Source organism: Rhipicephalus microplus, chromosome X (assembly GCF_043290135.1).
Source record: "Rhipicephalus microplus isolate Deutch F79 chromosome X, USDA_Rmic, whole genome shotgun sequence".
NCBI classification, from domain to species: Eukaryota; Metazoa; Arthropoda; class Arachnida; order Ixodida; family Ixodidae; genus Rhipicephalus; species Rhipicephalus microplus.
In genome coordinates, this window is record NC_134710.1 from 499,125,491 (window position 1) to 499,413,848 (window position 288,358).

At 44.4% G+C, this 288,358-nt stretch overlaps 1 protein-coding gene and 1 long non-coding RNA gene across 11 annotated transcripts; one reads left to right on the forward strand and one right to left on the reverse strand.

The window, feature by feature from the left end:
- The first annotated feature begins 17,944 nt into the window (after positions 1-17,944).
- LOC119160764 (uncharacterized) lies at positions 17,945-192,563 on the forward strand. Of its 10 annotated transcripts, none has more exons than XM_075880988.1 (14): positions 18,306-18,837; positions 28,609-28,675; positions 36,257-36,309; positions 45,595-45,714; positions 69,653-69,681; positions 83,098-83,115; positions 86,182-86,388; positions 112,694-112,775; positions 121,242-121,366; positions 134,548-134,608; positions 140,370-140,529; positions 173,989-174,252; positions 185,420-185,493; positions 192,404-192,563. In XM_075880988.1, exons 1-13 carry the CDS (start codon positions 18,736-18,738, stop codon positions 185,473-185,475), a joined length of 1,344 nt encoding a protein of 447 aa, XP_075737103.1. In that variant the 5' UTR covers positions 18,306-18,735; the 3' UTR covers positions 185,476-185,493; positions 192,404-192,563. The 10 variants fall into 10 exon arrangements, with proteins under 10 accessions (XP_075737105.1, XP_075737108.1, XP_075737111.1 ...); XM_075880989.1 differs by having other exon boundaries at positions 18,312-18,500; XM_075880990.1 differs by lacking the exon at positions 45,595-45,714 and having other exon boundaries at positions 17,945-18,837.
- LOC142776744 (uncharacterized) lies at positions 170,127-201,077 on the reverse strand. The gene is made up of 2 exons (XR_012887776.1): positions 200,713-201,077; positions 170,127-171,540 (listed from the first exon to the last, which is right to left on the reverse strand). It is a non-coding gene; the product is annotated as an uncharacterized LOC142776744 (long non-coding RNA).
- Positions 201,078-288,358: the final 87,281 nt, after the last annotated feature.

Below are 288,358 nucleotides of genomic sequence, written 5' to 3' on the forward strand. Positions count from 1 at the left end.
TATCCAAGCCTGCAGAGGTAAAATGGGGGCTTAGGCAGGGGTGCCCCCTGTCACCCTTATTATTCATGGTGTACCTACAAGGATTAGAGCCAAAATTAGAGGGAAGTGGACTGGGCTTCAACCTCTCTTTAGTCAAACAAGGAAAACTTATTGATCAGGCACTACCAGCATTAATGTACGCAGATGATATAGTGCTAATGGCCAACAACAAGGAAGATTTGCAGAGATTGATGGACATCTGCGGTAATGGGGGAGATAGGTTAGATTTTAGATTCAGTAAGAAAAAATCAGCAGTCATGATTTTCAATGACAACGAAGGTAGTGAGCTTAGAATACAGGAGGTCACGCTAGAGATAACAGGTAAATACAAATATCTGGGCGTATGGATAAGCAATGGGACCGAGTATCTGAGGGAACACGAAATATACGTGACGACAAAAGGTAACAGGAATGCAGCAGTCATGAAAAATAGGGCACTGTGGAATTACAATAGGTATGATGTTGTGAGAGGAATATGGAAAGGGGTCATGGTTCCTGGGCGGACGTTCGGCAATGCGGTCTTGTGCATGAGATCAGAAGTTCAAGCAAGATTAGAAATTAAGCAACGTGGAATAGGTAGGCTTGCTTTAGGAGCTCACGGGAATACACCAAATCAGGGAGTACAAGGTGATATGGGATGGACATCATTTGAGGGCAGGGAAGCTAGCAGCAAGATAAAATTTGAGAAGCGATTGAGAGAAATGGGGGAAGAGCGTTGGGCTAGGAAGGTTTTCAGCTACTTTTACATGAAGAATGTCGATACAAAATGGATGAAGCGAACCAGGAAGTTGACTGGTAAATACTTAGAAAACAGCAGGTGGCCAAACCAAAAAGAACTATCGGTTAAGAAGAAAGTGAAGGAAACTGAGACTGACATGTGGAGAATGGGCATGATAAAGAAGTCCGCACTAGAGATCTATCGAACGTTTAAGCATGAAATTGCCAAAGAAAGGATCTATGATAATACTCGGGGTAGTTCTCTACTGTTTGAGGCCAGAACGGGAGTACTGCGAACCAAGACATATCGGGCCAAATACGAAGGGGTAGACACAGTATGCAGTGCGTGTGGAGAGGAAGAAGAAACTGCCGAACACTTGATAATGTTCTGTAAAGGGCTTCACCCTATAGTTCAGGATGATGGCGCAGAGTTTTTCAAAGCACTGGGGTTTAGGGACCGGGAGGGCAAAATAAACTTTAAGCGGGTAGACCCAACTAGAAGGAGGTTATCTGATTGGTGGCTAAAGTCAAGACACGAGTGAAATTAAACTCTTCACAGCGAAGTACGAATCCTCAAACTCTTTTTTTTAAGGAAAAAAAATATAGTTTTTGGTTCATTAGGTATTACGGCTTGGTGGCGCTAGCCACCGCCCGATCTAAAGGGTACAGCCATATCCATCCATCCATCCACATATGGAAACTTAGCAGGATGAGCATGATCTATAAAGGAAAGGGGGACAAAGCTGACATAAACAACTACTGTCCTATAACAGTGACATCAGTGTTCTACAGGATGGCGATGCAGTTTATATAGGAAAGACTGCAGGCATGGATAGAGGATGAGGGGATGCTGGGGAAACTGCAGAATGGGTTTCGGAAACACAGGAGGTAGGCAGACAATCTGTTCTCACTGACGCAGTGCATCGAAATAGCAGAAAAGGAACACAGGCCCCTGTAGCTAGCATTTTCGGATATCAAGGGAGCATACGATAGCGTGGTTCAAGAGGACTTGTTGGGAATACTGGACACACTGGGCGTGGAAGATGGAGTTTCTAATCATTTAAAGGATATCTATAAAGGTAACAAGGCAGTTATAAAGCGGAAAAAACAGGTATCCAAGTCCACAGAGGAGGGAGTTGACGGAGGGAGGGAGTCGCGGCCAACGTTACTAAAATAAACTCACTTTCACAGCTCCGTATCTCCGCCAGCGAAGGAGGATGGGTCCAACGGCGGTCGCGACAACTAGGGGCGCTGCAGTCTGATCTTGCGCTACGCTACAGTGGCTAGAATAGAGAACTGTGATGAACGCGCCGGCTAGCACGTAACACTTTGGCAGGAAACCGCCAGGTGGCGCTGTAACACGTTTACACAGATGGAAACTTGGCAGGATGAGCATGATCTATAAAGGAAAGGGGGACAAAGCTGACATAAACAACTACTGTCCTATAACAGTGACATCAGTGTTCTACAGGATGGCGATGCAGTTTATATAGGAAAGACTGCCGGCATGAATAGAGGATGAGGAGGTGCTGGGGAAACTGCAGAATGGGTTTCAGAAACACAGGAGGTAGGAAGACAATCTATTCTCACTGACGCAGTGCATCGAAATAGCAGAAAAGGAACACAGGTCCCTGTAGCTAGCATTTTCGGGTATCAAGGGAGCATACGATAGCGTGGTTCAAGAGGACTTGTGGGGAACACTGGACACACTGGGCGTGGAAGATGGAGTTTCTAATCATTTAAAGGATATCTATAAAGGTAACAAGGCAGTTATAAAGCGGGAAAAACAGGTATCCAAGTCCACAATGGCAAAACGGGGGCTTAGGCAGGAGTGTCCTCTGTCACCCTTGTTATTCATGATGTACCTACAATGATTAGAGACCAAATTAGAGGGAAGTGGACTTGGCTTCAACCTCTCATTCGTCCAACAAAGAAAGCTCATTGAACAGGCACTACCAGCATTGATGTACGCAGATGATATAGTGCTGATGGCCGACAACAAGAAAGATTTGCAGAGATTGATGGACATCTGCGGTAATGAGGCAGAGAGGTTAGGTTTCAGATTCAGTAAAGAAAAATCAGTAGTCATGATTTTTAAGGATTCTGAAGGTTGTGGGCTTAAGACAGAGGAAGTCACGCTAGAGATAACAGATAAATACAAATATCTCGGCGCATGGATAAGCAATGGGACCGAGTACCTAAGGAAACACAAAATATACGTGACGACTAAAGGTAAGAGGGATGCAGCGGTAATGAAAAACAGGGCACTGTGGAAATACAATAGGTATGAGGTTGTGAGAGGAATATGGAAAGGGGTCATGGTTCCTGGTCTGACATTCGGCAATGCGGTCTTGTGCATGAGATGGAAAGTTCAAGCAAGATTAGAAATTAAGCAATGTGGAATAGGTAGGCTTGCCTTAGGAGCTCACGGGAATACACCAAATCAGAGAGTACAAGGTGATATGCGATGGACATGATTTGAGGGTAGGGGAGCTAACAGCAAGATAAAATTTGAGAAGCGATTGAGAGAAATGTAGGAGGAGCGTTGGGCTAGGAAGTTTTTCAACTACATGTACATGAAGAATGTCGTTACAAAAAGGAGGAAGGGAACTAGAAAATGGACGGGTAAATACATAGAAAACATCAGGGGGCGAAACCAAAAAGAACTATCGGTTAAGAAGCAGGTGAAAGAAACGGAGACCGACATGTAGAGAATTGGCATGATTAAGAAGTCCGCACTAAAGATCTATCAAACTTTTAAGCAGAAAATTGCCAAGGAAAGGATATATTATAATACTCGGGGTAGTTCCCTACTGTTTGAGGCCAGGAAGGTAGTATTACGAACTAAGACATATCGGGCCCAATATGAAGGGGTAGACACGATATGCAGTGCATGGGGAGAGGAAGAGGAAACTGCTGAACACTTGATAATGTTCTGTAAAGCGCTTCACCCTATAGTTCAGGATGATGGCGCAGAGTTTTTCAAAGCACTGGGGTTTAGGGACCGGGAGGGCAAAATAAACTTTAAGCGGGTAGACCCAACTAGAAGGAGGTTATCTGATTGGTGGCTAAAGTCAAGACACGAGTGAAATTAAACTCTTCACAGCGAAGTACGAATCCTCAAACTCTTTTTTTTAAGGAAAAAAATATAGTTTTTGGTTCATTAGGTATTACGGCTTGGTGGCGCTAGCCACCGCCCGATTTAAAGGGTACAGCCATATCCATCCATCCATCCACATATGGAAACTTAGCAGGATGAGCATGATCTATAAAGGAAAGGGGGACAAAGCTGACATAAACAACTACTGTCCTATAACAGTGACATCAGTGTTCTACAGGATGGCGATGCAGTTTATATAGGAAAGACTGCAGGCATGGATAGAGGATGAGGGGATGCTGGGGAAACTGCAGAATGGGTTTCGGAAACACAGGAGGTAGGCAGACAATCTGTTCTCACTGACGCAGTGCATCGAAATAGCAGAAAAGGAACACAGGCCCCTGTAGCTAGCATTTTCGGATATCAAGGGAGCATACGATAGCGTGGTTCAAGAGGACTTGTTGGGAATACTGGACACACTGGGCGTGGAAGATGGAGTTTCTAATCATTTAAAGGATATCTATAAAGGTAACAAGGCAGTTATAAAGCGGAAAAAACAGGTATCCAAGTCCACAGAGGAGGGAGTTGACGGAGGGAGGGAGTCGCGGCCAACGTTACTAAAATAAACTCACTTTCACAGCTCCGTATCTCCGCCAGCGAAGGAGGATGGGTCCAACGGCGGTCGCGACAACTAGGGGCGCTGCAGTCTGATCTTGCGCTACGCTACAGTGGCTAGAATAGAGAACTGTGATGAACGCGCCGGCTAGCACGTAACACTTTGGCAGGAAACCGCCAGGTGGCGCTGTAACACGTTTCCACAGATGGAAACTTGGCAGGATGAGCATGATCTATAAAGGAAAGGGGGACAAAGCTGACATAAACAACTACTGTCCTATAACAGTGACATCAGTGTTCTACAGGATGGCGATGCAGTTTATATAGGAAAGACTGCCAGCATGAATAGAGGATGAGGAGGTGCTGGGGAAACTGCAGAATGGGTTTCAGAAACACAGGAGGTAGGAAGACAATCTATTCTCACTGACGCAGTGCATCGAAATAGCAGAAAAGGAACACAGGTCCCTGTAGCTAGCATTTTCGGGTATCAAGGGAGCATACGATAGCGTGGTTCAAGAGGACTTGTGGGGAACACTGGACACACTGGGCGTGGAAGATGGAGTTTCTAATCATTTAAAGGATATCTATAAAGGTAACAAGGCAGTTATAAAGCGGGAAAAACAGGTATCCAAGTCCACAATGGCAAAACGGGGGCTTAGGCAGGAGTGTCCTCTGTCACCCTTGTTATTCATGATGTACCTACAATGATTAGAGACCAAATTAGAGGGAAGTGGACTTGGCTTCAACCTCTCATTCGTCCAACAAAGAAAGCTCATTGAACAGGCACTACCAGCATTGATGTACGCAGATGATATAGTGCTGATGGCCGACAACAAGAAAGATTTGCAGAGATTGATGGACATCTGCGGTAATGAGGCAGAGAGGTTAGGTTTCAGATTCAGTAAAGAAAAATCAGTAGTCATGATTCTTAAGGATTCTGAAGGTTGTGGGCTTAAGACACAGGAAGTCACGCTAGAGATAACAGATAAATACAAATATCTCGGCGCATGGATAAGCAATGGGACCGAGTACCTAAGGAAACACAAAATATACGTGACGACTAAAGGTAAGAGGGATGCAGTGGTAATGAAAAACAGGGCACTGTGGAAATACAATAGGTATGAGGTTGTGAGAGGAATATGGAAAGGGGTCATGGTTCCTGGTCTGACATTCGGCAATGCGGTCTTGTGCATGAGATGGAAAGTTCAAGCAAGATTAGAAATTAAGCAATGTGGAATAGGTAGGCTTGCCTTAGGAGCTCACGGGAATACACCAAATCAGAGAGTACAAGGTGATATGCGATGGACATGATTTGAGGGTAGGGGAGCTAACAGCAAGATAAAATTTGAGAAGCGATTGAGAGAAATGTAGGAGGAGCGTTGGGCTAGGAAGTTTTTCAACTACATGTACATGAAGAATGTCGTTACAAAAAGGAGGAAGGGAACTAGAAAATGGACGGGTAAATACATAGAAAACATCAGGGGGCGAAACCAAAAAGAACTATCGGTTAAGAAGCAGGTGAAAGAAACGGAGACCGACATGTAGAGAATTGGCATGATTAAGAAGTCCGCACTAAAGATCTATCAAACTTTTAAGCAGAAAATTGCCAAGGAAAGGATATATTACAATACTCGGGGTAGTTCCCTACTGTTTGAGGCCAGGAAGGTAGTATTACGAACTAAGACATATCGGGCCCAATATGAAGGGGTAGACACGATATGCAGTGCATGGGGAGAGGAAGAGGAAACTGCTGAACACTTGATAATGTTCTGTAAAGCGCTTCACCCTATAGTTCAGGGTGATGGCGCAGATTTTTTCAAAGCACTGAGGTTTAGGGACATGGAAGGCAAAAGAGACTTTAGGCGGGTAAATTTAACTAAAAATAGATTATCTGATTGATATGTGGGGTTTAACGTCCTAAAACCACTGTATGATTATGAGAGACGCCGAAGTGGAGGGCTCCGGAAATTTCGACCACCTGGGGTTCTTTAACCTGCACCCACATCTGAGCACATGGACCTACAATATTTCCGCCTCCATCGGAAATGCAGCCACCACAGTCGGGATTCGAACCCGCGACCTGCGGGTCAGCAGTCGAGTACTTTAGCCACCAGACCACTACGGCGGGGCACAAGTAGATTATCTGATAGGTGACTGAAGTCAAGGTACGAGTGAAAATTTAACCCTTCACTGCAAAGTACCAGTCCTCAACTTTACGATTTAAAGAAAAAAAGTAAATCTATTTGTTGGTTCATTAAGTATTATAGTTAGGTGGCGTTAGCCGCCGCCCTATCTAAAGGGTACTGCCACATCAATCCATCCATCCATCCATCCACAACACCCAAGGCGGCAATGTGATGCGCAGAGATGGGAATCAACCATGCGCTCGGGTAATTTGAAACATTTAAAATATATTTTATTTCTCGTGTATGGCCTCAAGTGGCCACAGAGCAAATATGTTAATTAGCTTCTGGAAAAACAGCACGCCTACGCGGGTGCGCGACTGAACTGAAATATCGAGAGGGTGCCGAAAGTGAGTGGGTGACGGCACTAAAACATTTTATCAATGTGAAGTGGTAGAAGAGTGGAACGATGAACTCGGTTGTGAGCCACTGCTCGCAACATCTTCCACGGCGAATCATCATTTACTCAAGCACTCATCTGGAAATAAAGCCCCATTATTCGCAGCACGCATGGCTCGCTATAGCTACTTCTGCTAACGCATAATCCAACTCAGAGACGACAATCACGAGTGGTAGCTGGATGAAAACGTTTTATTTTCTACACACCTGTCACACAACACATTTCCGTGTAGTGACTAACTATCTGTTTAGAACAATGCATTCTTAATAATTGGTCGCGCGTCTTCTTTTATCCCCAAGAAAAATGTGTGATTGTTCACAAGCGCTCCACAGAACATAGTGTCGCTTGGGCTGCAAGCCTTGGTGACGCGTGTGAGCTTCAGGTGCTTCCTCATTTCGCGGGAAGATGCTCGCTCCTTGCGGATTGCCTTTGTGTAAAAACGCGAATAGGTGAGCAGAAAAACTTGGTCACTTGATTGGTGAGCCATATGTTGTGTGCAGCACAGTGTGATATCTTTTTCTTTTTTTGCAGACAGGCCAAGCTGTCACTGTGAAGCTCTTTGTAGCTAAACCACTTTGAAGAAGTGATTTCAAGGGCATCTACAAATGCGAAGAGCTTAAGCGGAAGGCCCACCCATAGGTGCGCCCGCACAAGGGGTGTGGGTACCCACCCCCTAGTCATCTGGGAGGGGGGTGCTTAATCTGTTATATGCATTGACAAGACGGCGTGGCACTCGTTTAGTCACCTAAATGAGGGGCGCAAAATCTGCCTCATACACTGATTTATCTGGAAGGGGGGCGCTGCAATGAACATTCACCCCCCCCCCTTCTCTGAACGGGAATCCTGCACACGCCTATGGGCCTACCCCTTTTAATGTGGACTATTTCACCGTTCACAGTATGCGCGAAGTCCCAGGATGTGTACCTCTCTACGAAGTGCAGCTCTCATAGAGCCGAGTTTTCTTGAAGGAGCTTGTCAGCGCGCGGGATCGCTCTCCGCCACTGCGCAAACAGAGCTTCGTCGTTTGGAGCACCGAACAACGTATGCTTCTTTTTAGCTGACTTGTAGCCTGTAGTGCACCCCGGGACGAAGCAATGACTTTGTTTTTGCGTCATGAGAGTGCATAGAGAAGCATTGGTGTCAGAATACAACCGCGCAAAAATAAACGAAGACAGGCCCAGCGAAACTGTCGGAAACGTGCAAACAACGTATAAATGGATGGATTGACATGGCTGTACCCTTAATGTTGGGCGGTTGCTAGTGCCACCCAGCTGACCTACTTAGTGAACCAAAAAACTAGATTTATTTTTCCCTTTAAATAGTGAGGTTGAGGACTCGTACTTTGCAGTGAAGTGTTTAATTTTCACTCGTTCCTTGACTTTAGCCACCAATCAGACAACCTCCTTCTAGTAATTCTACCCTCTGAAAGTCTATTTTGCCCTCCATGTTCCTAAACACCAGTGCATTGAAAAACTCTGCGCCATCATTCTGAACTATAGGATGAAGCTCTTTACAGAACTTTATCACGTGTTCAGCAGTTTCCTCTTTCTCTCCACACGCACTGCAAACCGTGTCTACCCCTTCCTATTTGGACCGATATGTCTTGGTTCGCAATACTCCCGTCCTAGCCTCAAACAGTAGATAACTACCCCGAGTATTATCATAGATCCTTTCCTTGGCGACTTCCTGCTTGAAAGTTCGGTATATGTTCAGTGCTGACTTCTTAATCATGCCGATTCTCCACATATCGGTCTCAGCTTCCGTCACCTTCTTCTAAACCGATAATGCTTTTTGGTTTGGCCCCCTGCTGTTTTCTAAGTATTTACCAGTAAATTTTCTGGTTTGCATCCTCCAATTTGCATCGACATTCTTCATGTACAAATAGCTGAATACCTTCCTAGCCCAACGTTCATCCCCCATTTCTCTCAATCGCTTCTCAAATTCTATCTTGCTGCTAGCTTCCCTGCCCTCAAATGACGTCCATCTCATATCACCTTATACTCCCTGATTTGGTGTATTCCCGTGAACTCCTAAGGCAGGCCTACCTATTCCACGGTGCTTCATTTCTAATTTTGCTTGAACTTCTGATCTCATGCACAAGACCGCATTGCCGAACGTCAGATCAAAAACCATGACCCCTTTCCATATTCCTCTCACAACCTCATACCTATTGTAATTCCACAGTGTCCTGTTTTCCATCACCGCTGCATTCCTGTTACCTTTAGTCGTCACGTATATTTTGTGTTTCCTTAGGTACTCGGCCCCATTGCTTAACCATACGCCCAGATATTTGTATTTATCTGTTATCTCTAGCGTGGCCTCTTGTATACTAAGCTCACTACCTTCATTATCATTAAAAAAACATGACTGCTGATTTTTTCTTACTAAATATGAAATGTAACTTATCTCCCTCATTACCGCATTACCGCAGATGTCCATCAATCTCTGCAAATCTTCCTTGTTGTCAGCCATTAGCACTATATCATCTGCGTAGAGCCTGTTCAATGAGTTTTCCTTGTTTGGCGAAAGAGAGGTTCAAGCCCAGTCCACTTCCCTCTAATTTGGCCTCTAATCTTTGTAGGTACATAATGAATAACAAGGGTGACAGCGGACACCCCTGCCTAAGCCCCCGTTCTACTTCTGCAGGCTTGGATACCTGTTTTTCCCACTTTATAACTGCCTTGTTACCTTTATTGATATCCTTTAAAAGATTAAAAATTCCATCTTCCACGCCTAGTGTGCAGTATTCCCTACCAGTCCTCTTGAACCACGCTATCGCACGCTCCCCTGATATCCAAAAATGCCAGCCACAGGAGCCTGTGTTCTTTTTCTGGAAATGTTGTAGGCCCGTGTGCTCAGATTTGGGTGCACGTTAAAGAACTCCAGGTAGTTCAAATTTCCGGAGCCCTCCACTACGGCGTCTCTCCATCAAATGGTGGTTTTGGGGCGCTAAACTCCACATATCATTATGTGTTCCTTTTCTGCTATTTCGATGCATTGCGTCAGTGAGAACACATTGTCTTCTAACCTCCTGTGTTTCCGAAACCCATTCTGCAGTTCCCCCAGCACCCCCTCATCCTCGATCCATGCCTGCAGTCTTTCCTTTATAATCTGCATCGCCAGCCTGTATGAACGACTTCGCGCGCCCCCATGCGGCTTCTCCGCAAAGGCTTCAGTGTGCTCCGTAGGCGCCGCTTGGCACTCATCACACTTTCCTATTCTGGCCACTGTAGCTACGCTCGGTACATCGTCTGCTACGGCAGCGTACCGCGGCGGTTCACTGCACTGTTCTTCGCACCGGCTTCCTTGTTGTACTGTTATCGACCTTTACCATTCCCCATGTGCTTCCAGCAGAAGTGTAGCTTGGGGGGGGGGGAGGGGGCTCAACCCCCCCGATGGTGCTGCTACTATCACAATACCATTCCTAGACGCTTTTGCAATGAATAATGTCTGAATACAGAAAAACGTGTCACTGTGTTTCTCAAGGCTTTGGCACTCTGTGAGATATTGGGCAGGAATCTCGGCCGCGAGTGTTTTAAGTTGGCTCGGCGACAGGATTATTGCTTAAGCGATGGTCATACTTGTACCCGCCGAGACAGATCTCGCAGGAGTAGATCACTGCGATAATTTTTAATATGCAAAGTTTCGTTTTAATGGAAAAACTCCCAAGCATTTCCCCGAGGGTGAACATGGTTAAGTGCGAATACACGGGGTGATGCTATGAGGGGTATTTATTAATTCGCACTATTATATTTATTAATCACACTATGGTGCCTTTATGGTGTAATGGTTCCTGGGAATCGCAATTTGATCACACGGGGGAGTTTACGTTAACTCACTGGCGAATGCCAACGGATTTTAACTTTACTCCCCCTCACGACCCGCTCTCGACGGGAGACTGAGAGAGAAGGCGGGCGCGCGAGAGAGAGAGGGGTGCGCGCGCAGCTGCAGCGAGCGAGGAGAGCGGAGGAGCGAGCGAAGGGGGAGGGGGTATAAGGCGTGTTACTGACACCGATATCAGCGTCGCGTCCGTGGCTTATTCGGTAGAGCGTCGCGCTGCGGCCCGCCAAGTCCTCTTTCTTTTAAAGATACAGAGAAGACTGCGGACGCCGCCGACGGCGGTGGATGGTTTGGGGTCGCTTATAAAGTGTATTCACACTTAAAAAGCAAGACGGAGTTCCAAGGTCCGATAGGCCACGTTAAAGCATATTACAGGGTGACTCTTCGTACGGGTGCTAAGATTAAAATATACTAAGACCACAGAATAATATTTCTATTGAACCTTCGTGCGTTCTGCTAACATCTAAACGCACGCACGCACGAACACACACACACACACACACACACACACATTCGCGTGACAAAATATTCAGTTCATACTCCTGAGTTGGCTTGTATGCGGGTATACACTATATATATATATATATATATATATATATATATATATATATATATATATATATATATATATATATATATATATATATATATATATATATATACTATGCCCTAACGGCTAAAGGCACTCCGAAGTGTTGTCTAGTGACGTAGGTGCAACACAGCCAAACGTACAGGCTAATCATAGCCTTAGAAAGGCCTACTAAAATACTCATCATGTAACTTAGCTTGATAAATAAAAAAGATGGAGGTCATAAACCTAAAGCAGCGTAACGAGAAATGCTCTGTGGGCAGCTAAAGTGAGGATAACTTTTATTGTTCAGCAGTGTGGCAAGCAACACAAGAATAAGGAACATAAAGCTGAAAAAAATATGCCACAAATTATACACAGGGTGCCCCAAACATTTTTCTCATTGAACTTCCTCATTGAATTTTAATTAATTTTGTTCTTTCAAATGTTAGTTTTTTAAACAAATACAATTAAACAATACATTAAAACACAAAAATATTCTGTCTAACTCCAGGCAATGGTCAGGAACATGCATGTGGTCGTGTCGTAATTGCGTGCGTTAGCATATCTTTAAACTTTGGCTATATATAGCTGGGCCCCCCTGTATATTCATCCACTTCATCTGTCCGTTTCTTTAAATTGACATGACTAGAAGGGCACACCGAGCAAAAGCTGCAACTAGCGACATGACGCACGACAAGAAATGCAACGAATGGAGAACCATGTTCAGGCATGTTTTAATGTAAATTGACGAGCAATATACATTGTAACCATAATTTATTACAAGAAATGAAACAAACTCTGTGCAAGCAATGTCTCACTCAGCAGGCACACTACATAGCAGAGTACTGTTGATTATATTTTTCAATTGACACGAAGATTATCATGCGCATTACATATCATATTATATGCCCCATATGTTACCCAAAATTTGGAAGGATTGCCACACGCGATTTTGGTTGTTGCATTGCCGTTCCCACCTTTCGTATCCGCGAATCATGGCTGAAAGTGAAAGGTTCCTCTGAACAGCAAAGAGGAGGCCACGGGAGAGTACTGAATCACTCTGCCATGCTGTCAAAGTGATTTCCAGCAATATGTCTCTTAACTTTAACTTGCTTTCTTACAGCTGGACGAAAAATAGCGCATAGTGATTTTACCAAAACCGTCCTTTTTACTTTTCGCCACGGTGGTGCAGAGGTTATTGCGCTATATTGCTTAACCGCAGGAAGCAGGATTGAATCCTTGTCGTTTTTTTATGTAGGTGAAAATTCTTGAGGCTTGTGCACTTTTATCAACGTGCATGTTAAAGAAACAAAGTATTAAACTTTCCAAAGCGCTTCACTAGGCGTCTCTCGTAATCATATCGTAGTTTTGGGTTGTGAAACCTCATCAATTGATCATTAGCAACTGTTTTTACTGTTGTTTAGAAAATCTCAGTCCAAGGAAAGATTCAGTTAACTTACTTCCTTGATTTTCAGCAGGCATCTATGGTTGGTACTACACGCACATTTAGCTCTAGCCGTCTACGTTCCCGGTAAAAAACAGAGAGAATGTCTTCCGGGCGGACTTGCTTTTCATGGTGAATGATCAGAAAGCGATGGATGGATGGAATGACATTTATTAATATCCTGCAAGAAGCATGCGAATGTGCTCAGGGCTCCGACGTTGGGACTGAGAGGCCTAGCCTAACAGCCTTGTCGTAGGCTTGCTCGGCGGCCCATTTCTGGTTGACTAGACTAGAGCTATGCAAGGCAGCCGCCCACCTCCCCGAAGTAGCATCGGGGTTAACATCGTTATAATCAAGAGTCCGACGGAATCCTGTCTGGTCGGGGACAAACATAGTGCAAGATGACAAAAACGCCGACCAAGGTGAAATACACAAACTTAAAAAGACGTTTCGGTGGGGAGCCTTGTTCACAGTGACCGTTATGCATTGTAGTGCACTCCCAGAGCATGTGTCTAAGCGTATCAGGGGTGAGTTACATTGGTTGCATACATCCTTATGGCAGAGTTCCGGGTGTATGTCATGGAGGACGTGTGGATTTGGGTATGGCACCGTTAGCAATAGCATACAAGTGAGAGCTTCAGGCCTACTTAGCTTTGGGTTTGGCAGCGGGAAGATGGCAAACAATCTGCTATTGGTTGTAGCTGTCAGGTGGTACAACTTTAGGCGTTTAGCGATAAAAAAGAGAGTTCTGCTTCAGCGGTGCTCACCGGCACAGTTGCCAGAATCTTTAGTAGATGGTGCATGTTTGGAAAGAATACATCTGGGCAATCGACAACTGTTGCATCACAGACATGCTCAGCGTTTCTCGCTTCTTTCGCTTCCATTTCGCAGCCGATAGAGCTAACTCCCCTTGCGACGCCGAAGTTGAGATAATATTCGAGTACATGGCAGAATACTTCTTGGCAGTAGGAAGAGTGGCAGATTCGGGAATAATCTGTGGCAGAAGGGAAGAAAGCATCTTCAAGGTGTGCCGATGCTTTTTAAAGTGCTTATTGGGCTGGTCTAATAAATAGTCCAGAAAAGACAGCAATACTGGAGACCTCAAGCACTCTTTAACGCTATGCTCTGGCACGTTACTTCGATGAAGCTGCCTATATATAGCTGTGACAAGCGGCATCCTCATTTTCGCCAGTTGTCAAGTGTGCACTGGGAGTAGTGTGGCCTATCAGAAAATAACCATCAAGTGCTATACCGTACGGCATTTTGGCACGGCCATCAAATTTCGTGGAAGGGTGCTGATCGACCTAGGACACGAACTACCCTGCAATACGTGTAGGCATCGTATTTCAAGGGAGTGACTTCGCATTGCTAGGAAGCAACGCGCTCAGCTAAATTCGGGCAGTGACCCTGAATGCGAGAAACGAGAACGTTAGTGACGAAACATGTCGGCTTACAGTTTCGCCTTAAACACTAGCACTCGTTTCTCGCCTAGCGGAAAGATTCGCGGGTACATTTCCTCCCCTTCCCTTGAGTCGCCGGTAAAGTCGCGCTCACCCAGTATCTTGTACCCCTGTCACACGGCCACCACTAAACTCCGTTGAACATCGTCAACGTAAATCTCCCCTAGGTGGTTCGACGGAGAAGGAGTTGTGGCAGTGCCACACGGCAATGAAAAGGTTGTAACAGTTGGCGCGAGGGGGCTCAGCTGGCGCTGTTTGATTTTCGGAAAAGTATTCTAATTTCATCTCTATAGATTTTTTTGTGAATCCTCGTTCTAGGGTTTTTACAAAAAAAACTACTATTAAGGAGGTAAGAGGCTAACAAACCATAAAAATATTTTCAAAGAAAAACGAATTCGCTAAATGTAGCGATCCTGCTAGTGACGCTGGCCACATTGTGCTTTTAGTTGTTTGGTTGCCTGTGTTCATGTTTGTGTACGAAAGTTCTTGTGCTTCCTTGCCTCGTGAGCGCACATTTTGTGTTCTTCAGCCATGAGTGACACAGCGACGACCACAACCACACGCATGGACGAAATATTTTTCAATGGCGCCGGCCGGCCCGACTCGTGAGGCACCACGTGCGAGGCACGGAGTGTAGAGCATCGGTGTTGAGAGTAAGTGAACTCTGGCGGGCGTAAATATATGTAAAAAAAACACGCGTTGTGAATGAGTACTGCAACGAAAGAACGTTTAAGATTGCCAAAATGTATTATTCTCTCACTGCGGCCACTTAGTGCTCGAAATTTTTCTCTGACCTCTAGACTGCTGGGGACGAAAGTACCTCGTTTCGCTGCGAAGGGAGATCGTTGAACGTCCTTTGCGAAACGCTCCGTTTACCTTCGTTTGGGTAAGGGTGGCCGTGTGACACGGACCGCATCTTCGTTGTCGTAAGGACGAGGGAGTTAAACGGTCTTCACGAGTACCCATGTGACAGGGGTATTACTCTGCACGCGAGACGTCTCGCGTTTGTGGTTGCGTCCGTATGGAAGGTCGGTAGTTTCTGACGCGTTGTGATGAAATATCACAAACGTCAATGAACGCGAAGAAGTGTGTAGCAGCAGTTGAATTCCAGTGGGGTTATGAAGTGGCATTGAAGGCACTTCAACGTGAAGAAGGGTTTTGGCTCGGAAACAAACTTACACGAAAGTCCACGTTCAACGGGAAAAGCAAGAAAATGAAGGTATGATATGCTGTACAACTGATCGAGTGCCTCAGTTGCGGACGCTTTGGACTTCTGCGAACAAAAGCTAAAGCTGCCACAATTCAAGGGTGCCAGCACAAGATCTACGTTTATTAGAACTTTTGATCGCTTGTTTGACATCTTAAACTCCAGGAACCCGCTGGCAAGGTCGTACAAAGCGCCCTTTCGGCAGGGGAACGAAGCATTCTAGAAGTCATTTTTTGCGGAGACTCGAGCGTACATAAACGGGCTGAGAGATCCGGCAGTGACAGAAGGACTGAAAAATAAACGGATTCATTGGTTTTTGGATACGCATGGCAAGCACGGAAAGAATGTTTGACAGAATTGTCAGCCAGGGTCAGCTGAAATACTTACTGACACATAAACTCAGTCAAGACTATGCCGAAAACTTCTTTGAATCAATACGTGGATGAGGCAGCCATAACAACAACCCAACAGCTTCGCAGTTTATGGATGCATACAAGCGTCTATTCGTTCCGACGGAAGTCACGTCTTCAAGTTCTGGACACTGCTCTGAAGATGTTGTCTCCGTATTCAATGCAACGACTCCTACAGCCATGGTAGATCCAAGAAGCAATCTCACTGACATGCGCATGGCCCCAGTCCTGCAGCCCGATGACCACGACAATACGCATCGCATTGACTAGCCCGAAAGCTTTTCTGTTTTTGTTGGTTCCGCGGTGCCATACATAGCAGGCTTCATTGTTCGAAAGGTCGAACTGCAACTACCTGTGGAGAGTGCATAGCAGCCATGCACTCAGATGAGCTGACACCTTTAATTAAATGTAAGAGGCGAGGTGGTCTTGTTTCACCGTCGCGAGATGTCATTAGCCTCGGTATAGAAGTCGAGGAATGAGGCGGCTACAAGCTGAATGTGATTCCATCACAACGGTGAAGTCAAGAGCAAAACACCTCATCCTGAAAGTTTCTATGAGCTTCCTCCGAGAAAAACTGGTTCCATAAACTAGAGCAGCACGTCCAAGACTTTGATACGCTTGATAATCAGGTTTACAGTTCGTGCAGGCAAATTGCCGAACAATACGTAAATTGAGGATACAACGCATGATGAAGGAAAAAAAACCGAGAATCGGTCAAAAGTAAGGTGGGACCACTTTTGACAAGGGCAATAATTTTCAACCACTAGTAGGGCCCCTATGTTTTCGATTATGTGTTTGCTTTAGGCATCGCTATTTGATGCATATGCACTTTAATTGAGTTCTCTACATGCCACTTGACTGCGTACAAGTCGCAATAAACATTTACAACCAGAATTACTTGTTTTCGTTACTTTATATAAACACACGAGTCACTTCACCCGCAGCGCGATGAAGCATAAATTTGCAGCGCTCGGCTCTTTTCTGCCACTGGCAACATGGCCGCCGCACGCTCAGCGCGGCTTCACTTTCTCCCGTAGCGGCGCATAGGCGGCTTCCACTCCAGCAAGTTTTATGTATCCTCCTTGGGTATAGGTCCGTTCGATTCACCTGCACCACGTCAACCAGTTCACGGGGTGCTGCACTTTGCCATTCGTTTTAGTGGTGCAGCATTGACGACCTTTGAACCCTATCATTCGTTTCAAAAGGTGCAGAAAAGGTGCAGCACTGGTTCAAGATTTTCCTGCACCTCCCACGCTGACGGTGCCGGCTTGGTGCAGCCGCATGTGCAGCTGAGCAGACGACGCAGCACTTTGGCGTAGGTGGCTTAGGCGTCATACCCGCCTCTACAAACGCGGTGTGTTTTGCCAATATGTTCGCGCCTCATAAACTGTCCACATGTGTGGTTCGCCATCGTTCAGTGTTAGTTACGGTGTAAATTAAGCGAAGAGAAATAAGGCCTGCACACTGTTGGCACATCGTCATTCGTTTCGGGGGTCGCGCTGTGCCTGCGCCGCTGAACTCACGCAGCACAATTTCTGAACTTCGCTTGCACAGCCGTAAACTGGTTCCAATTGGTGCAGGTGAATCGAACGGACCTTATATTACACACATTTGCCTAGTCTTCGTACTTGTGGGCGGCGAATCGTACTTGCGGCTTCGTTTACTGCTGGTTACGGTTTTGTTTTAAGGAAAAGAACGAAACCTTTCGAACTTCGTGACCTGGTTTGAAAAAGTAAGCTTTAAAAAATAAAGTGGTGAAGCACAACCACTGAACATTTGCAGATTTTTTTGTTTCGTGAGAAAACAGCTAACACAAACGAAGCCAGAAGCAGGCCCGAAGTACGAAGATTAGACAAATGTGTGTACTATCCATCATTCCTATGCTCGCTGAAGCGCCTTGCGTTGCAGCTCCCGTAGACACTAGTGCCAGAGTTCTCTCTAGTGTATATTAAGAAACTCTAAGCATAAAACATTGCAGGGGCAAACGTGCATTTATTCGACCGTACCTTAGCGATGCACAAAAACCACATTCCCGTTTTTGTTTCTGGAAGCACATATATTTTGCGATAACAGGCTAAGCTCAACGGACCACACCTTGTCTATGAACAGCAGTCAGACAGACCACTGGCTGTTCGTGGTTGCATGCATGATTAAATTGCAGTAAGCAACAAAATTGGGCACAAACTGCAATAGGTGCAATTGTATACACCTGCTTGTGTTTTAAACGTTCCAAATTTTACGTTAAATAACTAGGGAAGATGCCATAGCACCGAGGCTAGCCACACTAGCGAGGCCACCACCTCCTCGGACAAATCCAGCGTGGCTTGGAGGCCACCGCCGAGCAGCGAAGCAACACTGCGCTCATGGCGGCGTCGTCGCGTAGTCATCGTTTTTCAACTTGTGTTCGATGGACGCGGCGGCGACGGTATGAATATTCCAGGGACTATGATATGAAAGCCCATATTAGCTGAGAAGACGCACGACCACGTTCAGTGGCGCGGCGACGCAGCGTTTCGGGTGAGTTTGGGACCAAAACTTGGATCGCCTGCAACGCCCGCACCGGCCGGCGTTCGTTGTGTACAACGACCTTGCCGGCAAGCACTCACCGCCGATTCCTTCCTTCGCTCCCGGTCCTCGTTGCGGTCGCTCGGCCTATGCTGTGGTGGTTTGCGTGCATAGACGCGTGGTCGCAGCTGCTGTGCTCGTAATTCATCGTTGGGGAGTGATTTGTGAGGCAACCGCGCTGGATATCATGGCCCACAGCGGAGGCGGCGAGGAGGCCACGACGCCCGTCGAAGCGCAGCAGCCGTCTTCGCCCGTCGAGATCATGCAGCAGCCCAGGGTGACGTTCGACGTAAGCTGTACGCTGAGTCGGCCGCTCGTCTAGAACGCCGTGCAATACCAACGGGCAGCGAGCTGTTTATGCGCGAGCTCTCGGCTGATGTTCACGAGGCCCGTCGCATGTGTGTGGTCGTTAGTCAAGCGAAATTAAGCTGAGCTTTTCCCATAGTGGTGTTTCTTCTCACCACAGCTTCATGGTTTTCGAATAGCGTAGATAGCGTTCGTTGTGGTCGTCTGCTATTTAACGGAGGCCCGCGAGAAGATAGCAGTCGACGCATGCGTGTGGTGGCGAGAAATGCTAACACAAAGGTTTGCTTACGCTATTATAAAACATGGCTAATAGGGGGCTTTCGCCTGAATCTGTTATATTAACAGGTATGTAAATCATTAAAATATAGCGAGCATGGAGCGCATCAGAAAGAACACGAAACAAGGTGTTCCGTGTTTTTTCAAAGTAGTGCCTCATTTATGTCACGTTAATTTTCGTTGACACCCAAGTTACATATTTCACCATCTCAAAAATGGTTATTGTTTACAAGAAAAACAAAAGAAAAACCTGTGCTCACAAGTGGTAATGGGCAGGCTGGGACATTTAGTGCATATTCGTTGAATTGACAGAAGCCAGTGATAATTTCTGGCATACTGATAATAATTAATTCAACTTTCAGAAGCATATTCATCAGCTTAGATCACATGTTTATTATCACTGGTTACTCAGATATTGCAGAGGGCCATGTGAATGTGTTTTGTGTAATTGTACTACCAATTGAGCAGCAAGAGACCTCTGTTCTGTGCACTTGTGCTTAAACTTATTAGCACCATGTCAGTGCCCATCATGGAAGTAAGGAATGCCGAGGAACGAGAACAGGAATGCACAGACGCCTTTCTCGTTACAGCTTTTTTGTTGTGTGTTTTTCTTGAGTCTTTGTGTGTACACTGTCCTTTTTTATGAAAGGGATTACACGAGCATGCGGCCTATGCTCTGCCGTGGCTACCTACAGCGTCGTCAACCAACAGCCAAAGCAAGCGAGTTTGCTTTTGGCGGCATCACCCGCTGCGAGATTGAAAAGAGAGCGTAGTCTGGCAGCATTCGCCTAATGGTGATGACTCGTTATTTTGATTGCCAATGGACGATGCCGAGAACCAACATGCAGTCTTCAGCAGTCGGTTGATGGTGCTGCAGGCAGACACGGCAGAGCTCAGGCCACGGGCTGACATGTTCTCTTTCGTAAAAAAAGGACAGCGTAGAAGCCTCAACGCCACTGTCACCCGGGCCTTCATGATCATGACCGGGACCAATCTGGATTGGGTTTTTCAGTCGTGAGAAACAGTGGCTGCTGCTGCACAGTCTAAACTGATGTGGATCGAATTTGACGCAGACATCAGTCAAATGGTAGCGTTGCTGCTATCAGGCATGATCACGATTAAAAAGGACCATGTACCAGCACCAGTTGGGAACGAGCCTAATCGTGACCGAAAGTGCTTTTGTGACACCAGTACCGTTTCACTTACAATGAATCCTAACCCTTTAGCAAGCCATTCTAGAGCACTTGGTGCGATGGCAGTATTTGGAAGGAACTCATTCCGGCTTTGAAAGAATAGTAATGTTGCCAATGCAAGTGTTTCTCTATTTTGTCTTCGGTAGCAAAAATCAGTTTGAAAGCTTGTTAAAATGAAACAGCACATCTTTGTTATTCAAGAAAAGGGGATTTTATTTTTACCTGGAATAGGAAACACCATTGTGAAGGTGCATTCAAATGATTTCCAAAGGAGTGGGCAAACAAATAGCATGAAATCTTTATTGGTTGGTGTGTGTTGATTGTGAGGACAAGGTACCAGTAGTGGAAGATGAAAAAAAAAAAATCTGTGAAACACACATAGACTTGTGAACCTGTTTGGCTGTTGGAATTTTCTTTCTAAAACAACTTTAGAGGGGAAGAGTGGTGGTGGGAGGTATGTCCACACCTTGTAGTTTAAAGTAACAGGATAGCCAGGTGGGCTAGCTGGTATTGATTTTTCACAGTAAGCTTTGAGCACAAATGAACGATGCAGGACGAAAAAGGGAAACACACACCACAAGTCCTCTATGAATTTTATTAGGTAACAAAACTTTCATATATACACACAGCGCATTGTGTATATCACAAGGAGTTACAAGGGATTCATCCAAGGCACGTGTTCAGTATCGGATAAAAAAACTCAATTTATAGTCTTGCAGTGAAAGAGATGGTTGGCTTACACTTATTCCAGCGTTCGTTGTGATATATTAGTGCTCCTAGATTTCTTGCGTGGTCTAATGCGGATGAGGAAGCAAAAAAATAACAATGCTCTCTAACAGAGGTTTGCATTTCCGTGTCTGGCAATGGGAAGCAGATGAAACAAAGGCGAGCCATCTAATTAATAAATTATCTGTAAGAGATGTTCTAAGACATTGATGGGTTTGACAGCTGATATGTGCGTGGCCACCGAAAAAAGGAATATGATACACTGCACCTGAGCAGCATTTTACAGAAGCATTCGCAAGTTTTTCACTGCGTTACCCACTTCCCACGGAAGAACCCTGCACCTTTTTGTGCACTATGGAGCAGAATGCCTAAGCCACTAAGGGGCTGAAGAAACTGCCGTCGCTCTTCCCTGCATATTTTGGTCCATTGAACGTGTTATGAATATATGTCATAAAACGGCCATATTCCTGGTCTCTTTGTTTGTGAGAGGAGGAGGAGAGGGCCTTGTTTCTTTTCGCCGATGCGCGTAAACTTTTCCTAGTAAGGTAGAGAGGTGGGAGAGTGGGAAATAATGCATGTTGTAAAAAATCTGTGTAAACATGACGGAGCACTAGAAGAATAGTACACAGTACGAGCCCTGTCTAACGAGGTGAGGTTTATTGAGGTTTAACGCAATGAAAACCAAGACATGTGTACGCAGAAAAAGCTGGAACTGTGTTTATTTCTTTGACACCACCTGAATTCTCTGTGCACACATGTGTTGGTTTTCGTTGCGTTCAATTTTTGTTTCAATGAACTGCAGTTGTTAGACAGCACTCGTACTTCAAAATATTTTGTCAGTGCTCCTTTGAAGACATTTAATATGTCTTGACTTCTCAGTACCATGCAAAAGTTGTCAATGAGAACTACATAGTTGTCTAAGCATCTGAATATTATTATGCTAATATGCAATTTGGTGTGGACTGTCTTAGCCACTTCACTGAAGGAAATGTAGCTCAAAATGGGGGCTACTAAATAACCTATACACATGGTTATTTTTTGCATGCAAAAGCTTCCGAGCCAGTTCTCATGTGCATATTTCAAGTAAACCCTCAAAATTTCACGCACACACCACACTTCTGGAATAGCAGCACTCGCTGTTACTCTCTATAGTACCGTAAAATGTTGGCCAAGTGCCACCCCCTTACGGAGAAGGGCAATCCGACTAGATTTGAAAGGGAAAGGGAGGGCGCTTGCTTAGTCCGGTACCATACGGGGAAATGTAAGCCTGACTATATTTGGGGGGGGGCGGGGGGGGTGGCTTGCTTGGTCTGGTACCGGTTATTGGCGCTTATTTCAGATTTCCTGAAAAAGGGAGGGTGCGCTTGCTCGGCATTTTACGGTAGTGCTACACTTTTTTGTATGACAAGGATTAATAGAGGTCAACGACATCGATGCTGAAGGCTGTATAGCCAACTAGTTCATTGCTGCTATGAAACTCAACAACGTCATAGCTTATCACGCCGAGAGGGTACGTTATATTAGAGGGATCGTGAAACTAAGGTTGCATGGCAAGCTTGGTGGTTATTCATAGCATCCGATGTATAGTGCATCTAGGACGAGACAGAGCAAAAGACACATAACATGCACACTCTGCTGTGTGTATGTTTGTGTCTAGGTCTGTCCAGTCCTGAACCGGAGGTTGGAGGTAGTGAACCATTTTCAGAAAATTGCCAACAACTTGTGTATTGAGAATCCTGTCCGTCCATTTAATACTATACCTTGACTTGTTTTGTAACTGAAAGCACGATTTCAACTCCCCAGCCCACGTTCTCCTCAATTGTATAGCGGGCGCCACTTTAAGTCAGGTGATGAAAAGTCTCTGTCGTCGACTAAATGTGGTGATGCAGTTATGTTTGCTGAGGCATACTTAATTGAGGTTCGTAGCATCATACCATCTTGATTCTGGTGTCGTAATGACATTGTTTCTATTTTTGATGAGTTGTGCAGCGCTGTCTGACGATGCACATGGTTGGTATAGCAAGGACTAAGCCACCCAAGACACACCGCAAAACACAATGTAACGCAACCAGTAAGAAAAAAAACATACTTTGCACCGAGTGAGCGAAGGCAACCGGGTAGGCAAGAATGCACGTGTGACAGAGCCCAGGTGTACTTGAAAGCAGAACTGAGCAGATCAGTTGCTGTACTTGCAGAATATACAACTCAGAGTGCGAAAATTGCTGTGTTGTCATTTTCTTTTCCAAGTTTGTATAATTCTGTTATTTTACAGCAAAAAAAAAAGCTAACGATGTGTTCATAACTTCTCTTAGCGTGAAAGCACCCGAATGTCACACGTTAGTGTCCATGGCAGCCGGTGGTGCTGCATGGTCGTTTAGGGGCCCAAGATAACTGCAATTTCAAACTGCTGTCATTAATTATGAGCTAAATATTGCACCAAAATATTTCTGAATCAGCGTGGTCTAATCATATTGAAACAATGAACATTACAATTGGGCAGTTTCATTTTCTTTTCACGACCCCATCAAACCTTAACTGATGCTTATTTATGGCAATACTCTGATACGACTAGTTGCATTTGTTTTATTCTAACACAATAGCTCCAGATGGCATTCCCGGTTTGGGTGGTTTTTAATTGGGAAAATGACTTCTAGCTCGGGGGGGGGGGGGGGGGGGGGGGGCTCTTGTTTGTTAAACATTTGCCTTGAGCTTGAGTGTTTTCGGTGAGTATTTCGCTCTGGCTTTTACTTCTCTGCTTTCTGCTAGCATTGTCTTGAAATTTTTCCCGATATTGAAGGCTTTTTCGTGAAAGCACCGTTAACTAATGGTAGCAAAAAAAAACCTTCTTTATCCCAGACGACGTGTGAAATCTTGGAGGAATGTTATGTCACAAATAACGCTGCACTATATATGAGCTAACAATCTCTGTCACTGCGTAACAGAAAATTTAGTTTCGTTAGCTGATACAGAACATGTGCCTTAGGTGTATGCCTTCTAACTCTCAGTAACATGTGCTATGTGCTGTTTGTGTACATGAAGGTCTTGTTGTCTAATAAAAATTTAGTTGTGAGAGAGGGCTTGAAGGGCGTTTTTACCTTTTTCTTGTTGTATTGTTTATTTGTGCTCATAGTTCTATATGGACGAAAGCATTATTGTTGTAATAGATGCCACATGATTCCACACAATACTTGGAACATGAAATGCTGAAATTATTTGCCAAATTTTAGTGCATCTTTCATTTGCATGCATTTTAATGGTAATGAACAGAAATATGTTGTTCGTTTAATTTTAACACGCAACCTGATTTTCATGCTCCAGAAACTAAACTATGATTTCAGTACCCTGATTCGTTGGTTTACTCTTTACTGTAAAGCAGCAGTGGTGACGTACTCTCATTTATGAAAAAAGAAAGAAAGAAAGGTACTGAATCGGAGTGACGCTTCAGAGGAGTGCATCGGTTATCATCCCTCTTCAAGGCTCTCTTTATTTCTAGAAGCAACTGTGAACATCCGATATTAACATGTTGGTTGAGTTTCAGAAATGCCTTGCAGCACACAAGGACTGTATACAATGGGTCCAAAGCTACTGGTGTGATGCAGGGGCCTGTGGATTAGATTTGCAAGGCTTAAATGTTGATAGACATGGAAGCGGGGATACAACGGAAAGGTCGGGACAACACGCATGACAGCACATCCTTGGGTCAACCGTCGATGGCTTGTGTAAAGAAGTCACGTAGACCCCCACATGTGCCAGATTAATAGGAATCGCCTCTTGTCTGGGCATGCCAATAACTCATTGTGTTGACTTTCTTTTCCACAGCTTTGCACCTTTTCAGTTATTATTCGGGCCTGACTTCTCTTTTGTGTCCGTGTTTGCGTGTCTTTGATGATAAACCACCTGTGAAGTAGCTCAGCTCTCTCTCTTTCTAAATTGTATGGCCTTTATACATAGTCATATAGTCACTTGGTGCGTACTTACAGTGATGGAAGTTTTGCTGCAATTGCTCCAAAGTGCAATATATGTTAGTCACTGCTTCCAACTGGCTCCGAAATGGCATTGGGGAAACTAAAAATGATTAAGTTAAACCATGTGACCATCCAGCAAGCCTTAATGAAAACTAGTATGAATCTAGTATACAGCTTGTATAATAGCTGTATACTAGAATATTGAGAATGCTATACATACTCACATTTTCATATATGTTTGATATAGTGCTATATTTGTACTTTAATAGCAGGCTATTTTGATTAAATGCATGCGAGACTTCTTATTCATACAAGCTGCTGCTGTGACAACTTTGATATGTGTCTGGTTTCATTTAGGACCTTTATCAGCTTTGACCTCGCTTAGGTCACAAGAACAAGAATTTTAATTGTTATTTCATTTAGCTCATTTGATGTTTGAAAATTTCAATGCTGCCTACTTTCGCAAAATATGAAAACCTTTACTTGGTGTTCAGAGACCGACCATCCGTTTGCCTAATTATGATCCTTGTAATTTGTAGTGATTATTGTATGTGTAATATATTTCATATTGAGTATTAAGATAGGAGGTGTAATTGATGCATTAAACTCCAGGAGTCATTCACAATATTTTGCTTTCAGCTCCAAAAACACCAATAGCTGTTCCAGGCTAACATTTTTTCTGCTCCATAATCTGCTCCAAAAATCAAAACGTCACTTCCACACTGTACTTGGTACATAGTTGCTTGCAAGGGCACTCGCCCTGTGGGAAATTGGTGACATGGGGCTGCCAGACTTAAAAATATGGTCAGTTTTTTTTTTTTTTCTGCAGTAGTACGCACAAAAAATTTTCACAGTGTTTGTTTCATGTTTGAATCTAGTGTGTGCATAATTTCTGAGTATGTCTCCCTGCAAAGGTGAAGTCTGCAAGGGAATCAGTGTTTTAGCACATTTACTTGAATCTATTGCTGTTGTCATTCTGAAAAAGACGTACGCAGAAGTTAAGTACCGCTGTGCACTTAATAATGCATATATATGTTTAAGCTTAGATGTGCTAAAAGTGCACTATTGTAAACAGATGGATTTAAGAACATCAACTACAGCTGTTCGTTTCTGCTGGCCTTTACTTATGGAAGTAATCACTTGGGTATATGAGAACAAAGGCTAAGATACCACTGGCATATGTGTATCACAATGCCTAGAGTACAAATGCAACCATCATGGCAATCTCTTGTGTCTTTGTACACACAATGGCTCCTTATCTATAGCCTGGACTGATGCCATATGTAGAATCAAATAGTCAAAGTGTGCTGTTTCCAAAGCCTTAAGGGAAGATGCTGCTTAAAAGAAAAAAATGTTTTTAGGTAAATAGCCTAGAGCAGTAAAATTTTAGTGTGTTTATATCCTTTGATGCTGTTTTCAATTATGTAATTCCTCCTCTGAGAGTTCCATAGTTTTTGTTAAGTATCATGACAATGCATATAGGTCTTTTTTCAGCAGTTTTTTATACTAAACTTCCATATTTATTAGCATTACCCCTTGAAGCATTTTAATATTGGGAATTGTTGTTTCCTTAAAACAATTATTATTTTTTAGATGTTGAAATTGAATATCTTTTTTCTAAGAAGCAACTTTTAGTTTTGTAAGGAAGCACCTAGAGCATTAAGTTAGATCACTGGGGCTTATTGTTAATTACTCATAGGAAAGAATGCTGCTTGGAGTTTTCAGCATTTTGAGCCTCGTTTAATCACTTTTAGTCATTCTGATAATAAGAAGTTTTCCCCCCAAGCAGATGATCTACACTTCTCAAACAGTTTGGTGACAGTTCTGCAAGGACAAGCTGTGCTCATTTGAAGCAGGAAGGAGTTTAATGGCTCTCATTGCTGCACATTCACTGTAGAATGCCAAAAACTTACTATAGAAAAAACGTGGGAAGTCTTAAAATGTTCAGGCCCTGTTAATGACTTGCTCGAAATCTGTGACAAGTTATTCAAAGAAGTGAAGGGGGATACCGACACTCAACTCATGTTAAAAAAAGAAATCAGAAAAATATCAAAATCCAAATAGTACAAATGTAAAGTGTCTAAAATAAAGAAATTGCCAAAAGTTGAATAATTTGGAAAATGCCTTTCAAAGGTAAATTAGAAAGCTTGTCTTTGTGCTAGAGATATGCTTTTTTAAAATGATTTTTTCCTTCATGAGACACTGAGAATCATTGTGGTCTTCACTGTGCGGCTCATGCAATCTGCATTGCCAGGCAGTTAGGGGATGTTATTCCTGTCAGTATAGTTTTGAACAGCCACCTTGTGTTTTTTAAACAAGACTTTAACCCATTAGCAGTTTTCCTTTCAGATGCTAACTATTAAAAACTGTCTGTAGAGGTGTCATATCTCTACAACATTAATTCAAGGCACTCAATATTCAATTGCAACAAAAATAATGAGATAATTATTGAATCTATATGCGTTATAGTAAGTCATTCTAATTAAGCTATGAATAAGTATCTATCCCAAACTCATTGATGCTTACTTTTGGCATAAGCAGAATCTCATCTTGGGCTAGAAATATAGTGCAAATTCATTTTTTCTTATGTCAATTGTGAGCAAGGAAAATTTCCGCTTTTTACATTGCTTGCGAGAAGCCGCACATCGAACGACTTGTTGAACATGGCTGTGCCTTCAGAAAAGTGATCATATGTATCAGTAGACTGCAAAATGAAGTTTAAGGAAGAAAAATTTTATTATGCAGGAGGTTCAATTTATCTAATGTATGATATATTTTGCTCTTTGTTAGCCTCTACTTGATGGAAATAATGAAAAAGAGTGGCGTACATAGTGTCTTAACTACAGGCCTGCTTTTAGTGAAATAAAGCTTGTGAAAACATGACAGTAAATAAGTCGGAGAGAAAAAATGAAATTTTTGGACTAGCATATTTGACCCGAAGGTCACTAGTGAGATCAAATCCTGGCCACGGTGGCTGCATTTTGATGAAGGCAAAAGGCGTATGTGCTTATTAGATGTAGGCAAATTTAAAGAATCCCAAACGGTAGAAATTTGCGGAACTCTCCACTGTGATGGCTATGGTAATCACATCGTGGTTTTTGGGAGGTCAAACACCGACAGTTGTCACTGCTGGCATTTTTCAAAATCTGCTTAGAGCAATCTTCTGACGGGGGTACTTCGTCCATCAGTTTTCGATAGTGCATGGACTGTTATGACTAAAAATTTACCACCTAACCTGGCTGATTGTGCATATTGTGCAAAATTAAATCTGAACTTGCAGGTGGTAGTAATATATACTCTAAGGCCTGCTACAGTAAAACCTTTGGCGACTAATCAAGTGCCAGTGCGAGGTTCTGTGTTAGTGTCACTGTATACGGTGGTGAACTGGTTATTTCATATGCATCAGTTAACCTATTCGATATGCTTTCCAAAGGCAGTGCTCATGATAAAGATCAGAACTTTTGCAGCTCGGCTAATGCTTAGTAAGTAGCACAAAATTTAAAGTAATGTAAATCACTACAAGAGTTTGGTTAATAAAAACAATATTAATAATTTAGTGTCAATAACTTTTTGTGTTAATGTTATCCACTGTAGCTGGCGACAATGGCACGGTGCCGCTCACCTGAGCCGCAAGACTCTCCCATGGACGAAGAGCTGCAGGGTGAGTGTTCTCGATATATATATAAAAAAAAAAGTTTGCCAACTCTGTTTGCACCAACCAATCTGTTGCGTTGCTCTGGTAAGGTACACCTGCCTAACTGTGCACTTCTTTCTTTGCACGGAGTGAAACCTCAAACGCACAGCTGCTTCTGCTGCGCTCATTCTACCATCTTGGAGAGGCTCATGGTCACATTGCTCTTACCCGTGTGAGAGAGTAAAAACAGCTTTCTTTTTGCATGGCCATTGGTGTCAACTTCAGTGGATTCTGGACTGCACTAGTATTGTTATTTATTTATTATTTATTTATTTAACAATGCCATAGGCCTTTGTACAGGCCCATACAGGAAGTGATTAGAAAAAGTATACATGAGCATGGACATATTAAAATGACAATTGAAAGCAGAACACAGAATGCCTCAGTAGATAATGCTTCAGTAATAGATCAGGAACAACGCAAAAAAAATGCATTGTCATTCGTCATTGAGGTACCATTGCGTGATTGCATTATTCCAAGCTCTCAAGGAACCAGAAGATAAAACGGAGTAAAGCAGGACGAAAAAGGAGTGAACTCGTGTGTCGGCTTTGTTGCGTGTGTTTCAGTGCATGTGCAGGGGTGCAACAGCTGTGCCAATTTTATACAATTCCCCATGTTTGCACCCAGGTGCGCCCAAATCATTAAAATTGCTGAAATAGTGTCACGCCGAGTCAAAATGCCCAACCAGCCTTAAAATTTTCTTAGTTGCGCCAACTTGAGCGAGAAATGAACGCCGCGTTGGCCACCCGCGTGCGCCGTCATTACTTTACCTGGTTGGACGCGCCTTGCTAGCGAGTTGAGAAATGGTGCCCTAAACCTAACCTCAATAATATTGAGGGACCTTTTAAACCGCCGGGGTGAATTATAAAAAGCGGGAGGGGAGAAGGAGGCCGTGTAGCAGTTCAAAAGTCCTTGGCCCTGTTTTAAACCGCGCAGAACGCTGCTTTAACCATATTTGCCGCAATACACCGGCACCCTGCAGAAAAGCATATTCAGATTTGAAAGGCGTTGTTAGCACTAGTGACTAACGAAAAAAGGTTACTGGCTTACTGGAAATCATTTTTGGAACAGTGTATGGCATTTCTGCAGCCCTAAAAAAAAAACTTTTTTTTTCCGCCACTTCTACTTCTCAGTTTTAAAAATTTCCTGAATTTCAAACGTCCCTAGCTTGGCAGAACCACATTTAAAATTGCAGTCTGTCTAAAGATTTGACAAGTGTGGCAAATTCTACTTCATCATAGCCTACACTGTGTGGTGTTTCAAAATACTTCTTTTAAGGAAATAGCAGTGCTCATGTTCACTCTGAACAATTAAGGCGATGTTGAAAGGTTTGTACAGTATGGTTCACTCTTGGAGGAAACACGGCAATGCGTGGCTGGCAGCCCGCTGGGCGCAAACTGACGGCGATATTTGTAAACACAGCGCATGCGCATAGACATGAAAGGGTGGGGCTTGCCGCGTTTCGTGTGCTTTTTTCCACTTCGGCGCTTGCAGTGCGCTGGATACCGCGTTCGCTTTTCTGCGATATGATTCATGTCCCCGCCACTCTCTCTGCTCCTCCCTGGAGAATCAGCGCACAGAAAAAAAGTGCTGTTCGTTTGTTGTGCTTTCTCGGCAGCTTTGTTGCGATTGTATTCATGGCCACAGCATCCGATTTCAGAATACAGGAGAAATGCGAAAAAAAAAAGCCATGTGCCCATAGTATTTAGAAAAAAGGTTAAGGAAACACTTGTTTGAAAACACTTTAATGTATCCCACTACGATGGGACACAAAGTTATATAAATATTGTGGATTGCATTACCCAGCAAAAATGTTAGTTATAACTCTCGTTACATTTAGTTTTCTTTGTTGAAACAAAAATGCTACAAGCTCCTTATTTAAAATATGCGATAGCGTTCACTTTTTCGAAAATCATTACATTTCACCAATACGCGCGCTGAAAAATGGTGTACGTAGAAAACTACGGAGTAAACAAAGAAAAATTTATTTCTAAAACCTTTGTGACAGACGGGTCGAGTGAGGGCAGATCTGTAGCCTCGAAATATTTGAATAGTGCAAAGGTAATGAAACACATCTGTGCCCTGCGAAACACAAAATAAAATGCAGATCTGTGTAAGCAAATAAGGACTACGCATGACAGAACTGGGCACTGCAAGAAATTACACTCGTAATGCTGATGATTATGCTGGTAATGAGAAAGTGGCCTTTTTGCGATGGCAGTGACAGCACGCTGGCTCTATTCTTTGTTGTACTGCTTGACTATTCGAAGCCTTTCATCCTCAGGTACTCTAGCCATGCCGCTTCCAAGAACTAGCTCTGCCGAAAATGCGATCAGCGAGTAAATACGCCCCCAGCTGTGGAATTCTGTGAAAGTGATAACGAAGCCCATCGCTCGCGTAGCCTGGTGTTTGTGCTCACCAAAAATATAATTGTAAGCTTTCGAAACGCTGTTCGAACCAGCCAGCCGCTTTTGATAACAGACAAGAAAATCGATGGTCGATGAAGCGAGCACAGTAAGCTTGTCGCTGGCGCACGCCGAGCGTAGGGGGGGGAGTAACAGACCATGCGAGCAAGTACCACCTTTGCAATTCAGCGCGCATGCTCTGCATTTCCGAATCTCCCCAGCAGTTGGCGCCACGCGGACCACCGGTCATGCACTCGCGTGTTCCCCTTAACAGTGGACCGTACTGTACATATATTTTTTTGTTTTTCTAAATGTAGGCTGTTTTAATACTGCTACAAATTGGATATTTTTCTAAATGTAAGCTTTTTTACTACTCCTTCAAACTTGATCTTTCGTGATGAAATATGGATTCTTTTTAAAAATTTTTTTACTGTAACCTGCTCCAAATTTGGATTTTAGGGCTCCAAGAGAAGCATTTTGCCACTCCAAAAATTTCTCCAAATTCTATTTCGGCTGTTGTGCCCCTGTCTCTCTGTGGCATGATCCCACATTGAATGTGCATTGCAGCTTATGAGAGCATGGACTGTCCTTTTTGCCTGTGGCCTTCTTTTGCGTAACACTAGTACTTTTAATTTCCTAATAAACATTACGAACTGAAAGTAACATGACGAAAGAAAGTTATAATCTGGGCTGTTGCAAATAAGCCATGGAAACATTGAAAACGGCTTTTTAGTTGACATCTACAGCAATACCTAGGAACTATGTTTAAAAAAAATTGGACATCATGCTCTGATGTTGTGCCACCTATTCACATGGTTCCTAACATTTTTTAGTCACAAATAAGCCACAGAATGCACTGTATGACTGCGCCATATATTGCAGATTTAAAGGTTCTCAAGGTGGCTTGCAGTGAGTTGAGTTAAGGAACACTTTATGCTTATCTATTTATTTTACCTCTCAAGGCCAAAGGCATTACAAGAATGGGTGAGAAGAAAAATTCATACATGCGTAGATACATATACGCATGTATGTACCTCTCAAAACTGAGCAGTATCGCAATGCAAGAGTATCACGATGGTATTTCAGAGTTACTTTTGAGTATCTGGATTTCTATTCGACATAGATTCTATGAAAGTAATGGTATCTCGGTAGTGAAATGCTTTTAGGATGTATCGATTGTATCATGATACTATGCTAGACTGTTGTATCTGATTACTTTTTTTTTGTCGGAAGTGAGCTGAGGCATATTTTTAAGGGGGGAGGAGAATTGAAGGTTTCTTTTTTTTTGTGCCAAGGAAAAAAGGCACCCCATCGCTCGATGACATAAAACAGGTGCTAATGGTTTCATAATGAAAATTTTGCACACACAACACTATAACACAAACGAAAAGTTCCCAAGCACCTGTGCAGTTTTTGTCTTCGTGTTCCGTGCACAATAGTTTTATTACACAACCTAACCAACTATCCCGCGTTTTTGTATTATTAGAAAGTGATGGTTTCCCCTAAATCACAAGCACTTCATTGCTGACGACAGAATGGCGTAAGTATTGTTTTGCCGGCCACTGCCGAATAATGCCACTGTCTCTTAAGGCCAGTTCAGCTCTGCTAACTTTTTTCAGCTAGTGATCTCTTGCTCCGTGATCCCTGTGCGCATTTTTCCATGGAACAAAGGCATTCTACATAAACACTTTAAGCACATTGAGCTCTTAAAGTGCCGGCCCTTCCAAGAGCAGTTTCTTCCAATTATGGTGGTGGAAGTGACTATACATTGGCTGTCTTTGTTGCGCTATCAGCCACCCTCTAGCCTGTCAGGGTGGGTACCCAGTTTATTTACAAGCGTGGTGCATCTTTGAAATGAGCAGTGTAAAAAACGGGGACACAACAAGTAGTAAGACGCACCACCCAGCGTGTGTCGTTCTTCTTCTTGTGTCCTTGTTTTTTTGCACTGCCCATTTTAAAGATGCATCACCAATTCCAACTTGACCAAATGTCAATTCTTTTAGAAGCGTGAGACTGTCTTTTGTGGTACTAAGCTCCCCCACCGCCGCAGCCAACTACGCTTATTGTGGCTTGCTGGAATGGGTGGCAGCTCTATTGAGGAGTGACCCTTTTGGATCAGGCGACGAGCTCTTGCTGTAGTGTTTGATCAGGTACTCTTAACAGCTCTCTCGAGAAGCGCTCTGACCTACGTCTGTGTTGAGAGAGCCAGCAGGAGCGACCTGTGAGGGCTTAAACCCTCTCACCCCCAAGGAACATCATCTAAGGATGCCAATGCATCAATTTTGCATTTTTTACTTATTCGGCTCCATTGCGTGTAGGTAATTATGGTCAGTATGGGCAATCGTTAGCAGTCTGGCATGGTGCCAACCAGCCCGAACTGTTGAGAATTGAGAAGATGGTGCCTGACTTCGGCTTCTGAACAGTCAGAATGAATCCACGTGAGGGTGAAAGTGTTTCAGTACCTGGGTGACCCGAAAAGAGATATCGCGCTGTAGCTACAGGACTATCCGACTTTGAAGGTGGTATTTACGCTCAATACCACGAATTTGTGTTAATCGAATCTGCAGCGGTAGAGCGACTTTCTTACATGAGTCTTGTGTTGAAGCTGAATCGTTCACGTTAGTAATTTGTGATTTGCTGTAATTATGCAACATAGTGCATAGTGCAACTAGCATAGTGCATTTTGTTGTCTCCAAGTATAATGATTTGAGCATCCAATCCTTGTTGTTTTTGTTTTCCTGCAATAGATAGTGTACTTCTTATTGCTTGATACATCGTATTATGTCATATTAAGCAATTATGTACATTGTAACCCCCCCTCCCAATTCCCAGCTGTGTAAAGTTTGCAGAGCACTGAAAGTTTGGTAAATAAATAAATTCGAGGTTTCAGCGCCCTGCAATTTTAATTACAATAATATGCTCCACTTAACGTCTTTGTGGGCTATGAGTATACCGAAAAAAAAAAACAACAACAAAAAAACAAGGTATTCCAAATCTGTATCACGCTACCTGTATTCTTGAATACTTTCTTTTGGTTTTTTGCAAAAGTATTTTCAATATATCCCATTACATCAATGACAAATGTTTCTCAGTATCTGTATTTCAGGCTTCCAACGAATGCATTTCATTATCTGTATTCCGGAATGCTTTTTATAAATATCTCGGCCCAGCCCAGGTATCTAGACACGTATCTATGCATAAATATGTACACTTACATACATATGTAAAGCAAACCAACTACAGTGAGTAATAGCAACAAGGTAGAATGTGCTCTTATTTAAACAGCATTGTATATAGTGCCATGCTTGCTGGTGCAAACAAAGATCTTATCCTATTTGGCCATGTTATCCTGTAAATATTAACCTTTATACCATAATAAATGTTATCTCTTATCTCTTACTTATTGTCCCATAATATCCCTTGAATAGTGATCAGTGGCTTTCATTTGGCACGACAATAATGTTGTTGACTAAGTTGAGTGTGTCATCGATTGCTGACCAGATTTTGGAGTGAATGATGTGCTTTTAATTGAAACGATGATCACGGTGAACGTAATATCGGCATGTTGTACTGGGTGTTGCTTGTCACATTTTTGCTCGTAATCTTGTCGCTGCGCTTGACAATTTCTCAATAGACGGTGTGTACCTGTGCGGATGAATTTCTCCTGCTCATATTGCTTTTACTGCCTCAATCATGGAGTAATATAAGAGAGGAGCATGGACTCTCCTGCCGTCTTATGTATTCACTCGGGACAAACCATGCAAACATGAACACGGTGGTCCAGTTCATTCCCTTACTGTGCCCAACTACTTCTCTTCACTCTCTCGTGCATGCCTTCCCTTCTCCTTATGCTTATCACGATGCGTGGTGCCATCTGTCGAGTTGCACTGAAAGTTATTCAACCCCTAGGCTCATGAGTGCGTGCTCTGACTGGAGGAAGTCGGGCAGCAGGGAGCGACTAACGGAGAAAAAATGACAAAGCGCATGGGCAAGCAGACACAAGGATGTGACGAAATCACAAGTATGACCGCATACTGTTGTTGTAACTACAGAGAGAATGTCTACCTGCGGCTTCATTCGAGGACGGGCAACCTCTCGTCTTCTGCTTTTCTCTATTCGCATGTCGCAAACATGTTGTGTAACGAGAACCAGGGTACCGTCCAGACGAGAGGAGTCGGCTGTTCTGTCTTATTTTACTGTTATGTGGCCTCAACTGCTCTTTGAAAGTGTCTCGTAGAGAATGAAGTTCCTGGACTTGTGATGCAGTCATTTAGATGCCAGTAATAAAAGTTGCAGTCTTATACTGACATTTGATCAACCTTGCCCACGTGTAGTTTATTGAAAAATATATTGTATATGTATTTGCAGTTACCTTTCTAATGCTTTTTTTTTCTAAGTACATGGTGGTCTGCGGCAACACCTATGCATAATTATGCGCTGATTACAAATATTACACCCAAAATATCAATGAGAGCCTCACTTGCTGATGCTTATTAGCTCTCCTGTGGGAGATCTTGTGTGTTTCCTACTTTGTTGCAAAATATGTATTCAGTGTACATATTAGCCACTTGTGCAAGTGTGCGGCATAGGCTTTTAATAATGCTGCTGTAGTCATTATTGGAAGTTTTGTCTGCAAAAAAGCAGGAGGATACGTAGCTGGACTGGCTGGTATGGGATTAAGATGGAAACAAACAGTGCTGGATACAGAATAGGGGAAGAACAACAAAGTGGTAGTGCTATAAAACAAGCAACTATGAAACATGTAGTAATTTGCAGTTGACCAAAACAAATAGGTTGCCCCGACACCGTGATCTAGTGGCTGAGGTACTTGGCTGTTGACCCACAGGTCACGGGATTGAATCCTGGCAGCGGTGGCTGCACTTTCGATGGAAGGGAAAATGCTTTAGGCCCGTGTGTGTGCTCAGATTAGGGTGCAGGTCAAAAAACTTCAGGTAGTCTAAATTTCCGCAGCCCTCCACTACGGTGTATCTAATAATCATATGGTGGTTTTGGGACGTTTAGCCCCACATATCAATCAATTAATCATCCAGAGTGAATAGGATTTAACTCTTTTCTGCATGGAACTATTTGTCAGCTGTTCCTGTTGTCAGTGAGATTTTACCTGCTCTCTTCGCTGACACAGCTCTGGGACTGTGGGAGGAAGACATGACTGTGGAACAAAAGGTGGAACTGTTGGTGAGTGGTGACACGTGCTACTACTGCATCTTTCTAATGCATGTTGTAGAGCAACTGCTGTGTTTTCGTCGTGTATCGGTCGGACAGTTATAGTTGCAGGTCCTTATTTTGGTCCTCTTAAACTTTATTACGAAAGAAGCTGAAGAAAGACTAAACAAAGCAAATAAAAGGAACACACATACAGGGCTGAAAGCGACGTAGGCATACATTATTTCTGTGTGCTCTTTCTTTTTGCTCGGTTTAATCATTTTTGCCTATGAAATGAAAATTTCCCAAGCATCCTCTTTAGAAAAAGACGTTGCCTTGCAGCCTTCGCAACACAGTGCTGCCAATAGACCTCTCCCTGTTTGTAAACAGTGTGACGTCACTGCGGGCACCCCGCCCACCATACCCTCTCTCGGAGCAGGTGCTGGTTGGCAAGAAAGTTGCACCGGCGCCATATTTCTACATAGCAAAGCTGCGTGTCTGCATTCCTTTGACAGAAATTTCTTCATTGCTATGCCCTGAAGTCACAGCTTTTGAAAGAAGGGTGTCGCGGAAGGGCACTGATCATAGTGTGGAAATTCGCTCGTCGTAGATGGATGCATGGAGAAACTTTTAATTTAGAGTACTGAGAGACGTGACTAGCACGCAGTGGGCTTCACCCACGTAGATAGCAGCCAAAAAAAATCTGATCTTTTTCGAAAGCGAACGTTTTGAATGTACACGGTTACTGGAACTTTGAGAAATATTTGCAAGGCATGGATGTAAACTTATTCAATTTCCATCGTGGCATGTGCTTTGCAGTTTTGGATGAGGTGCAGCATTGGTGGCAGCATGGTTTTGAGCTGCCGTGCAGGACGTCAAGGATAAGATTCTCACTCATTGTGCAAAAGTCTGATCGGAGATGAATGAAAGAAAAAAAAAAACACTTATTGCCGTGCGTTAGGCTCAGGAGAACATATCCTCGTCAAAATTAAACTGAAATTCTGCCGCTGCATTTCTCAATAACCCAGTGAAAATTCATGTGATGGAAAACCCAGCAACTTAATAATATATAATAATATTTGGCACAACTACCTTGCTGCATTTGAAACCTATAACGTGTTTTCATGCCTATATTGCTCCTTTAGGCCTGATACACAAACTTCTAATGCACATTGTCACTTCACAAGGATCGAGCCGTAAAAGTACAAAGCAGATAAGAAACGAAAATCTCCGCTGTGTCTATTAACACGTATCAGGTATCTGATAATACGAGTTACAGCCCTGGTGAAGTGTGTATGCATATTCGACAATGCTAGAACATGCTTATAGCTCATGCGCTGTCGTATATATATATATATCACCTGGAGATTATGCACTCTTATTTTCTGCACGCCGCACATACGCTGAAATGTACCCACCTGCAGATCATCGTGTCAAATCCATTTTTACCTTGAATAAAATGTCGGGTCGTAAATTTCCATTGACAACCGGTTACAGCAACCGGTCCACAAAGAATACCAATGTTTTTGCAAACAAGACGCATCTCGTTATTCACACTGCACACACCACACACAATATTCCCAGTTTTACTGTCCATAAAGGTGAATCAATATTATTGATACCTTTCAATGCGCACTGCATGCCACAGTCAACACTGCACATTTTCGAAGACGATGCCGCTATTCCTCGCACAGGCCGCCAGGTGTATTCACTTCTCCAAGATAAACAGCCAGTCAGCGTAGCAAATATTTCATCACGCACTTTACCACACATCTAGATGTTCTCTGACACATACCACAGCTAATATTGCCACTGTGAGACGAAGATTAGGCTTTCAAAAATAAAAAAGAACTTGCCCCAAGCACCGAGCGACTGCACCCCACTCGGTCACTGGCGGGAGTGTTTTGCCAACAACCGCCTCGCACATGCGCTGGTGACGTCATGCTGTGACATACCCTGGTAGAGGTCTATACCACTGGTAATCCAACTTAGTTGAATGCATTTTTGTAGTCTATAAAAGGTATTCTTGGTGTTCTGCTGATTTCTCGACAGGATTATCACATGGCTGTGAGTCGTAGAGGGCTCTTTCAGCATGCCAGCAGGCTCCCTTGGTTGATGAAAAAGTGTCTTTCTCAGCCTATGAGAAATTACCTTCGTGAATGCACGAAACGAAGGTAGGCACGTGGTGCACAGGCGCACCTACTTTGCCTTTATTTTGGTGTTGTCCAATGCTTTCCTTCAACTTTGGTCTGACTTGTAATTCAAAGGTGGTATTATTGAGCAATCACTAGTGGTCATTTGTAGTAGATGTCGCAGGGCGTGGCATTAGCAGGGGTGCAACAGCTGCGCCAATTGCGCCAATTTGATACAATGCCCCGTAGTTGTATCGAGCTGCGCCAAAACCATGAAATTGATCAAATTACGCCATGCTGCGCCAAGATGCCCGGCCCACCTCAAAAAGTTTCTCAGGTGTGCTAATTTGAATGAGAAATCAAACGAAGTGCACTGACCCTAACCACGAACCACGGTGTAAGTTATATATTCGTTAGGCGAGGACATACGCGAGACGACCAGATAAACAAAAGTGAAGTAACAATGCCGTGTGCCTATCGGACTAATAACCACAGTGGATACCTATCGGCGGGACGACCGAACTTCAAGCAATAAAAGGCATTGCCGTAGCCACCAATGCTTTGCGAGAAATATGAATTTCCTAGTCAGCACACGCGTTCTTGCATGTTGGAAATGTATGTCGCATTTCCACGCGCAAATAAGGTCGACGTGCGGTGTATGCAGTCGTTGCCAGCTACCACGTTGGTTGCCATAGCAAGGGCACAAAAAACATTTTTCTGGCTTGAAGTTGCCTCGTCCTGGCGATACACATCCGGCTCCGGACCAACGGGTGCACACTTGTTGTTACTTTATCTGGTTGAATGAGCCTTGCAAGGGAGCGGAGAAGTTGTGCCCTAAACTTAACCTCTATTGGGCAAAGAAAAAGTGGGAGTGAGGAGAGGGGGGGGGGGGGGGGGTGTAGCGGTTCGTTCGAACATTGCTTGGCTCTGCTCGAACTCGCGCAGAATGGTGCTTAAGCCACCTTCGGCGCAATACACTGGTGTGCCGTGAAACAGTGTAATATGATTTGGAAGTAGCTGTTAGACCTAGTCACGGGACACAGCACATTTTGTTCAACTATTGATGCGTGTAGCGCAGTGTAATTGATTTATGCTATAATCACTGGTGTCTAAAATGCTACTGGCGATAATTTGGAGCAATGTATGATATTTCTGCCGTTCTAAAAGAAAAAAAAAAGATGTGCGTGAGTTTTTTTTTTTTTTTCTGCCACTCCTACTCCTCGGTTTTTACGAATCTCCCGAATTACTAAGTGGCCAGCTTTGCAGAGCCCTATTTGAATTCGCAGAGTCTGTGAAAGGGTTCAACAGGCACAGAAAATGCTAATGTGGACTTCATCTTTGTTTGCTCAGTCAGGTAATTCAGAATACTACATTTATTGATATACCAGTGCTTGTTCACTCTGCACGATTTAGGTTGGTTGAATGATTTGTGCAAACGATTTTAAAAATCTGAATCTAAGCCTTATTTTTTTTATATAATACTACAAATTCGATCGTTCAGGACAAAGATTTTTTTTTCTTCCGGCAACCTGCTCTAAATTTAGACTTCAGTGCTCCAAAAGTAACCTTTTGCTGCTCCAAAAATTGCTCCAAATTCAATTTTAGCTGTTGCATTCCTACATTAGACGCGTTGGCCTGCTTGTGTGACAACATTCCTGACATTTTGCCAAGCACGATGCCTCCGCATAGACTTTGAAATGCGCTTGCTCACACACTCAAACATGTCTGCTGCACATTATGTGAAAAACTTGCGAAACTGCGTGATCTTGCTAGCGTCATGAAACCGCACGAAACAATATCGGCAACATAGACCGTTTCGTGTCGGTGAATTGAATAGCAGTGCTTAATTGGTGTGGAAGGGGCCACTTACTGCCCTTTAGAAAGCCATAATTGCTTAAGCTCATTTGTCAAATGCAGTTGGGAATGTAGTTTTAGGCCAGAAGTAGGAACAGGAACTAATCAGAATACATTTTCGTTACTATTATTTTTTACAAACCTAACAAACCTGCACACTAGCTTCCGAGTGAACTTCAGTTGGGTGAAGCTTTCAGAATGTGGCCCAACACTAGTCTGGACAAGAAGAACAGGGCTGCCCATGTTGTTGATGGGGATGACAGTGCCTTCCAGAAGTGATGCAGTTAAGAAATTGACCCTGTAAGACTTCCAAACATTCTCGGCTCTGGTAGATCGTGAAACTGAAAGGCAGTGTAGTGATGTGAAGGAGCTTCTGTTTGTAAATACTTGTTGGGCATATTGGATCTTCTGCAGTGTTGTTACACTTGATTCTCATCCACAACCTAATCGAAGAAAGCATTATTTGTGTATTTGAGTGTAGTGTTGTAATTAATATGTAAATTGAGAATAAATAAAAGTTGAAGAAAAAAGACCCTTTTCATTGCGGAGGTTCAAAGGATCCATGAATTTACGCTCTACCATTTGCTCTGTGACAAAAGGTGCTTCCCCGCCCACACGAAGCCCACTAATGCAAAGTGTCATTTTACAGCGAAAGCTGTTATGAGATCAAAACTCGGGTCACGTGCGGCACCGTAGTTGTCCACCGCTGCCGGTGTCCATAACCACCATCACAAAATAAAAAAAAAATCTAGTACCAAGTACACAGTGGGGCTCGAAGCCGGGTCCACTTCGTGCCAGCCCAGTATTCCACCACTGAGCTACGCCTGTGCTTGCTACTTGTTCGCAAACTTCCCTTAGGCAGGCTTGATGTCAGGAAAGGAATTGCATTAATATGAGTGTACTGACGTTTATTCGAACAGAGAAGTCGCAACGAGGTCGCGACAGAAAATGGGCGTACGGCAAGTCTGGCAAAAGCCGCACAAGCTCTCGCGCAAGCAGAGCACAGGGCTTTTCGTTATCTTTCGAAGGCGCATACGCGTTGGTGCGTATGCTCTACTACAATACCCCCGGGGTGAAGGGTACCCATCCTGGTGACTCGGGGAGTAGGCACAATGAGGGGGTCGTAGTAGGGCTTGAGACCGTCGAAGTGTACGGTCTCGCGTCCTCGACGGCGCAAATCTGGTGATTGTGTTAGTGGCTCAGTGATGTAATTCACCGGGGAGGTCGCGTCAATGACACCGTACGGACCATGGTACCGGGCCAGAAGTTTAGAAGACAGGCCATGAACGTGCGGGGGCACCCAAAGCCACACAAGGGAGCCAGCACGAAACGTAGGAGCTATGTGGTGACCGTCGTCGTGTCGAGTCTTTTGTAGACCTTGAGCCTCACTTGTCAGAGATCGAGCCAACTGACGGCAGTGTTCAGCGTATCTGGTGACTTACGAAAGCGGGGAGCACTCAGATGCATCAGGGCGGTACGGGAGTATAGTGTCGAGTGGGTGGGAAGGTTCGCGGCCGTACAATAGAAAGAACGGGGAAAAACTCGTAGTCGCTTGCGTTGCGGTGTTATAAGCGAAGGTAACAAAAGGCAATACAGCGTTCCAGTTAGCGTGGTCGGAGGAGGTGTACATCCTCAGCATGTCGCCAAGTGTGCGGTCGAACCGCTCAGTGAGACCATTTGTCTGTGGATGGTATGCGGTATAGATTTCCGGTGGATGATGTTGCATTCAGTGAAGATAGCTTGGATGACCTCTGACAGGAACAGTCGACCCCTATCGCTTAGTAATTCCCACGGAGCACCATGGCGTAGAATGAAGCTGCGGAGAATGAAGAGTGCAATTTCGTGGGCGGTCGCTGCCGGTAGAGTTGCAGTCTCAGCGTAGCGTGTCAGATGATCGACGCTGAAAATAATCCACCGGTTTCCAGATCTACTATATGGGAGGGGACCCACGCGGTCGAATGGGCGAGCCGGGCACGGGAGCGGCTGTAACATGCCAGTAAGGTGCCGCGGAGGTGTCTTGTTCTGTTGGCAAGTGGTGCAAGACTGAACGTATTTCTGCACAAAGCGATACACTCCTCGCCAGTAATATCGATGGCGCAGCCTTTCGTAGGTTTTCAGGACACCTGTGTGAGCACTTTGGGGATCTGCATGGAAATTCATGCAGATGTCAGAGCGCATACGAGTTGGGACAGCAAGAAGCCACTTCTGACGACCAGGCATGTAGTTGCGGCGGTACAGAATGTTGTCTCGTAAGGAAAAGTGGGCTGCTTGCCAGCGTAGCGCTCTCGTGGAAGGGACAGCAGACGGATCGGTAAGGTAGTAGACTAACAAGGCAAGGTATGGGTCTTTACGCTGCTCCGAAAGCATGTCAGTGGTGTCGAGTGGTGACAAAGGTGGTAAAACGGGGTGGCAGATAAGCCACATCTGGTGTTAATGGCAATCGGGAAAGTGCATCGGCGTCCGCATGCTTACGACCGGAACGATATACGACACGGATGTCTTATTCCTGCAATCGAAGTGCCCAACGTCCCAGACGTCTGGACGGGTCTTTCAAGGTGGACAGCCAACATAGAGCGTGGTGGTCTGTGACCACGTCAAAAGGACGGCCGTAAAGGTACGGGCGAAACTTCGTAAGCGCCCAGATTATGGCCAAACACTCCTTCTCTGTCACGGAGTAATTCAATTCAGCCTTCTTGAGAGCGCGACTTGCATAAGCGACTATGTATTCGGTTTGGGTGCCTTTCCGTTGTGCCAAAACTGCGCCAAGACCAACGCCACTTGCATTAGTGTGAATTTCTGTGGCAGCAGCGGGGTCGTAGTGGCGAAGAATAGGTGGTGAGGTCAGCAGGCGGCGCAGCTGGCGAAATGCGTCGTTACATGCAGGTGACCATGCAGATATACCTTTGCTGTTGGAAAGCAGACTAGTCAGAGGTGTGACGATGGACGCGAAGTTGCGCACGAAGCGACGGAAGCAAGAGCAAAGACCAACGAAACTTCTTAGGGCTTTCAGTGATGTGGGCATTGGGAAGTCAGTGACAGCTCGAAGCTTATCGGGATCCGGAAGAACACTGTCTCTTGTGATGACGTGTCCCAAGATGGTTAGTTTTCGGGCTGCGAAGTGGCATTTCTTGGTGTCAAGTTGTAGGCCTGCAGAAGTTAGACACGTCAGAATCTCGTGGAGACGACGAAGATGTGTCGGGAAATCAGCTAAAAAGACTACAATGTCATCTAGGTAACACAAGCAAGTTTTCCACTTGTGGGCACGCAATATGGTATTTATCATGCGCTCAAATGTCGCAGGCACGTTGCAGAGCTCAAATGGCATGATTTCGAACTCATATAGGGAGATTCGGCGTTACAAAGGCTGTTTTAGGGCGATCACATTCAGCCATTAGCACCTGCCAATACCCAGAACGCAGATCCAAGGATGTAAAGTACTCGGCGCCTTGTAAACAGTCAAGAGCATCGTCTATTCGTGGTAACAGGTAGACATCTTTCTTTGTAATCTTGTTTAAGCGGCGATAGTCCGCGCAAAATTGAATGGTGCCATCTTTTTTCTTTACCAGAACCACGGGTGACGACCAAGCGCTTTGAGAAGGCTGTATGACTCCACGTTTAAGCATGTCATCTACTTGCTCTGTAATGACGCGGCGCTCTTTGGCAGAAACGCGGTAAGGACGCTGTCGCAGAGGCGAATGTGAGCGGGTGTCAATAGTATCAGTGACAGTCGTGGTGCGGCCCAAAGCAGGTTTCTGAAAGTCGAAAGAAGAGCGAAACTTGTTAAGGAGAGCAACAAGTTGGCTGCGATGCGAGGAAGAAAGGTCTGCGTCAATGGCATTGTCGAAGGCTGGCGAGCTTGGTGGCTCAGACGCGTGAGTGATTGTGGCAATGTGACATGGGGTTTCGTCGGGAAGAATAATATCATCGATAAGGTCGACAGGTTGTACATATCCTAAGGTTTCACCACGGAGTAAGCCAATAGGGTAGTTGCAGTGGTTGGTAACCAGCATTACAATTAAACCAGACGCAATTGTAAGAACAGCAAATGGGAGCACAATGCCCTTGCGTCCAGCAAAAACAGGAGATGGCGTAAACACCACCGTGGCGTCAGGTTGCGCCACACATGAAAGGCTAATAGGGACTGAAGCTTCCGGAGGCAAGGTGATGTCGTCGTCAGCTATGAGTTTGCAGAGCAGAGGTGAATGGTCGGGCGATGGAAATTCACAAATTGGCACTAGGGACACTTCCGCACGGCAACAATCGATGATAGCTTCATGACGTGATAAGAAATCCCAACCCAGGATGAGGTCATGAGAGCAAGATGGTAGTACAAAAAATTGGACGATGTACAAAACGTCTTGGATGACGACGCGGGCCGTACACACAGCCGAGGGATGAATGCGTTGCGCACTAGCCGTGGACAATGCTATTGACGATAGGTACTGGGATTGTTACCCAGCACCTCCACCAAATGTACTGACGTTTATTCGAGCAGAGAAGTCGCAATGAGGTCGCGACGGAAAATAGGCGTACGGCAAGTCTGGTAAAAGTGGCACAAGCTCTCGTGCAAGCACAGCACGGGGCTTTTCGTTATCTTACGAAGGCGCATACGCGTTGGTGCGTATGCTCTACTACATGAGTAATAAAGCGTTTTAGAACAGCAAAAGAACAACCAGGCATCACACAATGCGAATAGCGTAACGAGTGGGTCGTTCAACGAAGGCTTGTTCTTGATCACTTAATATCTGTGGAGCATACCTACTTCAGGCATAATTATTCATCGTCATCAGCCACTGCATGAACAATTGGCACAAAATTTTTTGCAAGTGTTTAACAGATACCACACTTCTCACGAGAATGACGAAAGATAGCATTGCGAATGCCAGCTTACTATTCAGAAATTATGATTATTAATGCCGCAGTGGTACCCAGCAAGTGTGTTTGCAGCAGTTACCCAATGAGTGTTTAGAAAAGGCTCTTCTAGCCTGCGCTGTGACTGTGCTGCGCCTTCTGCGCAGGCTTGGCATTTTTAATCTTTTCATTAACATTAATTGATTTCACTCAGCATAATTGCTACACTATAGACAATGATTAGTGCCCCCTATTTTTTTCTTAGCCTCATTGTCTACTAGATGAATTTCGTTGTGTTGAACAAACGAATGAGCACCTAAAAAATTGCCTTTCTTTTATTGCTTCTCGTCGGGTACTTCAGTGGCATAAATTTGAAGAGGTTGTTTTCGAAATGTATCTATGTGTGGTTTCTGTGTGTCACCAAGCAATGGAGGATACTCAATTGCCCGCTACTACCTATTCGTCATGCCTGATTTTGCAGAGGGTTGTGGCGGCCTCCAAGGAGACTGCAGAGAGGGAGGAGGCGGTCAGGCAAGGCCATTTTGCCTCAGTCGAGGAGGATGTCCCGCCAGTGTTGAATGAAATCACTTGGGACTTAAAGGTGCCTTTTTAATTACTATAGGTATATTTTTATAGCGCTTTTAGAACAATGGTTTTGTGGGTGGCACACATGTGGAGTGTAAGGTTCTCTGTTCAAGTCATCGTAGTGTTCTAGCTGTTTCTGTTGTAGAAGACACGTTAATGAAGACTATAAAAGCGATAAACCAGTGAACAGGTAGTGAACCAGTGAACAGGTAGTGAACCAGGTAGGCCTTTCAATTTTTTGTGTGTTCTTGCTATCACACAGTACGTATATGGCATTGACTGGCCGATGCTTGTCAAATACAAAATAGTAAACGTGTAATGGCATAACATTAAGAATAATTTAACACTTGAAACTTTTGTAAAAATTACCAGCATAACGGAAAAAGAATTTATCTGTACTTTTCGTTAGCAGTGTCGCAGTTTGTGTCTGAGAAAGTTTGCAACGATTTGCTTTACTAAGCATACCCAACTGAGTAAATCTGAATGTCTTTTCTGCATTGCCAGGCTTGCCTGTTGTTGCAAAAAAAAAAATACAAAAAAGAAAAAAAAAACATTGAATTGTTTGCACTACAGTAGACTTGCGACAATTCAAACTCTGATAATTCATACTTTCAGTAAGTTCAAACAAAATTTAAATTTTTGTTGGCCCACTATTCTTTCAGTGTACTTAAAATCCGCTTAATTCATACTTCACTGTTCGGTTAGCTCGTACTTTATGTACCGGAAGATATCTTCTGTTTTCACGTCACTATTTGAAACTTTGCTTCTTTGTGTAATCATAATAAAAAATTGAGAAATAAGCGCACTTACTAGCTGCACTTACTGGCATAGAAAGCTTTGTGTTCAAGGTAAATATAGCAAAGAAGCAGTTGATCATTCACTATTTTAAAAGGTCGGGTCCGCAGTAAATAGGCAGGAAACTTGTGGACTTCATGCCTCTGATTTCCGTTTATTTTGCTCGGTTAGGGTTTAAATTGGTTGAAAATTTTGAAATGCACGTTGAAGAATCTCAGATGGTCGAAGTTTCCGAAGCCCTCCACTACGGCATCCCTCATAATCTTGGGGTAGTTTAGGGACGTCAAACCCCACATATCAATCAATCGAATCAATCGAGTTTGCGACTTCTGGTCTCTCGCATGCAGCCTCTACCGGTGTGAACGCCGGTCGCTTTTTAGTTTGCAGTCGCCAATGGTCGCGTGACCGGTGCTAGTTGCCCGTGTGAACTAACCTTAAGTAACAACACCACGTGACCATTGGTTTGCGAACCACAGTGGATACGTGTCCGTGGGAGGAAGGAACATCAAGCGAAAAGAAAAGTGCGTTGCCATAGCCACCAGCGCTTCGTGGAAAATATTCGGCAAACGTGGTTATAGCACGGTCGGAAGGTATGTCATGTTTTTCACTCGCAAAAAAGGTCGACGTTGTCGCCAAGAATGGTCCTTGCACGATAAAAAACCACACACCATCATCATCATCATCATCATCATCATCATTGAAGAAGGCCGACGTGCTGCAAACGCAGTCATTGCCAGCTATCACATTGGTTGTCATAGCAACGGCACATAAATAATCTTTCTGGCTTGAAGTTGTGTCCTCCCAGTTATAGATATCTGGCACCGGGCCAACGAGCGTGTGCCGTTGTTAGTTTATTCGATCGAATGCACCTTGCAAGCCAGCCGAGAAGTTGTGCCTTAAACCTAACCCGACATCAAGTGCCTGAAACCTAACCCGACTAGGGGCAGGGACGGGGGAGTGGGTAGCGGTTCGAAAATTGCTTGGTCTTTTTTTTATTTTATCTTTTTTATTCAGAACACCCCTAAGGGCCCTCTCACAGGAGGGTATTACATGGGGGGGGGGGGGGGGCTATAACACATACAGGTACATGAAATGATTAATAGGGCCAGAAAACATGCAAACTAAACACTAATACAGCTGCTAAATAGATTAGAGTAAATATAAGGTCAATATTCTTACCGCATAGTCTTAAATAATCAGAAGTAATATGAGTCAAACAACAATGAAACTATAAAAATATTTTAAAATCGATCTAAACAAGGAAGGAAATAGAGTCACAAGAGTACAATAAAACGCAATTTAGCTTACTGCAAGCACATGTGTCGTTAAAGCATAAAGAAATGACATCACCAATAGCACGTGTTAAATACTGAATTAGGCAAACACAGCAGAAAATAACACGAACCATGAACATACTCAGTTTATACAGAAAACACGGTTTGCTAAAGAAAAAGGGGGGGGGAGGGAATACCGTAAAAGGTTCACACGTTCGCAGTCATGTTTAGTAGGTTCTGAAATACAGTGATATCGGTGACGGTTTCAATGTTTGATGGTAAATAATTCCATTCGGTTATTGTGCACGGTATGAAGGATCTAGCGTGATGAATTGTGCGACAAGGGAAGCGTTCGATTTTAAAGGGATGATTGCGGCGCCAAAAGATGGCAGGGGATAACCTAAAGAAGTCCTCGTAAAGTGATGTGTTATGGTAGAGCTTATGACGTAGTGATAAGCGAGCAATTTTACGGCAACGTAATAAGAGTTCCAGTTCGGCACGAAGTTTCAATGAAGTGACGTTGGTGTGATGTAAATAATCAGAAAAAATAAAAGGTACAGCATAGTTCTGCAGGGCTTCAATGTTTTTAATAATGTAGTCTTTATTGGGATCCCAAATGACTGACGCATATTCTATTTTAAGACGGATTAGGGTGATATAAGCCAGTTTACGCAAGTGCGAGGGGGTGTGTTGCAAGTTACGTTTAAGGAACCCGAGTGAGCGATTTGCTGAAGCAAGGGTGACGTTAATGTGGTAATGCCATGACAGGTCAGACTGAATGTTAACCCCAAGGTATTTATAAGAGGTCGTAAGCTCCACCTAAGTGTTATTTAACAAGGAAGACGTTGTAATACGGGACGCTTTTTAATAAGACATATTAGCTTAGTCTTTGAAGGATTTAGTGTCATTTGCCATGCTGTGCGCCATGAAGTTAAAGAGACAAGATCAGATTGTAAAGATTGTCGATCAGTTTCAGATGAAATGGTACGGTAAATGACACAATGGTCAGCGAATAGCCTAACTTTAGAATTGACTGAGGAGGGTAAGTCATTAATATAAATAAGGAAAAGCAGAGGACCAATCAAACTTCCTTGGGGAACTCCAGATGAGACTTCATCAAAAGGAGAGTTAAAGTTATTGACAGACTTGAATGGTTTTCTACTGGAAAGAAAGGCTTGCAACCATGCGAGAACAAGTGGGTGAATAATAAGCTGCGTAAGTTTTAGTAAGAGCCGATGGTGAGGGACACGATCAAATGCTTTTGAAAAATCAAGGAATGTGGCATCAGTTTGAATGCCAGCGTCCAATGATGAGTGCAAGTCATGAGTAAATCCCGCGAGTTTAGTTTCGCATGAATAGCTTTTGCGAAATCCATGCTGGTATTTAAAAATGATATTGTGTTCCTGCGATTACCTGCGAGTGTTCAATGTGTTCCAAAAGTTTACATATGGTACTAGTTAAAGATATGGGTCTGTAATTAAGTGGGGATGAGCGATCACCAGATTTAAATAGCGGCACTACTTTTGGTATTCACCAGTTGTGAGGAATGGTGCCTGATGATAACGTTAGAGAAAAGATTGCTGCCAAAAAGTGATATATACCTGAGGAAATATTTTTCAGTAGTTTATTATTGAAGCTATCATGATCGGATGCAGACAAAATTTTCAACTTTTCGAGTAAAGATATGATACCAGCTTCATCAATTATTATTTCAAACATAATAAAACTGGCAACAACATCTACGTTAGGGCATGAAGTAGTATCCTCAAGAGTAAAGACTGATAAGAATGTATCATTTAATAACTGAGCACGTTCGGATTCCGGAACAGGGGTTCCATTGGTATTAGCGAGAGTTACATCAGGTTGGTTACTAGGATTTATTGTGTGCCAAAAGTGCCTAGGGCTATTTTTTTGCAGTTATGACAAATCATGGTTGAAGAAATGACGACGAATAGTTTTTAAAAGGCGTTACTATGACTTGTCACATGTTTTATAACGACACCATGAATCTGATCATCTGTTTTTGTCCGCTACTCTGAACAGTTGCTTTTTTTTATTATTAAGCCGAGGCAGCTGATTATTGAACCACGGAGCGACAATGCTTGTTTTAATGGTAATGACTGGTATATATTGATCAATTAAGTTGGAAAGAGCATTTTTTTAAAGGTTCCAGTTATTTTCCGTTGAACACGACAAATTGGTATCTAAAAACTCTCCAGCGAAGGTGAACAATTTGGCACTAATTTCATCAAAGTTGGCACGGTTGTAACATCTTATACGCTTGTTGGTAACTCTCCTTTCGCTGAGTGAACATATCAAGTTTCCCATGATTATGTCATGATCAGAAAGACCATCGAGATGGCCTATATCAGTGAAAAGATCGGAATGAGAAGTTAAGAGTAAATCAAGAATGTTTGTGCATGTGGTCGAGGAACGTGTCGGTTTTTCGATAAGCTGGCACAACGAAAAGTCGAGACAAGAATTTAGAAATTCCTGTGCCTGGGTGTCGGTGGATGAAACAGATAGCGTTGACCATTCAATATTGGGATAGTTGAAGTCACCGAAAACGACAAGAACCGCATTAGGAAATCGCGTGCATACTTCAACTACAACACGATTAAATTCACTTTCGAACATTGAATTCATGTCAGGAGGGTGATGAAAAACGGCAATAAATAATTCGGTAGAAGTAAGCCTCAAAGAAACAAGTACGCATTCAAGAAATGAAATAATAATAATAGGTAGAGCAATGAATTTTTTTATCGCAGTGAAAAAAATTAAATTCTGCTTGACTGACAAGAATATTACTATCAGAAAGAGTATCGTTGAGCCATGTCTCTGTTAGTGCGAAGATAGATGGCGAGTATGAGTTGATTAGCGAAGATAGCTCAACACATTTAGAAAGAACACTTCTGATATTAGTGTATAAAAAAGCGACCTTTCCATCTGGACGAGATGGTACGGCTGCCTGCACTTTTGAAAGGGCATGTCATGTCGATGTGTTCGTTGTTGCGCGAGCGTCGACATGCACTGCGCAATTGGCATTTATGTCCCAAATGTAAGTATCTTTGTTTAGGCACAGTTTGTCGAAAACAAGACGCACACAATCTCCTTCTTTCTTTACTGTTTGTGAAAATTGCAGTAAATTTCTGCGCTTGTCCCGCACAGCCTCAGAGTAGTCACGTGCAACACTGAGGGGCGTATTTTTGAGTTTGAAGCCTTTGCTCAGGATTGTTTCCACTTATTTTGTATTGAACAGTTTAGCAATAATAGGGTGCTTTTTCTCTGTAGAGAAGCGACCTATTCGGTGAGCTCTAGCTAGCGACGAGATTGAAAAGTCAAGACGGTTCGTGCAAAAATCACGCACTAGGCGCTCAGACGTTTTCCACGTTTCAAACTGTTCCCCGTCCTCAATTCCATAGAATATTACGTTTGACCTTTGGGAACGATTCTCCAGGTCATTAATTTTGGCTTGAAGGTTCCAGATTCTCTGGTTCTTTTTGCAGGCTTCTGTTGGCGTAACCGACTCCATTTTGCATTCAAGTACTTGAACACGTTTCGTCAATGAGTCCAAATCGGTCTTTAAACTTAAGTGGATTTGCAAAATATTATTCACCGATTCAAGCACGCTTGCATTATTGGCCTCAAAACGTAAAACAGCTCAATGCACCATCTCCAACTTCTCTTCTTGCGCCTTAGTCATAGGACCGGGATTCGATTCAGTATCGCCACTACGCATGAGAAGGCGCCAAAGGTACAGGGCAGTCAAACGTACACGCTTCAAAAGTTGGAGTGGCCACGGCACTGCTAAAAGGCAGACATCATTGTCACGGTAACAAGATCCATAGTAACTAACCTGAGCAAACATGGTCAATGAGCGGTGCGCCGAAAAAACAGCGCCGTGCCCCAAGCTGCCGTCGAAATGTGCGCTCTTATCAACTGCCGAGTTACCCGACGCTGTCCCATGTTGCCGAATGAAGGGAAGTGATGTATTCAAACACGGCGGTGCAGCGTACAGCACATCCAAGGATAGGCCGCAGAAGCTCGGTGGTCCCTCCTTTTCGCCGGCTTGGGGCAGTATGACCCACTCAAGGGTAACGGGTGACAGCAGGCCAAGGGCATAGAGCAGCACCTGAGCAATCATGGTCAATGAGCGCTGCAACGAAAAAACAGCACCGTGGCCCAAGCTGTCATCAAAATGTGCGCTCTTATCAACTGCCGTGCTATCCGATGCTGTCCCATGTTGCCGTATGAAGGGTAGTGATGTATCCAAACACGGCGGTGCAGTGTACAGCACATCCAAGGATAGGCCGCAGAAGCTCGGTGGTCCCTCCTTTTTTGCCGGCTTCGGGCAGGACGACCCGCTCAAGGGTAATGGGTGACAGCCGGCCAAAGGCATAGAGCAGCATCTGAGCAAACATGGTCAATGAGCGCTGCGCCAAAAAAACAGCGCCGTGGTTCTAATTGTTCTAATTCGTGCAGAATGCTGCTTAAGCCACCTTCACTGTGGTACACTGGTGTCCGGTGGAAAAGTGTAATTTAATTTGGAAGGGGCTGTTAGCATTAGTCATGGCGGGACACAGCACATTTTGTTCAATTATTCATGTGTGTATGTGCCACATGATTGCCAGTACACTGTGGTCGCTGACATCTACAAACATTACTGGCAATCGTTTGGAGCTGTGACTGACATTTCTGCTGCCCTAAAAATAAAATTGTGCGGCAGTTTATTTATTTTTTTTTTCGCCACCCCTACTCCTCGTTTTTACGAATCTCCCAATTTCAAGGTAGCCAGCTTGGTAGAGTCACATTTGAAACTGCTGAGTCTGTGAAAGGATTTGACAGGCGCGGCACATGCTAATGTGGACTCCATTGTTTGCTCAGTGAGGTAATTCAGAACACTACTTTTATCCCAATACAGTGAAATTTCGGTATAACGAACTTCAGGGGACTGCAGAAACTTGTTCGTTATTTTGAAAGCTCGTTATAGTGAAAGCTCGAAAATTAACTATACTTATTTTTTACCAACCAAAACGACTTACTTTTACAACAGTGGGTCCTTGAACTCGTTTTTCACAAAAAAAAAAACAAATGCACAAGTAAACACCAAAAAATGAACATTTACTTTAAAGAAGTGATTTTTTTTTTACGCGAGCAGCACAAACTTTTTAGCGCGAAGGCCTCGAGCTCATCGACATTCTTGTGGTGTGAGTCGGTTCTTTGGTCACAACAGCCTGCTTTTTGCCTTCCTGTTGCCAAAGAATATCCATTGTCTCGCTTAGCAAAAACTGCTTCCGCTTCATCGTCGCAAGCAGAGATGAACTCATTTGTAGTATCATCGCAGCGCGAACGCCGACTTGCTTTGCAGACGCGATAAGTAATCACCGAAAAGAGATGAACACGACTGAAAGAACAAGGCCTCCAAAGAAAAACTCGAAGCGTCATGGCTGTCATTACCTCTTTGCTAAAAAAGAAAATTCCTCGCGTTTCGTTTTCTGCTCTCTCGCTGTCTCAGGTTTTCTGCGCCCATGCTGCCTGCTCCGCAACTCCTACTATGCCTCGCTGACCTTGCCCTCTCATGTTGCCCTCGCCTCTGCGCCCACTTGTAAACCTCCAGCGTCGGCGTTTCAACAAAAAGAAAGAAAAGAAAGTTCCCCTTTCTTTTTTTTTTCTTCCACACCGTCGCGTGTCTTCCGAGAAGCAAGGCGTCCGTTTGATTTGTCGTCTGCTTGCGTACCGCTCCGGTGATCACGACGGATTTCGGAACAAAAGTTTGTAGTACTGAGGCGTTGTTAATATAACGTGGAACTAAATTAATGCTCGTTATTCTGAAAAGTTTGGTATTGTGAAGTACGTAGTAGAGAAATAATTTCATATTGAAAGTATTAGCAGTCTGCACTAAATTTTTTAAAAGTTCGTTAATGTGGGGTTCGTTCTACCGAGATTTCACTGTAGCAGTGCGCATGTTCACTCTGCACCATTTAGGCGGGTTGATTTTTTTTACACATATTTTTTAAAAATGTAAGCCTTCTTTTTTTATATTGTTTCAAACTTGGCTCTTTTATGATAAAAACATTTCTTGGCATGTGTGCTCCAATTTTGGGTTTTGTGCTCAAAAAGTAGCATTTTGCTCCTCTAAAAATTGCTCTAAATTCTATTTGGCTGTTGCACCTCTGAAGCTGCTTAGTTTTTTCTTAGAAACCAGATAGAAGCCTTATTCTAAAGATGCAACCTATTTCCTGCAATTTGTAGTATGACACAGTTTTACTGAACTGAAAAAAGGGTACCTTTTTTTGAGAAGATTATGGGTTTACAGATTGAGAAAAATAGTTATGGTGAATGTGGTACAATCAGGGGTGCAACAGCTGCGCCAATTGTGACCAGGCTTACATTGGAGGCAGAGGAGTATGTGTGGAAAGTGGCGCAGGATAACGGGCTTGCCAAGTACGACTCTCTTAAAGGAACTTTGCATTCTAACACAGCATGGAACCTCCTGAGTGTCACATGTGTAGATTAAAACTGATGGCCAGGCGGTAGTGACTACCGTGAACAGTAGGCCATCAGGCCCGCGAAGAACACAAGAACATGTTGAGCCCTTAGCCCAGAACGAACTGTGTTTATTATTTTCCCGAAACGGCCACCCCGCCGCTGTGCCAGGCTTGCACAGCTCAACACAACTATCAGCGCCGCGTGGGGGCGCTGCATTTGAACCAACATTGTAACACTCCTCCCCTCTTAGGAGGAAGACTATGGGGAGTACCTATTCACCGGTTTTCTAGTTCTTGTCCCACGTCGCAACTTTGGCGTGCTAGGCGTAGGCGCGACAGAGTCACTGTTCACATGCACACCACTGTTGAGCGCAGTCCCGTCACTATCCGTGGCACAGCTACTCCCAGAGAAGCTTGTTCCAGATAGCTGTTCCTGATGAGGCACTTCTGGAACAGCTGGTGCATGATGAAGCGGCGGCTCCAACTGTGGTGGAGCTGCAGCGATAGCAGATTCAGGAGAGGCCAATGTTTCTGTCTGCACAAGGCGCAAGTGGTCGCTGTGTCAGTTTCCCAAGGTGCCCTCTTCAAAACGGACACTGGCTGATGATGGAGTGACGTCCACGACACTGGCAGACACCCAGGGTGTGCCCCTGCGAAAGTTTTGCGCGTACACATCATCACCTGGCTGCAGTGATGGAGCCTGCCGGGATTCTCTGTCAGCATACAACTTCTGCTTGAGATGTTGTAGGAATACAGATGCCTGCAGGCTTGGCCTGAGGACATCCAACGGAGTCTTGAACATTCTTCCTGTCAAGAGTTCACACGGTGGCCGACGTGTCACTTCATGTGGTGTGGTCCTATAGTGGAACAGAAACCTGGAGATCTGCGTTTGAAAGTTCCCAGAACCAGACTTCTTGAGTTTGTTCTTCACAGTTTGTACAACTCTTTCAGGTGCACCATTTGAGGCAGGGTGATACGGCAGTACAAGCATGCGGCGTATTCCATTTCGAGTTAAGAACTCAAGGTACTGGGCACTGGTGAAGGCAGGACCATTGTCTGAAACTATGACATCAAGCAGGCCATGCTGAGCGAATGCAATTCTCAATGCAGAAATGGTAGCTTCTGCAGATGTGGAAGACACAGGAAAGACTTCTATCTACTTTGAGAACGCATCCACAATAACCAAGAATGTGTGACCTAGAAATGGTCCCCCAAAATCAATGTGAAGCCTTGACCAGGGTCGCTGTGGAAAAGGCCACGTCGTCTGCTGAACCGGCTGTGCAGCTCGATGTTGAGTCTGGCACGTAGCACGTAGCGCAGCTCTTCACGCTGCTGGCAATATCATTGTCAATGCCTGGCCACCAAACATGGCTCCTGGCAATCATCTTGCTCTTCTTGATACCCGGGTGGCTGGCATGATTAACATTAAAAACTTGGGCCTGCAATGACTTTGGGATCACTACTTTTGATCCCCATAGTAGGCAACCCTCATGAAGACTGAGTTCTGAGCTTCTGATATTGAAAGGGTTCCATTCTGGTCCTACTGGGAGGCTTTCTCCTTTCAGAACAGCAAGAACAACATGGCCCAGAAGTGGGTCATTTCGTGTGACTTGGGCCACAAAACCTGGTGAAAGGAGTCTCGGATATACCTCCTCTAGCAAGAAGATTTCAGAAGGTCGTGGTAATGCAGTAAGGTCAGTTGGGAGAGGCAGTCTAATAAGAGCATCAGCGTGGCCGAGCTCTTTGCCAGGCTTGTATACAAGTTCGTACTTGTAACCAGACAGCCTCAGAGCCCACCTGACCACTCGAGGCGAAGCTTGCATGGGAACGGGCTTGTTGGCACCCAGCAGTCCAAGAAGTGGCTTGTGGTCAGTGTGTGCTTCGAATGAGATGCCCCACAAGTACTGGTGGAACCGATCCACACCAAACACTAAAGCCAGTGCCTCCTTGTCGAGTTGACTGTTGTTTTGTTCTGCTTTTGACAAGCTCCTCGAAGCAGAAGCAATGGGATGTTCCCCACCATCAGCATCTTTGTGCGCCAGAACTGCCCCTATACCATAAGGCGATGCTTCACAGCAGAGGCCTGGCAGGGTTGAAATGCACAAGAACTGGACCTGATGTCACCAAGTGCTTGCAGGCATTGAATGCATCTTGTTGTTCATGACTCCACTCCCACTTCTTCCCTTCACAAAGAAGCAAGTGCAGTGAATGAAGGAGTGACGAAAAATTGAGTAAGACGTGCCTGTAGAAGTTTACAAGTCCCAAGAAACTCTGAAGTTCCCTGACATCCTGAGGCACAGGTGTTGCCACTGGGTTTATGGTGACACCAAAGTCTCCACAGATTCTGATGCGCCCATCCCTTTTGGTCACAGGAACAATAGGTGAAGCCCACTTTGCTGTCTTGACTGGAACAAGAATGGAATCTCTTCTTAGTCTATCGATTTCTTGAGTTACTCCATCTATCAAGGCGTACGGCAGTGGACGTGGCTTGAAGAACCGAGGCGGAGCATCTGAAGGAACATGTAGAGAAGCTTTAGCACCCTTGAATGTACCCAGGCCTTCTTGAAACACTTCGGCGTAGTCTTGGACTAGGTGTTTGACGTCGGAAAGTGCGTGGATGTTCACTTCAACATCGGAGACGCCAATGCCCAGCTCGCGCATCCAGTTGCATCCAAGAAGAGTGGGCGATCCGTCTCCGGTCAGAAAAATAGGTAGGTCGGCCTCCCTGCCATGAAACTTCACACTGACGTGAACTTTGCCCTGAACCTTTTTTAGTTCCCCGGAATAGCTTCGCAGAAGCACTTGTGACGGCTGCACAGGAACCGAAGGCAAAAGCTTAAGAAGACACGACTTGGCCATGACAGAGACACTTGCCCCTGTGTCCACTTTCATGAGGAGCGGCTTGCCCCAAACGTCAACAGTGACGGTGAAAGGCGGAGGCGGCGTGGCGTAGTCGACCGGCCACATGTCAAAAACTTCATAAGATGAAGTGGTAGCGGCGTCCTGCTTGCGTACCGTATTAACACGATGCCGGTTACTCGACGACGGTGAACTGCAAGCCGAGAACGAACGTGCCTTGGTAGGGCTGTTGCTTTGGGCTTGGCTGTCCCTTCGTCGCAAGTTGCACACCTTCGCCAAATGACCTTGTTTGTGGCAGTAATTGCAGATTGTCTTCACATGCTTGCATTTTGATGCAAGATGTCCGTCCCCACAGCGGTAGCAGGTGACGCCCCCAGAACCTAAAGAGACACGGTGAGTCGAGAAAGTGCTGCTTGTGTTCGCTTGCACTATCTCACCTACGTCCCTTTTTACTGCTTCCATTGCCAAGGCGGTCTGCACAGCATCGTCGAAGGTGAGGTTCGGTTTTTTCAGAAGTTTTGTTTGGGCATCCACGTTGTTTATACCACACATGACGCGGTTGCGGAGCATGTTTTCGAGTTCAGCCCCGAAGCTGCAGTGCTCGGACATGCTTTTTAGTGCTGCGATAAAATTGCTGACCGATTCCCCTTCCGCGCAAACGCACAAGTTGAAACGAAAATGCTGCACGACGGCAGAGGGCTTCGGACAATAATGGCTTCCAAGTACTTGAAAAATCTCGTCCAGATTCTTGTCACTGGGCTTGGCGGGCTTGACCAAATTGCGGAGCAAAGCATACGTTTTCTGCCCGCAGCAGCTGATGAACACGGCAGTACGCTTGTCTGGGGCGACATCATTCGCCAGGAAAAATGCTTTCAGCCGGTCCACGTAACAGGGCCAGTCGTCTCCTCCCCCCTCGAATGGCTCGAGGTTGCCGAAACTTGGCACGGTGAACAGATGGCAGAGAGGTGCGGGAACGAAGACTTACATGAAACTTCCTTTCATTCTCGTCGCCAGTTGTTACATGTGTAGATTAACTGATGCCAGGCGGCAGTGATTACCGTGAACAGTAGGCCATCAGGCCCGCGGAGAACACGAGAACATGTTGAGCCCTTAGCCCAGAACGAACTGTTTATTATTTCCCCAAAACGGCCACCCCGCCGCTGTGCCAAGCTTGCGCAGCTCAACACAACTATCAGCACCGCGTGGGGGCGCTGCATTTGAATCAATATTGTAACACTGAGGTGCCTCATCGAATCGAGTAAAACTAGGGGGGAGCAACAGCGAAGCCAGAAACGGGCTCTTCACGGATTCTCGGTCACTAGTGAGGACCTCGTTCAGTCACTTCAAGACAGATATCTATGCATGACATAAGATAATGAACCTGGAAATGAATTTACTGGCACCAAAAGGGAGGAAGTGGCCCGCTAATTCACCACCAACAAATTCCAGGCAACACTACGTGGCATGAGGCGAAGTACGACACCTGGCAGCGACAAAATTACTGTTAGTATTCTGAGCAATCTCAAGGATAAGATGTTTCAAAGTCTCATGAATGATATCAGTGAGTGTTGGTGAAGCTGCATCTTACCCACGGCCTGGAAAACTGTGCAGGTTATGTTCATCCCCAAGTGAGGCAAAGAAGTTGATATCAATAATCTTCGCCCGATATCCTTGACGTCATGCGTGGACAAACTCATGGACAAAGCAGTGCATCAAAGGCTGTTTACGTACCTCGAGGACCATAGGCTCATCCTCGATACCATGTTCGGGTTCAGGGCACATTTGTGAACGCAAGATGTTTTGCTACAGCTGAAGAAAGAAGTTATCAATCCTAACAGCAAGTAGAATCATAGAGCCATTCTAGCATTAGACTTTGGCATTTCACCATGGAAAGCATTCACAGATATTACATAATTTACAAGGAACCGGCTGTGGAAGACGAACATTCTACTACATCAGGAACCTCTTAGCCGGACGACAAGCAATCATCAAAATCAGTCATCAAGTCCGCACCAATCAGCATGGGCACCAGAGGCACACTTTAGGGTGTCGTCCTCTCCCGGCTGCTTTTTAACATAGCACTCCTCCAGCTTCCCGGGAAGCTTAATACAATATAATCTTGATGATACGAATTCAAAAGGAGCATGTAAAATATTCTTATCAGGCCAAATTCGTATGAACCAAAAACAACCTAAAGCTGATAAAAATTATGAACAAGAACTTAATTGAACTACACGTTGCTGAAAAAAAGTCTTTGTTCTTTTGAACTTTCCTGCCTTCACCGTCTCTTAATTAAGTGCCGCGATTTCTTCGCTCATGCTGCTGGCACAGTGTGTTCACAGTTGACATCGGAGCGAGCGCAAGTGGCCAAACTCATTGGAAATTCACTCGCTTCCCCACTTAGGCAGCTGGAAAACCTCACCGCGAAGTCGACATGAAAAAAATGAGTCCTGGAGAAGTTACATTGGAGAATTTAAGCAAAAATGCCAGCGCGCCCGGAAAACCACGTCCGCTACGCCGAAAACGTTCACATTCATTCTGCCCTTCGTATACATGCCACCCCTGCCGCCGTCATCCCTGCTTCAGAATTCATTCTATATTGCTCGTTTCCTGAGCACTGAAGTTCGTATAGAGATATAATTATGCATACAAGGCACTGAAAAAAAAGAGTTTACACTAGGCTTGTGTGAATATTCGAATACTCGAACGAATAGATGAGTATTTGAATTCGCTTCAAATTTATCGAATATTTTCAAAGTATTCGCCATGAACGAATAGGGTATTATATTATATGTACATATAATAATCCATATATCACTGCCTGTAAAGGTGGTTTCACTGCAATGTAGGGGGATAAGCAGTGAAAGCATTTTATCGAGAAAAATTTGCTTTGAAGCTTTTCTTAAGCTCCTCTTTAAATTTAAAGGGGCTCTGCAACACTTAATGAACATGGTCAGAAAACGCTGTCGATCGGTAGTCGAGACTACCGAGAACACACGAGACAAATATTGTAAAGGAGCACGTGGCCGGTAAATCACAATAAATTTTTGAAGCTAAAAATTGCTTTCTTTCCTCGGCAAATGACACTACAAGCTCGGAAATCACTTGCCACCGCCATTGGCTGATTTCAGCGTGACACGCTCGTCGTTACCGGGGCCACCGCCGGAGGCCGCCGCTTGTCCAAGAGTATGTGCGCGATCACACTGAAAAGCGACGTATTCGAAGAAAAAAAAAAAAAAATATGTGCTCCAGGTCACGAGGTGCGTGTAGAGTATTTTCTTTCGCTACGCCGTTTCTCCCTGCCTAGCTTTCAGCTATTTCGTTGGGATGAGAAGAGGGAATGCAATTGCTGCGTGCGACAAATTTTGGGAAGTCCGCTTAAATTGGTCTGATTCTAGAAACTTTGCGGTGGTAAATTTGGGAAGCAACAAGCATGCTTACTGGCTCCATGGCTACTTGAAAAAGTGTTGCGGGGCCCCTTAAAATGAACATGTTTCTCTCATATCAATTCTTCATTTTATTAAGCTTGTTATGATGCCTTATATGCTCCAAGTATAATAAATTTTAAAACATTAAATATCTTATCACTCGCATCCTATCGAAACTACTACTCAAGGTTGTTTTGACTGTCTTTGAATGAAGAAAAAAAGGCATTTGCATAGAGCTCCTACTTCAATTCAAAAGAAATATTGTGCAGGTTAGTTAGGTCATGATAAATATTCCTTTTTTATTATATGTCATTCGAATTCGATTCGAAATTATTCGATCAAAATCACTATTCGTTTCGAACCTAAAATTCAGTATTCGCATAAGCCTAGTTTACATCTTTACTAACGTTATGTCGGAAGACACGCCAGCCGAAATGGCACGAGTGGACACAGCGGCGGTGACAGATTCAGCCGGCAGCGCAAGAGCAAGACACGTTCGGGCAAGCCCACTCGCTGCTGCTGCACCTTGCTCTACTTCCGGTGTTATCAGTGATCGCAATTCAAACCAGGCTGTCGACGACCGCGTCCTTGTCTAGGCCGTGAGCTTTGATGTGCCGCGCAAGTAGTTCGTGATAGCATCAACGTGACCCACCGCCGACGCCTTCGCCACCATGTTGATTTACGGCTGGTTATTGACATCAACATTACTAGATCCTGCCAGTTCTCAAACTCCAGAGCTCTGCCTGATGCCGTTCTGTTGCACTCCGCGTGGGGGTGCGCGACAGAGTTGTCCGGCAAGTTGCGGAAAGCCACGACAGACACAGACGGCCGAATGACTGTTGTGAACAGCCCGCTGCAGTGTTCTTGGTAACATTTGCGCGAGTACCTGCAGTCGTTTGTGGGCATGCTGGCAAGTGTATGAACCATGCCACGCTGTTTCGTGCCCGGGTGTAAAAGCCGGTACGATTCCGTTCTACCTTCGGGGAACCAAATGCCGTGCTCGTTTCTGTGGAAGACACATTGAAGACCGTCAAAGAAGCTCACAGGTCAAAAAGAGCTAGCTTGCTCACTGAGATTGAAGCTAGGCTACTGGAAATGAGATCATTGCCGTATGTATTACTCCTTACCAAATGAGTGATGAACACAACTACTTCAGAGGTTCACCAGACAACAGTGTTGTGTACTATTTAGCTAGATATGTTGTACACAAAATGACCAAGCGTAAAGAGTGCGACTTGTGTCTACAGGACGTCATTTCAGAAGCTCCTGTCATTGGCTCTCATGCATACTTAGGCTACATACCGGAGCTTCAAGGAAGGCAGCCTTAGGCACCCCAGCATCAAGATGCTACACTTCATGTACGTTCTAAATGAATCGATTTCATTTTCTCCTGATAAGAAAGGTCTCTGTGCGGACCTGTTTTGTAAGGTCTTGGACGAGTCGGATGAGTGCGATCTGACGAGGCTGGGTTGCGACCAGCACAAGCCACATACACGTGTCAGGTCCTCTATTTTTTCATCGGGACACCATCGCATTTTTATGCCAGGGATGTCAACCGATGTCTTCAAACTCGCGAGAAAGTTGCCATCGCCACCAAGAAAGCTCGCCTATTGTGAAGCGGTTGAACATTTGCATTGTCTGCGTGTGTCTTTGAGCTCGGCAATAAACGCATTTCGCGGCACTGAGAATAAAAGGTGCTCTTTTTTGCTCAGTTTTTGTTTGCAGTCACGAATGTCCGCAAACATTGGCCGCACGTTTGGGGGCAGCTTCGCCGCTACAGCTTTGCTTCCCATTCCGCTCATATATATATATATATATATATATATATATATATATATATATATATATATATATATATATATATATATATATATATATATATATATATATATAGTGGGAGTAATTCATTGGGATGGGCCAGGAAAAAAAAAGGAGACAGGATAGGGCGCCAGACTTTCAACACGTTTATTTTCCTCACATCACCGAAATATATATGCTTCCAGAATGCGCACAATGAGGGGATGGAGCGCAAGCGATTATCACATTGCACGATGATGATGATGTGTGGTTTTTTGTTGCGCAAGGACCATTCTTGGCCATAACGTAGACCTTTCTTGGTCTGGTCGAGTATTACGCCAAGTTTGTTCCCAGTCTTGCTGATGTGGTAGAACCTATGCGAGCTCTTCTCGGAAAGAACCAACCATTCATTTGGACGGATGCGGTAGATGCCAGTTTCACCAAAATAAAGTTTTAGCTCTCGTCCAGCCAAGTTCTGCAGATGTTCGATGCGCCCCTTCAGGTCGTAGTGTCCACTGATACGTCCGACTGCGAACTGGGTGCTGTTCTCCAACAGGTAGATGGCCATAGGTTGCGAACTGTTTCCTTCGCTTTGGGAACGCTTTCACCTGCGGAGAGGAAATACAGAGTGGGAGAGCGTGAAGCGCTTGCGTGTGTTTGGGCATGCGAGCACTGGCATACGTACTTGTGGGGACGGCATTTCACGTTGCGCACAGACCACCAAGCCTTGGTCTCTCTCCTCTCTTTGCAAGGCACTGGCCTCCGCCCCCTTCGCATCGCACGCTGATCGGAATGGCTGCTTCGGCACAACTATACTGTAGACTATCAGAAAGGGTCCGAAAACCAGGTGGCATATGCCCTTTCCCACCTTCCAGTTCCGTGTCCGTCAGAAGATACTCCATTAGAGGAGGTTGTGTCTTTTGTTGAATTACCTTGCCTCACCAAGGAGCAGTTTCAACAGGCCCAGCGTGAGGACTGCAAGTTGGAGCAAGTCTCGACTTATGTCGCCACGTATTGGCCTGCATATAAGACTCTCTCAAGTGAACTTCAGCCTTTCTTCTTGGTACGTGAAGAATTGTTTGTCGTTGACAAGTTGCTCCTGCACGAAGAACAAATCGTCGTTCTGTTGTCTCTCTTGCCACAAGTAATCGCTGCTGCCCACGAAGCTCACCCAGGTATAGTTCGGACAAAAGCTCAACTAAGAGAAAGGTTCTGGTGGCCAGGCATGGATAGACAGGTGGAACTTTCCATCCAGAACTGCAGAATATGTCAGATGGCTGACAAAAGTGCAGAAACTGCTGCTACTCCTTTGCAGCCAGTACCCTTGCCAGAATGCCCATGGGAGAAGCTGGCCATTGACATTGTCGGCCCTCTGCAGAGAGCGCTGCACGACTGCAGATATGTCATTACACTTATTGACTACTTTTCGAAATGGCCAGAAGTTCAATTTTGCAGTAATGTGTCATCCCGCACCGTCATAAACTTTTTGCTTTCGGTGTTCTCTTGTGAGGGTTACCTGGACCTAATGGTATGCGACAATGGGCCCCAGTTCGCCTCTGCGGAGTTCACAAAGTTCTTCAATGATTGCGCCATTTGCCTCGTGCACTCTTCCATTTACTATCCTCAAGCGAACGGACTCGTAGAGCGGTTCAATCGTGTCTTCAAGGATTTCGTGCAGGTTGCACTGTTAGAGCAGCGTCCGCTTTGTCAAGCGGTGACAGACTATTTGGCTATATATGCTGCATGCCACATGCCACTACGGGTGTTGCACCATCCGTTCTCCTACACAGGCAGCTACCGGGAACACGTCCTGACGTTGTGGGCCACCCATCACCAACCTTTTTCACCGATCCTGCTTCCGAACTCTGTCGTCTACGCCAACGCGTGAAGAGAAAACAAGGGTACAGCAAAGAGTACACACAGACCGTCGCAGGACCGCGAAGAAGACAATAGTGTCGGTTGGTGATTTCGTGCGAGTTAAAAAACCTGAAATATCCGCTAAGGGCGACCTCGCATTTAGGCACCCACAGAAAGTTGTCCACCAACCAGGCCCATCCACGTTCCGGCTTGACGATGGACGAACTTGGAACGCTTCAAATTTATCGAAGGTACCTGCGCCATCAGCCGCGTGCAATCCGTATTAAAACGCTACCTCTTAACCTGCAACCCCGCTTTCGGCGCCTGAGCGACCCAAAGATCGCTCCTCAATAGCGCAGTCCAAAGCTTCACCAGATACGCCCGGGCTACAAGCAACAGCGCCAGTTGCATCGAAGCACCCGGTACCTCAACGTCGGGTCCAGCCACCTAGGAACAAAAGACCTCCAGATCGATACGGGCACAGTGTGTAGCTGGTGTTTGCATGTAGACTGGTACAGTGACAACTTGAGTGCTATGTGGACTTTGTGCAGACGTTTCAGTTGTTCTGCAAGCGTTTTTGTTTTTGGTTCCTGAATCGGTTTGTTATGTAGCAGTCGACGAATGTATGCTGCACAGTTGTAAATCAGACATTAATGTGAAGCGCACATGCCATGTGTGGTTGTAAATATTTGTAAATATTGTGTATTTGTCTACTAATAGTAATCCACTAACAATTACTAACACTGTTCTTTTCAAAGAGGGGGAACATGTAGTGTTTTCAGTTTCGGTTTCCATTTAGTTTATGCTGTTTTTACTTGCCACCAGGTGACTTTTGTATATATATGCATACCTCTGAACAAAGCTGAGGCTGGCTTGTGGCTGTCGACGACAGTGGTCGCTTCATCGTTCTTCCGCGGCTTCCGCCGCAATACAACGAAGGTTAAGGAAACAGCGACTGACATGTGGAGAATTGGCATGATTAAGAAGTCAGCACTAGAGACCTATCGAACTTGCTATCGAAATTGCCAAGGAAAGGACCTATGGTATTTCTCGCGGTAGTTCTCTACTGTTTAGGGTACAGCTATATCAATCCATCTATCTATCGAACTGCTGGATCGAGGCTATTTTCGTATCAGAGTCGCTGCCAAACAATTTTTCTTTCATCTCGGCTTTGACTGTTGAACGGATCAAACCATCTCGACTGACTGTTCACCTGTTTGTGTGCTATGTGTTTCACGTGTGTCGCCTAGTTAAATGCGCTGATTCGTAATAGATAACGGATCGTCAATGTTATCGTCGGCCTCGAGAGCTCTGATGAAGCGAGGAAAGTACGTCACCATGTCGATGGCGAAGAAAACTGCCATCGTCAAGCTCGTGGAAAGTGGCCGATCATAAGTAGACGTTGTGAAAGAGTTCCAGATTTCCAAACAGACTCTTTCGGACCACATGAAAAACAAGCAGAAGATTTTGGAGGCAGCGGAAAAGTCTACTGGATGTCGCAAGAAAAATGTGAGCCAAGGGACCTACCCAAAGCTCGAGGAGGCCCTTATCGTATGGGTGAAGTCAACAGTGGCCAGCAAGGTTCCTGTCTCTGGAGGCCTTCTCAAACAGAAAGCTAAGACGATGGCACTTCAAATGAACATTGAAAGATTCAAGGTCAGTGACGGTTGGCCAAGGAAGTTCAAGAAGCGCTTTGATTTCACTTTTAAAAAAACGTACAGTGAAAGTGCAGCTGTCGACTTTAGCGCCGTTGTGAACTACCGCTCTGAAAAGCTGCAGTACCTTTTACAGGAGTACTCGTCAGACGACAAGTTCAGCTGTGATGAGACCGGACTTGCCTTTGCTGGCGAGCCTTGTCATGTTGGCAAACAAAGTAAGGAGCGAGTTACTATTCTAATCGGCAGCAATATGTCGGGCACAGAAAAACTGCCAATGCTCGTCATTGGCAAGTCGAAAGCTCCAAGGTGCTTTAAAGGTGTTAAGTCCCTGCCTGTTTTGTATGAAGCCAACAAAAAGTCTTGGGTAACTCGGAAGATTTTTGAAAACTTGTGACAAGACTATGTGAGATCGCAAATTTGATCTAGAAGGCCGCAAAATTTTGTTGTTTGTGGACAATTGCGCCGCAAATGGCCACATTAGCAACTTGAAGGCTGTGCGCGTCGAGTTCTTGCCACCGAACATTACAAGTGTCCTACAATCGATGGACCAGGGTGTAATACACACTCTCAAAGTAAACTATTGGTCACGCTTGCTTTCACGTGTGGTGGTGTGCCTTGACAGGGGAAAGGCTACTCTGTCGATTTGCTTGGAGCATTTAGCATGCTCGCTGATGGGTGGAAATAGATGGCATCGACAACGCTGCGCAGCTGTTTGTGCCAGGCAGGATTTGTATTGATTGGCGTGTCGGCCGCATCGGACGAGGACAGCATCGTTGGCCAGGTGTCCGGAAGTGAGGTGATCATTGACGACCTTCACACTGCGGGTGTTGTGATTCCCCCCAGATGTCTCGTTTTTCGAGTTTGCGTGTGTGGACAGCGAATTAAAAATGTGCGCTGGACTCACGGATGAGGAAATCATTCGTCATGTGCTAGCGGAGTTGGAGAGCAACAATAACGATGACGACGATTTACCTTCGAGAGCTCAGCCGACACAAGCTGAGCTGATGCAAGCAATCGCAGCCCTTTCGTCAGCTTACAGCGACACAGCAACTCTAGCTGAAACGTGGGCGGACGTGCTCGCACTGAAGCAAAGCATAGCTAGAAGACGATCAGTCACTTTTTTCGCCCTCTGTCTCATTAGTAAGCAATAAATTGAGCATTTTGGGGGCACATTTACCTTTTCGGACCGCTCGATTTTTCGAACAGTTTCGCGGTCTTTTGAGGGTCCGAAAAATCGGTCATCGACTGTATTTTCGTTTGCACAGCGTTCCACTTGCCCGCGATGATGTCTACCTCGATTTCAGCTAATGTCAAGGTGTCGCTTTAGACCGAAGACAGTTTCAGTGCTCGCAACTCCAAGCTCGTTGGCTATGCAGGCTCTGCCTCTTGGATCTTGGTGTTGGAGTTGTTATAATCCTCCGTAACTTGATGAATCATTTCATCTTTGGTCAGCTCCGCATGCAGCTCGAGGTTTTGATCAGCGTCAGCGAAGCCCTCAATGGTTGCCCCGCCGCGGTGGTCTAGTGGCTAAGGCACTCAGCTACTGACCCGCAGGTCGCGGGTTCGTATCCCTGCTGCGGCGGCTGCATTTCTGATGGAGGCGGAAACGTTGTAGGCCCGTGTGCTCAGATTTGGGTGCACGTTAAACCACAGGTGGTCAAAACTTCCGTAGCCCTCCACTACGGCGTCTCTCATAATCATATGGTGGTTTTGGGACGTTAAACCCCAGATATCTATCGAAGCCCTCAAAGGTTATCTTGGCTGGAATATGAACACCAGTGGAAGTTCGTCACACACTCTGTCCATTCCAGGCAAGATGGCTGTCTCGGTGTGTCCAGTATTTCGCGTGGTGAGAAGAGCTCAAGAGGGTCTATTGCTAAACCGCCTTCCATGAGTCCGTAAGCATGCCTGTGGAAGACCATAAGTCAACAGCATAGCTTTTCTCACTCAGAGCGCAGGCACAGCGCCATGCTGACCATGCGGCTGTGGCCACAGGTTTGACTAAGCCTCGTCTGGCAACGAATTGGGGTGCGCTGGATGGCGACATTTTCGGTTTCAAGGATACGGAAGTCGCGAGGTGATGTGTTTGAGGGTATGAAAACCAAAATGGCGGTGTTGTTAGTGACTGAGAGTCTGCGACTAGCAGTGAAGTCTCAAAAATCGGATGGCAAAAGCTATAAACGTCCGGAATATCTGACTTTTCAATACATTGAGTCTATGGGCAAGTACTGCTGACTGGGCGAGTTGGTGCATGAGAAAACGATGTTGCTTTAGCGCAGCTGGAAGTTAGCGCTCACACTGTCCTCTGTATTTTCTCTTCTTGACTGCGTAGTATCTTTCCTTCACGCTCAAACTGAGCTGCGCTAAAGCAATATCACTCTATGGGCAACTTGACGGTGCCACAGATGAGTCCGGGAAATCAAGCATGACCTAACTTTTGGGCGTCCGAGAAATCGGACGTCGACTGTACCCATTGTAGAGGGAACTGCAGTAGCCCTAGCAGCAACACACTCCGCTGCGGTATACATTCTTACAGATTCGAAAGTAGCCTACCGGAACTACATGAGAGAATGTATTTCACCTTCAGCTCATGCCATTCTATGGTATGCACGAACACGAGCCACGAAAAAGCAGCTCACCCTGGGTGCCAGGTCACCAGGGGGTAGCTGAAAACAAGCTAGTTCACAAGGCGGCCCGAACATTCCTCCTCTGTGCTCTGTTTACCGACCCCTCAGACTACTGCATTCAACCACCAATACCAGCTACTACATATACAGATATACTGTAGGTATATCCCCCATGAAGACCAACTTTGCCTCATTCCGCTCAGGGACTTACTAAGGCGACCTGTCTGCGCAGGCTCCAAACTATGTCGTAAAGCAGTCCGGTCATAATGTCCAAAATAGACCCAGAACAATTTAGTGCAATGTGTAAATTCTGTGGCCTGTTTCACATTGTATGGGCCTGTCAGTCTAGCAGAAGCAGCACGCAAATTACGCAGCCTACTTTGGAGGGGTGGAAGGAGGCTTTGTCAGGCCCAGCTCTTAGCAGGCCCGACGACCAGCGGAGACTCTTGGAGCGTTTGATTTCAGCGCAATCAAACGGAGTCCAGGAATAGGGACCCGCGCAGTCCTCTCTTGAACTACATTTCTGAAATAAATGTTTTATTCATTAAGTCATGCCTGAATTTCAAGGTCGCCAGCTTGGCAGAGCCCCATACGATTTCGCAGAGTATCTCAAAGAATTCAACAGGTGCTGCGAATGCTAATGTGAACTCCATCATTGTTTGCTCAGTGGGGTAATTCAGAATACTTTTATTGATATAGCAGCGCTTCTTAACTCCACATGGTTTCGGTGGGTTGAATGTTTAATGCATGCATTTTTTTTTAAATGTAAGTCTTTTTTTTTTATAACGTTAGAGATTTCGTCTTTTAAAGTGACATTTTGCTGCTCCGAAATTTGCTCCAAATTCAATTTTGGGTGTTGCACCCCTAAGTACAATGTTCATCTTTTGTTATGGAAGGGATTAACGAATGCCGTGAGTCTAAACTTTCACAGAACCTTTCACAACAGCCTTTCTCGTAGCCCCAGAATTGTTTTATGATGTAGAGCTTATGAATGTATCACAGATAACTGTGTTCACTCTTTCTTTTTTTTTGTTAATAAACTGTACAAGATTTTAGGAGCTAAATATGTTGTTTAAGGTCACTTTTTCTATTTGCTCGGAAATAAACAAAGCTGAAATGTCGATTGAATTCAATGCACCAACTCGTAGTCTTTCCGTTTACCATTTTTCAGAGCCCAACAAGGACAGGCCTTTCACAAAAGTAAGTAGCTGCCATTATTACCTTGGCCACATTGAGCACCCATCTCATTAGGCTCCGCTGTAGTATGGCCAATCTGCCCATTGTTGGGGAGCTTGTGTGACCCAGTTACTACAGTTAGAGCTGCTTATAATGAACCTCCATGTAATCAATTCCTCGATATAAGAAGCTTTTTCTATTTCCCGTCGTTACTCCATAGAAGCACATGTTTTTTTGACCTCTGTGTAACAAGGTAACAACGAGAGACATCCTTGATATAGTGAATTTCTGCCATGGACAATCTGAATTTCGCCCCGGATTTTTTTTTTGGCAAAAGCGTGCATCTTTCACAGTTGCCCCGCCGCTGACAAAGCACGAAGTGGCGGCAGCGCGGTTGTGGTCCCGGCGAGTTCTAGGCGAGAGCGAGCGTTATTGTGAAGGAGTGGGCTCCTCATGAGCCGGTGGGGCCGCCGTTCTTGCCGCCGCATGCACGGATGTGCCCTGCACCTCCCTCCAAACCAAAAACAAAAAAAGGCAACTGCTTTTGCTTTGGAAGTGCCATGCTTTTAGTTAATGTCACATATATGTGGGGCCGCACTGCATATGAAGGGCGCTCTACCGAATAGTTTTCTGCGGTATCTGTGGCGTTCGCTCCTCGTTTCCGACGTCGTGCACGTGTGCACGGTATCACGCGTGCACATGATGTGGCCTTCGACCACGTCCAGCTTTGCTTTTTTTTTTAATGTGGACAACCGTGTCTTCACTACCGAGGAAATGTCAGATTAGGCGCTGATGAAACTCTTCCAGACCACGATGACATTTTCGGAGGTCGACTCGGCACGCGCTTCCATCTTGCGTCGCGAGTTCGCAAGCTCGTAGCCTTCGCGATTAGCCGATTAGCTCTGTCAACAATGTGACAGTGTGTTGAATGCAATCCAATGCAATAATTGCGATAGCAACAAATTGTAATGTTATACCAAGTGCTGGCAGCAATCTCTCCAGGGTCCGATATCGCGGAACTCCGACAAAATGTTGGCGTAAGCACATACAGCCGCTCCAGGGAGAAGTGCTCTTTTCGCTCGGGCTCTTCTCGTTGAAAGTGCATTGGTGCTTGCCGAGATAGCACACGTGCCAGTGATCGCGACGGCGCCCTTAAAATCAAAGTTCACCATTGCTACTCGAGCGGCCCCTCTCCCCTGCGTTTTTTATGCTTGTTCAAGACGGGTGGTTTCCTCTCTGTTTGAGAATTTGACGGCAGTTATAACATGCGAGGAGATGTTATCGTATGCGCCCTCCAGGTGATAGAAAAGGGCCAGGTGATTTGCCCGCTGCTTCAACAGCGTTTGCGCGCTTTTACCCACCCCTAGAGTTACGATGCACGGGGTCATGTTATCAATTTGGACTTGTTAGAGAACATGGCGGTGACGGCAAAAACCCGCCAAGATTGTCCATATACAGTGGACTCCTCTTAAACGGAACTCGAAGGGACAAGAAAATTTGTTTCATTTATGAGAAGTTTCATTTAAGCAAAGCCCTCAAAAGGAAAGAAATATGACTTTTTTTCAAAAGTGCCTACTGTGGCTGACTGAACGAAAACATTTTGAAGTATACAATACTACTATATTTCTTTAAAAAGAAAAATGTTTGTGGTAATGCTGACTCGGGAAAAAAAAGAAGGTGGTGATAACAATTTGCTTGACCTCGTTCAAGCACTCTCTCACATAGTAGGAGTGCATTGCTGAAAGACTGGGCAGGAACTCTGTACCACCATTGTGTTCAAAGTAGCGCTGCAACAGGATGACAGCATCTCTTGCTGCACTGTCAGCCACTGAAATAGGCTCAGGATCACACACCATCTCATTACTACTTGAGCACGAGTCCTCACCTTGAACTTCAGCTATGGGTTCTTCAAGGTTGTTCTCAAGTTCATAACAAGACGTTGATTGCTGCTCGGCATGTGCGAACATGTGCAATCACTGGATTAACTTGGCTAGGCTAGCTTTGGCAATTGTTTCATGGTTGCTAGACTGCCATTGCCACTTCCGCAATTTATGGAATTTGGCCGTCTTAGTTCCATTTAATCAATGTAAGCTAAAAAAAAAAAAGTTCCGTTTACTCGAAAATTTTATCATTAAATATATTGGAGACCAACCAAATGTGCCTAGATAGTTTAGTTTATGTGGCTTTTCCGTTCAACCGAGTTTTGTTTAATGAGAGTCCACTGTAATCAATAATAACGCTTTTTTATCGCCAGAAAAGTGTTTTGGGTTAGGTCTGTCTTCAGTTCTCCTTCTGTTTAATGTGTGCATTTATCAATCGAATTTTCATTCAAAACTTGCATATAAAGAAACGTTTTCTATAACTAATTTCACCGGCAATTTCTCAATTTTGTTATACCCAGGTTTAACCGTATCTCCAGGTGGCCCTTGAACACCTCATGAACTCACCACTTGCCTGATCTGTGGATGAAGGCTCATGTCTACCTGTGATCCGCATACTAGTATTACGTGGCATGCAGCAAAGAAATCCAGGGCCTCGTATCAAAAGTTAGATGTATATCAAGTGCACATGTAAAGCGTGTCGTCAAACTTCATGTGAAACTACCCACTCAGGCATTTCTCACAAAATACTGAGAACCTCATCATTTCGAACATCCAGTTAATTTGAAATATTTCTGCAGTCCCGTATTTTGCAATGTAAGTCTTAGCGGATAATTTGAAGCGACGGTCAGCACCAATCTGGTTAATTCGAAAACTTCAGGTGCCATGTGCCGACCCCGATTTCGCCATAAATCCGTGGAAACGATGGCTCTTAAAAGCCACGAGGCGATGCAGAGCAGCGATACTAATGAGTTGCAGCTGAAGCATCCCAGCCATGTCACTTTCAGTGAAAAAAAAAAAAAAAAAAGAAGGCGGAAACAAGTCGTGCTTCACTGCAACACAGAAGTTACTTGCGGGCAGCATGTCGCATGTTTCTTGCAATGTCAGCTTGTCATGATTAGCCCATTCTTTTGGGGATTGTGAAGAAATTTCATAAAGCAGAATTGATAGAATTCGCGATGTCTGCAAACCTCCAAGTGCCAGTGCTTCCAGCGATTTGCGCACTGACACTGTTGGCGGAGTTCTTGCTTGCAACGCCCACTTTGAAAACTAAGTTCAAAAGCTTCAATGATCATGTTTTCAAAGCAAGAGATATCCGAAATTTAGTAACACTGGCCCATTATCAAATTATGCTACCAGAAAGATTGGGCAAATGACCACATCATGACAAAGTGACGCAGTGAGGAGCAGGAGACATGCTGCCCACATGTCACTACTGTGCTGCAGTGAAGCATGCCAAAACACAAGATGTGATATATGTACTGCCATATGAAACTCTGCTGAATTTGTTCATTGGAAATACAACAAGAGTGCGATGCTTTTAGCGAAGTATGCGAAACTACCCTACAACCTGACTCAAGCACGGTCAACAACACACGGCGCACTGATCAAACAAAAAAACCGGTAGCAGACAAACAAATTCGTGGCACTCGCACAGCCTTTTAGAAAGCCAGTGCGTCATGCGATATTCCTAAGTGCCACCAAGTATATAAGGGCGCTGCCATCAAGAATGAACGCTTTTCTGTACTCGCGGTTTATGTATCCTACGTTCTTACACTTTCGAACTCCACAAAAATACCCATTTGCTTACATTGTTGTGTTTATTTATTTATTTATTTTCGCATTCATTATTTAGTGTACCTTTCCAACTGCGCCGTTTAGAACTGCAGCCTCCTTGTGCGCTCTCGTGGAAAAGTTTCACCCCCCCCCCTTTTTTTTTGAAGCCGAGCGCCATCTTCCTCGAACTTCGCAGCGCAGCTAACTTTATATTTAATCTACATAGCCCAACTAGAAAGAAGGTGCCTGTTCACTCACTGAGACCAGTGGCACTACTTTAGTTTTTACAGAGTTTTGGTGGCAGCAGGAGCATGTTGTGTTCTCTTTTTTTGCTATATTAGTTGTCTTATCACGAAGTAAAACTGTTTTTCTCAACTTATCTGTTGTACAATATGTCATTTAGTGGGTGACTTGTCAGTGTTTATACAGTTATACCAGGGTATAACAAAATTGATAAATTTCTGGGAAAATTCGTTATAAAGAGAATTTTGTTATATGCAGGTTCGGCCTGAAACTTTGAAAAATAAATGTGCAAAAAATAAACAAAAGGAGGACTGATGGCAGAGCTAACCCAAAACACTTATTTTACAGTAAAAAACTGAGTTATTATTGTGATAGCAATTGTAAGGACACTCTCGGCCATGTTCCCTAACAAGCCCAAATTCTATGTTCCCTAACCAGACCAAATTCCCTAACCATGTTCCCGCCATGTTCCCTAACAAGCCCAAATTGACAACATACCCCCGCACATCGTAACTTTCTTGAGCAGGTAAAAGCGCACGAGAGCTTTCGAAGCAGAGATCAAAAGAGTCTGCCCATCCCATATCGCCTGGAAACTGCATAAGATAACATCTCTGGCATGTTAGAACTGCAGTCGCATGCTTAAACAGAAAGTAAACCACCCGTCTTGAATGAGCACTTCTCCCTGGAGCGGCCGTATTTGCTGTGTTTTGTACGAGCTCCGCGATACCGGATTCAAAAGAGTTGGCTGCCAGCCTTACTTCTTATAACATTACAATTTTCTGCTATAGCGTTCATAGCATTGCATTGAACGTGCCGTCAAGTTTCCAGAACTAATCGGCTATTCGCGAAAGCTACCAGCCTGCGAGCTCGTGGCGTGGCGAAAGACAAAAGCGCGTTACGAGCAGACCTCTGAAGATCTGTCGTCACCGGGGTCATGGAGAGTTTCCATCAGTGCCTAATCTGACATTCCCTCGGAGGTGACAACAGGGTTATTCGAAATTAAGAAAAGCCGCAAGCGCGAGCCAGTGAATGCGATAGCAACAACTTAGAATGTAACGCTGAGAACGGCAAGCAGATTGAAATGTGCAGCCCGCTGCTCACGCACGAATGACACATGAAAACAATATACACAGGACGAGAACGAACTAACGTTTATCGCTCCCCACTTAACGTGCTGTTTAAACAAAAAGGAGACACAAAATGTAATCACAGGTGCAGATATAAGGGCAAACTAGTGCCCCCAGTTGTTATTGCGCTGTGCTTGAAAAGCGCACTCTTTTTGCAAAGGGCGCCTGCCCAGCGAGCGAAAAAATCTTTGTGCACCCAGCAACTAAACACAATCGTTCCGGTCAAAGTCGAAGTCACGCAATTTTCCCCGCTGAAGGATAAGCGTGCGCACGCACAAGCATCTACCCCCCCCCCCCCCCCCTTGTGGGGCAAAGTATGTGTGGGAGATAAACGCGCGCTGGCATAGGGTGCCGAGCACCGGCGGCCTTTTTTTTCTTGAGTTCTCATATATATATGTATATATATAGTCCAGTAGATCCTCCGTGAGCGGTCACAACGTGGTTTATTTCGACGTTTCGGCCTAGAGTCTGGCCTTCATCAGGATTAAAGATACAGTTTGTTGGTGCTCAGCTTTATACAATCTCAAATCAGAGGGAAAGGAAAGAGGGGGGAAAAAACAGAAAAAAAAAGAAAAAGAAAAAAAGAAAAAGGAAAGAAAAAAGAGAAGAAGAGAAAAATAATATACGGTGGACGCCCCTTGGTTGCCCCCCTTCCACTCTTCCTTCCACTTCCCCCTTCATCTCTCTCCCCCATCTCCCCATCTCCCCTTTCTGATGTCAGCGGTCTGTGTATGTTTCCGTTCACTAACGCATTCCTCCCGATCAGACGGCCCCTCCTGGCACTGGCGGTTCGGTGTGGGGCAAAAAAGAGCTTTTCAGAAAGTCCTAAGCCTTTAACTACTCGGGGTCCCGTAAACAATTCGTCGTAGAAGGAGGGGTGCCGCGTATTGTGGCAGAGGCTGGTAAGCGGGCATTTTGGGAAGTTCTAAGCCTTTAACTACTCCGCTTTCTGTCAACATTTCGTCGTAAAAATAGGGGTGCCCGGTATTGCGGTAAGCTGTGCAAGCGGGTGCAATGCGAATTCCTTGCATGCTTCTAAATTACGCGTGTAGTGGGGGCCTCCCGGCTGTGCACAGGGTTGCTGTTGGGCATGTCGTGCATGGCACAATTGATTGGGTAGTAAAATAAAACAGAAAACAGACGACAGCTGCACTTAGGAAGAGTAGTTACACTTGGAATTGTTTTGGGTTGTCCAGTGCCCTTCGCAGCTGGAGTGCCGTGAACTCAGTTACTATTTTCATTGTTGCCGTTATTGTTTTCTAATGCTTTAACTGCTGCAAGTGTACCAGGATTCTCATTTATTCCTCTATCGAGGGTGTTAAATCGGTGGATAAGGTATGACTCTCGTTGTTCACATTCTCGATTTGATTTAAATCCCGTCTCTAAGAGCGTTACTGATAGTTTGTCGAATGCATGGTCGGGAAGTTCGAGATGTTTTGATAGAGGTAGACTTGGGGCTGATTTCGCATGGGCTCTGTGATTATTGAAGCGAATCCTAAATGGTGTGTCTGTTTGTCCGATGTACTGCATACCACACACGTTGCATTCGAGTAGGTACACCACATTAGAGGAATCGCATGTTAGGTTTCCTCGTATGTTAATCGAAAACTTGGATTGCGTGCTGGTTGCTTTGTCTGTTTCTCGCATCGCCTTACATACAAGACATCGTGGCTTTAAGCAAGGGCGGCATGAATTATTGGGGGGTGATGTGTTAATTTGGGAGTGGACAAAGGTGTCTTTGAGGTTACGTGGTCGTCGGTAAACAACGCCTGGAGCGGATGGGAATGCGCGTTTCAGACGTTCACTTTGTTCCAGAATGTTGTAATGTCGTTTAAGGATTTCGTTTACATTGGGGAAGTTTGTGCTGTAAGTCAAGCAGAGGTTTGTTCGTTGTGGGTCTTCTCGTGGTGGTCGCTTCATAAGTAAGTCTTCACGCTTTAGTTTTCTCGCTTTTTGAACAGCGTCTATAATTACATGTGGGGGGTATTTTTGTTTCTCGAGCATAAGTTTTAGCCTCTGTGAGCTCGTGTCAAAGTCAGCGTCTCTAGAGCAGATTCGCTTAAACCGGTGAGCCTGGCTGAATGGAATACTATTTTTACAGTGTCGTGGGTGATCGCTTTCGTAATGGAGGTATTGTTGTCGATCCGTTGGTTTGCGATATAGGGTTGTAGAGAGCTTCTCTTCTTCTATCATTATGGTAACATCAAGAAAATTTACGGTAACTTGCGAGTATGTGTGTGTGAAGTGTATGTTCGGATGTACAGCATTGTAAGTGTCGATAAAGCTGAGAAGTTGGTCCTCGCTGTGGGTCCAAATAAGAAAGATGTCGTCTATGTATCTTCTGTATAACATTGGTTTCAAGGAACTTTGTGCAAGAAATTCAGATTCTAGCTTTCCCATAAATATGTTGGCATAATTAGGTGCCATTTTGGTGCCCATAGCGGTCCCGCTGATTCGTCGAAAATACTCTTGGTTAAACTCGAATGAATTTAATTCGAGGACCATCCTCGTTAAAGTTGCAATGGCAGAAAAATCTGGGGTGTTAGATTGTCTATGGTTTGTGTACATGTTTTGTAATGCAGCTATGCCGTCATCGTGAGGAATATTTGTATATAATGAAGAGACATCAAGAGTAACCAAGTACGAGTTTTTCGGCACACAGATACCCGCAATGTCTCGAAGAAAATGTGTGGTGTCTTTTATGTACGACGCGAGGGTGCATGGAATGTGGCTTATTAGTTTGTCCACGTACCCTGATATGGGTTCAGTTATTGTACCGATGCCTGATATGATTGGTCGACCTGGGTTACCGGGTTTATGAATTTTTGGGGAAATGTAGAAGCGACCTGGACGAGGGTATGCTGCTTGCATCAGTTTGTGGTCAGTATTGGTTATCATTTCTGCATCTAACAGTTTCTTTAGTTCTGTTGATACGATACGTTTGTATTCGTCTGTCGGATCACCTGGGAGGCGTTCGTAAAATCTTGAGTCGTCTAGTTGGCGGTATGCTTCTTGTAAGTAGTTGGTTGTATTAAGGACTACAATTGCTCCTCCTTTGTCAGCGGGTTTTATTGTTATGTCTGTCCTAGATGCCAAATTTTTCATACTTATTTTTTCAGATTTGGTCAAGTTTTCTCGGTTTCCTTTCTGTCTGTGGTATTCGTGTACTATATCTTTCTGTACTGCGGTGATATAAAGGTCCAAGCACTTGTCTCGATTACTGTTTGGTGTCCAATCATTTGATTTACGACGGTGAATTGTTTCGTGGTTAGAAGGCCTGTCCAAGAAATATTCGCGCAGCCTTAAGCTTCGAGCGAAGTTGTCGAGGTCTCGGAGCAAGTGGAATTCATCGAAAAATTTTGTGGTCGGGCAGAAGCTTAGTCCCTTACGTAGCAGTTTTTCTTCGTCAGGTGACAAGCTCGTGTCCGATAAGTTTACAACCACAGTGTCACAGGGTGTGTTCCTAGATGGGTGCTCGTTTGTACCATTAGTGATTTCCTGGGTGGTGGTGTTGTAATGATAAGGAACTATATCAGGGAACGCGGGTTTGGGCACATGGTCTCTTTTGAGTTTATGAATTTTTGTGGTCATGATGGCTTGGTATTTATTCTGCTCAAATTCTGTTAATCGCGTGATTTCTTCGTTCAATAAAGTGTTGTGGCAGAGAATGGTGTTGGTCATAGCGACCAGTTTCTTTACCTGCTTATCACTGTGATTAAGAGCGATTTCTGTTAATTTAAGAGATGCCTCAAGGAGGACGTTTTTCCATGTTATTTGGTCGTGTTAATCTAGATTTGTAGCGGCTGGTGCGAGGGAGAGTGTCATACCCTCGGGGGCTATTCTAGCACGAAGGTACACTTGCAATGTTGATTTATGCATTTCATGTCTAATTCGTTTGTCAGCAAGTTTTCGTGCTTTAAGGAAAGTGGCACTGCAACTGGGAAACGATGAGCTGGACTCGCATTTCAGAAGTCAATCTTCTTTTGGGTGCGGGGATGGCACTGATGAGGTGCGCAGGTTGTAGTTATGTCCGGCAGGCCTTCGTCGTTGTGGGGAGGATTTCGGCGTTGGGCTCCCGGCGAACGTGTTCGTTGGCAGTTCCGGGGTCCGCAATAGGGGGACGCGGTTTCGTAGTTCGGCAGGCTTCCCTTTGAGGAGTGGTGTAGTGGTGCTGTCGTGTAGTGCTTTTGGTCTCGACATCCGCAATGGAGGGACGCGTGTTGGCTGTTCTGCAGACTTCCCCCCTAGTAGTGGTGCGCTGTTGATGATGGTGAGGGGGTGCTTGTGGCTCGCGGGAGTCACAGTTTCGCTGATCGTCGGGAACTCATCTGTGGTGTTGGGTGGGTGTGGGGCTCCTGGTGTATGTTGATATGCAGAAGTCTTCTCGTGGGTGTCTTGTTGTGTTGAACGTATATTCACAGGAGCTGCTGGTTGAGTCGACCACCCCGTGGTAGCTTCTAAATCTCCACGACCGAGTGCTTTCTTGAGGGTTTCGGCAATCAAAGCCACACCCATAAAACTCGGATGAAGCCCATCCGCAGCAAGAAAGCGTCTTGGTGGCAACTGCTCGAATTGGTAGTCAATGTATGACACCTTGCTGGGTCTTCGGCAGTAGGCCTTGACTGTCTCGTTGAAGTGACGAGCGTCCCGGTTGAAGCGGTGCACGAATTGTTCGTTCGATCGTTCCAGGTGTAGGTTGAGGTACCGGGGCAGCACACATGAAACAACGAGCCTTTCGAGTTCCTGGCGTGTCCGAAGCGTGTTGTTCACTAGGTGGCGAAGGCGGCGTAGCGATTCCTCTAGTCCGTACGACGCCAGCTCGCTCGTACCGACGTGAAAAACGAACGTGGTCACAGATCGTGGTATGCCAGCAAGCTCTTTCTCGATGTCGAATGTAGAGGCTCCGCGAATGGAAATGATTGCAGGTGTCGTCTTCTCATGTGGGTTGAAATGCCGATGTAGATACCTTGTTTGCGAGTTTCCGATGATGGCTGTAGTTGGTGCATGTTTAGGGAAATTCCGTGAGACCTGCTCGACTGGAGGTGCGCCTGTGGCCGGTCTTGTGTAGGCAGGCATGGTGGTTGAGTGGCCGTAGCGTTGCATATAGTCCAGTAGATCCTCCGTGAGCGGTCACAACGTGGTTTATTTCGACGTTTCGGCCTAGAGTCTGGCCTTCATCAGGATTAAAGATACAGTTTGTTGGTGCTCAGCTTTATACAATCTCAAATCAGAGGGAAAGGAAAGAGGGAAAAAAAAACAGAAAAAAAAGAAAAGAAAAAGTTAAAAAAAAGGGAAAAGAGACGAAGAGAAAAATAATATACGGTGGACGCCCCTTGGGTGCCCCCCTTCCACTCTTCCTTCCACTTCCCCCTTCATCTCTCTCCCCCATCTCCCCTTCACCTTTCTGATGTCAGCGGTCTGTGTATGTTTCCGTTCACTAACGCGTTCCTCCCGATCAGACGGCCCCTCCTGGCACTGGCGGTTCGGTGTGGGGCAAAAAAGAGCTTTTCAGAAAGTCCTAAGCCTTTAACTACTCAGGGTCCCGTAAACAATTCGTCGTAGAAGGAGGGGTGCCGCGTATTGTGGCAGAGGCTGGTAAGCGGGCATTTTGGGAAGTTCTAAGCCTTTAACTACTCCGCTCCCTGTCAACATTTCGTCGTAAAAATAGCCGTGCCCCGTATTGCGGTAGGCTGTGCAAGTGGGTGCAATGCGAATTCCTTGCACGCTTCTAAATTACGCGTGTAGTGGGGGCCTCCCGGCTGTGCACAGGGTTGCTGTTGGGCATGTCGTGCATGGCACAATTGATTGGGTAGTAAAATAAAACAGAAAACAGACGACAGCTGCACTTAGGAAGAGTAGTTGCACTTGGAATTGTTTTGGGTTGGCCGGGAGGCCAACTCAAGATAATTCATGCCGCCCTTGCTTAAAGCCACGATGTCTTGTATGTAAGGCGATGCGAGAAACAGACAAAGCAACCAGCACGCAATCCAAGTTTTCGATTAACATACGAGGAAACCTAACATGCGATTCCTTTAATGTGGTGTACCTACTCGAATGCAACGTGTGTGGTATGCAGTACATCGGACAAACAGAAACACCATTTAGGATTCGCTTCAATAATCACAGAGCCCATGCGAAATCAGCCCCAAGTCTACCTCTATCAAACATCTCAAACTTCCCGACCATGCATTCGACAAACTATCAGTAACGCTCTTAGAGACGGGATTTAAATCAAATCGAGAACGTGAACAACGAGAGTCATACCTTATCCACCGATTTAACACCCTCGATAGAGGAATAAATGAGAATCCTGGAACACTTGCAGCAATGAAAGCATTAAAAAACAATAATGGCAACAATGAAAATAGTAACTGAGTTCATGGCACTGCAGCTGCGAAGGGCACTGGACAACCCAAAACAATTCCAAGTGTAACTACTCTTCCTAAGTGCAGCTGTCGTCTGTTTTCTGTTTTATTTTACTACCCAATCAATTGTGCCATGCACGACATGCCCAACAGCAACCCTGTGCACAGCCGGGAGGCCCCCACTACACGCGTAATTTAGAAGCGTGCAAGGAATTCGCATTGCACCCGCTTGCACAGCCTACCGCAATACGGAGCACCCCTATTTTTACGACGAAATGTTGACAGGGAGCGGAGTAGTTAAAGGCTTAGAACTTCCCAAAATGCCCGCTTACCAGCCTCTGCCACAATACGCAGCACCCCTCCTTCTACGACGAATTGTTTACAGGACCCCGAGTAGTTAAAGGCTTAGGACTTTCTGAAAAGCTCATTTTTGCCCCACACCGAACCGAACCGCCAGTGCCAGGAGGGGCCGTCTGATCGGGAGGAATGCGTTAGTGAACGGAAACATACACAGACCGCTGACATCAGAAAGGGGAGATGGGGAGATGGGGGAGAGAGATGAAGGGGGAAGTGGAAGGAAGAGTGGAAGGGGGGCACCCGAGGGGCGTCCACCGTATATTATTTTTCGCTTCTTCTCTTTTTTCTTTTTTTCTTTCCTTTTTCTTTTTTCTTTTTCTTTTTTTTTCGGTTTTTTCCCTCTCTTTCCTTTCCCTCTGATTTGAGATTGTATAAAGCTGAGCACCAACAAACTGTATCTTTAATCCCGATGAAGGCCAGACTCTAGGCCGAAACGTCGAAATAAACCACGTTGTGACCGCTCACGGAGGATCTACTGGACTATATGCAACGCTACGGCCACTCAACCACTATGCCTGCCTATGTATATATATATATATATAGACACGTATGCATATACGATCACGATCAATTACAGTGGCAGCGGCGGAAAAAAAAAAAAGAATTCAGCTCAGACTGTCCATATAATTCCTATCACAATAATATACAAAAAAAAAGCTGATTGTTATTGGGGCCACACCATGCACGCGCAGCATCGAAGACGAAGGGTGAACAACACAGACACGGATAGGGCAAAAAACTATTCGGTAAAGTGCCCTCCATAGGCAACGCGGCCTCACATATGTGATGCTAACTAAAAGCATGGCACTTCCAACGCGCAAAAGTAGTTTTCTTTTTTTGTTGTTGTTCTTTTGATTTTGGTTTGGAGTTGAAGGGGCGGGGCACAGCCATGCATGCGGCCGCGGCGGGGAAAACGGCAGTAACGACAGCTTGTGGGGTGCATGCCCAACTCGCGCACACCCGCGCGCAATAACGAGCACTCTCTTTCACCTGGTGCGCCGTGCACACGCCGCCGCCGCCGCTTTGCACATTGTCAATGGCAAGGCAGCCGCGGAAGATGCACGCTCGCACCATAGCGCCAGAATGCGGAGCAGAATTTCTAGATTGTTCGTGGGGAAAATTCGTTATATCAAGGTTGTCTCCCGCTGTTACTTTCTTACATATAGTTTGAAAATACATGTGCTTTAAGGAGCAACGGCGGAGAATTGAAAAACATCGTTATATTGAGGAATTCGTTAAATGGAGGTTCGTTATAAGCAGGTTTAACTGTATTGTGTTGGTTTGTTATTTTTTTTGGAACTATTAGTACATGGCATGTTCTCTCAGTGCACCCCTTTCCACATAAGAAGCATATTGGATTCTTGTTTTATAGTAGTATTGGCTGCTCTGTTCCTCATACCGTGTCGGGAAGTGGGACAATAATATGGCAGTCCCACATTTTTAGTTGCTTGTGAAGCCTTGAAACTGGTTTGAGCAGTTTTGATCTCATCCAATGGTGGCATTATATTTTGCCCCTAGAACTTTTGCCGAGTTTTGAGGAATACTACTTACTTTTCTAAATGAAATCCTCTGAGTAATGAAGAATTAGGCAAACAACCAATAGAGATGGAATATGTGGAATATGTATGTCAAAATTTTGTGTGCCGCAGTGATGTTCCTCTGTAGACATAAATGTCCTATTTGATTTTGCAGCAATTGGTGGGCCACAGAGTAAGTATATTTGCTCAGCATGTATTTTAATAGTTGGTGCTTGTATGCTGTGGGGCAGGTTCTTTCCAGCATTTTAAAGCCTTTTGCGCTCAAACTTCCTTTTCACGAAATTGCATATTATACAAAAATAAGCTCGTTTTATAGTATAAAAAATTTCTATAAACCAACATATTCTATTGGAATACTTCTTTATTTACTCTTCTATAACTGATATTTCGTTATATTGGGGTTCGATATAACGAGGTTTGAGTGCAGTAAAACCTCGTTATTTCAAACTGAGTTAATTCAAAATTCCACTTGACTTGAAATATTTCCATGGCCCTGTACTTTGCAACGAAAGTTTGAGCGGATAATCTGTAGCCATGGTCAGCACCAGTCCGTTTAATTAGAAAATTTTGGGTGCATGTGCCAATGCCTGATCCCGATTCTGCTGCAAATCTGTGTAAAGAATGAGTTTTAAGAGCGACTAGTGAGTTTTAAGAACGGCCACTTCAAAAACTCTGTTCGAAAGCTTCAGTGATCATTCTTTCCAGCCAAAACACATTGTGAATTTCGTCGTGCTGTTCGTTATTGAATGGAATGATCAATTTTCACGTAATAAAATGGGCGAATGGTCGATCATGACGTGCTGACGCAGCGATGAGCAGCTGATATGCTGCCTGCATGTCACTACTGCGTTGCAGTGAATATGTCTTGTGTTACAGCAAAAGATGTTACGAGATCGCAACAAGGATCACGCGTGGCGCTGTAGTTGCCTGCCACCATCACCGGTGTCCGTAATCACTGTCACACAAAATTTAAAAAAAAAAAAAAGAACTCAAATGAAAACACCAAGGACATAGTGGGATTTGAACCTAGGTTCACTGCATGCCATCCCGGTATTCTACCGCTGGGTCATGCTGGCGCTTGGGACTCGTTCGCAAACTTGCCTTAGGCAAGCTTGGTGTCGGGAAAGGAATCGCATTAATAAAACATTTTAAAACATCAAAGGAACAACCAGGCGTCATACAAAGCGAATAGCGTAACGAGTGGGTCGTCCAATGCTCCAACCCACTATAAAAGCTTGTTCTTTGTCACCTATTAACCGTGGCGTATACCCACTTCAACCGTAATTCATCATCATCGTCAGCCACTGTATGAAACACAAAATTCACACAAAGTTTGTTGCAAGTGTTTAGCGGATACGACGCTTCTTCAAAAAATGATAAAGGATAGCGTAGTGAATGCCAGCCTACTACACGGAAATTATGATCATTTATGGCGTAAGTGGGTACCCAGCAAGGGTGCTTTTAGCATTTACCGAAAGTGTGTTGAAAAAGCTCTGAAAGGTCGCTCGCACTTCGAGCTTTCGCTGCGACTGTGCTGCGCCTTCAGCGCAGGCCTGGCGATTTTTTTCGCAGGCGTGAATTTTCGTTAATCACAACATTTTTATTATTTATCTTTTTTTTGCGGCGGCTGCAGGGCCCAGTGTTCTCTCATTTGGAACAAAATTGTGAACAGGTATTGCTGGAAAACATAAGCCTTGGAGCTGCAAACTAGCTGGCATAGCAAACCATTAGCCCTGATTACTGAAACAAGTTCATATTCCTTCCGTCCAACTTTTTGTATGTTTGCTTAATTGGAAAACCCACTTCACTCTAAGATTTCTCGCTGTCCCCGTGACTTTGAATTAATAAGGTTTTACTGCATGTGTCAGGAGTGCGCTACACTGAAGGAACCAGCGTGTCTTTATTCCTGTCTGAAAAAACTGGGTAACTCGTGGAACTCCTTTCGTGATCAGGATAGGGGTTTGAAATTGTTCCCCTTGAACGAGGAATTCTTAGTAAGTGTAAGTCAGAAGCTCGCGTTGATTACGTGTCTGCCCTTTGTAGACACCGCTCGTTGCTACTACCGGTAGTTGTAAAGATGACCAAACTTGACCATTTAGAGGAACTAAAAGTTGTAACAAGGTTTCTGCGGGTAAACCTGCGGAAGGATCATTAATTCGCATTCTTTCTGCCTCTTCTTCTTTATTCTTGGCTCTTATTTTGCTCTTATTTTGAGATAGTGATGCACCAGCTGTCACAACATAATGTGCTGTAAAGCCCATGAAACATAATAAAACGACGTTACTGCCCTCATGCACTACCTTACTGCAGCACTCTCATACTGCGAGTAGAACAACTGTGCGTGCAAACCGTCAATCTATCGCTTATTAAGGACAGTTCTTTCTCGTTATGAAATGCACTCAAACCTCATGATAATGAAATTGAATCTTGCACAAAAAAGTTTAATATAGTATCTAAAAATTTGTTATAAGATACGTTTCTAACACAATATTGCAGCACTAATCTTCATTTACTTTGTGATATCTGAATTCGTTGTATCGAGGTATGAGTATACTTTAGTAATACACTCCAGCCTGACTATAATGAACCCGTTTATATCAAATTATCCCGTATATCGAACAATTCCTAAACAAGGTAAATTTACATTGAGAATATATAGCACAAATGTTCCTGTTTTATCAAACGAAAATAGCAGACTACTGGTATATCGAACTCCATGTGCCTCAAAAGTGCCCCAGCAAGTTGGCTTTTTCTCGCGGTGGCGGGGAAAACTGCCGACGCCACCCTAGAAAAAGTTGGTTAGACCCGGTTGTGCACAGGCGAACACCCCCCTGCAAGAAATAATCCTGGCCCGCTTGCAGCGCTTACAGCCAATCAGAGGCCGTCATGCTTTCTCTGAGGCGCGGAGGTGGTAGAAGTGATCGTCATTTTTTGTTTCTTTATGCTTGAGTGCCTCCAGCTGCCTGTTTTCCTCGAGTCCTCATCCAATGTGGTCTTTGCTGGTGGTGTTCCCTGTTGCTCTGTGAACTGTGTTGGTGCGCTGTCCTCATGGCTTGCCCAAAGAGGCAGAATTTGCCATTCGCCTTCGTGTCGGCAGGGAGCTTAAGATCGACTTGCTCGGAGCTATTTCTATGTTGATTGGATCGTTAGCAGATGTCACGAAGGAGACCATCCAGAACTGCTTTAGGTATGCCGGCTTCCGCATGCCTGGTGATGACACCCCAAATTTCGACGACAGCACTGAAGTCACCGCAGGTGTTTCCGTCGAAGTTTGGAACGAGCTGGCAGAGTTCCCGGGTGCTGTCGACGGATCGACATTCGACGAGTTCGTCAGTGCGGGCGATGATGTCGCCATCACGGGTCAGCTGCAAGCTGAGGACCGACCACAAGCCAAAGCGACAGCAATAAGGAAATTGATGATGGCCCATTGCCTACATCCTTCGAGGTAATTAGTGCACTTGCGTTGGTCCGGCGCTATTGTGTGAATGTGGAAGGTTGCGGCCTCAGCTGCTCCGACTCTTTGGACAAAGTGGAGGTGTGTGTGCTGTCGCAGGCAGCGAAGTCGTTGACCCAGAAGAAAATCCGGGACTATTTTGTACCACAGTAGGGATCACAAGTAAGCCGCCATATTAATAAACTACTTTTCTTATAATTTATTATGTGCCTTTGTGTCAAATTCTATACCAGACCTATATTAAATAATGCCATATATCGAACTAATAAACGTTTTTTGGCGAGTTTGATATACCTGGGTTCGACTGTAGAGTGGCCCCTAGTGTAGCTGTGGGAATAGCAAAATTATCATCGTGAAGGATAGTCGAATCATATACTGAGTGAAAATTGAAATGAATAACTTTCGAATAGTTCTCGAATAAATTGAAGCCATAAAAAAGAAACATTGCAGAGGATTCCTAAGCGTACTGTTACCGAGGTAGCAAAATGCAGGTGAGTGTTTGTTTTGGTTAGGTTGATGAAATGCTGGAAGGGTGCTGATAAGTTGGGTTCACTATGTGCCTTACAATGAGAAAATACACAGGCCTAATTGCATTTATTCACACGACTTGGTATAACCATAGTGGCATGGGCAACATTCCACACATTGGTGCCGCTGGCAGTGCTGGTTGGAGAGGTGACATGCTTTTCATGCACGGCTTTTGTGGATGCTAGACAAGTGAGAGTGCGTGAAAAATAAATTTTTTTTCAATACCATGTTTTCAATTTATGTAGTCCTTTTCTATCTTATTCAAAAAAGTAATCGCTTAAAACTATCAAAAGAGCTGTAAAAGCTTGTTGCACCTGCTGATGGGGCGACAATCATCGTAAAAACCGCAAGGAAAGTAGCGTTTTTAAAAAATATTTCGTTTTAGCAGCACAACCAGGTGTCGCATTTTTGCTTTTGTCGGAAAGATCATTTTTTCTTATTCTTCTCCCGCTTCACCTAGCTTGGCCCCTCAGAAACAAGGGTGTATAAAGCGAATGTCTGTAAGTTCGTTTCAAGGCGTCTAATTGGCTGCGCCCGTCAAGTAGCTCCAGCGCACTTTGCCGTTGGTCCGATTCTTTACTCAGAGATAGCGTAGTCTGCTGCTTGTGCATCATGAGGCTAGTTGTTGAAAATCGCGCTACTTAGGAATGCGTTTCTATTCTTGGGTCAACGATCATTCTGTAGTCACAGGTCAACGATCATTTAGAAAATAATTACGCTTTGGTTTGACTGCTGCAAGCAAAAGCCATGGTTTCACAAGTAAAGTCACAATGCGCTCACTAAGATGAACCATTGGTGTCTAACCGAGTGCTAAATACACTTGTCTTCGGAGCATCAGGGCATCGGCTCAAATTTCAGCACTGGAAATTAAATATTTTTTGTTTTGTTAATTTATTTCTTTATGCTGATTAATGTAATAAATCTCCAATGATGTCATTCACCTGACCAGCCAATAGTGACGCTGACAGCAGTTCAGTAGCCACACCACAGGGCCCTTAGGTCTCTCCATTCCTTTATTAAATGTGTTTCTGTGTGGCTTCCTTGCCACATGCTGCCGTCAAAAATGCTGATGTAATGGGAAGCCGAGCCGAAGCCGCTCATTTTGCCTAAAAATATTAAATAGATCATTTCGAAATGTCCTCTACTATTCTATGAAACGCACTTGGCCCTACGGTGAATATTAAAAAGTTTAGCATGATTGATCTTGCCAGTTGTCTGTCTGTCTGTACCTTTGACTTCTGTGGCACCCTTTGTAATGATACTCATCATATTATCAATTATTGCTTCGCTTTGTCGGTGCCCCGTCGCGGTGGTCTAGTGGCTAAGGTACTCTGCTGCTGACCCGCATGTCGCAGGATCGAATCCCGGCTGCGGCGGCTGCATTTTCGATGGAGGCGAAAATGCTGTTGGCCCGTGTGTTTAGATTTGGGTGCATCTTAAAGAACCCCAGGTGGTCAAAATTTTCGGAGCCCTCCACTACGGCGTCCCTCATAATCATATGGTGGTTTTGGAATGTTAAACCCGACATATCAATCAATCATCGCTTTGTCGGTTAGGGTTGAGTCTCTGTTCAAAAGCGTGGTTGGGAATTTCTGTAGTTATTGTCTCAACACTAGCTTTATAATTGTCTTTTTGTGTATCATTTTCTGCCATTCCTTGCTTAATAAGTCTGAACGAATTCGATACCTAATCATCCTGTGGTCACTGCATCGTATCTTGTCTACCGCTTTCACATTCTGCACAGTGCTGGCATGTGTTCAATATGAAGTCTATTTCATGTCAGTCAGTATTCATCCTATCGATACAAAAAATGTTTACGAAAATATTTGAAATATTGGCCTGTGTGGCCGGGTACGTAACTTCTATGCATGATCTGGCCGCATTGACAAAATTGCGGGCCAATCCGATCGAGACTTTTTTGCGAACCCATCGCATTTTGCGAACGCATCGCTTTTGTGAAACCATCGTAGTGATGCGAAACCAGCAGATACGAATTTGCAAAATTCCCCAGTCAAATTCCACTGAGACCATTGGGCCAAAATTTGTGTGCTTCAAACACTTTTCCTCATCACGGCGGGTGATATGAACATGAGTACCGAAACGGTCTAACGAAGCTCGACAGCAGTGGGCTCATTGCTTCGGAAGTACTACGCGCGCAGTCAGCGCACACACCATCTTCGTCGCGTGCGGTTGTCGCTTACCACAACCGCTGTATGGCTTAGACACGATCATGTATAGCTTCAGTGTAAAGGACTCCGAAAATGTGCTAGTGTTCAACGCTTGACCAGTCAAAGTGATGCCGCTGTCCGCAAACACTGCGGACAAAACTGCGGCAGATGCGACCATAGATAGCAAAAAACGACTTAGTTTTGGAGGCACGTGCGCAGCCAGCACAAGCAGATTGAGAGCGGAACTACCGTTTGCCGTAGCCGCCACGCACGAAACTGCTGTTGTAAAGATGCAGTAGCCAACCTTGAGGTTTGAGGGCACACGGTTGATGCAGTGGTAAATTAAAGGCGACATAAAAAAGGCTAAAAGTGTTTTGGCCTTCCTGTCCAAAGAATCTAAGTAAGGTAGTGTAGCTTGGACCCATGCTTTCGTGGCAGTAAGCTGCTGTCTCACGAAGACGTACACCAGTTATTTTGACAGAAATTATTTTGCTATCTACTTTGATAACGTTGAATTTCGGCGGTATTTGCACTTCCCCCTTGGAGACACACTTTAGTTGGGAAACCCAACCCTTGTATGTTTGGCCACTCCAAGCCTTTATAAGACCGTAATGCTGATGTGTGTGTCTGCTGAGTTGTTTGGATACCTCCCCTCCCGTTTATCATGATGTTTTTCTTTTTTTTTGTGCAAAAAAAGGGGCACAAATAAAGCGGCGCGACCCCCCCCCCCCCCCCTTTTTCTTACGGAAATCTCCTGGATTCAGAATCCTTGAACTTGGCAGTTATGCAGTTAGTACTCCACTCCATGAAATGAATATTCCTAATCATATTAACCGCACCTCTGCTCCTTACTTATGTGCTGCCCATGTAAGGAGCAGAGCTTGTATATACTTATGCAATAACCTTGTAGCTCAGTGGTATAGACAGTTTCGGTGTTTGTAAACAAACTGGCTCGTGCCGAACGGTCTACCCCTCTAGACTTCCAGTGCGGCACTTCCGGCAATGCTTTTTCAATGGTTTCGGCGGTGTCTTCGTGGTGTGCTTGAATATACTGCTGTAATATTTCTGGCGCATTCCTTAGAATGTTATTGGAGCAACGTCTAGCGGCTACATGAAAGGGCTCAAAGTAGCACACGGCAGGCACAGGCGCGGCCACCGCTGCAGGTAACACGGCTCGCGTGGCTGACGGGCGCCGTGCAAGATCACCGTCGTGGTCTTCTGATGAGCGTGGCCCCCTGCTTCATTTTACCTCAGATAGTGGTCATGTCTATACAAATATAAAATGCATAAATTGCAGGACAAGTTTGTCAGCGAGCTTAATTGGGCCAGTTGGTTCTGCGTATCGACGATGTGGATGCGCTTTGAAGACGTGGACCGGGAATTGACATTGTACACCTGTCTTTTTCCTGTCCACGTTTTTAAAGCGCACCCACGTCGCTAATGTGCAGGAAGGAGAAAAGTGAAGTTGCTCAATTCAGCTCATCGACTAGAACTGAAAAGCTTCCTCCTGAAGAACCCCGAACATATTTGTATTTCCGTCTAAGGATACAACCTCAGAATAAAACGATAATTTCTGCGCCTGTGTCACACCGGTCACATTTTAAAAAGATCAGCGGCGATCGAAATCGCTCGCGATCTGAAGTGTTAGTGTGACTAAGAAACTATAAAATTTACTGATGTGATGACTTAAACTGCGCCTGCAGGGTCACGCGAACCATTATGTTTTACTCACAAGTAAGCTATTCCTGAACCAAGCTTTCATGTTGAACCTACCTAAGCGGGCAGTTTATGTTCACACCCAAAAGATAAATGATGAGTCATTTGCTCGCACAGATGAGAGCCAACTCCCCAACGTCGCTTAAAAAAAAATCAAATGCAAAGACAACGAAACGTGGACATCATGATGATCACTGTGTGGCGATCAATGTTAAGCGCGGCTACTTTGTGTCCCGTGTTGTTTGGAATAGTACGCATCATTGGTATAGCTCAAACTATAAAATAAACACCTTTGCGATGGATTTTCAATGTTAGCTTCCACATTTTGCTACCCATGTCCCGCGTCAGTACACTTATCTGCCACGGGTAGAAGACAACAGTGACTGATGTGTTCCCGGTAACAGGGGCCTTTTACTATAGTCTCAAGTCTGAGTATCGCCTCTGGGCCATTAGTCTGTGCTGAGCTTTACATTGCCTTTGATGAAATGGGCAGAACAAACCTACACGCTCTTGATGGGAATCCAGTTTTCTCGCGTGATCATTGCAATGCGGGCACTCTTTCTATTCTATCGTCATCGGTCAAAAAACAAAATGTTTTGACTGGCATATGAAATTAATTCAGGCAGGTGGACTGCATCCTGGCTTCAGACAGCTGTGCTCGAGTTGTCAGCGCTTAATCAAAATAGTTTTATTCGCATAAAACATCGGAAAACAAGCAGCTGCGGCCAGCAACAAACGATAAAACCACGCAAAAACTAGCTAAACCGGAAGTTTCCAGGGGTGGTTTCCCAGTGAACGCACAATGTTGCCAGAGACCGGCAGGCTCTGGTGAAACCGTCTATACATTAAAACCTTGTTAATACGAAGTCACAGGGACTGTGAGAAGTCTAAGAATTAAGTGGGTTTTTGAATTAAGAGAACAGTGGGATGCAAGGAACTTGAAATTATTGAAAGTATCAAGGCTGGTCGTTTGCTGTGCTGGCTAGTTTTCGACTCCAAGGGTTATGTTTTCCAGCAATACAAGGTTATAGTTTTTCCGCAAGCAAAGGGAAACGCTGGGTTTAGCTACTGCAATCGCAACTAAAAAAAAAAAAAAATTGGCCCCGTATCTGCATGTTTCGCTGCAGATGTTGTGGAAAGACAATAATCTTGCGTCTCGAGAGAGTGAACAAAATGTTTTTTTTTTGACAGTGTTTCGATGCGAGGAGTGGAGACGAACGAGTGCATCGAGGCATGTGAGACATGAGCGCTATCTGGCAGTTATCTTGCAAAATGAAGAATAATTACTGATTTAGCAAGCACGCGGCGAGCGCGCCCGTCTTGGAGCCAATAAGGTGTAGAACGCAAATTGACGGGTCGGTGCTACCACCGTGTTGTCTTAGCAAAGCGTTGGAAACACTTGCCTTTTCATTGTAAGCGCAGCGTGATCCAACGCTACGGTCCATAGAATTACTTATGTATGCGACCGTTAGTATAAAAAAACACACCACAGAATACTGAACTGTTGTTATTGTGCCTCAGATATGTGCAATAACTGTTTTGTAATTGAGAATTGTACAAGTATGAACGCTGAAACTTATGCAATATTGGTGGGCGCTGCCGATGGGATTGGATTTTGGCCGTTTCGAGTATTGTTTTGGCGGACAAACAGATAGACCAAACTTTTTGCGTCGAAGTACCCCAAGAAAGACTATCGTCTTTAAAAAGTGATCAACTGAAACGTGCACCTGCAAAAAACAAGACATCTTCACTGCAACATAGCAGCTTGTCACCTGCTCCTCCCTGCATCAGCACGTCATGATGCCACTATTGGCCTGTTCTTTCTAGTAAAATAAACAATTTGATAATAGATACTGTGACGAAATTCACAATGTTTTGTTTGGAAAACATGATCATTGAAGCTTTCGAACCGAGTTTCCCAAGTAGGCGTAGCAGGCAAGAATTTTGCCAGCAGTGCAAGTTCGCGAATTGCTGCAGCAACTAGCACTTGGAGGTTTGTATACATAGTGAACTCTGCCAGACTGACCTTTATTAATTTCTTTATATTCTCAGAAAGAATGGGTAAATCAAAAACGCCCTGACATTGCGAGAAGCATATGACATGCTGCCCATGCGTCACTTCAGTGTTGCAGTGAAGCACATTCTGTTTTCTGCAGGCACACATTTCAGCTGAACACAAGATCGTTCTTTTTTTTTACAATTTTATTTTCTTGCAATAGCAATTATATGGACACTCTTGGCTGGATTTGCCGTCGGCGTCGCTGTCACTGATCTTTTATGTATACATATCTATATATACAAAAATGCAAAAAAGAAAAAATCAAGAAAAAGACTGGCACGCGAAATCAAACTTGGGTCCTCCGAATTGTGAGTGTGAGGCGTTAACCACTGAGCTACTGAGGAGCACATCCTTCAATGTTCAAACAGCAAGCTATCTATGTATATATTGTTGCGGGGAGGAGGCGTCTGAAAAAATGCCTTTACTTTTTGGTAAACAGGCAGGCATACAATATGGAGCCCGGTCTGCACGAGCTCGCCCTAAACATCGTCCTCTTTTCTACAATGTTCATTTGTGGTACCCCGTCGCATCACCCCCGGCGGCGAAGGCACCGTCTCGGTGCTTGGTTGGTCTGAGTAATATCGTTTCAGCCGAGTGACGTGAACAACGTCAGAACACGATCGCGCGCTGGTGGCGTTAAGAGGTTGAATTTCATATGTCACGTCGGTGACTTGGCGCACCACACGGTACAGACCCGTGTTTGGTGAAGTCGCCTTTTCGCACAGGCCAACTCGCCGCGACGGCGTCCAGAGAAAGACTGTGTCACCTTGACTGAAGTGGACATCACGATGGCACGCGTTGTAGACCTGTCGTTGTCGTTCCTGCGAATCGCTCAGACGCCGGTGAGCAATCTCACGTGCCTCTAGAGCTCTAGAAATCACATCGCGGGCATATTATGACGTGTGGCCAACGGCAGAAAAGAGCGTGTCGAAAGGCAACGTAGGTACTCGTCCGTACAGGAGGAAAAATGGCGAGAAGCCTGCAGTGTCATGCCAAGACATATTATAGGCAAATGTTACAAATGGAAGGGCGGAGTCCCAGTCACGATGATCGGAAGAAACGTACATGGCGAGCATGTCCGTGATGGTTATATTTAGCCGCTCTGTGAGCCCGTTGGTTTGAGGATGATACGCCGTTGTGAACTTGTGCTTTGTAGCGCAAGAGTGCAATATGTCTTGGATAACTTGTGATAAAAAGTAGCGATCCCGATCAGTAAGCAGTTGCCGAGGAGCGCCGTGGTGTAATATGACGTCTTCTAGAAGAAAGTCAGCGACGTCGGTCGCACAACTGGTAGGAAGGGCCCGTGTGATGGTATACCGAGTGGTGTAATCCATGGCGACTGCTATCCACTTGTTTCCGCTGGCCGATAAAGGAAACGATCCTAGTAAGTCAACACCTACCGTATAAAATGGTTCGGATGCGATCTGAATGGGTTGAAGGCGTCCCGCTTTAAGGGTTGCTGGTTTTTTGCGGTATTGACAGGATTTGCATGAGGCGACGTAATGGCAGACGGATCGGTAAATACCGAGCCAAAAGAAGCGACGTCGAACGCGGTCATAAGTTCTTGAAACTCCCAGGTGACCAGCTGTCGGAATATCAGGCAACTGTGCAAGGACAGTCTGACGCATATGTTGTGGTATCACCAACAGCAGCTCAGGTCCGTCAGGATGCATGCTGTAGCGATATAAGACGCCATCTTGGAGCAGGAACATATGGAGAGACGGAGGAGTTGCGGGACCACTAAGCCGAAGGATTATATCTCTGAGGTGAGGATCACGGCGTTGCTGATCTCCGATGTTGCTAAACGCGGAAAGTGCCAAAACGCAAGTAGACTCATCGCTCTCAGAAAGGTCTGCTGGGTCTACTGGATGACGCGACAAGCAATCAGCATCCTCATGGTGGCGACCTGATTTGTAGACAACCGTGTAGTAATATTCCTGTAGTCGTAGAGCCCACCGGCAGAGACGTCCATTAGGATCTTTTAAGGACGACAACCAGCATAAGGCGTGGTGATCAGTGACAACCGTGAACGGGCGTCCATACAAATACGGCCGAAATTGAGCCACTGCCCAGATGAGTGCGAGGCATTTGCGTTCTGTGATGGAGTAATTTGGCTCTGCTGGCGATAAAAGACGGCTAGCGTATGCAATAACGCGCTCGCAGCCATGCTGTCGTGCCAAAACGGCTCCGATTCCGTGGCCGCTGGCGTCTGTACGCACTTCCGTTGGAGCGCATATATCAAAGTGGCCGAGAATCGGTGGCGTCGTAAGTCTACTCGTCAGTTCAACGAATGCTCTGGTTTGTTCAGGTCCCCACACAAAAGTCACATTTTTTTTAGTAGTTCCGTGAGCAGTCGCGCGACGTCAGCAAAATTCTGCACAAATCTACGAAAGTAAGAACAAAGGCCCACAAAGCTTCGAACATCGTTCGCAGAGGTCGGGACAGGGAAATCTTTGACGGCACGGATTTTCTCAGGATCGGGACGAATACCAGAAGAATCGACAAGGTGTCCAAGGACAGTGAGCTGCCGGCGGCCGAAGTGACATTTCGATGAGTTTAGTTGGAGCCCTGCTTTGCGGAAAACCGAAAAAATTGTTGAGAGACGCTCGAGGTGAGTTTCGAAAGTTGGCGAAAAAACAATGACGTCATCAAGGTAGCATAAGCAGATTGACCACTTGAAACCGTGAAGAAGAGCGTCCATCATTCGTTCGAATGTGGCCGGGGCATTGCATAAACCGAACAGCATTACTTTGCACTGATAAAGCCCGTCGGGAGTTATATATACCGTCTTTTCACGGTCCAGATCATCAACTTATATCTGCCAGTACCTGGAACGAAGGTCGATGGAAGAGAAATAATTTGCTCCACTAAGGCAGTCAAGAGCGTCGTCTATCCGCGGCAGAGGATACACGTCTTTTTTTGTAACCTTGTTAAGATTTCTGTAGTCGACACAGAAGCGCCAGCTGTAATCCTTCTTTCTCACAAGCACAACGGGCGAAGCCCAAGGACTTGAAGAAGGTTCAATGATGTCTCGGGCAAGCATCTTGTCGACTTCTTGCTGGATCACGTGGCGCTCGGTGGAGGAAACTCGATAGGGTCGCCGGTGTACTGGATTTGCATCACCGGTGTTGATCCGATGCTTTACGACGGTTGTTTGACCTAGGGGTCGGTCGCAGAGATCAAAGACGTCTTGATACGACGCAAGAAGGCCACGAAGCGCAGACACATGCTCAGCCGGGAGATCAGAGGCAATCATTCCAGTTATGCAGTCTAGTGTACTGCGCGATTGAATACTTGCAGATGACGGTGTATCCTCTGTTAAGGCCGATATGTGGTAGTCGCCGGCCGGGCAAGGGATATTCCTCGTGGCAGCACTTCAGAGCAAAGTCCAAAGTTCACAATAGGGAGACATGCCACGTTGTTCTTCATTGTGATGATGGTGTGGGGGAACGCAACATTGAGTGAACAGAGTACTGTAGGATTAGGTGAAATGACATAATCGCCGTCAGCCACAGGTGGATCAGAAGAGACGTCGATATACGTCACAGCTCGACAAGATAGGCGAACAAAGTCGGCGGAGCATAGCTTTGGCGGCGCAGGATCAGAAGGGTCAACGGCGTGTGGTAGGACGAGCTGAACAACACCAGCAGAACAGTCAATTAGGGCGAATGCTCAGACAGAAAATCGAGTCTCAATATGATGTCATGTGGGCAGTGGTCCATTACGTAAAACAGAACAGTGGTATGACGTCCAGCAACAGTGACACGGGCGGCACACATCCCGGTGACCGCTGGGGTTGCACCATCAGCTACTCGGACAAGAGTGATTGGAGCAGGAGTGAGCACTTTCTTGAGTCGAGCACAAAGGCTGGAGTTCATGACTGATATGTGAGTGCCGGCGTCAATGAGTGCTGCCACAGAAGGACCGTCAACTTACTTTAATCAAGTTGTTGTGTCCGGGTATCGTGTGTAGAGGAATTTTGGGTCGGGTCGTCGAAGCAGGCTCATCTCTAGGAGCTGCACCCGTCAGTTTTCCGAGGACTGGTGGTAAGAGGGCGAGGAGGAGCGACGTCGGTTAGTTGAGCGGGACATGCATCCAGAGGGCGAAGGGGAGCGGCTTGGTTGGGCGGGCCTGGATGCGAAGCATTATCTTGTGCCGTGTAGATCGGCATCCGAGAGCCAGCAGGTGGGCGTCGGGTGTTGGCATAATGCGACCATGGCTGCCAACCCCAGGAAGTGCGGCAATGACGTGAAATATGGCCCACTCGTCCACAGTTGAAGCAGATCGGCCTGTCATCGGAAGTTCGCCATTCTGCCGGGTTCCGGTAACGTGGGCGGTTGTTCGGTCCGCGGGACATATTAGGTGTACTTGGGCAGTCGGTAGTCAGGTCGGTTAACGGGGCATAGCGTCTGAAGTCCGCCGTTGGCCAGTTCCTGGCGTACGACACTCTTGGTTAAAGAAATCGTGGCGCGAGAGTCGTCAGGGGCCTGGACTTGGTCAGACAGGGGAGATGCTGCCTCGATTTCGTGGCGCACGATGCGCACGATATTGTCGGAAGCAGCAGGGGCTGGTGCCAAACGGGCGTCCTCGCAGGTTGATGTTGCAGCCGTGTTGGGGAAGACGGGAAAAGTGTGCAGTGATACGGCGACTTTTCGCGTCTTCGAAGCGTCGGCATTCATTAATAACGTCGTCTACGGTCGATGAGTTTCGAAATACGAGGAGATTGAAGGCGTCATCGGCGATTCTTTTGAGGATGTGCGCGACCTTTTCAGATTCCGGCATCTTGTCATCAACCTTCCGGCAAAGGGCGAGCACATGTTGTATGTATGTGACGTACGACTCGGTGCCGGACTGGAGTCGGGACACTAGTTCTTTCTGCGCAGCACGCCGCCGCCCGATGGGCTTGCCGAAGAGATCGATGAGTTTCTGCTTACAGATGTCCCAACTCGTGATATCTTCCTCGTGGTTGGAAAACCAAACTTTAGCTGTACCATCAAGGTAGAAAATAATATTGGCCAACATGAGCGTCGGATCCCAGTTGTAAAGAGCACTCACCCTTTCGTATAGCTGAAGCCATTCCTCCACGTCAGTACTGTCACTGCCCGAAAATGTGCCTGGGTCACGCGGTTGAGTCAGGACGACGGTGCGGTTAGTAGCAGCTGGATGCGGTGCTGTTGGTTGCTGCGTAGTTGGACGAAGCACGGTTGGGGTAGTCTCCGAAGAATTCTCGTGTTCGTCTTGATCAGGCATCGCACAGGCAGCCAAGGAACGTCCGCTGCGTAGAATCGTCATGGTGTTGACTGTGGGAAGACCCGCACTCTCCACCAAAATGTTACGGGGAAAAGGCGTCTGAAAAAATGCCTTTACTTTTTGGTAAACAGGCAGGCATACAATATGGAGCCCGGTCTGCCCGAGCTCGCCCTAAACATCGTCCTCTTTTCTGCAATGTTCATTTGTGGTACCCCGTAGCAATATCTACCACTTACAGCTGCTGACAGGCATCTTCTCGGGGGGGGGGGGGGGGGGCTTTAGTGTATTTTATTTTATTTATTTATTATTTTTTATTTATACAATACTGCAGACCCTATTTGGGTCCAAGCAGGAGGGCAAATACATGAATATAAATATATATATATGTATATGTATATATACATGAACATCAATCACAAAGAAAATGAAAAGAGAAAGTCGCAACTAAGTAAGATGTACACTGAAGAAATACGGAAAACATAATCAAAACAACGTCAGAAAGAAATAACAGAAGTAAGAACACATTGCATGCGCATAAACATTTGCCTATACCCCCGCAAGACACTTGAGATACAAAAAAAAGAATTGAAATACATAAAAAAGAACACTAAAAATAAGAAATGAAAGATTAATCAACATGACAATGGCAAAACATCAAGTAGATATATGTTCAAAGGAATCTGCGCTTATTAGTTGTGATAAATGCAGATTATTCCAATCGTTTCCAATTTTATTCCAAGCGGAAAGAAAGAATATTTGAAAAGGTTACTTCTGGTCTTATATGGTGTTAAAGAAAATTCGGGACGATGCCGTGTTCGACGTGCTGCAAGTGGTGTCACATACGCGTGTGGGTTCAGAGAGAAAGAGTTGTTTTTCAGTTGGTAGAGAAATTTTAGCCTGTGTATTTTCCTTCGAAGCTGAAGTGTCTGGATATTATGTTGTTTCATTAGGCTAGTGGGAGAGTCGGTTATTCTATATTTAGAAAAACGAACCTAACTGCTCTGCGTTAAATCATCTCTAGAGCGTTTATGTTAGTTTTTGTGTAGGGATCCCATACGATGCTTGCATATTCTAGTTTCGGCCGAATGAGTGAAGTGTAGGCTAGCATTTTAGTATAATGAGGAGTGTGCTTTAGTTTGTGCCTGAGGATACACAGTTTTTTGAAGGAGGAGTTACATATGTTGGAAATGTGGTTATTCCAACTTAGGTCACTAGTTATCATGATTCCAAGATACTTGTATTGGTTTACTTTGGTGAGCAATGTAGATCCTAGGTTATAAGCAAACAACGTCATATTAATTTTTTTTGTTATAGACATGTAGACTGTTTCTTCCTTGTTCAATTTCATACCCCATCGCCCGCACCACGACAAGATGTTTTGAAGGTTAGAATTAAGCATTAATTGATCATTAAGAGAACAAACTTTGTTAAATACTATACAATCGTCTGCAAATAGCCTAATTTGAATAGGGAGAAATATTTCGTTAACGATGTCATTTATATATATTAGAAATAGTAAAGGTCCCAAAACACTACCCTGGGGTACTCCAGACGTTACTGAAAGTTCATTAGAAGAGTAATTACCGATTGATACAAACTGTTTGCGATTATACAGATAAGCTGCTACCCAGTTAACTATGTATGCGGGAAGGTTAATTGACTGCAGTTTTTCAGTAAGTTTACTGTGAGGAACAAGGTCAAACGCTTTCTTAAAGTCCAGAAATATCACGTCGATTTGGCTCGACTTGTCAAGTGTACTAGCAAAGTAGTGAATAGTTGTCGTTAATTGTGTTACAGTCGATAAGCCTTTGCGAAAACCATGCTGGTGAGGAGAAAGTATATTGTTATCATTTAGAAACTTTGTTATTTCTTTAGCAATAATATGTTCAACTGAATTGCAGCACGTGGACGTTAATGAAATGAGTCGATAATTGGTTACTTGTGCTGCGTCGCCCTTTTTCGGAATGGGAACGACACGCGCAGTTAGCCAATCTGCAGGAAGAATAGCTGACGACAACGAGGAACGAAAAATGATTACCAAAAAGGGGGCTAACGCTTCAGCATATCTGCGCAGAAAGGCATTCGGTATGTTGTCTGGTCCTGGAGATGATTTAATTTTAAGGTTCCGTAACATTGATACCACACCTGGTTGTGATAAAATATCAGTGTTCTAGTCACATGGCCAGCGATTTGGGTTTACAATGGTATTAGAACTAGAAAATACACTTTGAAAATAATTATTAAAGCGCTCTGCGATACATTGCTTATCGACGACGACGAGGCCTTCATGAACGATTTGGTCAATTGAGTTTGTTTTTCTGCTTATAAAAGACCAAAATTTTTGGGGTGCCGTGCGAATGAAGTTTGGCAACGTGTGCTGGAAATACCAGCGCTTAGCTAGCTGTGCTTCAAGGTTTAACTTATCTTGCATTTGGTGAATAATCACGCGGGAGGCCCGCCGTCGCCTTAGGCACTTTACTTTCCTTTTGAGCTGCAAGATTTCTCTCGTTATCCAAGGAGTAGTTTTCGATGCTTTTTTAGTTTTGTTGGGAATAAAGTTGCTAATACAGTAAGCAATAATCTGTTTCAACTCATCCCAAAGTACAGCAGTATTGTTGCTTTGAAAATTATCAAGGCATAGTTCCAAATAATCCAAGACACTTTCATCTCTGGCACGAGAGAAATCTTTAACCATTATCGTTTTACATTTGCTGGTGTTAGGTACCTTCAAAGAAAAAGAACAGTATACTAGGTTGTGATCAGAAATTCCGGGATCAACCGATATAGAAAAGTTTTCTAATGAACGACTGATAAACACAAGGTCTAGTATTGATGCTGACATACCACAGGTGCACGTTGGCTGTTTAACTATCTGATCCAGATAGTGAGATAGGATGATGTCATGCAAATATTGTAAATGTGAATTATTCGCGATGCAAAAAAATCCGTTTTCCCAATCGACATCTGGCAGATTAAAATCACCTATAAGAAGAACCTTATCGTTTGCGAAAGACGCCATGTGCGTAAAAAGATCGCGAAAGAATTCGGGGGGAGAGTCAGTCAGGTGCTCGATAAGCGGCAAAAAGTAAGAATGATTTATCCCAGCAAGAAAACTTTAGTGACACGGTTTCTAAGTTATCAGCCTGTCGTAATGGGGTAGCGGCTATAGTGTTTTTTAACAAAACAGCCCCCCCTAGTACTTCTGTCACGGCGATACGCCCTGTACGACGGAGGAAACACAACTGCATCTTCAATATTATCATGCAGCCAAGTTTCCGTTATGTCAACTACATGAGGGTTGTAACTTAAAATAGTAGCCTCGAGGCTTTCCGATTTATTAACGACACTGCGGGCATTAATGTTTAAAACTCGAAGTTCTTTAAATTCAGAGGAGGCCTCCACGGAGGAAAGTCAAGTATTTCTGGTACTGTTTTGACGACCGTCGATTTTGACCCTCAAGTTGTTGCTTTCATCTCATGTGAAAAGTTCATTGTTAATGCGCTGCTTATCGTTATGCAGGCTAACTTTCTTGCCTTGCTCTCTATCAGTTCTAGCGCTATCCACAGCAGTTTACGTTTCCTTAGCGTATTGCGCAAATAATCGTTCTGAACTGATATTCGAGTACCCTTTAGTTTATGAGCATTTTTAAAGATATGCTGTTTTTCAGTTACATCCTGGAAGTAAATGATGACTGGTCTTCCACTACCCGCGTTACCGAGGCGATGAATTCGGCCGACAGATTTACAATTAACCGAAAGCTTCTTTGAGAAAACTTCTTCTTTGTATTTGGCATTACCAGCAAGACGGTGCAATGAGCGCGCGTAGCAACATCGTCATGACGGGGCGGCCGCACTCTTATTTTCCACGCGCACTTTGCTCCGCAAGGAGCAGGGGGTCAATGCTCCTTGCGCACCCTTATCTCGCAGTAGAGAGGATTATACGTCTTGGCTGGCGTTCGGTTTTTACTGAAAGGATTTTGTTTTAGTTACCAAGTGCACAAAGGTCACTGCAATCGTTGCACAGTCTATGTTTGCGAAAAGAGCACACTTTTCAGACACAGCGAACTAACAACTGAGATGCTTATTCGCGTTTATCTGTACCTGAGAGTATGTATCAGGCACCATTTGTGCGTGAAAAATGCGGGGCACGTTTCGCTCTGCTGGCCATTCTGTGCGTGATCTTTCAATTTGTTGCTATCGCGTTCATTGCTTCGCCTTTGCAGCAAACCTGTACTATTTTTCCTGCTGAATGTATCGAGTCTAGGGTTCTTCAGCTGCCACTCAGCAGAATTGCTACAGTACATTGGCTAGTGTTTCTTAAGAGCTGTCATTTCCGTCGTTATGCGACGAAATGGGGGATCGGATATTGGTACACTGCACCCAAAGTTTTCAAATTAACGGGACTGGGGCTGACTGCCGTTTCAAATTATCCGCTCAGACTTGCATTGCAAAATACAGGAGTGCTGAAATGCTTTGAGTTAAGCAGGATTTCAATATAACGGAGTTCGATATAATGAGGTTTTACTGCATTTTACCTAGTTCGATACAAATGACAATAAACACAAAATATTTGAGAAAAACTTGGGCAGATGGTCCAATTACTTTGTTCTTGTTTTTGAATGTACAAAATCTAAATATGGCAAAAGAAATGTAAGAAAAAATCACAAGCTATAGATTTTGGTTTCAGCATTGCTCAGAACTACAAACACTTCAATGGCGTTTTAGAACATAATATTCCTTGAAACATGATTATGCACAGAACCTTATCGCATACTGTACACATAAAACGAGTCTCCACTCTCATCTTGGAGCAACGGGTTGTGCTGACAAGCACACCACATTTCGGCGTGTGGCTGCCCTGGGCAGAGTAATCTCTGTGATATCAAGGAATTCTGAATGAGAATACATTGTGAGTGTCGGTGATAAACAAGTCTAGAGCAGGATTGCCAATAAAAATGGAAATCAACTTCAACTGCACCCACAAGGGAATGCCGATAAAGATAAAAATCAAGTTTTGGTGTCTTCGTTGCTACCTTGCAACGAAACCCAAACCGCATGCCACGCGACACGCTAGTGCTAGAAATCATTTATTTTATTTAGGAAAGAAGGTAGCACAATCGTTTTCAACACTTCTTGTAAGTCCTATGAGATGGCAGCACCTCCCAGCGAGCATGCATCATCATTATGGCTTGAATATTCAAACAGAGGGTCAAAAACGCACATGTACGGCAAGGACAATGCAGCACAGCAAACTGCCGCGATACTTGTACGGCAAAACACTCAAGGGGTGAAATATACTAGCAATACACGAACAAAAGCGTACATTTTAAAAATAAAAAATGTAATTGTACTAGAAGTGAATTACCACTGTTAGTCCACATAATAAACTGCATTCAAAATTCTACACAATTGAACCTACATGAGAACTAAGAAGAAATAAATAAATTTAAGAAGGAGTTCTTAGTTTCACTGTCTGGGCTCCTTCACACCTACTTGTGGTTTGCCTGTTTTTGGTAGACAGTATGCGAGATCGGAAAAAATATCGCATTCCTAGCCTCCCTAGAGCTGATGCCATATTTTCCCGCAGCTTTATGTGCATCCCCTTCTTGGCATTAAAGTCCCCCATCACTACAGTATACATTACCAATTGCCTGATCTTATGACTGCCTTGGCATTTAATGTACTGTACACACTTGTCATTAAAGTGTTCGTTATGCCCCCTTCGTTCCTAACCGTACATGGCCGCTTCGATGGTGGGCTGTTTGCCTGCGTAGAGGCAGCACGTCAGTGCAGCGCATTTGGCAGTTTCGCACAGATTAAGTTGCTGCTTGAACGGTGGCGGTCCACTCGCACTACGAAGCAGTTAGCTGATGGTGTTTGTCAGAAGAGTTGTCTGTGATTAAGCTGTACTGGCGCTTTGGCCATCTGCCGCCTCTGAGCATTTACGGGGCTTACCCCTTTAGCATCAGATTGTGAACAGCGCTTCAATTCTGGGTGCCGAAACGTCAATACATTTTTCTCTTGCAGTAAGCGTCCTCGTCATTTCATTCAAGGGCATAACTGCAGTGCGCTGTTGCAGTAGCCAATTCATAATTTTTAATATGCTTAATGCATCACACCCTAGCATAGTGGCAAAGCTGCTTTTTGAAGTAGTTTTGGCATCATATTAGTTGCCGCAAATCATGTACACTCGAGCCCCTTTATAAGAGAAACTCGTATTATAAGAGCCAAATAGGTATAAAAGACATTAGTGTGCCTACAGTAAAATACAGGCTGATAAGAAAATGCATACGAGGTACCTTGCTTATAAAAGACATCTCATATAAAAAAGACAAGAATTGCTGCCTGGAGCATGCCTCTTATAAAGGGGTTTAATTGAATATAAGCACCGCTAAGCCTCTCTATCGCCTCGTTCTTAAGGCAACCACCCCTGCAGCGCTTCACCAATCTAGCTAAAAGAAACAGTCATGCTGCTGTCTCACCAAAAATGCTTAGGAATCTTCTGGAAGTTTTTTTTTGTATAATATCGCTTCAAAGCATTAGAAAAATATTCAATTCATGCTCAAACTTTAATGTTCAAATTCATTTCACGCTAAAAATTCTGCTATTGTCACAGCTCTAATATAGGTCTATGTATTTTCACTTTGTTCCCCTCTTCGTAGTTTTCCGTTTGGTAATCTTTATTGTTGTCCCATTGAATCTTTGAAGCTTCAGTATTCGCTCATTCACTCTCCACGATTGCCCCGCCGCGGTGGTCTAGTGGCTAAGGTACTCGGCTGCTGACCCGCAGGGCGCGGGTTCGAATCCCGGCTGCGGCGGCTGCATTTCCGATGGAGGCGGAAATGTTGTAGGCCCGTGTGCTCAGATTTGGGTGCACGTTAAAGAACCCCAGGTGGTCTAAATTTCCGGAGCCCTCCACTACGGCGTCTTTCATAATCATATAGTGGTTTTGGGACGTTAAACCCCACATATCAATCAATCAATCACTCTCCACAGTTTCTTCTACTTAACAAAATGATATTTTTTAGTGCCAAACAACATCACAAATAAGATGACAGGACAAAGTACTAGTTTCTGACTGGTTAGTTAAGAATAGGGCTCTGTCCTGGCATTTCCTTTGTGGTGTCGTCTTGCACTACAAAATAATCACTTCCTCTACTTGGTGCCTTCATCACACCCACTGAACCTATGCCAAACTAACATCCAGCAAAAGTCATCATAAACCGACTATGTGTCGTTTTCATCGCCGAACTGATACATATACATAGACTCCCATTGAATGAAACCTGAAGGAACCAACAAAATTTGTTTTGTTTAACTGGAGTTTTGTTTACTGAAAGATGAGCAGGGGTGCGGAATTCAAGCACAAAGCCAATCGTATTAGAGGCCATTGTTCGATTTAAGCAGCAATTTAATTTATAAGAGTTTTGTTTACTGAGAGTCTACTGTAAATACTTTTTTTCCATACTGTTAAACTGTGGAATGCTTTACCGAGTTATGCAAGATTTTATCACTTGCTATATTTTTGTTAGATGTTGCAAACCATTGATGTTCAAATTTAAAGCATTTTGTTTTGTTTAGCAATTTCTTTTGTTTGCTGCACCCCACTCTTGCAGTTGTCACCTAATCCTCACCAGTGGCTCTGCCTCTCTGCATTCCTTCTAGGGTCTCCCTTACTTCCACTGTCATTACTTATTCGATCTTGAATTCCTCTGGGCTATTATTTCTTTTTACGATATCATCCTGGTTGTTTCGACTATTGTACAGCTCTCTGTAGAACTCCTACGTCACCTCGACTATCTTATCCATATTGCTTATGACATTTCCTTCTTTGCTCCTTAATGCATACAGCCGATTACATACCTGCCGGTTATCCTGTAAAATGTACGAATTTTGACCGTGCTTACGATGCTACGAATTTGCCTGAAATTTCACAAAAAGTATTTCATTTCTGATAAAAAAATAAAATTCGTAAATTATCGTGGCCTACGCGATCGGCTAGGGCACGTTTCCGTAGCTAGTCGCGGAGGCACAAAAACGGTGTTGTGCTGTATTCCGACACAAGGAGAGAACAATATGTATTGGTGTTATTATCATCACATACCGGCCAAGTCTGCAACATTGTCCGGGACACTCCCGGGTTTCCACTGTGTCTTCCGTTTGTACAGTTGCCATGAAAATTTCCTGAAAATCGAAATTTGTGTGCGAGATCTGGCCCCATTCACAAAAATGCAGGTCCGTCTGTTCTAGGCTTTTTGCGAGCCCACGGCGTTTTATTTTGAACGAGTTTCAGAGCAGAATCTTAGTGATGCGAAACCGTAGCAGATACAAATTTATAAATTTCCCCAGCCAAGTTTATTTGTTCATTGGGCCAAAATTTGAATATTCCGAACACTTTTCCTAATCGCAGCGTGTGATGTAACTTTACTACCAAAACCATCTAATGAAGGCTGATCGAGAGCAGTGGGCTCGAAGCTTCAAAAGTATGCGTGTCACCAGCACACGCACTGTCTTCTACAGTGCGTGTGATTGTCCTTGCCACAACCGCTGTGAACGAAATCGCGTTCATTCGACACGATCATGTATGGCGACAACATTACTGACATAACTGTGAAAGTGTGCGCGCGGCCAACGTTCGACCAGTCAAAGCAACGCTGCTTTCCGCAAAGTCGGACATATTTCCGGAAAGCAAACGTCTTTGCGGTTTCTTGTGGCCATAACCGTGCCAGTTGCGATCATAGACAGCATAAAACGACTTGGTTTTGAAGGCACGTGGATTGAAAACAAAAGCATCGTTTGCCGCAACCGCTGCGCACAAAACCGCGGTCGCGGCGACGCAATCGCGATCTACGAGCTCCGATGGCATGTGGCTGACGGAGTGGTAGATTAAAGGTGGTAAAAAGGTAAAACAAGCTAGAAGAACTTTCGCGTTCTTGTCCAAAAGAATATAGTAGCGAGCACAGCCAAAGAATTGACCCGCGCTTTCACAGCAGCCAGCTCCGCCGTCCCGTCCATTCACGTTTGAAGACATACGCGAGTTGTTTTGACTGAAATCGATTTTTTTGCTAGTTGTTTTGATGACACAAAATTTTGCAAGCGATTGCGCTCCTCCTTTGAAACTCTCACCTTAGAGGAAAACCCTACCCTCCTGTGTTGAAGGCAGCTAAATTAAGATTCCAACGGCAGCCTTTCTGGACGCAAACCCTCCGCTGTGTCGCTGGTCTGACAGCTGCAGCCGCTGGCAAGGATAAGGTAACAACGGACCTGCTGAAAGATGGCGATGAAATTGTGTTATAAAAACTTGCCACCCTATGTACGAAGTGCATCTTGACGAAAAGGGTACCAGAATCTTAGAAAAATTCCAACATCATTTTAAATAATAAGAAAGGAGAAAAATTCCAACGTCATTTTAAATAATAAGAAAGGAGACGTCAAAGAGTTCGAAAATTACAGGCTGATCAGCTTACTGTCCGTTCTCTACAAACTATTTACGAAAATTATAGCTAATGGAATTAAGGAGGCAAAGTTCAATCAATCGAAGGACAAAACAGAATTTCATATAGGCTACTCCTCAATCGACCATATTCATACTATCAATCAGGTAATAAAAAAATGTGCAGAATACTACCAACCCCTATACATAGCCTTCATAGACTACGAGAAGGCGTTTGACTCAGTCGAGACATTAGCCGTAATGCAGGCACTGTGAAATCACGGCATCTATGGACCTTGCATAAGTATACTGGAAGAAATCTACAGTGGATCCACAGCCACCATAGTTCTCCATAAAAAAATCGACAGAATTCCAATAAAGAAGTGTGTAAGGTAGGTAGACACGATCTCTGCACTGCTATTCACTGCATGTTTACAGGAGGTTTTTAGGACCCTAGATTGGGAACAGTTAGGAATAAAAGTTGATTGAGAGTATCTTAGTATCTTGTGATTCGCTGATGACATTGTCTTGATGAGTAACTCAGGAGACAAATTACAGCTCATGATCACAGAACTGGACATGGAAAGCAGAAAAGTAAGTCTTGGCAGAAAATGGCGCTTTGCGATAAGTGGACAGATGCTGGAAGTTGTAAAGGAATATGTTTACTTAGGGCAGGTATTAACCGCGGAGCCAAACCATGAGAGTGGAATAACTAGATTAATAAGGATTGGGTGGATGATATTCGTGAAGCATTTTGAAATTATGAATGGTAATCTGCCACTAACCCTCAAGAGGAAGGTATTGTTAAATACTATTTCAGAAGAGCGGCAAAGAGGAAGAAGAGAACTAGAGCGTGCCTGGATTGCGCGCCCGCATTCCATTTTACTTTTAGTTTTTAACTCCGTGTGTAATAAACAAGACATTCTCTACTACGGCTCCGCTTCCTGGTTTTTAACAGGTATATAACAGCTGCATCTTGCTAGTACTTACCTATGGAGCAGAAACTTGGAGGTTTACAAAAAGGATTCAGCTTAAATTGAGGACGACGCAGCGAGTGATTTAAAGGAAAATGAAAGGTGTAACGTTAACCCTTTGAGATGTTATGTACACAATTGTCTACATCACCTATTTTAGCTTTTTGCATGGTGTAGAGGCTAAGTAACAGCAAGATATATTCTACTTTGGATGAATCGAATCTCCTTCATAATTGATTTGTCTTCATTTAACCACATTTTGTAGTCTACTGATATATATGATCACTTTTCTTAAGTCACTAATACGTTTGAGGAGTCATGCGACGTGCCGCTTCCTGCAAGCAATGTGAAAATAATTTTTCTTTCCTTAAAATGGACATAAGCAAAAAGGATTTTTTACTATATTCCTAGCCTGAGATTTTATACTATTTGTGCAAAAAGTTAGCATGTATGATTTAAGGGTAAAAATATATTTATTAGTAGTTTAATTAGTTTGAGTTGCTGTAACACCAATAAATTCCAGAATTATCTCATTATTCTTGTTGCAATAGAATATTGAATGCCTTGAAGTATCGTTGTAGAGATTGTAAACATTTAGAGACAGTTCTTCATAGGTGATGTCTGAAAAGGTTTAGAGATGAGAAGAGAGCAGAGTGGGTCTGGGAACAAAGCGGGGTTAAAAATACCATAATTGAAATCAAGGAGAAGAAATGAACAAGGGCTGGGCACGTAGCACGTAGGCAGTATAACCGCTGGTAATTAAGGCTAAGTGACTGGATTGCCAAAGAAGGCGAACGCACGAAGGGGAGATAAAAAGTTATGTGGGCCAATGAGAATAAGAAGTTCACTGGCATAACGTGGCAGCAGAAAGCACAAGACCGGGTTCATTGGCAGATCATGGGGGAGGGTTCATTGGCAGATCATGGGGGAGGCCTTTGCCCTGCAGTGGGCTCAGTCAGGCTCATGATGATGATGACTCCTGAGTAGCCCTTAAAGGGGACCTGCAACACGTTTTCAAGTAGTCATGGAATAAATTCAATAAAGGAGCTCATTGCCTCACGAATTCGCCGATTCAAAAACTTCCCGACGAAAGCACTGGAAGCTAAGCAGGCAGGTTTGGCAAGGGGAAGAAAAGCTTCATGCCTGCCTCTTGACCTTGAGCACTTTTCTCCCTCTCTTTTTCCCCCCCTTCGAATATGCAGCTTTTCAGTGCGGCTGCATGTGCACGTGTGGACGTCACGGCATCCCGCGGCGGGCTCGGTAACGACCAAGCGCGCCATGCTGCGACTGTGACGTAATTTTTGAGCCTGTTTGGTCATTTGCCGAGAAAAGACGAAGCAATTTTTAGCTGGTTTTAAGAATTTCAAATTCCAGGTCATGTGCTGTGCTATAATATTTCGCTCGTGTGTCCTCAGGAGCCTCGACTACCGATCGGAAGTGTTTTCTGAAAAAGGTGTTGCAGGACCCCTTTAAAGGCTGCACTATGTTGAAATAAAGAAATACTGTATTTACTCGATTCTACCGCGCCCTCGATTGTAACGCACACTCGGTTTTCACGACGAAAAAAAAAAAAAAAGTAAGACATCGATTGCAACGCACACCCATTTTTCTCGTTGGCCCGCACGATCACACTACTCCGGAAAACGACTCCTTTCGGGAGCGTCTTCCGTTTAAATATGGGGTACGGGGGAAGCTTGTGCCTATCTGACGTGCAACGGATCATTGCCGTCACTCTTGTTTTACCGTGGCTCGATGTCAGCATGCGAACTTGCTTCGCCCCCTTCTCGACGGTTGTGGTGCCAGGCATGTCGAAGTAAAGAGGCGTCTGATCGGCATTCCCGATTTGCCCAAGCAGGTAGCCGTTGTTGTGCCACAAGTTTAGGACGAACCTCTGAAAACTGTGAAGCTTTTCTTTGTACTCCTCCGGCAAGTTTTGGCGCATGCCCGTTTGCTTTCGGAGGGAAAAGCATTTCCTCTTCATAAAGTTAGTTAGCCAGCACCTGCTCGCTTTGAACTGGCTCCGCGTTAGCCCTTTTTCGAAAGCTAACTGCACAGCCCGCACTTAGAGCAGTTCTGTCGTCGCGGGCCGCTGTGCCGCTCGCTGCTCAAGCACATACTCGGCGAGCAGCTCTTCAATTTGCGGAAACCGACCCTGCTGTGATCCACTGAAGCCTTTGCATGAATCTTTGACAATCTTCTGCTTTTGTTTCCGCCAGTCCCACACGCACGTTTCGGGAACTCCGAATGACCGATGCAGCCCGATTTCCGTCTGTTTTGGCACATGCGATGACTTTTCTTTTAAAAGCGGCATCTTGGTGCACTCGTCGAGTTTCTGGAGTCGGCCCTTCCATGCCGTCGATGCTAATGAACTACAAGATGACGAACTCCTCAGCACACGTACGAAGTGCCGCACATGGGCAGAAATGGCCGACGCGCCATGCCGAAGCACGTAGGGGGCGGCCATTTTGGAAATGCCGATGGCAATAGAATGACCGTATTTATTTTTTTCGCACTCGATTTTAACACGCATGCGATTTATGAACTCGCTTAACCGGAAAAAAAAACGTAAAAGGTGGGCGTTAGATTCGAGTAATTACGGTAGTTAAACATCACCCTTCATCACAATTATGCAGACCACAATAAAACCAGGGCTGATGTCAAATTCTGCGTAGGAGCTTCCGTTCTCATAGCTCCAGATCACTTGAGGTGAAAAAAAAAAATTACATAAAAATAGTTTTTGCAGGCTCAGCATTACACAGCCTACAAAAGGAACTCGAGAGACGAAGTTATGTGTTGCATAATTGTCTTCCAGTTTTTAGTATTTTATTTAGACACCTAATTTTTTGCCACTACTCTGTTCTGAGCGGCACCTGTTTCTCGTTTCGTTGACGGGGACTCAGCGTCAAACCCCTTTCCTCTCATGCCCCTTCATGAGCTCCTTCGAAGAAAGAGAGGCGCCTATGTGGCGAAAAGGGGGCTTCAGGGGGGACAAGAGGCGAGGGAGCGGGTCAGCCGAAAAGTGACATCATACGAGAAAAGAGCTGTGAAATGTTGCTCAGGTTTTTTTCTTGTGATGTTTGGAAGACCCCCCTTTTTTTGTGCCTGTAAATAATGTAAATGAATCCAGTGCACTTTATCGAAGTGTGCCTTCTCTGATGAACATCTTATACCAGAAATTCACTACACTGTTATTGACTTGCAAGTAAAACAGTGTGGTGCAGTAGCTTCCAGTGTACACCTCTTTCAGTGATAGTGTTAGAGTTATTCACAATGTGCCATGTTTAATAAAGCAAGCCTTTACTCGTTGGGTAATTCTTTGTGGTGTGCCACACTTTTTAAACCAAGTCTGCAATTGTTAAAACAAAATGAAATATTTATTGATATAGTTATGCAATCTGTAAGCTGGAAGTTTAGATAGGAAAGGGGGCCAGTTTTTTTGTGTTTTTTTTTGCAAAAAACAATACTCAAGAAAAATATTTTCTACAGAATCAGTATTATCTGAGCTCTTTCATCCCTGAAACACTAGTCAAAGTCTAGGGAAATAGCTAAAGCCATTTTTAGATCTGGCCAGAAGTATGATGGACTGGATTCCCAGAGAAGGCAAGCAGTTTGGGGGAGACAGAAAGTTAGGTGGGCAGATGAGATTTGGAGGTTTGTGTGTATAAAATGGCAGCAGCAAGCAAAGGACTGAGTTGACTGGCGGATGATCCCTTTGTCCTGCAGTGGACATAGTCAGGCTGAGGATGATGATCGATATAATAAAAGGAATAATAACGAATGGGAATTTCATAAGTTCTTTTTACCCCTGAATTTGCCCATGCGTGGACTTCGAAAAGGGACTGCCATGGGGCGACCCTTTCTTCTTAAGCCATAGTCATGGATGTCATAATTGCGATGTGGCGTCATGGTGGAGAATACCAGCCTTTGCACAAGCTTTGATTCCAGAACTTCATGATATGACTTGGTACATGACTACTGCATTTTCTGCTTGCCACATGTGAATGCATAATAACGGTCCAGGAGGTCATAAGTAAGGGTCATAATTAACTTGCAGTCCCCCACCACAGTGTACCCCTGAATGCTACTGTGGTTCTTGCATGCAAAACTGTGGGACTTCATTTTTGTTTTTATTTATTTTTAAAGGTTTCATTAATGAGACATACTTACAGGGCCAGTGATGAAGAAGATTGGCCAACGCCAAGCAGTGCCAAGCAATCTAGATCCTCCAGGAGGGAGCCAGTTCTATTAAAGGTTTGTTGACTTTATGCTTGCATGCTCTGAAGGATTGAGCTGAAAAAGGTCGGGTGTTTATTTCCTTTTTGTCATCTTCATCTTTTTACCTTTTTCTTTCTTTTGGGGATGGGATTTGGAAAGCTTTTTCTTCTAATTCAGTGACCCCACTCCTGCGTCAAGTATGCCAAAGTATGTCAAATGGTATTCACTGAGCCATTTTGGTTATATTCACAGAAATTTCGCCAGACTGCCCCAAAGTCTAAAGTTTGGGGGTGTCTATTACCAGCACTCGCACTGCCATCATGTCAAAACTTGTAGATCTTGATCTTGGGCTGCCAAGATCACAATCACCGACCAAGAATTATTCCACTGAATAAACGCTGCTCGTGTGTGCATCTCGAAAAAAGACCACGATGCAATGTTCATGCTGACGCAGCTTCTGTTGTCTAAGTCAGTGAAACACATTCTCCACAGAGGCTCGTGATTTCTAGGGCAATTGTTTGCATGAATTTACGTCAGCGATTCATTGGCATATGTTGTTTATTCCGGAAGCGCTGCTGGTAGCTCGTTTTGCACAGCACGTAGTTATAGCGATGTCTACTAATACCGACTAGCAGGCCACCTAAGTACTGTGACTTCTGTTTCTGGACATTGCAGAATGAAATTAAGGAATGCTAGCAATAGATATATGGAATGATATTGAATTTTACATGCTTTGCATCTGTATTATATTGAAGTAGTATAATATAATATGGAAAAGTTTGAAAAACATCCAATTAGCAATGAAATTCACACTTGAATATTCGAATTTGCTTCACACCTAAAATTTCGCTATTCACGCAGCTCTGAAAAAGAAAAACTAACGCCTGTTTTGTGTATTGTGGAAGCCTGGCAGCAGGTTTCTCCTAGCATTGTAATACCTAGAATCGGGACATTAATGGTAATTGTTGAGCTTTATCATCCCAAAACCACGATATGATTATGAGAGACACCGTCCGGAAGCACGATTCCTGATAATGATGTTGGTTTTGTTAAATGAAGGAGCGCACCTGTACTCCTTGCAATGTGCAGGCCTGACTGGATTCCCAAAAAAGGCAAAGGCAAATGTGCGAGGGAGAGACAAAGTTAAGTGGTATAACGTGGCAGCGGAATGCACAAGGTCGGGCTGACTGGTGAAGCATTGGAGAGGCCTTTGCCCTGCAGTAGGCATAGTCAGGCTGATGATGATTCAAAAGGCCATAGGTGGCAGTGTTGGCCTTGTGTTCGTGCGATTTTAACATGCAGGCACCTTCTGGTCTACCCTATAAATACAGTCACAAGGCTAGGGGAGGTCGCACAGTCCTTCCTTGGAGTGGTCAATGGCTGGGGTTCTGCAGTTCACACTGCAACCTGCTTTCTTTCTGTCATTCTTTTTATTTTTCTTGCTTCCTGATGCATGTGCGAATTTCCCCTAGCTGACTAGGTACTAAAAAAAACTACTGTAACATCAAATCGACTCACCACATTGTTCAGGGCATGCTAGCGTATATGAAAATATGCAAGTTTTGTGTTCCTTTCCACGTTTTTTTTTCTTTTCTTTTCTTGTCCCTACTCTGTCCAGACTTATGCTCAGATTAACTTACCACATGCTCGGGTGACTGCACTCAAACCTTGACATGACGAACCCAGACATTATTGGTTATAATGAAGTAAACGAAGAATAGCTCTGTCGCAGATACAGTGCTACAAACATATGTTCATAACAAATTTTTGGACGTGGCAAGTGTTACTTAGTTTTAATGAGGTTTGAGTGTACTACTTTTGGGAAACTGGTGCACACCTATCAACCTACTTGTCTAAAAGCACTTTGTTATGGGCATGTTTTTGTATCTTTTCATTTCCTTTGTGTTCTTTATTGTGCATGGAACCACATGTGGGTATGTTGAAGCAAGTAAATATTAGTTGAGAGTCAGGTCCTGGTCTTTGTGTCTTCATCTTGTCATTTGATAATCATGAACCTAACGAGTTTATTCCTTCATGAATCGATTTCTGTAAAGTGTTTCTCGAATCGGTCAGGAACGCTTGAAGTTACAGGAACTTGCTGCACTTTTTAAGTGTTTTTTCTCTTCTCTCATTTAGGTGAGTGCACTGAAAGCTAAAGGATGGCTAGGGGCAAATAAATAGCATGAACACGCATCGTGATTGTGCACATGCGGGATAAGGCACAAACTCTGTCTCTCTTTGCTATTCGTTTGCGCGAGTGTGGCTCACTGTATAACATTAGCACACTGTGGAGTGTGGTGCCAACTTGTGGTGGCACTCTGTGCCAAGAAGCATATCTGATCCGAACGGTGTTCGTAATTTGTCAGCTATTGGCCAATAGCATGCTACCCTACACCCCTTATCAGACATCAAGCGGTGGGTGTCCTCCCGTCCACCCAAGAACCAGCCACTGTATGAAGCGAGTGTGCTTAAGAACGTGGTGACACTCTGCTCCATTTGTGAACACTCCTTGCTGCACATGACTGTAAGATTTCTCACCAAGCCCAAGTGGTGCTTCATTACCTCTTTGAGTGGACTCCGAGCTTTATCATTCATGTGGTATGGTGGTACAGTAGATTCGTTTTATTTACCTTCAGATGGCATGGTCCCTCAGTTATAAAAATGGGTTTGTTACTTGGTGCTGTTTCTACATTTTCAGTATTTCTTTCATTATTCTTTTTCTTTAGAATTGTTTTAATGCCACTGTAAACGAATCTTGCTGCAATGAAGGTGGCATCTTTCCGGAAGAGTTGATATCTGAGCCAGGTGGTTCATATTACTAAAGCCAGAAAAAGCATGGGACATGCAAACGAAGGCAGATGCACACCGCGCTGGAACTAACTACTACTGTGACTTTATTGATGGGTACTGTTCAACAAGGAAACCTCGCAACACATGTGCAGTACATCAGTATCACTTACCATGTCAGCAGGCAAGAGAAAGGTAGAGTATGCAATTATTATTTTTGCTATCTTCGCAAAATACTCAATTTCTTCTCAAGAAGGCAAATAAACTATACAGTAAACTCTTGTTAAACAGAATTTGAAGGGGCCAGGAAAGTAAGTTCTATTTAACAGAAGTTTGGTAAGTTGCCTAGAGATGAACAGGGGTACAAAATACAAGTACTAAGCCAATCGTATCAGAGACAGTTGTTCTATTTAAGGGGGGACGCGGCCCTTGAAAACCGAAAAATCGCGAAAAAGTCGGTTTTTGAAAAACCACATTTTTGGGTTGTATGTCTCATAAACTACCTATTCTGTAATTATCAGCACCTAATTCAACCGCAAAGTGCAAAAAAAATACTATTTTCGAGGCCGCCGCAGCGTCCAAAACAGGCGCAAATCCCGAAATCAAACCAAACTTCGCGCGCGCGCCATTCCCGGACCATGCGGTCGTCCCGCGCCATCTTGGTGTTGTTTTGACCGTGAATTCTTTCTCTCTCGTTCGCCGCCTTGCAAAATGGCGTCGGCAGCACAGTTGAGATGCTATTGGCGTTTTCCCGCGATGCGATGCGGAGCGCTGATTGGCTAGAGCAGCGCATTCATCTCTCGTGGGAGAAAGCGTGCCCGCCATTGGCTGCTGTGCAGCAGCGGGGGCGGTCGCTCCTCTCGATGGCGCGTCCAGCGCGCTCGCTTCGTTGTTGCTCTCTGCTCCGTCCGCCTCGACAGACGTCTGCTTACGAGCCGCTCTTCGGCTTGTGCTATCTTTTCGATCATTTTCTCTCGTTTTTTTTTTATTTTTGCACTAGTTCTGTGCCTTTCGTCTTTGTTGTTGCGGGCGATGCCGGCAACGAAGCCGAAGTCAGTGCGGAAGTCCGGTGCACGGAAGCGCGCTATGCGGCTTGCTTGCAGCGACGGAACTGTGTTGTCGGCTGTCGCCAGTCGAGAATCCGACACATCGAGTGTGGCTGGAACCGCAAATGCACCGAGTGTTTCCGAGATCGCCGGGTTCGACACGTGCTCCGAATCGATGCCATCCAGTGTGACACCGAGTGCTTCTGATATCGCCGGACCCAGCACATCGTCTGAATCGGTGCCGCCATCGAGCGTGAGTGGACCGTCGCTTCATCTGCGGACGCGTTTCCTAACGAAGGAAGAAATCGATGCGAATGCGAAACGTCGTGACGCCGTTCCCGCTGAACTCGAGTCTACGCCGGCGACGCAGAAGAAATTTCAACTGATGCAGCCGGCTCTTGCACCTGCAGTGACAAGTAAGGGCGAACATTTTTCGCTCGTTCAAATGAACATCTTTAACGTCGTGCTCAGCCGCACAGTGTGCAAAGAATGTTTGAAAGGTGCTATGACTGTCCGAGAGAGCACCAAGCTTGGACTTGCAACAAAACTTGAAGTCGTGTGCGCCTCTTGTGGCACCGTCGATAAATTATGGACATCACCCCGCAAAAAGGACACGCAGGCCTTCGATGTAAATGTCCATGCCATAATGGCTATAAAGCAAATAAACAAGGGGCAAACAGCTCTTAATGACTTTTGGGCTGCCATGAACGTCTCTTACAGAGGTCTTCACCACAAGACGTTTCAAAAGCACTTGAAAGAGACGTTCAGGAAGCCAGAGGCCATCGCTTTGGAGAAGTTTTATGCTGATTCTGCCACAGCAGTGATCAAAACATATAAAGAAATGGACCCCAGCTTCTGCAAGGACATCACCGTAGTGTACGATGGCACATGGCATAAGCGGGGTCACACATCACATATCAGAGTGGGATCGGTAATTGACTTCTTTACAGGTCTCATCTTGGATGCTGTAGTTCTTTCAAACCACTGCCTTGGATGCCAAACAGGGCCCAAACCTGGAGATGCAGCATACGAAAGCTGGCAGAAGCACCACATTTGCCAGAAAAACACAGACGCAAAATCGGGAAGCATGGAAGTGGAGGCAGGCTTGACTCTCTTTGGGCGGTCTGTATCCAAGCATGGCCTGCGGTACACCACTCTTGTGTCCGACGGAGATAGCCGTACCTTCGCTGCCCTCACAGAAGAGAATGTGTACGGGCTAGTGCCAATTGTAAAAGAAGAATGTCTGAACCATGTTCAGAAAAGGATTGGAAGTGCTCTTCGAAACATTGTGCAGAAAAGTGATAAGCCACTGAGTGGGAAGGGGAAGCTGACTAAAGCCCTCATTGAAAAGCTGACAGGATATTATGGTTGGGCCCTGAGAAACAATTCAACTGACCTAACAGCCATGCAGCGTGCAGTGATGGCAACATATCACCATGTCACATCGACTGACCAGGGCCCTCACCATGAACTTTGCCCAGAGGGGGCTCAATCGTGGTGCTGCCATAGAGCTGCAGAGGCAAATCGTGAGCCACAGCCAAAACATAAACACAGCCTACCGGACTATGTCGCTGCAGTTATGCTGCCCATCTACGAAAGACTGTCACAAAAGTCGCTTCTTCAGCGCTGCCTGGGAGCGAAGACGCTAAATGCATCAGAATCATTCCACTCCATTCTGTGGTCTCTGATGCCGAAGGAACAACACTCATCCTTGATCGCGGTAGAAACAGCACTGCATGAAGCAGTGCTGCGCTACAATGCCGGCTGCTGCAAAGCAACCCAAGTGATATCGGACTCCATTGGACTTCAACCAGGTCATCTGGCCATCCAGCGAGCTCGTGAAAAAGACGCTTTACGCCTAAAAAAGAATTCTAAAAGACACCAAGAGAAGATGGAGGCCAGGCAAAAGAAGAAAAGAGTGCGCCAGGACACTTCTAGCTACTGTGGTGGAGCTTTTTGAAGAAAACACGTGTTTTGAACTTTCTCGGCCTGTTTTCTCAGAACGGATTTTTTTGCTAGTTGTGGTGCTGAGGAAAGCAAGAACTCGAAAACCGTTCATCAGATTTGTGTGCCGTTTTTTTTATTCTGTTCCTGAATGACCTTGCAAGGGCGTAACAAGCTCCTTTTTTTGAAAATTGGGGCTGTTAATTTATAATAAACAATTAATTTTTGATGAATCTGGTCATTACTGGTTACATCAAATTCAAAGTTGCGTGAAAATTTTGGGGGGGGGGAATAAAAAAAAACTGCTTTGTAGCGCCCTGGGATAGCTATCAAGGAATGACCACAATGAATTTCAGCTTTCTACTATGTCCTGGGATTTCTCACGACTCTTCCTCAGGCACCCATGTGAAGCACCCAGTTAAACCTCAATAACTCTGGAACTAAGAAACACAGCTTCGTGAAACTTAGCAGTTGTGCTAGTTTTATTGTAGTGAACAACCCCTGAAAGTTTCATCCAGATATCTTAAAAAATAAAAAAGGTCGGTCTCCAGGGTAGCCTCCCCCCTTAAGCAGCAATTCTATTTAACACAATAAACAATTGTATCAGGCCAGTTAGTATGAATCCATCGTGGTAGGAAGCGCAGCAACTATTACATAAAATACACAACACAAGCGCTTACAACACAACATAAGCGCCTGTCTTGTGTGTTCTGTGTAATAGTTGCTGTGCTTTCTACCAAGATGGATTCATTTAACAGATTTCTGTTTACTGAAAGAGTAGTGTATTATGCAGTTATCTCTGCTTTTCCTACTGTTGTATTGTGTAATACTAATGCTAATTACTTGTTATGTAGTACTGCCATGCGTTTTAGCAGGCGGAAAACCCCATCAGCATTCAATTATTCGTTCAATAACTACGTTGTACAGCAGGTCCCACAATACAAATATCTTGGCCTCCTTTTCACCACAAACTTATCATGGTCTCGATGTATTAACACAACTTGCAACAAAGCTTTGAAAAAACTCGGATATCTTAACTGTTCACTATATTTAGCCCCAAAAGGAACAAAATTGTTAACACATAAAACTCTCGTAAGGCCAATACTTGAATTTGACGCCACTCTATGGTACCCATACAAAATTGGTGACATAAAACGCATTGAATCCATCCAGAAAAAAGCCATTCGTTTCATATATAGACTTTATGACTGCAATTTCCCACCGACATCCCGTCTAACGCACCTTGGTTTAACTTCAGTTTCTGAAAGACACGACATCGAGTCTCTACTTTTCCACTTTTTTTTTTAAATTCACCACAATATTCATCGCACAACAACTACATAGGCTCTGCAAAAACAACATTCACCACAAACAGCCACACACTCAACGTATGTGTGTTTCATCATCGCACAGACTTCTTCAAATACACTTTTTTCCCCTGATGTATTGGAATGTAGAATATCATACCAGGCGACATTTGCTTATTAGGAAAAGATGAATTTTTCAAGGCACTAAAAGATGTCTTCTACCTTTGCAATGTTTGTATAATCATTGTATATCATTTTTCGTAATTATTTGATCTGTCAATGTTTGTATTTATTTCAATTATTCAGTATATTTTTTGTATTTTTACTGCTCTGTACTCACTCCTGCGAAAGCCCTGTACCGGGCTGCAGTATTGGAAAATAAGTAAAATAATACGCTATGGCAGAATCTGTACTAGCGAAGACTAAGAGACCAGAAGCTAGTAGTAGAATGCTAGCACAAGGCATTCAAAAGAAACTTTTTCAAGTCCTACGTTACACGCTTAAGGTTTTGCATAATATCGAAAACGTATATTTCGACGACAGCGTATAAATATTTTACTTTTAGCTCCTTGCAAGCTCACCTGCATAAACTTATGAGTGGCTTGTGGAAGGGCTACATGAGTGGCTCATGAAAGGGCTACTAGTAATTCAGTTTGCGCCACAAAGCACAAGTGTTGTTTCACTAAATGTGCTATATTTGTAGTGCACAACATTTTGCTGACTTGTGATAATGTATACGTAGGCCAAGCTGGCCGATGCATCATTTCTCAGCTGTGTGAGCATCACGCTTCTTTGAATTCGATTGATGATGTTAATCTGGCCCATCACTGTTGTGTATGTGGTTGCCACCCACTTTTAACTAATGTTGGTTACCTTGTAAAGGAAGGGAAAATGGGTTCAGAAAATTGTGGAGGCATACCATTTTAAGAGGATCAGAGAAAACTTTATAAGCACGCTCTTGATAGACCTCCTTGATAAAAAATTTATTATTTTGCTGTAATGGCAAGAAACATGTTTGTGTACTTTATCTTTCTTTCACCTGGTGATGTGGTAGGCGATAAGAATGCACTGCACATACATTGTGAGGTTTCTTGGTTGTACGTTTTTCTTCAATAATGTCGCATTCTTTTTAATGTGTTTAGATGGGCTAGTCGGTTCTGCACGTCATCGATGTGAGTGCGCTTTGAAGACGTCGGCAGGGAAGAGATGAGACACACACACAGTGCAGTTCACAATTGGGTAGTTCAAGCATTGTGCGTCTGCCTTCTTTCTCGTATCGTGTGCTTTTTTTTTTAGATTTTCTACAAGCATCTCACCAACTTCTCCAACATTTTATGTGCCTTTATGCTGGTGGCATTGCTGTCTGTATAGAAATTTGCCTGTGCTGCTTTTAATACCCCTGTCCCTTGTATTGTCAGGCAAGAAGTGAATCTGCAACTGTTGCTAGTTTGCTGCAGTCATCGGTGCACCGCGTGTACAGCATGGAGCATCCACTCAACTTGGAGTTTAAAAAGGGAGATGAAGCGGAGCTGGAAGATGCCAGGTCAGTGACAGATAGCGCCTCCTTGTTTGTGACACTCAGTACTTAGTGCAATTTTTTTCATGATAAAGTTGACTTTACAAATCGTATGCAGGTGCAGTGCATATGTAAAAAGACACAAATTTGCACAAATTTCTGTGCAAAAATATAGACTGCCTTTGTTATAACAAAAGGCTTTGTGGAGAACTGCTGAATGTAAAAGAGGACCAACCACAATTCACCTTTACTTTTTAATTGATGCATTTCATATCTGGTTTTATTGTTGCAGTAAGCATCTTTTTGAAAAGTAACCTTTCAGTTCATAAAAATTCTCCAGCGTAGACCACTTAGAACAACTACTGCATGTAATGAATATCTGATCTGTGCTCAAATATGCCTGTACAGTGCGGGACTTGTGAGTAAAAAAAAGACATTGAGCTACTAGAAAAGGTACAGAACTTAGAGGCACGGTTTGTTCTCAATAATTATAGGAGGCAATTTAACATACCTGTAGCGAGAGGCAGAGAGACGTGTGGGATCTCGCCACTTTATTTTTGAAGGTCAAAGCGGAGCAGCGACGGCTGCCTGCGTCCGTACCGCCAGGCGTAGGGACTCGTTCTGTTCTAGCACGCACCTTAAGCTCCGAGCAGCACGAGAGGCGCAGCGTGGTCACTGAGTGATGATGATGATGAAGGCACTACAAGGTTCCCGCCCTAGCCCTTTGTAGGATTTCAAAGGCTATAAAAGAAACAGGGAAAGAGATAATTTACATGAACGACAATCCGTAGGGTGTCCTTTGGGAAGTACAAAACGTTAGCATGAAAAATCAGACGGTCTTCATGATTGTTTCGATGGTTGGCAGTGGGAGGAACGCAGTGGCCAAGGAACAAGAAACCGGTGCGTTTATATAGACAATCAGGTGCCCCGATGGCTTGGTGGGTGCGTTCATGAGCGCACCAAGTGGCGCGAGTGAACACGGCTGAGAGCGGGCGCGATCAATGTGTCGGTATGGCCGCTAACATTGGCAGAGGATCGATCGGTGGTACTGCTGTGGACGTTGGTGGTGGTGCAACGATTCCCTGTGTGTCTTACGGCGGCCGGTGTTTTGACACGGGTAACGAGTTAGCAGACACGAAAACACAGTGCTCAAAGGACCATGCTGCACGCATTGCTTGTAGTGGGGGGGACAGTACATGGTCAGTCAGCACATCGGGCCAAGGGAGAGAACGCTTCTGATGCGTCAAAGGGCCTGCCCGTCTTCGAGTTGTACACTGGCTTGTTAGCGTCCTCGGTCGAGAACTCTGCAGGAGGCACGTCATGGCACACAGCAAGCATGGACTCGGAAAGAGGAACAGTCAGTGCATCTAGACTCATAGAAGCACCTTCGGTGATTAGCACACGAGGGCTCATGCGTAGGTCGACGTAGACGATGGCTGCCTCTATGGCAGACGCAGCATGTGCGGTCTGCTATGCCGTAGACAGACCAGGCACGTCGTACTCGGGAGCGTCGGTCATAGTCGCAGCATCTCGGAAGTTTGGCCATAGATGGCTGGGGGCTTTAACTTCGGCTGTGGGAGACTGTGAAGGCGTGGCTGGTCGCTGCTAGCAGGACGCGCAGAACGTTGAGGTAGGTGGAGAGTCGCCTTTGGAAATCGTCGACAATGAATCCTCTGCGACCATTGGGTGACGATGTCTATAAGCGTGGCGGACTCTGGGGCGTGCAGTGATGTAGCTGTCGTGGAGTCTGACACGTCTGAAGGGTCGTGCGCCATGGAGGTCAGAGAAGACATGCGGATGGCGAGCGTGCTTGAAGGATCATTGGCCGAGGACATAAAAAAAAAGCACTTCATTGCTGATGAGTTGCGAATGTGGCACAAATGTCATGAACCTCGTCGGGTGAATGGTCGGACGCGGAACTTCTGCTGGTGACCGGATGTGAAGTTGGATGTGACGTAGTCTGAAGAGCAAAGTCATGGTCAAGGCAGGGCTGCGGGTCGGTTGGTGCCGCTCGCTGTGACGCCGGGGAAACCTGGAGGTCGCGGGCTCCCAGAAGCGTGCGATAGGCGAGGCCATAGCAGGCCAGCACCACAGAGCAGAGGTTATCGTAGGGCTGCGGGCTGAAGCTTGATGTGGCTGCGAGATGACAAAACTTGACCGGCAGTGTATCGAGTAAGATGGCGTGCATAAGCGGCTGGTTCGTGACACCATTCATTGTGACAATGGCGTCGACCTGCGTGAACCATACTTTGGGGTAGTCGGTGTAGAAAGGCTTCACTGGTGGGCAGAGTTGCGGAAGCATGGCAGCGGTCTGCTCGGCAAAGGGCGCATCCCTCAAGTCACCACTTGTAGCGTCCTAGCTGCCAGACGCGAGGACTTCACTTGGAGCTCAGGCTTGGAGCTCGAGCACGTGCCTCAAGCTCCAAGCCTCACCAGCGTGAGAAGCGCAGCATGGTGACAAATAATGATGATGATGATGAAGGCACTACATACCTTGTAAAAGAGAATTTCGGGTGGGAGACGCTGGAAATATGAAGGAAAAAGTCAAGATTGAAAATGTTGCATAAAATATTTTATCCCTTTGTGAGGTCTATATTTTTCAAGGCAAATTGAAACTATTTTTGCTTCTCTGAGCTTTTTAACAGTTTAGAAATGATAAGCGAAATATTTCAGGTTAATAACATGCTTAGTTTATTAGAGAAAATTGGGACGTATATGTTCTATTGGTGTATTCAGGCCCCATGAAAAGTGGGATAACACTGTCCCATTGTCTCGTGAATGTACTTTCCCGATTTCACTTACGTGCTTACTTAGAGTGAAATGCACCAAAACAAGTGGGACAGAGTGGCACCTTGCAAGCTGCACATGTGAACTTTGTGCGGACCTCATTTCCAGTTTCTGAACACCATCTGTACCTTCTCCGTGAGATTCCTTTTTGTGGATTGTGGTCGCCTCCTGTGAATCCGATTTCATCCGATACTCCAACCATCTTATGACCGTTCTTCTGTCCCTGCTTGTTTTTTCGGAATGGCGCAGTCCTTGTGTAGTGCCTGAAAGTATGTCTGTTTATCATTTGTTGCCCTAGCACAAGACAAAACCACATGTAGCTTATGTCGTTGTTGGCGTTGTGCTGTACGAATGCGTTGATGACAGCTGTGTCAAAGAGAAAATAAAAGATGCGGTACCACGACTTCTTGGAACATCTGTCCACAGCTCCCATCCACAGGTTGTAGTCTGCCACAGCTTTCGGGCAGGTTACAGCCACCGAAGAGCCATTTGTAAGCTTTCGTGGTACTTCCACAGTTTCCGTTGGATTATGAAAGTTTGACAACAGGCGGACTTTTTTGGTGTCCTGCCACTAATAAGCTGTAACCTGACCTTTGGGGTGCCAGATGTAGTGTCCTTTTATGAGCTAATTGTTTTGTTTTAGTTCCACAGGTAATACCTGCGACAAGGAATATCCTCTTGGTAAGAGTTTCCATCAGTTTGGTGCATATAATGTACCGTATAAACTGGAATATAGGTAGAGATATTTTCAATAAAGCAACAAGCTAAAGGTCGCCCGTTGTCTCATATAGCGGTGTCTAGCCGACAGTTCACCACTGTCTGGCAACATGTGGCTTGCATGTGCATGAGAACCTGGACACGGCCATATTCACATTCAAATCCAATAGCAGGTTGTTGTTTTTTCTCTCTTGTCTGTTTTTTTGTGTTCGTGATTTGCCTTCGATCTGTTCCAAGTTCTCGCTCCGCTTGACATTGTGTTTCATTTTTAGTGGTCTTTTTTTCGTTCACTGAATACGAGTAGCGGTACGAGAAGGCAGTACTCAGCTGCATTTAAACTAGAGGTTGTTGAGTTCACAGAAGCCAATGGGAATGTGGCTGCTCAGTGCCGCTTTGGTGTATCAGAAAAAAGCGTGCGCTATTGGAGGGGGCAGAAAGGGAAGCTGCAGATGTGCAATCCTCGGAAAATTTCATTTCGTTTGCAAAGTGCGCTTCATCCGTAGCTGGAGAATACGCTAGGGAACTTTATGTGGGAAGTTCATGCGTGCTCGCTGCCAGTGACCATGGATAACATTCGCAAGAAAGCTGTGGAACTTACTGGAGAAGCTGTGCCCACGAGAGAAGAGTTTCGTGCACCAAACTCTTGGGTGCGTCGATTCATGAGACGCAAAGGATTTCCTTTTCGGTGGCACACATCCATATGTCAGAACTTTCCAGACGAGTTCGAGGACAAGTTTATAAACTTTCAAGGCTTCGTGAACCGGCTTCGGGAGCAGAACAACTACATGATGGGGCAGATTGACAATGCCGATGAGACCCCCGTGTGGTTTGACATGCCTTCATCGAGCATGATCATGCAGCATTGATTGATATGTGGGGTTTAACGTCCCAAAACCACCATATGATTATGAGAGACGCCGTAGTGGAGGGCTCCGGAAGTTTCGACCACCTGGGGTTCTTTAACGTGCACCCAAATCTGAGCACACAGGCTTACAACATTTCCGCCTCCATCGGAAATGCAGCCGCCACAGCCGGGATTCGAGCCCGCGCCCTGCTAGTCAGCGGCCGAGTACTTTAGCCACTAAACCACCGTGGTGGGGCCTGATCATGCAGCGTGATGCCAAGGATATGAAGCTGTTGTCCACTGGCAACGAGAACTCGCGCTTCATCGTCATGCTGGCATGCATGGAAGATGGTAGAAAGCTTCCGCCCTTCATTATTTGCAATTGTAAGACAATGCTGAAGAAAGTGTTCCGGCCCGGTGTTGTCGTTCGCATCAACAAAAAAGGATACATGGACGAGGCTATGATGCTCGAATAGATACGAGTAGTCTGCAACCGTCGGCCAGGTGCACTGCTGCGTCTTAGCAGCATGCTGGTGTCATATGCGTTTTGTAGTCACTTGATCGACGCCGTGAAGCGCGCACTAGGCGATGTAAAAACGGACCTCGCCGTGATACCAGGTGGTATGACGTCCACCCTCCAACCGATCGACGTTGTACTAAACAAGCCGTTCAAGGACCGAGTGCAACTGGAGTACTAAAGGTGGATGTCCGGCGACAACCCAAAGACACCGACGCGCCGGCTACAGAGGTCTCCGCTTGCGACTGTTTGTGGCTAGGTGCTTTCTGCCTGGCGTTCCTTGCCAGATTCTATGGTGGAAAATTCTTTTAGGAATGTTCCATCAGCAACTCGCTGTATGGCGCGGAAGACAACGCCCTGTGGGAGGCGGCGAGCGACAAACTCTCGTCTTCAGAAGACAGTGGTGCTTCGTCTGACGAATAGGAACAGTTGCGATGGTGGTTGAGGGGAGCTTCGACGATCGGGGTGCAGTGAGCCTAATTGGGAAATAAATGTCGTTCGGCAATTATGGGTTGTTTTTCTTTTTTTTTTCGATATCCTGAACTTGGGGGTCGACCTATATTCCTCCCACTCGATCTATAGTTCGGTTTATACGGTAATTGTCAAAGAACAGCTGCGTTCCAGGCTTTACATTCTCTGACAGGGAAAGCACAAAATGGTTTCCAAGGCTTTGGTTGGCTGGTCGTGATGCATTCTTTCCTTCATATACCTCAAATTAAAGCAAATAGCCTGTCTTGGAGTCTGCCCTGCACCAAATTTATATCCACGTTTTATGGGCTTCCTCGGAAAGTACTGCTTCATGCTAGACCTTTCTTTGAAAGCAATCATGCTTTCATCAATGGCCTGATAGGATGATGGCAAGTACTCCTCCTGGAAGCTCCTGTCCAGCTTGTTGATGAGGGGACGCAGTTTTGCAAGTCTATCATAACTATCTTCTCCTTTCTTCTTTTCTTTACTGTGATCGTTCACATGAAGGGAGTTCATGATGTACTGAAAACGCTTGAACGACATCACTTTGGCAATTTCTTCAGAGTTGAAAAGCGAATCGCGGCTCCAATAATGGTAAAAGTGGTGCCGTGGTGACATGCTCATCAGCACAAGCAAACCAAAATAAGCTTTTAGCTCATCTGCTGTGAGCGCAGCCCACTTCATCGTGTACTTTTCGACACCAGCAGGGTTAGTGTGCTCTAATATCATATCAATTGTCTCGTTGTCAAAATACAACGTGAAGCAATCTACTGCACGTGGCACCGCCTTTTTCGTGAACTCTGGGGTCCCATGATTTCGTACTCCCGAAAGAAATGTTTGGTTTATTTTCATTCCACCCTTCACTGATTTCTTCTTCAACAGCAGCTGCTTCTACATTAGTCTCTATTATTTTCTGGTTTGCTCTTTTCCTGCTTTTTGAAGTTCTTTGTCGACATTTTTTTTTTTTTTTTTCATTTCCTTTTCGATGGCCCAGGTTTATCTTCGTCTTCATCGACACTCAAGTCTTGTGGCGCGAGCTCCGGCACGAACTCATCTTCACTGCTTTCTGCCTCGGCCCCACTTGTTTCAGATTCGTCGGGCAAGCTGAAAAATAGCTCGAGTGCCTTTTCACGTGAAGGGGAGTCGGCTGAAATTAATAAATCGAGAAATATATCTGAACAAAAAAAGTTAGTGTCAGTTAGGCCTAGAAAAACGCCCCTAAAATTTGGAAGTACGCTGGCACTGACCGTTATATCTAGCCTCCAAATACTCCGATTTCTAAAATATTGGCACCAAAGCATGTGGAAGACAGCTTCCGAGAAGGGAGAAAAAGAAAAATATTACCATTCATCCTGAAATGTCATAGATCCAGTCCTATGGGAGCAAAAATTCTGAACCTCGCAATCAAAACAAGGCGAATTTTAATTCATCGGATCTACAACAACACCTATGTAACCGCATAGAAACTGCCGCAAAAAACATTATCAGTGACTGATAATCGATGGCAGCACATTCCTTTTGCACCAAGTTCGTCCAGTTTTAACTGCGACAGCGTTTTTGTGAGAGTAAAAAGTGGGACGTTTTTGTCCCATTATCCTTCAAAGGGCTATACAAGAACAGGTATAGATACATACTTCATCCGCACTAGATCTCATCAGGCATTGATCGTACTGACAAAATTAGACATCACAAGTGCAGAACTGAGTCATTCAGGAATACATTTTTTCCACACATAGTTTCGGAATGTAATTGCCTTAATCAATCATGTGGCCACCACTAAGGCTGCCTCCTACTCCATGTTATGATGCTATGTGTCTATGTTGTCATCAAGAATATTGTGTTTGTGTGACATTCCGGGAAGTTCAGAAAGCAGCTACTTGACCAAAAAACTTCTTCTCTCAGAAATATTCTAGCAGTTTACTGTTTTCAATCCAATGAATCATCACGATTTTTTCTAATACATTTGAGATGGTCGCCAAAGGGGCTAGGATGTTTGGCATGGTATGACCCGGATGTCTTGCTCTAGTACAATGATATGGTGAAACCTTGGTAATACACATCTCACAAGGTCTTTCAAAGAATTCATATCATACTTGGATGTAGAAATAGTGCAAATATACAATATCACATCGAAATTCATATCAGCTTAAATGTACACCTTGAAATTAGAGAGAAAATAAAACAAGAAGGTTAATTTACTTGCTACCAGAAGAAATGATACCAAAGTGGAGAACTCTGACCACCTGGAGTTCTTTGGCACTTACCTAAATTTAATAAAAACTTGGGTGTCCATACATTTTTCATTTCAGGATACAATATTATTTGGTCGCCTCTAGTTTTCTGATTGGGCAGCCTCCCTCTAATGATGCCACGCAGTTAAATTTTGGGCTTGCAAAAAAACAGCCACAGATGTTGCTGTGTACTTGCTTATATTGTGAGGATTCCAGGTGTAGTACAACCTGGCTTTGATGCTTTCACAATCCTACCAAAAATTGGTTTATTTTTTTTCATTCAGAAAGTGATTTGGCAGCATAAAAGAAAAAAACTTTCATAGGATCCTGCGGCGTCCCCTCCTTCCCAGAAGCAAATCATCCTCTTCTATGTAAAAGGCGCCAGTGAAGCCATGGGCAGAATCCTCAAGAAAGGAAGGGTAATGGTCTCACACAAGCCAATCAACTCAATAAATCTTCTGCTGAGGGAGAAAGCGTTGGGCATTGTATACAAAATTAAATGTTATGACTTCCAGGTCACATACATCAATGAAACAAAAAACCCAACTGAAAGAATTAGGCAGCCCAAAAACGACGTGAGGACGTTTTGAATACATCAAAACCCCCTTGCAAAACACTCGAAAGACGCTGACCCATAACGTTGCTTTCGAAAAAAACCGACAACATGACAACAGAAACAAACCTACAAAATGGCTGTTACTGGAATCATGGTACATCCGAAGCACCAAAAACAACATAAACTGGTCAAAAGAAAAACTACTGTCTGTTTACGTCCACAGCCTAACAACAGCAAGAAAAGCAAGCCAAACTGAAAGTTCAGCAGTCCTTGGTCGCCTCCGGCCCATCAACCCCCATGCAGTTATGAGTTGCACCTCAACACCTCCGCTGCCAGTGAAGGAGCAACTGAGTAGGTTTCAAAACGTTGGAAAATAAACCCATTTTTGGTTAGAGCATTGTGAAAGTCCTAATTAATTACACAGTCAGATATTCAGCTCTGTCAAAAGGTTCAGTTTTGAACCTGGTTTTGGGGTCTGAAGTAACATCGCAACATTGGCACGAATGAGCTAAACCTACCGTAAATTTATGTTTCACTAGTATTTTTAGTCTTTTGTTTACAAGAAAATCATAGTCTCTTTAGTGGTAACGAGTCTGATGGCATGAACCTAGTGGTTCCTCTTTTCTTTGTGTTATTGTCTGCATTGTAGAGCTGCGGCTTGGGATAGTTGCTACATGCTTGTGACTATGAAAAAGCAGGGCACAATTCTGACAGGATGCAAGGGGAAGAGATGACAGCAATGCTGTTGCCGTTCCTTCTTTGCCTTGTGTACATTCTCATTTTTGCACAGTTTGTTTTTGTGCACACACTCTGCAGATTTTATTAGAAAGGACATATAAAAAAATAACATGTTGAGAGCCTATGCATGGTGTATTTCTTAAAATAATCATTAAGAATGAAAATAAGTGGTTATCTAGTGGTTTCGAATGTACTAGATGTCAAAGTTTTCACTTGTACATGCAAATAAACAGAACTACAACACAGAAAGAGTAAACAGGGACGGGCACAAACTTTCTGCTAACTTTTATATTTTGTTACCCTTCAATGTATACTCCTAAGGGAGACTTGTGCAAGTAATAAAAGTGGTCACGATCAGACTGGTTACAAGAGAAAGTGCAAAAAATTTGCACTCTCTATCAAATAATGATGCAGACGTGTCGCTTAATCAAGTGTTGTCTCTTACGAATATATAGAAAGCCTCCATAAGTTTGCGGGCTGCAATGTCATTGCTGCTGCTCAGTATCTTAATCTTTCGGAAAGTCAGTGCACACATGCAAGCCTGACAATGTGCAGGTGAATGGGAGTTCCCATTGTTTCTAATTGACAGCTTGTGTTCCCTTGCACGCTCATTCATGCAGTGCCCGTTTGTGCGCACCAGTTTTACCTTGAAGTATGAGCCAACTTGTGCAAGCGAGTTTTAATAAAAAAACAGTATGGCTTAAAAACATTGGGATGCAATGGTAGCAAAATCGCAGATTGGCCTAGTTCCAGGGGTGGAACAGCTGCGCCATTTGTGCCATTGTACGCCAAACATGCTTACCTGCGCCATCCTGCGCCAAACCACCCCTGCTGCGTCCAACTCGCTTATCAGCGCGGCACTGCACTGCTGCACCAGAATTCAGCCGAAAAGTGCGAAAGCCATCAAGCACCATTTCCGGAAACGTGGCTGAAACATTCTTTTTCATTCCATCGAAATGGTTATAGTATCGTTTTCTTAAAGGCTATGATTGCTTCAAGAGTAACCGTCTATGCGCGTGCGATCGTGGCAGGTATCGGCATGAATAGCTTGAGAACCATTCCAAGTGCTACGCTCTCAATGTGAAGAGACTGGGAGAAGAGTATCTCTCGCTGGCACGGCTATATTCTTTTATTCCAGCGTTTTGTAGAGGTACGCAATATCCGATCTAAGAGTTCGCCGCCAGGCTTAGTTTGTTGCTATCGCAGTAGTCGCGTTACCATTTTGGTGAAACTTTTTTTATGACATGATGGCAACGTTCGGTAAAGAAATGAAGGATATCTGTGACAGGGGCTCATAAGAGGGGTGGTGTGCAGTTCCCGGTTCAGCCTAGCAAAGGCAGGTGCACATGACTGCTCATTGATTCTCGTTCATTGACTGCTGCGCTTTGGGCTTATCGACTCGGTGGTTGACGCTCGCTCACGCATTCAGGGGGGGGGGCTCTAGATAACGAAAGAAAGTCACAGTTGCATTGTAAGGGTGAAGTAGTGAATGCGATAGCAGCAAATCGTAATGTTATACGAAGTGAGGCCGGCAGCTAACTCTCTTGGTTCCGATTTCACATAGCTGCACAAACGTTGATATACGGGAATAGAGCCACTTCAAGGAGAGAAGCACTTTTCACACAGTCTCTTAGCAATGATAGTGCAATCTGCGGAAATGTATGCGAGTCGCCCGCTAATGGCTGCCTAGTTAACGTGCACACCAGCGATCGCGACCACGCCATTACAAGCTAAGTTCATGATTGTTGCTTAAGCGACAGCTGCCCCCCCCCCCCCTCCTCATTTTTTTTTTTTTTTTCTGCTCTTCTATGACGGGTTGAGTGCTTTCGCTCTACTTCAACTACAGGCCTCCCGGGCAGGGGTAAAGGATGTTATCACACGCGCCCTCCGAGTGGCAGAGATGGGCCGGATCGCTTAATCTCTGCTTCAATCGCATACGTCGCCCCCGCCCGTGCGCTTTTATGCATGTATAAAACAGACGATGCGCGGTGGTATGTTATCGATTTGGAATTCATACGTGACACGACAGCAATGGCAAAAACCTGGTGGGAGCGCCTATATAATATTTTTTGCATGAATGAGGCTATTGCACAATTTAGCTGAGTGTTTGAAAAATGTAGCATTGAACAAATGTTAATTCACATGAGCTTTGAACTGGGCTAAATCTGCTCTCAATGTTCTTACTGCTTTACACTTGCTTGAAGAGGCCTTTCTGGCTGCTCTAAGTTTGCTCATAATGTCTTTCTAGCTAATCCATGCCTGCACCGAAACACCTATCTTGGTACTTCAAGCCTGCTACAAAAATCACTTTTGCCTGTTCCCAAGACTGCTCCTAAATCCGTGAACCCCGTTCCACCACTAGCTTGTTTATTTTTGAATAAAAGAGGCACGCTTAAAAAACTTGAAGAACACTTGATCTTCGCCTTCAAGAGTAAAACGCGACACTGTATTCGAACCACGTGACCACTGTCTTCTCAAGTGCTAGTCTGCTTTGGTTCTCAGTGCATGCCTCAACTGTGCCGTAAGGGAAAGAACAACTGTGCATTTAACTTTGGCTGTTTGAAACTTTCCTAAAATGTCTCTCCTAAGTACAGTTATCAAGTCCCCACTATGACTTGACTGTTCTTTTTGTGAACCTGCAAAAGACCCACTGCATGTTTATTAAGGCAACACGCAAACATGTTTGAGCACTTTGTAATGGGTGAACTTGTACGCAAGACAAAGAAGGAGTGGTAACACTGTCATCTCTTCACTTTGTGTCCTGTCAGGATTGTGCCCTGCTTTGTCCCAGTGACAAGGATGAACCAATCAGCCGCCCATTTGTTGTGCGGCTCACATGTTTTGACACCTGGTGCAATTCTATTCATCTGCCACGGAATATTATTGATTTATTTAATGTACTTTACAGGCGGTTCTTATAGCATAGGGTAAGGGGGACATATACTGGAAAAAAAAAATTACCTGCGTTAAGAAGACTCTTCCCACTACAGCTGCTCCAATTTGATCTTTCATTTTTGTGCTGAGCTGCGCGAAAACCATGAAATCTGCCGAAATTACACCACGCTGAGCCGAAATGCTCGTGAGCTGATTTCAGCAAAAAACGAAGGCCGCAATGGCCACCTGTAGTTTGCGTCCTCAATCAATCCAGGAATAAAGGCGCTCCGACCCTTACCCTAAACCACAGCAGGACATTCGCGAAATGCAATCGACCAAATAAAGTAACATCGCCGTGCGCCTGTTGGTTCACTGACTGCAATGGATAAAAATCTAAAGTGGAAGCGTATGCTGCTGTTACTGCACATGAACAAACTCGACGTGCTGTGAATGCCGGTGTTGTCTGCAACCACGTGTAGTTGCTATAGCAATGACGCATACCATAGATAAGTGGTGCCATCACTGGGTCAATGGGTACGTGCCGGTGTTACTTTATCTAGTGAAATATGCCTTGCAAGCGTGTTTCACTAGATTACATTTGAAGTTGTACCCTAAACCTAATTGAGGGGGGGGGGGGGCTGTAGTGGTGGTTCTAAAATATTTTGTCCTTGTTCTAACCTGTGCAGAATGCCGCTTAAAGCCACCTTTGCCGCAGTACACTGGTGACCTACAAAAAAGCGTTCTAGGATTTGGAAGGGGCTGTTAGTATTTGTCACAGCACAGAGCACAGTTTGTTCAATTACTCATGCGTGTATACGCAGCATAATTGTGAGTACTGGTATGATCGCCGACATCTAAAAAGTTGCTGGCAATTGTTTTTTGGAGCACTGTACAACATTTGTGCTACCCTAAAAAAAATCAAACAAAACAGTGTGCCAGTTTTTTTCCCCTCCGCTAAGGTCGCCAACTTGGCAAATCGACATTTGAATCCTCAGAGCCTGTCAAAAGATTTGACCGGCGGGGCAAATGCTAATGTGGACTTCATCATTGTTTGCCCGGTGGGGTGGTTCAAAATAGTTTTACTGAAATAGCAGTGCTCATATTCACTCTGCGTGATTTAGGGGATGTTGATTGGTTGGTACATGTTTTTCTAAATATAAGCCTTCTTTTGATACTGCCACAAATTCAGTTTTTTATGATCAAAAATTAATTTTTTCTCAACAATTTGCTCCAAATTTGGATTTCAGTGCTCCAGAAGTAACATTTTACTGCTCCAAAAATTGCTCCAAATTTCATTTCGGCGATTGCACCCCTGCATTCATAGGGTAACACCCATAATCGGATAACTGTGATGTAGGAACTTGGAGCGTATGCAAGACGTTAAAAGGGAGCATATCATCTATGTTAATAAGTATACCAAAGGCAAATGCCGGGCCAATGCTAATCTTTTGCCATTTTTCATTATTATTGCTACAGGCTCTCCCGCCTCGAACAGAATGCTCAAGGTGTAGCTCAGGACCCCACCACCCTGTGCAACGTGAGTAGAGCGATACCCATCTTGGATTGGTTCCAGCTTCTCTGTCATGTCATGCGCACAGTTGCCACACAGTGTAAATATTGTCACCCAGCTATATTGAGATGTAGTTTCAACAAATTAAAATCACTTTTTCATGCAAGAAAAGTATCTGTACAATAGACATGTATACCTTCAGTACGTAGATATTTAGGAGTTGTTTGACATTTGAAGGTGCTTTTTTATTACAGTAGAATTTCAATGGTACAATTACGGTCGATACGAATTTTGCGATGATACGAATTTTATGGTTGCTTCGGATGCACTACATTATACATGATATGAACGCATCAATTACCACTGCATGTGAACGGTGCAACATGGCTTGTCTGTGGCAGGAAGGCTCGTTCACACTTTGCCTCGAATGGAGGGAATGCGGCAAAACTCGCGGCAATATTCCTCGCTTCGCGGGGCCAGAAAACCTAGTCGCGAGGATGACATGAAAAAATCGGCCTGAAACCATTTTTCCACCACGCGATAGTAAATCGTCTTTTCGCCTCACGGCTTTGGCTACACTGGCTTCACTAGCTCTCAGACCGTGCGATGTTAACAAGCTGCAAATTCAACATGGCGGCAAAAGCGTCGGCAGTGGCTCGCATCGGTGCAATCGCAAACTACTTTCTCAGCACGACAAAACTCACGGCTGTGTCAAGGATGCGTTCAACGAGAGCCTAGTTTGGATTACGATCGCTGAGGAAGAAGGTGCAGCAGAAGCGAGTCAGCATGCACTAACAGTCTCACTTTTGCACTGCCGGTTGAATCCGTCGCCACCGCTATCAGTGTGTGTCCGCTCGTGTCGTTTACACTGACGTATCTCCCGAAACAACTTTTGTACAAATGTAAGCTGTTTCTTTTCAGTGCTTTGCATGCAGGGGTGCAACAGCTGTGCCAATTGGGCCAATCGGATAAAATTCTCGATTGTTTCACCAAGCTGCGCTAAAACCATGAAATTTGCTGAAATTGTGCCATGCTGCACCAAAATGCCCAGCCAGTCTCAAAATTTTCTTCAGGTGCGCGAATTTAGGCAAGAAATGCAGGCCACATTGGCCACCTGCAGCTTGTGTCCTCAGTCAAAGCGTGCAGACCTGCACTATAGTGCCTAGAATACTTGAACTATTCTAGCCACCCGCCCTACACACTCAAGACGCGATCAACCAGATAATGTAACCACGCTACACGCCCATCGGTCCACTGACCGCAGCAGATATGTATCGGCACGACAACGAAACTTCAAGACAGAAATGCGTTGCTGAAGCCACCAACGGTTCACGGGAAATATAAATTTTCTAGCCTGAAAACGTGCCGACGGCTTATTAAAAACTAAAGCTGGAAGCGTATACCGTATTTTTCTCGCGTGAACAAGCTGGACGTGCTGTGAATGCCAGCGTTTCCAGGGTCCATGTTGATTGCCTTAGCGGTGGCTCATAAAACATCTATTTTTGTCTTGTAGTTGCATCGTCCCTGCCGCGGTCCGGGCGATAGATATCCCGTACTGTCCCTGGGCCTGTGGGCACGCGCCGTTGTTACTTTACGCGGTGAAACACAGCTTGCAAGGGAGCCAAAGAGGTATATAACCCCACGGTGAAAGAAAAAAAAGAGGCGGGAAGGGTGGGAGAGGGGGCAGCGGTTAAAAAATTTCATGGCTTTGTTCTAGTGCTACTTGAGGCACCATTGCCACAGTACACCTGTGACTTGCTCAAAAGCGTGTTGAGGTTTGAGGGGGCTGTTAGCGCTAGTCATGGGACACTGCAAATTTTGTTCAGTTACTCATGTGTTTGTACGGTGCACAATTCTGAGTACTAGTATAAATAAGCTACGTGCGATCATTTACAGCAGTGTATGACATTTCCGTTTCCCCCCCAAAAAAAAAACTAAATTGTACGCCTTTTTTTTTTTGCCACGCCTACTTCTTGGTTTTAAAAATCTCCCAAATTTTATGGTCACGAGCTTGGCAGATTGATGTTTAAATTTGCAGAGTTTGTCAAATGATTTGACAGGCACAGCAAGTGCTGATATGGACTTTATCGTTGTTTTCTCAGCGGGGTGGTTCAAAATACTACTTTAATTGAAATAGCAGTGCAGTGCTTGATTTAGATGATGTTGAATCGTTTAAAAATTTTTTTTTCCAATGTAAGCCTTCTCTTCCCCAAATTTAGTATTTTATACTAAAAATGCATATTTTTCCCCACAACCTGCTTCAAATTTGGAAATTAGTGCTCCAAAAGTAACATTTCGCTGCTCTAAAAATTTCTCCAAATAGTATTTTGGCTGCTGCACCCTGTGCATGCAAAACTAGAACTCTGTACGAATTCAGATGCTCAGGAAACGAGTAAAATGGAATGAATTCTCAAGCAGCGAAGGCAGCGGAGGTTGGCACAATGAATGTGAACATTTTCAATAGGTGCAGATGTGGATTTGTGGCCGCTCTAGCATTTTCACCTAAATTCTCCCGTGTGCCTGATCTTTTTCATGCCGGCATCACAACGCGTATTTCCGGCCACTTAAGCGACGAAGCAAGTGGATTTATAACAAGGTTTGGCGCTTTCGCTCCCGTTGATGCCAAGTGCGAAAGCGCTTTAAGCGGCAGTAGTATGAGTGAGAAAGCTGCGGCATTTTTTTGAAAGGCGGTAAAGGTAAAGGCAGGAAAGTTCGAAAGAACATCATGGACTTTTTTTTTCAGCAAGAAGTAGTTCACCTCTCTAAAGTTCTTGTTCACCTTCATGATCAGCTTTAACTTGTTTTTGGTTGATATGAATTCGGGATGATATGAATATTTTGCGTGCTCCCTTTGAATTTGTATCACCTGAGATTCTACTGTATTGTTCAGGGGTGGAATAGCTGTGCCAATTGCGCCAATTTGATATATCGTCAAATCTCGATAATTTGAACTCGGATGGGCCCGAAAATTTGCTGGAATTAATGAAAGCTAAATGAACGGAGGGCTCACTATGCAGTGGCGCATGCGCATTGAGCTAACACATGAGGGGAAAGTTTAAGAAGACTTACATTTATCCACAAATCACACGACATCCGTCAATAATTGAAGTAATCAGTGATACGCATCTGCACACATTTGCTTTGCTGCAAGTCTATCGATTTTGCATGCAGCTTGCAAAGGGTTCTATTTTGGCTTCAGCATTCTCCTAACACGAGTAGGTGCGCGTGGCGATGTCTAGCGCCGACACCCTCTAAAGACGATGACTGCTTTTCCGCTGCTACCCTCTGCATCGTAGCTACAGCGTGGCCAGCACGGGACGAGATTGGAGGAGCGTCTCCACACGGAGAGAAGCAGATCGGCATTCGGGAGAGAATGAACACTCCATGGCAGCTTTTTCTTGCTCTCTTCCCACGTGGGGTTGAAAGGAGAAGGGTCTCTATGTGACAGGGATGGAAAAGGGAAAAGCGTGGTGCAGGCGCATGGCTGATCGGCTTTTGAGAGAGAGCGAAAATTCCGCCGCAGCCTTTTCCCTCCTTTTCTTTTTTTCCTTCTTCACACGCAGTGTTGAAGTGTCAGAAGTCCCATCACAAAATAAAATTGGGTCTGGTGCTGAGAGCATTTTCGTAGCGCGGTATGTTTGAATTAACCGTCGCAAGTGCTTGTGCGTTCGAATTACAGAGCGTTTTCGCCCATTGGAATATACATATTTTGACGAGACCACAGTGTCAGTTCTTATTAACCGGAAGTTCAAATTAAGTGTGTTCTAATTAATGAGATTCGACTGTAATTCCCCATTCTTCCCCCGAGCTGCGCCAAAACCATGAAATTTGCTGAAATTGCGCCACGCTGGTGCCCAAAGGCTCGACCAGCCTTGAAGTTTTCTCAGTTGCGCTAATTTCAGCGAGAAACAGCTCCCAAGTTGGCTATCGGCTTTCAGTTTGCGTCATCAATCAATCCAAGCGCTCAGACCCTAACCCCAATCTATAGTGTAAGATATAGTATCTCCATTAGGTCAGGGCACTCGCAACACGCAATCAGCTAAAGTAACAAAGCCACGCGCCATCCGTCTGCTGACAGCTGCGGATACCTATTGGTAGGACGACACAACTCGAAAAAAAAAAAAAAAAAAAGTGATGCTATAGCCACCAATGCTTCATGGGAAATATGAACTTCCTAGTTAGTAAACGTGGCTATGACATGTTAGCAACTAAAGCTGGAAGCGTATGCCACATTTCCTATTCATGAACAGACCCGACGTCCTGCGAAAATTAGTGTTGCCGGCGACCACGTTGGTAGCCATAGCAACAGCCCATAAAACATTTTTCTGTCTTGAAGTTACGTCGTCCCAGCAATGAATATCCGGTGTCGTCGCCGGGCCAATAAGCACACGCCGTTGTTACTTTTAGCTTGTCGAGCGTGCCTTGCAAGTGAGACAAGAAGTTATGCCCTAAACCAAATCCTATCGCGAAAAATAAAGAGGGGGGGTAGCGGTGTTTTATGACTTGTTCTAGCTCATGCAGAATGCTGCTTAATTCACCTCAATTCACTCAGTACACCAGTGTCCTGCAGAAAAGCGCGCTTTGATTTTGAAGGGGCTGTTAGCACTAATCACTGGACACAGCACATATTGTTCAACTACTCATGCGTATATACGGCGCATAATTGTGAGTAGTAGTACGATCGATGGCACTTGAAAAAGTTACTGGCAATTATTTCGAGCAGTGTATGACATGTTTTGTGCCCTAAAAAAAACTGTCTACCAGTTTTTATTTGTTCGCCACCCCTATGAATCCTGGAATCTTAAGCTCGCCAGCTTGGTAGATCCACATTTGAATTTGCAGAGTCAGACCTTGCAAGTGCTGATTTGGACATTATCATTTGCTCAGGGAGATGGTTCATAATACTAATTTTAGTGAAATAGCAGTGCTCTTACTGACACTGCACGCTCACGCCCTCTTATCAATGTGTGTTGATTTCTCTCGCTTCACCCTCTCCACCGCTCGCAACACTCGAGCCCACTCCTCAAGTGGGCAACATTTCACCCGTGCCACCTCTCTCCATCTGTTGGCGAGAAGAAGCCATGAGCCGGCGGGTGTGAGTGCTGTGCTTGCTCTGAGAATCTCGCGGCGCCGACAATGTGGACAGCACACCGCTGCTTGCCGCGCGATCACGCCGACGGGTGGGACACCGTCGGGGCATGCTTCCCACTAGTGTGCGCGTACCTTTCCTGGCTGTCGCCAGCGTTGCGAGGGTTAGCGAAGTCGATCATGTTCGCGAATAATGTCATCAACACTGACAAGGCGCGAGCCAGGGAAGCCGAACGCAAGTGTTGGCAGTTGAATACCACCGACACCGACAAGGTGCGAGTCAACCACCGACAACGACAAGACGCGAGCCAAGGAAGCCAAGCACAAGTGTCTTCAATGTGTCCTGCCTCCGCTGTCTTTGCATTTCGCACAAATGTTTACTCAAGTAAATGCTACACTGAGTTTTGCTTCAAACTGTTCTTCCAGCACCCGCGTCAATACCCATTTTAACCGGGTCAATGCCATGCGCACCGCTTCTGCTTTGCATCCCATCAGGGTTCCCTTCGGGTATATAGTCTTTGTGCTCTAAAAGTAACAATTTGCTGCTCCAAAAATTGCTCCAAATTCTATTTTGGCTGTGGCACCCCTAATTGTTAGACAAGTTCATGCACTTTCTGGTGGTTATTATTTTTGGAGAACTCCATTTGGACAAACTAATGCGACCGTGTGAACACCATCACTGCATTGGGGGCTCTCACAGAGTGGATGGAAGAGCCCAGCTTCCGCCCTGCTCGAGTCGTGGGCCTCGATGCATGCCGCACTCAAGCAAGCACAGTCATCGCCAGAGCTCCCTTTTCGGCCGTGGACCGAATGCAAGGAAATGCCTCCCAGTGTCCAGGACAGCAGGCCGCGAGAATTCGGTAATGCCACCAGACTGGTCTTATGCTCCTATTGTTGTTGTGGCTCGCTGAGTCTGTTGAGCGGGCGATCCTTGATTTTGCAAGATTAGCCCACGGCTGTTCCTCATATTTACGTATTTTTGCTCAGTGGCATTAAACAGCATGCTTTGACTGCGATATAACAAAAAGAGGAACATGACTTGAGGATTCTGCGAGGATCTGTTATGTTTCTAATTCTTCAGAAACACGAGTCTATGTCGTTTAGGGTTTATGGAACAAATCTACAAAACCAAAAAAAAAGAACTTGAGTGTGATCACTTGCAGTGAATATGCCTCTTTTTAGGTAGTGATGTGTGAACAGCATGGTATGCTTGAAATGGTCATTTTGATTGCAGTTGTATTTAGGACAGTGCAGAGGTGCAAAGAAATTCAGATAATGCCAGCATTTCGTTCGATGAAACTGCCTCCACTACGCATGCTTGTGTAGAAAGCACTTTCCTGCGATAATCACCAGGAAGAGAGTTTTATAAGGTGAAAGTTGTGTGGCTGTGGACCTCAAAGCATGGGCCAGAAATAATCTCGCAGATCTGGCGGCACTTCTGTTGATCAGGGCAGCTTGATAACCATTAGTGGCGTACTCTGTGGCCCATAATCACCTCCTCTCAATCCCAAAAGCAAAAGGAGGCTAAACACTATCATCTAGTGAACCACTAAAACGTATCAAAGCACTGCTCTTTGACATGATTCTGATGATGATGCTGTGAAGGAGTGTTCTTGGCTGTCAGAACATCCAAAAACACTGCCGTCTCACGAAACTTTGTAATTCTTCATGGCACAGCTGTCAGCTTCTTTTTAGTATTAGTATTTGAAAAATGAATGGAGCATCAAAAGTAATCGGGAGAAGGCTGACATGCAACCTCATGCTGTGTAAATAAACTAGCACATGTCGTCATGTCTTGCTTGTTTCACCAGTTGCCTGTTTCTATCATCACTCTATAGTTTTAGTTGAAGTGTGATCTGTTTGTTTTTTCCTCAGTTTTGTGGCATAGTGGCAGTGTTTAGCTGTGGTTCAAGTACCAGAGAGATGCCTAGACAGTGCTGCATACCTGCCAACTCTCCCAATTTTCTTATCTGTCTTCTCCAATGTATGATCATGGCCAAAATTTGCAGGGGAACTCCCTCTAGTCTTACTTAGAAAAAAAAAAACTACAGCGAAACAAGACTTGGAGATGAAAACTACAGCAACTTATTTGTATGACCCACCAAAGAAAAGTGAACGTCCACGCAGCTCAAAAAATTTGCTGGCCACTGCTGTTTTATGTTGTGCTCTTCTCCCACCGGAGACACACGAAGATCCCAACAACTGACACTGGTGGGCAGGTTCCTTTTTTATGACCCAATTAGGAGAGGGCATGGTTGCAGCTGGAACACTTCGGTAGTAACAGCGTTTCATTCAGGTCGCAGGCCAGCTCAGAATGTTTTAAGGTCATAAGGCCTGTATGCTGCAGAACTTATTAAAGCAGCAAAGAAACTTTTGCTTTTTAGGCAGTATGACTCATGCGCAAGGCTTGAAGGAGCAGACACGCACCGTGTGACAGCTGACTTCATTTCTGTTACACATTTGGTTAATCGAAACAAAAAGGGATCACTTGGCACATGCATATTATGACAAGGTGTCTGATTACACTATTCAAAATTGGTTTACGGGTACATGCCATGTGATTCTTTTTTGCTTTTATTAAAGGGACAGTGAAGAGGTTTTGAATTCGCGAATTTATTGCGAATTCGCTATTCACGACCTCTTACAACATGTCTACGAATTTTTTGGCGAGGTTCGATTTAACAATGTTACTATGAGCGAGCTAACTTCCACCAAGGGAACGTGCCCCGCCCCTCCCCCCCTCCCCGGCACACGCACGTGCAGGAGCGGAGCACAGAAGAGAGAGACACATGGGAAGGTGATATCACCTTCAGGGTCCAGCCGCTGCCCGGCGGGCAACTATGTGCCAGGCCGCCTGCGTCGTTCAGCATGATCGCTCATTCAGTTCAGCTTGTTTACTTTGCAGTTGTGTCTTGTTTCTGCTGTGATCTGCTGCCTGGCGAAGCATCAGTTCTGCCAGTTCGTAGAAATTTTTTGCCATTGCACTGTTCTCTTCTTTTGATTATAGGTTTTCGCCATCTGACATATACTAGCTGTGTTTTTGCAAGGTTGAGGTGACTCGCGATGCAGAGTACCTGCGCGACATATGGCTGCCGCAGCACTTAAGGTCGCTATGAGGTTGCTTTTCACAAGTTTTCTCGGGATCAGAAGATGGCTGCAAAATGGGCCGCTGCAGTTAGAAGAAAATACTTCAAACCGATGAGGTTAAGCACACTGTGGTGGTCGCGAATCTGCCAAATTTCGAGGCAGCAGCAGAACTCCTCTTTCCCAATCTGCTTGCAGTGCGTGCATGAGCACTTATAGCGAAAACGCATGTACAAAGATATCAGTACGCATATTCGAAATCAGCTATTCTACATGACAGTTGCATGCTTCTAGCACAGCTAATACACTGTTTGCATTTGAACACATCATCAATGTAGTACTGGGCAGAATTTAGAAAAAGCGACGGTATTATAAAAAGCAAAATTGCAATATATGAGCCAATCTATTCTTGCGCAATTTTCAGCACAGTTCAAAGCACATACCGCCACTGTGGCAAGAGCGGCACTCGTCTCGCTAGTTTTTTTTTTCTCGGGGTAGCATACTGATTCATCGCGTGAGCCTTTCCCGCTGCGTAGTACGATACTGACTGCATTAACAACGCCGCACTCGGAACTGTGAAATTCACGAACAGCTGATGTTTCTGCTCCCTGCCCACCCGTAGCGCGGACCGTGTCAATAGGCTAAAAGGGTGTGCCAATGCTGCTATTTCTTATTGAATTTGATATCCACTCATAAGTGTATCATTTGTAACAGCTTGCTACAGTAAAATTAGGCACTGGCATGCATCTTATACGTACCACTCAATGTTTCCAACGCGGGTGAAGGTGGCTGGTAGGGACTCCCTTTCATGTGCGGCTTCAGTCGTAGGCCTTAAAGTGGCGACCGACTTGAACATGTACGAATGGATGTACAGCGAACTCGGTCTGACTTTCACAGTTCGCCATACTTACGTCAACTGCCCGATTTCAACGGATAGTGGTTGTGGTGGTGGTAGTGATTAGAAGAGGAAAAGGTGCCTAATTTCTGCAGCCCTGTAAAGAGCACAGCGCACCGCCTCAACAGATAAACACGGCATTGACTGCCGGCGAGCGCAGTCAGCTGTCTTCACCTTACTGATTGTGTTGCCATGGAGCTTCGACCAATCACAGCGGCGACGAGACTTGCAATGGCCGCCGCAGTGCCTGCTGCTTGTTTTCGGCAAAATAAAGTTATTTGCGTTGGTTTATGCAAACTTTTTACTTGATTTTCGAGTTTGCCACATGAAATTACGTATCATGACACCATAATGATGATGACCAAACTTTATTTAATTAGCAGAAAGATCCTCCTCCCTTTCCAGGTGTGTTCCCTGTGTGCTCAGATTTGGGTGCACGTTAAAGAACCCCAGGTGGTCGAAATTTCCGGAGCCCTCCACTACGGCGTCTCTCATAATCAAATGGTGGTTTTGGGATGTTAAACCCCACATATCAATCAATCTTTCCAGGTGTGAGAGAAGGGAGGACCAAACCTAGACGACGGCCATGATCCCATGGGACTTGGCGGCGTCTTCGGCCTGCTGTATTAAGCAGGCTTGTAATTGAGAGTCAGAGCTGAGGAGCGCGGTATTCCATGCACTCCCATCTGGAAATTCGCCTCTCATGGGGTCCTGCGGGCATTCCCATAAAGTGTGGCTCAAGTCCGCTCTGTTGGGGCAAAATTTACTCTTGTCTGAATGAAGTTCCGGCACGCAGTGGTTCATTGTTACCGGACTAGGAAACGTATGGGTCTGGAGTAGGCACCACGCCACCCCCTGTAATTTGTTAAATGATGGGTGTGATGGAAGATCAATTTCCCTGCTTAGCCCGTAATACTGTGTAATATCTGTAAGTGGTCATCCGCTCAAATTTCTCATCGTCCTCCCCGCTCGACCAGGGCAATCCAGAGGCTCGGTCTGTAAGTCTTCGAGCTGTCTGGTGTGCAGCCTCATTGCCGGGTAAGGGGGAGTGAGCGGGTGCCCAGACTATATCCATTGTTCTTTGGTCTTTGCATCCAGCCAATATTCTTAAAGCTATTTGGGATATTCGCCCTCGTGCAAAGTTTCTCACAGCCGTCTGCGTGTCGCTAACAATTAGTAAAGTCGAGGTGGATGCTATGACCATTGCAATAGCTGCTTCCTCAGCCTCTTCTGTAAAGCTCGTTCTCACTGAGCCACTGACCTTATGATTTTCTTTGTAGTCCACCACTGCTGTAGTCATGTTGTCATTTCCTTTGTATTTGGCCACGTCTACGTATGTTGTTTCCAATAAATCTTTTACGTTGTTGTGTATATTTTTCGCTCTTTTAGCTCTCCTTGCCTTGTGATTGTCAGGGTGCATGTTTTTTGGAATTGGTAAGATTACTAAACATTTCCTGATCTCATACGGGATATCCTTTTTGGTGCCAAATTGATTTGCGTAGTTTATACCCAGTTCCTCTAGTATGGCTTTGCCTGTTTTATACTGCGTTAGTCTTTCATATTGTGCGATTCTTTGAGCTTTTATAAGTTCTTCTGATGTGTTGTGAAGCCCTAATTCAAGTAATTTCTCATTAGGGTTAGTCATTGAAAGTCTGATCGCCTGTTAAATCATTAGACGAACTCGTCTAATGATTCTGTCAATGCTTTTTCTCTCGGCCTCTTGCAGTGAGGTACTGAATTACATATACAATACGACTGATGACAAAAGCCTGTACCAGTCTTATCATAATATTTTCCTTCATACCATAGAGCCGGTTTGCAATTCGTTTATGTAGAAACATAATTTGCTGTGCACTGGTTTGAGTAATCTAATCGCCTCTCCGCTATGCCCGTTAGAGCTGATTCGGAGTCCCAGAATTCTTATGCTTTCGACCATAGGTGTTTGCTTTTTTTCAACAAAGACTTTAATGTTAGGTTTTTCCTAGATACTTTTCCAACCCCTATATGCCAGGTTGTAGAAAAGAAGTTCTGATTTTCACGGTTAGAATTGTAATCCTGTATGGGTGGCATATTCTTCTACAATATTCATTGTGGTTTGTAAAGTTTCCTTTAATGTATTCGTCACTACCCTCTGTTACCCATAAGGTAATGTCATCTGCATTGAGGCTATGGTGGAGTCCTGGAATTTCCTTCAGTCTGGTAGGGAGACCTATCATGGCCACGTTGAAAAGAACGAAGTGTTTAGCGTTACATCTAGACGTAAGAATAGAAGCCGTTAAAGTTACGTCCAGACGTAAAAATAAGACAAGTTAGAGTTACGTCCAGCATGGCAACAATACAAAACCGGCTGGTTAAACTCTTCGAAACCGATCAGCAGCAGTGGCGTAGTATGCTAACACAGCTCGTGTAGGACGGTGAGGTTGTTAGTTCAAGCCCAACCAAATATTTTGATTTTATTTATTTTTTTTATGCAAGTATTCTTCTAAACAGTGTAGTATTGATGTCCCAAGGGTGCCGCTTCTATATATATTTTTTCTTAAACAAAGTAGCCTTCATGGCCGCGGCGGAGACGCAAAACCACGTTGCTACAGCGCCATACAGTTCTGCTGTAGCAAGAGCTCCGCAAAGCGAGATTATGCCATTATTGACACACGAGCTAACGCTTGAGACTGCCAAGTGATTATCAATCTCAAGTGCATATTGTGAACCACATGACGGACGTAACCTTAGCAGCTAGTCATCGTTACGGCTGGACGTAATTTTCACCTTTCGCAAAAGCTACGTCTAGACCTAACGGTAAAAGACATTAAAGTTACGTCCAGACGTAAAAATAAAACATGTTAGAGTTACGTCTAGCGTGACAACATTACAAAACCGGCTTGTTAAACCCAACTTACCGATCAACAGCAGTGGCGTACTAGTCGGCTAACGCAGCACGTGTAGGATGGTGAGGTCGTTGGTTCAAGCCCTACCAAATATTTGTTTTATTATTACTTATTACTTTTTTGCGCAAGTATTTTTTTAAACAGGGCAGCAATAATGTTCCAAGGGTGTCGCTTATATATTTTTCTTTTCTTAAAGAAAATAGCCTTCGTGGCCGCGGCGGACGCGCAAAACCGCGTTGCTACAGTGCCGTACAGTTTTGCTGTAGCAAAATAGTGAGTGCTAGTGACGAAAGCGCACCACGAGATTATCCAAGCATTGCGCTATTGGGATCTTTTCCTGTAGAATCTGGGTATTAACTCGAGTCGTAGAGTTTCCCCACAGAAAACTCTATGGCCTCAGTGACAATTCGTTTTGTGTTCTGAGGTGATTTTTTATGTTTTTACCATTACACCCCTAAAAATATATATATAACGCGTCAGATGGATCTCTTTTTGTTGCTCAACAAGAACCGTAATCTATATTAGTCTATATTTTATGTGTACGTGTCGTCCATCCATGGTCTGATGTGACGCGATTGCCCTATAGTCAGTACAGGCCTAAAACAGGCTATCAATGCTCAATATCAGTGCAAAATAAATGAGAGGTTCTGAAATAATGCAAACTACGTGATCAACCAAAGATTATTCACGATACTGTATCTCAAATCACGATAAATTCTTTCGAAATTGCTGCTGTCATCTGTAGCCTAACATTGCGGCTACAGGGTGCTACAAGTGGTAATGCACTACAAGTAGGCTGCGCAGGCCAACGTTTAGAGATACTTCCACAGAACACCTTTATAGATACTACATTGGCGCGGACTGCTCCATTAAAACTAGGTCAATGAGGCTTTCGGACGACGAGATATTTACATGTCGCGATGTGGGACAGCCGTAACTACTGTTACCGTATAGGCGTAACCCTAGTGAACGTTTTATACGCCAGCACGGGCACGCAAACCGTACTTGCATCCAGTTGGAGAGCCGCTGTTTACCACTAACCGCGGTGTAGGAAGGGTTCCATCATGATTGTTCTACTTGTTGACCGCGTCAAGAAAACTAACGAAAAGGCAGCACCCGATACGGTAGAGTGGTACAAGCAACCTCTTCCAAAAGGTTCGTCAGCTGGTCTGTCTCAACAGAGCTGCTGATACGCAAAAAAGCCCGACACAATAAACGACGCAGCTTTCAACACACAAGAGTGGCGTTGTGGGCTCTAGGTCGAAAATAAACATGTTGTGGCTAGTAGCACTCTGTCCTCTCAGTCTATACCTTTCTGTGTCCGTTTTTTTGCCTCGCACTACATAAGTTTCTTTCAAATTCAACACACAAGTTATTCCAGTAAATCGGTGAATTTGAGCTTATGACCACTTAATTCGGCGAGCGGCAGTGTCAAGCGTTACCGTAGCACACCGTAGCAGATGCAAACGTCACCGTGCGACCGTGAACGTAACACAAGCAGTAGCTATAGTTATGTCTAGACGTAGCTCCACCATTGGCTATAGTTACGGCTGGACGTAACAATAGCGCTGGCTATAGTTATGTCTGGACGTAACGATTGCGGTGCTTACAGTTATGTCTGGACGTAACCCTAGCCACACCGTAAAAAGAAAGGGGGATAGGGCTGAGCCTTGCGGCGTATCTCTGCTGGCCAGACTAAACTCTTGGGATTCTGCTTCGCCTAGTATTATTCTTGCAGTCCGTTCAGTTAAAAAATCTTTTATATAATCATATACTCTTTTTCCCTACCCCTAATGCTTGAAGATTGGCAAGTATAGCTTTATGTGATGTACTATTAATGAATGCCTTTTTAAGATCTAGGCCAACTATGACTTTTATGTCATGTGTATTGGAGACCCGAATCAATTATTTGATGTTTAATCTTAAGGATAATACCCTGTGTGGACAGCTTTTCCCTGAAGCTTATCATCGTATGAGGAAAGAGCTCATTGTCTTCCATATAATTTGACTGGTGAATGAGGATGACAAGCTCTAATAAATTTCTTATGCAGGATGTCAGGGAAATAGGCCTAAGGTTATCAAGATATAATTTCTTGCCTGGCTTTGAAATCATTGTGATTGCTGCTGTTTTTCATTGCTTGGATATCTTACCTTTTTTCCAACACTTGTTCATATATTCATTGAGGGCTGTGATAGATTTGTCCTGTAGATTCCTGAGCGTTTTATTCATGATCCTATCGGGGACCCGGGGCGGATGTTGTGCTCAGTTTCATTAGTTCCGACCGTACCTCGGCCTTTAATATGGGTTGGTCTAGGGAATCATTTTTTTTTTAGCTTTGTATGAGCTTAATTGCTCTTTGGTTGTATCCCCAATGTATCACTGTCTGATTTCTTCTATCAATTCTTCCTCCGTACCTTTGTATTTATGTAGAAGTCTAATAAAGTTTTGTTGCTGCGCTGTCTTGCTTGCTTCTGAGTCTATCAGACATCTTAACAGGTTCCATGTTTTAGAGAAACTTATTTGTTTTGCATTGCATCACATTTTTCCTCCCATTGTTGCCTGCATAGTTGCTCCGCGTACTTCCCAATATCTTTACTGAGGCTGGCTATCCTTTTTCTAAGGTGTTTGTTATGTTTTTGCGTTTTCAACCATTTTTCTAGGCTTTTTTTTTGCCTCCCACATATATAGGAGCTTACTGTCTGTGCTTTCTAGTCCTTCTGTTTTTGGTATGGTCTTAAATGCCATTTGAATATTGTCACGCAGCAAAGGACGACGCAGTTGTCTATAAGGAAAACAAGTTTATTGGAGCGAACATGTGCTCCCCTAACAACTGAAAGAATACACAGGCGGCGAAGCAGCGGCCGGCAAAACGACGTGCACGCTAGTGAGCGTCGGTGATCGAATGTCGCGGCATCGGCTGGGCGGGAATTTATATCCCTCGGCGCGAGGGTTTCTCGAATAGTCGAATTGTATCGAGAACGCTGTGATAGCGTTTGTTCGAAACGCTGTTTGTTCGGAACGCTCGAAACGCTGTTCGATAGCGTTTGTTCGAAACGCTGTGATAGCGTTTGTTCGAAACGGTGTGAAAACAGTGATAGCACAGGCCGGCGCAGCCAGGCCGAAAAAGCAAAACACAAATAAACAAACCCAATGCATGGTTCGCGGCATTACCCCCCCTCTAAGAGTGCATCGACCCGATGCTAACATAAGGGACAGTCCAAACAAATTAAAATAAAAGTTCGTCATCGTCCGTAGAAAGGTTTTAAGCGAAACACATGGACGACTTCGGGCCGCGTGCGTCGTCGTGATGTACGGAAGTCGCCATCGGGGATCACTTTGTACGTTAGTTCGCCAACACGTCGTAAAATCCGGTAGGGTCCGAAATAGCGCCGTAGAAGTTTCTCACTGAGTCCACGTCGTCGAATGGGAGTCCAAACCCACACACGATCTCCAGGATGGTACTCGGCGTTTCGGCGTCGGAGATTGTAGCGTCCGGCATCCACCAGTTGCTGGTCCGTTATACGAACTCGAGCGAGCTGGCGGGCCTCCTCCGCACGTTGGAGGTATCCTTGGACGTCGGCGTTGAGGTCGTCGTCTTCTACGTGCGGAAGCATGGCGTCGAGCATCGTAGTCGGCCGTCTTCTGTAGACGAGCTTAAACGGTGTCATTTACGTGGTTTCTTGGATAGCTATGTTGTACGCAAACGTGACGTACGGGAGGACTTCGTCCCACGTCTTATGTTCAACATCGACGTACATAGACAGCATATCCGCGATTGTCTTATTCAGCCGTTCCGTTAGTCCGTTCGTTTGGGGGTGGTACGCCGTCGTTCTTCGGTGATCCGTGTTGCTGTAGCGTAAGATTCCTTGCATGAGCTCCGCAGTGAAGGTCGTTCTGCGGTCCGTGATTAGGACCTCAGGGGCTCCATGTCGCAGCACAACTTGGTTAATAAAGAACTTTGCAACGTCTTGTGCAGTTCCCCTCGGAAGAGCGGTGGTCTCTGCATAGCGCGTCATGTAGTCTGTCGCTACGACAATCCATTTGTTCGCGGATCGGGATGTAAGGAACGGGCCCAGAAGGTCCATTCCGATCTGTTGGAAGGGCCTCGTTGGGACGGCGATCGGCTGCAGAAGTCCGGGGGGGTCTCGTCGGTGGTGTTTTTCGTCGCTGGCAGTCACGGCAGCTCCGGACGTAGTGGGTGACATCGGATGTAAGGCGGGGCCAGAAGTATTTCGCCTTGATTTTTGTAATCGTGCGAGCTGTTCCGAGATGTCAGGAAGACGGTTCGTCGTGGCACGCTTCCATAATTTCGTCACGAAGGTCTGCGGGGACGACAAGTAGATAATTCGTTCTCGTTCCGGGGTTTAAATTCTTCTTCACTAGCATGGAGTTTTTGAGGCTGAACGCTGGTAAGTTGCGCTTGAACGCCCTAGGCACGGAGACGTTGCGTCCTTCGAGGTAGTCGATCATGGCGCGGAGGTCAGGGTCGGCGCACTGCTGGGCGGCTAGGTCGCTCTCTGTCACGACTCCGAAGAACGCGCTGTCTTCATCGGAGGCCTGTGGTGGTGGGTCGACGGGGGCGCGGGACAGGCAGTCGGCGTCGGAGTGTTTCCTGCCGGATTTGTAGAATATTGTAACATCGAACTCTTGCAGGCACAAGCTCCACCGCCCAAGACGGCCAGAGGGGTCCTTCAAATTGGCGAGCCAGCACAGCGCATGATGGTCTGTCACAACCTTAAACGGTCTACTATAGACGTATGGGCAAAATTTTGAAATGGCCCATATGATAGCCAGGCACTCTTTCTCGGAGGCAGAGTAGTTTCTCTCCTCCTTCGACAGACCACGGCTTGCATAGGCGATTACCTTTTCGTAACCGCTTTGCTTTTGGACGAGGACGGCACCCAAACCGATATCACTGGCGTCCGTGTGCATTTCCGTTTCAGCGTTTTCGTCGAAATGAGCGAGCACGGGCGGGTTTTGCAGGCGTTGTTGCAGCTCGCAGAATGCCTTTTCTTGGTCGTTTTCCCAGCTGAAAGGGGTGCTTTCTTTCGTCGTATTTGCTTAAGGCTCCCGAGGCATTCATCTAAGTCTTCGATGACATCGCATGCTTTCTTCTCTCTGATTTTTCTAAAACTATCTCATTCAACCATTCTTAATTCTTTGCCTCCTCTTTTATGTGGACCTGCTTTAAACATTGTCTCAATTATATAGTGGTCAGGGCCCATATTTTGTTGTGTGTTAAGCCAATAAGGTTCGATGATATTCTGAGTAAACGCGAGGTCGGGAGACGTGTCTTTGGATACGCTGTTTCCAATCCTAGTTGGGAAAAGGGGGTCGGTTATTAACGTAAGGCCCTCCTGTTGGGCGTCAATCCAGAGTTTCTACCTTTGATGTTTTCTTTGTCATGACCCTACGCCCCATGCAACGCATTGAAATCTCCTACTATAACCAGTGTTCGGTTTTTTGCAATGCTGATCGTTTTTCTGAAAAGTGACCTAAATTGGGTTTTTTGTCTAGGGCTGCTATAGACATTTAATATGAATAGACTGTCATCACTTTTCTGCGATAGAACTAACTCAACAAGAACATGATCGACATCGCAGATTTCTGTGTCATGTTCTTTCACTGTGACATTTCTTCGCACAAGGGTTGTTATGAACGTTTTTTCATCAGGGGTACCATAAGATTCGTAATTCGACAATTCAGCCATTCCTCCAGTTTTCTGTGAGACGATGACGTCTGGCGCCTAATTTCGTTGAGGAACTGTTGTAAGTTACCCCGTTTCCGGCGATACCCACGACAGCTCCACTGCCAAGTTTTCTACTGATTACATCGTGCCATGTCTAGGAACGGTCCCTTTCTCTGCGACTTTGGTTACTTTGGTCGTAGTCGGCCGTTTGTCGGGTTTCGTAGTAGTTTTAACTGGGCCTGCTCCTATAGACCTCAAATCTGCGTGTTCTCCACCAGCGTTAGTCTATTTTCTATGCTATCTATTCTTTGTTTTATTTCTATGAGCTGCAGCTGTAATCCTTCGAATTGTTGTTGCATTACCTTAGTAAGTTCTCCGAGCATATTTTCGACTTTCTTTTCCAGGGGTTTTGAGAGGTCTTCATTTTCTACAGGAGATATTTCTTCTGCTCTTCGTTTCACTGCATGCGCTCCTGAGTCCTGTGCAGGTGCAGGAGTTAAAATTCGACTACACGATGCTATGGAGCTAGTTGACTCGCGCAGCTGATTTTGCCTGAGCTTAGCGTTCTTTTCTTTTAGTTGTTTTATTCCGTCCCTCTGTTTTGTGTTCTCACGGGTGAGTTGCTCTAGCATTTTCTCAATATGGTTTAGCTTTTGACCTAGGGTGGACCCTTCTGCCACAACCCCAGGCAAACTCCCAGACCAGAGGGACTCCCCAGAGACCTTGCCCGCCCAGCTCACCGTTTGTCGACTGCCCCGACCGCCGTCAGGACCCTCGTGGGACTGTCCTTGAGGTGATGTCATTGCCCTTGTCTTGGATTTGGCCCGTGACCTGGATCTGTGTTGACGAGTGGACCTTGATCTGGATGTCAATCTGGGTTCGTCTTGAGTTCGTTCTCTTTCCCCTTTGGCGAGTCGCGGGAAGGAGCAGAAACAATCTCTGCGAAGTCTTCCTGTGTCCTGGGTGGCGTTGCCATTCTCCTCTGTTGGATTTTCTGGTTTGTACTCTTTCCTCCAAGCCTGTGGTGCCCTAGTGTTCGAGAAAATCTTCATTTATTGTTGTTCATCACCTTGTTGTTCCTCTTCCCACCATCTTTTCATCAAAAGGTACGGGGTCCTAAACCCTTCTTTGCCTTTTTTGTCCCCTGTAAGATGACCTTTCCCGCAAAGGCTACACCTAGGGTAGCACTGGTGGTTTTCAGTTGGATTGAGCATGCCACAACTGCGACATTTCTTGCTGTCAGGCTGTGGGCAAGCATCCGCCCGGTGTCCAATTCCTCCACAAGTAGTGCATGTTTCATATTGCTTCTTGTATAAGAAGCACCTATACTCGGCACCACGGTAGTATACGAAGTACGCCACAAAAAACATTCGAAAACAATGACCACTGAATGCGTAAATCTCCTTCGTCGTGCATGTAGAATCGTCGGGTTCCTTTGATTGACCAAGCTTTTTTCTATGTCTTCTTGATTATCATACGTCGGTATTCGTGGATAACCCCTTTGGATGTGTTTTCTGGTGCTGTTACATAGGCGGCTGTAGCGTAGCTCTTGTCATGGATCTTAGGTAATTTTCTTGATGTTGCTGTATTCCTTCGCATTGGCCAGACTAGGTGTGCTCATGATCATGGTGTTTTGCGCATGTTGATTCTGAGAGTATCTTCCCCAGCAATGTCAGGCTGTACTTTTGCTGCTCGTAGAACACCGTCTCTTATGACCGCTAGACTCTGTCGGGTCAAGCCTAGACGACGTCCTGGGCGTATTACTACCTTGTAATCGTCTTCTGGCAGTTGCGGTTCTTTTGGCATTGGCCGGCGATGCAAAAAAAGGCTTCAGTCTCCGAGACGCCTTCTTGGACGCATCTCCTGCGTTCGTGGCTGGTACCGCGTTTGTCTTGTCTTTTGCCTTCTTGCATCGTTCATGGGCCACAACCTATCCTTGGGTGTCGTTGTACTCTTCGGGAGACAGCGTCTCCCCCTCAGTTTCCACAACATCCATTTGGCAGGCTTCGAACAAGCCGGGGGTCTGGCTTGTCGCCTAGTTGCCAGCGCGTCGATGGCACTGCGATGGCGTAGCTAGGGCGACGCCGTTGTGGGAACTTGAAAGCATTGTCACGGCTCAAAAAAGTAGGCCCACCTGGTATATCCTGGCGTCTGACGAATCGGGTGATCGTCTGGCGACAACTGTGATGGTCTTGAATCCCGTGGTTGTACTTATTCAGCCACGAAAATTAAAAACTGACAGCGCCCATTCGAGAGGCGTCCGAGTGGCTCGACCCCCTAGCGGCAGCCAACTCATGACATCATAATCTCATTTTTTTAAAAAGTGTTTCAGTGCCCCGCCGCAGTGGTTTAGTGGCTGAGGTACTCGGCTGCTGACCCGCAGGTCGCGGGATCGAATCCCGGCTGCGGCAGTTGCATTTCCGATGGAGGTGGAAATGTTGTAGGTTCGTGTGCTCAGATTTGGGTGCACGTTATAGAACTCCAGGTGGTCTAAATTTCCGGAGCCCTCTACTACGCCGTCTCTCATAATCATATGATGGTTTTGGGACGTTAAACCCCACAAATCAATCAAAAAAAGTGTTTCAGGGTCCCTTTAGCCGTGTGTATGAGAGAAAGGAAGCCAGTTGTCAGACAGCGCTCCTGAATGTGCATTTCTTTAGCCTTCTGTCTGGGTCGTGCTGTCCGTAGAATATATTTGTCACACTAGTAAACTTGGTGACATTTTGAGCAAAAGCACTTACACCCCTGGCATGGCACTTGGGCTGCATGCTGCTACACAAGAAGAGGAAGTGCACGTTCTTAGCAGTGGTAATAGTGATGGGCACATAAATGCACAACAGATATTTGTTAAGTCAAGCAATGTTTCTTGAGTAATTAAGTGTTGCACCTTTAAGCAGCACTTAAAATAAACTTTGCATACAAAAACAGCGGCTTTGGCCATTTCATGGCTTGCGCTGAGCACGCCCCTAGTGACCATAGATGTAACCCACCTGAGAACGAGAATAGCTAAGTATTTTTCTGTGTGTTATCAGTCTTAATGCGTTATAGTGTTCTTAGTGACAGAAATAATAGTTTCAAAAATACTAACAACTAACAGAAGGGCAACACCTGTGCCAATTACGCGAATTTGATACAATTCCTTATTTTTGCGCCGAGCTGCGCCAAAACCATGAAATCTGCCGAAATTGCACCATGCTGCGCTAAAATGCCTGTGAGCAAATTTCAGAAAGACATGAAGGTCACGTTGGCCACCTGTTCCAAATTCCCCCTTGGCCACCTGTTCCAAACTGCTCCAAATTATGTTTTTTGTGGTAAATAAATTATTTTTTTTTCTTGTAACCCGCTCCAAATGTGTATTTTATTACCAGAGGTAACATTTTGCTGCCCCATAAATTGCTCCTAATTCCATTTGGGCCGTTGCACCCCTGCTTAGTTGCTTTGGAAAATAACTTCTTTATTCTCGAGCGACCGCTACCGAGGCTTTACACTCCGTGCAGTGAACGGAGTTTGGCGAAGGCACTCACCTGCAAGTGCACCGAGTATCACTGTTGCCTTGTGACAGTGTCCGAATGACACTAGTGGTGAAGTACACTCTCTCAAAAGGCACTTAAGGGGAGATGGGATTCCAAATTTAAAAAAAAAAACGATTCGAAATAAATAAGGGCAATGAAATTTTTTGCTGTATATATCAGCGTCTATGCTGATTTCAAATATGTAATTAGTTTTATAGTAAGTTGTCCAATTTTAATTTTGGGTCATGACATTGTGTAAAGCATGGTTCGTTTCAAACTGACTTTTTATGCCTCTGCATTTTTACAGTTCTGGGTCATAAATGACTCATATTGCTTCATATTAACTGTAGAATGTAAATAACTATTGAGAATGGGCATATAATACGTTTTATTGGATGAGAAAATTTGTAATGTGAAAATTCTACTTAGAATTTTCAGCCCATACTAACTGCTTGCTTTACATTTGTTATAATTATGCAGTTAATCTCAAGTTCAAACAAAAAACTTGCACCCTTTCACATGTTAAAAAATGTGTGGGCGAAATTTTATCTTGATCTGGCAATGAGAAGTACAAAAAAAAATGAAGTTCAAACTCGAAAAGGTGCCCAAAAATGGATCTTCAGAAAAACGCATTCTAAAGGTACCAGTGAAAGCTCATCTGTGGGGCTAAGGTACAGTTTTTAAAATGATTTCTGCAAACGTGACTGCTTGGCAATCATGGTTATTTTGAGTGTGTGTCTTTAGTGCACTCCTGATGCGAAGTGCAATGGCCAGCAGTCAGGTGACAATTTCTAGGCACTCTAGGCAATGTGCTGTTTTTAGTTTTAGTAGTCTCCTGGTGCTCTTTAAATTAAAAAGCAATAATAACCTACTTTAAATTTAATTACAATCTACAGCTTTTTGAGGTAAAAGTAGAGGAGCTAAACTTGTGAAAGCAAATAAAGATGAAAAATATGTCATTTTGGAAAAGTTTTCATTTTTTTTACTTGTATCTCTCCTTAAGTTGCCCAATGTGACAGGGTTGAAATACACCAGATCACTGTGAGTTCAGTGCATGCTACCATATTTAGACTGGACATTGCTCCATCTGTCTAAAGCATGACAAAGGAACACCCTGGACTGCCATGCGGGTAGACGCTCCACAAATCAAACACAAAACTTCTCAACCGGAGTCTGGTGATAAGCGTGTTTCGCAACACCCTGGACTGCCATGCGGGTAGACGCTCCACAAATCAAACACAAAACTTCTCAACCGGAGTCTGGTGATAAGCATGTTTCGCACTTTTTTCTCTGCTGGAAAGTTGGGCCGTTTTCTTGTGGAACGTTGAGAAGACCTTCCTTGATAGTCCGGAATGTCTATAGCATGTGCACTACAGACTGCAGAAGCAACTATATCAGCTACATACTGTTACGAGACTACATCACGCTGAAGAATGAAGACAGACAGCGAGAAAGACGACGTGATTCTGGGATGTGGGGCACGCTCTGGCTTGCCATCTCGGCATAGGCTTGGCGTCGTGCAAATATATCTAAGCTGTAACCTCGTTTCTCTGTGTACCCTCCCATAACATTTTGGTGGAAGGTGCGGGGTGCGGGGTAGGGAGCTTCGCAGCAGACGCCAAGTTGCCACTTCTAACATGTTTATTGACAGGGATGCTGCGCCAACAACCACGCCTCGCGCATCAACGGGGCCCACCTCACATGTAGTCATTCTGACCACTCCACCCCGCGATCCTGGCAACTTTTCGGGCACTGACGGCGAAGACGTCGATGAGTGGCTTGAGCTCGTGAAAACCACAGATGGGACCCAATCATGATGCTGGCAAACCTTATCTTTTACTTGAAAGGTACGGCCAAGGCGTGGTTCGACAACAACGCGGAAGAGCTCACCAGCTGGGACGTCTGTAAGACGAAGTTGCGCGAGTTGTTCGGCCAATCTGCCGGGTGCAGGCAGGCCGCTAAGAAAGAGCTTGGTAACCGTGTCCAGACATCCACGGAGTCTTACCTGGCCTATATTCAAGATGTCTTGACCCTCTGCCGTAAAGCTGATAACACCATGACCGAAGCCGACAAGGTTGCACACGTACTCAAGGGCATCGCTGATGATGCCTTTAGCCTTCTTGTATTTAAAGGCTGTTCGACAGTTCAAGACGTCAATAAGGAGTGTCGACGCTTCCAAGAGGCTAAAAGCCGTCGCATTGCCCACCACTTCACCTGTCTTCCTAACACCGTAGAAACATCAACTTGTGAGGACCTCCGTTTTGAGACCCAGCCCAATCCACCCTCTGCTGACATTACGAGGGTCGTACGACGCGAAATCGAAGCGATATCACCAGCACCCTTAAGGTTCCTGAGGCCGAACGATCCTCAGCCCACCATATCCCTCATACAGAGCGTTGTGCGCTAAGAATTGGCAAACGCGAGCCTTCAGACGATTTGTTCTGTGCACCGACCCGATGTCCATCCGCCTACCTTGAACACACGTCAGCACTATTGGCGTCCTGCTCCACGTAACCGAGATCCAGACGCATGGAGGACGCCTGACGACAGGCCGAATTGCTTCCGTTGCGGACGAGTGGGACACACTTCGCGTCATTGCCGAAGCACGTGGATCTCGCCCTCGCGCACAAACCCAAGCTTCATGAACTTCGACACATCAGCCCGCCCTTCTGGCCAAGAACCAACCCGCCGTGATGACTTAGCTCATTACGACATGACCGGCACGACCAATGCCCAGTACAGCCGCTCGCCTTCACCACGACGTAGATTCTCGCAGTCTTCTCCGCCACCCCGTTCCCCAAGCCCCGCCGTAGTGGTCTAGTGGCTAAGGTACTCGGCTGCTGACCCGCAGGTCGCGGGTTCGAATCCCGGCTGCAGCGGCTGCATTTCCGATGGAGGCGGAAACGTTGTAGGCCCGTGTGCTCAGATTTGGGTGCACGTTGAAGAACCCCAGGTGGTCGAAATTTCCGGAGCCCTCCACTACGGCGTCTCTCATAATCATATGGTGGTTTTGGGACGTTAAACCCCACAAATCAATCACCCCGTTCCCCATACCCGTCTTTCGCCCGACGGTTTCCTTCGGGAAACTAACTGGTGCAGCTCCAGGAGATGACGCTGCTGCTACGACTTGCCCTACAATTCCTCTGTTGACTCTCCCGACCAACCAGAACTTGATTGATGTAAAAGTGGATGGTTTACCTGTTAAAGCTTTAGTCGACCCTGGCACCCAAATTTCTGTTATGAGCTCGCACATTCGTGACCGCTTAAAGAAAGTCTTGACTCCAGCCCCTTCACGATGTGTTCATGTTGCTGATGGCAGTGCAACTGCCGTCGTTGGTGTCTGCACAGCACGCGTTACTATAGCCGGACATCAAACCTCCGTCCTCTTTACTGTTCTCACTAACTGCACCAATGATGTTATCTTCGGTCTAGACTTTTTGTCCGCCCATTCGGCCCTCATTGACTGTTCAGCTAGTGCGGTGCAACTTGACCTGCCCTGTACACCTGATACCCCATGTCTGCCCCAAGTTCGTCTCTGCTCTTCTGGACATGTCCGTTTGTCACCACAAACAGTTATCTGCATTGTCGTAACAACGTCATCACCTGTACCTGATTGAGACTACGTGCTCACGCCCATTACATCTGTCCTTCTGACTCGCAGTGTTACTTTTCCGCACACTATTATTTCGTTACGGGAAAACCGTGCTTGCATCCCTTTACTGAACTTTGCTCTGTGTCCGCAAGTGCTTCCATGTGGAATAGCCCTCGCCACGCTGACACCTTCTGAGGATTGCGTCATCTCGGCTTTGTACCCCAATGATGTGCGTCGCCCCAACTGCACGCAAGCTTCTAATGTGGAAAAAATGATCGCGGTGGACCTTTTGCTGCATCAAACTGACGCACTCCGTCACGTCCTGGAATCGTACTTTGACGTATTCGACTTCTGTGACCGTCCGCTAGGTCAAACCAGCATTGTGAAGCACCGCATTAACACTGGCGAGGCATCTCCGGTACATCGACGGCCGTACCGCATTTCTTCTGCGGAGCGTCAGATCATTCAAAAGGAAGTCGAGAAGATGCTCGCCAAAGACATAGTTGAGCCATCTTCCGGTCCATTGGCTTCCCCTGTTGTTCTTGCAAAGAAAAAGGACAATCGTTGGCGATTCTGTGTCGACTGTGTTCTGTGTCGACTACCGACATCTGAACCGGATGACTAAGAATAACGTCTACCCGTTACCGCGCATTGACGACGCCCTGGATTGCCTTCATGGCGCTAAGTATTTTTCCTCCATCGATCTTCGCTTAGGGTACTGGCAAATTGCTGTCGACGACATGGACTGCGAGAAGACTGCTCTTGTGACCCCTGATGGTCTTTACCAGTTTAAGGTCATGCCGTTCGGATTATGCAATGCTCCAGCCACCTTCGAACGAATGAAGGACACTCTCTTGCGCGGGTTCAAGTGGTCAATTTGCCCATGTTACCTCGACAACGTCATTGTGTTTTTCCCGACCTTTGAAACACACCTCGACCGCCTTTCCTTCCTCCATCCTTTCTGTTTATCGTAACGCAGGACTGCAGCTGAACTCATCGAAGTGCCACTTCGGATTCCAGCAAATAATCATGTTAGGCCATCTTGTGGACTCCTCTGGCGTACGCCCTGTTCCTGATAAAGTTCAAGCTGTGCAAAACTTCCCCGTCCCGACCAGCACTAAGGAAGTCCGAAGCTTTTTAGGTCTATGTTCTTACTTCCGATGTTTTGTAAACAATTTTGCGGACGTGGCCCGACCTCATACGGACTTGCTGAAGGAGGATGTTTCATTCTCTTGGGGCGCTGCGCAGGCTTCGGCATTCTCCAGTCTCATTGCGTTGCTCACAACACCACCTATTCTGGCCCATTTTGACATGTCTGCCCCAACAGAAGTCCGCACTGATGCCAGCGGCCATGGAATCAGTGCTGTTTTGGTCCAGCATCAAAGCGGCTGCGCCCGCATTATCGCATATGCCAGCTGTCTGCTCTCTGCGGCCGAGCGGAACTACTCTATCACTGAGCGGGAATGCCTTGCTCTAGTTTGGGCGGTTGGCAAATTTCGGCCCTACTTACATGGTCGCCGTTTCACTGTCACAACTGATCACCATGCCCTCTACTGGCTCTCTTCGTTAAAGGATCCCACTGGGCGTCTTGAATATGACTGCAAGAATATGACTACTCAGTGTCTTACAAATCTGGCCGTTTACACCATGACGCTGACTGCTTGTCCCACCATCCAGTGGACCCTCCTGAGACTTTAGATGAAGCGCCGCCATGTGGGCTTTCTTCTCTCTCTGCTTTGAGCAACATCTGTGATAAACAGCGCCGAGACCCCGTCTTGCGTGACATTATTGAGAAGCTGAACTCTCCAACGCCCCATCCGTCTACTCTACTGTTTGTATTTAAAGAGGGCACCTTGTACTGCTACAATGTCAACACAAATGGGCGCGAACTGCTCCTTATGGTGCCTTCCCACCTACGTTCGAGTGTTATCGCCCAGCTCCATGACGCCCCCACTGCCGGTCACCTTGGTCTCTCTCGGACTTATGACAGCGTGCAGCGTCGATTTTACTGGCCCACGCTTTATCGCTCCGTGCACCACTACGTCGTCACATGCGACCAGTGCCAACGTCCAAAAAAAAAAAACCCTATGAGTCCTGCCGGACTCCTCCAGCCACTTGATATTCTTATTGACCCCTTCTTTCGAGTTGGTCTTGATTTCCTAGGCCCGTTCCATCAGTCTACCTCCGGAAACAAATGGATAGCTGTCGCTACGGATCATACAACTCGGTACGCCATCACACGGGCTTTGCCAACCAGCTGTGCCACAGATGTTGCCGATTTTCTTCTGTACGATGTCATCCTCCGTCATGGTGCTCCATGCCAACTTCTCGCAGATCGTGGACGCTATTTCTTCTCCCGAGTTATTGACGACCTGCTTCGCTCTTGCGAAACCAAACATAAATTTACGACGGCCTACTATTCACAAACTAATGGGCTTACCGAACGATTCAACCGGACTTCAACTGACATGCTCTCTTGTCCGTCTCCTCTGACCACCTAGACTGGGAAGTTGCATTGCCATTTGTCACATTTTCATACATTTCCTCACGCCACGATATCGCTGGGTTTTCACCATTCTACCTCTTGTTTGGCCGCGACCCAACTTTACCTTTCGACACCATCTTTCCAACAGCTGTCGATTCGCCGACTGAATGCGCCCGTGACACTATCACCAGAGCTCACAAAGCACGAGAAATTGCTCGGAAGCGCCTCTTAGCATCGCAAAAGCAAGAGAAGCAACGTTAGGACACACATCATCGTGAAGTCTCCTTTGCCCCGGGTTCTCTTGTGTTGTTGCGGACACCGACTCGGCATGTGCTCTCTGAGAAGCTGCTTTCCCGGTACTCAGGACCCTACCGCATCTTGCGCCAGGTGACGGACGTTACCTACGAGATAGCCCCGCTGAAGTCATCATTTCTAATGTCTACAGACGTTGTTCATGTCTCCCGACTTAAGCTCTACCACTCCGCAACATCATAGAAAGCACCGAGACGGTGGTTCTGCACCCGAGGGTCATGTTACGAGACTACATCACGCTGAAGAATCAAGACAGACAGCGAGAAAGACGACGTGATTCTTGGATGTGGGGCACGCTCTGGCTTGCCATCTCGGCTTAGGCTTAGCGTCGTGCAAACGTGTCTTAGCTGTAACCTCCCGTGTGTACCCTCCTCTGTGTACCCTCCCGTAACAATACTATCAGAAAGCAAAGAAACGTGAACACCAAAAAGTTTGGCGGTCGACTCGTTTGTACTGTGACAGGCCTTGACTGTTGCTTGAAGAATTTCTGCTTTCAGCCAGTGTCATCGCAGCATTAGAATTCTGCTTTGGCTAGCGGTCATGCACTGCTTGTGCCGCCAGAAGACTAGCATTTGCCAGTCATGCCGGGCAATCGCTGACACTCGGCACACACACATAGTGCAAAAGTGCCAGCCAGAGCAAGATTCTATAGTGCTACGGTGACACCGGCTGAAAGCACAGATTAGTTAAACAGTCAATGCATGTCGCAGTTTGATGAGTTGAAAGCCACACTTTTCGCTGTTTGTGTTGCTTCGTATGACTTGCAAAGTGCACAGTGTGTGCATGAACTAGTGAGTTGTAATATCTATTTGCAGCCTGCAGTAGAGTATGGCAATGATTTGGTGCTGCATAGTATTGGAATACTACACACAAATTACTGCTGTAAAGAAAACTAGTGGGTGTCACGCTTGAATGCACGCAGTAAGTGTACTTTCTTGTACTTGAAGGGCTCATAGTTGATCCTGTTCATTGCAAATATGCACTGCTGGCAAAGCTTGGAATTTTTCGTTTTGGATGAAAATCTGTGCAATCTGAAAACACCATCACATTTTGTACCGATCTTCACAGACAGTGCTGATTAACCTCTTCCTTTTGCATTGGTTGTTTTCGCATCCAGAGATGGCGCAGTGGTGCCCAGACGGCTTCTTGTAAGTGGGAGGGCGCTTTTTTGCATTTGCAAGTGCCACTGCTTGCCATGTTAATTTGGCGTCGTAGATACACGCCTTGGCCATAGAGAACAAAATGACTGATGTCTAGGTGCGAGAGTATCCTGCCGGTAGCCTAGGTGCCTGCATGCGAGATAGGCATGCTCTGGTGTATAGCAAAAGTGTGGAAAATTTTGTTGACCTGTCAAAGGTGCCACCAAAAACAATCCCCCTCCCAGTCCCCTCCATGGCGGGCCTCCTGATTTCAAAAGTCCCTAGTCCCTAGATTGGGAGGTATGCTATTGCTTAATATTTGCTGTTCACTAATTACGGAGTGGGTGTAAGGGGTGGAGTGCCTGCGAGGATATGCTTTTGCATATGATATTAGCTGTGACTACATTGCAGCCCATCTGGTATACCTGAGCTCACTGATTTGATTTCGACTATGGCTGCCACCATTTTAATGGGGCGGAGTGTAGAAACCAGTGACCCTCATAAAGTCAGATGGCCAAGAGGGGGTCGCAAATGTTTCATTATAGTGAATTTGCAAAGTGACCAGTCACAAATGATTTAAGGCTATTGCTTTTGACTGAAAACTGTTTTGATTGGCTGCTACAATTTGCAGTCCCACAAGTGCTTAGTTTTAGCTTTGAGCAACGGATTCAAAACAGTTGTTTTTTTTACCAAATGTAGCTAATTGATACTGATTGCTTTGTGATGTCGGTGTGTTATACGGAACATTCGCCACCACCTCTTGGTCGCATGGCCATGATCATGAAAGGCACAAGTGTCATTTAAACCTTATGTTATGCTGTGGTTTTAAATTACGAACCTCAGGTTGCCAAAACTAACCTTGAAGCCTCTGTTATGGCATCCTTGTAACCTGTACCCACTGGGCAGTATAATGTAATTAACTAAACACTGAAGTTTGATTTTTCAGTCTGAGACATACAACACTGTAACTCTGCTCATTTGCTACAGTGAGAGCTACAAAATCGGCTCTCTGCCAGCACACTCATCAAACTAAGTGGTGCTACAAACACTCTTTGGCTAGGAAATTAAATCCAGGCTGTATATTACTATGATCTGTTTCATTCTCCATTTCATAACTTTCCAACTGCAGTGCAGTGTTGTCTGACCCTACGAGGAAGAGATAAAAGAAATGAAAAATGAAAAAAAAAACCTGTTGAGAAATATGGCTCTTGGATAGTGAAAGACCCCTTGGTCTTGCATTTCACAGTTTACTTTTTCAGCATGTAGATAGCACTAAAGATGCCTTTAAGTTGTTCTTCTTTCGTACTAGGTGATGGAACAGCTGTGCCGTTCTGCACCAAACTTGTTTAGCTTTGCTACGCTTCACCAAACGACTCGTGTTTCCCCAAACTTATTCATCAGTGTCATACATAATGGTAGGACCCGTATAAAGCTGTCAGATGTGAGAGCCAGCAAGCTTGTGCCCGAAAATGTAGCTGAAACATTGTGTTTTTGATTTCAACAAAACTCCTATGGTTTTGGTTCTATCAAGGCGGTATTCGGCTATAGAGGTTTCTTTAGAAGTTATGTACCATGAAAAGGAGAGGGGAAACAAAGAAAAAAAACAGCAACCAGAAAACAAGACGCTGGCATTATTCAGCTATTATGTATCTGCAAGGGAACCTTAGCTGGCATTTTTCCTTTCGCTGTTTGGGCATAGAGTTAATGTAACACTGTCAAAGCCGTATATCTCCACATACGGCTGTGGACTCTATGTAGTCAGGCGTTCCTTCTTTCCTCCTTGCCCTGTGTCTCTTGGCTAGAATTTTTCATGTTTGTCATGGGATGCCCTCTTCCTTGACTATGGGTCTTTTCAGACTTCTTGTTGTGGCGTTTACACAGTGGTTTTTTGCTTGCTGGTGCTGGCTCCTGTTTGACAGCTTATGGGGAGAATAACCGAAAGTAAAAATACTAAAGTGTTCATGGAGCTCATTGCAGAAGATATTTGTGCGAGAGGTTTTCATAGATGACAAAAGATCGTAGTGTTTCGGCAGCTACGTGTAATGATGAAAACATTTTTGACACCTCACCTGCAATTTTTAATTGGGCTTGCTTTTTTGATGAGATGGCTAGCCGTTTTTGTCAGTGATATTTAGTTTTATATTTGCTTACATGGAGGATGGATTAACTAGTTATGCCTTTCAACATACACTAGCTATGTTGTCTATGTGAACAGTGCATAGGGGGGTACGGTCGTCAACTAGTGCAACCTCATGACTGACGAACACATAGCTGTGCTTAGCTTTACACGTGCTGAATGCAGTGTTTGATAGGGAAAGAAAATGCTACCATACACTTCCCTTGTTTCACTAAATGCCATCATCAGTTCACTGAACCTTGCCGTCTATCGGACATGAATCGAGGCCTGCTCTATTTTATTGCCTTTTGGTTGTGCACAAGTTTGGCATTCGAATGGTGATACTCATACCTCGTTATAACGAAATTGAAGGGGAGCCACATATATTTTGTTATATCCATTATAACAGTTTGTGGCAATGTATGCTCAGATGGGCGCACACCTATAGGCATGCAAAGAAAGAACCGCTTCGTGGCCCGATGTACCGCTACGCGACAACGCGTGCCGCGGAAAATAAACTCACTCAAATCTCATTAATTCAAACTTTCGGATAATTCGAACTTATGCTGAGGTCCCGTCAAAGTTATGTGTATTCTCATGGGTGAAAACGCCCTGTAATTCGAAAGCGCAAGCACTTGCGACGGTTAATTCGAGCATTAATTTGAGCCTGCAAGGTTAATTTGAGCCTGCAAAGTACTTGAGCACATCTTGTACAAGGAAATAATGCGACATATAACGCACCACAAATTGTTGATAGAAAATCAGCATGGATTCCGTAAAGGACTATCTTGTACCACGCAGCTGGTTGAATTTTATCATGATTTGTCCTCTAGTATTGACAAAAATGGGCAAATTGACTGTATTTTTCTTGATTTCCGAAAAGCTTTTGATTCGGTTTCGCATGCGCTCCTTTTGCAAAAACTTAAGTTATTTAATTTAGACCTAAATGTGATAATCCGGATAGAAAATTATTGAAAGCATCGTCGCCAATGTGTTGTTTTGAATGGAAAAGCATCCAGTTATGTTGATGTGACATCAGGTGTGCCACAGGGCTCCGTTTTGGGTCCTTTGTTGTTTTTAATTTATATCAATGATATTTCGGTTGGTATCTCATCTTCTATCCGGCTTTTTTCCGATGACTGTATAGTCTACCGGAAAATTAAGAGTGAGCAGGATTCCTTCCAACTTCAAAATGACTTGGTGCGTATTCATGACTGGTGTACAACGTGGAAAATGTCTTTAAATTTTAATAAGTGCATTAAACTTTGTTTTTCAAAGAAGACAAAGAATATCGAATTTAGATATTGTATAAATGGTGTGCCAGTTACCACGAATACAACTTACAAATACCTGGGTGTGTGCTTTTCTTCTGACTGTTCATGGAATGTACATGTTGATTATGTAGTCACGAAAGCTGCGAGGGTGTTAAATTTTATTCAGCGTAACTTACGATGTTCGCATCAGCGACTTAAAGAATGTGCGTATTTGACGTGTGTACGACCAGTTTTAGAGTACGCCTGCGCTGTGTGGGATCCGGCGCAGGTATATCTTAGTGATAAGATAGAAAAAATACAGAACAGGGCGGCAAGGTTCGTCCTGAGACGGTATCAATGGCGGGAAAGCTCTACTGCTATGAAACAAGAATTGAATTGGGAGCTGCTTTCATCGTCTAGAAGAAAATTGCGATTAAAACTTTTATATCTAATATTTAATAATAAAACTGGAATCAATAAGGGCATGTATTTATAGACGCCGTATTATTTGTCAAATCGAATTGATCATCCTTTTAAACTGAGGGAATACCGTCCCAGGACTGGAATTTTTGCAAATTCTTTTTTTGTCAGAACAATACATGAGTGGAATGGGCTCACAAGTGTACAAGTGTCTGCTGTAAATGAAAATTTGTTTCTTTCGAATCTGTAACCCCCCTGCTATAACGCCTTCGGGCGCTGCAGGTATACTTCGAATAAAGAATAAAGAAATACCGCGCTCCGAAAATGCTCTCAGCACCATGCCCAATCCTGCGGCGGCACCTCTCAACTGCTTCTCGCCGCTTCTAATTCATGTGACCTGCTGAGCGCTTCCTCAATCCTCTCCGCTGGCTGTGTGAGGAGAACGGCTCTGTCGGCCGCATGGGGTGTGGCTGTAAGGTCGGGGCAGGAGTTTTGAAAGAGCCGCACCGAACGAGCGCCAAACTCCACCGAAAATGATATACATAACACACCACAGTCTTTTTTTTTTTTTTGATAGACTATTTGATAGACTAATTAGTTCATTATATCTATTTACCAGTCAATTTTACTTCGTTACAACGAGGTTAAAAATGCATGGTTCTCAATGGAGCTTTCAAGGGGAATTTTATTTAGTTTGTCATATTCATTATTTCGTTATATCCCATTACATTATAACGAGGTTTGAGTTTAACATGGCGTGCCAACTGGGACTGAAGGTAGATCACTTTGCATATTGTAGTACAGTCGAACATCGATATATTGAACTCGAAGGGGATCGCAAATTGGTTCGATATATGAAAAATTCGATAATAAGAAATACAGGCCCCGAGAGCTTACCTGTAGCAGATCATCACCTACAACAGGTGCATACAATAATGACAACTAATTCCGCACAATGCCGCAACAGAGTGACTTATTTGCGAGAAAAAAATGCTTATCTTGGCCTGCTTCGTATTTGAAATGTTGAAGATGCTAGTCTTGCTCTTATTAAGGCTGTCCAGATGTGATAGCCCTGTTCTCTTTATGTGGCCGATACAGCGGTGAATGACACCGAATGCTGCCGCCACTTCAGCAGCAGAGTTTGCGCTTGTAGTCAGTGCCTCGTCCTCTGATCCTCCTCGTCACATGGGCTGCCAGCCTGGGCATCCCGAGTCCCTGCAGTTATAGCTACAATATGTCATCATCAGCGAGGCTTGCAACAGCCTGGACATTGCAGTCCGCTTCCACGAAATCGTCCGCAGACACTTGGGTTGGAACTGCTGCCCGGAAGTGGGATGACAACTTGCGAAACGCGTCGCCTATGCGCTCGTCGTCGCCTTCACCGATTACCGCAAGTTCCCGTCTCGAAACCTTCCTTGTGGAGCAGTTGACCACTGTGTCCGTCTTCACATCACGCCAGAAGTTGAAGATCTCCGCGGGAGAAAACATGGTGGAGATTCCCAGCCACTCCTTCGCCATCCACTACTGAATGTCCTGGCTGCTGACAACTTCGCTTTTGCCAGAATTGGTTTCGCCAATGATGTTGTAGTGCTGCTTAAATCGGTGAAGCCACCCGGTGTTGTCGGCAAAGTTGTTTCACCGAGTGCAGCGGCAAACCATTTGGCCTTGGTGATCAGCATCAGGCCATCCATCGCAATGTTCTTTACGCACACTTCTAAAAACTAGGCATAGAGGGCCTTTTCTACATTCCCATGGGCAGGAGCGTACGCATGACAGGCTCCCGAAGTTCGCTGCTCCGCCGCCTTTCCTTGATATCTGCTTTGTTCTTCAACAAGGTACTCTGAGTGCTCCATGACATCCTGAAGTCGTCGCGACAGTGAAACATTTCTCGCCTGCCTAACACACTGAATAGCCTTCAATTTCTTTGCAGTTAAAGGTCTTGCGCTTCTTGACGCTGGCCATAGCTACATGAAAAGTAGACAATTGAAGGAGTCCGCAGCAGCTTGGCATACCACGCATGCAAAAGAGAAATGCTGCACATGCAGCGGTATTCAGTGGTGGTAGTGGATAGAAGAGAAAGGAGGCGCCTAATTTCTGCAGCCCGGTAGGGAGCACGGCCTAGGGGTATGTAGGCGACTCGCGAAGAGAAGCAACAGAGTGCTCGCAAGGCGATAGCCACCTCCGAGGGCAGCAGTAAAAGGCGCGAGCTGTGGTTGGCTGATCAAAACTTGCAAAACAACAACAAAAAGTAAAAGAAAAGGCGAAAAAATGAGGACATCTGCTCCTTCGTTCCTGTTGACAAGTACGCGGAGAGAGAAAGAGAAAAAAAAAGCCGTTCCGCAAGTTAGAGATTGTGCAGTCTGAGCCCTCTCGCCCTTAACTTTTTTTCTTTTCAAGCCTTTTCGGTTTTTGTGAGAGCGTGTTGCCGCGCGGAGGTTACTGAGCGCTGTGAGTGCCAAAATGCACCCTCCAACTTGTGCGCAGAGCCGCGTTGCTACAGGTATCACGGGGTGCGGCAAGTGCCGAAGCGCACCTTCTAGGTCGCGCGGCGTACGATATATTTGAAGGGGAGTAAAAATACCATTTGATATAAACGTGCGAATTTTCATACTTTTACAAAGGAATTTAAGGGGATAACTTAAGAGTTTAATATACCCGAAAATTTGATATATGTGGGTTCGATATATCTGTGTTCGACTGTAGATGTCAGAATATGGCACAAGAATTGTGTCCCTAGTTTAGTATAGGTTATAGCGGCCTGATCAGTGGTCTGATATAGTAGATAAACTTAATTGACAGCGGGCTGACACAGCAATCTAAGAGAGAGGGTACAGAGTGAAAGGAAGGTGACATTTTTTTTATGGGTGCCTCGTGTTGTTGGCCATGCGTGCTAGAACTGCAGAATTTTTGATAACTGCAAAAATATGCAAAAATATTTTGCTGTTCTGGAGAGCTTTTTCCCAGAAGAAAATTCCCTGGATAAGAGCCTACTTCTTCAGGCACTGTACTCTCTAGCTCGAATGCTGCCATCGGCTATAAAATATACAGAATGAAAAGGACAGCAGGAATGTGTGTACAGTTTGTTTCACACTTTCTTTCTTTCTTTCTTTATTTTACCCTCAGGGCTTTACAGCATTGTAGAGGGGAGGGGCAAAAAGCAAAACATACACTTAATAAGTCAGCCAACGCACAAAAAGTACAAAAGATTCAATAAGAAAACGAGCAAAAGCGAAACGGGCAAAAGCACAACAAACAAAAAAGAGGCAAAAGCGAAACGGGCAAAAAGCAAAACATACACGTAAGAAGCCAGCCAACGCACAAAAGGTGCAAAAGATTCAATAATAAGAAAACGACAAAAAAATGCGGTGTGAAATACAAGTTACGAATACAATGAGGTACTATCGCGTGCGCGACATGTAATGCATTTTACATGGAAGATGTCAAGGCCTGACGGAACGCGTCAGGTTCAGTAATACTGGCGGTTGATGTTGACAGAAGATTCCAGTCGCGACATGTGTTAGGAAGGAAAGACTGGGAAAAGGTGACGGTGTTACTTCGAGGGATATGCACTTTGTGGAGGTGATCTATGCGGGATGATATGAAAGATGCAGGCTGCAATAAGCGCGATTTTAGAACGTGATTGTGATAGTATATTTTTTGGAACGCGCAAAGGCGAGCGATTTTTCTGCGCATGACAAGTGGAGGGAGATTAAGCCTGACCTTCATGGCAGTTACACTAGATGTTCGATTATAGCTGCAAAGAATGAAACGTGACGACCGGTTTTGGATTGCCTCTAATTTGTTAACGAGTGTTATATGGCCGGGATCCCATACACATGCGGCGTACTCCAGTAGAGGACGGATGTAGGTGATGTACAGCTGTTTCTTTAAAAAAGTCGGCGCAACAGGAAAGTTTCGTTTTAAGTAACCGAGCATGCGATTAGACTTGGATGTGACGTGATTAATGTGGTCGGACCATGATAGCGAGTTAGTAATGTGAACACCTAGGGGAGATCTCGGATCACATAACGCGTGGTGCTGCCAACGCTGTACTCACGTACGTGCCTCTATAGCAGATGACATGGTTCAACACTATGGCCCCTCAAGTGTCTGCGCATGCGCGAGCTGTAGCCGGCACTTGACTGCAGCGCTGACTGCACCGCGATTCATGCGTTCCAAAATTTGCCCTGAGGGTGAAACAGGCTCGACATGGCTGAATAAGGCTATTGCACATTGCAACTTAATTAAGTCTGCTAAGGGCAGCATCGGGCAAATTCTGCTTCACAAGTGCCACCAAACAGTTGTACATCTGCTCGGAACAGTCTTTATGAGTGCTTCAAACTTCCTCAAAAAGCTCTTTTGGATGCTCCAAGCCTGCTCCAAAGCTTCATTCTGGATGCTCCCAGGCCTGCTGCCAAGCTCGTGTACCTTTTTCCACCACTTCGTACTGCATGCTTGTGCTCGGCTGTTTGCTGTATCCAATGTGGGCTGCAGTGTGTATACATAAATAAGAATGCAATGCAGACGTTACCAGTGAAACATTACTCTCATAGCTGGTCAAGCCTAAATAAGTTCGCACCGCACCCTTGCGTACCTGCTTTGATGGCTGCGTCATGCCAGCGGTGCTTTCCACTTTTGCATTTCATGTAGTTGAATATGAAGGAACTTGAACGTTTAGGCAGTGTTGTGTATATTGCTGGCATGTTATTGGCAAAATGATCACATAGGTTGTGGCAAGTTTCTTAACCAAGCCTTCATCAGTGAGCTCATTTATAAAAACAATTGCTAAATTAAAAACCTAAAAATAAAATGCAAGAGGCTTCAAGCCATTTTGCTTGTACAGTTCGCTATGTTACTGCTTGATTAGGAATTTTGTATTACCAACACAGATGAAAATGAAAGGTTATCAGGTAAAAGGAAGTCAATCCTAAACAATCTTTTCTGATACTAGCAAGTATTGAAGTATCCTAGTTGTGAATATTAAGTGAGATTGTTCTCATGTTGTTAAAAAAGTTTGACTTTACCGCTGCAATTATTTGTGGGAGCTCTTTACATTTGTTACAGCTGGTTGTGAAGGTTCCTCTTGCATCTCTAATTAGCCTACTCTAAGGTAATTTGGGTTAGCATAAAGTAAGCTCTGTATGGTGCCTCATAGCCATTTTTTTAATGTTCTGCTCAGTGATTGGGCCAGATTATGAAAAACATAACAGCCACGTGCAGAGATTCAGTATATTGCTCAGTTTTTTAGGCATCTTCCAATATGCATAGCAACACTGCAGTTGTGAATTGAAGATTCTATTTTGAATTCAACCATAGATCAAAGCATTCAAAAGCTTCCATCAAATTTCTAGCTGTAGTTTGAAGAAACAAACTTCATTTCATCTCTTGTCATGGACATGCACATACCTAGTAATCTATCACAAAGTGTTTTAGATCACAAAGGTATCCTTAAAGAGCAGGGTAGCAGAGGAAACCATCAAGCTAATCATTGTTGCTTTTTCTTCTTGCTCTCATCTGGAATCGTTAAATATAATTGGACTCGTTGAGTTTATTTTCTGGATTTATGTGCAACCAACGTATGTGTTGAATATCTTTGCTGCTACCTCTGTGAAGAAGGGTTCTAGGAGGCAGAGTAAAGTTGCACGTACAGTCTATTTCACTGTTAGAGGCAACGTCGGAGCATTCATGTTCCATGCGGTGCTGGAAACACTTTGCTAAGCAAGAGTATGCCCCATCATACACTTGAAGGTTGTGCGTTTTTGTGTCATCTAGTGCAAAACTGTGCCTCTGCTAGACATGTTTGTTGTCCGATGAGTACTCTTGCTGGGAACCTTAGTACGAAACATAAATGTGAAGCCAGCGAGCATTGAAGTGGACGCCTCACTGTTGTTGTTAAGCGGTTGTGGGAGAAGTCTGCTGGTGTAAACTAGTGTGATATGCGGTATGCGGTAAAAAGTAAAAGCATCTAAAGAAATATATATATCATCGGAGGTCACTTTCTCAAGGATTTATTTGGAATGGTTACCTGAAACGTAACCAGTGCAGCTAATAGCACACAATGTCACCATCACATTCAATGACTGCACTCAAAATTAATGTTCTGTATGAAGTTTTTCAACGAGTGTACTCATTTAGCATTGAAAGCTTGCTGTGTGTCATTAGAACTCTGCAGCAGATGGCATATTCTCCCTATTGCATATTAGCAGCTTTCTGTCATGACGCATCTGGTGTTTTTTCTAACACTGACTGGTTGATGTGGCCCTCTAGCTAAGTGATTATTTTATGTAGCACACTAGCTACCAGGGTCACTAATTGCCATATTTCTTCTCTCGAAGGATGTGGATGTGTTTATCATATATCTCGTTTTCAGTGAACATGCATTTTATGTGTACAGTGCACGGTGATGTGCATTTCAACTTTTGCATATTTATTAGTGATTATTTATTATGCTTGTATGTTTATTATGCATATTCTTTGTTTAATATGTGTAAAGCGTGTAGCGACGCATATCAAATTTTTTATATGAATCAGTTCAATGTTTCAGATACAAGTGTTTTTTCAATTATCTGTATTTTAATGATTTTATTTTTTCTGAAAGCTGCACAAACACGTTTCTTTGGATTGATTCATGTTGTATGTTGAGCCTTGCTTTGCGCACATAGTTCTTTTTTTTTTCTGTACATTAAGCTGTTTATGCATTGTACTTTTTTTTTTTGCCCGTCCACTGTTTGTTGCCAAAAAAAGAGGGACACTGGGACACAGACCTCGTCAAGCTGTTATGTGGCTTTTTGTTGGATTTCTTGTTATCTGTACCATGTATAGATGGGAAATAAAGTTCAGTTCAGTTCAGGTTTAAAACAGTGGGACACACAGCCTTCTCAGCTATGCATGAGTAATTTTTATGTGAACTATTGTGGACTGGGTCACGACGTGCAGGTGAACCAGCAGGGCTGGTAGTACCTAGCATGAGCGCCTTCAGCGCGCCACCCCTGGGAAAGGCAACGGTGGTGGTAAGGCCTGCCTGTGGCATGTCTGCACGTGGACAAGACACGTGCAGCTCCGGAGAATCAACTTCGGAGATTCCCGGGTACGACCCGGATGACTGGAAGACTGTTCGTCGCCGCCTCAAGAGCAAGCGGCAGAGGTGCATGGGGATACGAAGGAGCATGCCACCTCGGGAGGGTACGGTGTGTGAGCGAGGTTAGAACTGGTGTGACTGCGCAGTGTTCTAGTTTTCACCGACTCGCGTGGAGCAGCGTAACTTGGCATGTGCAGGGTTCAGTCTATTTGTGACACTAACTTGTGCAAATAGCGAAGAAAGAGCGTTAGCATCATGTGCCATGCAACTCGTACAGGTTATTGCGTTGGCACAAGTGCTAAAGTCTGAGTCACCTTTATTGTAGAAGTAAGAATGACTTCTTGGCTTTCACTGGGAAATGTGCTGATCACATTGTCCCGCAAATGGGGTGGCAAACAATCTGCCTCTCAGATTGTTGGTGGGCCAGCTCGTACATACAGAGCGTGAAACAGTGAGCCTAGACAGGGCAGGAATTTACATGAAGCACACATACACAGTACAGTGTATGAGTGCGTCTTGTAACTTTTTGTCTCATCTAGCTGTTTCACGGTCAATGTGGCACTCTGAGTGGTCAAGATGAAACTCTTCAGTGGGTGAACTTGCGTCCAGAAAAATCAAGTAGTAGTGCTCACTTTACATGCGAGTAACACTCGCAAAACGATGGCATTGATTAGGATTATCGATCTTACGATTGGCAGAACACATCATTTTTTATGAATGAGTTGATTTTTTTTATGAATCACTGAAATGAGTTTAGTGAATGAATTTTGATCAATCGATTATAGCTGGTGCTCGTATCAGCTCCAAAATAAACTCAACCACTCCCTTTGTGTGTGAAATCTTACTGGAGTGGTCTAAATAGAGCTGTGCAAATTCAGTGTAGACTACTTTAACGTAACCGCTTATAGTGCAAAACCCCTTACAGTGCAATCTTTTTCTACTCCCGTTTGCCCTCCCTAGAATATTATGTATACGCATACCGCTTATTATGCAGTCCCTCAAGATGAAAGACTGGTTATAATGCAGTTGCCGGAAAATCTTTGTGACCAACACAGTAGAGAGTGCGCGCCTGAAAGAAGGTGGGCTAAGTGCACTGCTGTAATGTGAGTGACCAGGGCATTATGGAGAAGGGGACGCGAAGTAACCGAACAGACGAACGGAAGAAAAAAAAAGGGAGAAAATTACAGCATATCCATGCAGTGAATGATGATGAGTGGGGCGAAGTTTCCGTCCATCTGTCTGTCTCTTAGTCTTTCTGTCCATCTTTCTGTGTGTCTGTCTGTCTTTGTCCGTCCGTCCGTTCATTTGTCTGTGTGTCTGTTCGTTTTTCTGCCCGTGCGTCCGTCCTACGCCATCTAGGTTTTGATCCCATGGGACGTTATTTTTTTTAAGCATTTGGAAATTTATGGGCTCTAAAGCCCCACGCATCGCATACTTCGATTCTCAGACATGCGAGACTGCATGCTCAATGCGTGTTGGCTTTTTAAAAAGGTTGTTTTGCTTATAGTGTGGATATTCGTGATTCCCGTGACTTACATTATAAGCGGTCTATTAGCAAAATTCAGGACGCACAGTTAATTCAAATAATAAAAGTTGGGTAGAAATCAAATAAAATAATTTTTGCAATATTTTTTATTATTTAAAGTGGAAATGCGAAAAAAAATCTTGCAGAGAATTGCTTAGCATATTCTTATGAGACACAATATGAACATGAAAGCATTTCTTTAGGCAAGGTTAATGAAGCTCTGAATGGGTGCTGCTAAGTCATGTTTTCTAGATGTCTTATAAAAAACCAAGTTGTATTTATTTACCTGATCTGGTACAACAGGAATGCTGTAAGCAACACTTCACAGTTTGCGGCTGGTAAGAGTGCTTGTTGTAGAGGTCATATGTTTTCTGCGCTCGGCTTTTGCATACACTAGACAAGGGTGAGCTTTCACAAACCTGGCGAAGTAGTGCTTCGGCATTAAAATGTAGCGCAAAAGGTGGTAAAAAAGAAATCGATTTTCTTTTACAGCAGCACGCTGTCCCCTACGTGACAATGAAACTGTTGCTAGCTGCTACATAGGGACATGGATTACATTACAATCAATATTGCCACAGGCCTGGATAACAGTTGACTAGATATTTCGCTTTTGTTACATAGCAAGTCGAGCACTGCGCTTCAGCACTAGTGATAAGAAGCTTTTAGACAGGGTGTTTCTTTTCGTTGTAAGTTGCAACAAAAATAACACAGAATAAAGAGGGTAAAGAGGAATTTCTCTTTACACACAGTAAAGAGAAATTTTTAAAAATATCACGTTTTGTTTTCTTTGCAATTTGTCAAGGGTGTCCTTTTGTGTGAATTTTTCGAATTCGTGCTTTTCTTGAAGGCTATTTAGGAGCCTCAAAACCAGCTTTTTCGAAAGCAGTTAGTGAGAGAAAATGCACCTTAGGCCAAGCCGCTCGTATGAAGTCACTGCTTACGGTCTATGTTTCTAAATACTTCATGTACAGCCACAGCCACATTTGCGTATAGCGCGTGAGCAGCCGGCCTTGCTCTGTGGCGCGTCACCTTGCAGCCGTTGCGCGTTGTGACGCCATGTGCACAGGAGCATGTGCGGCCTTACAAACATGCAGGCCTGCTCTTCACGGGTGACAACGTTAGAAGGTGTGCTTGTTAATCAAAGGCCCGCGTTCGCTCAGGGCGCTTTCGTCGTATCTATTTTATAAGACGAAGCATGTTTCGACTGATGACACAAGCCTGCATAAACGGCGCACTCTTTGTTGCGGGTTTAATTTTGTGGCCATCTAGAATTTTTTACGTGGCTGTTGCATTATCATATCTTCATATAATCACATGCCTCGAAGCAGCCACAACTGAGCGTGCATCGTTTGATGCAGGTGCGTTTTATCAGTTGAAACGCACTTTGTGTTAAAGGGACACTAAATTCAAATAACAATTAACATCAGAGAGAAAGCTCAATGTATGACAACATTTAAAATGACAATATTATCAACAACAGTGCCCCACTTGCCGAGAATTTAAGGTAAATGCTCAAGAGCACATGCGCCGAAATAGGACATTCTCAAAATGATCCTGATGACATCAGACGGACTGCCTACAATTAATCACTAGTAATTGATCTAGTGGCACTAAATAAAGAAACTTCCGTGCATCAAGAGTCACAATAAAATGCTGCTTGTTCATTTCTGTTTTATTTAAGAAAAAAAGAACCGCTGGATGTTTCTATGGGGAAAGACGTGAGTGGTTCAAAAATTCAATTTTCGCGTAGTTGCACTGGGCAGGTGGTGCCATTTAGCTGGGCGCAGTTGAACAAAAAAACGTGTGCAATCTCAGAGCCAATGATGGTTAATTGATAAATCGCCGTTGTTGCTGCTGTGGCTCCCGCTGCTTTCGGTCTGCTGCTACTAGCGCAGTAAAGTTGAGCAACGTTGTGCGCGGAAACAGTGACGCGAGTAGGTTCCATCGTCCCATCAATCTGCTTCTTCAGGCCGCTAATTCCAAGTGCGCTAACCCGATGCGGACCACAAAAACGTAATTTTATTACAAAATAGACCCTTCCTTGGCAAAAAAAAAACATTACGAGGTTTCTGGACCACTATTTCAACAATCAACGTCGATTTACCGTAAATTCCCACGTATAATACGAGTGTTTTCTTTCTAATATTGTTGTTCCAAATTTCCGCTTCGTATTATGTGCGGATCCGAGTGAAAACTTGCACGAAAAACGTTGTGCTTGAAGTTTCGGTTTTGTAACTGCTGCTTGGCTACGGCTTCTTTTTGTCTACGAGTAGCTACGGCTTGGCTTTGTTACTTTCGCATTCTCACGTTGCAAAGGTGAGCGCCAGCGCCATTCCTTTTTTGTTGTTAGTTTTTTGAGCGTGTACTTGGACAGCGGACGTGGGAACCTCGCTGTGTTCTGTGCCTCACTTCGCAAAGGTGCAACATGCCAGGACACCGAATCCAGTACTCGGCTCCATTCAAAAGAAAGGTCATCACAGCTGCCGAGGAAATCTGCAACACCGCGGCCAGGAGACAGTTTGGAGTCACCGAGGAAAGTGCCCGTGGATGGTGATGACAGAAAAAAACCATTTTCGCGTGCAGCGGAAAGCGAAAAAGCCTTCGCGACCCAAAAAAAGGGGCCTTTCGAGAGATTGAACTCACACTGACAGAGTTCGTTCGACAGCAGCGGGTGACGCACTTGCCAGTCAACATGGAGCTGATGCAGATGAAAGCAAGGGAGCTGGCGAGAGAAAAGGGGATGTTCAGCTCTGACTTCAAAGCCAGCAAGCACTGGATCAACCGTTACATGTGCCGAGCCGGATTTTCTCTGCGCCGGCAAACCTCCATTTCTTAGAAGCTCCCTGAAGCCTTTGAAGAGGTTCTTATCTCATTTGAGTGCAATGTGATTATGTTGCTCCGCTCGCAAAACTTCCAGCTGGGACGAACTGGCAATGCCAATCAAACGCCAGTTTAGCTAGACATGCCATCGCCCCTTACGATTCACGAGAAGGGCTCGAAGCAGGTTAGTGTCCGTACCACCGCCATTGAAAAAGCGGGTGTCTCAGTCATGTTATCATGCACGGCGGACGGCCCCAAGCTCCCACCTTATGTCGTCTTCAAGTGCAAGACAATGCCGAAAGGGAAGGAGCTACCGAAGAATGTCAGCTTAAGATGTCACGATAAAAGCTGGATGAACGAAGACCTTGTCTTAGACTGGGTAAAGTCCGTGTGGTACAGACGGCCTGGCGCCCTGGTGTCTTTTTCATTCATTCTGGTGCTGGACTCGTTTCGCTGCCATTTGGCCGATTCAGTGAAGAGGCTCTTGTGCAACTACGGCACGAAACTGGTCGTGATCCCGAGTGCGATGACATCTCGACTGCAACCTCTCGACGTTTGTGTGAATAAGCCATTCAAGGATGCAGTTGAGCGTTGCAACGTCGAGTGGATGCACTCAGGTGAGCCTGCAGTGCTCACCTGAGCACTTTACATTTGTTACAGCTGGTTGTGAAGGTTCCTCTTCACAAGTTCCGCGTCAGGCAGGCTCAGGACCAGGCGGCTGAAACGGGCATCGCCGGCCACGCTATGCAAATAGATTGTGGATGCTTGGGCAAGCATCCTAGAGGACCTTGTGCGCCGTTCCTTCAACAAGTGCGGCATCTGTAATGCCCTCGATGGCACAGAAGACGAGCACCTATTTGACGATTTTTCTGACAAAGAAATGTACGAGGAAAGCTCAGTCGAAAACGACAGCAATTGACATGGCTGATGTGTGATCAATAAATGTGTTTTCGGTGACCTTCTCTTTGTCGTTTTATACGCGAGTACAATTTTTTTTCATTTTGCGCCTCTAAAATTAGGCCTCTTATTATATTCGTGTTCGTATTATACATGGGTATTTATGGTAATAGTTGCCTTTAAAGCGACCCTTTAAAGTGTCCTTTAAAGTTGCCTTTAAAGTGTCCCTTTAAAGCGACCTAAGGGAGCACTGATCTTCGGCTAAACAAGTACACCTTCTATCGTTGTCACTCGTGTAGAGCATGCCTGCATGTCTGTAAAGCCGGGCATGCTCCTGTGCTCGCGATGTCACAGCTCGCAACGAACGCAAGGTGTCGCGCTGCAGTGCAAGGCTGGCCACTCGTGCACTATACACAGACATGGCCGTGGCTGTACAAAAGCCACAATGGTTGTCAAGAGTCAGCTGTGTACAGTATACTCTCAGTAAATGAAAATCTGTTAAACCGAACTACTGCTTGAACGGAACTATTGCCACTAAAATACTTGGTTTCAGGCAATACCGCAATACCGGATCCAAAAGCGTTGGCTGCTGGTGCAAGCAAATAAGGCCGCTCCGGGGAGAGGTGCTCTTTTCACAGTCTATTCGCATGGAAAGCGCCCCGATGCTTGCCAAGATAGCAAGCATGCCAGCAATCACGATCTTAATATAAAAGTTCACTGTTGCTACTCGAGCGACACGTCCCTCTCCGCGTTTTTGCTTGCTTGTTCAAAGTTTTCTTTCTGTTTGAGCATTCGACGGCAGTTCTAAAACATGAGGAGAGGGGGGTGTATCTTATGCGCCCAGGCGATACCAATCAGCGGGCTCATTTGATCTCTGCTTCAGCAGCGCTCGCCCGCTTTTGCCCGCTCATAAAAGTTGCCATGCGCTTGGCATGTTCTAAATTTTGACTTGTTACATAACATGGCGGCGACCGCGAAAACCTGCTGATAGTGTCGACATAATTGCTATGTATCGCAATAATAGTGCAGTTTTTTACAGCTAAATAAGTGTTTTCGGTTAGCTCTGCATTCAGTTCCCCTTTCATTTAATTTGTGCGTTTTCCTTCGTATTTTCGTACCAAACCTGCATATAACGAAATCCTCTTCATGACGTATTATCAGGAATTTATCAATTTCGTTATATCTAGGTTTAACTCTATTTGAAACAAGAGTACAAGATTGAGAAACCTTCTTTGAACAAGTTGCGCAGCAAGTGATAGTTGAAGGTCTGGTCGCCTTCTTTATTAGTACGATCTCTGTCTGTTTGCTGTGAGCGAATCAGCATCGACAAGCTCAGCTACATTGTCAGAGCGAAGAATACAGCTCGATATCAGCTGATTCTTCCCTCTGTCTCGTGTAAACCCTTTAATTTTCTCGCATTAAAAAGGCCGTCTCAAAATGATCATTTGTATCAAGATATATGATTAAAATGCTATAAGTGAATGTGTTATATTTTAATAAAGGGTGAAGGTTGCTTAATTATAGGAATCCTCGTTTGCTGCATATCTAAGAAAGCTTTCATTTCACTGAGGCCAACTGCCACTGCTTTGCCTGTTGACGCTGCTCCACTGCATGCATATGCTCTTGCCTGCTTTTTGCTTGTGTTAGTGTGTGCTTGTCTTAGTAATGCACATTTCTTTGTGGTCCCATGCGTGCATCTTGTTTTTTTTGGATGATTTCTCTGCCTTTTTGTCATGCTGCCTTGCTTATACCCAGCCAAGATATTGTATGCTGTTTAGTTAGCTACAAAGGAGGCTTGTTTTTTCACTATAGCAGTCTTCATTCAACCCAAAGAGCTAGAAATAATGAAAGAAATAAGTTAACAGTGCCACTATGCTGATAAACCATGACATTGTCATGGCGGGTGAGAAGGTGCTGTATAGTCGGCCGCAGTGCTGTAGCAGTTAAGGTGCTCAGCTGCTGACTCGAAGGTTGCGGGTTCAGTCCCAGCCGGGGCAGTCGCATTTCGACGGAGGTGAAATGGTAGAGGCCCGTGTACTGTGCCATATGAGTGCACATTAAAGAACCTCACATTATTGAAATTCTCGCAGTCCTCCACTAAGGTGTCCCTTACAATCATACCATGGTTTTGGGACATAAAACCCCACATAATATTAGTACACTCAAACCTCGGCATAACGAACTTGGATATAACGAAATATCAGTTACAACAAAGTAAATGAAGAGTAGCCTGGCAATTGACATAGTGTTCGAAAAATATCTTTGTAACGAATTTTCTGATATAAAGAACTTATTTTGGTGTAAGATGGAACTTTGTTTTAATGAGGTTTGTGTGTACGGTGGTTCATAGATGCCTCTTCAGGCATGTTTGCATTAGGCGGGGTTTGGTAATTGATGGAACAAATTTGCTCTAACGGTGCAAATCCTAGCTTTGGACATCAGTGAAAGAAAAGACGTGCATTGCTTCCTTGCTTTTTTCTTCATTGGAGTCCAAGTTTTATGTTCACGTTTCTCATTTTTCACATCCTTTTTCATGGAAGCAGCACAATGTTGCGAAGTGTACCTTGCAAGTTATGTAAAACCGTCAAGTATGTCATGAAGCATGTGTGGTGAGCTACATTATGGCAGGCTTTCGGGGATGCTGCCCGGAGTTTCTTATGCAAAGCCCGTAAAAGTAGCTGAAAGCAATAATCTGTGCGGACGATGACTGGTGAATTTATGTTGTTGCCAAGCTGTATGCCCATTGGTTGCATGGGCAGATGTGGAAAAGCAACACTGGCACTGTTTGACTTAAATGGCCATGGACACCTTTTTGCCATGTACCGGCATACCCCCCACCCCCCCTTTTTTTTTGTAACACTCAGACCCACTTGTTTTTGCCGGGTTCGGCATTTGTTTTTTTATTGTGTTTTGTACACTTTTCTCGTGCCTTTCTCTAACCCACCACTGAAGCTTAGTGGCTGTGGCTTTGCACTGCAGAGTTTAGTAGTACAGGGGTGGTCAAATGTTCGCAGGCCATGCTTCTATAAGATTACTTTGGACAGAGACCTGTGGAATTCCAACCACCACTATATTCCTTGAAACGGAGCCACACCCCATTTCTCAAGCTCTAAATTGACTCTAAATACTGGTGTTTCATTTGCATTGAACATTAAACTCTCGGGAGGGGGTAAAACGATTACTAAATGAAGGCAAGGCAAGGGCTTTGTTCTTATTACAACTCTGCTACTTCATTACTTAGCTCGTGTATTGATCCCATTCACACTGCAGTTGTCAGGCCTCTTTGATGAAGTTGCGCACCTCACTATTTTCACATTAACAAACTTTCTCAGAACAGCATCAGTAGGTAGCATGAAACACCGTACAGTGTGCCTAATGCACCTTTGCATGGTCCAAATGGTGTACGGGCGGAATCCTACTCATCAGAGCGCCCAGCCAGCTGCTTCAGCTACCATTTCCGGCAGAAATATGCCAAGATCGACGTATTTATGCACACCACAGTTCTACTGCATGCCAGGTTCTTGCGCTATAATTCCAGTATGAACGGTAGCTTGTTCCTGTCATGAGGTAGCAGCAGTGGGCAATTACAACATTCTCTGGCACATGCTACTTCACTTTAGACAAGTGTGACTTCGTCTATACTGACTTATTCTAGAAAATTTGTCTGGAACTTGTAGCTTGCACAGGCAGCAGGGCTGCTGTAGACCACCAGTATTACCTGTGGAGATAAATAAATTTTAGGGATGTGCCAATATTCAAGGCTGAAATTCAAGTCGAATAATATTTAATTGTATAATTTGATTTTACTTTCAAATAACTGGTATTCAAAGCTTTGAATAATTCGACAGGGCAAATATGTAAAGCACGACAAAAGCCAATAGTAGTGCAACTTGGCTAGGGTAGGATGAATAAAACTAAAAGTGATGCCGTTACAGGAGACCTTTGATTCAAACTTGCATCAATAGCCTGGTTCAAAAGCAAGTGAATGTCTCTTTTAAGGGATTGTCATTTTCGCACGTCTTGGACCCAGCAAAGAAGGGCAGGGAACAAGTTGGGCAGCTGCTGACCTGCTAGCATCAAAAATAACCAGTATACAGGGATCAGACCTTATTAGTAAGGAGGTTCAAGAATGCTTCAATGAGGCCTTGATCTCAAGAAAGAATGATCCTTTGGCATACTGGAAAGTGCTATCCAACTATCTCTGAAATTGCCTTGCGATACTTTCTCATTCTTGCTGCCCATTGAGCGCATGTTTGCAACTACAGCAAACGAAGAGGCTGAGAGCCATGTCATGAGGAAGAGCTTCTGCTTCTGCATGACAGTTTGTAGTCTTTTGGTAGCAGTTACTCGTGCTCGAGGACATGAACGGATTTAATTTTTGTTGTTTTTTTCAATATTCATCAAAATCTTTTCTATCTTCGATTTTAGAGTATATTTTTGGCCACTTTCAGCAGTATTTGATTCAAACTTGATTCAACATTAAGTTTCACTATTTAAGCACCCCTAAAAAATTCATCATGAACACGGGGTGTCACTGCGGTGGATATTTCGACAAGCGGGCTTGTCTTCTTCAGGGCTGCTGCTGCCCACTTGTCAAATCGCTTCAAGCTCCCGTCTTCCCCTTGAACTTCACCTAAGTTTTACTTTTGAAAGGCCATCTGGTCGATGGCTATCAAAATGGGATTACTCTATTGACTCAGTGGCACAGCATTCGGCCATTGAGTAAGTAGTTCAGGTGTTTTTCGCAAAAATTCGGTAGTGCTGCATTTCTTTATTTTTATTTTCATGTCACTGAGAGTTAAATTGTACAAGAGCACCTAAAAGCACATGTGTTATTTTTTTTAAACATTTCCATAAATTGTTTACCCAGTGTTGAACATATACGTTTCCTTTTTAAGGTGCCAAGCAGTAAAGCAGTGATAACATTTGTGGCACTTAATGTTACTATAATGTACTCTTGACAACATAGGCATGTTACTGTTGTTAGTATTATGTGCAATGTGCACATTTGAAGTGGCAAAAATGCTTTGCTTAATAAATAATTGATATCACTTACATTTACTATTTTCGAAGTATACTAGTATGTTTTTTTCTCTCTAATTGGGAGTCGCTCACACTCTGAACAAGAGAGTGCATTCGTGCCGTTTCCACTTCCATTGCTCATTGGCAATAGGTGGTTTGATAGAGTTGTAGAATGCTCTGTTGGCTTGATAGACTATTGACTTAGTGGCCTTCAGAAGCTCCCATATGACCATTGAATCATATGACCAGCTTAAACTTGACCATTGAGTCAAGAGACAACTGATTTGAAGGCATTCCAACACCTGTTTGGCACAGGTATAAATAACATGGGCTATTCACGGGAACCATTGTGGTAGCAACATCTATGTTTACTGCATTGTTCTCGGTGTTCCCTTGATTGCTGCCTTTGCCACTAGTGTGTCAGAGGCATGCAACTACCAAACATGAATATGATACCTATCCATGGCACTTGTATTTTTGACAGAGGTGGAATGCAAAAAATACTCATCTACTTCTTTGAGTTTAAGGTACGAACACCAGCTAGTGAAAAATCATCCAGAATGTCCTATTAAAGTGCATCTCACTACTTGTGAATGATGTTGGAATGTTCACTGTTGTACATAATTGTTCTGTGATGCAGCTAAGATCTTTATAGTACATTACATCAACACATGGCAACTTTATCCTTTGGGAGGAACTTGTTTGTGCTGCGGAAGCACCAGGAGCAGCACGTTGCAACTGGCTAACCCGTTTGCAAACCTGGAGCTACTAGCAGACAAGTTTTTTTTTAGAATGTGCGGCCAAGTTGGGAGTTATGTCCGGTGCATCACATGGCCATGAAGCACTGTGATCCGTGCAAATAAGTATGGTGTGGAAAGTGAGTCCATGTTATTTTTCAGTACCACCATGGTTAATATTTCACTTAGGTTAAAGATAATAAATATTGGTGCTGTGTGGGACTCACAAGAGCTCAATTATCTTATTTCTGTGTTAATGAGTCTCGTTCTTTTCTGCACCATGCACAGATGAAAAGGGCCCTGACCTTTGCTCCACCAGTGCCATGGATGCCAGTGACACTTAATGCTGCCACGGGACCTGAGTAAGCCTCAGTTCATGCTGGCTCATTTTCACGCTGTGGTCTGTGAGGAAGTTTCTAGTAAAGAGCTACAGTTATTATTAGAAAGTGTTTTCATCATGTGGCCATTGCATGCTTCTCTTTTCATCTATTTTGTGTTTCTCCAACTCTGCAGAAACAAGGTAGTGGTCCATGTTTATTACTCCATGCTAAAAGCATTGCCATTATTTCTGTTGCACTTGGAAAAAGCCACCTTTAGGAAGAACATTCGAAAGAAAAAGATGTTCAGCTGTAGTAATGTAGCAAAATTAATTGAAAAATATATGGATGAAGTTTGGACAAAATTGTGAGGCTGTTGTAGTGATGCACCATGACGTAGTTTTTAAGCCCCAGTGGGTGATGAGGTAGCAAGGCTATTGTTGCATGCTAATTGATTTCATCAGTGAAATAGTGGCGGGATCAGTGCCCCTTTTTAGCTTCATACCCCAAAAGCCAGCTTTTATTATTCACAAAGCTTTGAAGTTAGTTTAAGCCAAGACAGCATCAAGCCAAGCCACACCTTTCACATCCCAGGATGGCCATGATGTCTGAACACTATTAAAAAAAAACTTGCTTGAATGGGTGGCACCACAAATAGCAATATTGAAAGGAATGCTAGGTTCAGCATGTGTAATGCAAAAAAAGTGTGTGAGCTTATGTTGCTCACATGCACCACACACTAACAGCCAAAGCAGGCTAGTGCCACAGCACACTGCACAGGTAAGGGTAGTGTGCTGTGCTACACTGAGCTGGTGGTGCCAAGGTATGGGAGTGAACGAAAAGAAATTGGTGTTCTCCATGCAGCAGCCGACCAATGAGCGTAGCTATGTCAGATTGTTAGCAGTGCTGTGCAATGCCATGTATAATTTAAATGGTGTAGGGGTAAACTATGACAATGATTAGTAGGGTTTTGTGCCTCAAGGGCCATAGGTGGCCAAAAAGCACCGTACCGTATCTTTTATGTGGTGTTAGCAATGACGGATGTTTGCCATGATAGGAGAGTTAAACTATCCCAGTAATTCAAAAAACTGCGCACCTTGAACAATGTTTTGCCGTTTTTCCGCTGTGACCATGCTTCAGAAACTGGCGGGAACATTAGATTAGTGTATGCCACGTAAAGCAAGTGTTTATGAAGTACATGCTGCAGATTTTTCCCTGTAAACTTAGTGTCCACACTAGTTAAGGGATATTTTTACAGTGCTGAAGGAACTGAGTGGCAACCGGTAACGGGATTTTGAGATTATAGTCAACATTTTGTTGGCAGAAAGCCACTGACATGTTCAGCGATTTTCTTTTGTACACTGCGGCTGTTTTACCGCCGTATTGAAGTTTCTATAGTGACTTACTTCGTAAATAGTAACAGTAAGAAACAAGCCCCTCATGCAAGGCAAAATGTGTCGCAGGCCACAAGAATAAAAAGTATTTAATCTCCTTGTGCTGCAGTTGCTCTTGACAGCATTGTGCGTACAAGTGAAACTACACCACGTCATTCTATTGCACTATGTGGCAGCTGAGATATGTGCAAAAGCTGGCGCATGACATATATAGTTACTCAAGGATTCATGCAGCCCAAGCAATGTCTACAAACGGACCTGAACTACTACACAGAAAGCTTCATGGAATTGCCACGCATTACTAAATGCAGCACGTGAAGTTCGCTGACCCTACATTTATGCGAATCGCAAAGGGTTGCATAACACATGTAAAACATAAATGTTGTCTTTTACTCAGAAATAGGCCAGCAAAATGACAAGAAGGAATGCATCCAAACATAGACTTTGACGGCCTATATCTTTCGAGAGTTACGCAGCCGGCCACATGAATCGCCTTGTCAAAACATTCTGGCGCATGCCTGTGCTTTCTGCCGCAACAAGAGCGTTATTGGTTCCATAAATTTAAATCCTTTCTTTTCATTTGAGGCCCCAAAATAATCATGCCATGTTAACTTTCTAAAAGCCCACCGGTTTGATGGACCCTGTCACCTTTGCGTGCATGCACTTGCATACAACGCGGGCGCAGCTGACGGAAAGACGACAATTCGTAGCACACCAAATAAAACAGAAGTGGCCGCACGTTGCCACTCGCGTTGCTGGCGGTGCACTGGTGCAGTGAACTGTGGTACCACCTGTAAGTGCTGCACTTTTCCCAAAGGTGACAGTAATGAAGGATTAGGAGAGGAATTATCGCAGTAATCGCTGTAAACAAAAGTCCCAAAATTAGCACAAATAGTGGTGCGTGGCAGCAGCCTTTCCAGATGTTGAGGGGTATTTATGGAGATCAAAATGGGAGTTTATCTTTGCAGCATATCTGCCAAGTCTTGGAATTTGTCTAGGAGACTCCCGAATGCTGACTAAATGTCCTGATTGTATGGGCGAGCCCATAAATTTTATGTGAAGCAGCCCTGACACTACTGTGATAAAGAATATAATAATGCATGTAAAATTATCTGGGCTAGAGGAACCCCAATAGTTTGTGTGAGAGGCAGCGGTACGCTTCCCTCTATTTAAACAATAAATGGGGGCAAGGCGCTTGAGATTCTGCCTTTGACCAAAACAGCATTAGCATGTTGCATTTTGTTAAATGCCATTCAACTTTAGTCTCAATGAGGTACACATGATGAAATGTAGACAAACATCTTGCATGTGTACTAGTATGTGGCTGTCGTTTTAGGCATAGTGGAACATAGTGTCTTTGTCTTCATTAAAAAGTAAGTCTTATGTACATCAGTCTGCAATATCAAACATGCCGTGGAACGAGTTTTTGAGTCACCTTCGCCATAATACACCAATGTGATATCGTGCACCACATTAGGATTTGGAAGGGGCCACTAGACACAGCACCCCGCAGGGGAGTCTGCTTAAGCAGGCGTTTAGTGTGCAGGAACACCACAAATCCGAGCAAAGGGGAGGGTTTCGACTCCCTCCCACGCCTAGCCGTGCGTGGCCTTGCCGTGACTGGGGAAAAGGTGGTTGAGCGGATGTTGGATGATTAGACCTTTAAGGCCCCCCGGCAAAGGCAACGCACCCTTTGGCCCCGGCTTCTCGTAGACGGCACCCCTGGCCTGACCCAACCAGGGGAAATTAGCAGTCGCCTTTTCCTGTCTCACCCTCCTTAGATCTTAGTCATTCTCCCGCACTTTTTATCTGTCCTGTCACTTCTCTTTTCTGTTTATTTCCAAATTTATTGGTGGCAAGGGTTAACCTTGTGTGGATGCCCAGTCTTGGCTATTTCATATTGGGTTATAGCAGCGCTGTACAGCTGGCGTCGACAGGACTTGCCCAGCATCTTGCCACGTCCGCTGGTTGGGCTTGGTGATTGGCAGCTGGCACTGTTGCCGAACTTAAATGGCCTGTTATGTTAAGATCATTCTCTTTCAAAGCTGATTGTAACCTGAAAAGGTTGAGCACCAAAGCAGTAACCACATTCTCTTCAAGGTCCAAGGAACACTTTTCAAAGTGCCATGTAATACATAGTGAACAGTCTGGTGGAAAAGCCAGAGTTATCTCTCCATTCTTAGTAGCAAAAAACCTAACAGAGAAACTAGGACCTAGCTATAAGGCCCCTAAGATGGCTAACGGCAATCTGCTGCTTAAACTGCGAGACAGGAAGCAGTATGACGCTGCACAGAGTCTGCCATCCATTGGAGACATCCCTATCACAGTTAGTCCACATAGGTCTATGAATATCATTCGAGGTGTTGTCTCTGATGATGACCACTTGAACCTAACTGAAGCTGAGCTCCTTGATGGGTCAAAAAAGCAAAATGTTGTAAACGTTCAAAGAATAAAAATCAGACAAGACAACACAGAAAAGTCAACAAAACACATTATATTTACATTTGAATCTAGTGAACCGCCAGCACACATAGAAACACACTTTTGTGATTTTACCAGACTGTTGTAAAGAGGTGATTTTGGGTATGGATTTTCTGCAATAGTACGGTGCTGTAATCAACATTCCAGAATGTATTGTCACCTTTTCTGCCCATCCTTACATTGCTGCCGTCACTGAAAAACAACTGCAGTGTTTACGTATAGCCGATAATGAGATGTTCCCGTTGAGATCTTGCTTGCCTTGTGTCAGTGTTATGTGAATGGCCGGGCCACAACGAGGTGATAGCGGAGCGAATAGTCACGCTATTGCTTACGCAAGGTGTTTCCATAGCGAGAGGCGTTCTGGTACTAACTGATGGGCGGACAGAAGTGCTCCTCACCAACTTTAGCAACGAGCACCGTCACATCCAGAAGGGCACCTTAATTGCCTACTACGACGATGTGGACCAAGCCAAAAATTGATTCACTTTGCAAACGGATGATGTGACAGTCCCAGTCTCAACACCTTTGTCTGTCGACATTTGCTCTACCCTGTCACCCTCAAATAAAGACCGCCTACTAGAGCTGATACACCAGTTTAAAAATTGTTTTTCGTGCATGTCGAAAGTCTAGCGAATGCCACTGACCCAGCACCGAATCATTGTTAAAGAAATTACGAAACCGATTCGACAAAGTTCATACCGCGTGGCTCCGAAAAAATGCGAGGAGATCCAAAAGCAAGTTCAAAATGTGCTCCAAGATGACGTAATACAGCCTTCAAAAAGCCCTGGGCATCCCGCGTGGTATTGGTTAAAAACAAAAACGGCACCTTGCGTTTCTGTATAGATTACCGCAAGTTAAACCAAGTCACAAAGAAAGACGTCTACCCACTGCCACGCATAGATGACTCTCTTGATCGGCTGGGGCATGCATGCTATTTCTCATCAATGGAAGTGGCTATTGGCAAATACAGGTTGACGAGAAAGACCGTGAGCAAACTGCCTTCGTGGCACCCTACGGTCTTTATGAATTTAAAGTGCTGCCATTTAAGTTATGCTCAGTGCCAGCCACTTTCCAACGTTTAATGGACACTGTGCTATCAGGACTGAAGTCGTAGACATGCTTGGTCTATCAGACGGCATTATTGTCTTCTCAGCTACATTCAAGGAGCACCTAAGTCGCTTATTCGCAGTTCTACAAGCTATATGTTTGGCTGGTTTGACTTTAAAACCAGAGAAAATTGACACTGTTGCAAAGTTTCCTGCACCGCATGACAAAAGAGCAGTGAGGCGCTTCTTAGGCCTCTGTGCCTATTACTGACAATTCAGCGCCAAATTGTCGTCTATGGCGGCACCTTTGACACGATTCACACGAGAGGATGTCTCTTTTCTTTGGGGCGAAAAGGAAGAAACTGCATTCAATGAATTACGCCAATGCCTCCAAACAGCTCCGGTTCTTGCTCAAAATGAAATGCCAACAGCACTTCACACCCACGCCAGCAATGTAGGCCTGGGCACCATACTGATACAATGGCAAGATAACCCCGAAAAAGTGATAGCTTATGCCAGCAGAGCTCTCTCTCTCACAGGGAGGAGAACTACTCGACTACCGAGAAAGAATGCCTCGTTGTGGTCTGGGTGGTTCTCAAATTTCGATCGTATCTGTACGGCCACTCATTCAAGGTCATCAGCGATCACCACTCACTTCACTGGCTCACTAACTTGAAAGAACCATTTGGCCGTTTGGAACGCTGGAGCCTTCGGCTTCAAGAGTTTGATATGACCATAATTTATAAATCAGGAAAGAAGCATACTGACGCAGACTTTTTAGCACCGTCACCCATCGAGCCTGCCACTATTGATGACGAGTTCATGGATGCTGCATTCTTGGGAGTCATTAACGGGGCCACTATTTCACAAGAGCAGCGCAGTAACCCCGACCTCCTTCCGCTTATCGACATCTTAGAAGGACAATGTGAAGATGTGCCACAAGTTTTCGCCATAGGACTGCCGTCTTTTTGTTTCAGGAACGACATTCTATACAAGAAAAACTTTTGTCCCACCAGCAGCCCATACTTGCTCATCGTCCCTGCATCCCCTGTTATAGCCCAAATGGGGCTGACAGTATAATAAAATGAAAATGAAATGTAATGAATGAAAATTCTCATGGGGGGGGGGGGGATGAAGTCACCTCTAGTCATCTCGGCTTCACTCGAACATTATCCCGACTGCAAAACAATTACTACTGTCTGAAGCTACCTGTTGCTGTAAAACGTCACATCCAAACCTGTGCCGACTGCCAAAGACTCAAAGCGCCGCCCGGCAAGCCGGCAGGCTTATTACATTCTGTCCAAGTACCACCAAAGCCATTCGCCCAAATCATAATGGGTTTCCTGGGCCTATTCCCAACTTCTACCACAGAAACAGATGGATCGTTGCCATTGTCGCCACCGATTACAATATTTTGGGAATTTGACTGCATCGCCCGCCTTTATTCTCAGGCAGGCGAGAATGCATGCTCAACACGTTTTGTGCCAGTGTAGTGTATGAAGAAGGTTGTTTCAGCTGCAGCGCAAATGTCCGTCACTTTGGCGACATATACGTTATCAGGGGTTTATGCTGTAGTTAGGAATAAAATTTCCGCTCAAGTTTCATGCCACGTGATAGGCGCACCCTGAACTAGGAGCTGAATTTGCTGGAAAATTGTCCCTATTATGGGAGTGAGTACAGTAGCGTTGAGTAGATCATGTCTCTAGGTCTTGATCCCTAATTTATTAGAGTTTTGTCACTTTCATTACATTGGACTGTGTTAACTGTGACCTAGTTGACCTACGCTTTGTGGGTCAACTACAGTGAAGTTAATAATACTAATTAACTTTTTATCATTAACTAGTCACATCACTTTCATTTTATTTATAACATATTTGTGCCTCAACTTAGAGCTTGTGGTGTGTAAAAGTGACAAGAGCCGTACTGTTTTGAGATTTTCATTAAAGAATCGGTATCGTCAAATAAAAACTCTCTGTATTGTATGGCTTAAAAATTTGCGGTGTAGTGCACGAAGCACTTTTCCTTGCCTTGCAGGTAAGAGCTGCTATGGGGCCAACGTTTTTGCCAACGGGAACGAAGATGGTCACCGTTGGTTCGTGTGGATGCTCAAGAAAATATTTTTGCACTCTTGTGTTCTCACTCACTGCCTTTCTTTTGTTTTGTGTTCTACAAGAATAAAGCCAGTATTCTTGCATATGCTTGGCTGCCATTCAAGAATGTCGAGTGTGCTGGTTTGATTGTGGCTAGAAAGTGGGATCGTTAAGGTGGCATTGCATGCCGAATATGATAAATTAGTTATGCTTGTTGCTGAATACAACACATCTGTTTTATGCCAGCCTGTAATATGAAGAAATGTTTATGAAAATGGAGATTAATGTTTAGCTTAACCAAATGAGTACTACGGAAAAAAGATTGGCAGATCCCACTTACAGTGGGAATTGACCTTATGCGAAGCATGCAGAGGGAAGCTGACCATGTTGTTCTTTTCGACGTACTACGAGATGACGCTAAATATATGTGGAAAGGTTGTACGCAGAGACGTATGTTGAACAGTAGCGCATGTTTTATGTAACCAGTTGTTTACACTTGTGCAATGATGCAAACTACAATATTAGTATTAGCAAGACGAGAAGCAGTAAGCTGATATATAACGCTTGTGCTTGCGAGAATGGTAGCTCTGGACATTCCTACATAAATTAGCTTCAGTGAATGGCAACTACAACTGACGTTAACCCGACAAGTCGGCTGCATCACAGAAGTGCATATGTAACGTTTATGAAATTGGATAGCGAACATTGCAACTAAAATCGACATTTCATTCCATTTACCTAGGTATATAGTGTATATTTTCAAAGCAGTAGTGAGATGTGGCATAGCTTTGTGTTAGAATGCTTGATTGCCACGCAGAATGCAGAATGCACGGTTTGGTGAATGAAGGCCTGGACACCGTTTGGGTGGCCGCTCACTGATGCCGCGCCGTCATACCCTTGTCCGCAAAGTAGATTCAGGTCAAAGCCATCACTGCTGAGGCTGTTTCGGATTGTGCTTGCAGTGCCTTGCTAGTGAGGTCGTACACGGGAACAAAGTCCACAAAATCTTCTCTCAGTACGGGTACTCCCAACGTGTCGTGTTGGACGTAACTTACACATAGGGAAATGTTAGCAGCGCAAGATATATCAGTCGCCTCGTCAGCCAGGACTGAAAAACACGAACTTGAGTTGACATTTTCAGGTATTTTTTTTTGCATAATTTCACCACAGAGGGTGATCAATTCATATTAAATTTTTGGGATCATGTAGAGTGCATTCGCTGGAGATGTTACCATGTGAGCTCTCAAGGCGGTATCTTCACATCTGCCCGCATCCTAAGCAGTGCCCGAAAATTTTTGTTGTTTTTTAATGGTAGCACTTCAGAAATATTTATAGGACCAGAGTTGTTTGTGCCGCGAAGTGGCACTTCTTGCCTGCCACAGAAAAGTAGTGTTTCGATTATTAGTAGCAAGTTCTTGCGGTTTTCTTCTGCTTGGTTTGTAAGGTCGTGGTGAAGGTTTGTCAAGATGTCATGCTGTGAGCGAGACCGGACTGCTAAAAAGTTTTCCGACAACGTCGTTGACATGGCGTCGTAACTGCTGGATGCAAAGCTCGTAAAGGCATCTATGGCTTTCTTGTAATTGGTGAACTCCTTAGTCACAAAAGAGCCCAAGCGCTGGTGATCTCCCTTTCCCGCACACTCGCCTGCGAAGACTATGCAGTATTTGCATAGGGCTCCCTGAAGCTTTTCTGAATAAACGAGCCATGGGTAACGATCTACGGAATTTCAGATTTCTTTTCCCTGTGGCTGGATAGTTATAGTTAGCAGGAGGGGTCCACGGATTGAGCAACAGCCTCTCTATCGTTGCTGGATCATTTACATTCTTACTCTTTGAGCAGGGGCCAGAAAGTTTTTTTTTAGGGAGGTCACACTGAGCCGACGGGGGGGGGGGGGGGGGGGGGTGGAAGGCACAGGCATCAGCTTTTCTCTGTGACGTCACTATGAGCAGTAGTTTGAACAAATGGTGTACATGTATGTCAAGTCATGAGATCCCCCCTTATGCGTGTGGTTGTGAAGAGAGTAAGTAGAAGTATTGCGGGGGCTACAGTAAACGGCAGGTACAGCGGCCGTTTGGAGCAACTGCCTCTCATCGCATCATTGAATAGAGAAGTCTTCGAAAACGCATTATTGCATGCGATGACCCACCCGTTGGGAGAAGACATCGTTAATCGTTAATCCCTGTTATGCGTAGATGGTGTAGTCCTCATTGGGGCAAAGTGCGTTTCACAAGTCAAGGATGGTTCTGCTAACAAGGAGGAATGAGTGTTATACGTAGCATGTTTTTGTACATTCATTATTACGTTTTGGTCTTGCTTACTTTGCTGAGTGAATTTCTTTCTGTCGGTGTTTGTGACTTCATGCCTATGGGAATGATTTTTATGTTAAGCTCTATATGTGAAGCAGCCCTGACGCAGTGGTAGCTTTTCGTAGACATTTTTCACTTTGCGCATCCAAGCAAGCTTGCGATACGCAGTAATTTTTTTAAAATTTATGCTGTACGTTAGCAACACGCATTATTTTTCGGGCAGACTTTCAAAGGCACTTTGACATTTGATAACAATGAAGTACTCCAATCACGTATGTTTTATTGTGCGAATTGGGAGGGCAAGGTAATCATTGATGCAAAATATTCACTTAGCCTCAATGGAAAGTGCACCTGGGACCGTACTATGCCTACTCACATATAAATAGCTTGTTCGCTGTGTATAACTGCTAAAAAATCTCTATTTCGGGCATTTTGATCCCCATTCTCTAATCCCCATTCTCTATTTCGGGCATTTTGATGCAAGCTTTGACTGGAACTTCACTGCTGCCATAAACTATTTTGCCTTCATTCACGTTTTCGGTATAGGGTTACAAAGCAACAGAAACTACCATCCTTCCGTATAGGTGAAATCACAAATGCGAGGCGTCTCGCGCTCAGAGTAAGATTCTGGGTGAGTGCGACCTTATACCGGCACCTGAAGGGTAGCGGAGAAAATGTATACCAGCGAATCTTTCCGCCAGGTGAGACACGAGCGCTAGTGTGTAAAGCGAATTTTAACCAGCCGACATGTATCGTCGCTAAAGTTTGCATTTCTTGCATTCAGGGTCGCTGCCCAAACTTTGCTGTGCGGATTGCTTCCTAGTAATGCGAAGTCAACCCCTTGAAATACGCTGCCTACACGTATTACTGGGTAGTTCGTGTCCTGGGTTCATCAGCGCCCTTCTATATTGAGTTTGATGGTCACGCCGAAACGCCGTACGGTGTAAGGTTTTATGATTGTTCGCTGGCCGCAGCATCAATAGACCTTTTTCAAGCCCACTAGTGCCACCAACGGGCGCACAAGTGCTTATGGTAAAAGTTGGTACGCCATAGTAGCCGCCGTGACGAGATCGCGGGCCTCAAGTTTCAACTTTCCGTTTGCACCGTGCCAGCTCTTCTCAAATCAAGTAAACTCAACAATGTGTTATATTACTGGGTGATTTACTCACAAACTGCAGTGTTTGGGTGCGATGGCATGTCAACGATTTGTACCTGTCCCCATGTCCAATCAGCTGAGCAGCTGAGAATCTTCAATTAGCCCATCAGTTAATTATTATTATCCTTCCGGCTTTGACATGAATAAAAACAGCAAAACTTCATTTCCAAAACGTGCAAGCACTTTCCATAAATTCATGGATGCATTAGGAATCAATTAAGGTCCTTTGATGCTGTTCACGAGGAAATTGTATGATTCTGGAAAAGTTAATTCGAGCGCGAAAACTTGACACGATCACTCACACACGCACACACCCATGCATCAAACACACAGCGCTGTCTGGTTAGGGTGTGAGTGATCGTGTCAAGTTTTCGCGCTCTAATTAACTTTTCGAAATGCTCCACCAACTAGCCCAACAACAAGTTCTCTTAGAATGTATGAGTCTGGTATATTTAAAGAGTGCTTTAGAACTAAGTGGAACTTCTTAATATGAAATACATTGACTAGACCACTGCTCGCTGTTCACAGAATATAAATCTACCAACTTCCCTAGACACTGAAACTGCAGGTTGGAAATAAGCCTACAGGGCAAAAAAAAAAAAAAAAAAAACGCAATCAAGGAAGAAATACACAGGGAACATTCACTTAAGACAAAAAAAGGTTATCGCACGTGTTAACAAATATGTAAGAAAATTGGGGTGCGTCGCACATGTCACAAAGAGGTACAAAAAGACTAACAGCCGAGGTGCGTGTTGAGAGTTCATTAATGAAGTTAAGTTTCTTGTGTTGTAACGAAAGCGAGGGTTAGTAGACTTAAACAAGGTGCGGTGCATGTTTTTCATGATGTATCTCCGTGATTTCTCGCGTTGTCTGGTTAGGGTGACTGTGAAAGATTACCAGGCCTTCAAAATTGAAATGGCATGTGAATTGATGAAAATTCAAGGTTAGATGAGATGGCTTCATTTAAATGAATTTTGATGCTCTGTGCGCGGGTTGATGCACCAACCAGTCTGACCGATCCATATTGTAACGGACAAGTACAACGCCGGCAACTAAAACAGCTATTTCTTTTGGGCGAACTTGTGCCCGTCAACAAAATACACAGAGGTTGTCCTGAGCTTGTTAGTGAAAACTTCGTCAACGTCTTCTTCTTGTGTGCCGCTCCTTCATGATGATGATGGTGGTGCCTCCACTATGGCTCTTGCCCACTCAGGGGGATTGGTCGAGAATTGCAGATATGAAATTTAAGGCCTTTCAAATGATACGTAATCCTAACAGGAGGATAAAGCACACGTAAATACAGAAAGAATGCAATAATTTTTTTCCCATTTAGACCAAACAGAATAATATATCTTTTGGATTGGAATTGCAGTAATTTTGAACACGTTTAAAATATATGTTTAGAATTTGCCTAATAATACTATAATAACAAATATACAAATAAGCCCAGACAACACTCGATGTCCTGAGGTCGTCTTCATATGGTACAATAGTCCTCACGCAGTTGTCATTGACCTTAGTACTCACTGAGGACGACACAAGCTGGTTTGACCCGGAAACGTAAGTAGATGCATTTCATTTGTGAAAACTTTCTCCAGACGTTCGTTTCATACAGTCATAAAGTTATTGTATATTTTCACCTTGTTTGTTTCTTTTCGGCAGAAAATTTTCAAATTGTGCGTTCCGCCTAATGAAACGTGCGTAATTAATTGACTTAGGTATCGAACCTATAGTATTGCAAAATGTTCATTTGAAACAGTGTGTTCCTAAATGTCAGAGCCTTAAATTAGTCATTATATGCTGCTGTAGCGCGTAATAACAAACTAGCAGCTGGCAACCATTGACCACGTGGTATGGTGGCCAGAAGGAGAAGTGTCAGCATCGGAGCGCTGGAGAGCAAGCGAGAATTCATCCGGATGCAGCGGCGTTGCGGTCGCTTTCAAAATGCCCCTTTTCGCGCCCGCGCGCGCGTATCGGTCATTTTATGTTGGAAATATTCCACGCTACTTTGCGGATTATAACGAAGTCTACCTGTTACAATTCTGGCGGCGCGCTGCAAAGCATGTATTGGCACTGAAAAGTAGTGTTTTCAATTCACTTCGTAGTATATCAGCTACAAAACTAAGAAGGTAGAGAATCAAGTGACTTGCCGTAAGCTTGACACCAAAACAAAGTTTGTGCACTTTTCACTTTGATGCCACAGTGTTCTCCGTGAAGTCTCAATGCACGTAAAGGTATCGGCAACCGTTATTTTTAAGACTTGTGTAATCAAGGTCTAATTTTACAAACAAGAAATTTATTTTCTCGAAACCGAAAAACGACATGAAAAATAACCCCATTATATGCATTAAGGTTGATGAAAACTGCAAGTTATACGAAACTCAGCTAAAGCAAGTGAATAAGGCAACTAAAGAGAACAGTAAATATACGATGATACCATGGGCATATGTACACACATGACTTTGATTGGCAAATATAGATACAGTCACCAACCAGTTCACGAAAAAATTGATTTCTGCATATGTGAAACACTGCCAGACAGTGGCATCAGAGTTGTTAATGATAGATTTATAATAATGTGAATAAGACAATAGTAAAATTACAAGAAACAACAGAATGTGAGTAATGCACAATAACATAAAATAAAACCTTGTTCACTGAGTTAACACTATGACAGTCAAGTCATGCGTCTCAACTTCAAGAACTTCATATTTTCTCTTTTTTTTATTGCACGCATTTTCTCCAGCAATGAGAAAAGGCATTCTGGTCAGTGTAAAAAATCTAATTATCTGATTTGTCACTTCCAATTTGTGGTGTTCACAGCCGACCATATTTAACCTCTTCACAGACAGGCAAAAGATAAGGTCTGTTATGCTGTCACTTGTCACTTTTCAACTTAGTGAAACTAAAGTAATAGGTGAATGCATCTTCCATAGCTTTGACCAGGTCTGTTAAGGACTCGGACGGGTACAGAAGGCATGATTCTGACGGAAGCAAGCTGGAATCTTCAAAGTGAAGCAACAACCTGCTTCATTCGTTGCACTTAGTCATTTTCATCATCTTCTGGGCCACATAGCCACTGACGTAATAAGTGATCCGGGAGTCACTTTTGCGTCCAATGAGATCAGTGTGGTCAGGGAGGGCTTCACAAGCAACTATCATTTCACAAACCTCATTGAAGCGCCCCACATCTAGCAGCTCATCCAGCTTTTTACGCAATTTTATTGAATCATTGTGGATGCCCGGACATAAAAAGCTACTCGGAACTCCAGAAGGTGTGTTTTCACAGGAGGGTGACTGCGCCAAACTGTAAAAACTGAGGCAACTCACTGAGATAAAAAATTGTGTTGGTGAAGGGTGATAATACGAGCCAGACAGTTGCTTCAGAATTCCAAAAAAGATTTTAAGTGCGTCTTTGCAGAGGCGAGACGTCATCAAGTATTTAAAGCCCAAGGTTTTCGTGACATAGTGTCGGATGGAAAGGGTGCTGGTTAGAGTGGCGCAGAGTCCTTCGGCAGTTGATTCATTCAGGAACCCTTCCTCAGGTACAGCTTTTTCCCGAGTTTTTAAGAATCCGTTGATAACATGCTTGTAGCTATGGACGATGAATCTTTCGTCGAAATGAGCTTCACACACAACGAAGTTTTTTTCCAGTGGTTTGTCAGCACGAGGAATCGTACACTCCCAGGCCTTGAGATGTTCATCATCGGCGGGAGCAGAGAAGAGAGATGCTTTCTTCCCTTGTTTGCAGGCCAAAGCATATCCCGCATTGCATCCAGGTACAAAGCAGTGTCTTAGCTGTTTACTCAGCACTGTTGCATGGTCACATTGGCACGCATTAATCCCAAACAAGTCCAAATAGGCAAAGCGCAGACGTTGCGATTTGCGAGCACAATAGCAAGCCACTAAAAGTGCTGCGCTAGTGGCTGGCAAACACTCTCGTCCGATCGCGGTGGCAACTTGCGCGCTGCTCCATGGCGAAATGAAATACGCCTCCTTTCAAGGCACGGCCGGGACGAAGCTGACACCCACGGAAGAAGGAAAAGCGCTTCTCTTTACGCTTTATGAAATTTTCGGTTAGGCTGTGGGCTAGACACAATGATAAAAAAAATGTCTTTCCTGCAATAAACCCGGAGGTCCGTAATTGTGTCAGTAAAGTTGGCGTCGGTGGAGCTTGTGTGCGTGGCAGCCCGTTGAGTTTGCGCCGGCCTCTTTTTAGAGTTTGCGCCAGCCTCTTTGTTTTCGTCCCTCTTTTGTCCGACGCGCACTGGTTCCTACGGATATCCCAAAGGCCATGATTTCATTAGGACGAAAGCAGCGAAGACCACCCGAAAGTGAGTGGGAACACGTCTCCAGTGTGTTTCACGCACACTAGTAGCTACGGAGAACGGAGACCAGGATCGCGTTAGGGCGAAAGGTGGGAAAGTTAGCCAAAGGAATGCATGAGAAAAGGTTAACATCACTTGGTCAATATCGTTCGAACGGCTTTGTCAGCTTCTGAATGCACAAGCACGCGCATCTAGTGAGATGCACCTAGTTACCTTGTGCAGGTGCGTGTAGATATTTTAACGAGTTTTGCTCTAATACAGACAATATTGCGGAGAGCTAGACAATATTGCGAAGAGGGAACATCTTAAGCGAAGCAGAACAGACACTTTAATGCGCAGAAGCATGTGGTAACAGTACAGGAATATCAAAAGCAAGATTAGATTACAATCTTAATAAGGGCCTGTGGACCGCAAATGCGTCGTCTGTTGTGATAAGAAGCAACACCGCATAACTGTCACTAACCTGCAAGGCACCCACTGAACGAATTCTTGAGCACAGTCGTTATCTTCTATGATGGCTTTTCAGCATAATTTTTACGGACGCCAAAGTACGTATACGCGCGCTCGTTTCGTGGTTTCTAGTTCAGACACCTGGTTACAACCACCACCGGAGGAAAATCGCGTAGCTAACAATGCGGCACCAATAATAGATGCTGTCGAACACCTGCAGTACGCCACGGTTAGGTGCGAGGCCCATGAAAACGCGCACACCGCCGCTGGACCGCCTGAACGGTGCCGCACCGCACTACATCAACAATAACAAAACGCCGCCATTGTGCCCAGTGAATATGGCTGCGCGTGACATAATTTCCGCCACATTTTTTACGCCCTGCGCCGGTTGCGCATGCCCTCTCCTTACCTTTCCTTCCTCCGTGCTGACACCTCTCCCTCTAGCCCCCAAAAAATTCCACCATACACGGGGCACCAATCTAGATAGTCAAGTAGCCAAGCCATTCCAAGCCAATAAACTGTCAGGTTAGGTTAGTGGTTCATAAGGAAAAGGAAGAAGGCACCTAATTTCTGTCTGTCTATAGGCGATGCGGCGCAGTGCCTTATAGGGGTGGGGGGAAAAAGGGATAAAAAGAATAGAAGGAAATATATGAAGAAATAGAGAGGCAAGCGACGGAAAATAGAAGGAGATAGGAAAGTGGGGATCCGGTCGAAGCAGTCCAAGGTTGGGGCACCACAATGGGACAGCTGCACGGCGTCAGGAGACCGCTGAGGGCGAACCAGTCGGCGGGAGCTACGCTGGCGTCGGAGATCGCGAGGGCACGACCGTCCAGCTTGAAATCCTGCGAGCGAATGTCAGGCCAAGGCACGGCAGTGACTGCTACGACACGCAGTCTAAAACAATCTAGAAGTTTCTCAAGCATTCGCTGCCTGCACCGATCAATTTTTCACGGGTATATCGATCATATGAAAAAGAAATGAGCGAGTGTGGAATATCACCGCTACTATATACAACCAAATCTCTTTCAACGACTCACTCACAACTTTTCTACACGTACCCAATGGGAAAATCAACCATAAAAATTAAGTCATACAATAAACTCGGCTGTTATAACTAAAACAGTTGTGATTGTCACATTCGTTTGACATCATGCTGTTAATTGTCGCCTGTGCGTATTCTTGCACAACTTGTTTCATTTGGAGTACAAGTTCGTTTTGCAACAATATTTCCGGGTGCAAAGTACGCCTTTGGTTCTCTTGAGAGATCACAATATGCACTAAACATGCAGTTTATGTAGCTGCAATTAATATCCAAAACTTGGTTCCCTAGATTCATCAACTGCAATAAATTTTGTTGTGCAGTGACGTGGAACATGTTTGTGCACAGTACACATTAGGAGATATGTGACGATACTTGAAGTCATCTGCAGTATTAACTAAACAGTTATACTGTCCTTCTCTGCAAATCTGATTATTTTTTAAATGCATAGTGAAAAGTTTTTACCAATTAAATACCAAGCATTTCTACACGTATATATATATATGTGTGTGTGTGTGTGTGTGTGTGTGTGTGTGTGTGTGTGTGTGTGTGTGTGTGTGTGTGTGTGTGTGTGTGTGTGTGTGTGTGCGTGTGTGTGTGTGTGCGTGCGTGCACCCTTGGTCTCTGGTTTTATCTCTTTCACTGTTGAAACAAAAACATATGTATACTCTGTTCTTAATCCAGATAACCCAATTAGCAATTAGTCACTAAATTCATTCTAATTCTTGGGACGTACTTATACTGTAGAGAAGAAAGTATTTCTTTGCTGTGTTTTATACATGGCTACAGCAGTACAAGGGCAATGCATACACCCCTGACATTAACAAAGCCATAAAGGAAACCAGGGTGTGAATATTGCTTTATTTTAAGTGCACAAGATTGTGATATCCTATTACATATGAGTGCTAAGTCTTTGGAATCATTTGTCCTTTCTTCTTCCGCTTTAGAATTTCTGGCATGTTTTAAACTTCATGCAAGAGTGGTATACTCATTTTTTGTTGTTTTGTTATAGAACCTATGCATACCGAAGTGGAGCTCCTGCTTCAATACTAGACTCTGAAATGAACGCTGCCTCATTTATTGTGTGGAGCACTTTTTCACTATGTGCTTAGTAGCACACACTGAGGGTGTAATACTGAATACATCTATTTTAGGGGATAATCGTGCAGCACTCTAGATAAATTAGAGAGAAGGCAACAGACACAACATGAGTCTGACATTTTCCCCGTATCTTTTAATTATGGTGCTCTTTGATTTCTTTCTCATAAAGAAACTGAGGCATAATTCAGTCTTGGCAATTTGCAGCCCAGTCCCATCTTGATACAGGCTACTGTACATAATTTTTGTAAAACAGGCAGGGTTGTGAAATATATATATATATATATATATATATATATATATATATATATATATATATATATATATATATATATATATATACATATATATATATATGTATATATATATATATATATATATATATATATATATATATATATATATATATATATATATATATATATATATATATATATATATATATATATATATAGTGAAGGTATGGGATATGGCACAACGGGAGCGTTGTCAACAAGGATAAATATATTTATTTCCCAACAGTTTCGGGGGAGGGGAGGGGAGGTCCTCCCTTCATCAGGGGATGAGTTATACTGACATGAACTTCCAAACTTCGTTGCTGCCGCGTCCCTCTCGCCTTGAAAGATGTTTGCGAGAGTGAGAGGGAAATAAAATAACAAAAAAGAGGGGAGAAAAAAGACGAAAAAGAAAAAGAAAGAAAGTAAAAAAGAGGAAGAACCACTGTCAACACTGAGAACGAAACGAACTGTCCGTGCACGTCCACATACGGTTCTTATCACGTGCTGTTCAGTTCTCGACGTGTGTCGGGCCACCCAAGATTGTCGCCGCGGTGCCGGGAGGGTCCGTGACGGCGTGCGTAAAGAAAGGGTTTCCCCGTAATGGGTCGGTCGGCGTGCGGCGTGCGTAAAGGAAGGTCGGTAATGGGTCGGTCGGTTCTTTACCTTTAATCTTCGTCCGTTTCCCTTCAATGGTCATCAAGTGGTAGGCGATCGTAAACACTTTGTATGTGCATGTGGAAAAAAGAAAAAAAGAAAAACAAAAAACAAAGGACAGTGTACACGTACGAGTCAGTCAGAAAAAAAGCATGGTCTCCAGCTATCAATCTTTGTCACCAATTTCCTCCTGGCTTACTTCTCGGAGGCAGTTGAGTTTTCCGGGGTCCTCGTTGATGCCGGCTACTAATGTTCGAAATTTGAAAATGAAATATGCATCACGCTCTTCGCGCTCGCGTCTGTTTGAGAAACCAGACTACAAAAGAGTTACGCTGATATTTTCAAAACTGTCGTTTGGCAGGCGCAGATGTCTAGATAAAGGTAGCTTCGGCAGTGAAGTGGCCGTGGTACCGGTGAATATTGAACCGCAGCCGAAATGGCGTGTCTGTTTGGCTGATATATTCTTGTCCGTAGATGTTGCAATGTAGCATGTATATTACGTTACTGGAGTCACAATTAAGGCTTTCAGTTATGCAGAATTTGAAATCCGAGAAGTTCGCTTTGGATTCACGTGTTGTGACCATCTGTGGGCATACCTTGCATCGAGCTTTTCCGCAGGGATGGCACCCTGATTGAAATTTGGGGGTGTTTGTTTTTGCTCTGACAAGAATGTCCTTCAGATTTTTATCCCGGCGGTACACCACATGAGGTGGCTTCGCGAAAATAGAAGTTAGTCGTTTGCTTTGCCTGATTATGTTGAAATGGCGGGAAAGTATGTTGTTGATTCGTGGCGCTGATGAGGAGCAAGTTAGTACAAGGTTCGTTTGGGAAGTCGTTTTAGATACTCTGTTTGGTCCCTAATTATATCATTCCTGTTCACGTTGCGAGCACGTAGTATGGCATCGTCAATAATGTCTTCCGGATAATTTTGTTTCAATAAGGAATGCTTTAGATGTTCCGCGTGTCTGTCAAATTCCCGCATATCGGTGCATATTCTTCGGTACCGGTAGGCCTGAGAATATGGAATACCCGTTTTGCAATGCTTTGGGTGGCTGCTGTTGAAATGTAGGTACATTTGACGGTCTGTAGGCTTTTTGTAAAGGTTTGTTGACAAGCGGTCATTTTTGACAGTGACGTCCAAAAAGTTAATGCTAGTTTTGGAAATTTTGTGCGTGAATTTTATTGACGGGTGGCACTTGTTAAAATCCTCTATGAAGCGGAAAAGACTTCCCTCATCATGGTTCCATATCCTAAGTCAAATGAATGCGAAATATTTGATGACGATGGCAGAGAGATAAGTGATCATGAATCAATCGCGAACCTTTTTAATGAACACTTCAGATCGGTTTACACTGAAGACAATGGTACCTTGCCAACTTTTGATGTCTCCTTACCTCCCATGTCTGATGTTGTTATCTCGGAAAGGGGTATCTTAAACATGTTACTGAAACTAGACACGAAAAAATCACCTGGTCCTGATTGCATACCCAATGACTTTTTAAAAAGGTATGCAGAATGGACATCAAAGTATTTGTACGTACTGTTCTGTAAATCATTACTCGATGGTGAACTACCGCATGATTGGGTAACTGCCCGAATTAAACCATTACACAAAAAGGGAAACAAAAACCAGGTCGGTAACTATAGACCAATTTCATTAACCTCAACATGTTGCAAAATATTAGAACATATAATACACAATCATATCGTAGAGTTTCTCAACAAACACAATTTCTTAACTAGACATCAGCATGGATTTAGAAAAGGTTTTTCAACCTGCACTCAGCTAGTTGAAACCGTACATGACTTTGCGAAAAGTATTAACCACGGCAAACAATTAGATGCAATTTTTATGGACTTTGCCAAAGCCTTCGATAAGGTTTCCCACAAAAAATTACTTTTTAAATTAGAGAAAATACTTAAAAACAAAAAGTTAATGGGCTGGCTCTCTTTCTACCTAACTAAACGACAACAACTTGTTTCTTTTCGCGATTGCAACTCAAAATATGTAATGGTTGGTTCTGGCGTTCCCCAGGGCTCAGTTCTAGGGCCTCTACTGTTTCTTTTGTTCATTAATGATATTGTAGAACAAATTCCTGTTAAAGTGAAACTTTACGCAGATGAGTGTGTTTTGTATTCTGAGGTTCATAGCACATCCGACCAACTTCTGTTAAATCAGGCATTTCAAAAAGTAGCCTCCTGGTGCGAGGAATGGCAGATGGTCATTAACTTTGATAAAACTGTTTTTATGCGAATTACACACAAGAAAAAACCTTTGCATTTCAGATACAATGCTAACAACACCTTTTTGACTGAAGTCACTAATTATAAGTACTTGGGGCTTTACATATCGAATGATCTCTGCTGGAACAAACACATTACACATGTAACGGCCAATGCAACTTACAAACTGTTTTTTCTATGTCGTGCTCTCAAACTATCCACTCCTTCTGTCCGCCTTTTAGCGTACAAATCAATTGTTTTACCAATATTAGATTACGCCGCTATTATATGGGATCCTTTTACTAAGACTAACATTAACAAACTAGAAAAAGTGCAAAAAAGAGCAGTTCGTTTTGTCTACAATAATTTTTCGAGGACTTCCGTTACTGACCTATTAAGCAGAGCTCAACTTTCACCTTTATCATTAAGATACCGTAACTTAAGGCTTAAGTTTCTGTACCAACTAATTAACGGCCACTATCAAGTAGACATAGCCGATATTTTTGCTTTTTCTTCTGGCTACTCTACCAGGCAGAGACATGACCTCACCATAACCCCCTTTCCCACACGCAATAATTACTTTAAGTATTCATTTTTTCCTCGCACCATAGTCGAGTGGAACAAACTAACTAATGCAATTGTTTCAGCACCCTCATTGGCATTGTTTTCCTCGAAATTAGAAAGTGCACTAACCAGTTGATTTGTTGAATCGTATTACATACCACTGTATATGCTTGTATAATTGTAGTCTTCTATTTTTTATTGTATGATATTGCCAGTTGAAGTTTGTATTTGCCCTATACACATTGTATAACCTGTATATATTATATGTCATTGTACTTGCCATTTGTTCATGACTAACTTCATGTACCACCCTGCTAAAATCACCAAAGGTGATTGCAGTATCTGTAAATAAATAAATAAATAAATAATAAATAAAAATATCGTCTAAGTATCTTCTGTAGTAGAAAGGTTTCAAGGTGCGTCCCTCAATGAATGGGATTTCAAGTGAAGCCATAAAGGTGCTCGCGAAGTTTGGGGCCATTTTCGTGCCCATTGCAGTGCCACTGACCTGAAGGAAATGCTTGCCATTGAACTCAAAATGGTTATAATTTAGTACAAGTTCAAGAAGTGTAAACAGTACCTCGCCACTTACACTAGTTGATGAGTCAGATTTTACATATTCAGAAACCATAGCCGCTATTCCGTCATGGTGGGGTATGTTGGTGTACAGTGAGCAGACGTTCATGGTCACCAGAAAACTGCCGCCTGGGATGTCGAGACTTGAAGTTTCGCAGATGAAGTGGTTTGTGTCCTTTAGGTAATAGGAAAAATTTGGGGGGATGTTTTTTATTAAGGAATTGATGAATTCTGATATATTTTCTGTTGATGTGCTGTTACTGGATACTATCGGACGTCCCGGATCGCCTGCCTTGTGTATTTTGGGGAGCAAATAGAATCGACCGGGACCAGAATGGGCCGGTAACATTGCTTTTAACATTTTGCCGGTAATTTTCTCGTCCCGGCGGAGATTGTTTAGGGTTACTTTTATCTCCCTTTCAAATTCGGGAGTCGGGTCCGTTGGAAGTTCTTTGTAGAATTTTGTGTCTGATGGCTGTCGTTCCCCTTCCTTTAAGTAGTCCGACGTGTTTAGAATTACTATGCAGCCCCCTTTATCAGCCGGTTTGATAGTAATTCCAGTGTTTTTTCGTAGTTCATCGAGTGCCCTTCGTTCTGACTTTGATATGTTGTTTCGAAATGGCCGATTTTTTTCATACGCTCTGATGATATCTTTTTGAACTGCTGATATATACATTTCGAGGTGTTTGGCCCTCTGCTCATGCAGACACCACGATTTGTCACCACCAATCACTCTATTCTCGTCCGTACAGTCCTTGCGATCATGAAAGTATTCACGGAGGCGGAGATTACGCGCAAAGTTATTGAGGTCTTGGTACAGTTCAAATTCATTGAATCTACCGGATGATGGACAAAAGGTTAAGCCTCTCGACAAAAGTTGAAGCTGAGCGGGTGTTAGTGTTGTGTTTGACAGATTGAGGACATTTTTCTCATAAGTTTTCGGCTGCTCTTGGCTATCACGTGGCACGGGAGTGTCAGCGTCATATTCGAGAGTAAGGATGTTTTGATTAGGATTGCACTGTAGTTTCGAGTTCCCATTTTTCTCCTCAAAGTTAGGTTGTAATACGGGTGGTCCCTGGCGTTCTTGTACGGCCTCATTTCCATTTTCCTGTTGCAGAGCAGTGGAGCTACTGCAGTCCCGCTTGAATTTTCCATCTTTTACTACTGAAATTTCGCCTTCTTCTTTAGTTCATATCTTTCCAGTTCTCTTGCCTCATGCTCTCCGAGATTAGATACCAATTTCTGCGTGGCCTCCGTGACACTGTATTCGGCGGCCTTACGCTCACTATGGTCCGCAATGACCCGAGTCAGTTGCAAGGACGCTTCTAGTAATATTTTTTCCCACTTTCCCCTTTCTGCTTCACTTAGTGTAGACATTGAGGGGTTCCAGTCTAGGCGGAGGCCCTTAGGTGCGATTTCGTGAGATAGATATTTGGTTAGTTGTTCCGCGTGTTTTTCGTATTGCACCCGCTTTTCAATGACTTTCCTAATCGAAAGAAATGAGTGGGACCATGCGTGTTTAAGACTGCCCGTAGCTTTTGTTTCCTCGTGTCATTTGGAAGCCGCCGCCTTGGTCTTCGCCGCATTCGTCCGCCTGGTGTTGCAAGGCCTCGCTGGTGGGAGTGGCGACGTCGTCACTGCTGGGAGCCTGGATGGCTCTTTGTGTCCCTCGGCTCCCTGTTGTTGAGTAGGTTTGGCACTGGAGTTTGCCGTGCAAGCCGTTGCCGCCGATCTCTGACTCACTGGTGGGACTCGCTGGCCTCGCTGGTGGTAGTGGCGACATCGTCACTGCTGGTGCCCTGGATGGTCCCTGTGTGTCGCTCGGCTCCTTGTTGTTGAGGGGGCTTGGCAATGGAGTTGTCCGTGCAAGCGATTGCCGCCGATCTCCATGCCGCCGACGTCCATCGCAGCTGCACCCTCGTGTGCTGTGCCAGCAGCGCGACTCCCTCGAAGCTTGCATGTAAGCCGTCAGCAGCCAGGAAGCGGCGCAGCGGGAGTGTTGAGAAACCATGTTCGACGTAATAGACGCCTGCTCCCAACAACCCGTAGTGGCAGAGACGGCGGGCCCCTCTGCTGAATCGCTGTACCTCCATATTAAACCGATTCATTGATCGCCAGTTCGAGTCCCGCCGTCGGCGATTGCGTGAGCGAGGTAGTGGCAGACTAAGATGCAGTGTCTTGATGTTCGGGTGCATCTGCCTCATTCGCTTCAATGCCTCCCTCAACGAATCCAGTGAACTTGAAGAGCTCGTCTTCAGGATGTCCGTGGTGCCCACATGCAGAAACAACGGGTCCACCCGGTAAGGTAGGTACTCAAGTAGCGCCGGAATGTCCGAAAACATAGCACCACCATAGGAGATGAAGCACCGCGTCGATGAGTCGTTCGGGCTGAAGTCCGTGTGGACGTACCGCATGATTGAGTCCCCGATGACGGCACACTTCGTAGGGTAATTTGGATATCTCCGCGACAAATGCTCCGTTGATGATGTACTGGCAGCCATGGTTCAGGTCAGTGGGAGTAATAATTCAATGGGCCAGTTAGTCTTCGTGAAGGTATGGGATATGGCACAACGGAGTTTGCACTGGAGTTTGCCGTGCAAGCCGTTGCCGCCGATCTCTGACTCACTGGTGGGACTCGCTGGCTAGCTGGCCTCGCTGGTGGTAGTGGCGACATCGTCACTGCTGGTGACCTGGATGGCTCTGTGTGTCGACATCTGTGCCTGCCAAACCACAGTTTTGAAAATACCAGCGTAAATCTTTTGCAGTCCGGTTTCTCAAACAGACGCGAGCGCGAACAGCGTGAGGCATATTTTATTTTCAAATTTCGAACATCAGTAGCCGGCATCAACGAGGACTCCGGAAAACTCGACTGCCTCCGAGAAGTAAGCCAGGAGGAAATTGGTGACAAAGATTGACAGCTGGAGACCATGCTTTTTTCTGACTGACTCGTACGTGTACACTGTCCTTTCTTGTTTTTTGTTGTTCTTTTTTTCTTCCTTTTTTTCTTCCTTTTTTTCTTCCTTTTTTTCTTCCTTTTTTTTCTTTTTTCCACATGCACATACAAAGTGTTTACGTTCGCCTACCACTTGATGACCATTGAAGGGAAACGGACGAAGATTAAAGGTAAAGAACCGACCGACCCATTACCGACCTTCCTTTACGCACGCCGACCGATCCATTACGGGCAAACCCTTTCTTTACGCACGCCGTCACGGACCCTCCCGGCACCGCGGCGACAATCTTGGGTGGCCCGACACACGTCGAGAACTGAACAGCACGTGATAAGAACCGTATGTGGACGTGCACGGACAGTTCGTTTCGTTCTCAGTGTTGACAGTGGTTCTTCCCCTTTTTTTACTTTTTTCTTTTCTTTCTTTTTCTTTTCATCTCTTTTCTCCCCTTTTTTGTTTTTTTTTCTTTCTTCAGTTCCCTCTCACTCTCGCAAACATCTTTCAAGGCGAGAGGGACGCGGCAGCAACGAAGTTTGGAAGTTCATGTCAGTATAACTCATCCCCTGATGAAGGGAGGGCCCCTCCCGAAACTGTTGGGAAATAAATATATTTATCCTTGTTGACAACGCTCCCGTTGTGCCATATCCCATACCTTCACGAAGACTAACTGGCTTATTGAATTATTACTACCACTATATATATATATATATATATATATATATATATATATATATATATATATATATATATATATATATATATATATATATATATATATATATATATATATATATATATATATATATATATATGTATAAGGCTTATATGCAGAAGAATAACTTTGGTTGCCGCAAGGTTATAAATATGAAAGTAGATGCGCTTTCACATAACAACTGTTTATTGTGCCGACGTTTCAACAGGAACCATATATACATATATATATAAGGGAAAGAAGTGTATACCTAAGGGCTCGTTTTTCCGTGTTTCAACACAATAATAATGGGATCTAACAGACAGTAATGCCAAGGAATGTACAGGGGAAGCTATTAGAACCAATGGAATGTAAATAAGAAGAAAGAAAAGTGGATGAAAAAATAACCAGCCTGCTGCCGGCTGGTTATTTGGCTACATATTTTGTAAAACGTGGAAAAAGCACTGCTAGCAATTTGTACCTGTGTTGTAATTCGCACAGAGATCGCTTCATCAAACATTTCTTGTACAGCAGAAAGTGTTTTTATTTACTGCATTGCATAAAAGCATAAAACATGGCTAGAACTGTACATGGACTGTACATGCATGTGTGGCTTCGACAAAACCACACAGGAGACAGAATTAAGAACATTCATTTGAAGAAGTTTATTTTAAGGCACACAAAAATGTCACATTCTACTTTGATACTGACAGGTAAGAGATCGACGAATCCAACTTTTTTCACACATACTGTGAACAAATTACAAAATTTTTCGTTGCGACAAACTTGTCCAGCAAGAAGGCAAGATCCAGTGATTTGTGCAACATGGTAATCTTGAAACAAGACACACTGGTTGGAAGCTCGTTACAAGTCACTTCATGATTGTTTTCCAGGAACACATGCTTTCTTAGCCATTTTGCCATAGCAAAAATGCCGTCCTAGACAAGGCACCCAATATGTGAGGCTTTAAATGTACGAGTGTTTTTTGGGTGCATTGGAAACTACTTCATAGAGAAAAGGACAATAAATATATCTGCCATAGAATACAGTGTATACCATAATATAAATGACAATGCACCTTCTCCTGCGGCTATGTGAAGCACGATAAAAATAAGGCACATCTTTCCTTTAAGGTTGAATACACGTGGTAGTTAAGCTTTCAGAATTGAGACGTTGTAAGGCACTGCTTTCATATATTAAGCACCCTCTTGCAAAGCAAATAGTATGTACAGGAACAAAGCGGTGCCAGCTATGTGCACGTGTGAAAGAAGACTACGTTCGTGTGGTTCGTGTTTTCTGGGTTTCTGCCTAAACCAGCTCATTGTGGCTAACACTTTGTCAATAATAATAACAATTCTTCGTAGGTGTACTCGCTTGTTGAATTGTAACAACCTGTAAAGATGTGACTGCCGTGGCCGAGATCAAACTCCCAAAGTTCGGGTCGGCAGACGAGCATCTTAGCCCCTGATCCACCATGGTGGATGCAACTTTAAGCAGTCGTGTGGCTCTGGGGTAGAAAAATTGGCTGCTTCACAGAATGCCTGGATTCACTTTTGGCTTTAACTGTGATTTTTATTCTGTATGGTCTAGAAATATTTTACTCTTCGGCATTGTCACTGAAACAGGCAGCAGAATTTTTTTTGACGTAAGCTTTTAAAGTCATCATGGTAAGATTTCCAATGTTTGTTTTACCGATACTAGAGAATAAAGCCTTACTGTGGGCTTACGACCTGTGGGACATGCCCAAATTTCATGGGTCATGGGTATGCACCAGATGTGTATGGGAAAGGGCTTTGTGATTTACGCGACAGGTGTTTCATGTCATTCAAGCCATGACGCGTAGTCATGTTTGTCTTACACTCATATTCTTATATGCCAGTTTTGGTACTTACTAGTAAAGAAAGTGATCACCCGAGCACCCAGACGCAGGCAGCTAGATAGATAGATAGATTGAAACGGTCAAAATGTCTTAATTTTGCTAAAAATTGCTTTGATACTCGGATGGTGCACACACACTTAAGAACAAATTGGAAGATCATTTGGAACATAGTCAAAGATTGGGCATGTGACAACTTTTTCATATATTAGGATTGTACCTGTTTACGCAGAGCATTGGTTTACAATGGGAGAACAGAAATAACTATCACCACGATCGGGAACATGCTCTCTTTGGCCTCTTGTTCATATTTGTCTTGCTGTGCTTTGCTCCCAGAACACATGCGCCAATACATCCGGCATGGGATGCATTTAGACTGATAGACTAGAGAATGAGTGCAAAGAGAACAAATTGTTGGCAAGAAAAAATCTCAACGAGACGGCATTCAAATCTATGTACTCACAATCTGAAAAAAAAAAACCACTCCGCTATCCAGGCATGCTAGCAAAAGTTATCATAGCTTTTTAAAGTATAGAGTGCAAGGGGATTGGAAAGATAAGTGAGATTGAGGAACAGGGGAAAAGGTGGGGAGAAAAAAGGTGTCGCATAGAAAGAATGAGGAAGGAATAGAATCAAAAAGTGAGGGAGAAAGGCGAAAAAAGAGAAATAGAATGGAATCTAAAATAGAGACAAAAATAAATTGTAGGAAAGAAGACAGAAATAACAGATAAAAAGAAAAAGAGGAAGAAAAAATACTAATATCACAAAAACAAGAAAGTTTCTTCAGTGTCTTTTCTTTGAGGCTTGGTATCACTATTGCAAATCAACCTCAATTTTTTTTGTCCCATTGTTATCACGTGAGAACAACTTTCGTCAGTGGTTGCAGAATAAATCAAAAGCCTGAAAAACGTGTCCTGCCGACTTTCTTGAGTGACCAAGCCTCCACAAAACAGTTCGAAGCCAACATTCTTACCCTACTGACGAGGCCCTGCGATCAACCACAGGGATCGTCTCGGCAGAAGAATACAGACATTTCTTTTTTTGTCGCTATAAAATTTCGCAAGGCAGCAAGCGAGCATGTTCAGAACTTCAGCAGCTGTTTTGTACTTTACAAGGAAGAAAGTAGTGTCATTTTGCTAGAGAGCTCTCGCACTTATTCTTGCCTCTTGCTCTTAATAACGTGTTCAGGCAAATCCCACAGATGTAATTGGTCTCAAGCTTTTGTTCCACAAGCACCCCATGCAGCCAGAACGTACCAACGAAGTGAATGTTCTTTATTTTGTAATCAGCATCAATATTTTAGCCATTCCGATGTCGGTATCATCATCGCTTTTGAATTTTAATGACAAATCTCTCTCAGAAATGTCCCATATGTAAGATGCGGTAAAAAGGTTTTTTAAATTACATTACTTGACGTTTTTCACCCCCTCCTCCACATCAAATTTCTGCACCATGCTAGCCTTTTCAGGACTAAACTTTGTGGTTGTGGTCCACCAGATCAGGGGAGTTTAATACTTTCGGTTTCCTTCTAATGGTGTGCGTTCTCATAAGGTTAGTTGCGAGATGGCGCAGTGGTGTGTATTTGTTCTTCCTGCGTCCTTGTTTTTTCGCTGTGTCAATTTCAACATGGATACAATGCATCTGTGCAGAGATTTGAAAATAGGCAACACAACAGCAGATAAAGCAACCCCAGTGACACAAGGACAAGCACAGGCTTCCAACTGAAATTTTATACAACATACAATATATAGCCCACATCCAAAATATAAACTTGCTTATGGTAAGAAAAATAACTTAAGTGAAAGTACACTGAAACAAACTGTAAAAAAAACTAAGGCAAAATAGCACATGATGATGAATAGAGGTAAGCCAGTTCTTTAACAGATAGGGACATCGAAGGTTTAATGTCACCAGCCTACTTTATGTTCATGCAGCCTTACTGATAATCCTGGTGCTATCATAAAGGTGAGCTGCAATAGCTTCTATATTCTCGAACAGAGGCTGGCAACCACATTCTCAACAATCAAAAGCCAAAGAACCATCTCTATCTATGGTTTTTACCTTTTGACAATGTTCGTGCAACCGTATACTTATGCACTTGTCTCTTTGACCCACATAACTGTGTCCACAGAACCAAGATATGCCGTAATCTATGCCTCCTGCACAGTCAACAAAGTTTCCGGGAAAAGATTGGCTATGGTTCAAAGCTCTGTTGACATCACAAGTTAAATTACATAAATGAGATTGCTCATTCAGCGCATTGGTAAAACGAGAAAGTATCTAAACATATGGTTACAGAGAAATTTGCAAAAAGTAAAATACATGAATAGAGACATTTCTTTGGGTTCTCATAATTAGAAATACGATTCCCAATGCCTGTTTGAGAAAACACAAGTTGTTATAACTCATCCTGATGATAGCATCCAGAACCTTCAATACTTATGACTGCAAAGAGCTGGCTTACCTGGATTCATTTGCATGTTCTATCTCACCGCTTTTCGTTTTTTTGTTTTTTGTGGTCTTAGTGATTTTATGCTTCACTTCAATTTTTTTTCAGCATAAGCATGTTGTTTTCATCTCGGGTATAGGCAACACAATTGGGAGTTGAGATAAATTTCAATTGGATATCGGCGCTAATTCTCGTCTCACTTGAGCTGCTGTATTTACCACTGAGCAGTTTGAAGTATGAAATACAAACAAGTCCGCAGCCACATATGTTGTTCCATTCGCAGAAACCCTGGGGTGCTTGCCGCACGCTCAAAGTCAAATGTTTTAGGGGCGAAGCTCCTTAGGGCGCGCGCTGTGCGTCCCCTGTAGCCTGTATGTAGCCACCTCTAGTTTAGTTCTTGCAGTGTTCACTAGATGGCGGTACCGTCCCCTGTATGTAGGGGATTGCTGAGGCGCCTTCGTCGAGGTCGGACGTGTTTTTGGAGAGCTCCGGAATGACAGCTACAGATAAGTGTTTTTGCATGTTTCCAGCTTGCCTCTGTATGTAGCGTTATGAGAACGTAAGGCGCTAGCGTAAAGCTTGATTAGGTCTAGTACGGTGACGTTTTTTTTTTTAGTATTCTGTACTGTCTTTTTTTTTCTCCAGCCACCACGTGGCTGAGGCCTGCGCGTAGACCGACCACGTGCATGCGCAGGTGCTGTGAAGTGTAGCGTATTTATTTATTATTGTGGTTCTTTTTGGCTTAGACCAGTGTATTTTAGTACAGTTTTCTAACACGTGGGCATCGGTAAACTGAGCTAGCCATGGTCAAAAAGACCGTAAAGTGTTCAGAGTGCGGGATAGGGAGGAAGGTGGAAATTAGTGCGGAAGAGAAAGCAGAAGATGACGCCAAGTGTAGACAGTGCGAGTTCGAGGAGAAAATGAAAAATATGATGGCGGTCCAGAGTGGGCTCATGGAGAAAATCGCAGAGCTGGAGAATGCATTGGCGAAGGAGCGAGAGAAAACGTCAGCCATGGAGGAAAGGCTCCGGGCAGCCGAGAAAGGCCTATCGAAGGTCGTGAAGGGGAACGAAGACGCAGGTGACGGCGGAAGCATTATGGCGACGACCCCCCGTGCGGGAGAGATGAGGGAAACAGGCATGACAAAGGCAGATACATTGGCCACAGGGCCAAGCTACCGGGAAGTAGTTTTGAGGGAGGGAGGGAGCAAACCAGCAGCCGTGACTCACGCTAGTCACCTAGTCAGCAGCCAGGTGCAGGTTTCAGAAGGAATGTCTGAACAGGTCATCATCGCCGGTGACTCAAATTTAGTCCGATGCGCAGCGGCGATCAAAGAAAGGGTGAAAGGCGACAAGAGAGTTGCGATAGGGACGTTCCCAGGACAAACGCTGGGGACAGTAATGAGTCAAGCGGGTGAACAACTCGCAGGTAAAGCTAACAATCGTAACCTCATTGTAATTGCGGGAGGGTTAAATGACGTCCTGAAAAAAGAATCGTCAGGACTAGCGACGACCTTGGCGAAAGGGGTGGATGACATGCGCACCGTGTCCCCCCAGGTGCAAATTGTAGTATGCACAGTACCGGAAGTACCAGTACGCAACGTCAACCTGCAAAGAGCGGTAGTCGACGCAAACAAAGAGATATGGCGAATTAGTCGAGAGAAGGGTTTCGAGGTAGTGGATTTAAACAGGGAAGTGCACAGGTGGGGTGGATTCCAAAGAGACAAGATTCATTTCGATAAGAGGCTTGGACACGAGGTGGGCTGGCGACTGGCAGGACGCGCAGTAGCTTTTTTGGGGGGCTCACGGGCCCTTCGGAGTCCGGGGTAGCTCGTAACAGGGAAACCAACCAGGAGGACGCTTTGACAGGTAGAATTGCGAAAAACCAGAAAAAAGGTAAAAGAAAAAGGAAAAAGGCGCGTGTTGCAATTAGTTACATAAACATGCAGGGTGGCAGAAAGAAGGCAAAATGGTTAGAGATTGAGGAGCAGTTAAACAAAGAACAGATAGGCGTGTATGCGGTTACAGAAACACACCTTAGAGACTTGGAAGAGCCACCACATATTAAAAATTATGTTTGGGAAGGGTGTAACAGGACCATATCGGAAAGGAAAGGTGGGGGTGTAGGAATGCTAATTCACCGCGGAGCCAAATGGGTTAGAGTGAAACAGACGTGTTCAGAGCACCTCTGGGTTCTGGGCTTAGTAGGTGGAAAGGAAACGTGGCTAGGGGTAGCCTACTTGTGGACGGGGAATAACTGCAGAGAAAAGAATCAGGAGATAGTGGATTGCATGAGTGCGGATATTAAGGAATTTGGTAATGGGGCCGAAATCATCCTTCTAGGGGACATGAATGCCCACATACATGACCTTGACGGATATTCAGACACCAATGGGAAGTTATTACTAGATCTTTGCGAGCAACATAGTCTGGAGATAGTTAACACGGGGCCTAAATGTGACGGCCAGATCACATGGGAAGTCGGAAACAAGCAATCAAGTATTGATTATTGTCTCATGACTGAAGGAATTTACCACAAACTGACAGAAATGAGGATAGACGAGGAAGGCATTAACAGCTTGGGTAGTGATCATAAACGAATAACATTACAAATGGGATACGAAACTAAAAATATGAGCATGGAATCAAAGTCTGGCAGCTCGTATTTAAATGACAAACAAATAATAAATATAGCCGCAAGAGTCGAGGAAGAAGTAGGCAAAATACCAGGCAAGGACTGGGAGTATAGGGAGCTGTTACATCTAATGACGAAGGAGATAGGGAAAGAGAAGAAAACCGTTTGCTGGAAAGGAAAAAGGAAGCCAAAAAGTTGGTGGAACAAGGAAATCCGGGAGGCGATCGAGGAGCGACGCGAAGCATCACGGGAGCATAGAAAGGCAAAAAAGGAGAAGCGGCCGCAGGACGAAGTCAAAAAAATATGGGAAATATATTTGGAGAAAAAATCCCTTGTACAGAAATTGGTAGAGGCAAAAATTAAAGGTGAAAGTGAACGCTGGATGACAGAGATACACGAAAAAAAGGAGGCCGCGCCTAGGATTTTTTGGAGCCACATAAAGGCGCTAGGTAGGAAGTCTGTCACAACGCAACAACATATTCTAGATGAAGGAGGAAATCAATTGGAAGGGTACGAAGCGCTAGGTTACATCCAAAAGGTAACAGCCGATTCGTTTCAAAAGAGCGTCCAGGGGATCTCCCCGGTGAGTAAAAGTGTGGCGGAGAAAGCAACAGAGGAAGAGCTAGTACTAGATAATTTCAACTGGAAAAAGGCCGAAGGAAAAATTCCAAAGCGCACTGCCGCGGGTTTAGATGGGATTCCCGTTAGCCTCATTAACGAACTAGGACATAACACTAAAGAAGCATTGTTAAAAGCAGTAGAAAAAAGCTTAAAGGACGGACAAATACCGGACACTTGGCGACAAAGTAGAATGAACTTAATCTATAAAGGCAAGGGAGAAAAGGACAAGATTCGCTCGTATAGACCACTAACCATTACATCGGTACTATACAGGTTGGCGATGCAAGCAGTAAAAATGAAAATAGAAACATGGGCCGAACATAACGATATTTTGGGAGAACTTCAGAACGGATTTCGAGTCGACAGGCGGTTAGACGATAACCTGTTTGTTCTCACTCAGTGTATAGAAATATCTAAAATAGAGAATAGGCCCTTTTACGTGGCTTTTCTAGACATCACTGGGGCATACGACAACGTTAATCAGGAAATTTTGTGGGTTATATTGAAAGGAATGGGCATGGGCGACGACTGTATACAGCTTTTGAGGGAGATATACCGAGAAAATACAGTTTGCATAGAGTGGGAAGGAATGCGTAGCAAAGAGAACGTTGAGGTTAGCAGGGGTCTGAGACAGGGATGTCCTTTGTCCCCACTGTTATTCATGCTGTACATGGTGAGTATGGAAAAAGCGCTAGAAGGTAGCAACATTGGTTTTAATCTGTCACACAAACAGGGCGGCATGATGATTGAGCAGAAGCTTCCAGGTTTATTTTATGCGGACGATATCGTCTTATTTGCGGACAGTCGAGATGATATACAGCAGCTGGCGAATATATGCGGAAGGGAAGGTGAAGCTCTTGGACTAGGATTCAGTGTAACGAAGTGTGGTTTGATGGTATTCAATGATCCCTGTGATCAGACGGTGTCCATACAAGGCCAAGAAATACCGAGGGTAAGTGAATACAAGTACCTTGCAGTATGGGTAAATGAGAGTGACAGATACATGGAGGTACAGGAAAAAGCCTCGGCAGCAAAAGGAAAGAGGAATGCGGCAATAATGAAGCACAGAGCGTTGTGGGGATACAATAGGTATGAGGTGCTTCGAGGTCTGTGGAAGGGTGTAATGGTTCCAGGGCTTACTTTTGGGAACTCAGTGGTGTGCATGAGGGCAGAGGTGCAATCGGGAATGGATGTAAATCAAAGGACTGTGGGACGCCTCGCGTTGGGTGCTCACGGGAAGACGACAAACGAGGCTGTAAAGGGCGATATGGGGTGGGCAGGTTTTGAGGTGAGGGAAGCGCAGAGCAAAATAAGGTTCGAAGAAAGGCTAAGAAATATGAAGGAGAGTAGATGGGCAGAGAAGGTGTTCCGTTATTTGTATAGGAAGAGCGTGGACACACAGTGGAGAAAAAGAACTAGAAGACTCACTAGTAAATATACGGCTGGTATTGTGAGCCATATGTCAACAAAGAGCGTTAAGGTGGCGGTCCCACTCCAGTGGCAAGAGCTCGACATTTTAGTCGTTGTTTACTGGCTCACTGTGCTTGCTCTGCTCAATGGAAGAATATAAGTTCTATTGCATTAGAAAGTTTACGTTCTCCGCTTTCTAATGACAACTAGTATTTTCGCCTAGTTTGGAGTGTTAGTTCATGGCAATTAAAACAGTGTGAGCAAAAAACAGCGTTTTTGCTGTACAAGCCTCCGTTGTACTGCCAGTGCAGCAAAACTGTCCAACATAACGAAATGAAATTTGCTGAGCCTTTCAACGAAGCGTTATGCAAGGTTTCTATGAAGAGATATTGCCAGTAAAGCAATTAGAAATTGATGCACGCTCTAATAAAAATGGGCAAAAGAATGAAAGTTTATGAGTAAATAACTTTTTTTCTATTTTGTGCAGAACAACAATATTGAATGGGTTTCCAGGCTACAATGTACGTTATGTGTACGCGAAGTTGTTTTGTGTTCTGATGAACAGTTCTTGAATTATTACTCCTTCAATACGGCAATTTATGGCGCTACTTGGTCAGGCATTACCGACGAAGGGACAAAACTATCCAAGCTGAAACTCTGAAATCTTCAATAATAAATCAGCAAGCCTTTCCCTAGGTTTCTATGAAAAGAAAATTGTCGTAAGTTAATTAGAAAATTTGTAGGACAGCAGTGAAATTAGCTCATTTTTCTGCTTGCCAGGTTCGTGCAAATTTCCTTTTTTTGTCTTTTGTAGGCTAATTCACAACAAGTATTGCACATTAGCAGGACCATGTAGTGTCTTGAAAATCACCAGTATTCACTAACTTTACGAAGCGGTGCTTGAAACAAAAGATTTTTCAAAAATAATAAAGCTCGCAAACACTTTTTGACGGTAGCACCATCTGTCAAAAAAAAACATCAAGTTGTTTCACGTCAGTTCCGACGTTCGTCAAAAATGGCGCTTCTAAACATAACTAAGCCGCCAAAACACGGATGGACTTCTTTAGACTTCAGTGGCTAAATCCTGCTGAAAAAGAAAGAAAGAGAAGGAGAGAGAGAAAGGAAGAAGGGAATAAAGCGTGTTGCACTGTACATCAGGAATGCATAGCCAGCAGGTTAGGCTATTGTGCCAAAGATTCCAGGAATTGCTTGGTTGCTCGCCTTTGTACTCAGGTGACTGTAGAAGCGTTTTTGAAGGACACAAAGAACTGGACCTTGCCTCCCCATATTTTTGAAGCCCTTAGGACATTATCTGAAGCGCGCTTTCCCATCGCAGGGAGGTGACGAGTGTCTGGCAGTGTATGTGTGTTTGAATATTTCACGTGACGCCGGTTGAACTAGGATAACAATGGACTTTTTTTCGGGAGACTAGCCTGGGCATGCGAAGTGGTGCATGTGGTGGTGACTTGACGCCATGTTTTGGGGGAGTAACAGAGCCAAACAGCTTCTATAACCGTTGCACAGGGCGGCGACAGGTGCGAACTGAAGGGCACCTGGCGTCGTTTGTAAATTATCCCGAAAAATACCAGGCCTACGAGATTTTTCTACCGGGCCGTGGCGGATAACTTCGGAGGCCACGGACTCCCAGTTTCGATTTCGGTGATCTCCACTGGAGGCGCTGTTCGGACCTGAAAAAGGCCCATTGACTCTGATGATTTGAGGCTGATCCCTTTGTATCGGGCGGGCAAGATTAATTCGCCCTAACCAGAGAACAAAAAAAAAACACCTATCAAGTAAATAAACTAAAACACTCCACAGGCGTACACACCCCGTACCAGTTCGTATAGTTAGTCTGCACGCCTTCAATTTTTGTCCACGTAAATCACTACCTCTGCGTCGCGCGCCACCACTGCAACAGCCTTGTTGGATGGATGGATGATATGAGCGTCCCCGATATAATGGGGTGGTGACAAGTGTGCCACCTGGCTCGACAAAAAAATCTTTCTTTTTTTCTTTTTTTATGTTGGCCTTTGCAAAATAGTGAGCGACCCCTGGCCTCCGATGGACCTAGGCATATGTGTGAGCCGCCTATCCCCCAAATGACAAATGTGGTGCCGGGACCAATTTTGCAGCTTCCACTCGCTAGGCCAGGGGTCTCAATCAGCTAGCGTGCTGCAATCACGAAATTTAGTCCCACAAGTGCCGAGACATTGAAGATGGTAAAAATATAGAGGGGGGGGGGGGCACAGCGAATTTGAATAAAATGTCACCTAACGTTGTCATTGAAAGAACGCCTTTCCAGTATCCTATAAATGGGTCATTTGACATCAAAAGGGTTTTGACGTCAAGTTTCGAAAAAAAAAAACACATCACTAAAGACTTCCACAATGTCTAAAATCTGGACGCCGATTCTGAAATAGAGAATTTTCGAGCCACGGTGAAGTTTCAATTCATAGTGACCGCATGGGGTGCCTCAAGAAAAAAAGAATGGTTGAGACCAGTGCCGTCTCTGCAGCTTGCGAGTACTCTTTAGCAAAGTAACAAACTTCGCCACTGCTTGCTGCGACGGCGGAGAGTGCATTTTCCTCCCTTTTTTCCAAACGTGACTTAGTGGCGTCTTCTGGTGGCTCAAGCAGAAACTACTCGCAAGATGGCGACGGTGGTACCGTCACCTTAAGGGAAAAGTCAGGGAGGCGGAGAGGATTTGCTGGATGGCAGCTATGGAGAAAAAAACCGGCTTTGAGTAACTACCGAAAGGGCAAAAATGAAATAAGGAGGGAGGCATTTTACGATAATTCAAGGGGAAGCGCTTTACTGTTTGAAGCGAGATCGGGTTGCCTTAGAACGCGTAGTTATAAAGCAAGATTCAGTAAAGAAGAAGAACAATGCACATGCTGCGGGAAAGATAAGGAAACGGCGGAGCATGTTCTGATTGAATGTGGAGATATCCACCCAGGTGTACGTCTGGGCACGAGCCTACAGGAAGCCTTGGGTTTTAGGGACAACAATGGAAAGCTGAACACACCCGCGATTGAAATAAGTAAGAGACGGTTAGAGTATTGGTGGCAGAAAATTAGAGAGAAAGGACAAAAATAAATATTGGAAAAATAAAATATGGACAGTGTGCCGTAAATGGCAGAGAACTTAAGCTGAAAATTTACCTTTTTTTCCATTAAGATAGAATTTATCGAAGTAGAGGCATTAGGCCAACATAAAAAAAAAAGAAAAAAGTTTTTTTTTTGTCGAGCCTGGTGGCATACTTGTCACCACCCCGTTATAAAGGGGACGCTCATAGCATCCATCCATCCATGTAGCCACCTCTAGTTTAGTTCTTGCAGTGTTCACTAGATGGCGGTACCGTCTCCTGTATGTAGCCACCTCTCGTTTAGTTCTTGTAGTGTTTACTAGATGGTGGTACTTGTAGCTGATGATGAAAAGATGCAAGATGTTATAAACTAGAAAGCGGTACTTGTAGTTGATGAAAGACGCGAGATCTTATAAAATAGGAAGGATGTCACATATAGCGCGTGTCATTGGTTGAAGGCAATCATTCGATTTAGTGCGGCGACGTACGCTAGGGGGAGCGTTGTAATAAAATCCATCGAAGGCGAGCCCATCCCTAAAGAATGGCATGAAGGGAAGGTGATTCTTATCCCCAAAAGGGGCGGAGATGCGAGGAACATAGAGGACTACAGACCAATAACGGTCACCAGTGTTATGTATCGCTTGTTCGCGGGGGTCATCAAAGCATGGATGAGTGGCTGGGCGGAAACCAAGGGACTACTGACCGAGCTTCAGAATGGCTTCAGGCCAGGCAGACGTCTGGATGACAATCTGTTCGTCGTCACACAGTGTGCAGAAATAGCTCGCAGGGAAGGGAGAACGCTGTTGTGCTGCTTCCTCGATGTTGAAAAAGCGTACGATAGCGTGCCGCACGGTCCTCTCTTTGCATGCCTGTCTGACCTTGGACTGCCCCGGCTGCTAATCTCCACTATACAACGGTTGTACAGTGACAATGTAGTGAGTGTGCAGTTGGGTGCCATAACTACTGGCCCAATTCATGTAAATAAGGGTCTGAGGCAGGGCTGCCCACTGTCACCATTGCTGTACATTCTATACGCATCCAGAATAGAGCGGGCCTTGTTGAACTCCAACCTCGGATTCAGCATGCGTTTCAGCACAACTAGTGCTGAAGAGAACTTCCACCTGCCTGGTTTGGCATTTGCAGATGATCTGGTGGTTATGGCAGAGAGTAACCAGGAGTTGCAATCCCTCCTCGACATCTGCCAGACGGAACTCGCGAGTCTTGGACTTCGATTCAACACTAAGAAATCGGCGGTTGTCCGTCTAACTGGAGGGAGTACCGATGCAGCAGCGTTGACTTTAGGAGGAGAACTGCTGGCCACACGCAACGATTACAGATACCTGGGCGTCACCCTGTGTGTGGATGCAGCAAAATATAGTCTACACGAGACTGTGATTCGACAGACTGCGTTGCAGGCTCAACGAATCCTTCGTCGCCGATGCCTATGGGGTTGCAACCGATTTCAGATGATCCGGGACCTGTGGAAGATGGTTCACGTGCCGGGCCTGACGTTTGGAAACGCGGTAGTGTGCATATCGCCAACGACACGGGAGTGGTTGGAGCGTCAGCAGAGAGAGGTCGGCCGTGCAGCGCTCGGTTGCCATTATCGAGTGGCCAACGAGGCGATTCAGGGAGACGTCGGATGGTCCAGCTTTGAAGCTCGGGAAGCCGCCAGCAAGATTGCCTATCGGGGTCGTCTCACGCTCATGCGACGCACTCGATGGGCGCGCCGCGTGTTCGAGTACCTTTCGGCAACATGCATGAGGACTGACTGGACACGACGACTCTACCAGCTGGAGAAGAAGTATGGCTTCTTTGCAGAAGCCAGTCCTATTGAAACAGCAGCCAAGTGGACGGTCGAGGTCCGCATGCGAGTCAGAGAAGCAGAAGAAACCCGATGGCGAGAAGCTATGGAGGCGAAGTCCACTCTCGAGTGCTACAGGAAACACCAGGACAGCATCTGTGGGTCGCGCCTCTATGACAATAGCATTGGCAGCAGCCTCCTGTTCGAGGCGAGAGCTGGGGCTCTTCGCACTCTGGAGTACCGCAGAAAGTTTGATGCCACTGTGGTCAGCAACCTGTGCAGAGTTTGCGGCGTAGCGAGTGAGACACAGGAGCATCTCGTCCTTCACTGCAGGAGTCTCCCAACTTCTCAGGTGGAGGGTGCAACCCTCCCACAGGCGCTCGGGTTTCAAAGGCTTGATGAAGATGGAAGCAGCGACAATGGGGGGGGACGGTACGCGGTCGCAGCCACGAAAAGGCGGCTTACTGAGTGGTGGGCAACTATACGGCGGACTTAGGACCTAGACCACTGTGTGCGCGTCTCTTGCCTGTGTCGTTCAAGAGTGTGGATCCTTTTCTTGGTCCTTTCTTTTTTCTCTGTGCTTTTTGTTTTTCTTTTCCCACTTTTCTTTTTGAGGCCAGGACACTGAGTGTGTTCCCCCGTTGCAAAGGGGCCGGCCGCCATCACATCATCATCATCATCATCGTTCGCTGTTGGCGCGCGCTCGGAGTCGCCGGATGGATAAGGCTGCACAGCGGAGAGAGCGCAAGGCGGCAGCAGCGCGCGCTCGCAGACAGAATCCCGATGTGCGAGCGCGCGAGGCAAGGGACATCGCAAGCCATCCATCGTCTAAGAACAAATAAAAGTTGATTTGTGTATGTACACACACAGCGTTTCTCACGTCTTTACATGATGATCGACTGGGCGAATTACACGGAAGATTCACAGTTTACTGATGAATCCCTCCGGAGCTTCGCCCATTCATCATCATTCACCCCGTGAATATGCCGTAATTTTTTTTTCATCTCGTGTAGCCATGGAAGCGAATAGTGAGGCTTGATTGAGCATGCGGGTGTCACATGGGCACTTTCTATCGAAAGTGAATTTATGATCCGTGATTGACTCATTTCTGCATGTAACGCAATAAAAAATTTGGACTGGATATCCATCGAAACTATATCGTGTGATGATTGTACTTTTAAATCAGAAATGGTCAGCAGCTTTTCTGAATGATGTAGTGGTCAAAGTACCGCGCATTCAACAGCTCAGCTAATACCAGTTCGATGCTACTACGCATGTAAAACGAAGTATTCGACGAACAAACGCAAGAATCTGAGCTGGTTGCCGAACGGCGGCGCAAACCACAAAACTACAAGCACACCCCGCAAAACTGGCAACACGTACGGACTACCACATCGTCATCACCTCCGACACAACAGAAGTAAATATCACGGATTTCAAAAAGCACTGAAACAGGTTGACGAGTCCTAAACATCGTGGCCTTGGACTCGCTCGCTGGATTCCGTGCCGACCGGTTGTGCCCTCGAGATCTCCGACGTCAGCGTAGCTCTGGCCGACTGGGCTCGCCCTACGTCATCTCGACGCCGATCTCCGACGAAAGCGTAGCTCTGACCCACTGTACTTGCTCTACGCCATCTCCTGACGCCGACAAGAGCTCTCGCAAGTGGTGCCCCGTCCTTGGACTCCTGTGACCGTGTTTCCATCTTTCCTATCTCTCCTATCCCCTCGATATGTCGCTCGCTCGCTGGCTTGGCGCATCTCTTTTTCTCTCTCTCTACACCTTTATTCCTATCCTTTTAATCCCTTCTCACCCCCATCCTTTGTGAGCTACTGTTGAGGTGTCGCACCCTGATGCAGAGAGTTACGGGGCTCACATTTCTCTTTTTTTCTTTCTTATACCCGTGCCACACGGGCATAGAAAATGACATTTGGTGGCGAAGGCCTTCAGATCCCGAATGACATTCGTTTCGCCGGCGCTGCTACACGTCCAAAGCGAATGACATTTGACTTTATGATGTCGATCACAGCACCTTCCAAGTGAGCATTGAGTGAATAGCAATAAAAAAAAATTAAGAAGCATTTACAAGCTTCATACACATCAGATAATCATCAAATGTAGAAATAAGCATATTACGCTGTCCTACGTTTTAGTTTCTTGCTTTGTTTTACAACGTTGCAGCCGACCGTAGCAACCTAAGCCAACACTAGTCAGATCCACAGCGTAAATAGTTAAAATAGACACTAAAATTGACTAGCGTTTCATGATCAATACTTTATTTTCTTTGTATAACGTTAAAAGCATCTTTTTAAGACTTTTGTGCAAATAAAAGACGGGAAATTGCAATTTTAGCTCAATATGATTTGTTTTATATACTTTCAGGTAAGTCGTCGAGAGTAGGCATTTCTCAGTCAACTGAGTTCTGGCGAAGGCAGTTGGTGGCGAATGGCATTCGAATGCCATTCGGATGAATGCTATATTTTGTTCGCCCGTGTGGCACCGCACGAATGGCAATAAATCTGAAGGCATTCGGGGGTAAATGCCATTTTTTCTGCCCGTGTGGCACGGGTATAATTTATAAACATAAACACCCCCCCCCTCCCCCCTACATGGTGGCCTTCACGCAAGCTCAGGCGAACCACAAAATTCAGCGGTTCCAAACGCGAACACAATCTAACTATTCACGTTCAAAGAGCACTTTGCAACGACAAACAGAATCACAGTGTGCGCCATAGACGTGAATACCGAGCCGACCATAAACACGAAAAAAATACGCCCGATGCGCCTTCATCAAAAGAAAAGGACAGCGTCTTCTGCACCGCGCGGCGCAGCAGCCAGCCCCACACAAAAGTGGCTCCTGCGCCGCACGAAAGTGACGTCATTTTAAAAATTATTACCTAAAGCAAGTTAAGTGTGTAAGTTATTTGTGTGTAATGTGTTAAGCCTACAAAAATTTTACTAAGCAGGTGTTTAACGAGTTAATTAGCCTAGGTTTGTTATTTAAATACATATTACAAGTATATTAAATACAGGGGGCGCCTTGGGCGCTGCGGCTGCGAAAGGTAAACACTGCGAGATGGTAGCCGCGCAATATAGCCGCCTACGATGTGTTAGGTCACGGAGGAAGGAGGTGGTGAAAACTCCGATGAAATCGTGGCCATGGCCTAGGCCACTTCCAAGGAGGACTGGAGTGTCGTCGCTGCTTCATGTGATTGCTGGATGCTTAGTTGAACCTGGTGGTTGGAGCTAGCGTGGCGTCCACCGCGCCGCAGCTTCATCTGAGTGTGTGCGCCATGAAGTTTCTCAGTATGATGTGCGGATTACCGTTGTTGGACGTACTGCATTTTCTAGATCGCAATGCCAAGCGTGATGTTGTCAAAGGTGAAAGTTTTCTTGCTGCCGAGTTTTGCTAGTCGCGGAGGACAAGGTCGACGATGAAATAAATGCTTTCGCACAGTTCACGTGTGACTGACCGGACGCACACGCATGAAACCCCAGTGCGTCGGCGAAGTGTTCATATGGTGGATGGAAACAACTTTATTGTAATGTTCTTACGAAGCCTGTGATCTACGAAGGCCAGAGCTACTGCGTTGCCGTCTGTTTTGTCAAGTGTGAACACGTACGGCCGTTCTCATCCGTTGCTACGTGAATGCTCCCGTGCTGTCACAGGCCGCGCGTGTTATTGAGCAAGGCAGGCAAGCTGTTTTGTAGTTAGATGGGCTAACGCCGTCGGCACTTGCCCTTGGGCATTGTTTATCAAGTGCTGATCGCCTAGAACATTTTGGTGACACGTCAGTATTTTAAAGAAAGCGGCCTGCCGGTTACCTCGTCAGGTGATGGTACACTGAGGGACATTAAAAAAGTTGCCCGAGACTACGTTGCAGTGCACCTTTCTGTCATCAAAACTTGGATAAACCGTGGAAATCAACATTCCTGACACCTGTGCCGAAGAAACCGATGCAGCCAGCTGCATTCGAGTTTTTTGTGTCTCGCCTATTAGGAGCACTAATTCGCAAAACACTTTATCATAATATATATAGTCAATCCTGCAAGAGTCATCGAAGATCTAATATTAAAGGGCCTGTGGACGGGACCACCACCAGCAGCAAGTCGGGCTGATGAGGAGGCGCAAATGTTAAAACAATATATGCGTGAACAAAAAAGAAAGAGAGAAAGTGTCGATAACTGCAATGGGACTTGAACCACCGACCTCACCAGTTGATCAGTTGCTTTAACCAACTACGCCACAGCTGCCGATCGGTTTGAGGTGACAAACAAGCCTGTTTTGTGTGGTTGTCACGCGAAACCTAAACATTTTTGTTCACTTTTTCGTTTGGACGTAATTTTAACGGCTTTTATTGTTATGTCTAGACGTACCGCTAGCCACTCCCGACTATTCAAACAAAGCGCCTAACCAAAAAATGCATGATGTCACTTCCGTGCGGCGCAGCAGCCGTTTCTGTGTGGGGGTGGCTCGTGCACCGTGCAGCGCAGCAGTAGAAAAGCTTCCATAGGTTGCCTGAACCGGCGTTGTAAACTTTGACGAAAAGCCGCAATGTTCCACAAATCCGCCTAGATCCAAGACAAGTTGTGTGAAAATAGCGTTTTTGTTATTTTTACCAGGTGAGAATAGCATACCGGCTATTCTCACCAGGTCGCAGCAGCGGCGGCCGTGAGTCCAGTGACTACTACGACGCGGTGATGATAGCGCCAACGCTACTTTCACCCAACATCTCTTGGATCTGTACAAAGGTATGGTTTTTGGAGAATGGTAGGTCAGGCAACCTGAGGCTATAGTTAGAGGTGAGCGCCGACGTTTTTCATTGGCGCAATCTGCGCGCCATTTATGCGCCAGTACTGACTTTTCAGAGATTTGTCTTTTTCTTTTTCATCTTGATTTATAGCTTCGTTTCATATTCTATGTAGCCAGTAAAAACAAGGCTTCTTAGTTATCTTCATCCAGCTTCAGAGACCGAGAGTACCACTATGCACAGCGGCACAAGTTCGGCGGCCGCTGCATGAAATGACATATTGGACAAATTGACAAAAAAAAAATAAGTGTAACAGTTACAGTAAAGCATAGACGCTGCCATCTTAGGCTTAAAACAATTTTTGCTTGTTTTCTATGCCGTAATTAGCAATCATTATGGTCATATGACGTTGAATGTAGGGGCCCCGCGTGTTGATGCGTCCGAGTGCACCGTAGCACTATTCGAATATTCATACTGATGCAAAACGGCATCATTATCAGTCCAAAATGGCAGCCTATGATCGTGCTTGAAACAGGGCGTATATACAAGACATGAATAGTAGCAGTGCAGCACGAATGCAGCGCGTTAGATGAAAAACTGCACAAAGCCCCGAAGGATGAAATCTAAAGGGAGAAGTTTAATAGAGATTAAAAGCGTCGAAGCATAATACATGCTTGAACCCATTCAGGGTAAATCCTCACCTGTTGGCGGTGTTAAAGTTGATAATTTTCGAGGATGGCTACTGATATGCAGCGTCTCAACATGCTGCAGAAAATATTCACCATCTGTTTCATTCTTTAACCTCCGTTGGTACCGGCCTTTTCAGGCATCGGGTATCTGGGATGAAGATGCAAAGGTAGTCAGATGGCAAGAGAGAGAAAGGAAGGCTGGGGGATTAACCAGATCTTGGCATCCGGTTTGCTGCCCAACCCTAGGGGTGGAGAAATAGGGGCAAGAAAGGAGGTGTAGGGAGAAGGAAAGAAAATGCATGTGCACTCAAGAGTAGGATGGCAAACTTAACAGAGGATTTATTACATTCTGTACAGACAGGGTGAGCGATCTCTTGCGAATGAGCTGGGTGGCTCATTATAAAGTGTGCGTTTTGACTAAATCAGGGAACGGGTCCGGAATGCGCTGTTGGATAACGGTACACACACAACATTTCTGACGGTGCCGCTCACAATCGCTCAAGTCAACGTCTTTGATTGAGGCGTGGCTACCACACTGCACCTGTGACACCAAGAAACGATTGTGGTCGTCTCGTAAAACGTCTTATGGTGTCGGAATGCCACCTCACTTCCCGGCTAAGATGGACAAAAAACGGGGGACAGCAGGCTGGCAGCCATTCGGTGGCTTGTTTGATGAAGAAAGAATGCCGCTTTCCCCCGTCGGCCCAGACGCCGCGCGCAACAGCGCTATTCAGTGGTGAGCAGAGGCGTAATAAGCTTGCCTGAGGCCACAGTTTTAAAAAGAACAAAATAAAATTTAAAAAAACTTCCCAGCAGAAAGTTTACAAAAGACGGCTGGATAAGTCAATAATGTGGAGACAGACACTTGAGTGGCATGTTATATATGAAGTAGTCCAGCAAACAGGTTTTCATCACGTAACTTGAACGGACCTACTGGCACTTGGAGAGATTAATAATAATTGTTACGGACAGTGGTGATGTACTTCTGTTGCGAAGGTAATGCTCAGAATCAACCAAATTAATCTTAACATCAAATTCAGGTCCTGATAAAAAAAGTAAGTCAAGTTAGAAAGCTCCTCAGGTGGCCAAGTAATAATCTACTTCACCATACTTTATGATGAAGTAATTTGCAAATAAATAATGCAACCGCTATTTTATTGATATTCAGTGACGTGACCGCAATCAACGATTTGTCGTCCCTATAAAAACTGGAACGTTATCTGTGGACACGAGCGGGCTAATGCAGCGGAAAACGAATATGTCACGTAATAAAAGTGATGTGATGTCACACATTTTCGCCCGTACAACTCCGTGCCCTTTTGCTGGCTCGTGATGTATTCGAAGGAGCTAGCCGAATCTCGGGTAGAAGTCGAGCAGAGTAGCCGGGGCTGATAAGAGGAACGTTTATGTACCCTATTTACACACTAAAGGTAGCATAATACTATATGTTGATGGTAGCTTCATGGAAGCTTGATGGGAGCTTCTGAGAGCTGGTTCAGAGCGTCTCGGTGCTCGCGTTTTAAGCCCAGCTCTTCGTAAAATTCTCTGCAGGAGAAAACAATGGACAGTTGGCAATAATATGCAAGGCAGCTTTTCTGTAAGGTTAGTTTTTGAACCAAGAACTCTCGTTCACCGACTGTTTTTCTCGCTCATTTCGTTTTTGTCATTCCCCTTTTTGAGATCTTGTTGTGCTCGCGTGCCTTCGCTGTAATTTGGAGAGGTGACATTTTGTTGTACGCGTGTGCTCAAAGTGAGAAAAGAAAAGCAGGCTATGAATGAGAGTTTTTAGTTGGAAAACAAACCTTAGAGGAAAGCCACCTTGCACATCACTCTAAACTGACAGGCTACATGTCCTTTCAGTTCAGGGCAGTCCAAAGAAATTGTCGTCTTCATCTCCGTCCGCCAAGTTGGGGGGGTAGTGGTTAGACGAAGGTGCCTAATTTCTGCAGCCCAGCAGGGAGCGCAGGGCGCAGCAAATAAGAATAAGAAAACGAGAGAGGAAGAAAGAGAGAGAAAGTCAAACACTGCCTTCTTTTCAAGCCAGGAAAGAGAGAGGATGCACGTTCACTTCGTCACACAGCGAGAGAGAAACACAACGTAGGTCACAGTGGAATAATACGCACAACACAGCACAGTGCAGTAACATTGCATCGCACGTGCAGAATAGGGTCTGCAGCGCTAGGCAGGCTGGGGCCTGTGGGATTGGAAGACTTGAAAGCACCAAAGAGTGTGGGAAACATGCCTGACAACGGATCCCAAGCTCTCGGCTAATTGTTCGGCGCGCCTCGTGGCACGTCGAACAAATCAAGCAGCCTCGATTTCCTACAGGTCTTCCTAGGCCGTCAGTCAGTCAGCCGTGTCCAAAGAGTTTTTGACGAAGGCATCCAACAGCCCTAAAGAATTCGAAGTATGACTTTCGTGTTGTTGCCGCTTTTGGTGCACCTCGAGAGCGTTGACCCGGAATAAATCAGGGTGGGCTTAGCTGCAATCGTCCCCCGCGTCCAAGCGGCGCCGAGCCAGGGAGGCCGATCTTAACATCTTCTACAGACACACGCACACAAGCACGTACAGTTTCACTCCGAGAGGGAATCGGTAGTGGTCGCAATAACTTACGTAACGTGCATCTACGATAAATAGGCGTGCAGTGTATGCGATAGCTTCTTTTCTTTGAAAGTCTTGTAATTGTAGTATATTATCATTATATAGCCGAGGTATGAGGCGGTTGTTAGTCACATATATTTTGGTTAAAGTACTACAAATATTTATTCGCCGCGCATGACTTCTGGAAATGGTACTCCAAGAAAAAGGAAATTGCTCCAGTATTTAAAAACTAAGTTCGCACATGGGAGTTTTTGTCCTCTGTCTGCGCTTTTCTATGGTTCATGAGTGTTAAGCCCCGCTGCCGCTTCTATATAATGGTGTACAATAAGCCATATCAACGCAGTGAAAGGATTTTCTACAGACTACCAAGCATTCGATCACCAGGAATTTTTCCTCCGGCATATTTTGATTAAAAGAAGCGACATATTTTTGCTGAAAACCCGGTTAATGCAGTGGGGCCCGGTGCACAGATGTTACATATTGCAACTCTTGATCATCGCGAGCGCGAAGACGGCAAGGAAAAGCCTCTACGCTATTGTCTGTACGGCCGGTGTAACGAAACCCTATAGTCTTGAGGGTGTTGGGTTAAACCATGCACTTTGACCATTGCTATTTTTCATCATGGCGTTTGTCTATTAACTGAGTGGTGCTATGTGGAGCAAGCGGCAGTAGTTCCGATGTGCAAAACTAGCTTGTATCTCTTCTTCAATGAGTCCTTCAAATAAACTGATTCTAGAGGGCTGCATAGAAGACTATGCGCCTGACACACTTGGGAAAGTAAAGGACATTCTAAGAGACCACTTCTGCTAATTGAACGACTTGTAGACCATCACCATCTAGACTGTGGTGTTCTGCAGAAAGATATTGAGCCAATGACGCGCCACATTAGGTTCTAAATTTAACATTGATGTGTCCAGACAGAAATATACTAACAGTGCATTTGCTAGCTGCCTGCCCTGTGTACCGACTGTTACATTTTTCAAAAAAAGCTTTCTTTTGTTGTTAGTGAGTTAAATAATTTTGAATTGGCGTTCTACTGATCCAATTTATTGCATGTGTTTATATGAAGGTGGTTAATTTATACCTTAAGCATTGCATCCTAGCATTAAGTGCAAGCTGAGCGGACACGAGAAACATCTAGACAGCATATACAGCTCTCCAAGTACTTATTCAAATTATTTCCGTGCAAGTATTAACTTTAGTCCACGAGGAATTTGAATACTTTTAGAGTGCACCACGTGAATATCTTGTGACACTGTGAAAGGATACCGACGTGTCAAGCACCTCGTTAGTTACACCCGAAGATTTATAAATTAATAGAGCACAACGATCAAGCAAAGAATGCGCGAAAAGAAAAGAAAAGGTGAGGTTCGTGGCGGATAAGTTGCAATTATAAACCAACACATGATTACTGGTTATTTAAACATGGTCCCTCAAATACTATTCAGTCAGCTCATGACTGCGACTTCTCTGCCATGCAACATTTTTTTTATTTTCATGAATTTTTTGCTTTTGTCGCACAGGTTGGTATTACTTCCCGGTAAGTGGAGAGCTGCACGGGGTTTAAGTGCACCTGGGTAGGGTTGGCATTTATTGTTGACTAAAGCTATAATAATGTGGCACTCGAAATGCCGAAAATCAAAATGACGAACTATTCGAATGCCGAAATTTAGAACACTGAAAAATCTAAACACCTAACTATCCAAACGCCGAAACATCAAAATGTCTGCGTCACCTAGCTATACTGGAAAATGAAGTACCTAGCAAAATTAGAGGTTACGCCAGCACACTCTTTAACCCTAATTTCCAGTTGTCTCTTTACATTTATCTCAAGCCTTCATAAAAATAGCAAACTATAAACTTTTCCACCTCCAATCGCACATCAGAGTGATTTCTTGCTTATCGCCATCAGCTTGTGTGCAATTCGTTGTCGAAAACTTGAAACGTCGTCGTTGTCCGGGTTGCCCAGAGCAGCATCAGGCGATTTTGCGTAACCCTTGTTTCTTGCTCTGTAAGCGGCGGGGTTGTCGCTCCCTTGACGATGTCTTCGAGTCTGGCTTGCTTCCTCTTCATGGTAGCAATAGGCCGAAAGTGCATGGCTGTCGTAGATCACTTTCTTCGAGATTGCCATGCGAGTACCTTCTACAGGAAGGTCGGTAGTCACTCTGGCGTTGCACTCTCCTCACTTCTCGCACCTCCAATAGTGCCTAGAATACACCTTCTTGTCAAAAACATAAACATAACCACAACTGCAACAAAGTATTGGTTTTCTTTTTTGGGAACACACCCCACCCCATCTTCGTACATTTCCCTCCGAATCGGGGGTATTCGCGTGCATGGTTCAAGGGATTTCCGGCGATACGTCTTTTCAGCATTTTGATTTTTCAATATTCGTTGTTTTAGGTGTTTCGTTTTTATGACATCTCATTTTTTCAGCTTTTTGACATTAGACCTTTAATTAAATGGGCGTCTTGATTTTCGGCATCTTGATAGGGACCCCTACTATTACTCCCTAATAAATCACTTCAATTAGCCTGAACAAAGCTTAATATGTTCTATGAATGCTCCTCGCTTCCACGCAGCTTGTACTTTATGATAGGATTCATTGTTACAAGGTATGAACACGTGCAAGCACACAGATAACTTAGATAAGCCGAAAATAACCAGTGAATAATTTTCTCACCTAAAACAAAAAGTAAACAAAAACTGATAGTCAGTGCGCAATGAAAATTCCTACTAAATGAACTGTTCAGTATATTTTTACCAAGAACACGTCAATGTTAAACTTACGACCACTTGTGAGCAAAAAAAAAGCTTTTTAGCAAATTTTGACGCCAGTTGTCCACATTATTTTGCATTACGTCCGTTTAAAATTATTTTTTTCCTACAGGAAAACTACTTGAAAGTTTGTTAATGCAATCTATTTCATTTCTCTTTTATCTGTCTATGGAAAAAATCTCCAATATGGACCATATTTCTCTTCCTCAAGGCAGCAATAAACACCCATGAAAGGGTTCGCAAAAATTATTTCAAGTTAAAAGGACACCCCTGTTCAATTGGACAAATTTTTCTTCACTTTATTATAGGCGTGAGTTAGTAAAAATTTATTGAGAATGTAGAACGGATGTTTTGGCAACACATTTTACGAGTCAAGCTTCAAGCTTTGCGAAAACAATTCGCATGCGTCTTGCAGTACTGAAAAATGTATGCCAAGAAACATTTCAGGGGAAAAGCCTTTGCTCTACAAAAAGATGGTCTTCAATTTTTTAAAGCTAATCTGTAATGGTCGAGCGCCAAGGTTTGGAGAGATGGCGTTGAATAGCCCAGTGATAACTCTTGCCTCATAAAGCTATTTGTTTGCTCTAGATTGAGGTATAAAGTTAATTTTATCTTGGAGCCCCACGTGGTGTAAATTTCGTCTCATTGCGGACCCAAATTACGATTATCTTAAGCCCGTGTTTTTTCTCTGAAAATAAAAAAAAAACTAGTCTCCTAAAAATATAGGCGTAATATACCCTCTCCAGAGCAAGCATTTTCTTACTCAGGTATTAATGCATAGCGCAACAACAGAAATAAATAAATGAGGGGCAGTGTCAGGATTGTTTTACTAGTGGGACACCCATGGTAAATGAGTTCCTCAATGATGGCCAGAAAGGCAGGGAACTTAGCCATTGTGTTGTGACTATGTTCTCTCTTGTGGGGGGGGGGGGGCAATGGGGGGCGAGTGGAAATTGAGGGGGGGGGGAGCTCCAGCTCCCCCGTGCCAAGCCCTTGCGCTACTACCTGGGAGAAATGCAAACAGAACATTTCGGCAAGATTTCTGGATGCTTGTATGTTAGAACAGTAGCAGCAATATTGTTCAGCTTTTAACACCTGGCACAAACGATTTTGCTTAACATGATAACCAAATTCGCCATTCAAACGAGCAAGGTTATAGTAAATTTCGCAAACAACACTCAGACTACACTGCAAAATACGGAAAGATCCCATGTACGGCATAGGCTGAGAAAATAAATGGAACTCACTTAGACGAACTCAATAACCATATATAAAAATATTTTGCTTTGGACTCACTCGAGCTGAGACTAACGAAATTTCTCTCTCATTAAACTCACTCAGACTCGTACTCAGCGATGTTTTTGTCAGCCGGATCCACTAATACTTTCCTCAAATATACCCACACATACTCAGACTCATCAAGCGTTTCTCAAGCGGACTCACTCGGACCTAAACTAACCAAAGTAAAACAAAAATATAACTCGCGCAGACTTAGACTCACCAAAATTTCCCTGAAAAGGACTCGCTCGGACTCATAGACTCGTCAAATGTTTCTAAAACAGACGCACTTGGACTAAAGATGAGCGATATTTGTCTTGGTCCGGCTCATACGATAAACGTCGTTGGAGCACCATTTAAAAACACATGTGAAAGAATTGCATTTGCCAAGCTTCCTAGAAAAAAAATATATAACAGCTTTCAACATACAAAAACAATTTATTTCCCGTGCCTCTAAATATTAGTATTAAAGAGAAACTTAACACTACATGCAATTTCCGCGACAGGCACATGCGCGCTGATAGCACTAATTACAATAAGTACCATATGAATTTTCTGCTGTAAATACCTTTGCTATTTTGAAATTTGGTGATACTATGCTGGTCAATACATTTGCCCACGCTTGTAATTTGGTCATTGTGCGGAATGCTGTAATATAAAATTTTTGTCAGCAGAAAATCTGAGAACCATGACTTGACAAGGTAGCGTTCTTTAAAAAGTCTGCTACCTGTCCCGAGTTTCGAATCAGGTAAGGTGAATCATGGTTCATTATTCATAAGTCTTCCTGCAAAACACTGCAAGAAAAACTTGTCTTTATTGGATGCACTGGTGTTAGTGCACATGTACGTGTTATCCTACATAAGCTGAGTCTTTCGACAATAACTCATCAGTTGCAATACAGTGCCTGTGTTTGCGTCTTTTTAGGTGGGCATGATTGTGTTGTATTGTATGCTGCTTCCTAAAAAAAAAGAAAAGAATGGCTTGGTCGTTAGCTACCTGCTGCAACAAATGAAAAAACAAGATGCAAAATTTTTTCTGTCAGTACTTCTCTCTCTACCCCCCCCCCCCCCCCCCACACACACACACACCAGAGCGATAAGCGTCCAAGAAGGAAGAGAAGCTGTTTACGGTTGCGCACCTGTCATTCGTTCTCTAAATGTTTCGGTGTGAGGAGGTTTGTCGGAGCAGCGAGGATATAATGTACGACAGGAATCAAAGGTGAACATTCGACATAAGTCTGTCTGTTTTGGATAGAAACTGAAGGAATGAGAACTCCAACCAAAATATATTCAAGAAAAAAAAACCCCGATATTTCGAAGCTAGACCCGCTTCTTCCTCATGGGTGAGAGATTGGCTACAAAACGTTGTTTTTTTTAAAATATGCTTTGGTTGGAGTTTTATCATTACTTCAGTGTATGAAGAGAAGTGGGGATGATGGTAAAGGAAAGGGTTGCCCCACTGGCTTTCGCAATACTCCATTAGGCAAACTATCTTCTCTTTTCATCTTGCTGTGTAATCTCCTTGCCTTCTCACGACACTCGGCTAAGCTTTGTTTTGTGCTCGGCAGCTCAGGGTGAGGTGAGTTTCCGCGAACCTTACCTGCCTTCCATACCAGTTACTGCATGCAAGCTTCCGCTGAATGGACGAATCGTGGTTGAAGAAAAGGAAAAAGACACTATCTTTCCTTGCGAGAGCACTGCTCAGTGGCTTGAAGGGAGGGGGGGGGAGTGGAGGAAAGAGTTTAGAAGTAGGTAGGTGGAGAAGGTTTGGAAGAACGTGACGACCACGGCTGCTAGAGCAGAAAGAGAATAGGGGCCGTTGGCCGGGCAGCCCGAGTCGTTCGACTTAGAAATGTGGAGCTGCAACCGCGTACGCACAAAGCTATCATCATTCCCACGAGAAAAAAAAAATGTCCTAGATCACCTTTCTTCGGCCAAAATACAGAAAACTAGCTAAACGAGAAAACTAAAATAAATAAAGAAATATCCGATATACCAACCACCAATTGTCACCACAGCTGCGGAAGGAAGGAAAGACGTAATTCGTAACCTCGGCACCAGCGGCTATACAGAGACATTTATTCGCAGAACACTGTGTAGAAGAAAAGACACGGGAAACACGACACTAATGGCGCATCAACGACGCCGCGTGTCGACCCAATTTGAGTGCAGGGAACAGCGAACGGAGCACAATGGCAGAACACTGCAAGACCACTCGCAACATGCTTGCCACATACCAGTCCCGGCACTGCGTAGAGCTCATTGCGTTGTTTTGTAGTCTTTCTGCATTCCTTGGAGTGCACAAAGGGCGCGAAAGCTTGCGTACGAGAAACTTGAGCGTGGAAAATGACTTTGCCATCAAGCCTTTTGCAGTGTGGACTGGACGAACGCAATGATGGGTGAGGGACGATAGGAGTTCTTACGCGCTTCAAAGATGAGTATGAATGGAAGAGTGTTTGAATGGGAATGAAAAAAAATCTACAAAAACACGGGTGTTGCTATGTTGTGTCCATACAACAGAAATGCAGACCTGTTTGAAAAAGATGGCAAAAATATCTCATAAAGAGGCTCGAGAATCAAAAGCCTCTAAGATTGCCGAGAGGTAAAAGAATTCTGCGACCACGTTACAGCTTGAATAAAATTATTTCTGCGAGTGATGAAGGATCACGTACGGCATAAACGGTGCGTTTCTGCCTCCTTCCTTCTTGAAATATGACCGCGACAATTTTCATAGTACTCTAAATTACGCAGCCGTTGTTTAATTGGTAGCAAATAACATGACAAAAGCCCATGGTCTCTGTCATCGCTACATTTTAACAAAAATTGAAATTCAGCCAGATGGCGTATTGCTATCGAGAAACTTTTAGCGCAAACAAATGCTTCCGCACGACGTTCACAAGCACCCATCCTGTCTCTCAATCTTGTTAACGTCTTGTTTAGCGCTCACGACTTTCCCAATCGCCACATTTATTCAAGATAAAACTGAAGTGGCATCTGAGGGCACCAGCAGATCAACGCAATAGAGAGTGAGAACGGGTGCTCGATTGCTCGCGAATCGTGCTGCTTTCTTATCTTTCCTGCCACATTAATAATGAATCTGGCGCTTAGCACTTATTCTCCGTTGATTAGGTACATAATCATAGATCAAGCTCAGTGTGGATTCCGATGGTACGTAATGAAGGTGACCTGGAGTGGCCCATGTGTCACAACAAGCTGCAGAACCCAATTCCATACCTTAGTACCCTCATGCTCATTTAATATGAACGCTTGTAGATTGGATTACCGAAACAACATTAAAAGACCGAGAAATATTTAATTCCTCCGTTCGTTAGTAACGCACTTCGTTATGGATTCTTCTGTTCTCTGGGAGAAGATCACGTAAGTTTTGTAGCATATATTATCATAAATTGATGTTTCTATTTGACCACAGGCAGCGAACGGTGCACTCTATAAACACATCACCTGCATTAAACTTCGTGCCAGCACAATGTATACAATCCTCAATTACATCGCAAAAAAATACGGGTTTCACGGAAAGAATTTCCTATTGCTTCGTTAGATATTCAAACGTTAAAATAAAAAATGGCACCACCATAAACGAGATTAACTCCATGGACGAATTTCACTGCAAAAAGCGCTCGAATAACTGCACCTTTCAGGTATGCAGTATACATTACATGAGGTTTTAGAGGTATGGATACATCATTAGTTCAGGTTACATTGTTTTAGCGAAGAATTAGCTTTTTAATCCCGTTTACTATGCTTTTTAATGTCAATATTTCACCTCATCGGTCATTTAGTGACGGTCATTTCATTTCTACTTCCTTAAATGAGAGTTATGAATTGTTGGTATTTAAGCATTTTTTAAAGATATAAGACTGGTGTTTATAGACCAACCCTAAAATGAGTTCCGGGGAGGGGGGAAATATAAACCGTTTTATCATTTGAAAAATAAAATTTTCGGCTTTACAAGCCAGAACGTCAATACGACAACAAGGCACGCCATCATGGGAGGTTTTAAATATTCGGAACCATAGGTCGGCAATATAAATAGAGCCCACATAGACTCGCTCAGTAAATGTGTTTTTATCTTAGTACTCGATATAGGGCCCAGCCTATAGCCGGTATTTTGGTCACATATAGGTGACCAAAAATATTTTTCTCTGCAAAACATTTTCGCAATAGACTGCTTTCAATGGAGTAAATCAGTCTGACATTTTTTAAATACACCTGAGGTAGTCGCCAAAACGCCTTGGACATTTGGCGGGGAATGACCGATCAAACTTTACGTCTATACCTATCACTTTTTCGTCTCCACTGTCTCTTTATAAGTTCGTGTTCTTCCTTTCTTGACATTCAACTTCACAGTGAATCAACAAATCCGCATCATATTGGTTCTATAGAAGAAAATAGCTTGTGGTATACGCATCTTAAATAAAACTTGGCCGTGTACTTATGCCCCATTTCACTGTTTTGTATCAATCATATCACAGTTCTCATCTCCCTTACCGTATTGCCACGTGGTTGCGACGGCAAAGAATATGGTACTTGGGTTGCTCAAGACGACACTTTTTACTGAGTGAACATGTGCCTAGAAAAGTACAAAGTACTAGAAATTCACGCTTTACGCAGATAGCGGTAATCAGAGCATTGGTCGTCGGTAATATGATCTGCGCGAAGGTACGTAGCCATATATACACGTGGCATCAAACATCATCCATATTGTAGGTGTCTCAAGCTTATCAGAAGATTCTAAAATAATGTAGAATTTTCGCAGACAGCCAAGCGTGCTTTGCGCAAGGCAATTGATTAATATGTGGTGTTTAACGTTTCAAAACCACCATATGATTATGAGAGATGCCGTAGTGGAGGACTCCAGAAATTTTGACAACCTGGGGTTCTTTACCATGCAGCCGAATCTGAACCCATGGGCTTACAGCATTTTCGCCTGTATTGAAAATGCAGCCACCGCAGGTGGGAGTCGATCCCGCGACCTGCAGGTCAGAAGTCGAGTACCTTAGCTACTGAACCACTACGGTGGTGCCTTTGCGCGAAACAGTGACATAAAAATACAAGCGAGTATGGCAGTATAATAATGTTGCGATAAAATTTCAGCAGATGCAACAGGTTCCACTGTGGGTGCTATTTTCATACAGAACCGTCAGCGGGTAGCCACGCGTTGCTAGGTGGATCGACGCCTTTTGGTATTTTGAGTAAGCTAAATTTCTACCTAAAACATACGGCGTGACGACAGCACTCACGTTGACTGTAAATTTCAGCGAAACGAAGTGCACGCTTCGGTGGGATGATATGCATATCATTAAAAAGCTGTTCTGTATTCGCCAAAGATCGAGATCTTCAGTGGTCGAGCAACCCTTTACTATCACGTGCTGGATGAAAGGAATATATCGATGTAATGTTTACAGCCAGCCGCAACTGACGGTGTGGGGCGAGATCACTCCTGTAAGTCTATATATTTAGTGTTGTATCCGTTACAGTAAAAAGTAACTAAATACGCTACTCGTTACTCTAATAAAAAAAGGGAATGTTTCACGGCTCCACGTTAAATATATACATAAAAAAGGTAACGCATTACCGTAACCGAAAAAACAACATAACGAATGTTACCTTTGCCGTAGCTCCGGAATCATCAGTTTTAATCAATGTGTTTTTGCTGCAGAAACCCACAATGAGAATTTTTAAGTCTCAAATTTATGTTTCACAGATACTAACCGAAGCAAGGATTATACTCAATCTTCAATTAACGAGAATTATTTGTACAAATGTACTGAACCTTAGCGATGTTATATAAAAGCTTCTAACCAAACTGTCTAGGCTTAACACTCACCCTAACATTTTGGCATGGGTAAAAGATTTCCTTTCTTCTAGAACACAGTTCACGTCCGCTAACAATTGTAACTCTTCCTTCAGACCAGTAACTTCTGGAGTCCCACAGGGTAGCGTACTTGGTCCACTACTGTTTCTAATCTACATTAATGACTTGCCATCCTGTGTCTCATCCCGAATTAGAATTTTTGCTGACGACTGTGTGATTTACCGAATAATTTCCTCTGACAATGACCGGAAAGCTTTGCAAACTGATCTAAATGCTATTATTGCATGGTGCTCATCTTGGCTAATGACCCTAAACTGCTCTAAAACGAAATCTACGTCTTTCAGTAAACACGTAACCCGGATTCCTACCTCCTACGTGTTGAATAATACTACTGTTGACCTTGTCGCCACTTATAAATATCTTGGAATTCATTTGCAACCTGATCTGACATGGCACTACCATATAAAACTCACCCTGGCGGCTGCTAACCGGTCTTTCGGATTTCTCAAGCGTAACCTTAAGCAGGCTCCTCCTAACATACGCAAACTTGCATTTACTACACTAATACGTCCAAAATTAGAATATGCATCAGCCATTTGGGATCCCGAACATGCTTACATCATAAACGACATTGAATCACTGCAAAATCGTGCCGCTCGCTTCGTATTTTCAGATTATTCACGTCATTCCAGCGTCACAGCACTAAAACGCCGAGCAGAGCTACCCGAACTATTCCATCGTCGCAAACTTGCACGCCTATCACTTTTCCATAAACTTTATCACCACGTGTCACTTAACAGCGATTTCTTCGAGCCACCTGCCGTTATTTTTCCTCGCCGCGATCACCCCTACAAAGTTAAACGCTTAAACTGTAAGTAATCTGCTTTTTCCAAGTCATTCATTCCGCGTACCACAATCGATTGGAATAATCTACCATCACACATTGCCTTAGAAAAAAAACGCCATGAAATTTCAAGAACTAATTCAAAATACTGACATCATCTAACTTTTGCTCTTTTACTTGTTTTTCCCTCTTTTCTACAACCTGCAGAGCACACGTGTAGTATTTTTACCTTAATTCAGCTTATTTGAGGTGTGATGAGTGAGTGTATATTTTTTATCTGTTTTTGAGTGTACGCTTTACTTGTTTTCTTTTTTTTATCAAATGTATTGATTATTTTTTCTTGCATTTTCATAGGTTGTTCACTGTGTACTTATCTGTATTCCAATGATTTGTTGCCTATTCTTTTCTCTATTTTTGCTGTCTTTACCAATTGCTTGTTATAACATATATCTCAACCTTAGTCTGTATTTAATTTGAATTTTTTGACCTTTTTTTCGTTTTTGACGTTTATTGTTTGTAATTTTGCTCATGTAACCCCCCCTATGTAATACCCTCTCACGAGGGCCTTTAGGGGTATTATGAATAAATAAATAAAAGCTTAATGACGCCTGCCCATGTGATGGCTTCTGACTCTGCAGTGACACAGGGTGAAACCAATTTTTTTTCCATTGCAGCATTATACATAAAGTGAGGTTCAATAATCTACGGTATTCACAAAGAAGCTATCACTGAGCTCTCAAGAAATTTACAACAATCGGTCTTTTCTTGATCCTTCAGCACCTTCAATAAAGCATGTCAAAATCGTTACTGTTGGTCCTAGCCACCGAAATGGCCCGCCGCGCGCCAGTAGGCAATCACGGAGGCCTACATTGGTGCCTTTTTATCAGGGGGGGGGGGGGGGTATTGGGAGATGTTGTGGGGAGGAGGGGGGACACTTGCAAGTTTGTGACACCAGATGTGGCTTGCAGACGCGTAAGTCTAGAAAAATCACGAAGGGGCACACACATCTTGCAATAGCAGCCATTTCGTTTTATTATTTTGCAGGTTTTATTTTTGATTATATAAGAATTAAAATCATGCCTAGAAATCAAATTGACAAACGAACGTAGGTTCCCAGCCCTCGTAATTGCATTCTTCTATTGAGTCTTTTCCGGAACCAGTCGAGAGTGGCAGTTGCGATTTCAATTGTCTCACACATCTGATGGGTATTGAGCACGTGTGCATGCAACAAAAAAAAAAGCATTACAAAGTTGCAGGTTTTATACATATTTATCAAGCATTCTTATTTGGGATGTTTTTTAAGAGAAATTTTAATGGGGCCCACTTGCAAGGGGTGTCCCCCTCCCCTGACCAAGCACAAAGGGGTCGGGGAGTCAACATTCTCTGCAGGCGTGGTCAACGGGCGTCCAGCTCGTGACCAGTATGGACGGTGTATCTGAGCAAATATTGCATTTGCTCTCATCCGCACATATGACCATCGACAGGTTTTTGTCTTGGGGGACGCAAACCCTTCTTTCAACTTGCGTCATGGCTGATTGAGGGGGTAGTGTTGAGTGTCGCTAGAGTGGGTAGCAACTACTGGTGTGGCTTGAAGGGTCAAGTGCCTCTTTTGCACCACCCGCCTCGCCCACGCCCATGTCTACACTTCATTCATTCTTATTCTTCCTTATTCTTCTAGGCATATTACTATCATGGTACGGCTCCGCGATTGCTACCTCTGCAGGACATGTCTTGCTTAATGAAGGCACGAGTTCTTGGGCAGTTTTTTTAGTACTTTGATAGTGTGACTCCCAACATGCACATGGTATTAGTAACTGTTTGAACACTACTATAGCTGTACCTACCACTGCCTTGCAACAGTCCTTACATTCACAGCAGTCTATACACAATGTGAAAAAGAAGTGCTGCTAAATATGAACTATTACAAACCCCTTTGTTACCTAGTTATATGTGATACTCCATGCAAAGTTTGACATGTAGCGTGAAGTACAGTATGTATACCCCATCACATGCACTGTCCAAGAATTTTGAAGCCTGTACATTTCCGGTAAGCTGAGTGATTCATGAAGCAAGAAACAAAAATCTGTGCATCCAATTTTGTACAGCTTGAACATACCGTACGCAATCACTGCTTTTCTGTATAAGGCTTCCATTTGTCCGCCATTCGGTGGCGCATGGGGTTGTCACTATGGCAACTGTAGAGCTTCTTACGACTGGATGTGGGTAGCTTGGAAATCAATGGTCTCTCTTTAGTCCAGTTTTCTGAGAAGAAAAAAAAAAAACAGACTCATGAGCAGGGTAAGACGAAAATGGTTGAAGAAATTATGTTCAATAAATAAAATGTCTTCAACTATACCTCGCGAGGATTTTGGCCCATGAGCTTGCTTTCAGTGATGACACATTCTCCACTGACTTGAGATAGGTTCAGAGTGATGAGGCATCCAAGCGTACACTGATATGAGCAGTTCATTTGAGACTGCAGTTGGGTCTTACACACAAGCTCGCATTGATATATCAAACCTGATTTAAAACGGAGCTTCGCGATGCCGATCAACAAAAAGTACCATGGCTAACCACGGACAACTTGAACAAATCAACCGACAGCAACGCAATCCATGCCAATGGGCTGCTGCTTTTCGAGCGTCAGGATGATCTCAGTACTTGAGCTAAACAAACACCGCTCTTCTATTATTAGTAAAGCTAAAACAAAAATACTTTATTCAATTTTTTACAAAAAACGACATAGTAACTACACTTTTAACAGTGTTTTGATACATTCTGAAATAAATATGAATGGATGGATATGGCTGTACCCTTTAAATTGTGTGGCGGCTAATGCCACCTAGCCGTAATACTAAGTGAACTAACCATTAGATTAATTTTTTTCCTTTAAATAGTGAGGTTGAGGATTCGTACTTTGCAGTGAAGGGTTCAATTTTCATTCGTGGCTTGACTTTAGCCAGCAATCAGATAACCTCCTTCTAGTTAAGTCTACCCGCTTAAAGTCTACTTTGCCCTCCCTGTCCCTAAACCCCAGGGCTTTGAAAAACTCTGCGCCATCATCCTGAACTATAGCGTGAAGCCCTTTACAGAACATTATCAAGTGTTTGGCAGTTCCTTCTTCCTTTCCAAACGCACTGCATACCGTGTCTACCCCTTCGTATTTGGCCCGATATGCCTTGGTTCGCAATACTCCTGTCCTGGCCTCAAAAAGTAGAGAACTACCCCGAGTAATATCATGAATCCTTTCCTTGGCAATTTCCGGCTTAAAAGTTCGAAAGATCTCTAGTGCGGACTTCTTAATCATGCCAATTCTCCACATGTCAGTCTCCGTTTCCTTAACCTTCTTATTTACTGATAGTTATTTTTGGTTTGGCCACCTGAGGTTTTTTAAGTATTTACCAGTCAATTTCCTAGTTCGTTTCCTTCATTTTGTATTGACATTCTTCATGTACAAGTAGCTGAAAACCTTCCTAGCCTAATGCTCCTCCCCCATTTCTCTCAATCGCTTCTGAAATCTGGATGGATGGATGGATGGATGGATGTGGCTGTACCCTTTAGATCGGGCGGTGGTTACCCCACCTGGCCGTAATACTTAGGGAACCACTAGATTTATCTTTTTTTTTCCTTTAAAGAGAGAGTCGTGCCTTCTGCTTTACATTCGGATATAAACAAAAGAGGAAAATTTGCCCAGTCAATATGGCCGACTTCCGGCTTCATATGGATGGATGGATCGATAGATGGATGTGGCTGTACTCTGTAGATCGGGTGGCGGCTAACGCCACCTAGCCGTAATACTTAGTGAACTAACCACTAGATGTATTCTTTTTTTTTCTTTAGATAGTGAAGTATTCGACGGGTACTTTGCAGTGAATGGTTTAATTTTCATTTATGCCTCGACTTTAGCCACCAATCAGACAAACTCCTTTTAGCTAATTCTACCCGCTTAAAATCTATTTTGCCCTCCCTGTACCTAAACTCCAGTGCTTTGAAAAACTATGCGCCATCATCCTGTACTATAGGGTGAAGCCCTTTACAGAACATTATCAAGTGTTCAGCAGTTTCCTCCTCCTCTACGCGTGGACTGCACAACGTGTCTACCTCTTCGTATTTGGCCCGATAAGTCTTAGTTTGCAATACTTCTGTCCTGGCCTCAAACAGTAGAGAACTACCCCGAGTATTATCATAGATCGTTTCCTTGGCAATTTCCTGGTTAAAAGTTCGTTAGATCTCCAGTGCGGACTTCTTAATCATGTGGATTCTCCATATGTCAGTCTCTATTTCCTTCACCTTCTTCTTAACCGATAGGTATTTTTTGTTTGGCCCCCTGCTGTTTTCTAAGCATTTGCCCGTCAATTTTCTGGTTCGCTTCCTCCATTTTGTATCGACATTCTCCATGTACAAGTAGCTGAAAACCTTCCTAGCCCAACTCTCCTCCCCCATTTCTCTCAATCGCTTTTCAAATTTTATCTTACTGCTAGCTTCCCTGCCCTCAAATGATGTCAATCCCATATCACCTTGTACTCCCTGATTTGACGTATTCCCATAGGCTCCTAAGGCCAAGCCTACTTAAGGCAAGCCTACCTAATTTGGTAGGCAAGCCTACCAAATTGTTATGTGTACCTCCCCTATGTAATGCCTTACGCCGATGTAGGTGAAATGTAAATAAATAAATAAAATACCTATTACACGTTGCTTAATTTCTAATCTTGCTTGAACTTCTAATCTCATGCACAAGCCCGCATTGCCGAACGTCAGACCAGGAACCATGACCCCTTTCCATATTCCTCTCACAACATCATACCTATTGTAATTCCACAGTGCCCTATTTTTCATCACTGCTGCATTCCTGTTACCTTTAGTCGTCACGTATATTTCATGTTCCTTTAGGTACTCGGTCCCATTGCTTATCCATATGCCCAGATATTTGTATTTATCTGTTATCTCTAGCGTGACCTCCTGTATTCTAAGCTCACGACCTTCGTTGTCATTGAAAATCATGACTGCTGATTTTTTCTTACTGAATCTAAAATCTAACCTATCTCCCTCATTACCGCAGATGTCCATCAATCTCTGCAAATCTTCCTTGTTGTTGGCCATTAGCACTATATCATCTGCGTACATTAATGCTGGTAGTGCCTGATCAATAGGTTTTCCTTGTTTCACTAAAGAGAGGTTTAAGCCCAGTCCACTTCCCTCTAATTTGGCCTCTAATTCTTGTAGCTACATCATGAATAATAAGGGTGACAGGGGACACCTCTGCCAAGCCCCCGTTTTACCTCTGCAGGCTTGGATACCTGTTTTTGCCACTTCATAACTACCTTGTTACCTTTATAGATATCCTTTAAAAGATTAGTGACTACATGTTCCACGCCTAGTGTGTCCAGTATTCCCCACAATTCCTCTTGGACCACGCTATCGTACGCTCCCTTGATATCCAAAAATGCTAGCCACAGGGGCCTGAGTTCCTTTTCTGCTGTTTCGATGCACTGCGTTAGTGAGAACAAACTGTCTTCCAACCTCCTGTGTGTCCGAAACCTATTCTGCAGTTCCCCCAGCGCCCCCTCATCCTCTATCCATGCATGCAGTATTTCCTTTATAATCTGCATCGCCAGCCTGTAGACCACTGATGTCAATGTTATAGGACGGTAGTTGTTTATGTCAGCTTTGTCCCCCTTTCCTTAATAGATCACGCTCATCCTGCTGAGTTTCCATCCATCGGGGACTCCACGATCGATTATTGTTCTGCTGACTGCCTCTCTCAAAAACTGCTTAGAATTCAGACCTAATGTCTTTATCAGCATAATTGGAATGCCATCTGGGCCTGTTCATGTACTACTTGGAACCCTTTTTTCAGCCATTTCCAACTCTCGTTGTGAAAATGGAGCCATTGCACCACTTGATTCGTCCTTGTCTATTGTGGTGCATAAAGTACTTCTTTGTTGAAATTTTCTGTCACCCTTGTTCTTATATATTCAATAGCTTCGTCCCCTTCTAGCCTTGCACCTTGAGCTGTAATTATAAACCTCTGCTTTAGGCTAGTCTCATTTCTTAGGGAGTTTAGATGGTTCCAAAATCTTGCAGCTGCCTTTCGATCCTTTTTATGTACTTCTGCCAGCCACTGAGCCCCATTTCTGCTAATCTTTTCATTGATCAGAAGGGATGCTTCCCTTCTAGAGCTTAGAAAGATGTCCCAATTTCTTTCAACATCATCTGTAGGTTCACCGCGCTGCTCAGCATGTCTGTGTTCCCTAGAGGCTCCCTGACGTTTGCTATGGCTTTCTTAACTTCATCATCTCACCAACTTTCGGGTTTGTGTCTTCTTTTCCGGGGTGACTTGTCACGCATCTTAGCAAGCTCTAGCTCAAAGAGTCTAATTAGATTCGTGTATGTCCACACTGTCTTATTATCCTCCGTGATTACTTTCTCAATTTGTTTAGTGGCTATTTCAATTTGCCTTTCTGGATAAAAATTTTCCTGTAGTTGTTCATCTTGTCTCATTCCAACTTTCACTGCTCTTCCAAAACTTAGCTTATTACGTTCGTAATGACTACCCAGACTTCTGGAGCCACATTCATCTATGTGCATTCCCCTGAGCCTATCATACATTCCTTGTGACATCAGTGCATAATCTTTTGTCAACTGCAGCCTTCCTACCTCTCATGTTATTTGCCCTTGACACTTCTCAGCACTGTTGCAAATGATGAAATCATGCCTTTCACACATAGCCATGATCAATTTGCCTGTTGGGTCGGTATAGCCATCTATATCGTCTATGTGTGCATTCATATCTTCTAGTATAATTATCTTGCACTCTCCTCCTAGTTCCTGAATGTGCTTTGATATACACTCCACCATTGCCTGGCTTTCCTCTCTGGCCTTTGCTCCCGTCCACAAGTACACAAAACCAAGGTGTGCCATCTGTCCAGCTACTTTTCCTCTTAACCATAAATATTCCATGCATCCCTGCTGGACTCTTTGCCAACCCATACTTTCATGTATGAATGCACCAATTTTACCCCCCTTTTTGCTGCCTTCTGTTCTATTTCAATATTCCCATATGTAGTCCGGATTGCAAGGTGGTTGCTCTATGTCCCGAAGATGTGTCTCCACAACCCCATATACCATCAGCTCCTCCTGCCTCAACTGCTCTTCTATCTCTTCCAACTTTAACCTATTCCTGCCAACCTGCATTTTAATATAGCCTACGTCGGTCTTTGCTTGGCCCTTGTGCTTACGTCGATTTTTTCTCCCGCGGACTACGTGTGGCTTGAATATTTGTGGCCCTTTAGAATCGTCTTTGGCTAGACTGCTTCAAGCTTCAAGCCACACGAACACACACGGAGCCAAAAGCAGGCCAGAAGTACGAAGATTAGACAAATGTGTGTACTACCCATCATTCCCATGCTCACTGAAGCGCCGTGCGTTGCAGCTCCCATAGACACGAGCGCCAGAGTTCCCTCTAGTGTATATTGGGAAACTTTATGACTAAAGAGGCTAGAATGCTTTTCTAGTGTCCGGAGCGGCGGAGTATTGGTGTAACATTTCTCGATCGTGTGAATAGGTGGCGCTGCCGCTCGCTGGCACGCATTCAGCGCGGGCGTTTGCGCGCGCTATCCTGCCGTTCTACACCTTAGTAAATTTATTTATTTAGTTATTTCATCATACTGCGGGCCGAGTGCCGGCCCAAAGCAGGAGGGGCATACATATCACCGACATCAACGTGAACAAGCGTATCCAGAATTTACACACTCAAAAAAAGGTTGAATAGACAGACGAACAATTGCATGTGCAAGCGGCACTACAATAACGCGTTCATAGGTAAGGTTACAAAGTGGACGCAAATGAAAAGGCGCATAAAAAAAACACTGGAATCTTATATTCACTAACAAATATTACTCTAGACAGTGATGAAAATCGTGTGCTTGAACGACGAACTCTGGTAGACTATTCCATTCCGATATAGTTCTCGGAAAAAACTATTATAAAAAGCAACAGTACGAGCAAATATAGGCTTCAATGCATGGGTCGACGTGTGACGCGTTCTTCTTGATGTCAACTGCCCTAGAAATGACGGTGGCGTTATATTCATCCTTTTGCACAGAATGCTCTGCAGGAAAAATAAACTAAGTAAGCAGGAAAAATGAGCGTTGTTTCCTTCATTTCACTCTTGGCAGGATCCTTGGCCTTTTCATCAACGCGATTTTGCTCAAAAGACTGCTAGCTTTGGCTGAAAAGTACGCGAATGTTGCTTGCTGAATTCGCGTACGTTGTAGCTCTGTTGGCCGCGATTGAATTTCTCGATCTTGCTGCGCGAAATAGGTATCCTGCCTTGTACCTACGCTTTTTTATAGTGTCTCAAAATGAAAGCGCCCTCGGCGTTGCCGCGGCACTAATTACGCAAGCGCCCACATTGTCGATAACCTAAGTAAACAGCTTAAAGTGAAACTGGGCAAAACGTTACGGCGCCTGGTCTGCAAACCGCGTACCATTAGTCCCCCACGTTTTTGCTGAAGACAGCACATGAACAGCGTCAAAGTAATATTGAAAGAACACAGTAGGTCATAAATCAGCACATGCAACATCTTTACGGTTTATTGTATAACTTTTCACAACACGAAATTGAAACACTGAATTTGACTCGACACTCACTGGCACTGCCTCATCTTCAGAAGCTCTTGCTTTTGCCTCTGCAAATTTCTAGATTTGTTGGAGGCTTTCGCGAGAAAATGCAGCCTCGTGAGAGCATAGAATTTGATGATGTTTGCTGTCACTTCCCGGCCGTGAACTTGGCAGCCAACCATCTTGAGTTCATTGCCTTAGATAAAGCTAAGAAAACAGGTCATGCTCTCAGCATGCAGCTGGTTGCGGCTGAAAAAAAAAACAGTAAATGCGTTGTCAAGTTCTTTCACAATGCGTTCAAGTGGTTTCGATGGGTAAAGCAAGCCACCATGATCAAATGCTTGAGTTAGTGAAGCGTTACTATTCAAAGTGGCCTGAACAGGAAGAATGCATAGTGATGATCCCCACTCGAGACACGATATTTTCTTCATGGTCTTGCGTACAACGTAACCAGCTCTATAATAAATTAATCGGCTGTCACTCTTCTTTTCTACAGCCCCGCCGCGGTGGTCTAGTGGCTAAGGTACTCGGCTGCTGACCCGCAGGGCGCGGGTTCGAATCCCGGCTGCGGCGGCTGCATTTCCGATGGAGGCGGAAATGTTGTAGGCCCGTGTGCTCAGATTTGGGTGCACGTTAAAGAACCCCAGGTGGTCTAAATTTCCGGAGCCCTCCACTACGGCGTCTCTCATAATCATATAGTGGTTTTGGGACGTTAAACCCCACATATCAATCAATCAATCTTCTTTTCTACAAAGTCCTTGTGATGAAGCAAGGAGCTGTGCTTCTCCATCATATCTGCGGCATCTGCTAAATTTCCTTCATCTGAAAGCCTGTCCACGAGAGTTGTCATTTTACCAGCTTCTTGCGTAGATGCCTCAGACGGCTCCAAGAGTGCACTGATCAGCTCAGGCTGAGAATTTCCACGCCTGGGTGGTCTTGCTAAGCTATAGAAGCTGAGGTTATTAATAATGATCAAGAACTGTCTTGGAGTCAGATGATCATTACATCTGAATGAATGACGAACAATCCCAAAGACTTTCTCTACTTTGTCCTGACTGAGGTTCGCAGTAAGCAAGTACTTACATTGAAGCTTGGAAGTGGCATAATTCAAAAGAGACAGCGTACTTTTCAGTGTTACACGAAGTCCCAGGGCAGTCCCTGCACTCAGAAAACCACCGCCATGCTTTGCTGCATGTTCTTCCCATTCGCTTAAAGAAAGAATGAACTCTTCCAAGAACTCTGCACTTTTTGAGTCTGATCGAAGACCTCTGAGTGGTGTTCGTGACGACATGATGAAAATCAACTTCTCCATAAGCCTTACAAAGTGCTCTGTAGGCTCGACTATAAGGAACTTTTCCTGCAGATAACTCTTGTAAAAAAAGAGTCCTTTCAGGACCTACTTAATCGACGTAGCGCGTTTTGAAACACAGGACAAGGGAAGGGACAGAAGGGAGCGCTTACTTCCAACACAACTTTATTTCGGGGAGCGTACATATATATGCTCATGAAATCCGAAAACAACAGACAAACAGATAAAAAACCCTCTATTGCCATGCGCTAAAAACTTATGATCTAAAAAACGACAATTCTTTTTCACAAAGACCGAGAGAAGGATTGCTGACGCAGTTCAGCCCTAATCTACTGATCCTTTCTGCTTCAATAATCTCCCTTGTCACTTTATTTCTGTTTTTTCTTATGATTACCGTACCATGAAAAAGTGGTTTGCAGCCACACGCGCTGCAATGTAGTGCCAAAAAAACCATCTCGACCATTTTTTACGTTGCAAGCGTGTTCGCGGAGCCGGTCAATAATACACCTGCCAGTTTGTCCTGTGTAGTGTTTACCGCATGAAAGAGGTATCTGATAGATAACAAATTGCGCGCATGTGACAAACAGTGTTAAGTGCTTTTTAGAGCATCCCGGTTTTGCATGTGAAACAACTTTCATACACAAGTACGAGAGCTTTTTTGGGGCAGAAAACACCACCTTTACATTGGCCCGCTCTCCAACCTTTTTCAAGTTGTGGGAGATTCCATGCAGATAAGGCACTACGGCCAGCTTCTGACGTCTCACTGGCTCAACATGAGGGAGAGCTTGATGCAAGGACTGAAGCTTCCTGACCAGAATTCCCTCGACGGAAACCTGTACGTGAGAGGGGTAGCCAGCGTCCAGAAGTCGTTCTGCTTGTTCCTTGAAACTAGCTGCCATCAGATGTGGACAAGTCTTCTGCAAGGCGTTACTAAAGCACATATTTACAATGCCTAGTTTTACGAGCTTAGTATAGGCGGAATGATACGGAAGCAAGGGTTTGTTACTCCTCGGTTTGTACATCCAACAAATGTGGTCTAGGTGAAACGTGAGAGCGATATCCAAAAATCTGAGAGTGTTATTAACAGGCAACTCATGGGTTAAAACAAGGGGACTAAACCGCTCTTTGATGAAGTTGAGGATATCTAGGGCACAAAAAATGGGATCACAGTCAAGAAGAATGAGGAAATCGTCAACAAATCTAAAGATGCGCATGATTCGGTTGTCACTAAGGTCACCGGAAACGGTTCTGTCGAGCTTGGCTAAAAACAAATTACTTAGGATTGGAGCAATACATGATCCAATGCAAATGCCCTCCTTTTGAAGGTGGGCCTTCCCATTCCATTGAATAAAAGTTGATTGCAAATAAAAGGATAAAAGTTCTAAAAAGCTACTAGACGATACACCAGCACTATTCTGAAATGTTATGCTACCAAGCTTGTCAATGCTCTCTTCTACACAACTAAGAATTGATTTGTGAGGCAACGAATAGTACAGGTCTTTTACATCAATGGAAAAACCACACATGTGCTGATTCGAACGGGATCAGACGAAATCAAGAACTTCAGATCGGACGAAATCAAGAACGGGATCGGACGAAATCAAGGACCTCCTCACTGAACAGCTGGTATGCCAGGTTTACGCGCATTTTTTCAAAAGCATTTGGCTCGACATGTGCTTGTGTTATATGTGGCATCACCTTCAGTGTGATGGCTTCTCTGTCATTTTTCCAAGCCTCTTTGATAGGACTGACATGGACGTGGCCTTGTGGGATCTGTAATTCTTTGGAAACAAAGGCATTCCGCACGCACTTAACAAGGTGTGGAAAGTCAGAAATCATGTGTAGGTGTCTTGCAAAATCACCAGGATGGGGAGATTTGCATATGATTTCCACTGATGACGCTGCAACCAGTAAGAAAATTATTTAAGCTAATGCAGGCAAGAAAAACATAGTTTTACAAAGATGTGCAGAATGAGGTAACTTACCCTTTATTCCAAGCAGCTTCCAAAGGCTTCTGTTTCATGCCGCACCGTCGCTTGTCCAATAATCAACACGAAGACCTGATTTTTTTGCAAGTATCGTCGCTTCAAGAAGTAATTTTGAAAGTAGAGGGGCCTTCACGTTGCCTTTAGAAGAAAACACGCCAAGTATTTGGGTCCATCCGCCTGTAAAGAAGACGAAGCGATTATTGCAGTGTTTTGGACAAAGCAAGGCTCTTTGTTTCACATATACGAAATTAAAAAGTGGACAGAAACCAAATTCTTGTTCTTTTTAAGCCACACGTGGCATTAATGGAGTATAATTAACAGAAACCACCCACCTTGGAAAGGCTGAAACATTTTGATAAGTCTGGGGTCGCTCAGAGAAGTCTTGTCTTCTGATTCAGTGAAGTTACCAAGGTCTACAAAGCCACTCGATTCTCCACACGCTTTCTCTGCAATATTCTCGGATAGTTTCAGTTCATCAAAAACAAGGCCCCCATGGAGACTGAACTCATCCATATCCTTTGTTTTTTGCTCCAGGGCTGAAAGCACCTTGGGGTTGAAACCGAATGTGCTTTTAAATCCCTGAAAGTGCTTGTCCAAACAAGTCTTGCTTGGTAGCGCCATGATTTCATGCTTCCTTATATGCTCATATAGCTGCAGGCTCTTCATCCGCATCAGGATGCATTCCAGGACCCACAGCTTGTCGTATAAGCCATGCCACGGCTCGACTTTCTTGACGCGGCTTTAAATCAAGTTCGTACAGCCAGTTGCTGTTTTGGCGGCAGTCCGCAAATTTTTTGCTCGAAAGCCGTATCGGCCACAGACTGATTCACAAGCCGCAGTTTTTCTACCGTTTCTTGGGCTTTTGCGAGCTTTCTCCTAGTTCGCAACAGCTGAACAGATTGCCTGGCAGCTCGTTGCCGGAATTTCGGTTTGGGATTCTGCTTCTGTCTGCGCATCTGATTTGATATAAGCTTCCTGGTGTACTTGCAACGCAAACACTGTTTCTCTTCTGTTGTTGTAACCGAGCATGCGTGCGAGTAGTACGATTCACCAAACTTCGTGCACTGACCGGTCTTGATGGGCTCAATACCACACCCAGGGCACAGAAACAGCGCGTCAGCTTTCTTTAACGCCGCGAGCGCATCACTTTCAGTGGCCACGAAAAATTCATCAACCTTGACGTTGCGGCAGTATATTCGGCACAACGATGTTTCAGCCTGTTCCTGCGTCGTTTCCGAGCACCATGCGAATGTGACGTGCTTGTGAACGAGCACATCTCTGCATTTTCCCCCACGAATGTGCCATCCGAAGCAAAGTTCCCCAGGCTCATTAGTCAGCACAATTTTGGTGCAAAAAGCTGACGGCGGTGAAATATTGCTGAACAGGTGAGCAGAAGTCTCCGACGCTGATTGTACATCAACACTCTCGGTGAGTTCACTGTCGGGCATGCCTTCATCTAAAGCCATGCGCTTCGGTGGTGGGGCATAGTGGTTAGCGAGGTCTCTCTCTTTCCTTCTTTTTCGAACATACCTTGTGAAGTACAAAGGTGCATCTGGGAGTATGGTCGGCATAGCGTCATCGGTCAGCGCTGGCCGTTCGCGTTCAAGCTCCACAACCTCTCCATTGATGACATGTTTGAATGTTCTCTGTATGTAGTGTTCATCAAAATGACGGGAACACACCACACATGTATTGTCAAGTACCTTGTCGTCTCGTTTGATGTTTCTCGACCATTCCTGCAGACGAACAGGATGTGTGGGAGCTCGAAACAACGACACTTTAACCTCTGACGACTTGTATCCAGCCTTGCAGAGTGGCACAAAGCACGTGCTACCCTTACGGGTAGGCATGGTCACACATCCGACGAGAAAGGTGAACGCCGACAATATATGATGTTTGCAGCTCCTTCACAAGTCAACACAGCATCAGGACGAAGTAGTTTGAAACCGCGCAAGCACAGCACACGCACAAATTTACCGCATACACCTCGCTACCGCGCCTGACAGGCCTGGCCGCGCACAAACTTGCCAGCGTGCCAGCGGGCTACAGAGCCTACTGGCGGACAGATCCGAACACATTTCACTGCGCCCACGGAGGGCGCCGCCCGCTCACGAAACTTCAGTTCAGTTCCGGCTTCAGTTCCGACATTCAGTTCCGGCTGGCAAGGTGGATGGACGTTTTTTTGAGCGCTCCGGATCGACTGCGCAGATAAGTGTTTTTGCATGTTTTGAGCTTGTCTTTATAATTATAAGGCAGAGGTTGAAATCTTCGTAGCACTTATATTATTTTATGGTACGGCTTTTTCGGGGGAGAGTCAGCAGGTATTTATTAGTTAGTGCGGGTGTGTGTGTTTGAAATTTTTTTGTTGTTTTTTTTTTCTTTTGCCACCCCGTGGGGGAGGTGCGCGTAAATTGAACACTCAAATTTTTGTAGTAGAGCTTAGACTTTCTTTTTTTTCGAAGTGCAGGGCTCGAGTTTAGTAATTATCGAGTATAGGGACAATTGGTGTCAGAAAGGCATGGTTAAAAAGACTGTAAAGTGTTCAGGATGTGGAGTGGGTTTGAAAGTGGACCCAAGCGTAGAAGCGGATGAAGAAGAGGCTGACGCGAAGTGCAGGCAATGTGAGGTCGAGGAAAAAAATGGAGAAAATGATGGTTGCCCAGAGTGAACTGCTGATGAGAATCGCCGAGCTCGAGACTGCGTTGGCGACAGAGCAAGAGAAAACGAGGGAAATGGGAGAAAGACTGAAGTCCGCCGAGGAAGCGCTAGCGAAGCTGAACAAAGCAGCGACCTACCGAGAGAACAGTAGGGAACCGGCAACCAGAACGGTGGAGAAGGAAAAGCAAGCAAGTTTGGAAAAAACAGGTTTAGCCGGTTCAACAGTCGCAAGGCCCCGCTTCAGCGAGGTAGTGGTGGGGCAGGGAGGGAACGAAGCAGCCGGCGTCACAGGTGCAAGTAGCCCCCAGGTGCAGAACGCTCCAGCTGAAAAGTCACAGCATGTGATAATCGCCGGGGACTCGAACTTAAATCGATGCACAGAAGCCATCAAGGAGAGGGTAAGAGGTGACAAGAGGGTTGCAGTAGGGGCGTTTCCAGGACGCAAGCTGGAAGCAGTCATGAGGCAAGCGAGCGCAAAGCTCAAAACGACAGCTGATAGACGAAACCTCGTGATAATTTCAGGCGGTTTAAACGATGTCCTAAATGAAGATGCAGCAGGACTAGCAGCCACACTGGCGAAAGGCGTCGATGACACGTGCGCCACTTCTCCTAAGGTACAGGTGGTGATATGCACGATACCGGAGGTACCGGTGCGTGATAGCAACCTGCAAAGAGCGGTGGTCAACGCAAACCAAGAGATATGGCGGATGAGTCGAGAGAAAGGCTTTGAGATGGTGGAAATAAACAGAGAGGTGCATAGGTGGGGGGATTTTCAACGAGACAGAATTATCTTCGATGGGCGGCTAGGCCATGAGGTGGGTTGGCGACTTGCAGGACGCGCAGTAGCTTTTTTGGGGGGCAAGCGAGCATTTCGGGGTGCAGGATAGCTAGTAACGAGGAAAACAACCAGGGAGACTCTTCGACAGGTGGTATGGACAGATACGATTCCAAAGTGGCACCAATATCTAAGATAGGTAGAGTCCGGGGCATAAATAGACGTAGCCACGAGCGCCGAGCCAATTCAGACATAGGGTATATTAACATGCAGGGTGGTAGGAACAGGCTGAAGTGGGAAGAGATAGAAGAACAGCTAAGGGAAGAGAGGCCGATGGTATACGGTTTTGTAGAAACACATCTCAGGGTCATGGAACAACCTCCGAACAATCCGGACTTCGCGTGGGAATATTGTAGTAGAACAGAAGGCAGCAGAAAGGGGGGTGGTATTGGGGCATTCATTCATAAAAGTACAGACTGGCAAAGGGTCAAGCAGGAGTGCAAGGAACATTTATGGCTAAAAGGGAAAGTGGCAGGTCAAATGACACTCCTTGGTTTTGTGTACTTGCGGACGGAAGCAAAGTCCAGAGAGGAAAACCAGGCAATGGTAGAGTGTATATCAAAGGACATTCAGGAGTTAGGAAGAGAGTGCGAGATAATTATACTAGGAGACATGAATGCGCACATAGAAGATATAGATGGGTATACCGACCCGACAGGCAAAACGATCATGGATATGTGTGAAAGGCTTGATTTGATCATTTGCAACAGTACCGAGAAGTGTGAAGGGTGAATAACATGGGAGGTAGGAAGGCTGCAGTCGACGATAGATTATGCACTGATGTCACATAGGATGTATGATAAGCTCAGGGGAATGCACATAGATGAAGGTGGCTCCAGAAGTCTGGGTAGTGATCACAAACGTATCAAGCTAAGTTTTGGAAGAGCAGTGAAAGTGGGAAGGAGACAAGATGAGCAACTACAGGAAAATTTTTACCCAGAAAGGCAAATTGAAATAGCCGCTAAACAAAATGAGAAAGTAATCACGAAGGATAATAAGACAGTGTGGACATACACGAATCTAATTAGACTGTTTGAGCTAGAGCTTGTTAAGACGCGTGACAAGTCACCCCGGAAAAGAAGAAACAAACCCAAAAGTTGGTGGGATGAGGAAGTTAAGAGAGCCATAGCAAAACGTCAGGAAGCCTCCAGGGAACACAGACATGCTAAGCAGCGGGGTGAACCGACAGATGATGTTGAAAGAAAATGGGCAACCTTTCTAAGCTGTAGAAGGGCTGCATTCCTTCTGATCAATGAAAAGATTAGAAGGAAGGGAGCTCAGTGGCTGGTAGAAGTACATAAAAAAGATAGAAAGGCAGCTGCGAAATTTTGGAACCATCTAAACTCCTTAAGAAATGAGACGAGCCTAGAGCAGAGTTTTATAACTACAGCCCAAGGTGCTAGGCTAGAAGGGGACGAAGCTATTCAATATATAAGAACAAGGGTGACAGAAAAATTTCAACAAAGAAGTACTTTATGCACCACAATAGACAAGGACGAATCAAGTGGTGCAATGGCTCCATTTTCACAACAAGAGTGGGAAAGGGCTGAGAAAAGGGTTCCTAGTAGTACATCAACAGGCCCAGATGGCATTCCAATTATGCTGATAAAGACATTAGGTCCGAAGTCTAAGCAGGCTTTGAGAGAGGCAGTGAGCACAATAATAATCGATGGTGAAGTTCCCGATGGATGGAAACTTAGCAGGATGAGCATGATCTATAAAGGAAAGGGGGACAAAGCTGACATAAACAACTACCGTCCTATAACAGTGACATCAGTGGTCTACAGGCTTGCGATGCAGATTATAAAGGAAAGACAGCAGGCGTGGATAGAGGATGAGGGGGTGCTGGGCGAACTGCAAAATGGGTTTCGGAAACACAGGAGGTTGGAAGACAATCTGTTCTCACTGACGCAATGCATCGAAATAGCAGAAAAGGAACACAGGCCCCTGTGGCTAGCATTTTTGGATATCAAGGGAGCATACGATAGCGTGGTTCAAGAGGAATTGTGGGGAATACTGGACACACTAGGCACGGAACATGTAGTCACTAATCTTTTAAAGGGTATCTATAAAGGTAACCAGGTAGTTATAAAGTGGGAAAAACAGGTATCCAAGCCTGCAGAGTTAAAACGGGGGCTTAGGCAGGGGTGCCCCCTGTCACCCTTATTATTCATGATGTACCTACAAGGATTAGAGGCAAAATTAGAGGGAAGTGGACTGGGCTTCAACCTCTCTTTAGTCAAACAAAGAAAACTTATTGATCAGGCACTACCAGCATTAATGTACGCAGATGATATAGTACTAATGGCCAACAACAAGGAAGATTTGCAGAGACTGATGGACATCTGTGGTAATGAGGGAGATAGGTTAGATTTTAGATTCAGTGAGGAAAAATCAGCAGTCATGATTTTCAATGACAATGAAGGTAGTGAGCTTAGAATACCGGAGGTCACGCTAGAGATAACAGATAAATACAAATATCTGGGCGTATGGATAAGGAATGGGACCGAGTATCTGAAGAAACACGAAATATATGTGACGACTAAAGGTAACAGGAATGCAGCAGTCATGAAAAACAGGGCACTGTGGAATTACAATAGGTATGATGTTGTAAGAGGAATATGAAAAGGGGTCATAGTTCCTGGGCTGACGTTCGGCAATGCGGTCTTGAGCATGAGATCAGAAGTTCAAGCAAGATTAGAAATTAAGCAACGTGAAATAGGTAGGCTTGCTTCAGGAGGTCACGGGAATACAGCAAATCAGGGAGTACAATGTGATATGGGATGGACATCATTGGAGGGCAGGGAAGCTAGCAGCAAGATAAAATTTGAGAAGCGATTGAGAGAAATGAAGGAGGAGCGTTGGGCTAGGAAGGTTTTCAGCTACTTGTACATGAAGAATGCCGATACAAAATGGAGGATGCGAACCAGGAAGTTGACTGGTAAATACTTAGAAAACAGCAGGTGGCCAAACCAAATAGAACTATCGGTTAAAAAGAAAGTGAAGGAAACGGAGACTGACATGTGGAAAATGGGCATGATTAAGAAGTCCGCGCTAGAGATCTATCGAACTTTTAAGCAGGAAATTGCCAAGGAAAGGATCTATGATAATACTCGGGGTAGTTCTCTCTTGTTTGAGGCCAGGACGGGAGTACTGCGAACCAAGACATATCGGGCCAAATACGAAGGGGTAGACACAGTATGCAGTGCGTGTGGAGAGGAAGAAGAAACTGCCGAACACTTGATAATGTTCTGTAAAGGGCTTCACTCTATAGTTCAGGATGATGGCGCAGAGTTTTTCAAAGCACTGAGGTTTAGGGACCGGGAGGGCAAAATAGACTTTAAGCAAGTAGACTTAACTAGAGGGAGGTTATCTGATTGGTGGCTAAAGTCAAGGCACGAGTGAAAATTAAACTCTTCACTGCAAAGTACGAATCCTCAAACTCACTTTTTAAAGAAAAAAGAAAAAAAATAAATACATTTCTGAGTTCATTAAGTATTACGGCTTGGTGGTGCTAGCCACCGCCCGATCTAAAGGGTACAGCCATATCCATCCATCCATCCATCCATCCATCCATCCATCCATCCATCCATCCATCCATCCATCCATCCATCCATCCATCCATCCATCCATCCATCCATCCATCCATCCATCCATCCATCCATAATCGGGCTGTCACGATGGATGGACGTGTTTTTGAGCGCTCTGGATCGACTGCGCAGATAAGTGTCTTTGCATGTTTTGAGCTTGTTTTTATAATTAAAAGGCAGCGGCTGAAATCTTCGTAGCACTTATTTTATGGTTCGGCTTTTTCGGGGGCCAGTCACCAGGTATTTATTAGTTAGTCCGGGTGTGTGTGTGTGTTTGAAATTTTTTTTCTTTGCCACCCCGTGGGGGAGGTGCACGTACATTGAACACGCAAATTTTTGTAGTAGAGCTTAGACTTTCTTTTTTTTTTGTAGTGCAGGGCTCGAGTTTAGTGATTATCGAGTATACGGACAATTGGTGTCAGAAATACATGGTCAAAAAGACTGTAAAGTGTTCAGGATGTGGAGTGGGTTTGAAAGTGGATCCACGCGTAGAAGCGGATGGAGAAGAGGCTGACGCGAAGTGTAGGCAATGTGAGGTCGAGGAAAAAATGGAGAAAATGATGATTGCCAAGAGTGAACTGCTGATGAGAATCGATGAGCTCGAGACTGCGTTGGCGACAGAGCAAGAGAAAACGAGGGCAACAGGAGAAAGACTGAAGTCCGCCGAGGAAGCACTAGCGAAGCTGAACAAAGAAGCGGCCCACGGAGAGAACAGTAGCGAACCGGCAACCAGAACGGTGGAGAAGGAAGAGCAAGCAAGTTTGGAAAAAAGAGGTTCAGCTGGTTCAATTGTCGCAAGGCCCAGCTTCAGCGAGGTAGTGGTGGGGCTGGGAGGGGACAAAGCAGCCGGCGTCACAGGTGCAAGTAGCCCCCAGGTGCAGGACGCTCCAGCTGAAAAGTCACAGCATGTGATAATCGCCGGGGACACGAATATAAATCAATGCACAGAAGCCATCAAAGAGAGGGTAAGAAGTGACAAGAGGATTGCAGTAGGGGCGTTCCCAGGACGCAAGCTTGAAGCAGTCATGAGGCAAGCGAGCGCAAAACCCAAAACTACAGTTGATAGACGAAACCTTGTGATAACTTCAGGCGCTTTAAACGATGTCTTAAATGAAGATACAGCAGGACTAGCAACCACACTGGCGAAAGGCGTCGATGACATGCGCGCCCCTTCTCCTAAGGTACAGGTAGTGATATGCACGATACCGGAGGTACCGGTGCGTGATAGCAACCTGCAAAGAGTGGTTGTCAACGCAAACCAGGAGATATGGCGGATGAGTCGAGAGAAAGGCTTTGAGGTGGTGGAAATAAACAGAGAGGTGCATAGGTGGGGTGGTTTTTAACGAGACAGAATTCACTACGATGGGCGGTTAGGTCATGAGGTGAGTTGGTGATTTGCAGGACGCGCAGTAGCTTTTTTAAGGGGCAAGCGAGTCCTTCTGGGTGCAGGATAGCTAGTAACGAGGAAAACAACCAGGGAGACTCTTCGGCAGGTGGTATGGACAGATACGATTCCAAAGTGGCACCAATATCTAAGATTGGTAGATTCCGGGGCATAAATAGACGTAGCCACGAGCGCCCAGCCAATTCAGACATAGGGAATATTAACATGCAGGGTGGTAGGAACAGGCTTATTTGGGAAGAGATAAAAGAACAGCTAAGGGAAGAGAGGCCGATGGTATACGGTTTTGTAGAAACACATCTCAGGGACATGAAACAACCTCCGAACAATCCAGACTACGCGTGGGAATATTGTAATAGAACAGAAAGCAGCAGAAAGGGGGGTGGTATTGGGGCATTCATTCATAAAAGTACAGACTGCCAAAGAGTCAAGCAGGAGTGCAAGGAACATTTATGGTTAAAAGGGAAAGTGGCAGGTCAAATGACACTCGTTGGTTTCTTGTACTTGATTTGATTTGATTGATTTGTGGGGTTTAATGTCCCGAAACCACCATTTGATAATGAGAGACGCCGTAGTGGAGGGCTCCGGAAATTTAGACCACCTGGGGTTCTTTAACGTGCACCCAAATCTGAGTACACGGGCCTACAACATTTCCGCCTCCATCGGAAATGCAGCCGCCGCAGCCGGGAATCGAACCCGCGACGTGCGGGTCAGTAGCCGAGTACCTTAGCCACTAGACCACCGCGGCGGGGCTTCGTGTACTTGTGGACGGGAGCAAAGACCAGAGAGGAAAACCAGGCAATGGTAGAGTGTATATTAAAGGACATTCAGGAGTTAGGAAGAGAGTGCGAGATAATTATACTAGGAGACATGAATGCGCACATAGAAGATATAGATGGGTATACCGACCCGACAGGCAAAATGATCATGGATATGTGTGAAAGGCTTGATTTGATCATTTGCAACAGTACCGAGAAGTGTGAAGGGCAAATAACATGGGAGGTAGGAAGGCTGCAGTCGACGATAGATTATGCACTGATGTCACATAGGATGTATGATAAGCTCAGGGGAATGCACATAGATGAAGGTGGCTCCAGAAGTCTGGGTAGTAATCACAAACGTATCAAGCTAAGTTTTGGAAGAGCAGTGAATGTGGGAATGAGACCAGATGAGCAACTACAGGAAACTTTTTATCCAGAAAGGCAAATGGAAATAGCCACTAAACAAATTGAGATAGTAATCACGGAGGATAATAAGACAGTGTGGACATACACGAATCTAATATGACTCTTTAAGCTAGAGCTTGCTAAGACGCGTGAAAAGTCACCCCGGAAAAGAAGACACAAACCCGAACGTTGGTGGGATGAGGAAGTTAAGAGAGCCATTGCAAAACTTCAGGAAGCCTCTAGAGAACACAGACATGCTAAGCAGCGGGGTGAATCGACAGATGATGTTGAAAGAAAATGGGAAACCTTTCTAAGCTGTAGAAAGGATGCATCCCTTCTGATCAATGAAAAGATTGGAAGAAAGGGAGTTCAGTGGCTGGCAGAAGTACATAAAAAAGATAGAAAGGCCGCCGCGAATATTTTGGAACTATCTAAACACCCTAAGAAATGAGACGAGCCTAGAGCAGAGTTTTATAACTACCGCCCAAGGTGCTAGGCTAGAAGGGGACGAAGCTATTGAATATATAAGAACAAGGGTGACAGAAAAACTTCAACAAAGAAGTACTTTATGCACCACAATAGACAAGGACGAATCAAGTGATGCAATTGCTCCATTTTCACAACGAGAGTGGGAAAGTGCTGAGAAAAGGGTTCCTAGTAGTACATCAACAGGCCCAGATGGCATTCCAATTATGCTGATAAAGACATTAGGTACGAAGGCTAAGCAGGCTTTGAAAGAGGCAGTGAGAAAAATAATAATCGATGGGGAAGTTCTTGATGGATGGAAACTTAGCAGGATGAGCATGATCTATAAAAGAAAGGGCGACAAAGCTGACATAATCAACTACCGTCCTATAACAGTGACATCAGTGCTCTACAGGCTGGTGATGCTGATTATAAAGGAAAGACTGCAGGCATGAATAGAGGATGAGGGGGTGCTGGGGGAACTGCAGAATGGGTTTCGGAAACACAGGAGGTTGAAAGACAATCTTTTCTCACTGACGCAGTGCATCGAAATAGCAGAAAAGAAACACAGGCCCCTGTGGCTAGCATTTTTGAATATCAAGGGAACGTACGATAGCGTAGTTCAAGAGGAATTGTGGGGAATACTGGACACTAGGCGTGGAACATGTAGTCACTAATCTTTTAAAGGATATCCATAAAGGTAACAAGGTAGTTATAAAGTGGGATAAACAGGTATCCAAGCCTGCAGAGGTAAAACGGGGGCTTAGGCAGGGGTGGTGTCCCCTGTCATCCTTATTATTCATGATGTACCGACAAGGATTAGAGGCCAAATTAGAGGGAAGTGGACTGGGATTCAACCTCTCTTTAGTCAAACAAGAAAAACTTAATAATCAGGCACTACCAGCATTAATGTATGCAGATGATATAGTGCTAATGGCCAACAACAAGGAAGATTTGCAGAGATTGATGGACATCTGCGGTAATGAGGGAGATAGGTTAGATTTTAGATTCAGTAAGGAAAAGTCAGCAGTCATGATTTTCATTGACAACGAAGGTAGTGAGCTTAGAATACAGAAGGTCACGCTAGAGATAACAAATAAATACAAATATCTGGGCGTATGGATAAGCAATGGGACCGAGTACTTGAGGGAACACGAAATATACGTGACGACTAAAGGTAGCAGGAATGCAGCAGTGATGAAAAATAGGGCACCGTGGAATTACAATAGGTATGATGTTGTGAGATGAATATGGAAAGGGGTCATGGTTTTGGGCTGACGTTCGGCAATGCGGTCTTGTGGATGAGATCAGAAGTTCAAGCAATATTAGAAATTAAGTAACGTGGAATAGGTAGGCTTGCTTTAGGAGCTCACGGGAATACAACAAATCAGGGAGTACAAGGTGATATTTATTTATTTATTTATTTACATATACTGCCAATCCCAACAGGGATTATTGCAGGAAAAGCACATACATTGTGAAAGGGCAAGGTTTATACAGAGGGTACTCACTGAATTATTATAATAACGAGAAAGACAAAGCCGACAGAAATACGTTTGATGACTACATCAGTACCACTAAAATACATTCAGTAGCATAGGACATCAATTTCAACTAGTACTGAAAAAAAAGAATAGTGAGCACTTCAAACAGTGGACAAGAAAAAAAGCAGAGTTCGTCAATTATGATGACAATAACATTCGAGCAGGGATGAAAAGGTTTCCAATGATTGACTGTTTGTTATGCTGATTGGCAAGTTATTCAACTCGCGAATTGCCAGTGAAAAAAAAGAATCTTTCAGACAGTCCGCCCGGCACTGATATTCATTCAGTGTCTGAGAATGCTTTTGTCGTGTTGGCCTTGTTTCTTTAAATGACATGTACTTTGAACTGTCTATGTTTAGCTGTTGGTGAACTAACTGATATAGAAATTTCTGACGTGCCAGTTTAGCGCGGTTTTTTATTGTTAAGAGACCTGCTTTTTTTAAGTTCTGTGGGTGGGTCAGTTATTCTGTACTTGTTATAGACAAATCTTATCGCTTTTCGTTGTATTCGTTCTAGGGCATTTATGAGATTGTTTGTAAAGGGAAACCACGCGACGTTTGCATATTCTACGACAGGTCTGACGAACGCTTTGTAGGCTAGAAGTTTCGTTTCAGGTGGCGCGGAAGCAAGACTTCTACGAAGGAAAAACAGCCGTTTTAATGCAGCTGATGTGACATGGCTAACGTGGATATCCCATCTAAAATCTTGCGTTAAAGTTAAACCTAGATATTTGTGTTCAGTCACTACCGGAAGTGGAGAGCTATTTATAACGTAAACAAATTCAGATACTTGCTTTTTTCTTGTTATCCTCAAGAGAGCCGTTTTTTTTTAACATTCAGGGTCATTTGCCAAAGAGCACAACACTTAGATATGAACTGCAAGGCATTGTTCAGTTTTACATGATCTTCTGGGGCGTTAATTTCCTGGTAAAGCATACAATCATCGGCGAAAAGCCTCACATTAACACCAATGCCCGCAGGTAAATCATTAAAGAAGATCAAAAATAAAATGGGGGCCAAAACACTGCCCTGCGGTACACCTGACGTAACGTTGGCTGTGGTAGAACTTTCGCAATTGACTTGCACATACTGTGTTCGGTTACTCAGATAATTGTCGATCCAGTCAGTAAGTGGGCCTGCGCCTATCGTTGCTTCTAATTTTTTTATAAGTTTTTTGTGTGGTACCCGATCAAACGCCTTTGAGAAATCTAATAGAATAAATCAGTTTGTTTTGTACAGTCTACATTGAGGGAGATATCGTGAATTAGTTCAACCAGTTGGGTAACTGTAGATAGTCCTTTACGAAAACCGTGTTGTAGTGGCGATAAGATGTGATTCTGGTCAAGGTACAACGTTAGATGTTTAAGAATAATGTGTTCCAGTAGTTTGCAAGTTGTGCTGGTTAGTGAAATGGGTCTGAAATTCGAAGGGTCAGCTTCGCTACCAGATTTATGAACAGCAGCTACTTTTGCGATTTTCCATTCTTGGGCGAGGGAACAGGTTGATAGGGACTTAATAAAAAGTATACACAAGTATTTGGCTACCCATTCAGCATATCGCCTAAGAAATTCATTTGGCAAGTTATCGGGACCGGCACCCTTCTTAGTATCTAATTTTAACAACAAATTAAGCACTCCGGGCTCTGTCACAACAAGTGGTTCAATATGTCGGGTGTTGCAAATGTCAACATCAGGCACATTTCCATCATCAATCGTGAAGACAGATTGGAAATAGTTATTTAGCGAGTTTGCTTTATCTTTGCTTTCTTCCGGGGCCACGGGCCTAATACGGTTTGTGGGATTAAGGTAGTTCCAGAACTTCTGGGGAGACGTTTTCAAAAAGTTGGGTAGCGTACTTGTAAAATAGTTTGCTTTGAACATTTTTATTTGGGATTTCATCTTAGTAATAGCGTGACTCAACTTGTTCCGAATTTGTGGAGTAGGTTTTGCCTTCAAAGTTTTTCTGAGGCGCTTTACTTTACGCTTGCGATGAATAATATCACGCGTTATCCAGGGATTATGTTTTCGTGTTTGCTTTGTTTTAGATGGCACATAGTTAAGAACGCAATGTGTTACGACTGATTTGAAGCTTGCCCATAGTATTTCCACATTTGTGTTTGAATCATTCGCAAGTAGTTCAAATGAAGCAAGTTCATGGAAAAGATGATCAAGTATACTGGTGTCATCGGCATGGTTAAAGTCAACTATAGAAACGGAGGCCTGAATAACTTCGTGGTCTGATATGCCCTCAAGAATTTCAACCTGTGCATTATCTGCAGAAAAATGATCACTTAAGAACACCAAGTCGAGTATATTGGAACAGCACCCTTGGATACGGGTAGGCTGTTTTGCGATTTGGGACAGATTAAATGTCAACATGATGTCAATGAGCGCATCCGCGCATGCGCTGTTGTGTTGCATTGTTCGCCAGTTTATATCGGGTAAGTTAATGTCGCCGAGCAAAATTAGCCTGGCTCCGAGAACATACCGATGCATACACGTGTGCAATGCCTGCAAGCTATCCTTGTCTGAAGATTGGCTGCGATAAACGCAGCCAACAAATACTGGGCGAGAAGTGAAGAGAACCTTGCAAAATATTGCCTCGACTCCGATAACCTCAGGAAGTATATCAAAGGAAAGCTCTTTTTTAAGTAGGATGGCCACACCTCCCCCGCGTGTCTGCCTATCTTTACGAATGATGACGTAGTTGGGAGGTGTTACCTCAAAATCCTTTATCTCATTTGTCAGCCACGTTTCTGTCAAAGCCACGAAGTCAGGTTCAATTCCAAGAAGTAAGGATTCAAGCGGTACTAATTTTTGAAGCATGCTGCGGGTGTTTATGGTAAGAAATGTTATTTCTTTCGTTGGCTGCGGCGTTGTGGCTCGCCTGATGCTGCCGCTTCGTCGTTTTGTTCATGGTTAATGGTGTGACGGCCAGCGCTTATGAGCACAATATCATTTGTATCGTCATCCCATCGGTACAGATCTTCGTTCACTTTTAACTTGTCATAGACCAGAAATACTTTGTCTCCGGCTTCTTTTTTGGTTTTTGCAATTTGCCAAAGCTTTTTTCTGATGTATCTTACTCTATTTGAGAAGTCCTCTCCAACAGAGAAAGTGGTGCTCTTTAGTTTCGTGCAGTTTCTAAGAATGGTTACTTTGTCTCGGAAGTCGAGGAGTTTCAGCATCACTGGTCTAGGTTTTTGAGCGTTTTGTCTTCCTATCCTGTGGATTCTTTCTGTTGTAACGGGTTTGATCTTTAGTATGTTCTTAAGTATCTGCTCACTTATAGTTTGTTCGAGGGTTTCGGGGTGTACGTCTGTCTCCTCTGGTACGCATAAACAAGTAAGTTTGACCTTCTAGACCGGTTTTCTAAGTCGTCTATTTTTAACTCCAAGTATTGAACGGTTTTTTGAAGATTGGTTACTTGGGAGACACAGGACGTGATCTTGTTTTCCAGTAACGTTACTTGTTCAAGTTTTGCTTCAATAGATTTTAAACGTTCTTTTATTTCTTTTATGCCATCTGCAATTACTTGAAGCTGTTTCATGATCTTGTTCATATCGGGTCCCGGGTTTGTTTCAATGTCGCCACTGAGCAACAGTAATTCCTTGATACAGGCACACATGTCACTCCATGGGCACAAATCTGCCTAGGGCACGGCAGCACTATTAGGCATAGGTAATTTGAACGAATACATTTGTCATAACGCCTGCTCACCTGCGGTAGATAAAAAAACGGGTTGGGGTGTTGCATCCTGGCAGTGCTGCCATGCCCTATGGCTTGAGTCGAGGGGTGTCCAGTCTTTATACCATTCCAGTCTGCCAGCAGCGCCGTCTTCACGTTGTGGCGATCAGCGTCGGCGCATGAAGTCACCGAGGCAGGCCTGTTTCCAGGCAAATCGCCGAGCGTAGATTCCAAGTGCGCAATGCGCACATGATGCGCTTGGTGGCTTGGAAGTGGTGCGCCGTCGTATCCAGATAGCAGAGCCGGTTCTTCGCCTCCTGCTTGTGCGAGCAGCAGGACGCCAAATATCTGCGGTAGATAAACAAACGGATTGAGGTGTTGCATCCTGGCAGTGCTGCCGTGCCCTATGGGATGGACAGCATTTGAGGGCAGGGAAGCTAGCAGTAAGATAAAATTTGAGAAGCGATTGAGAGAAATGGGGGAGGAGCGTTGGACTAGGAAGGTTTTCAGCTACTTGTACATGAAGAATGTCGATACAAAATGGAGGAAGCGAACCAGAAAATTGACTGGTAAATACTAAGAAAACAGCAGGTGGCCGAATCAAAAAGAACTATCGGTTGAGAAGAAGATGAAGGAAATGGAGACTCACATGTAGAGAATGGGCATGATTAAGAAGTCCGCACTAGAGATCTATCGAAATTTTAAGCAGGAAATTGCCAAGGAAAGGATCTATGATAATACTCGGGGTAGTTCTCTACTGTTTGAGGCCAGGACGGGAGTACTGCGAACCAAGACATATCGGGCCAAATACGAAGGGGTAGACACAGTATGCAGTGCGTGTGGAGAGGAAGAAGAAACTGCCGAACACTTGATAATGTTCTGTAAAGGGCTTCACCCAATAGTTCAGGACGATGGCGCAGAGTTTTTCAAAGCACTGGGGTTTAGGGACCGGGAGGGCAAAATGGACATTAAGCGGGTAGATTTAACTAGAAGGAGGTTATCTGATTGGTGGCTAAAGTCAAGGCACGAGTGAAAATTACTCTTCACTGCAAAGTACGAATCCTCAAACTCAATTTTTAAAGAAAAAAAATAAATCTAGTTTTTGGTTTATAAGTATTACGGCTTGGTGGCGCTAGCCACCACCCAATCTAAAGGGTACAGCCATATCCATCCATTCATTCATCCTTCATAACGGCGACGGGCGGTATGAGCTAAGCGTTTTTCATCTGCGGCCCATAGAGGCGCGTCAGTCGAGAGTTGTTCGAGACCTGCAACTGTGCACTACTGTTTCGGAGGCTATGCAAAGTGTTGCGCTGTTGCACCGTCCGCCACAGGTGACGCTAGCGACCGAGAACATTTTCAAATTGAAGAAGAGAAAGGGTGTGGCAGCTGTTTTTTTTTCTCATGCGGCAGACATCTTCATAGAGGAGGCGTTGGCTGGAGAATCAGCCGAGATGTGGCGCGGCCGCCTCGTTCACTCCACTGCTCCCTTCTAGTACACTGTACCAACGCCTCCTCTAGGAAGATGCCTGCCGCATGAGGAAAAAAAAACAGCTGCCACACTCTTTCTCTCCTTCAATTTGAAATTGTTCTCGGTCGCTAGCGTCACTTGTGGCGGATGGTGCTACAACGTAACACTTTGCATAGCCTCCGAAACAGTGGTGCACAGTTGCTGGTCTTGAACAACTCTCGACTGACGTGCCCCTATGGGCCGCAGATGAAAAACGCTTAGCTGGTACCAACGTTTCTAGAACTAGGTAAGTTGCAAAACTGAGCGATGTTGCGCGGCGCCGCCGCTGCCAGCGACAAATGTGGCGCTGCTGTCGCATTCGGATTCACTCACTGCATGCTCGCTCATGTGACTCCCGTAACCTCCGTTGGCTCTGCATGTTTCAGTGCGTATTTATCCGTGGAGGCTTCTTTCTGCGTGAACAATTCAATGTTTGAGCACGGCCAGTTCTGCTTTGTACGTGTTGCGTGTTTTCATCATGCCCAGATGTTGCGTTCTCGGCCGTAGAGTAGCTACAGGAAATGAGAGACACCACAACATTTCTTTTGTACCCACGTGTTCCTGAGCAGCGAGAGGTATGGGACCACGCTATTCCTCGTGCGGATAAGAAACTGCCCAGCACCTCACGTGTTTGTGATATGCTCTTTCATGAGAAGGACATCCTGAAGACTTTCACTCACGTCATATGGTAAGAAGGTACAAATCGCAAGAGTAAAGTGGGACCTCCTCGAAGGATGCGTTCCACGAATATTCTCGAATTTGCCCGCTTACCTTGCCCGCTTACTTTTGTTGCGGGGCCCGCGACGGAGAAGCGAAAGCTGCCCGATAGGAGTAGGGTCTTTTCCAGAATATCATCGGCGAAAAAGAATAGACTATCTTCAAGCACTGAGCTCGAAGACAGTGAAATAAGTCCCGACATGCCGTCAACTAGTGCCGTCATTTCGCTTAAAGACATAGAAAACGTCTGTTTGCATGCTGGCGGAAAGTTGTTGAGGATGGCGAGACAAGATGTCTTGTGGTGTTTCTAAGACTCAAAGAAAAAAAGCGCTATTTGTGGAGAAATGCGTTTTCGTCGCAGAAGACATCACAGTCACTATTAGCAGCCATCACAATCGCTTAGCCAAGTCGCCTGGCAATGCAGATACCGTCACCCTATGGGCCGAACTTCTGGAACACATAGAAAAGCTACACTTGTGTTCATGTTGTCCCTATGTGTCAACAGGCAGACTCGTGAGTAATGACTACGAAGTGCTCACCGATACCCCAAAGTGTGGTCTCTGTTCGAAGCTTTGGATGCAGCTGTGTTAAAAGGTTTCATTAGAGGAACTCCTTAAGAAGCAGAGAGGAGACATACTAAAAAAAAAAATGGCCGCACGCGTAGCTTTTCGACGGTCTAAGTTGCAAGAGAATCTGACTGACATGAAAATAAAAAAAGCTGACTACATAACCAGACAAAAGCCACGAGATTACGCCACATAGTTGTAATTTATTTTCAAGCCCGAAAGACACAGCAACAAAAAAGGATGCCAGACATTGTACTTGGGTTTTTCGCGTCTAAAAATCTATTGCGAACGTACACTAACTAGCAACCAACCGACAACTCGTATGCCATGCTATATATATCAAGCATTGTTTATTGTGGGCAGTTCAGAAAACCACAATTATACTGTATTTGCCTTACACCGCTTAATATTACGCAGTATTAAGTTTCTGCGGCAGCACAACAAATCTTGATAATGTACTGTTGGCAAAGCTCTTGCAGAACGGCCACCACGGCGTCTTGCCATGACGACTACGCGTTTTCGTCTGCTAGCGGAAGCTTGTTGCGCTGCCAGCGCCACCAAACCGGAAGCTGTCCCGGCGCCGTGTGACGAGTAGAGGTGTGCGCCGAGGTGATTTCGACCAGCGCCAGCATGGGAATCGTTCAGAGTCGGCGGCGTTGTCGGCGGACGCCGGTTAAGTTATCGGCGGCGGCGCGCGGCCAATTTTCATCGGCAGCGCGGAAACCGAAACTAAAAATTCAAAAGGTTCTGCCAGAGGTTACTGAATCAGTTGAAATTCAGGAATTTTCATCCAAATAGCACTAATGACACTACACAGATGTGTCGACATCATGATGAATGCAAAGCGTTTTGTAAAATAGTTTTTATTTTGCTTTCTTAATAAAAAAAAACGCGTATTTCAATCTATGTTCACGTTCTAACACGATTGTGCAGCACTTTGCTTGTTTTTTTAAAATTTGAGATGCAGCAGTTTGTTTCTGTTGTTGGCTACGTCATACTTCATGAAACCTTCTTTCATTTAACCTTGAGTAAGCACCGACGTACGTCACTCAGTTCGCTTTTTCCGAATTTGATCTCACTTTTACATTGTACGCTGCACGAAAAAAGAAGCACCTCTGCTAAAAGTTTTCTTATTGCGATTGCAGGAAACTGCTCTTTTGAGTATCTGTCATACCTTGAATGTTACTTTCCTTCAAACTAATCGAAACACTTACTTTTCACAATATGAGAATATTTTATGTAGCGGTATAAGATGCGGAAGAAAACAAATCTGCGCATTTAGTCAACTAGTCCTCACCGTTGTGTTCAATGAATAAAGTGTAGACATAAGCGTGGTGCAAAAGGGGCACTTAACCCTTTCAAGCCGCACCAGCACTTGCTACCCACTCTAGCGACAGCAACACGACCCCCTCCCTCAGCCATGATGCAAGTTGAAAGAAGGGTTTCCTTACCCCAACGACAATAACCTGTCGATGGCCATATGTGAAGATGAGAGCAAATGCAGTATTTTCTTAGATGCACAGTCCATACTGGTCATGACCTGGACGCCCGTTGACCACGCCTGCAGAGAACGTTGACTTCCCGACTCCTTTGTGCTCGGTCAGGAGAGGGGGACACCCCTTGCAAGTGGGCCCCATCAAAATTTCTCTTAAAAACGTCACAAATAAGAATGTTTAAAGAGTATTTATAAAGCATTCAATTTTTAAATGCTTTTTTTGTAGCGTGTACACGTGCTCAATACCCATCAGGTGTGTGAGACAATCGAAATCGCAACTGCCACTATCGACTGTTTCCGGAAAAGACTCAATAGAAGAATTCAATTACGAGGGCTGGGAACCTACGTTCGTTTGTCAAGTTGATTTGTAGGCATGATTTTAATTCTTATATAAACAAAAATAAAACCTGCAAAATAATAAAACAAAATGGCTGCTATTGCAAGATGTGTGTGCCCTTTGTGATTTTTCTAGACTTACGCGTCTGCAAGCCACATCTGATGTCACACACAAACTTGCAAGTGTCCACCCTCCTCCCCATGACATCTCCCAATACCCCCCCCCCCCCCTACCCAATAAAAAGGCACCAATATAGGCCTCCGTAGGCCTCCGTGATTGCCTACTGGAGCGCGGTGGGCCATTTCGGTTGCTAGGCCCAACAGTACCGATTTTGACATGCTTTATTGAAGGTGCTGAAGGATCAAGAAAAGGCCGATTGTTGTAAATTTCTTGACAGCTCAGTGATAGCTTCTTTGTGAATACCGTAGATTATGGAACCTAAATTTGTGTAAAATGCTCCAATGAAAAAAAAACAATGGTTTCACCCTGTGTCACTGCCGAGTCAAAAGCCATCACATGGGCAGGCGTCATTAAGCTTCTATATAACATTGCTAAGGTTCGGTAAATTTGTACAAATCATTCTCGTTAATTGAACAATGAGTATAATCCTTGCTTGGGTTAGTATGTGTGAAACATAAATTTGAGATTTAAAAATTCTCATTGTGGGTTTCTGCAGCAAAGACACATTGATTAAAACTGATGATTCCGGAGCTACGGCACAGGTAACATTCGTTATGTTTTTTTTTTCGGTTACGGTAACGGTATGGCGTTATCTTTTTTATGTATATATATATAACGTGGAGCCGTGAAACTTTACCTTTTTTCATTAGAGTAACGAGTAACGTATTTAGTTACTGTTTAATGTAACGGATACAACACTAAATATATAGACTTACAGGAGTGATGTCGGCCAACATCATCAGTTCTGGTTGCGGTGTATAGGCTGGCTGCAAACATTACATGGATATATTGCTTTCACCCAGCTCGTGATAGTGAAGAGTTGCTTGACCATTGAGGATCTCGAACTTTGAGGAATACACAGCAGCTTCTTAATGATATGCATATCATCCCACCGAAGCGGGTACTTCGTTATGCTAAAATTTACAGTCAATGTGAGTGCTGCGTCACACCGTATGTTTTAGGTAGAAACTTAGCCTACTCAAAATACCCAAAGACGTCGATCCACTTTGCAACGCGTGGCTACCCACTGACGGTTCTGTATTAAAATAGCATCAACAGTGAAACCTGTTGATTGATTGATTCGTGGGGTTTAACGTCCCAAAACCACCATATGATTATGAGAGACGCCGTAGTGGAGGGCTCCGGAAATTTCGACCACCTGGGACAGTGAAACCTGTTGCATCTGCTGAAATTTTATCACAACATTATTATACTGGAACGCTCGCTTGTATTTTTATGTCACTGTTTCGCGCAAAGGCACCACCGTAGTGGTTCAGTAGCTAAGGTACTCGACTTCTGACCTGCAGGTCGCGGGATCAACTCCCACCTGCGGTGGCTGCATTTTCGATAGAGGCGAAAATGCTGTAAGCCCATGGGTTCAGATTCGGCTGCATGGTAAAGAACCCCAGGTTGTCAAAATTTCTGGAGTCCTCCACTACGGCATCTCTCATAATCATATGGTGGTTTTGAAACGTTAAACCCCACATATTATTCAATTGTCTTGCGCAAAGTACGCTTGGCTGTCTGCGAAAGTTCTAGATTATTTTAGAATCTTCTGATAGGCTTGAGAAACCTACAATATGAATGATGTTTGATGCCACGTGTATATATGGTGACGTACCTTCGCGCAGATCATATTCCCGACGACAAACGCTCTGATTACCGCTATCTGCGCAAAGCGTGAATTTCTAGTACTTCGTACTTTTCTAGGCACATGTTCACTCAATAAAAATTGTCGTCTTGAGCAACCCAAGTACCATATTCTTTGCCGTCGCAACCACGGGGCAATACTGTGAGATGAGAACGGTGAAATGATTGATACAAAACAGTGAGATAGGGCATAAGTGCACAGCCAAGTTTAATTTAAGATGCGTATACCACAAGCTATTTTCTTCTGATGGTTGATATGTGGGGTTTAACGTCCCAAAACCACTATTTGATTATGAGAGACGCCGTAGTGGAGGGCTCCGGAAATTTCGACCACCTGGGGTTCTTTAACGTGCACTCAAATCTGAGCACACGGGCCTACAACATTTCTGCCTCCATCGAAAATGCAGCCGCCGCAGCCGGGATTTGAACCCGCGACCTGCGGGTCAGCAGTCGAGTACCTTAGCCACTAGACCACCGCGGCGGGGCAAGCTATTTTCTTCTATAGAACCAATATGATGCGGATTTGTTAAATTACTGTGAACTTGAATGTCAAGAAAGGAAGAACACGAACTTGGAAAGAGACAGTGGAGACGAACAGTGATAGGTATCGACTTAAATATTGATCGGTCATTCCACGCCAAACGTCCAAGGCGTTTTGGAGACTACCTCAGGCGTATTCTAAAAATGTCGGGCTGATTTACTCCATTGAAAGCAGTCTATTACAAAAATGTTTTGCAGAGAAAAATATTTTTGGTCACCTATATGTGATCAAAATATCAGCTATAGGCTGGGCCCTATATCGAGTACTAAGATAAAAACACATTTACTGAGCGAGTCTATGTGGGCTCTATTTATATTGCCGACCTATGGTTCTGAATATTTGAAACCTCCCACTATGGCGTGCCTTGTTGTCGTATTGACGTTCCAGCTTGTAAAGCCGAAAATTTTATTTTTCAAATGATAAAACGGTTTATATTTCCCCCCTCCCCGGAACTCATTTTAGGGTGGTCTATAAACACCAGTCTTATATCTTTAAAAAATGCTTAAATACCAACAATTCATAACTCTCATTTAAGGAAGTGGAAATGAAATGACCGTCACTAAATGACCGATGAGGTGAAATATTGACATTAAAAAGCATAGTAAACGGGATTAAAAAGCTTATTCTTCGCTAAAACATTGTAACCTGAATTAATGATGTATCCATACTCTAAAACCTCATGTAATGTATACTGCATACCTGAAAGGTGCAGTTATTCGAGCGCTTTTTGCAGTGAAATTCGTCCATGGAGTTAATCCTGTTTATGGTGGTGCTATTTTTGATTTTAACGTTTGAATATCTAACGAAGCAATAGGAAATTCTTTCCGTGAAACCCGTATTTCTTTGCGATGTAATTGAGGATTGTATACATTGTGCTGGCACGAAGTTTAATGCAGGTGATGTGTTTATAGAGTGCACCGTTCGCTGCCTGTGGTCAAATAGAAACATCAATTTATGATAATATATGCTACAAAACTTACGTGATCTTCTCCCAGAGAACAGAGGAATCCATAACGAAGTGCGTTACTAACGAACGGAGGAATTAAATATTTCTTGGTCTTTTAATGTTGTTTCTGTAGTCCAATCTACAAGCGTTCGTATTAAATGAACATGAGGGTACTAAGGTATGGAATTGGGTTCTGCAGCTTGTTGTGACACATGTGCCACTCCAGGTCACCTTCATTACGTAACATCGGAATCCACACTGAGCTTGATCTATGATTATGTACCTAATCAACGGAGAATAAGTGCTAAGCGCCAGATTCATTATTAATGTGGCAGGAAAGATAAGAAAGCAGCACGATTCGCGAGCAATCGAGCACCCGTTCTCACTCTCTATTGCGTTGATCTGCTGGTGCCCTCAGATGCCACTTCAGTTTTATCTTGAATAAATGTGGCGATTGGGAAAGTCGTGAGCGCTAAACAAGACGTTAACAAGATTGAGAGACAGGATGGGTGCTTGTGAACGTCGTGCGGAAGCATTTGTTTGCGCTAAAAGTTTCTCGATAGCAATACGCCATCTGGCTGAATTTCAATTTTTGTTAAAATGTAGCGATGACAGAGACCATGGGCTTTTGTCATGTTATTTGCTACCAATTAAACAACGGCTGCGTAATTTAGAGTACTATGAAAATTGTCGCGGTCATATTTCAAGAAGGAAGGAGGCAGAAACGCACCGTTTATGCCGTACGTGATCCTTCATCACTCGCAGAAATAATTTTATTCAAGCTGTAACGTGGTCGCAGAATTCTTTTACCTCTCGGCAATCTTAGAGGCTTTTGATTCTCGAGCCTCTTTATGAGATATTTTTGCCATCTTTTTCAAACAGGTCTGCATTTCTGTTGTATGGACACAACATAGCAACACCCGTGTTTTTGTAGATTTTTTTTCATTCCCATTCAAACACTCTTCCATTCATACTCATCTTTGAAGCGCGTAAGAACTCCTATCGTCCCCCACCCATCATTGCGTTTTTCCAGTCCACACTGCAAAAGGCTTGATGGCAAAGTCATTTTCCACGCTCAAGTTTCTCGTACGCAAGCTTTCGCGCTCTTTGTGAACTTCGAGGAATGCAGAAAGACTACAAAACAACGCAACGAGCTCTACACCGTGCCTTCGGGACTGGTATGTGGCAAACATGTTGCGAGTGGTCTTGCAGTGTTCTGCCAATGTGCTCCGTTCGCTGTTCCCGGCGCTCAAGGTGGGTCGACACGTGGTGTCGTTGCGGCGCTATTGGTGTCGTGTTTCCCGTGTCTTTTTTTTTTTACACAGTGTTCTGCGAATAAATGCTTCTGTGTAGCCGTTGGTGCTGAGGTCACGGATTACGTTTTTCCTTCCTTCCGCAGCTGTGGTGACAATGTGTGGTTGGATTATTGGTTATTTATTTGTTTATTTTAGTTATCTTGTTCAGCTAGTTTTCGGTATTCTTGCCCAAGGAAGGTGGGGAATGAACATATGTATCTGCGTACGTGGTTGCAGCTCCACATTTCTAAGTCGAACGACTCGGACTGCCCGGCCAACGGCCCCTGTTCTCTTTCTCCTCTAGCAGCCGTGGTCGTCACGTTCTTCAAAACATTCTCCACCTACCTACTTCTAAACTCTTTTCTCCAATCCCCCCCCCCCCCCTCCCTTGAATCCACTGAGCTGTGCTCTCGCAAGGAAAGATAGTGTCTTTTTCCTTTTTTCAACCACAGATTCATTCATTCAGGGGAACTTGCATGCAGTAACTGGTTTGGAAGGCAGGTAAGGTTCTCGGAAACTCACCTCACCCTGAGCTGCCGAGCACAAAACAAAGCTTAGGCGAGAGTCATGAGAAGGCAAGGAGATTACAAAGCAAGATGAAAAGAGAAGATATTTTGCCTGATGGAGTATTGCGAAAGCCACTGGGGCAACCCCGTCCTTTACCACCATTCCCACTTCTATTCGTACATTGAAGTAATGAAAAAACTCCAACCAAAACATATTTAAAAAAAAAACACGACGTTTTGTAGCCTATTTATCACCCCTGAGGAAGAAGCCGAACCAGCTTCGAAACATGGCTTTTTTACTTATATATATTTTGGTTGGAGTTCTCATTCTTTCAGTTTATGTCCAAAACAGACAGACTTATGTCGAATGTTCACCTTTGATTCCAGTCGTACATTATATTCTCGCTGCTCCGACAAACCCCCTCACACCGAAACATTTAGAGAACGAATCACAGGTGCGCAACCGTGAACAGTCTCTCTTCCTTCTTGGACGCTTATAGCTCTGGTGTGCGTGTGTGTGCGGGGGCGTGGGGGTAGAGAGAGGTGTACTGACAGAAAAAATTGTTGCATCTTGTTTTTTTTATTTAATGCAGCAGGTAGCTAACGACCTAGTCATTATTTTCGTTTTGAGGAAGCAGCATACAATACAACATAATCATGCCCACCTAAAAAGACGCAAACACAGGCACTGTATTGCAACGGATGAGTTATCGTCGAAATACTCAGCTTATGTTTGATAACACGTACATATGCACTAACACCAGTGCATCCAATGAAGACAAGTTTTTCTTGCAGTGTTTTGCAGGAAGACTAGATGAATAATGAACAATGATTGCACCTTACCTGATTCGAAACTCGAGACAGGTAGCAGACTTTTTAAAGAACGCGACCCTGTCAAGTCATGGTTGTCAGATTTTCTGCTGACAAAACTTTTATATTACAGCATTCCGCACAATGACCGAATTACGAGCGTGGGCAAATATATTGACCAGCATAGTATCACCAAATTTCAAAATAGCACAGGATTTACAGCAGCCAATTCATATGGTACTTATTGTATTTAGTGGTATCAGCACGCATGTGCCTGTCGCGGAAATTGGACGTAATGTTAAGTTTCTCTTTAATAATCATATTTAGAGGTACGGGAAATAACTTATTTTTGTATGTTGAATACACACACACACACACACACACACATATATATATATATATATATATATATATATATATATATATATATATATATATATATATATATATATATATATATATATATATATATATTTATATATATATATATATATATATATATATATATAAATATATATATATATATATATATATATATATATATTTATATATATATATATATATATATATATATATATATATATATATATATATATATATCACTCCTACTTCTAAATTCACATATAAACCCCAAAAAGTGGATGGAGGGACGGCCGCAGTGATAGCTCAGTGGTTAGAGCATCGAACGCGTTATTCGAAGGTCGTACACTTTTCTTTCTTCTTTCTTCTTATTTACATTCCATTGGTTCTAAAAACTTCCCCTGTACATTCCTTGGCATTATATTGTGTTAAAACACGGAAATACGAGCCCTTAGGTATACACTTCTCTCCCTTATATATATATATATATATATATATATATATATATATATATATTGAAGAAGAAGAAGATGGACGTATGCGGAAGCGCATTGCCATCGCCTGGCTCGTTCGGTGGCTACGCTTTGCCTGCTGCTGCTGCTATTTTCCCGGTCGCTGCGTACCTGAATAAACCTCCGTAACAAGTGGTGGAGGTGATGGGTGGATTATACGATGGATACGATTATACGATTATACCAGATGGATTATACGAGTTCACTGTAATGCCATTCGGTCTCTGTAACGCTCCCGCCACTTTTGAACGCATGATGGATGGCATCTTACACGGCTTGAAGTGGCACACTTGCCTCTGCTATTTGGATGATATTGTCGTCTTTGCACCAGATTTTCCGACCCATCTACGACGGTTGCATCAAGTTTTCACCTGTGTCCGAAATGCCGGTCTTCATCCTAACTTAAAAAAGTGCCTGTTTGCCGCTAGAAAACTAACTATATTAGGCCACGTCGTCTCCAAAGAAGGCATTCTTCCCGATCCTGCTTTACTTCGAGCCGTATCTGAGTTCCCGAAGCCTACTAATCTGAAAGCACTGCGGACATTTATTGGCCTATGCTCCTACTACCAGCGCTTCGTTCGTAATTTTGCTACTGTCATCGCACCTCTCAATGCACTCCCCCAAAGCGACAATGAACTATCTACCTGGTCAGAAGCTTGTGACGGTGCGTTCAGGACACTTCGACGCCTGCTTACGCCTCCACCAATTTTGCGTCATTTCACTTCGAGCGCACGCACAGAAATTCACTCTGATGCTAGTGGTGTCAAACCTTGGTGCTGTGCTCGCAGAACGTGACGATGCCAACGCCGAATACGTGGTTGCATATGCCAGCCGTGCACTCAAAAAACCTGAGACCAATTACACCGTAACCGAAAAAGAGTGCCTGGTCATCATATGGACTCTACAGAAGTTTTGCTCCTATCTTTAAGGTCGTCCTTTTGACGTCGTGACAGATCACCACGCTCTATGTTGGTTGTGAAACCTCAAGAACCCGTCTGGTCGCCTTGATCGGTGGGCCCTCCGTCTCCAGGAATACGACATCCATGTCGTATATTGTTCTGGCCAACAACACTCTGATGCTGACGCCCTCTCACGCTTTCCATTCGTTTCAGACGCCAGGGGATCTAGTCACAATCACAATATTTTGCCTATTGACATCTTGGACATGGCCTCGGAGCAATGAACTGACGCATGGATCGCCACAATTCTAAACTAATTGTCAAGCCCCCTAACCACCCCGGCTCCACGAGCGCTACGCGGCCAAGTGCAGCATTACACTATCCGTGAATACCTTTAATACTGCCATAAATACCCCAACGATGGCAGCACATGGTTATTGGTCGTGCCCCGCTATCTTCGTCTCGATCTGTGCTCCGCTTTCCACAATGACCCACAGTGTGGCCACGGTGGCGTGTTCAAGACGTACACGCGCCTTCGCCTACGCTATTATTGGCGCGGAATTACATCATCCTCTGCAAATACGTCCGCTCATGCCTCGCCTGTCAACGACGCAAACCAGTCTCGCACCTCTCCACAGCACCTCTCCAGCCGCTTCCCTGCCCAGCCCACCCATTTGATTGCGTCGGCATCGACTTGTACGGGCCTCTCCCATGCACTGGCGCTGGCAACCGCTGGATTGTCGTCGCCGTGGATCACTTGACAAGATACTCCGAAACCGCTGCATTACCTGCCGCAACAGCCAAGGACATTTCGTTTCCTCGCTTATTCTACGCAGCTTTGTTCTCCACCATGGCGCCCCTCGTGAGCTGCTCAGTGATCGCTACCATGTATTTCTCCCAGACGTAGTGCAATCACTCCTATTCGAATGCAGAATTATTCACCGCACCACTACCGCATATCACCCACAGACAAACGGAGTAACGGAACGATTTAACCGAACTCTGCGTGACATGTTGTCGATGTACGCTGCGTCAGACCACTGCAATTGGGATCTTGTTCTTCCGTTTGTCACATTCACCTACAACACCACCTCCCAAGCAACCCCCGGATTGTCACCATTCTTCTTACTATATGGCCGTGAACCCAATGGCACCATTTATACGATTCTGCCATATCATCCAGACGTTGACAACTACCAGCCTATGTCTGTGGTGGCTCACCACGCCGAAAAATGCCGACAACTGGCCCGTTCTTTCACCTACGACAGACAGTGTCGCCAAAAACAGCGTCACGACTCCGACATCCCTCCTGACCCTTTCACCGTCGACTCTCTCCTGTGGCTTTGGGTCCCGCCAGTTGCTGCTCCCGGCCTTTCTTCTAAGCTTCTTCCGAAGTATCACCGACCCTACCGCGTGGTTGCGCCAACCTTTCCTGTTAATTATGTGGTTGAACCCGTTACACCATCTTCCGACCTTCGTCGTCGGGGGCGAGAAAAAGTCCACCTTAACAGTCTCAAGCCGTATTATGACACTCTGATCTCTCTCTAGGTCGCCAGGATGGCTACCTTTCGATACCGGGGGCTATTGTGAGGAAGAAGATGGACACATGCGGAAGCGCATTGCCATCGCCTGGCTCGCTCGGCTGTTCGCTCGCTGGCTACGCTTTGCCTGCTACTGCTGCTATCTTCCCGGTCCTTTTGTACCGGAATAAACCCCCGTAACAATATATATATATATATATATATATATATATATATATATATATATATATATATATATATATATATATATATATATATAGTGGGAGTAATAATTCAATGGGCCAGTTAGTCTTCGTGAAGGTATGGGATATGGCACAACGCTCCCGTTGTGCCATATTCCATATATATATATATATATATATATATATATATATATATATATATATATATATATATATATATATATATATATATATATATATATATAGGTTGCTCGGAAATTGCAATTCTTTCACATATGTGTTTTAATGGTGCTCCTTCGACGTTTATTGTATGAGCCGGACTAAGTGTCGAATATCGCTCATTTTCAGTCCAACTGCTTCTTTTATGAGTCCGAGCGAGTCCTTTTTAGGGACATTTTGGTGAGTCTGAGTCTGCCAGGGTTATATTTTTGTTTTATTTTGGTGAGTTTAAGTCTGAGTGAGTCCACTGGAGGAACGTTTTGATGAGTCTGAGTATGAGTGGGTATATTGGAGGAAAGTATTAGTGGATCCGGCTGACAAAAACATCGGTGAGTCTGAGTCTGAGTGACTTTAAATAGATAGAAATTTCGTTAGACTCAGTCCGAGTGAGTGCAAAGCAAAATATTTTTATATAAGGTTATTGAGTTAGTCGGAGTGAGTTCCATTTATTTTCTAAACCTATGCCGTACGTGAGACCTTTCCGTATTTCGCAGAGTGTAGTCTGAGTGTTGTTTGCGAAATTTACTATAACCTCGCTCGTTTGAATGACGAATTTGGTTTTCATGTTAAGCAAAATCGTTTGTGCCAGGTGTTAAAAGCTGAACAATATTGCTGCTATTGTTCTGTCATTCAAGCATCCAGAAATCTTGCCGAAACGTTCTGTTTGCATTTCTTCCAGGTAATGGCGCAAGTGGTGGGCACGGGGAAGCTGGAGCTCCCGCCCCCTCAATTTTCACTCGCCCCCCATTGCCCCCCCCCCCCCACAAGAGAGAACATAGTCACAACACAATGTCTAAGTTCCCTGCCTCCCTGCCCACCCTTAAGGAACTCACTTATCATGGGTGCCCCCCCCCCCCCACCCCAGCAAAATAATCCTGACGCTGCCCCTGATTTATTTCTTTGTGTTGTTGCGCTATGCATTAATACCTGAGTAAGAAAATGCTTGCTCTGGGGAGAATATATTATGCGTATATTTTTAGGAGACTAAAATTTTTTGAAAATTGTGTGTGAAAAAAAAAACGGGCTTAAGAAAATCGTAATTTGGGTCCACATTGAGACGAATACACCACGTGGCGCTCCAAGTGAAAATTAACTTTATACCTCAATCTAGAGCAAACTAACAGCTTCATGTGACAAGTGTTAACACTGGGCTATTCCACTCCATCTTTCCGAACCTTGGTGCTCGACCATTAGAGATTAGCTTTAAAAAATTGAAGACCATCTCTTTGTAGAGCAAAGGCTTTTCCCCTGAAATGTTTCTTGGCATACATTTTTCAGTACTGCAAGACGCATGCGAATTGTTTTCGAAAAGCTTGAAGCGTGACTCGTAAAATGTGTTGCCAAAACATCCGTTCTACATTCTCAATAATTTTTTACTAACCCACGTCTATAATAAAATGGAGAAAAATTTGTTCAATTGAACAGGGGTGTACTTTTAACTTGAAATAATTTTTGCGAACCCTTTCATGGGTGTTTATTGCTGCCTTGAGGAAGAGAAATATGGTCCATATTGGAGATTTTTTCGATAGACAGATAATAGTGAAATGAAATAGATTGCATTAACGAATTGTCAAGTAGTTTTCCTGTAGGCGAAAAATAATTTTAGACGTACGTAATGCAAAACAGTGTGCACAACTGGCGTAAAAATTTGCTAAAAAGCTTTTTTTTTTTGCCCATAAGGGGTCGTAAGTTTAACGTTGACGTGTTCCAGGTAAAAATATACTGAACAATCCATTTAGTAGGGATTTTCATTGCGTACTGACGAAACGTTTTTGTTTACTTTTTGTTTTAGGTGAGAAAATTATTCACTAGTTATCTTCGGCTTATCTAAGTTATATGTGCGCTTGCACGTGTTCATACCTTGTAACAATGGATCCTAACATGAAGTACAAACTGCGTCGAAGCGAGGAGCATTTAGAGAACATATTAAGCTTTGTTCAGGCTAATTGAAGTGATATGTTAGGGAGTATTAGTATGGGTCCCTATCAAAATGCCGAAAATCAAGACGCCCATTTAATTAAAGGTATAATGTCAAAAAGCTGAAAAAATGAGATGTCATAAAAACGAAACACCTAAAACAACGAATATTGAAAAATCAAAATGCTGAAAAGACGTATCGCCGGAAATCCCTTGAACCATGCACGCGAATAACCCCGATTCAGAGGGAAATGGACGAAGATGTGGCGGGGTGTGTTCCCAAAAAGGAAAACCAATACTTTGTTGCAGTTGCGGCTACGTTTATGTTTTTGACAATAAGGTGTATTCTAGGCACTATTGTAGGTGCGAGAAGTGAGGAGAGTGCAACGCCAGAGTGACTACCGACCTTCCTGTAGAAGGTACTCGCATGGCAATCTCGAAGAAAGTGATCTACGACAGCCATGCACTTTCGGCCTATTGCTACCATGAAGAGGAAGCAAGCCAGACTCGAAGACATCGTCAAGGAAGCGACAACCCCGCCTCTTACAGAGCAAGAAACAAGGGTTACGCAAAATCGCCTGATGCTGCTCTGGGCAACCCGGACAACGACGACGTTTCAAGTTTTCGACAACGAATTGCACACAAGCTGGTGGCGATAAGCAAGAAATCACTCTGATGTGCGACTGGAGGTGGAAAAGTTAATAGTTTGCTATTTTTATGAAGTCTTGAGATAAATTTAAAGGGACAACTGTCCCAGGGCGTTGATACTCGCAGATCAGGCACGCGACAGATAGGAGCATCGCAGGAATGCGCAGAGTTCGTTTAGCAGCTCCCTGAGCACCCGGCACGAACTGGCGGCAGAAGGTTGATGATCTGGAGAAGAAACACGAACGGATTACGGACGGTCCTGATGTTCGTACAGCCGCCACGCCGCGAAAACTCGGCTTTTTAGGACATAAACTGCGTAACTGCCCTCCAAATGTAAAGCTTCTTAGTTATTTTTATTTTGTAAGACCTAAATTAGAATACGCCAGCACAGTATGGGATCCTTACACTAAGTTTATATTGATAAAATTGAGCGGGTTCAAAGGAAAGCAGTTCGTTTTATATACAACAAATACTTACCATCTTATTCACCCTCTGCACTAATGACTGCAAATGACATTCAGCCACTTGCTTCGCACTGACTCAAACAACGGCTTGATTTCCTTTTATTGTTGGCGTCTCTCATAATCATATGGTGGTTTTGGGACGTTAAACCCTACAAATCAATCAATCGATTTCCTTTTCTTGTTACTTAACAATAAACTCGCCATTGATACATCACCGTATCTATCTTTCCTATCAACTAGGCAGACCCGACATCACCATCCCAATTTGCTTACCTCATATTTCGCGAGAACTGATGTCTTTATGTATTCTTTCTTTCCACGGACAGTGTCTCATTGGAACAAATGATGTGATCCCCATTCATTGTGAATTAAG

Coding starts and splice junctions, on each gene's coding strand:
- LOC119160764 (XM_075880988.1), top strand. CDS start 18,736: ATGGCCCACAGCGGAGGCGGCGAGGAGGCCACGACGCCCGTCGAAGCG. Junction 45,715..69,652: donor AAATCACTTGGGACTTAAAG/GTGCCTTTTTAA, acceptor ACCATTTTTCAG/AGCCCAACAAGGACAGGCCT. Junction 174,253..185,419: donor GGGTACGGTGTGTGAGCGAG/GTTAGAACTGGT, acceptor CACCATGCACAG/ATGAAAAGGGCCCTGACCTT.